The sequence below is a fragment of the Zalophus californianus genome, chromosome 1 (genome assembly GCF_009762305.2).
Source record: "Zalophus californianus isolate mZalCal1 chromosome 1, mZalCal1.pri.v2, whole genome shotgun sequence".
Taxonomy (NCBI): domain Eukaryota; kingdom Metazoa; phylum Chordata; class Mammalia; order Carnivora; family Otariidae; genus Zalophus; species Zalophus californianus.
This window is the reverse complement of record NC_045595.1, coordinates 211,868,618-212,151,008: the sequence shown is the minus strand read 5'-3', so window position 1 is coordinate 212,151,008 and position 282,391 is coordinate 211,868,618. Positions and strand designations below refer to the sequence as shown.

The window sequence follows — 282,391 nt, the reverse complement described above, 5'->3', positions numbered from 1 at the left end:
CACCCTCCGCGTGGGGGCCCCGCTGGTCTGACGGACTCCTCACCACAGGTCATCTGGGGACAGACGGGCGGGCAGCGGGCCAGGGGTCCAGCCGCAGCCAGTCGGGGTTGAGACAGTCGGGTGACAGCATGCCAGTCAGGACCGCGAGCATCATGAGCGCACGGATGACACAGACAGGGACCCGGGGCAGGGGGTCGGTGGCTGGCCTCAGGGGGTCTGCCAGTGGAGGTAGGGCTGGCCCTGGGCCCAGAAACTGCTGACCCTGGAAGGGAAATGACAAGGGCTGTCTCAGGATGGTGTGGGCGCTGGAGCCGATCGTCACAACCCGAGCACAAACGGACGCACAGCAGAGTGGCAGGAACTGGGTCCAGGGTCCAAGCCAGCCTGAGGTCGGAAGCCAAGGTCAGGTATCACAATCGGGGCCAGGCCTGGGGGGAGGGCCATCAGGTCAGCGTTGGACCAAAAAGGAAACAAATATTGGTCCAACTGGCCGCGGGGGTGGGGGGGGGGGAAGCTAACTCCTGCCTGTGCCTTCCTGCTCTGCCCCCAAACCTGCCCCATGCCCCTTCCCTCGGGGCTTCTGGCCCTTTATCTTTTGTATCCCTGTGGGTGTTCTTCATATCTGCCCGGAGAGGTGGTGCCAACACCATGGGAGGGATCGCGGCCGAGACTACCTCCTCCTGGTACCCAGCCCAGGGTCTAGCATGCAGTAGGGACTCAATGAGTGCTTGTCGACTGAGTGGCCTTGGGTCAGTCCTCCTGAACAGGAGGGGACCCCCAGAAGGGAGGCGGCCTTCCCCTACCCTCTGTTCGGAGGGCAAATTATTTTCAGACACACGGCGCACTCCCCAGAATAAACAGGAGCACTCTGGAGTGCGGGCCATCAGGAGAATGCTCTGCTCTGGTGGTCAGGGCTCAGGCCCCTCCACCTTGGTTCCCCTTCTCCTGGGAGACCTCAGAGGGGCACAGCCCCCTTCCCAGCAGCGCTTGTCACCGGCTTCCTGGCAAGGGAGTCCCAGATGAAAAACTGATGCTCAGTGGTGCGCCCGTCTTAGAGTTAGACTTTAATTGAATCTTATTATGTATTTTAAATTCTCACAGGGGTGACAATGCCCTCGACACCCCCTTGCACTTCCCTCCACTACTCTACAGTCCCAGACCCAGGAAAAGCCGTGGGCTGCATCCGGGGACTGAGGGTGGCTCAGAAGCCGGGGGACCATCTTCACCTCCCTAGCCACTCTGCTCGTCCAAGTGAGGGGCGCGGCGAGCCCGCCTGGGGAGGACCTGACTCAGGGCTGGCCCCACAGGCCGCTCTTTCTGGCGAGCAAGGTGACCCCCTGGGAAACCGTGGGCGGGCATTTAAACCAACAGCAGTGGCATAACAACGGAAATCACCAGACACTCAGCCCCAAGGCAGGGGTGCCGCCTTCCCAGGGACGGGAATGCAAGGCGGCCACAGTCACCCCTGCAGGGTTCTCAAAACTGGGAACTTCCTTCCAGATGACTAAGTCCTTTTCTATTTTCCGAAGGCTGCAACGCTCCAGCACTTTGCCGAGGCTTTTCCGGGGAAGGGGGGGGTGGGGCCTGGGTTTCCAATCCCAGCACTTGCAGAGCAAATAACCCAGCGTTTACCGGGCAGTGTTCCGTGGTTTGGGGCTTGTATAAATAAAAGATAGACAGATGAGAAAGTCCAAATAGAAAGACCAGCTTGGAATGTCCCTCCGGCGGGGGACGGGCCATGGAGGGCAATTTTCCATCCCCAAAGGAGAAAGCACAGGGTTTCCAGGGCCTCTGCTGAATGCATTAGAGAGAAACGGTATCCGCGGCGTCTGCCTCGTCAGCATCTCAACAGAGGGTTCCAACAAGTCGGGGGTACCCTGAGAAGGAGGAGGTGACAACCAAGGGTAGGAGGTGCCATGGGTTTGCAATAGCATCCCCCCAAATTCAGGTCCACTCAGAAGCTCAGAATGTCATTTTTTGGAAATAGGGTCTTGGCAGATGTGCTGAAGGTAAGGCTCCAGAACAAGACCATCCTGGACCAGGGTGGGCCCCAAATCCAACGCCAGCACCCCTAACACACAGGGGAGGCCGAGACTACAGCCCAAGAGCACCAGCCAAGCCCCTGGGGACACTGGCAGTGCAGGGGCAGGAGAGACCCTCCCCCGGAGGCCTCAGAGGGAGCCAGCCCTGCCCACACCTTCTTCTCAGACTTCTGGCCTCCAGGCTGCGAGACAATGAATTTCTGTTGGTCTGAGCCACAAGTGTTGTGGTATTTTGTGGCAGCAGCCGAAGGACACTGTTACAAATGGAAAGGAAGGGTCACATGGGGCTCAGGCAGGCTCCTTGCCCGGGTCTGCTTCTTCTGGGTCTGCTGATTGCTTTTTTTTTTTTTTTTTTAAGATTTTATTTATTTATTTTGAGACAGAGAGAGAACACAAGCCCAACGCTGGGCTCGATCCCACAACCCCGAGATCACACCCCAAGCCAAAACCAAGGGTCAGACGCTGAACCCCCCGAGCCACCCAGGCGCCCCCACAGACATCTTAACATAGACACTTGGCTTACTGCTGGCTCAGGGGCAAACCGCGAAGCGGGGAGTTATCCTCCTGCCAAGATGCGTTTGCTCACGAAAGATGATGCCTCCGGATGTGAGAACCGGTGCAGACGATTTCAGGGATTTGCCCCCGAGGTTTCCAAACTCTCTGAGAAGATCTGATGGAGGCACTGTGGGGCAGGCCAGCGACGGAGCGGAGGCTGAGGTGAGGTGCTGCCTCCTGCTTCGGCCTCACCCTGCGCCTCTCAGCCACGCAGGGGCCTAGAAGCGCCCACAGAAGGGCCACGTGGCCTGGGGGCCAGGACCACGCCAGGCGGGGGGGCTCACCGTGCCACGCGCAGGGGGCTGATGTCAGCGACACAACCACAGCAGACTCGGCCACAGCCTCTGGGGCCTTCCTCCCAGAGATGAGCCCCAGCGATGCACAAGAATTTCAAAGACTCTTTTTCTCAGTTTTTACACAATAAAATAAAACGGCCTTTTGGTCATCCAATTTACCCTCTTGGAAGTGCCCTCTCTTAGAGGAATGGAGGGGAGGAGAGAAGGGAAGGAGGAAGGAAGCCGAGGGGGGACACCCCAGAGAGTCGGCCGTCTCCTCACGGCCAGGGCCTTCCTCATACGCTGCGCTCTGAGGGGGTCCAGCTCTGGCCTTGGACCTGCAGGCCTGTCATCGGAGAAGGTCGGTGGCTGCCCGAGGGCCATATCTCTGTCTACAGGGAGGAACCGGAAGGAGACCCTCCCGCCACCAGCCCCCAGAGCCCCAGAGACGAAGGAGAGGTGACGAGGGCCTGCGTCTGGCCCCCTTGGCCCTCCGTTCCCCACACAGAAAGTCGTGGGACTTCCTGCCCAGTGGCACTGTCCGTGGCCCCCCCCCCCCCGTGTCTGGGGGCAGTCCAGGGCAGTGCTAGGACTGTGAAGCGGCCCGTAAGCCTTCGCTCCACTTTCTTGGGGGCCCCCCGATTCCGAACGCTCCAGCGCCCTCCTGCCTGTCCCGACGCACGACCCCCAGCACCCCTCACCACTTACTCGACCCCCAGGGCGCCAGGTCTGCCCACCTTGGGACGGGGTGTGGGGTGAGGGCACCGCAGACCGGGCCACCGCCCACGCCATCCCCCACTCCGTCTGGGACACCCACTCTGCTCTGGCTAACACCAGCTAGAGTCCGGATCCTCCTGGGCCCACGGGGACCCACGGCTACTTAGTGGATGTCCACAGAGAGGGGTAACATACTGGTGGAACGTGGACGTGCTCGGGAGGAGTGGGCGGGAGGAGGAGCTCCCCTAGGGGGACGGAAGCAAGCATGGTGGCCGATGCCAAGCATTTGAAAGTCTGTCACGGGGAAGAAGCACAGATGTATGTGGAAGAAAATAAAAAATGAGAACAAGGGATGACAGCTGGAGGTTATCCCCACGTCCTAGCGTGCTGACCTCTGAGGTGGGGACAGCTAAACCGAAGAGCCCTGAGGCAGCCTGGCTCTGCCCCTCACCGGTGGGGTCACCTTAGACCAACGTCCCCCACGCTGTGAGCTTCGCCTTCTTGTCCTGCACACGAGGTGTTGGCCACGCACATTTAGGAAGGTGAGTCCCGCAAAAGATCGAGTGGGTGACCCAAGCCAGGCTTAGTTAACTTGCAAGTGTCTTCTAGTTACCTACAAAGCACCCGGGCCCTTTTGCTGCCAGATGAAAGTGTAAAAAATATTTAAAAGGTGTTTTTCAGATAAAAGGCAGGCTAAAAACACATCTCCGGTTTGTTCCGTGGTCCTTAGCTGGAGGGACACAGGAGCCCTTAGCCTGAGGTCAAGCAGGAGGCTCTGGTCTAAATCCCACCCTGGCTCAAGGCCCAAAGAGTGTGGCCTGGGCATCCTCAGCTCACGGGCCCTCTCTGCCCCACACTGGTCTGCAGGAGCCCCCCACAAAGGGCACTGAGGTTGGGGGTGACCGGCATCGCTCTGGACAGAGATTTATTATTCAGTTGTGGGAAGACAGGCTGACCCAGTCAAACCGGACTTTAATTTAGCTGGAAAGCTTTCATTCCTTCACAGCTAGGGCAAGATTTGTAATTAAATTCACATTCGAAGAGCCAGGCCAGAAATCTGCCTTTTAACACATGAGCAGAGTCTGAAACCAGATTCAGGAGCAGAGAAGGGGCAGCGCCATCTGGATAACAAACCAGGGCGGGCTGGCGTCAGGACTGCAGCGCTTCATGAGAATAGACCCGAAAACAGGCTCTCGCAGTCCTGCCCCCTCTCCCCAACCCCCCCACCCCCCCCGATGCCATAGTCCTGCCCCCTCTCCCCAACCCCCCCAACCCCCCGATGCCATAGTCCTGCCCCCTCTCCCCAACCCCCCACCCCCCCGATGCCATAGTCCTGCCCCCTCTCCCCAACCCCCCCACCCCCCCGATGCCATAGTCCTGCCCCCTCTCCCCAACCCCCCCACCCCCCCGATGCCATAGTCCTGCCCCCTCTCCCCAACCCCCCCACCCCCCCGATGCCATAGTCCTGCCCCCTCTCCCCAACCCCCCACCCCCCCCGATGCCATAGTCCTGCCCCCTCTCCCCAACCCCCCCACCCCCCCGATGCCATAGTCCTGCGCCCTCTCCCCAACCCCCCCACCCCCCCGATGCCATAGTCCTGCCCCCTCTCCCCAACCCCCCCACCCCCTCCCGATGCCAGCCACGTGCCGTCTGCCCAGGTCGGTTGGGTTTGGATTTTGTTTGCTGAGCGATAGAAAGGAGCTGAAGATTCTAAGTTTGTAAATGTTCATGCCAGTGGTTGGGTCTAGTTTTACACTTTACTAAAGAAAGCGAAAAGAATGCCTTCCCTCCATATCACTGTGGTCGTGACAACTGAATGCCGTGTTTTTGGAAGGGATCCTGGACTGCAAAACAAGGTAAACATAAGGGGCATTATTTTAGAAACGACAAGAGAGTTCTGCTCATTTGTAGGGCTTTATTTTTTCCTCATGATCAGTGCCTGCATCTTCCCCCCTCCCAAAAAGCGTCCTTCTGTTCCCCAAAGAAGTAATCTCTGGACAAGTAATTATTTCACAGTTTTTAAAACTTCCAGACCTTTGCAATGGAGAAGACACAGGCAAGGAGCCTCCCATATTCGTCCTGGGAAGGGAATTCGTGAGGACAGTGACAATGGACCACGCATCCGGCAGCCATCGGTGCGCCGGGAAGAGTCGCAGTGAACCTGGCCCACGTCATGTCCTCCTGTTCACGGGACTCTCCGCTATCCTTTGTATTTGAGCAAATGTGCTGATGGTGGAAGTGCTAACTGGACCATGTCAGAGAGACGCGCTAAACGTTAACCACATCCACCTGCTTTTAACTTTAAAAGGGGCGTGAAATTCCAATATGGACAGTGGCTTGGAGACGAGGTTGCAGTAATGTCAAGTCTCCTGATTCTGATGAATGCACGGTGGAGAAGTAAGAGACTGAGAACGCAGAGAGACATGGACAGACATATTACATGTTTATGCGAAGATGTGTACAGAGAAAGAGACAGGTCCATACATGTATAAACATCCATGGACACAGAGTATCTTAGTCCATTCGGGCTGATGTCATAAACAGTAGCATGTATCCCTCACCGTTCTGGAGGCTGGGAGTCCAGCTCAAGGGTCTGGCAGGTTGGATGCCCGGTGAGAGCCTGCTTCCTGGCCCATAGGCGGCCGTCCCCTTACTGTGTCCTCACATGGGGCCAGGGAACTCCGTGAGATCTCTTTCATTCGGGCACGAATCCTGAACTACTCACCTCCCAAGGGCCCTACCTCCAAACACCATCACGTGGGGCCTTAGGTTTCAACATAGGAATTTGGGGAGGACAGAAACATTCAAACCATAGCATAGAGGTCATATGCATATGAAAAGATATAAAGACATATTATTCTCTCTCTATGTATATATATAAGGATATGTACATAGAGATTATACCGTAAGTATATAATATATAGAGAAATATATAGAAAGACAGTTTAACATATCTAGGAAAAGACATACATGCTCAGATGGAAATTATATGAAAAGACATAGAGACAGAGGTTATTCCATATCTCTAAGATACAAAGATAGGTATTTTATGAAATATATATGAAAATACATACATAGAGATTATTTGTATAGATTATGCCAGAGAGAAAAAGATGTTGAGCAAATGGGACGCAATTCTAGCAATCGGTGAGTCATTTGAAGGGTCCAGGAATTTCTTTGTGCCGTTCTTTGTACTTTTTTCCCGAGGCTGAAGTTAGACGCCACAATAAAACGTTTCTACATCCTCATGATGGTGCTTCGGTTTATGAAGTTTCCGGGGGACTCTGGTGCCCTAGCTCATCCGGGCAGCAGCTCAGACCGAGGATCTGGAGTCGCACACCCAGGCGGGGCCGGCCGCCCGGTTCAGAGCCCAGTGCAGTCCAACCCCCCCAAAGCCGTGGTAAGTCCCCTGGGTTCCACAGTTGGTAACCCCCAGCATGTGCACCAAGCCTCCACAATGCTCCCCCGGAGACCCAGACTCGGAGCCCATTTGGCACGGTCCCTCTCCCCACCAGGCATCCTACAAGTGCCCTGCTCGGGAGCAGAACTCCAGCATGAGGAAAAGCAGTCATGAGGCCCACCTGCATACACAGGCACCTGCTCGCCGCCCAGCTGGTCTGAGCTCCTCTGTGTTCCTGCCCTGCTTCCATTCCATTCATTCAAGACCCTGTGACTGAGAACCCGCCGTGTGCCACCAGCCCCTGGGTTACAGTGATGACAGCTCAGACTGGGACTCCGTGGGGTCCCCAAGGAAGGAGGGTCTTCTCTGCTCGGTTCTCCGGGGCTCAGCCTTGAGTTGGTCCAGGCCCCACTCAGCGCCCCAAGCATCCTCCCTCCTCCCCTTCCCAGCTGGACCCTGCTGTCCTCCACCCTCCGTGCTCAGAGCTCCTCGCTGCCTCCCGAGGCTCCGTTCCCTTCCGTGGCTTCTCTCTGCCGGGTGTCACAGTCTCCTAGCCTGCCTTGCTGGCTGATGGGTCAGGCGATCTTTCCTTCCCTTCTTGCAAATAGGACCTTACTGTCCATCCGTGTTTCTGCTGAGACAGGGAAACTGAAGGACTCCATAAAAGTCTGCTTTTTGCTCCTTGTCCTGCTTCTCTTCTTGTGAGGACTTCCAGCCCCCCCTTTACATATGCCCCATAACACCGTGTATGTCCTCCTTGTAAGGGATGAGGAGTGAATGATTTCTTCAGAGTCTTCACATAGTAGACACCGGGGGAGAATGACCGGATGAAGCCACCACATGCTCATTCCGGATCACCAGCGCTACGTACCTCTACGCCAAGACCCCTGGGTCCAAGGAATAAGTGACTTATGAAGGACCCCTGGGCCCTTGTCCCTGCTCTGCCCGGTTCCTGGATGCCTAAGAGGACACACCCACCAGACCACATCCTCAATAAAAACCCCAGACCCCAAACAAAGGGGAGACCCTCTCTCCTTTTTCTTTCCGAGTCTCCCAGCCCATCTGTCTGTATCTGTTCTCTCGATGTAGCTTCAATAACCTCTGCTCTCATTCCCTCCTGGCTTGAGTTTGGCCGGTCCCGTGGGGCCCCCTCTGGGCTCTCGGACCTGGCCTTCCTGCATCACTGCCGTTCCCTGGGCCAGGGTGGTGATGTCTATATGCTGACCTGTCAGATTGCGGAACGTGTTTCCCAGCACCCATGTGGGTACAGCACAGTGCTACAGAGGAAAAAGAAGTATCAGGAGCCAGTTCTAAAAGTCTCCTGCAGTCAAAGGAGGTGTAGGGCCTGGCTACTCCAAGTGTGGTCCCTGGACCGGCAGCAGCAGCATCCAGGGAGCTCATCGGTCGCTCGGACTCCTGGGCCTGCTCTGGTTTCAGAAGACCTCCAGCCATCTCACGTGCACGGGAGGGCTGGAGAAGCGATGGGGTTAGGGCATGCTTGCTACGGGGAAGTGAGGCGATGGAAGTTTTAATCAAGGATGCCTGTTTGGGAGCAAGGAGAAGGTCAGGCTCAGGTCTGAATGCTGAGGTTCCTACCCAAACTCCCAGTGCTGCCCCTCGGACCTGGGACATCTGTCAAGCAGCCAGCAGGTGGATTGGATGCCCTCCAGCAAGTTGCCAGAGCAGTCTGACCCCCCAGGGTCACTGCAGGAGAAAGAAAGCAATGAGGTTGTCTTCGTGAACCTGCAGGACAGAGAAGCCCTATCTGGCCACGACTTTCACGGCTCCGACCCCTGGACCTCACCTAACTCCTCACAGCCCAGCACCTGGTGCGCTGAAAGCATCGGCCTGAGATCGAGAAGTACAGTCCTGCAGCCGGTGACGGATCTGGGTTATAAATCTGCCCCAGGCAGCGGCCAGCCAGTGACCTCACACCTGGCTTTCGTCTGGGCTTTGTGGTGGTGGCTGGAGCTGCAGCAAGCTATCTCTGTCTCCAAGACAGCAAGCAAAGGACGCTCAGGAAGCAAAGGGCGGTGCTGGTGAGTTCAGAGGCTTAAAATACCTTGCATTCGACTACAGTGAATTTCCTAAAGTCTAGTATTGCATCTCAGTATTGCTTTCCCTACCTTCTACATTCTACATTGCACAGTGGGTATCTTCCCTGTGGATCAAGAAATGGTGACTCCTGGTCCCCCTGCCGCATGGTCCCACTGCGTCTAGCATGGTGAGGTCATGCAGTCCCCGACAGACGCCCAAACCAATGGCTCCCCAGTTGTTTGGACTAGAGATGCCTTTCCCAGAATTCTCCCTCCCCCAGCACAGCCCCTGGTAAACCACACTGATTTTTTTTTTTTCCCACGGAGACAGGTTTTAAACAAATTCTACATTCAAGATTTCACCATGCTTCAACTAAACATGGAATGGTCAGCTGCCGATCCCCAAATCCTGCCTCATTTTGTCTGAAAAACAAATGTTCAAGACTGTGATTTCCGCACCCCCACCCCCACCCCCGGCCTTTGCCCAGAATCGGCCCTTTGCCTCTGCACTTTGAGGCACAGAAAGAGGAAGAGTCGTAGATGATGATCTTTGTCCTAAAATGGTTCTGAAATCAAGGAAGCACGACTTCTTCCTGAGTCACCCGTCTGGCCCCCGGCGGGAAGGAGGGGTGGGCGCCGAGCAGAGGTCTGCCCCTGGCTCCAGGGGGATGAGCGGGGGGCTGAGATAACGCCCCCGGCCGGCTGGGCAGCGGGCCTCTGCGAGCTTTCAGCACAGGTGGGTCGGGAGGCCGCGGTCGTGGACGAGGCAGATCTCCCACACCTCCCCAGGGTCAGTTGCCGGGTCCAGTGACCTTGAAAATGGAGCTGCCCCGAATCCTCTGGGAAACGAGGACAGGAACAAGGAGTATTCACTAAATATAATCAAGTTCCACAGAGAAAGCAAACACCTCCAATGCTACTTGATGCTTTTTAGCTCACGTATATCCACCCGTTTCCCTACTTCCTTTGTGGGAAGGGCCACTTCTGGTCCTTATGAGAACCAGTGGCTGTCATGTTTGCTCATCCATAACCTGTTGGATGTACAGCTCTCCCCGCCTGCTTCCAAGTCAGCTGGCTCTGCCCCGTGCCCCATGTCACAGGCTAACCTGACAGCCTCCCGGCCTCCCTGGTCCTCATCACACCTCCGTTTTCTGACCGTGTCTTCTTGGGGGTGTTCCGGAGGCCAGACGGGCCCATCTTAGCCCAGGTCAGAGAGAATCGGCAAAGTGGAGCCGCTGGGGGGAAGGCTGCACGCAAACACAGACCGTTACCTCTTGCGCTCTGCTCTCTGCCATCAGTTCTAATAACTGAGAAGAGCTGGCTGGATTCGAATTCATTCTCAACTCCAGCAAAGCTGACTTTGCGTTCCCAGCCATTCCACCTCTCCGAGCCTGTGTTCCTGCCAGGCGCTGGGGATCTTTCTGCTTCCCGGCAGACTCCAGCTCTCGTGGGCAGACTCCAGGGACCACAGGGATTTCAAGGTTCTGAAGCAGACCTGCAGGCAAGAGGAACTTCCCGAGGTGGGCACAGGGGTCGGCGAGCGGAGGGTGGTCAAGGCCAGGGTTAGGGACCCATGGTCTTGAAGTCCTAAGGTGGGAGAATGCATGGTACCGACCCTGCCCAGGCACACAACATTCAGGGTGATCTCCTTCTCGAGAAGCTACGTGAGCCGAAGGTGGTGGGTGTGCCTCTGGTGGGCCAGTCCCAGGGCCTGGAGGCCTGGGGGGTCAGGGTGGACGCTCTGCCTCCCGGGTGTGTCACCTCCCCCTGCCTCCGCCCCGCCGGCCCTGAGGGCCCCTCTGCACCCGCAAACCCTAAAACAGGCAGGAACTAGACCTCGGAGGGCCCAGAGAAGTGTGGAGACTGCCCAAGGTGAACAAGAACGGGCCTCCGGTGGTCCCCAGCTGACGAGACAGAGACGGGAACTGAGGGGAAATGGGGGGGTGGGGCGCTGAGCCAGGAAGGAGGCTCAAGAGGGCAAATGAGGCCAGGGAGAGTCTGGGTCTGCGTGTGTTTGTGTAAATTCCAGACTTTGTAGCCAAGAAGAGCCCCTCAGTGTTCAAAAGAGGGAAAGAGCACCATTTTGTGCAATGGATTATCAACTCGTGAGGTCACTTTCTTTGCCCCCCCACCAAGCAGGGCCCCAGGCTGAAAATATGAGCAGGTACACTCTCAGTCTGCTCGGGCCGCTCTAACAAAACGCCGCGGACCGGAGAAGTCTAGCCCACAGGCGTGTACTTCTACGGTTCTGGAGGCTGGGCCTCCAAGATCCAACCGGCACCGGCAGGTTCGGTGTCTGGAGAGAGCCTGCTTCCTGGTTCATCGTAGTGTCTGCCTTCCTGCTGGGTCCTCAGGTGGCGGCCTCATGACCTAATCACCTCCCAGAGTCCCGGCCTCCAAACACCATCCCAACAGGCATAGGATTTCAGCATATGAATCTGGGGGAGACACAAACATTCAGACGACAGCAGGTGCGCAGAATCTGTATGATGACAGAATTTGGGGGGGTCTAGCTTCTTCAGAACACCTCCGATGCTGGGGAATGTCAGGGGTCAAAGCCACAGCACAGGGACCCCTGGGGGGAGCCAAGGCTGCAAGAAGATGTCCAGAAGACCCCCGAGCTGAGGTGGGCTGCATAAGAGGGAGACTGGGGTGAGACACAAGGTTGGCTGGAGTCCCCTGCTGAAAGGAAGGAGGATGTGGGGCTTCTGTGAGCCTTTAATGAAATGGCAGAGGGATCCCCAGGCTGCACATCAGCCACCCGACAAGGGCGGCCCGATTCTCGGGGACCGGACAAGAGCTCAGGGATGGAGCCGCAGGGCCGGCCGCCGTGCCTCCTGTCCCTTGCATGCAGGACAGTAGGAAGAAGAGCCACCGTAACCACACTGAGGCTCAGAGGACCAACAGGGCCCAGCTTCATCGTTTGCTACCTGGTTCGCTTCCGGGGGCCTCGGCTGCATCTCGGGCAAGATGAGGATGAGGGATGATACCTAGCTGTCACGTCATCGTCAGCGGCCAATGACCCACGGCCGTGAGAAGACTTCATAAGATGTAAGTGCTTTTAATTATTACTATCGTTCTTAATGTGGTCGGATATACTACTAATGGTAATAACTAGATACCTCGGTGCCAACCGGTTGCCGGGAAATCAGAACAACAAAGACGAGCGGGCCAGCAGGGACCCACCTGCCGCCTGCCGGAGCCAGCCAGGCAAGCCAGCGCCAATCAATAACTACATCGGGCAAAATGCGATGAATTATGTCGTGTCCAGCTACCTACGGTTAATTCTGCTTTGGGGCTACAATTACGTCACAACCTGGAACATCAGCAGGAAGGCTGGCTAAGAATAGAGCCTCTACCTGTCCTTGGCTCTGAGCTGGGTCACAGCAAAGCATCTGCCTTCTTGCTTCATCACCGCTGTGGATTTAAAAATCTCGGAGGACCGACATGCATGGACTGCCAGCCTTGGGCTCCAGGGTAGAGGTTCCTTGCAGGCACCTGCTTTCCTTCATCAGCAGCTCCCTACATGTCTTAATCAGTTTCAGATCTCTCCCTGCAGGAGAGACCAGCTGGGTGTAACAGAGGGAAGGGTCATGTTCCTGCCGAAGATCAGAGCTGCTTCTGGTGCAAATGCCGCCAGCCAGCCGGCGCCTCCACACCGTGATTCGAACACATTAGGGAGGTCCCCCCACCCGGGCTGGGCTGACCCCCTCCTCCCCCCACACTCCATCGGAGTAGGATGGCAATATGAGCTTTGCATCCATTTCATGGGGAAATTAATTTGGAAATGAGGTTTTTTTTTAAAGATTTTATTTATTTAATTGACAGAGAGACAGAGAGAGACAGAGAGAGAGGGAACACAAGCAGGGGGAGTGGGAGAGGGAGAAGCAGGCTTCCCGCTGAGCAGGGAGCCCGATGCAGGGCTTGATCCCAGGACCCTGGGATCATGACCTGAGCCGAAGGCAGTTGCTTAAGCAACTGAGCCACCCAGGCGCCCCTGGAAATGAGTTTTTAAGTGTCAGAAAAACCTAGCTCCAGACGTATTGTTATCATCCAAAGACCATAACGAATAAATTAGACTCTTTATGATGGAATGAAATGCATCACATGGCATGATGGCTCGGATAACATTTTCTCATCCTAAAAAATAACATGCCTTTATTAATTTTTCAGTTAAATGGACATAACCCATATACTAATGTGCCCTTTATCCATTTTCTCAGTGGACATAACTGACCTTAGTACGCAAGAGTTGTCTTTAATGCCTGAGGTTCGCTTTCCTCAGAACAGACACTGAGACAGGGATCTGCGTGCAAGCAGGTGGTTTGGGCGGCGGTCCCAGGAAGCACAGGGGAGGCGCGAGGACAGGGATTTTATGGGAGGTCACCCCTCTCGGGCCCCACTGAGAGACCAAACAGGACACACCTCAGAACCGTCCCCGCCAGGCCAGAGGGAGCTGAGGCATTTCTCCACTGACCACTGTCCCCACTGGTTCGGGGTCACTCCTGGGGGCTCAACTCACCCTCCTCAAGCCCGTCCTGTGAGCAGGACAGACTCGTGCCTGAGGCCAGAGAATATGATTTTGGGCAGACACACACAAGCAGGACCGTGCTGGTGAGCACGGGAGCTCCCCACCACCACCACCAGTGTCAGCCGGGCACCTCTGGGAGAGAGGCCCTGGGATGTGCACCCACAGCCTCCCAGGGAGAGCATGCTTGGTTCCATCCTCTGCAGACTCTAGAGCTTTCATTTGTCTGTGGGTTTAAGACCTTCACTGCTGTCAAATGATCCCATCAGCGTTCTCCAGAAAGGCTTGCCTTCTCTCTGCTGCGTCCCAACCCTCCCCCAGGCACTCTCCTCCCAGCTCTGGGGCCCTGCGCACGGACAGGTGTGTGTGTCCGAAGAGGAACCACGGTTCCCTACCCCCGACAACTTCCTCTATGTGCCCACTGCTCTCCTTGAAGGACGCTGCCATCCACTGGTTGTTCACGCCAGGGACCGGGGTCACCATGACCCTCCCCAAACCCTCACCCCTCATTTTGTATCAGCTCCCAGTCCTGGGAATGTGGCCTTCTGAATCCTCTCTGACCAGCGTCTGTTCTTGCTGCCACTCTGGCCCAAGCCACTGCCTTCCCTCCAGTCTGGACATTGATCGGCCACTTGGCATTGTCTGCAGCCCCTTGGTGGCGCGGCACGTGGTGGTCCGTGCACCAAACACTCTATCCTTTAGCCTGATGTCTGGGTGCTCTGTATTTCCCAAGTGAATAAATGAATGCCATTCTTTTCAAACCCATCTGGGATCCACCGTGCACACACTCAGCACGTGCGCCATGCATGCGCACACACACGCACACACAGAGCTCTTAACTGCCATTCAACCTGCAAGGCTCAGCCTGAATGTCACTTACGCGCAGAGCTTCCTCGGGCTCTGACACCGGAGGAGATCTAGCTGAAACATCTGGACTCTTTCATCGTACCCCCATCACAACAGAATTAAAGATTTGTGTCGTTTCGTATGTGGTGAGCATCTGTCTTCTCCATGAGACCGTAAACTCCCTGAAGGTCGGAAAAGCCAGACTCCCCAGCCCCTGGTACCAAGCAATAGTCGACAAAGTTCTGGTGAATGGTCCAAGGACGATCAGATGGGATTCGCAGAGGTCGGGGCTGCCACCCCTCTGAGCCGGGAGCGCCTAGCCGGGAGAGCCTGGCTCTCGTCGGGCTTGGGTGTTCACGGGAGCTGAGAATTCACAGCAACTGCCAACTGTGGAGCACGAACCCACGCGCGTCGGCTCCAGGTGAGAAGGACCAGGAGTCTGCGGGGCGGCCGGACGGGCTTCCAGGCAGCTGGACGTGGGAGCTTGGCTCCTGCTCTCCGTGGGCCGGGGAGGGTGGCTTTGCCAAGGCATCCGCTCAGGACAGACGACAGAGCTGAGCCTTAGCTAAGGAAACGGCCAGCCTCCTTATGGAGCTGATCGGCAAACTCAAAAACAAACCGAAGCAGGCGGAGGAAGGGAGCTTCTCGGAGGCCAGAGCCCCTGGTCCCAGCTAAGCAGCCTGAAACCAGCAGAGGAGGAAACGCAAGGGCCCAGGTGGGCCGCCAGGGGCGGGAGCCGTGATGCCCTGGGAAGGTGTGGGGGGGTCTCAGGACAGCACTCGGAGGTCACGCTAGTGACAGGTCACAGCAGGTGTGAGAATCCCCATCAGAGGAAGCGGTGAGGTGACTCCAGCTCTGGCCGCCCTGTAGCCAAGCCCCACCTGGGCGGGGTGGGGCAAGGCTGGCTCGTAACTCCTGGGCAGGCTGGAGCACAGGGTCAGAGAAGAAGCCCCAGAAAGCAAACCGGGGCCTGCTGCTCCTGGGGAAGGCCGGCGTCCCCTAGAACCCGAACTTAGGATTTCTGACAGCTCCCCTTCTTACCTGCTTCCTGCCTTGGCCGATAGCAAAACCGGGTATCAGATTCCTGTCACTTCTGTAGCAATTACCCCAAAGGTCGTGGATTCAAACAGCACCGATTTACTACCTCAAAGTTCTGGAGGTCAGAAGTTTAAAATCAGAGTGTCGGTGGGGCTGCATTCTTTGCAGAAGCTCCTGGGGACAACCTGTTTCCTCGCCCTCTCCAGCGTCTGGAGGCGCCTGCCCTCAGGGGCTCGTGGCCCCTCCACCTTCAAGGCCCACGGTGCAGGACCTTGTCTCCTCTCTGACCTCTGCTCTGTTATCACAGACCCTCCTTGCTCCCTCATTCCTTGTCCGGACCCTCGTGATCACCTGTAGGGCTCACCGGGATAGTCCGGGATAGTCTTCTCTGAAGATCCTTAACTCAATCACATCATGCAAAGTCCCTTTCGCCAAGTAAGGGAACATAGTCACAGGCTCCAGGGATTAGGATGTGGGCCTCTCTGGGGGGACATGATTCTGTCTACCATAGCCCTTGAGCATGAAAAGGGGTTATGTACCTGTTATCAAGAGAGCAGAACAGAGAAAGTATCTAGAGCTTGCATCAGCTCCAATAGAGAGGAGCTGGGGAGCTGAGAGCAGGCTCGGCAGGCAGACCCAGGGGGATGCCAGTCATCAGGGCCAGAACAGAGCCCCGAGGTGGGGGAAGCCTCAGACCAAAGGCACGGAAGTAGACAGCAGGTGGGCAGCTCTGCAGAACTGAGAACGGGCTCGGGGCTTAGCCAGCAAGCAGCCTCCGTTTTCCAACCTGGATACAGGCAGGATTTGGGAAGCACATTCCAGAAGGTCGTCTCAACCTACCGGGCCATCCTCTTTCCAAATGTCGTCGTGAAAGGAGTAATATCCTGTTTGAGGAGGAGGTGTGACTCCTTCCAGCACTGAGAGCCATCATGCCTGTTTCCATTCTCTGAGATCCAGAATATGTGGCTCCAAACAGAAAGAATGTGATTCGTGCCAAGAGTTGCCATGATCTGCAAAGCTGAACGTCAGTTAGGGATGAACTCATGGGCACGTGGATCCGTGCTCCTGAGCAGGCTTGGTGCGGAGATGTTGCACCTGCTTATACTCCTGCTGCAGGTTTATTCCGTTGTGCAGTACGCAAGGACCAGGCTCTAGCTCTGTCGCAGACATTTGATCCACTAAGAAGAACTGTTGGGATAGGGCCTCGCAATAGTCGCCCCAGGACCAAAGCACAGCATAAGAAGGTAACCGGTAGGCCTAACGGGTCCTACAGTAGAACAGAGGTGGGGAGAGAGGGTGGCGCTGGAAGGTCCAGGAAGCAAGGGGGCTCCCAGGTCAGCCTTGGTGACACCCGGCTGGGCCACCTGAGCCAGCCCACTTTTTGTTGTTGTTATAATAGCTTTGCTGGGATGTCCCTCACGTGCCACACAATTCCCCCGTTTGAAGTGTGAAGTTCAGTCTTTCCTAGTACACTTGCAGAGCTATACAACCGTCACCACGTCTACAACATTCTCATCACCCCAAAAGACACCCTTCCGCCATCAGCTCCCCACTCCCCCCAGGCACCCCCCATGCCCTCCAGCCCTGGGCCGCCACTAACCTACTTTCTGTCTCTGTAAATTTGCCTCTTCTAGACAACTCGTATAAACGGGATCTCACAACTTATGGCCTTTGTGTCTGGCTTCTTTGACTTAACAGACGTTTGCAAGGCTCGTCCATGCTGTTGCAGGTATGTATTCATTCCTTTTATGGCTGAATGATAGTCTACGGTGCGAGAGAGCACAGTGTGCCTCCCATCCATCTGTGGATGGCCATATGGGTGTCTCCACCTCTTCGCTGTTATGAAGAGTGCTATGCCCCCATTTATTGAGTTCTGCTTTCTCACCAAGGAATGGTGTTTGGTTGTGGCGGGGAAAACACATTTGCCTCACCTACAACCAGCTCCAGGGTGGTGCCATTGGTGATCCCTCCCCTGTCTCCCTCAGCATGAGCTGTACGGAGCACCCCAGTTCCCGTGAAGCACCCCAAGGTTTACAGTTTTTGTCATTGTTGCCCTCTAAGTGCATGGTCAGAGGACACGCAGGCCTGTGCATCAGTCCAAATCCTGTTCATGCCCACTCTTCCTAGGGGTCTTAACCGTGAACCCTGTCTCGCTGGCCCGGAGCTGGCCCCTGCCCAATTCACCAACAGCTACCAGCCCAAGGCCCTGCAGGATGGAGTTTTTAGCGTCTATAAACTCAAGAACTGGTTTCATAAGCCCTGATCAAAACATCATGATTTATGTTGCTGGGTACAATGCCCACACCCTAACACTATCATTATAAAATTCTTGGAGTAAATCTCTCCCTCCCTTGGAGCAGAGTAATGTAAAATTCTCACTTGTGCTTTCTTTCCTTGGACCAAATCCACTGAAATCAAGGTATTACGTTTTCTGTTCACTTGCTGGGAAATCAGTAGGAGTCTTAACCTAAATCTGTGCCATATCCAGCCCACTGGGAATGAACGCAGGCAAGTGAAAGGGGAAAAGCAAGTCATGGTGTGCAAATTACAGACTGCAACATACACGGGCATACACGAACGCACACAGGCATGCCCTCGCACACAGGCATGCACACACGCAGGCATGCACACACACGGGCATGCACACACACACAGGCAGGCACACACACGGGCATGCACACGCACACGGGCATGCACGTACACAGGCATGCACACGCACAGACATGCACGCACACGGGCATGCACGCACACACAGGCATGCACACACACACAGGCATGCACGCACAAACAGGCATGCACACGCACAGGCATGCACACATACAGGCATGCACACGCACAGGCATGCACACGCACACAGGCATACACACGCACACAGGCATGCACACACACAGGCATGCATGCACACGCACACAGGCATGCACATGCATGCAGGCATGCACACGCACACAGGCATGCACACAGGCAGGCATGCACACGTACACAGGCATGCACTCACACAGGCATGCATGCACACACACACAGGCATGCACATACACAGGCATGCATGCACGCAGGCAGGCATGCACATGCACATAGGCATGCACACACACACAGGCATCCATGCACACAGGCATGCATACGCAGGCATATACACATACATAGGCATGCAAGTGTGTGGCACAGACTTGTCTGTCTGGTCCCCTGAAGGTCCCCTGGGATAATGATGGAAGGAAGGGATGGTGGGGGGGGTCCTGAGGACTATTCCATGAAGTGACTCACCAGGTCACAGCCACGATTGTATATGAGACCCACAGATGGAACCATGCAGGGAGAAAAACCAAAGTCACATGAGCCAGAGGTTTGGAAGGGAGGGAGAACAAGGTCTAGTGAGCAGAGAACAGTCTGGAAGGAACCAGTGAAAAAACGGGGTAATTAAGTGAGCCTGCTGCTGTAGTAGGACAGGGGTACAGACCAGGAAAAGCCCCTGCAAGGAAGCAGAAAATCCAAGTTCGAGAAGTGTGAAATGTCGGCAGGGAGAAAAGGCAGAGAAGGGGAGAACTGGAGACGCCTGCCCCCTGGGAGGCTGCCTTGCCTGCAGGGAGGCTCACAGCCTTCAGAGACAGCGACCCAGCAGAGGAAACTGTGCTGCCAGGAGCCAGGGAGTCCACGGGAAGACCAGAAGATACAAGGGGGAGGGGATCTGGGGACCTTCACCCCCCGAGGACGCCTGCGATTCACCCAGGAACCAGAGCCGACCGTGCAACGGAAGCGGGTCTGCGCATCCATCAGCTGCGCTCACAGGAAGCCTTCGAGGGGGCCCATCCTATCCTCTGTGGGGGCAGGTGAGGACCCCGGCTCAGAACAAGGACTTGCCCAGGCTTGCTCATAAGCAGGGACCCCAGATTGGCCCAGGTCTCCCAGCTGCAGACCCCGGCGCACAGGCTAGGCGGCTCGAAGTTGGCGGGGGCGGGGCGCGCTGGGAGCTGCCAGCGAGGTGGCTCCCCAATGCCCACCTGCCCCTGCTGTGCCCTGTCCTGTCATCCAGCCGGGACCCCAGCCCTGGGGTCGCCGGGAGCTGCAGCCCGCAGTGAAGACTGGTCTCGGGTGAGGCCTGGCCATCAGGTCTTGGGAAATCTCCCTGGGCCATTCTGTCCTCTGCCAGGATGAGGCTTCAGGGCACCACTCCCACGTTCGTAGGGCAGGGCAGGTTCGAGACGCTGCTCCGCGGGCTGCCGGCCAGTTGCACATTAAGTTTTTTAAATATTTGACTTCTGCCAACCAGTGACGTCTGGTCATTTGTAGGACTCTGTGTTTTCAAATTGAAACCGAAGGCCCAGGTGGTTGGTCTGAAGCTGGGTAGGTGAGTACGCAGAAATGAGGAAGAGGTGGGGCCCGGGGGAGAGGCCCACGCCAACCACCCTGCTGGAGACGGAAGGCAGGTTCGGGGTGAGCCACTCCCCGTGAAGGCACGGCACCTGCCTGTCAGGTTATGCGGGTCCTGGGAACGCCCGAGAGCAGAGAGCTTCTCATCTGGGGCCCGCGCTGGGCAAGCGGTGAGATCTAATTTGGTCTGGGCTGCATGGGCTGGTGGGGGATGGACCCAGCAGCCCCCACCCCGCCAGTGCTAAGCCGCAACCAGGACAGGGATCCCCAGAGGGAAGCCTGAGGCCAGGGGCTCCCCCTCTGGACCTCACCTCTTCAATCCCCGCCCCTGGGGGTAATGGCCAGACCAGAGCAGTCCCGGGAAACCACCAGATGAACTCAGTCTCCAGCTCCCTAGGATCTGTAAGAATTTTAACCCCTCAGAGAGGGGGACGAAGAACCTTTCTGAGGATGAAAAGCCCAGCCGTGCCTGTCAGGTTGCTGTTTTGAAATAAGTCGTCCAGTTTACCACAAACACCATCAGGGAAGCAACAGCATGTCCCTGAGTGCCCACTGAGCTCCCGCTCCGGCCCTGTCTTTGTTTGTAACCAAGAAGCCCCTCCTACTTGTAAGTGGGCCAGATTTCCCACCAGCAGGGCAGGGAGCAGCCCCTGTCAACCCTCTGGATGCCCTTGGTATGTCTCTGTCCCGCCCCCCACCCCAGGGCTTGCATGTGTCTCGGGGCAGGAGTCAGCCCTGAAGACCCCAGCCCAGGAACACTCACAGGTCTGCTGTGAGCCCCTGCTCACGTCTCCTTGGTGCCCCTTCTCCAAACTGCCAAGCTGCAACTGACCTCCAAAGTCATTTTACAGAGGAAACACAGGGAAATGCCAACCTGGATTAGGGTGGAGAGAAAGCCAAGAAAAGAGAACACAGGGAAAGGAAAAGTTACTTGTCGTGTCCCCGAGAACAGTAGCTTTCTTGCTGCTTTAGGGGGATGCGGGGCTGCCGGGGACTCAAAGGGCTTTTCTGCGTGGCAACTGGGGGTGCTCATTCAGGGCTTCCCTTCCCATCAGGGACCGAGAAAAAGTCCAGTCACGAATGGGGGAAATGAAGGGCACCCCAGTGATCAGAGTTTACGGCACCTGTATAATTCGATGGCTCTCGGGTCCACAGCACTAGCAGAAAAGGAGGAGATATTTCTAGTTACCAAATGTATACTCATGGACTCTTTGCAACCTCTGTACCAAGGTGCCTTCATTTGATCTTGAACCACAGAAAATGTTAGGATTAGGTTCAGCTGAATCGAACAAAGATCCGACAACAGAAAAGTTTAATTCTCCCACATAAAAGTAGTCTGAATGCAAGCATTGCAGGGCAAATATGGCGGCTTCGTGAGGTCATCTGAACACCATGCTTCTGTTTTTCTGTCCAGCCACATGTGGCTTCTCAGAGTCAACTCTTGGAACACGATGGCCGTCAGAGCTCCAGCCCTGACATCCACATTCCAGGCAATGGAAAGAAAGAGGGAGGGGGATGGGAGAGAAGTGCCCCCTCCCTTTGACGGAGACTTCCCAGAATTCCTGAAACCTATTTCCATGGATATCTTTTGGCAGAACATCATATGGGGATGAGGAGAGTCAAGAGGCTGGAAGAGACAGTCCTTTAACTGGGTACCCTGCCGCCCCAAATTAAATCAGACTTCTGTCACTCACTCAGAAGGAAGGGAGGGTGGATGTCGGGGTGGGTTCCAGCAGTCTCTCGCAGGCACTTAACTGCCCTGTAGAAAAGAATGTCTTTCTAGATGGTCATCAGTGTGTTTACCTATTTGCATAGCTAACCTATGGAGAGAGTCCATGGTTGGTCGGTCGGTCGGGGTCGGTCGGTCGGTCGGTCGTTGGTGATAAGAGAAGAGCAGGCAGGGAGGAGCCTTGAGAGCTGCAACTTGTCTTTTTGCTTCTCCGTTTAGGCATCCACGGCCCCATCTGTTGACCAGTCGGTAGGGAGCAGGTGTTTGGCAGTGCTTACTCGGGGCATGTTGCCCTGGGCTCGAAGCTCACAGCACCGGCAGGACTTTTCATTGAAATCAAATGTTTGGGGCTGGGTGGCACTGAGACCAGTGTCTGCAAAGGCATCCGGGGCAGGGGAGGGAGAAGCCAAGTTCAGGATGAGGTCAGCCCACGCCCTAAGACCTGGCATCGTGTCCTCTTGCTCTGAATCACCTTCCCTTGAGAAGGCCCTGCTTCTAACCTGTCACGAACGAACAGGCTCACCGCGGGCCAGAAGAGGGCTCTTCCCAGAAGACGGAGGCAGCAGTACTCTCTTCCTACCCTTGGAGGCAAAGGCCTGACTCCTGACTCTCACGGCTGCCTCGGGCGGGCTCCTGCGCTCAGCTCCAGTCTGAACGTGAGCAAATTGCAATGAAAGGACACAGGTTCTTTACCATCCCCAAAGTCCTGTGACTTCTTTCCCCAGATTTGCCAACCAGCCTTGCAGGGTGCAGCTGTGCCCTTGAACCCCACAGTCCCACAGTCCCCGCCGCGCTCCACACAGGGCCCTGTCCCCGCAGCACAGGGACACCACATGGGGACATGCAGCTCTGGTCTTGACCCGACTGGGGGCAGCACAGTGCCTCACCTTACTCAGCTGTCCGCAGACCTGTAGGTAGCAAAACGTGAACTGCCGTGAGAGCGTGAGGGGACAACTCTTTTCTTTCCTCTTCTTAAAACGTGTATAAATACATATGCTTAAAAAAAAAAAAATCTTTACCTCTATCGCTTTGGAAGAGGCTAAGACATACCTGTGCCCCCCACTTGCTGGTTGATTAAAGAACAGCTTGACCTGATCCATGGAAATTGTAAGCACATACGGGGCCTGGAAAGAAATGCAGGAGCCAATTTGAGCGTAGAATAAAAATACCATCTGGGTTTCAGTGGCAATGAGTAACACCACTGGCTCTTCTGAGCTCAGACAATTATTATATGAAAAAGGATTTTAAGTCTGCACAGTTAAAATGGTAAAAGATGTTGAACAATGAATAAGGAGACAAAAATAACCCAAGTAGTCATGCTCTCCACGCCCTTATGCACAGGGTGCTTGTCATGTCTGGAAACAGAGGCTGAGAAGAAAGGATGTCGCCAAGGACACCTTCAACCTGTAAAAGGATGTGCCCAGAGTTTATGGTCACCCCAGATGCCCAGCAACTGAAGAGGTAGCGGCGGGGGTGGAGATGGAGAGGAAAGTCCATGTTCTACAAACTTCGGGCGCCTTCTCGAAATATTTAAATTCTCGACTCCAACCACCACGCATCCGTGGGGACCCCCCGCGTGTCTTGGGCCCATTGGCTTAGTCTTCCCAGGAGACTCCTTGCTGCAGACAGCCCGGGTCCTCAGGCCGCCCACCTCTCCCAGGTCTGGGACCTCTGCTTCCCTCAACCCATACCTAGGCCAGCTGTGGAAGAGAAGAGGTTTGTCTCCTTGACGCTAAAAGCCACACGCCGTGGCTGTCAGCCAAAGGAAAGATTGCCTGGCCACCGGCCATGCCACCGTGGTTAATGAGCCAGAGAGGGGGCGCGTTGGGGGGCGCCTCCGGGTCTCCGCGGTGTGGAGGCAAGAAGGAAGCCACTAACATTTCTGCTGCCGCGTTTGTAACAGTAGTAGCTCCTGTTAAGGAAGCCTTGACATGTGCCAAGCACAGTGCTAAGTGCTTTTCCATGTGTTGTTAAAATATTAAAGATAATCACCCGGAGCACCTGGGTGGCTCAGTTGGTTAAGCGTCTGCCTTCGGCTCAGGTCATGACCTCAGAGTCCCGGGGTGGAGTGTGTGGCGCCGGGCTCCCTGCCTGTCCCCCTGCCTCTGCCCCTTGCCCTGCTTGTGTGTTCTCTGTCTCTCTCTCAAATAAATAAATAAAATCTTTTAAAAACAAATAAATAAAAGATAAAAATAAAAATAATCACCCAGCAGTTAAACTCTCTCCCCTGTGTAAAACCACAAAACCCTTGACCTTCACATACCACCTGACACCATCCTGCCTCCTCTGTTCCCCAGCCACACATACACCCCCCACACGCCCGTGAGCACACACGTACACGTACACACACAGAGTCTTGCTGTCCTAAGTTCTTTCCTCGAATTCTTGTACCAACCTTGACGAGGCTGCCACCTCCATCACTTCCCCAAAACAAATCTTAACATCACCAATGACAATCCCGAGATCAAGAGTCAAGTATTCTATGGACTGAGCCAGCCAGGCGCCCCAGCTGGCCTCCTTCTGGACTCTGCAGCACCGGGCACCACGGATCACTCCCACCTTCTAGAACACTTGGTTATAGGATGGCTTACTGGGGATTAGGGAAACCCACCACTCTGGGCAGAGGCAGCTCCATGAGTATCCAGCCCCGGAGCAGAATGAGGCAGCCCCCTTCACCCGGAGCCTGTATGCAGTACACAGACTGCACAACAGTAGAGGGCTGTTCTGCAGGGCTAGAGGCTGCGGAGCCATCCAATTGTGAGAATTCAGACGCACAGAATAGGGAACTTGAGTAGACCTCAGAAAAGGTAGTTGGGAATGGGAGGAAAGGAGTTCCTGGAGGAAAGGAGCAGAATGGAGGAAAGGAGTTCCTGGAGGAAAGGAGCAGAATGGAGGAGAGGGGCATGCCCTCCACTGGGGTAGGAGTTTCCCACTGATCTCTCACCAGCAATCTCACCCAGTGCTTATGTGAGATCTTATTTTTAGGAGAGACACACTGAAGTGTTTTGGCCTCATGAGGTTCATGATGTATGAGATTTACTCTCAAATGATTCAGACCCATGTATATGTGTATATGTAGGGCAGGAGAGTGAGAGCTCAAGCAAGCATGTGGGGCAAGCCTGACGGCAGGTGGTCTGGGATCTGAGCTACGCGGGTAGCATTGTACTCTTCCTGTCACTTGCAACTTTCCTCTTCAGTTCAAGTAATTTCCACCAAAAATGCTATTTTAAAGTGGAAGCTAAAGGCAAAACCATGGCGACAGTGAGAAGATCAGTGGTTGCTAGGGTTTGGGGAGAAGGGAGGGAAGAACAGGGGATTTTAGGGCAGTGATAGTGTAGGGGTGGTGGCTGCACGGCATTACACACTCGTCCAGACCCACAGAGTGAGCGACACCGCGTGAACCCCACTGTCAGCTGTGGGCTCCGGGTGCCGATGGCTCGTCAATGCAGCTTCCCGCCCTGTAACAGGTGCACGGCCCTGGCAGGGGGCGGGGAGATGCTGGCGGCGGGGGAGGCTGTGCGTGTGTGGGGGCTGGGGGGATATGGGAGCTTTCTGAACATTCCCCTCAATTTTGCTGTGAACCTAAAACTATTCTAAAAAAAATAGTGTTTAAAATAAAAAAAAGAGTAGCCGCCGCTGAGCCTGTACGACATTCAGTTGACAACCTGAAGAGCCCAACTTCGGGGCACCTGGGTGGCTCAGTCATTAAGCGTCTGCCTTCAGCTCAGGTCATGGTCCCAGGGTCCTGGGATCGAGCCCCGCATCGGGCTCCCTGCTCAGCGGGAAGCCTGCTTCTCCCTCCCCCACTCCCCCTGCTTGTGCTCTCTCTCTCGCTGTGTCTCTCTCTGTCAAATAAATAAATAAAATCTTAAAAAAAAAAAGAAGAAGAAGAAGAAGAAGAGGGCTCCTGGGTGGCTCAGTTGGTTAAGCGACTGCCTTCAGCTCAGGTCATGATCCTGGAGTCCCGGGATCGAGTCCCGTGTTGGGTTCCCTGCTCAGCGGGGAGTCTGCTTCTCCTTCTGACCCTCTTCCCTCTCGTGCTCTCTGTCTCTCATTCTCCCCTTCTCAAATAAATAAACAAAATCTTAAAAAAAAAAAAATGAAGAGCCCACCTTGGTGAAACCCCAGGGCAGGTGGTCCAGCCTGACAAACTGCACTGAGGGCCTCCCCCAGCATGGAGTCCCCGGGCAGGGCTTGTGTGGTGGGGAGGTGCTGTGATGGGCAGGAACACCTGGGCCAGTGGGAGCTGCGTGCAGGGAGCCAACATCACATGGGAAACATGCCCGCATCACATTGGGAAAGGTGCTTCTGCACGCAGGTGCTCTGGAGAACCAGGTTCTGAGCCCTGGTTGAGACCCTCGCCCCCTCCCAGACCCAAACCTCGGACTTGCTTGCTCACGGGCATCTGCAGGTCAAGGGAACCCACCAGCCCCCAGGACAGCATCTCCTGACCCGAGCAAGGAGGACAGCCCGGCTCCACCTCCCAAAGAAAGATCCAGAAGGTGGCAGGAGCAGGGTCTGGGCCAGGACAAGGGGCAAGCCCGTGCAATGTGAGCTGCACCTGGAGCAGGCTCAAGGGTCCCAGACTGCCCTTCAGAGCCAGTGTCCTGCCCCCCTCGCAGGCTGTGCTGGTGACCCCGATGGGCCGTGCAGGGGGCCTGGGCAGTCACGAGGAGCTCAGGCAAAGGGAAAAACCCATGGGGAGAAGCAACAGGCAGAGCGCCCCCCCTGCCCCCCACACACAATCACAACCACCTCACTTTCCCCTGTTCTGAGGGCTCCATGTTGAACAACGGCTCCCAAAGGATGTAGTTTTCCAACTAATGTTTTATTTCAAGGTGTATAAATATCACGGCCTTGGCCAAAGTTTGGACTCTTCATTTTAAACATATTCACCAAAACGAGTGGCTGATTTCACCATTCACATGTCTGCTTAGAGAAATATTCCAAAGAAAACAAGCCTCCATAAGCGATTGCCAAAAGTATTGTTCCCTAATATCTTTGTTTATAGAAAAATAAAGTGTCCTGCACTATGGGTTCAGCAAAGAGCCGGAGGAAGAATCCTTGAGTGAAGGAAGACGACCAGGCACAGCAAGCCTTATAGCTTCTTATTTTTACAGAGAGCACATGGGTTATGCCCTAAGCCTATTCGGAAGGGACTGCTCTGAAATTCTGTCCCCCTTTGGGCTTTCCCGGGAAGCACAGCAAGGTTTCAGAGACTTCAGGTCTGTGAACTTGAGCTTTCAACCCTTTCGAAGGAGAGCTTGTTTTGCATAGTCTGATTTTCTCTTTAAGATAGATTTATTGAGATACCGTGTGCCTATGATGAAATTCACTCCCATTTGCAATACCAATATTGATCCAATCATTGTTGCGCTCCTGAAAGTAACACAACGTCAGGTGTCAGTTACACCTCCAAAAATGCCGACAGGGTATGCAGCTCCCAAGCGTTGGCAATGTAGGCAGCCCGTTACCACCAGCACAGTCGAGACACAGAGCGCCCCATCTCCCCAAGAGCTCCCGTGTGTCCCTTTGCTATCCATCACCTCCCCCTACCCTCAGCACCCCTGACTTATGTGCTTTCATTTTGCCTCTTCCAGAATGTCATCTGAGCAGCATCACCCAGAACCCAGTGTTCAGCATCTGGCTTCTCACACTCAGCCTAATGCTTTCGAGGTCAGCTGCTGTTTATTTGCTGAGCAGGGTCCCATTGTGTGGGTGTGCCACTCCTTCATCCAAGCCCCAGCCAATGGCCATTTGGGTGGTTTCCAGTCTGGGCAACAAAGCTGCTAGACATTTTCTTTCCTCTTGGGTAAATACCTAGCTGTGACACTTCCAGGTGGCAGAGGACAGTGTCTGTTTGCACGAGGAACGGCCGGCTGTCTTTCCTGGGGCTGCACCATCTCACACTGTGCAGGAGCCTTCCGGTGGCTCCGCACCCTTGCTGGCATTTGATATAGTCGGTACATTTAGACCCAGCCGTTCTAACAGGTATGTGGCAGAGTCTCATCATTGCTTTAATGTTCGTTTCCCTAATGATCAGCAATGTCGAGTATTGTTTCGTGTGTTTATTGGGTTGTGTATCGCTCATTTGGTGAAGTGTCTGCTCAATCCCATTTTTAGAAACAGGGGCTCTGCATTTTCTTATCCCAGCTGCTAATGTGTGGTGGGGTGGGGCGGGACAGGGGAGGCATCTCAACGAGCTGATCTCCACCATTGTCCTTCACATGACCTCTAATGATGCCCTGGAGGGCCCTGCGTTCTGCAGGACACACGTGGCATCCCGCCAAGTCATCCTCACAAACAAGATCCCCATACTTAGAGCACGTTGGTGATGTGGGGGGTAGGTGAGGTCTTCTCTTCGACACCGTGGGGAAGGCTCAGTACAGCCTCTCTAATCCTGTATTTGCGAGCTCTCCCGGGTGGAAGGGAAGGCATGGTGACCGTGCAGCTGGTACATTTAGAATCCTCCAGAAGCTGAAGCCTGCCTGGTGCTGGGCCCTCGGGGTGGCCGGATTTTAGTCGGTCTTAACCGAGTTCTTCCAGCCATAAGGGCACCTGGGGCCATGTGGCAAGACCACCCCGAGGCGCTGGATGGGAGGGGCCAGGCTGGAGCCAGAATGGACTGCGGCAGGCCTCTGGAACCGCCCACAGGCTCCCAGCATGAACGCAAGCTGCCCCATGGCTCCTGGGCTCCCGCCCACACTCGCTGGACCTGCTACCCTCTACCAAGGTGGCTGTTTTTTCTCCGTGCACAGTCCACGTGACCTCGTAGCATCAGGCCGTTGTGACCCCGAGGTTCCTCCTGCCGCCTAAGCAGCCTTGCTGCTGCTGCCCACGCCCAGTGCTCTGGGTCCATGCTTCACCTCTGGGGGGACTCGTCTGCCTCCAGCCAGGGGACGCTAGGCAATGTCTGGGGATGGTTTCGGTTGTCAAAATTAGGGGGGGTTGCTACTGACATTGAATCCAGGGCCAGGATGCTGTTCAACATCCTACAATGCACCGGACAGTCCCCCACCTCCAGGAAGGACCCAGCTCCCAGGGTCAACAGCACGGGCACTTTCTGCGTCAGGTCCATTGGGCACTCTGCTCAATGAAGGACGTGTCTAGTGCACAGTGTGTCATTAACACTGTGGCATTTTAGGTCACTGCAGTGCTTAAAACTGCAATGTTATCATTAATTCCATTTTATTTTTATCTTCATCAGGGAAAAAATAAGGAAAAGGGCGAAGACAAATGGAGAAGGCATGAATAATGTATATATGCCCAATAATTTGGACATAAATGGGACTGAAGACATAAGCGTGCTTTTGACAGATTTACAACTGTCACGTCAAAGGCTGGTGAGCTCCTGTGGGGTGCACGGTTGCCCAGTCTTTTTTTTTTTAAGATTTTATTTATTTATTTGAGAGAGAGGCTGAGATAGTGCCAGAAAGCATGAGCAGGGAGGAGAGGGAGAAGCAGGCTCCCTGCCTACGGTGGGGCTTGATCCCAGGACCCTGGGACCATGACCTGAGCCGAAAGCAGATGCCTAACCAAGTGAGCCACCCAGGCACCCCTTGGTTGCCGAGTCTTAAAGTCTGCAAAACTCATGCACAATTATCTTTAACGGTAAGGTCCATTTATTCTCATCTTCACATCGTTTTAATTGGGAGGCTTAGAAAAACTGGTTTTTTTTAATAAAAGTAAATTTAAAACTAGATTTAGCCATATGTGATAGTTAATTTTCCATGTGATGTATCACATACAAATTTTTGTATGTGATGGTCATCACGGCTAGGCTATGTATGGCACCCAGCTTTTGGTCAAACGTTATTCTAGATGTTTCTGTGAAGGCATGTTTGAGATGCCATTAATATTTAATCAGTGGACTTTGAGTTAAGCAGATTGTCCTACATAATGTGGGTGGGCCTCATTCAATCAACTGAAAGCCTTAAAGAACCAGACTGACTTCTCCCAAGGAAGAGGGAATTCTGTACTTTGGGTACAAATTGCAACTCTTTCCTGGGTCCCCCGCCTGCTGGACAACCCTAAAGATTTTGGACTTGCCAGCCCCTATCACTGTATAAGATAATTCCTTATAATAAGTATGTCTCTCTCTCCCCTCCCCCATATAAATGCATATGTCTATGTGTATATATGCACACACACACACACAAACACACACATCCTGTTGGTTATGTTTCTCTGGATTCTCTGGAGAATCTTAATAGACTCTATAATTTTTCTTATAAAATGGCATTCATTTGAGATTTTTTAAATGACCGACACTTCCTTACTCCCATCACTTTGGCTATTTTTCCTTCACAAAGATTTTGAATTTCATCGATCCCTGGGTCGCTCACGGGCATGGGTAGCTTGGGTAACCAGCACTGGGAAGTGTGTCCGAAGAACAATGTTGAGAATGGCTGCCCTGTCCACCTAGGGAAGGGATCAATAATCATGGAAGTTCCAGCCAGTTCCGCCGCTTCCAAGAAACAGAAGGTCAAATCATGTGCATCTCCCTCCTGGGTACAAGGAGAAGGGTGCGGTAAACCACCGTGATACGGAGCAAAAAATGGGAGGTTCTGAGGAGAAAAAAGCTCAGGTCAAGTTCAAGCTAGAGCTGGAGCTGGGCCAGCAGCTGGAAAGCGTGGCGAGGCACAGGGCAAACAGCACGCCGTTGCTCCATGTGACCAACAGTGGGTGAGGACCAAGTCCTTATCCCCCACTTTATCTTTCATGGGTCCTAGAAGGCGAAAGAGCACCACAAGTATTTGTTGAATGAACATGGCGGTGATGTCTCCGCACGCCCCCCTAGTAAGGAAGCCTCACGCGTGCAGTGGCCGGCTCTCAGCACCTACTCTAATGCATGCTCACTTCGCTCCTCAATGCTGATTGCTGAAAGATGGGTTTTCAAAAATCTGTGATCCCAAGTGTCTGAAATGAAAATACCTCCCCCACGGTTTTTCAGGTTTTGCATAAGAGACCTTGTGACGGCTTGACTGCATCCCCCAAAAGATACGTGGAGGTCCCAAGCCCGATGCCCCGGGGAACGGAATCTTACTTGGGAACAGGGTCTTCGCAGAGGTGATCATGTTAAGATGGATTTGGACTTCTAGCCTCGAGACCGTGAGGGAATGGTGGTGAAGCCGTCCAGTCTGTGGTACTACAGGTGTGAGCATGCAGGGGGGCATAAAGACAGGAACAAGTCTGCGCCCTGAGAGCAAGCTCTGGCACTGGACACAACGGAAGCTTCCATTCTGAAACACGCCACCTTGCATGCAGAACCAGGGCACTTCCCCCATGCTGGTGCCCATCGGCGGTTTCATACGGCAAATTCATTGACTCAGCCCTTCAGCAACCTGGGGCGGGGTGGGGGGGGGGGAGGGGGAGGCACAGAGAGCCTAAGTAAGTCACTCCAGGTCACACAGCTCAGCCCTGGCGGGGTCGAGGTATAACTCAGCTGGGACCCAGAACCTCCTTCTTAAGCACTAAGCGATACAGCCTGTATCAATTTCCTGGGGCTACTGTAAGACATGACCACAAGCCAGGCAGCTTAGAACCACAGAGACGTATTCTTTCACTGTCCTGGAGGCCAGAAGTCCAGAATCCAGGGGCCAGCAGGACCGTGCTCCCTTGGAAGACTCGAGGAAGAATCCTCTATGTCTTTTTCCAGCTTCCGGTGGCTACCAGCGAGCCCAGCTTTCCTTGGCTCGTGGCCACCTCACTGCGGTCTTTTCCCCTGTCATCACGTGACCCTCTCTCCCTGTGTCTCTGTGCTGTCCCCTCCCAGGGACACCAGTCACTGGATTGTGGGCCTGCCCTATGCCAGCATGACCCCACTGTAACTTGATCACATCTGCAAAGAGCTCATTTCTAAGTCAGGTCCAATTGACAGGTTCAGAGGGTTAGGAAGTCAACCTATTTTGGGCAGGCGCCTGGGTGGCTCAGTCGGTGAAGCGTCTGCCTTTGGCTCAGGTCATGATCCTGGGGTCCTGGGACTGAGTCCACATCGGGCTCCCTGCTCATCGGGGAGCCTGCTTCTCCCTCTCCCTCTCTCCCTGCTCATGATCTCAAGCTCTCTCTCTCTCTCTCTCTCGAATAAATAAATAAAAATCTTAAAAAAAAAAAAAGACCTATTTTGGGGACACAATTCAACCCACTACAGGGCTCAAACCTGTCGCTGGGAATGCTGTGAGGGGGTGCTCCTCCAGGGCTCCCCCAGGGCCAAGGTGGGGCCTGCTGACCGGGGGCACCTGAGGAAGCTGCCTGCAGCATGGACAACAGGAACAGCGATCTCTGATGACCTAGGAGCTCCAGGAAAAGGCCTCTGCACCATCTGGGTGTGGCTTCTCTGCCTGCATCGGAGCCTCTGTGTCTGGAAGCAACCTCTCAGCGGCTCTGGCTTCTGTAGAGGCTCCTGGGTTATTCCTGATGAGGCCATGTGCCGGCCAGCGCGACGCGAGGACTAGAAAGTGAGCCAGCTCTGTTAGGGGGGACAGTAGTGAGCACCTACTGTGTGCCAGTCACCACGCAGGACCGGGAAATGACCGCACGGCTCAGCCCTTCCACTCCGCTCCCGGCCATTCCCTCCTCCCAGCCCAGCCTTCAAGCCCCGACAGCTTCCTGCCTCCAACAGTCCCACCCGCCCTTGGCTGCCCCTGACCACACGGCCCTGACCCCAGCTGCCACAGCTTGTGATGGTCTCCCAGGTGGAAGGCAGGACCCATGCCGCCCTGCCCTCTGCATTTTCCTCTGCACCCCCGTGGCCCACTCCCCCTTGTTCTTCCTCCCCTGTCCGGCCACTCAGCCAGCATGAAGCCCCTCTGTACCCAGGCACGGTGCTAAACCCTGGGGCTGCAGGCAGGGAGAGGCGTGGGACAGTGAGGGCACCGGTCATTGCACCGAGTCTAAGGGCTGTGCCAGGAATGCACAGGAATCCCAAAGGAACAGCGGGGAAAACTCCGTAGCTCTGCCTGCAGAGGTCAGGGAGGGCTCCCCAGAGGAGGTGATGCCCAGGCTGCATTGAAGGAAGAGGAGGGGCTAGCTAAGTGGAAGAGGGCATTCCTGGTAGAATGAGGTGAGGAGGGGAGATGTGCGAGTCACCTAGCTGCAGTTAGCTCTACCTGGCAGCAGTGGGTCTGCCGGGAGGCCGTGGGGGGAGCCTGGAAACAGGCCTGAGCTGCATCAGACGCGCCCTGCACGTCCGGCTGAGGCTGGAGTGATGCCAGGGCACCGGAGGTTCCCAACGCCCACTGCCGACACCCCACACACCCCCTTTAGGTTCTACTCCAAGGCTGCTGGTTCGGGATTGTTGGTTTTCAAGTGCTTCCTGCGCTCTGCTTGCCCCTCAGACAGCTCCTCTGCTGCGATCCACCTCCCAAAGTCCTCGTGGGGTCACCACAGGGGGACCGTGAGCTCAGGCCCCCGGGGCTGTCCTGTGCAGGCTGGACCCCGCAGCTTAAGCCTGTGCCAGCCAATCGCAGTGTGGGGTGTGGGGATGGGGAGGCAGGGGCACCAGGACCAGTTGCCTGGCAACAGCAGGCCCTCACCCCCCTCAGCCAGGCCTGGCGGTGCCCGTTGTAACATAGCTTTGCCCCCACCCCTGGCCGGACAGCTGCACTTTGTTGTGATCCTGCACAGCCCCGGGTCCCCTTTCCCACAATGGCCGATGGCCCTTGGAGGGTCTTCTCAGTCCCTTGAGAGCCAGCTCCCAATCCCAGGGTTCTGGACCCTGACTCCTGCCTGCCTGACTGCCTCACGCACGGCCTTAAATCCCAGCCTCCTGGTCACCGGCCTGCACTGCTGCCCCCCTTCTGCAGGCTTGGTTCAGCCATCTCGTTCTCCGACTGCATCGGGCCTCAAACCCGGGCCCTTACCTCCCCGGATGCCGGTGCATGCACACAAGTCCCTGACTTCCCAGAATGCTCACGCCTTCGTACGGCCACCCTCTGCTCTTAGACCATACGTTCCCCAAAGTGCGACTCCCAGACTCCTGCTTGCAGGGCAGCTGCTGCCCGCCCCCCGGACCCCGCGTGGCCGTGGCTGTGGCCGTGGCCCGGGATGAACAAGGCCTCCTTAGTGTATGTATAATACCACCGACTCCCTTCCCACCCGAGACAAAGCTGCTTACTGGCCGGAACTTGCCAGGCCCGTGTGGGAGTGCTCCTTCCGGGGCGGACCCACGAGGCCAGAGCCAGGGCTTGAAGGTGGGGACAGAGGGCTGGGCCGTGTGGAGTGGAGCGAACACGGATCAGAGCAGGAAGAAGGGGAAGCCGAGCAAGGGCCATCTCAGGCAGGGCCCCAGGTACACCTGCTCCCACGCCCAAACCGGTCCCAGGCTCCTCCCTCCCTCCCTGACCCACAAAAGAACCTTTAAAGGCGAAGGAGCCAGAGACCCAGGAAAAAGCCAACCAAGGAGTCCAGAAGTGACTTATTAAGGGGACTCACAGACAGAAGCGTGTCCATAGTGGGTCTCTGCCCCCCACCTCCCATGAGACCTACCTCTGTGGCCTCTGAAGCCTACAGGCTGGGGATCCAGGAGACTTCCAGAGAGTAGCTGTGTCACGCCCCCAGGGTGGATCAGGGGTGCGGTTACACAAAGGACAACAGGGTGTGTGCTCAAGGAGGCTTCAGGCCATGGGGGTCATCACTGTGGATCGACCCAATCCACGGAACCCTCGTCCCAGAATCTCCCCACGGTACCTGCGTTACCCGCGGCCACCGCCACTCCCGCGCTCTCATAGCTCACTGCCCGCCCTGCTCGCCTCTTCCCTCCACTCCAATCCCACAGTGGCCCCCCAGCTCCGTGTCCCCTCCACCAGCTCAGTGTGCCCCCAGCTCCATGTCCCCCAGAGCACACAGCCATCCCAGTACAGTGCCCACCCGGCACAGCGTCCCCCTCAGCATAGTGCTCCCCACCGCTTGGCACATGTATGAGAAATGCTGCTTGAACCCCTGAACAGAGCTGCTGACCAAGGAGGAGGTGACAAACATCACTTTTGCTCATAACCCACCAGCTAGAACTGGTCACGGGGTCCCACCTAACTAATCGTGGGGCACTGGGGGTGGGGCAGGAAAGACCTGTAGTCTTTTGAGTGCCAGGGGTATGTAAGGGCCCAGCGCAGGCAGCCCCAAGATGGGCCCACTTTGGCCTGAAGACTATTTTTAGTTGAAAGCAATCACAACCCAGCAGATTCAGGAAAAACTCTTCACCTCCCCCTCAACTGCCTAGATTTACATTGGAAAGGAGAGCCTGCACCAACAAGAGAGCTATTAACAGACATTCCTCTTTACCTAAGGAACTGATCCACATAACAGGGCAACCTCTGTTTTCCAAACACCTCCTCCCACCTGCCTGCAAACGGTCTTCCTCCCCACTTTACCCCCAGACCCAACCCCTCTTCTGAGCCCAGGATGTCCTATAGATGTAGGAAAGATGTTAGGGTTTGGAGCCGACCACCAAGAAAGAATTCTTGAGATGTCTTTGGTGGAAAAAGGGGTTTTGCAAAAGCCCGGGGACGGGACCCGTGGGCAGAGAGAGCTGTGCCGGGGTCGTGAGGAGTGGCCTGTTACATACCTTCAAGTTGGGAGGGGGTTAGGGAGAGCGTAAGTCTCTAGGGAATTTTGGAAGCAAGGTTTCCAGGACCTTAAGGCGGCTAGCTGTTGTTAAGAAAAGGTCATTTATTACTGTAATTAGTCATGAGACCCTTCACATGTATATCGGTGGGTCATGTGCGTGGGGGATGATTGCCAACATGTATCTTGGGAGGGTGGAGATAGAGGAAGTTTCCAAAGGAATTTTGATATGTTAAAGTAGACCTACAGGATCCTGGGGGTCGGGCTAAGATTGCCTTTTGCCCTTAGCAAAGTAATAACATCCAGGTACCTGCGTTCTAGAGGAAGGTCACTCTGCCTGTTTCAAGACTGTAAGTAGTAAGGAGATTTCATTTTTCCTTTTGACTTTGTTCCCCACGTCACTATTGGCCTCCTGTTGCCTGACAGTCTTTGGAATGTCCTTGTCCGAGTGGATTCCCCATATGTACCAAACTAAATTTGATTTTCTCCAGTTCATCTGTCTCAAGTCGAGCTGATTCTTAGTCCAGCTACAGGGACCTTGAAAGGCAGAGTAAATTTCTTCCTCTTCAACAGGTGGAAGAGAAAGACTCAGAAGGAAGCACAGATCTGCTACTCTGTAAAAGGAGAGTCCCACTCGATCCACAAATGGAGCCCTGACCTGAGGCCAGGTGCCCACCTGCCTACTGTCTTGGAACTGAGACATGGGCTCCGCCCCTGCAGGGTGGAGGTGGGCATGTAGACCTTCTCCATGGAAATGACCAGAGAAGCTGAAAGAGGGCTTGGCTCCCTGCGTTCTGACCTCAAACTTTCTGGATGGGTTCTTCTTTCCAGCGGGTCTCTGGGCTCAGGCAGAAGACCCTGAGGGCAAAGCGTCCCCTGATGGGGACTGAAACTACCCCCTCAAGCGATAAGGACTGCCCTGAGTCAGGGGGGCCCTCCCGTGATTGACCCCAAGACGACGATCGCTTTGACCTTCACTGCCCACCAGCAAGGACCCACCCAGCTTTGTCTCACTTTCCCTTCTGTAAACCTGGCAGTATTTTCAGCAATTTGGAGACAGGCTTGGAGACACCCGGCTACTGTCTTCCCAGCGTTGGCCTCACTGAAATAAATCCCTTTCTTCTTTCACTGCCACTCATGTTTCTCTGTCTTTGGGTTTTGTCAGTGGCATGTGGCGAGCCTGGTCTGTCTGGGAACCCCGGAGCCCGGTGCTCATGAGTCCCATGCCAGCCACAAAGGAACACCCAACCTGGCCTTTGAAAGATGGACTAGAGTCCTCCAGCTAGCCTCTCTGGTGTAAGTCGACGCGGCCCTCACAGAGCTTGATCGGAAGGCCAGTCTCAGGCACCATGAGATTCTTCACAGAGTTCTTATTCTTCCGTGTAAAAACATTTGGGTCATTAGTAGACTGCAAAACTCTGAAAGTTAATTTAGAACTTCCTGGTTATCAGTAAGTCTGCAATTGGGCAATTTTATAATTGCCGTAATCCAGTAAGATGTTCACTCCCAAACATAACATTGAGATGTTTGGCGAGCCAGCGTCGGGGTGAACTCAGGAGCATTTCCTGTGGGCACCGCTGATCCGATCCACCTGCTGCTAGCCTACACCAAGATGCCCCCTCGAGCCGGGCAGCCCGGCTCTGCTCACGGCTGTTTTGTGCCACCAACCTCCCGTTCCGTTTCTGCAACTAGCTCCCTAACAGAGCTTTGCTCAGAACACGTTCTGAAATGTTCCATCTTGCCCACATTTAGCAACTCCTTAATTAGCAACCTTTCCCAACATCCTATTTTTAAAACTATTATAGATGTGTATGGAATTTCTTTGCATCTTTCTGTTTGAATCCAATATTCACTTTCCCTGGCTTTTCGTACTGCCATAATCATGTTCAAATGTGATCATATGAGATTTTTTGAGCAAGTTCTTTCTATCTCATATCACATGAGGGATTCTGTCTTAATTTTATGACTGACCTTTTCTGTTCATCCACACGGTATCTTCAGCTCATGCTCAGCATGGTCCCAGACAGCATCTCCCCAGACTGGTTGCGGTTTATCCTGGGCATCTCACGGATTCCAGACCTGATTATTTTCCTCTGGGATGGCTTTCGATTGTAAAGTGACTTTTGAAGCAAGGGGTAGAAATAACAATACTCTCCAGTTCTGGTTGAAGGCCTACTCTGTGTCAGGGAGTGCTAAGCTCTTGGCCTTTACCTCACTCACGCGGGACCTGCAGAGTGGAAATTCCCCAGGTGCTCACTATGGGTGAGGAGCCTGCAGGTTACGGAGGTGATGCAACTGGGCCGAGGTCACCCAGTCACCGAGTTGAAGAGCTGGCCTTGAACCCAGGACGGACAGCCGCCACCATCCTGCTCTCAGCATCGAATATCCTGCCTCCGGGTGGCCCCCCCCTTTACAAAATGCAAAAAAAACCCAAACACCATGTGTATTTTTGTGGCTGTGTCCCAGCCGGACCAGCCGTGCCCCCAGCAAAACCGCGACAGCTCACGTTCTCATTCACTGCCACTCATGGCACTTACTCTGTTTATCTTTCTTAACTTAACTTCAGCATCCAACCCCAGTTTCTCGGGCGCCGAGTGAAGCTTCTTCACTTACCGCACAGTTCACATCAATTCTTTGACTTGAAGGCATTTCCATTTGGATTAGCATTCTCCAACAATAGCTCCACTAGGCTCTGTGGCATTTTGTCCTTGTGTTTGGTGACGAATCACTGGTATAATTTTTGCTTATTGTCTCTTTCTGTTGTTGTACCTATTTGGCCCCGTTTAAAACATTATCTGAGCAATGGGATCCTGAAGGTTAATTTACACCTGCTAAAACAATTGGCTTTTACTACCACATTATTGTCTTGGTGGCCACTTAGATTTTTTTCGGTGCCTGAACCTAAGGTAGGCCACTCACTCACTGGCCAGTAGAAGACAGTGAAAGCAGGGATGGTCCCTGTGGAGAGCAAGGTGGAGTCTCTCATGTCAAACGGTTTGGGGACCTGCAGCTACAAGATTATCACCAGGACCAGCACCAGAACTAACAGCAAGCAGAAGCAGAGGTCTGCAGGGAACCAAAATCCATTAAATCTCTGTGTAGAGGGGAGGATCTGGGGCACCTGGGTGGCTCAGTCAGTTGAGTAACCGACTCTTGATTTCAGCTCAGGTCAAGACCTCAGGGTCATGAGATCGAGCCCCAGCTCAGACTCCGCCCTGGGTATGGAGCCTGCTTAAGACTCTCTCCTTCTCCCTCTGCCCCTTCCCTCTCTCCCCCTCACTTAGAAAAAAGGGGCGGGAGGATTTTTGCAGCAAACAATCAGACCCCTCTATGTCTGACCACTTCAAAAATGCAGCTGCCGCCGGAGGCTCTGCCCGACTGCGCTCCATGAAGAACCGAGATCCTTCCCTGCTGGGACATAAGAAGCAGTAAGCCTGGAGAGGGAACCGGGACGGAGGCCTTATCTCAAGGGCGTGCCCACAGACTGCCTTTGTGTTTGGTTCCTTAACTTCCTACATCCTTCTGTTATCTGTTTGTGGTGTGGCTTGTCTTCTGTCCTGCTCCGGGTGCTGTGTAAGAAGCCAAGTTAATCATGCGGTGAATTGTCATTGAGTTTGGAATCCTGAACCTGCTTCGTATTATGATTAACTTTGCTTTATGATTGAATAAAGCAGGACGTTGTGGAAAGACACAACTCGTGTATGCGCTCCTTCATAGTGGGCTCGTGACAGTCCCTTTCCTGCTTCCTTTTATTTTTTTAAAGATTTTATTTTTGAGCAATCTCTGCGCCTGATGTGGGGTTCGAACTCACAACCCTGAGGATCAAGAGTTGCATGCTCCTCTGACTGAGCCATCCTGGCTCCCCCCTTTCCTGCTTCCTTTTAATAGAGAATTCTGATGAGCTAACTTCAATCCCAGGAGAAAGAGCACAACGCTTAATTTTAGAAGAATTATTACCCTGCTGACAATACAGTGGTACTGTCCTATCACCTTGATAGCCATACCGTCATGATGAAGCCAATCGCTCCAGTCCATTGATGGCAAGGGAAGAACTGGAAAGGAAGGAAGGATTTCACCATTGCCTCCCTATGCCACACTCCAAACATCTTATCTTCTAAATTTAGTTGATTTTTATAAGTCAAAATCCTTGGGAATATTTTCAAGCAATATTTGAAAATTCTAGGCTTATTAGAGCCAATGACAAGTCAGATGGGTTAAATATGCAGACTTGGCAAAAGCTCAGATGACATCATGATGGTTCTTGGTCACTGGGCATCACCACTCATCAATTTTCAAAGTGTTAGAACCCTGACGATAATCCGCCTACCTTAGAAAGAAAGAACGCTTAAAAGGAACAGGGCATCTATTTTTAGAAGTAGCAATTTTCAGGGAACCAGACAGTGTACCAAATTAATTGAGTCACAGTTATGGCGGGGGGCCGGGGGGCGGGGGGGGGGGGGGGAGGCTGCTCTCTAATGGAGAAAACAGATTAAAACAGTTGACCCAGTTTTTATGAGAGTGCTTCACAAGCAAACTTCTAGTTCTACAGTGTTTTATCAAGTCTAGTTCTAAAATCGATATTTTAACATAAATGTGGGGGGAAATATTTACTAAGATGTTTCAACGTGTCAGATTTCTGAAAGTGCAAAACATGCCAAATACCCAAACGAAACTTGGAGAGGATTTCAGTGCAGTAAGTACTTTTCAAATCAAGTTTGAATGCACCGTTCATCTTTCTTTTTTCAGTAGAGTGATTCATGTTCTGGACCAGGGTCAACAAGGCTGACTCTTACCGAAAGAGAAGGGGTAAAGCTCTAAAGTCTCCAAGATTAAACAGCAACAACAACAACAAACCCAATCACATCTCTAGTCTTTTAAAAAAGTTTCAGGGTCAGATTAACAGAGTCAGCATTTTAACCGTCTATTCATGATATGCACAGAACCACATGAAGCTTGATGTCAGATTGGACAAACATGCTCGGCTGTCTTGAAATGTCCTGGTAAGAAACGACGCCATTTTGCTTGGAGATGCACGGAACCAGCTGCTGTTTGGAAAGGGCTGCCCAGCCTGGTGCCCTTTGATGAGTTCATTGTTTGCTCTCACAATGCGATGTCTCCATCTAGAAATCCAGAATGACTGTCAGCTCCGGGTAGCCTGTCCTGGAATCAGCACAATGCCAGGGGTAAAGCTGGGTCCTCTTGCTGTGTGGCCCATATAGGGGAAGGGGATTACTGCTTGATCCCAGGGCTCATCTTCATGGCACTGGGAGGCCAGAGGCTGGCATGACCACCCCCACCCTCAGGCCTGCCCCACGTCTGTGTCCCTGGGAGAGGCAGAACCGCGTCCCCTCACAGTCCCGAGCATGCAGGAGTCCTGCAGCGTTCACCACTTGGATTGATAGTTCCTGTCTGTTTCTCCAGAGAGGATGCCACTTCCTTGAGGGCGGGAACCCTCTAGCTTTCATCTTTGCAGAGCCAACGCCTGGGCCATGACAGGCACATACATCATAATGCTGAAGGCTGGGCAGGAGAATGCGAAAGCTGGCCAAGATTCGGATCTCATCCACACCCCCACATACCCCCACTTTATAGAGTATGTAGCTCATCAAACACTAGCCACGGGTTCTGAGTCCTTCCGCCTTCTGCCGCCTGCCAGCTTATCCCCATCTGCACACACCTTCTCCCCTCCCCCACCAACTCATCTAACAGAAGATTCACCCCTTCCCATCAGGAGAAAAAGAGGATAAAGGGCTGACCAGCTAACGAGTTCTACCCTAAACATCTGGAATATTTTCAGAGCTGCTTACTTGAAAGGTCTTGGACTTCACTGTCAGACCCGGATCCAACGCCCTTCCTCCATCTCCTGGCCTTAGGAGCCTCACTTTCCTGGGGTGGAGGGCTTTATCATTCCTGGAGAGCAGGTCAGATCACAGCGGGGGGCAGACACTAGTTCAACAGAAGCTGTCATTCTTCACCCCAGTGTGAGGCTTTGGGGATATAGATCCATCTTTACCAAAAGAATCCCATGGCGCAGATTTTAAAGCATCTGCATTCCTCACTTCCTTTCATGAGGGCAATTTATGGAACAGCACATAAGAAATCCCATCTAAATCCATTTTCTTATTGTACGCAGTTCACAGTCAAGTGCCCAGAATGATCCTGCTGTTACACACGCACGTGCACACACACACACACAGCGTCCTCCAATCTTGCTTAAGGCAAAGCGTTGCCAGAAACTGGTGTGAAGGTGTTGACGCAGTCGAGTTCCTATCAGTTCCTATCAGTCCGCTGAACCAGAGGACTCTCGACGTGTCTTTCATCTTCAAGGACCAGCATGACGAGGAGGGAGGAGGCCATCAGGCCCATCTGGGAAAGGCAAGCAGGCAGCAAACTGATGCTTCTGGTTGGTGAGAAACTTCCCATTTCATAATAATGTTTAAAGACAAGGCTTTTCAACCGTGAGCACCCGGTGGGATGGACACTTAGCCCTGCCCGATTTCCACCCTGTTGACAAGACAGCTACGGCCCACTCCAGTTCTGAGCCCACTTGAGCCTCTGGCGTGGTGTCTGCAGGCAAGGGGCTGTATATGGGTACATGTATACCCATACAGACCTTCCTCCCCCAGTTTATGAAAGGGCTGTGTTTATTTGGTACCTGAAATGCAAAGAAACCAAGTTAGAGTGTTACTAATGACTAATGCCACAGAAGCAGACACCCCTGGAACCCAGTTTCTGGCCGTCGGGAGCAGATGGCCCGGGACACGGCCCTAGCAACGGGCCCCAACCTCTGGGAACGCACAGGTTCACAGACACGGTCTCTGCACCCAAGGAGCCCACAAGCTCGGGTGGAAGCTGGCCTGCAAGCAGCCAGGAACAGCTGACGCCACGGGGGTGTCTTACAGCGGGGCAGCTGGAGCACAGAGGCAGGGGCTGGCTCCTAGAGGAGAAATGGGATCCGCCAGCAGACGGAGCAGGAAAGGGCCTCCCCGGAAGTACCTGAACCAGCTGTGCGTGGCTGGGGCAGTTGGCCAAGCGGAGGAGCAGAGAAAAGCCACCTCTGGACCACTCGGGAGGTGATGCCCGCTCTGGGGCCGCACCCACCAGCTCTGCATTTAGAGAGAGACGTGGGACTAAAATGGACTGGCCTGGGAAGGGAGGAAGCCAATCTCAAGCAAGATGCTGGTGCAGGGGCCACAGTGACTGGCCAGAGACCGCTGAGGGCAGGAGTAGCAGTGCGAGGGCAGGTGAGGACAGACTGAAGGAGCACCTAAGAGGCACAGTGGCAGGACTCGGTGATGGCTGAACGCAGAGACCAAGAGATAGAAGGGTCTAAAATAACAGCAAGTTTCTGGCAGGGAGGGTGGCTGGCCAGACAGCAGGGCAAGGACAGGGAAGGGCAAACAGGTTTAAGGTAGGACAGAATCCAGTAGGAAGTTCAGCTATGAGCTTGCTGAGTGGCATAGCTGTGTTCATCCAGATGGCGATGTCTGACAAGAAGCTGGTTATATAGATGATGGGAACGCTGTACAAATAAATATACAGGCAGGTGGTGCTAGAAATCCTGTTGGGTTGCATCCGTGCATGGGTAATACTCAAAAAAAAAAAAAAAAAAAAAAAAAAAGAGTTCGCACTATAGGCCAGGCACCGTGCTAGGTTGTGGGCAGGCAGAGGTGAAGGAGCCCACTGGGGGCTGGGAGGGTCCTGGCAGGCAAATCCAAGACAATATGCCCAAGTGGTAGAACAAGCTACATGAGGTGCTATGGGAGCAAAGCAGAGAGCACCAAACCCAGAATGAGGCTGAAGAGGTGAGGGAGGAGGTGGTAGAATCCGCCCCCAACCCCCAGGGAAGGGGCAGTAACATGAGCCCGTGCGATGAAACGATCAAGGTCAGAGGTACGTGATGGTGGTAGTGGTGTGGAAGGGGGGAGAGGACAACACACGAGACAGAGGCAGGAGACAGAGTGTGATTTGTTTGTGGGGGGGCGTGGGGGGGCGTGGGGAAGGGGTGGGCTGGGGGCAGAGATGGGATTATAGCGGGGCCGGGTCATCAGTCTGCTGGGTCACATCACATACACGGAGTTTGAATGTCAGGCTTAGAGCAACTGAGAGCCATCAAAAACCTAAGCACGGGAGTGGCATGATACCTTTTGCTTTTTAAAAAGATCGCTTGTGTTGCAAAGTGAGGGTGGATTAAAAGGGAAAAGTCAGGAAGCTGGGAGAGCAGACAGGAAGCTGTTGGGGTAGAAAGTGGTTATAGTATCAGAGAAGTGTTCAGGAGGTAGACAGACCAGATTTGGTGACAGGCTGGACCTGAGCAGGCAGCAGACACGGTGCCCAAGTTCTGGGCTCAGCCACCTGGCCCGATGTCCCCGGAGCCGGATGGGACTGCAGTGGGGAAGTGTAACAACAGGGCCCAGGTCAGAGCCTCAGGAGACCCAGAGTGTGAGGCTGGATGCGGGCAGAGGAGCCTGCAGAGGAGGTGGAGAACGGAAGGTCAGCTAAGAGGTAGAGAACCCGGGGGAACGAGGCATCAGTGAACTAGCAGGTTTGAAGAAGGAATCGGTAGAGACCACAAACCCAAGAGGTCAACTGAAAGGCTGAGGTATCTGCTGGATGTGTGGGTCAAGTCCGGTTCAGTGATGTGGCAAGTACAAAAGCCTGACGACATGGCTTAAAGTGGAGACACCAACACGTGTCTTCCTGAGAAAGGAAGGTGGGCTGGCATTTGGTATAGAACAGTTAACTGAAAAAACCTGGATTCTAGCTCTGGCTCTTGCCACACAGCTGGTACTGGTTTCCCATCTGTAAGATGGGGATAATAATGTGTGCTGGCCCAGACAAATCCCAGGGGACCCTAAAACTCACCGCCCTTTGAAAGACTTATAATCATCCTTGTATTCTTTCTGCCTTATTTTAAGTACAGAGCCACTTTTTTGCTCTACTACCACTCAGTTCAAAATATAAACACACCTCTTAAAGTTCTTCAACGGCTCTAAGAGAAAATTTTCAGGTGCAACGTTCTTCCTTTGAAATTAGGAGTCCTCTTAAAATTAGTGAAACTAAAACAATTGGCAATAAAGCTGTTATATTGAAGCAAGTTAATTTTCATCAACCTAATGCAAGATAATTTGTTACATAGGCTCCTCAAACATTTCATAAATTATATTAACCGGGGTCATGTGTTTAAACTCAAGTTTAAAAAATTAAATTGGGGTGCCTGGCTGGCTGAGTGGTTGGAGCCTGTGACTCTTGATCTCAGGGTTGTGAGTTCTAGCTCCAGGATGGGTGTAGAGATTACTTAAAAATAAAATCTAGGGCGCCTGGGTGGCTCAGGCGTTAAGCGTCTGCCTTCGGCTCAGGTCATGGTCCCAGGGTCCTGGGATCGAGTCCCGCATCGGGCTCCCTGCTCAGCGGGAAGCCTGCTTCTCCCTCTGCCTCTGCCCCTGTGCACTAAAAAGGATTAACAGACGTTTGTTAAGCATTAACCACGACTTAAACTGTGTCCTAAAATCACTACTTTGGAAGGCAATCTGCTCCCCCTCGCAATCCCCTCCGCTCTGGCTTTCGGGGGACACATCAAGATGCGATGTGCAACTGGTCTTCACAGTGTTTACAGTCTGCCGTTTGTCATATAACACGTTTCTGGTCCTGCAAGTGCAGCGAGCTTCCTAATCAGTGGCCCTATAGCGTTCATGCAAGAACACGAGCGGTCTGAGAGCCACGGGGCGAGAAGCGACATCGGAGAGTTAGCTGCCGGGGGTCACGAAGGCCGACTGAAGGCGCAGGCTGCGTGTGGCCACGCGGTGACCGGAGCCGCCACCTGACCTGCCCACGCACGACGGACCGCGAGCCCCGTCCCCCCCGTTCGCTCTCCGGGGCCCTTCCAGAGTGGCCCTTGCGGCGGGAACACATGAGGGCGCGGGAGGCCAGTTCTGCAAGACCCGCACCCCGTGCACCCTCGGCGTAGGCCGGCGAGCGCCCCGAACGGGACGCCCCGCGCCCAGGGTACCCCGCCGGAGGGCCGGCCCCCGAGGGGTGTGCGGGGGGCGCCGCCGGGTCGCGGGGGCCGGGAGGGGCGGACGACCGCTGAGCGCAGCCCCGCGCCACCCCCCTCGCCCCCGCCGCCGCCTCACGGCCGCCCGCACAACCCCGGAACCCCGCCTCGGACCCGAGAGGCCGCGGCCCATGAGGCGCTGCGACGGCGCGGGGCGCGGGGCGGCGGCGGGGGGCGGGCGCGCGGAGGACGCGGGCGCACGCGGACGCCGGGCGGAAGGCGCGCGCGGAGCGCTGAAGGACGCGGACGGCGGCGGCGCTCCCGTCAGGCCCGCCCTCGCCCGCCCCCGGCGCGGCGCACCTCCCTCGCCCCGCCCCCCGGCGCCCGGCGCCCAATCACAGCGCCGCGCACGTGACGAGCGCTGCCTGCGATGACCTCATCCCTGGTGTGGGATGACGTCAAATTCAAGATGGATGGAATCACAGCGGCAGCGGCGGCTGCGGCGCGCGCGAGCCGAGTGTGAGCGGAAAGGGGCCCCGCGTCTGCCTCGGGGCTGGAGACCGGTGAGTAACTGTTACGCCCCTCGCCCTAGGAGAACTGCGGGGCTCCGTGGGAGGCCACAGCCTCCTCGCAAAACGCGGCCTTTCCTGACGTAACTCTGAGGTGATTTCTCTCCTCTTTTTTCTCTCGACCAGCGGGTTGCGGGCTCCGAGCGCTTCTGCGCGTGCGCGGGGTCCGGGCTCTCACCGAGCATGCCCCAGGCTCCCACGTAGCCGATTGTGCCTTCACACTGCGCATGCTCCTTGCCCGCACTTGGCCTCGCCCTCGCCAGTGCGCACGCGCCATCCCCGGCAGGTCTTCCCTAGCCCGGCCAGGTGGCCCCCTGGGCCGGACGTCCCTGGCCTCGGCGCGCGCACCTGCGCGGAGCGGTTGGGACGCCTTCCGGCCGAGGGCGCGTGTTCCGGTCCGGTGCAGGCGTGGGGGCGCGCAGGGGACGGGGTGGGGTGCGCGGAGGCAGTGGGGTGGCTGGAGCCCCGCACCTGTCGCAGCCTGCGCCCCGTGGCCCCTCGGTCCCGCCCGGCGGTCGCCGGCGAAACCCTTCCGCAGCCCAAGTTGACTTTGCGGGCCCCGCCCCCGCCCGCCTCCCTGGCCCGCCCTCTGCCGGACGCGTGGCCTCGGAGCGCTCTCCTTTCCCTCCAGAACCCCCCGAGGACCCGGTTCTCGGACTCCCCGCGGCTGGCCGCAGGCCTCTCTGCGGGGCCTTGGGCGGTTCCTTGAGAATCGGCGGCCGGAGGCGCTGGGGAAGGGTGTGGGTCGGGACCAGCGGCTCTGGGCATCCCCGCACAGAGACCTCCGCCGGCAGGAGTCCCCGGGGTGTTCTCATGGGTTGCCTGATCGCCCAAACCGCTTATCTCGGACGAGTTCCTAGCGGCCTGTGGAGGGTCGCAGCCTAGCGGAGCCCCTCGGCACTAGCCCTGCACCCCGGTCGCTAATGCATTGCAAGCACAGGGCTGCATGCCTCTGGAGAATGCCACCCGAGCAGCACGTGTGGACGTGGGGTGTTTTCAGAGACCGGTTCTCCCTCGGGATTGCCACACAGTGGCCCAGGGGGGCAAAGGTTCATCAGACCCCAGACAGGGTAGCATCCTGGGGTCTTTTAGTGCGGGAGCTACCAGCGCTGCCCACCTCTGGCATCAGAGGGCATCAGCGTATTACAGCATAGTCCAGTGATTGTTCATAATGATGACCCGAGTCATCAGCAAGGAGCCTGCATCGTGGTCTGTGCACCTTGTTCAAGGGGACAAAGTGGGCTAATCGATTTTGGATTTCTCACTGACAGTTGCTCTTAAATCCTTTCTCCCCTCTGATGCTTGGAGTAAATCCCTCATCCACCTCTAATGTCTAATTGTCATTACTTCTAAATTTAAGTATTCCTAAATATTGGTGATAAAAAGAAGGTAGAAATTTGGGGTATTGGTTTTATTCATTCTTTCCCTCGACACTATTGAACATGGAGTGCACTTCATTCTGTGGCGTGAAAAGGTGGTAAGCCCATTCAAGGAACCTAAGAGTGTTTATGGCAAGGGATGCTGGGCGTGTAACCAAAGAGGGGTTATTGGGAGTCTCCAGGTGAGCAGAGGATGACTGAAGGGACAGTTGTAGTTGTCCCCAGAACCAACAAGGATGAGGAGAGCTGATTCTAGAGCTGTTTACAAGTGAGGTTTGCCAGGTTGTGCTGATGGGCTAGAGAGGAAAGAGGTTTCCGGTTTGGGAGAGCTGGTGGTTGGCAGCACATCTAACCAAATAAGGAATGTGTGAGGACAGGCAGATGTGGGGTAGGGGCCAGGGAAGTGGGCCCTGAGAACTGCCCCGGACATATGGAGTTAGCTGTGACGGAAGTGCTCAGCAGGCACCTGCGGTCCCGGGGAGAGTCGAAGCAGAGATACAGATTTGGGAGTCCTCATCCTGTAAGCCACAAGAGCTCATTCAGAAAGCAGAGCTGCCACATGCTAAGCTCTGTAACAGATGCTGGAGCAGTAAAGGTGAGCAGGTGCAGGTCTTGAACCTTGAGTGTAATGATTTCTCTCTTTACCCAGCAGATACTTGTCAGGCCTGTGCTAAGCACTGGGGATACACAGACGAAAATAAGCGTTCTTTCTTTTGAGGGCTCTCACCAGGGAGGTAGATAGAAAAGCAGGTCACTCAAAATAGTTGTGCTGTTACTGCAGACAGGTGGATGGAATATGGTGGTAGTTCAGATAGGACTGAGCCATTGGCTGGGGGCACAGTAACGAGAGCTTTGCAGAGACAGACATTTGAGCTGGATGTTTCTGTAAAAGTCCGTCAAGGGAAGGTAGGAAAGGTATGTTAGGTGGTGGGCACTGAGTGCACAGGTTTGCAGGGTAGATGGCAAAGAGTGGCCAGAGGGCGGCAGAAAGGTAAATATGACCTGACTATAAAGAGGCTTGTATGCTGGTTTGTAGAGTTTGGATTTTATCCAGGAAGTAATAGAAAAATCAATATAGTATTGTAAAAGGCCATGATGGGACCAGCTTTACTTTAGGAAAACAAATGAAAGGCGTATTTTCCACTTCTGCATTTAATTGGAGTATCAGACTACAGAAAAATCAAATATTTATTGTGCAAGATACCACCTTGGATATTGTGAAGAGTCAAAAGATATTGAGTGGGTTTTTAGTTCTCACACAGCTCAGAGTTCTGTTGGGGAGACAACAGTATCTGGCAGCAAATAAACATTGTGTGAATGGTGCCAATCTCTGTGGTACCAGAGTTGAAAGGTGCTTGCTCATAAACTGAAGGAGTCGTGGAACGTCTGTTAGTTAGCTAGGTCTGCCAGAACAGCACCGCCGACTGGGGGGCTTACCAGAAATGTATTTCCTCACAGTTCTGGAGCCTAGAAGTCCAGGGCCAGGGTGTGGGCAGGGTTGGTTCCTCGTGAGGCCTGTCTCCTTGGCGTGTAGAGGACCAGCTTTCCTGTTGTCATGTTCTTGTCCCTCTGTGTGCTGGTGTCCTTATATCCTTTTGTAGGGACACCAGTCAGATTGGATTTGGGCCCACCTTAAAGTCCTCATTAAAACCTCATGATCTCTTTAAAAATTCTGTCTAAATATGCTTGCATTCTTTTTTTTTAAGATTTTATTTATTTGAGATAGAGACAAGAGTGCACGCACTTGCACAAGTAAGGGGGAGGGGCAGAGATAGAGGGAGAAGCAGGGAGCCCAGTGTGGGGCTCCATCCCAGGACCCTGAAATCATGACCCCAGCCAAAGGCAGACACTTAACCAAGACAGCCACCCAGGCGCCCCTAAATATGCTTGCATTCTGAGGTGCCAGGGAAAGGGGGCCGGGTGGTTAGGGCTTCAGCATGTGATGGTGGAGAGGGGGACACAATCCAGCCTATGGCAGAAGGTATAATGGAGGGACTGGACTTGAGCTGAGCTTTGAAGGATGATCAGCGTTCAGCTGAGTGGAGTGCTGGAGAAGGGTAGATGGGGTCTTGGACATTCGAGGTCTTGTAGTGGGAGACGCAGGACACTTGGGTTGTGTCTCAGAGACGCAGCATCTGAAGCAGGAGGTCATCACAGGGAATAATGAAGGGAAAGAAATTTTAAAAAGTATTTTGTGACCAGATTCACAGAGGTGTAGAGTCTATGTTTGAAAATTTTGCATTTTAACCTAGTGGAGAACCATGTTTTCATTATTACTTCTTTTCAGCCAGCTTTTAGCACTCCGCCAAAATATCATATTGAGGCATTTCCTAAGCATTCTCTCCATACCCCTAGTTTCTCCACCCAGCTATAGCACCCTGTTTATTTCCATTATAGTGCAACCTGAAGCTACCCTTTTCATTTGTTTCCTTGTTCATTATCTCATTTACCCCCCTAGAATTTGGGGGCCTTGGTCTGTTTTGTGCGTCCCGTATTTCAGGCATGTCTAATTATGCCTTGCACATAATAAGAGCTCAGTAAAGTTGAAAATATAGTAGTAGTCCTTAGTGTGTATGTCCAGTGAATGCTTGAAGCTTTGTTTAGGAAGCCCTATCTAGCAGCAGGATTGTAAAGGATGAACTTGGAGAGCATGGCAGGAAGAATGAGTAACACTTGGAAAGGTATCAGTTAGGGTCCTTTAATAACAAGAACAGAAACAGGCTAGCTTGAATAGAACAAGGGATTTATTGTAGAGACACCGGGCTGCTCCTGAGGTTTAAGGAAAAGCTAGAGAATTGGGCCAGGAAGTACAGAAACCAAGGTAACTGGCAGGAATCAGTATGGTGGGCACCAGCCAGCTGCATTTTCAGGCCCATCTTCCTTCCGGGGAGAAAGTTTGTGGTCTGCATGGCTTTGGTTGGTGCCTCCCCCTAAGCTAGGAGAGAGCAGCTCATCAGACTTACTCCTGGGACAAGGGTGGTTCTTCCAGAGCCAAACAGAAGAGGCCGCTCTGCTAATCCAGGTGCCTGTGAAGGGCCCGAGCTATGTTACAACAGAGCACACCCCGAAACTAAAGTCAGCCCCTCTCGGGAGAGACTGAAAATGGGGTGAGACGAGCACCCAAGGGGGTGACACACCTGCCCTGGGGGGACCCGACTGAGGAAGGCTGGCTTTGAAATGAGAAGCCTTAGGTGATTTCTGCATGTCTGCATTGTCGCCAAGTGAGGGATAAAACCTAATGTAGAACACTTCTTGTCTCCTTCGAATAATGAAATAGAGTGGAGCGTCAGGCCTAGATCCAGTTGTGAAGGTTTGGGGCTGAGCGGTATGTGTGTGCTCCAGAGTCACATGTAGGGGCTTTGTTTTTCTGAGAGGTATTTGCTTTGTGACATGGGTTCCTCCTTTTTACTGGTGTAATGGTTGGGACTGTGCAAGACGTCCCCAGCATTCCAAAGGATCGTGCGTGCAGAGTTCGGTTTTAGGCTGATGTTTTGGATGTGAGCAGACGTTTTCCTATGGAAGTGGTACCAGGGGTTTTATGGGCCGGTCTTGAAGCAAGTTTGATTTATAACGCACCTTAGCTCTGACACCAGTCTGAGTTTTAGTCTCCAAAACTTGAAAGTCAGCGGGGTTATCTTGGTCCCTTTCTGGGCCCCTCATTCAGCTCCTGGTGCCCTTTTATCCCAGTGCTTAGCTGTGCTTTGCTGTTTTCTGCTCATATCACCAGAATGCTCTGTATTCCAAAATCGCCTGCCTTTCCTCCATCCTCTTAAAAATCTTAACTCCTTGATCTAATATTGGTATAAAGAGGAAATTATTTGCATTGAATTAATTTCTATTAAGACACAAATCCCTGCTTTTCTTGGCATTTTAGTACCTGAGGAATTTGAGGTGTTGGTATAAAATAATTTTCTGCGGTTCAGTTGCGAAGGCTTTGTGGCCATGCTAGGGAATTGGAACTCGAGGCCAGCGCAGGCCTTTAGTAGGAGTTTTTAAGCCCTGGCACAATCAGATGTGTGTGTATCTGTAGTAGAAATGGGAAGAATGGAACCTTTGCTATTACAGTAGTCGAGTGAGCGGTGAGTCCCAAGTCTTCCTGATGTCCCCACCGTGCAGTCACCTACCCTCCCACCACCTGGCCAAATTAACTGCTTCTTGAAATCAGTATTCTCGTAGCATTGTTTGTATCTTTCATTCTATTTGATTTTTATGTGTCTCTGTCCTACCATGGGAATGTGTGTGACTTCAGGCAGCCAGCCAGCTCACTCCTCTCCCATCACCAGCATCTCTTATGATTTATAACATTTGGAACCATAAACATTCCGGAGAGGAAGGGAGGAAGGACCTGAAATGCGTGCTTGCCACATAGGAAGCACTACCTACACGAGGAGCTGGCAAACACCGTGCGTCTTGTTCTCGTAGAAAGCCTATGTGGTAAGGAGGGTTAGCCCCGTCTAACAGGTTAAGGGTACTACGACTCAGAAAGGTCGAGTGATCTTTACCAGGTTACATACCTAATAGGTGACAGAGCCAGGACTGAAGACAAATACTGATTGGAAGGTCCTTTCCATGGAGCTGTGAGTTCCATGAATTGTTAACTGTAAAGATTCTCCTTTTGAAATTTCAGGAAACAGCATGAAATAGGAACAATTCAGGCAGAGTTCGGGAAGATCTGTGTGTGCGAGGATCCAAGCAGTAGCAGGCCAGCCCAGTTTCAGAGTCTGGCTTTCCCGGGGGGTTTCCACTGAGCTCTTTCTGTCCATTGTAAACGGCTCTTCAGTCCACATTTCACCCACTTTCCTCTTCAGAGCGCCAAGGCTTCTCACTATGACTACGGTGATAGCAGGAACTCTGCCCCGATGAGTCAGGTGGAGATGAGCAATGGAAAAGGAGTGGGGGGGCGGACTCGGGGGCAATATGCAGTTCCGTGTGCGAGCTTTTCAGTTTGTGATGCACGGTCTCCTGTAAAGTAGAGGTCCTCGTTATTCATCATTAAAACATAGGTGAGAAGTTGGAGTTTGATGAGCCACCGGATTTGTGGAGGAGGAGGTACATTTGGCAACAAAGTCGGTCTTACCTGAGGGCTGAGGAGCAGGAACAGCAAAGGGGTTGGGTGCTCACTTCACACCCCCGGGCTCCCCCAGGGGTCCTGCTAGATTAGCTCATGAAATGCACTGGTTGTGACTTCCACCCACCTTTCGGCCTGCATCCTTAGTGGAGCATTTTCTATTTTTAGTTAAGTTAGTTAAACTCAATGAATATGCCTACTGTCTTTAAAACACAAAACTCCAAAATGTTAGTTGTTTGCAGCTAGACCAGGAAAGGACCCATGGTTTTTGAGTTTTCATAATGAAAAAGGTAGAAGCAAGGGCATCACGCGGAGGGTGAGGAGTCTGCATGCCCTGTGCTCGCTCTCCTCCAGATGTCTCCGGACTTTGTCCCAGGCTGCCCGAGAGGATAGAGGAGGTCCCTCTCCCTTTAGGTTCTTGGACCGGCCTTAGCTTAGTCCTTGGGGCCCTCCCCTGCATGCCACCCATCTTCCGGCAACCTCTCCGCCTCGGCTCTGTGCTGTCAGACACGGCTCCTGCCCTTGGAATGCCTTTCACCTTGCCTTCCTGACTCCTGCTCGTTCAGGAAGCATCTTCTGTCGAGTGCCTCCCCTGACGTGCCTCTCAGCTGCCCCTGAAGCCTCCACCTGCACCGCGCCCGAACCTCTGCAGCGCCCTGTCCGGGGCTCTGCACGTTGGCACGTGCTAACACACTGACCTGTCCCGCTCCCACCACACAGGTCTCTAAGAGCTGCCGGACAGGCCCGTGCTTGCTGGGCTTCCATCCTCCGTGTCCCGCCAGGCACCGGGCTGTGAGATGCACGGAAGGTGATGGCTGAGTCCAGGTGCTGGGCCCCAACTCCTAGCTCGCCCCACTGCTGGCCGGCGGTGTGACCTTGGGCACAGTGCAGGCTCTCCCAGCGCCAGCACCTCCATCTCCTCATTTGTAAAACAGGCACGTGGACCAGCGCCCAGCCCAGAGGTTTCTGTGCGGATTAAAGGAGGGAACTGGAGACAGCATGGTGTGGGGGTTAAAGAGCTTGGCCTCTGCAGCCACAGCCCCTGCTGTGAATCCTGCTCTGCCACTTGTACTTGGTGGGACCGTGAGCAAGTTAACTTGACCCTCTGTACCTGGGTGTCTCATCTCTAAAACAGTCATGGTACCGCCTGCTAGGGTTGCTGTAAACACTCAGTGAAGGTGTAAAAATGTTAGCGGTAGATGTGGTAGAGGAAGCACTCAAACGGTAGCTGTTGGTGGGTGTGCAGTTGGTGCCGGGGTGAGCCGAATGGGCGGCACGGTGGCGTCGCCCGCACCCATGTACCCAGAATTTGACAGGCTTGGCCCCTTTCCAAGCAGGCAGTCTCGCTGATGATTCTAAATGGAGAGGAGAGCCAAACGGATCGCTTTAGGCAGTTTTCAGGGACAGCGACTATTTCTCATACAACCCACATCTGGGTGACTTGCTTTTCCCTAATTCCCAAATGTCTTCATTCAAAGAGTATGGTGGGAGGGGCGCCTGGGTGGCTCAGTTGGTTAAGCGACTGCCTTCGGCTCAGGTCATGATCCTGGAGTCCCGGGATCGAGTCCCGCATCAGGCTCCCTGCTCAGCAGGGAGTCTGCTTCTCCCTCTGACTCTCTTCCCTCTCGTGCTCTCTCTCTATCTCATTCTCTCTCTCAAATAAATAAATAAAATCTATTAAAAAAAATTAAAAAAAAAAAGTATGGTGGGAGCCTGTGGTTCAAGGGATTCGAGGTAGTGATTTAGAACAAAAGCAGGGGTCATGGTAATTTGAAGAAAGCAAAAGAAGGAAATTTTTCTGAACCGTGTTGTTTGCGTATATAGCAGCAGGGTGCAGATGCAGTCGCCTTTCTTCGTGTCCAGGGATGTGGAAATTCTCGCTTGGTTTAGTCCTCGCACACTCCCTTAGCCCACACCTGTGCTTTCAGGTGCCCTGGGTGTCTTCTTTTGATTCCCCCAGGAGCAGACCCTGAGCCACAGATTCAGAGCAGGTGTTTATTTGGGAAGTGATCCCAGGAAGCACAGGAAAGGTTGTAAGGGTGCCCGCAAAGGGTCCATTAATGAAATAGGTGCTGCTCACATTTAGAATATCAAACTGAATTCCTGGAAAATACCTGAACCGATTTTTCCATCAGACTTCATCTCAAGTAAGACATCCAGCACTTCTGGTACAATTCTTAGAACTCTCTTTAGCTCCTCACCTTCTTATCTACCATGGTCAGTCCCTTAGAAATCCAAATAACTGCTTTATCTCCACTCCCACCTTGGTGCGGGCACCATCGAGTCTCACGCGGGTCACTGCAGTAGACTCCTGGCTGGTCTGGGCCACAGTCCTGTCTCAGCTGCCTTGTTGATCTTGGCTCCTAGCTGGTCTCCCAGCTTCCACCTTTACCTGCCTGCTTTGATCCATTCTCAACATCGGAGCCAGAATGATCCTTTTGAAACATAATTCAAGTCCTTGTCATTTTTCTGTCAGAATCTTCCAGCGACTGCCCTTTCACTTGTGGTGGAAAGCTCAGTTTTCCTGCAGTTCACTCATTCAGTCCTGCTCTGTCTTCCATGGCTCCCTGCTCCAGCCCTGCTGTGACTTGGGCTCTTCCCTCTGCTTGCGGTGCTCCTCCCTCGTGATTCTCATTCTCATGGCTCCTTGCCGCCTTCAAGCCTCGAGTGGCATTTTGTTGAATGAGCGAACGGATGAGTGACTTGTGAAGTTCTGGTACAGTTTGTAGTGTGTTGGAGGTGCCAATACTGTCTTCTCGTTTACGTCTCACCATAGCGTTGTGTGGTAGCTACGACTCTCCCTGTTTTGCAGTGGGGGAAACCTAGCCTTCAATGTTGACTAGCCCCCCGCGCTGACTTTCCAACCGTCTTGACCCCGGCTAACGGAGGGAGTAGGAGTATGCTGTGCGTGCTCAGGGGTGTGGACGTGCGCCATCCGGACCCCGGCTCCCAGGACGGAGTATGCTGTGCGTGCTCAGGGGTGTGGACGTGCGCCATCCGGACCCCGGCTCCCAGGACGGAGTATGCTGTGCGTGCTCACGCGCGTGGACGTGTGCGCATATAACTGAGACTGACATTTCACAAGGTGTCGGCCTCCTGTGTTTGAGGCATTCTGACGTTTTCTACTCTGTCCTAGTCAGTTTATGACTTTAATTGCTAGTTTCTAATCACTAAATTGATTGTAAGAAACCCTTTTTGAAAAATACTTGTCCGCGTTTTTAATTCTGCATCTGTTGCTTTTTCCTGTAGCAGCATCTGAACTAGGTTTCTCAAAAATTATCAGCACTAAAAACAGCATTTAGTACACAGCTGAGTTGTAAATGAGGCATTACAAGTTATTTCTTTCTCTGCTGACCTTTGTGAAAGATGATAGGGGTATGTAAATAAATGCAGGATTGTTGAGACATGATAGGATTAAGGGAGAAATTTAAATGGCTAACAGAAAAGGAAGGGCAAAGGTTTCCATCAAGCAATCGCAAATAGAGGAATTAAAATTTGCCATTGATATGAAATGATGGTAGGCAGGAATGAGCAGAAACTCCTTACACTCTGACCAAGGCATCTGTTTGGGGACGACATCCCTGGAAGCAGTCATGTCTGAGAGCCCATTAAATTGAGTCAACACCATAGAGAGGAATCAGAATAATAGGAGAGAAGTTTGTGTATCATGCCTGGTCATTCCAGGTTGGTGGCCTAGCAGACTCTTCTTCGTGGGCTCTTCTGAAGAGTCTGCATGCTGGTTGACCAGCACAGGCTGTCCTTTGAAACCAGAGGAGAACTTGCCACTGTCCTGGGCACCGAGTTTAGTACATTTACAACCTGCCCTCTGGAGAAAGAGAAAACTGTCGGTCTTAGTTACTTAGAATCCATTCAAAAATAAATGTCATAACTTGTTTTATTATTTTTTTAGAGCAGGGAGAGGCAGAGGGTGAGAGAGAGAATCTCAAGCAGGCTCCATACCAGTGCGGAGCCTGACACGGGGCTCGATCCCACGCCCATGAGATCATGACCTGAGCCAAAATCAAGAATTGGACACTTAATTGAGCCACCCAGATGCCCCTAAATGTCGTAACTATTTTAAAGAAGACACTACAGTCAAACCAGAGATGAGGTGTTACAGTAACAGAAGCCAAAGTGAAGGGTCAGCTTTGGAAAGTCCGGCATTGTGTCTGTATGAGATGGCTTTCCCTTCGTTGAGAGCATGGGTGGCATTAATATGGACCTTTTTCTTTGATGCTGAATTAAATGTTTGCCTTGTATGAGATGCTGGCTCATCCAGCCTTTGCAACAACCCTAAAGGAGGGTGCAGTCGTCCCATCCATTTCACGTGAGGGACCTGGTACTCAGCCAGGAAGGAGGCAGCCTCTCACCCCCATACCTCTGCCAGAGCCCACACCCAGCCACCAGGCCTTCACATCTCATCTTTAGATTAGAAGAGAACTGCCGTGAGATCTCATTTCAAACTCCTTAATTTAAAATTAGTAGTAATTACGTTTAGATCAGGCTATGGTCTTCTCTGTGCTATCCTTGAAAATGTGATTTGGTGAGAAAAAAGTATTCAGGAGATTGCAAGGTGGTTAGCGTAAGAAAGAAACCAAGCTCTTCTGTTGTTTAACATTCTAACCTTTGCTGAACACTGTGATACAGTAGTGATCAGTAAGTGAAATTTTTCTTTCTTTTTCTAGATTCTTCCCTATTTTTAAAGGTCTGGTGAGGACCCCCCCCTCCCCCTTTGCAACCCAGTGGTCACAGTTCACAAGGTGGATAAGTACGTCCGATGATAAGACTGACTTCCTTCAGAATCGCGGACTCAGGAGCTTCGATTCTTCATGCTTACTCTCTGAACTAAGAGGGATAGAACCGAGCGTCGAATGGATAAGAACCCTAAATAGCCAACCTTTCATTTCAAACAGGGCTGTTCCGCACAGCGGCCAAGGTCCAGCAGCCCTCTGCTGGTATGGCAACACCTGTACTACAGTCTTCAGTCCTAAAACCGCTCAGCGGCAGTGACTGACATGCTCCAGGAGCCCCGAGACCCACTGGCCGCTCTTTCCCATGTTGTCAACCTAAGATCGTTCATCCACACAGCTTTTGTCTGCCTACAGTCCGCTCAGCACTGGCACCTATGAAAAGACAGCTAGGGCTCCCTGCCCTTGAGCGTTTCATCCCAGGGAGAGCTTTTCACCACGTTTTTCACAATAAGTGTGTACTTTGTCTTTCAGGTAAGCGCCCACGATGGAGGGGCTGCTGCATTACATCAACCCGGCTCATGCCATCTCTCTGCTGAGCGCGCTCAACGAGGAGCGCCTCAAAGGACAGCTGTGTGACGTGCTTCTGATTGTTGGAGACCAGAAATTTCGAGCGCATAAAAATGTCTTGGCCGCCAGCAGTGAATACTTCCAGAGTTTATTCACCAACAAGGAGAATGAGTCACAGACTGTCTTTCAGCTTGACTTTTGTGAACCAGATGCTTTTGATAACGTTTTGAACTACATTTATTCTTCATCTTTATTTGTCGAGAAAAGCAGTCTCGCGGCCGTGCAAGAACTAGGCTATAGCCTTGGGATTTCCTTTCTGACTAACATCGTCTCTAAAACACCTCAGGCCCCTTTTCCAACGTGTCCCAACAGGAAAAAAATATTCATAGAAGATGATGAAAGCAGTTCTCAGAAGAGAAGTGTCATCGTTTGTCAAAGTAGAAACGAAGCACAGGGAAAAACTGTGAGTCAGAATCAGCCTGACCTAAGCCATACGTCCCGGCCCTCCCCTAGCACTGCAGTCAAGACCAGCACCAGTAAGCCCCACGTTCCCAAACCAGCCGAGCCGCTCCACACTTTGCCACTGGCTGAAAAGAGCTGGCCGAAAGATGGTTCTGTGGGCTATGCAAAGTCTCTGGAGCACGCGGGGCCTCTGGATGACCCCAACAGAAGCAGTTTGCTGAAAAGGAACGCACCGCTGCAGGACAGAGAGGCGATGGACGATACGGCCAGTCTCAGCGGCCAGCTCCCCAAAGGCAAAGCCATAGAGTTGGCTTTGAAGAGACCACGGCCCCCGGTGTTGTCTCTCGGAAGCTCATCAGAGAACCCCTACGTGCTGAAGGAAACTCACAAAGGAGGCGGTCCGGGCGAAGACCGAAACCTGCTGTATTACTCCAAGCTGGGGCTGGTGGTCCCGTCCGGCAGCTCTGGCTGCAGGAAGCCAGGCATCGACAGAAGCGGCCCGCTCGTCAAGAGTCTTCTCAGACGGTCGCTGTCCATGGACAGCCAGGTGCCCGGCCTCTCACCCTCCATAGATTTGAAATCTTCCCAGGGCCGCTCCGCAGTGGCAGGTGAGGTGCCGGGGAGCGGCTTCTGTGCTCTGTCGCAGCAGTCGTCTCTGAAGGAGTGCGGGGAGAAGGCGGCCCTCGATGAGCGGGGCCCCGCGCCCCAGCCCCACCGCCTCCGGTCCTTCAGCGCCTCCCAGTCCACGGAGAGGGAAGGGGAGCCTGCCGTGACCGAGGTCCGCATCAAGACGGAGCCCTGCAGCCCCCTGTCGGACCCCTCCGACATCATCCGCGTCACTGTGGGAGACCCGGCCGCGGCAGCCGCCGCCAGAGACCTTTCCCTGACAACCGAAGACGATCAAAAAGACATGAGCAGGCTCCCGGCGAAAAGGAGGTTCCAGGCGGACCGAAGGCTGCCGTTGAAGAAGGTGAAGGAGGACGAGCACGGGTCTCCGGTGTCCGAAGAGAACTTCGAGGAGGGCTCGAGCCCTCCCCTCCCTGATGCAGAGTTTCCAGATTCTGACTTGAATAAAGATGAATTTGGTGAGTTGGAGGGAACAAGACCAAACAAAAAATTTAAATGCAAACATTGCCTTAAGATCTTTAGATCGACCGCAGGTCTTCACCGGCACATTAACATGTACCATAACCCAGAGAAGCCCTACGCTTGCGACATCTGTCACAAGCGGTTTCACACAAACTTCAAAGTGTGGACGCACTGTCAGACCCAGCACGGCATAGTGAAGAACCCGTCACCAGCCTCTAGTTCACATGCCGTTTTGGATGAGAAATTCCAAAGAAAGCTGATTGACATAGTGCGAGAGAGAGAGATTAAGAAGGCCCTGATCATTAAGCTGAGGCGCAGCAAGCCTGGGTTCCAGGGGCAGAGTAGCTCCCAGGCCCAGGCCATCAAGAGGAACTTGCGGTCGCGAGCCAAAGGAGCGTACATTTGTACTTACTGTGGAAAAGCCTATCGCTTTCTCTCGCAGTTCAAGCAGCACATAAAAATGCACCCGGGAGAAAAGCCCATTGGCGTCAATAGAGCTGCTAAGCCCAAAGAGCATGTTTCTCTCGAGAGTCCAATAGAGAACAAGGAGGTTTACCAGTGCCGCCTCTGTAATGCTAAGCTCTCTTCTCTTCTAGAGCAAGGAAACCACGAGCGATTATGCAGAAACGCAACCGTTTGCCCCTACTGCAGCCTTAGGTTTTTCTCGCCGGAGCTAAAGCAGGAGCACGAGAGTAAGTGTGAGTACAAGAAGCTGACATGTCTCGAGTGCATGCGCACCTTCAAGTCCTCCTTCAGCATTTGGCGGCACCAAGTTGAAGTCCATAATCAGAACACCATGGCGCCGGCTGAAAACTTTTCCTTACCCATTCTGGACCACAATGGTGATGTGACTGCTGCTGCCAGGGCCCCGGCCCAGCCCGAGCCCCATAAAGCCAACCATGCGGTCCCCGCCAAAGACGACAATGCCTTCAGTGATTGTTCGGAGCAAGTGAACTTCGATTCAGAAGACTCCTCCTGTCTCCCCGAAGACCTCAGCCTCTCGAAGCAACTGAAAATCCACGTCAAAGAGGAGCCCGCGGAGGAGGCCGAGGAAGAGGCACCCGAGGCCCGCGCCGGCCCCAAGGACGCCGGCTCCAGCAAGGACGCCAGCCTGTGGCCCTGCGAGAAGTGTGGCAAGACGTTCACGGCGCACAAGCAGCTGGAGCGGCACCAGGAGCTCCTGTGCTCCGTGAAACCCTTCATCTGCCACGTGTGCAACAAAGCTTTCCGCACCAACTTCCGGCTCTGGAGCCACTTCCAGTCCCACATGTCTCAGGCTACGGAGGACCCGGCGCATAAGGACTCGGAAGCGTGCCCTGTGCCCACAAACTCTCCGTCCCCACCCCCGCTGCCCCCACCCCCACCGCTGCCCAAGATCCAGCCTCTGGAGCCCGACAGCCCCACAGCCTTGTCTGAAAACCCCGCTCCTGCCACGGAGAAACTGTTTGTGCCCCAGGAATCCGACACGCTTTTTTACCATGCCCCCCCGCTTTCTGCAATCACCTTTAAAAGACAGTTCATGTGTAAACTGTGCCATAGGACATTCAAGACGGCCTTCAGTCTTTGGAGTCACGAACAGAGCCACAACTGAAAGACCGCCCCTTTTCACCTGCCACAGAAGGGATGGTGGTCTCCAGAGTTCCTCCACCTAAATTCTGAAACGTGCATAAGAAACAAAATATTTTTTAAAAGAGAATAATAAAGGTTGGAAATTGTTATGCTTGAATAGAAGTTTGAGATAAATTGATACTAATTAGTGATGTCCTTACTCACCTTAGGAAAACTAAAATCTGTTGTGCTTTGGACCTTACCAGTCACAGGATGATTTGACTTCATTAATGTTGAAATGTGACTGATCTTGGTTATTTGCATGGTTCCTCATTCCACGGTGTCAGTATAATCTTTTCCCGGAGGTGGTTTTGGTTTTGCAATCAGTGAAATACTATTCAAGTGTTTCTTTTGATTATATCAAGACACCTAAGTTCTAGTTCAATGTCAGCCACGTTCCGAAGTCCACAACGCATCAAGAGGAAGTGGAGTAGTTTGCAGCGTTGAGTTAGATCTTAGGATACTTTAGCAATAAAACAATGATAAGCCTCAACCTTAATAAGTTATCCTGACGCTTGATAACAATAAATAATTTGGTATTTTGTGGTCATGTAGAAATTTTTTTGTATGAAAATAGTGAGAAATTTAAATCAGCAATAGTGATACTTAGATTTTTATAAAATAACAAAAGCTTGCTCTTGGTCATTTAACATAACTAGGGATGGAAGATTTGGGAAATGAAAATGTGAGTGTGTCTCGAAGGCCTCCGAGCCCGTTTACAAAAGCTCCCGTGGCGATAGGCATTGTAATTGGAACTGCTGTGCTGTGTGCGCGGGCCTCAGGTCTCAGCTCCAACCAGCATTGGGAGGACTGGACGTGTTGGGTCTTCTCCGATTCATGCTGTCACCAGTGGGAAATCTGAGTGCGTTTGGGACTGAAAACAAAGGCAGCATAAGGCACTCACTCATTTTGATTTTAACAGCATTAGTGGGACAGTTAAGGTTGGGACATACACTTAGGTACCTCAGTCCCACGCCCGCGGTCAGGACAGCCCCTGTAAGTCCCGAGTTAGCATTGACTTCCCAAGATGGGACGTGGGGGAGAACACCATGTCGTGGTCCCCACACGCTCTCAAGAACAGTGTTCACAGTGTACCATTTCCTGCCTCTGTTTCTGTTAGAATTTGTTGGAGTTCATTGTGGTAAGATGTCCTTAGTGCAATCATTCTGCTTTACGTCACTGCTTTAACGTTTCATAAATCTGTATTAAAGCACTATCAGGGGTCCAAAATTAGTTTTCGCTACCTATTTTGGCCCGTAGGGTTTGGGCTGCTCTTCTGTTTTGTTTTCTATTTTGTTTAAGTTGTAATTAAACGGCCTTTTTAGGTGTTTCTAAAGGGAAAACAACTGTTTCATTGGTACAAGTGAGGGGTTAGGTATGGACAAGTGGAAATATTGTTGAAACTACAAAATCCTTTTAAGATAGTGCTATGGATGAAGACTCCCAAGTTTATTAATTTTTTTCTTCCAAGCTATTCTCTCAAATAAAAAAAAATTACTGTGACTAAGAAATGATTTGCTGAGTACTTCAGTGTGTACCGCTGTAGCGGGAGAGAGCTCGGCACTCGTCGGTCTCCTCACCCACATTCCACACCAGTGGCAGGAAAGACATTCTTAACTTTTTATCGAAACAGGCCTTTTCACAAGATACCAGTTGGCTTTGTAGATTAGAGGAATTGCATGTGAAATCTTGCCTTTTTATTTTTTCATTTGAAAACTACCACAGTCACAGAATATTTGAGTGGTCCCTTCCTAATTTTGTTCTTACTTAAACTTGATGGAGAAAGGAAAACAGAATGAAGTCGCAGTAACCGATTATTGCCATCTTTATATTTTCTTGAAGAAATCTATGCATTTTCAAGATGAAACTAAAGTGTATGATGTTCCGTGAGCCATCAGGGTGGATTACTGTTCACTGAATTAATTCCCTGTATAATGTGCTCTTTTCTTACTCTGAACACCTTGGTAGCTGTCACTTCTTCGGAAAGACAGCTTCCCTCAGAGTAGTCCTTGCTTCTGGCTGTTAGAGCGTGTGTGTGAGAATTTCCACGGCACACGTGATCTTGGCATTGTAAATTCAGTATCCCAGGACTTGAACCTTTATGCTACGTTTTTGAAGATTTTTTAATAATGTTCAGTAAAAAATATTTTTGATCTAAATATAGGCTCAGCGTACCTTTTAGATAGTGTTTTGTCTCGTTCGTTTCACGTTTTTGTCTAGGCAAGGAACGTTAAGATTTCAAATAAAATTTCGAACCAAAAACATTTATAATGCAGTTCTGGTTTTTCTATTACTTTTTATACTCTACCTTCAAAGCGTCAGGCTGAAAGAGTTTATTTTGGTGGTCAAAAAATAAAATATGCTTCAACTCATGTAACTATTTTAAATGTCAGGAAGTAAAATAATGAAAGACACACAAATCGCTCCTTTTAAGAACGTTGATCTCAGACGGTGGGCAGACACTCGGTCTGTGAGACAGGTTGGTCTTTCATTGTTAGGACACCAGCTTGTAAAGGTATTCTCAAAAATGTTTTTTCTGATTAGAATTAATTTTTGAAAATGTAGGAAGCTTGTTATTCCTTGTAAGTATTCAGGCTGCCTTTTTTTATGCAGTTGTGGAAAGAATGTCAAATGTTTTAATATATTCTTTATTAATCTGAGAACTTGCTATTGAATCATTTTCTTCACGTGGGAGAGGGAAAGAGGAACACCCTAAAACATCTTTTTCTCAAAGTCAGCAATGGAGGTTACAAATAGTGTGCATTTTCTATAGTAATATTTCAATTTAACAGAATATTCACCGTTAAAACTAGTTATGGCTAGTGTGCATTTATTGTTTTATCAAAATCTACAACTAAGAGTTCAACCAGGATATCACTTTTGCATTTGTGGGGACCTATATGTGGTTCTTGGTTTTCTGTTTTGGAATGGATCCTTAATAGCCTTTTTAAAAATATGCTCCAGCTCTTACCAATCAGTGGTAGTCTTATCCACACAGAGCACCGGTTGGTGCTGATGAGGGGAGAAGTTGTACCAGAATAAAACGTGCCCTTCCTTGGAGGCAGGGGGGTGTCTTCCTCTGTAGGCCAGTGGCCCGTCCAGGGGTGAAAGACCCAAGAATCCACTGTGTGTGTGTGTGTGTGTGTGTGTGTGTGTGTGTGTGTGTGTACACAACCAGAATCCAGAACCTGTGTGTGTGTGTGTGTACACAACCAGAATCCAGAACCTGTGTGTGTGTGTGTGTACACAACCAGAATCCAGAACCTGTGTGTGTGTGTGTTGTGTGTGTACAACCAGAATCCAGAACCTTAGGAATTAAAGGCATTTGAATTTTCTTACCACAAAAACAATTAGATGTCATGCATAGCAGGTTTCTTTATAAATTGCACTAATTCATATTGGAATATTACAAGTCCGTTTTGTCAAGTTCTGATTTCTCATTGATGTTTTTTGTAATAATTACGAAAAGTGTTACTATTTAAATAATGCTAATACATTTAATAAGTTCTTTAACACTGGCTTTTTTTTTTAAGTTTAAAAAATAGGGTTTTCTTTTGTGGCTTTAGCACTTTAAGAAGTTTTATGTTTCCATCATTGTTAATGTGCTTGTTCAGCACTTCTCCCCGTGTTTGCTTCCACGTGGGGCGGGGTTGGGGGGTAGACTGAGCGGTGGTGTTTACGTTCCGGAGGAGGAGACGTGGGTTAGTGTCAGGTTTTTAAGGAATTCCTTTCAGAGACCATTGTTTGGGAACCAAAGTATTTTACTGTAAATCTTGAAAATAATTAAATTGAGTGTTCTCTAGTCATTTATTAGTGCTGTTCTCAAATTTTCCACAAAGTTATACTTGGTTAATGTTAATTTTCAAATGGGGATAATTTCTTATTGACATTAATGCAATCCTTGAAGTTTTCATTGAATAAATCTTACTGTTAAACAAATGTGGTTATAAACAAATTGTGTATATTTTGTTGTCAGATGCTTTAGCAGACTAAATCATTGTTCAATTTTATTTAGGAATGAGCTTTTTGGAACTGAAAACTCATGGTAAAATAGGATTTCTATCTAATGTTAATCCATTGCTTATTTGTATCCAGTTCTGTTGTCTGTTTCCTTTGCTTAAATCTTGACTAAGAATGATTGGAGTCAATAAATTTGTACTGTATTTTGTTTTGAGTCATGGTCTCATTGTTATGTCTTGGACGTTAATAACAACGGTTAGTAGCGTATACATTTCTGAAAGTAAAAGATGAAGCCACTCTGGGTGGGTCTCGGAGTAGCTGCCTGAGAGCTGGGTGAGATGGTGGTTGCCCAGCTTGTCCAGCTTGCTTGGAGAACTAGGTTTGCAGTCAAGTGTTGGTTACCGGGGCGCCACAAATAATGCGATCATTAGAACCTTATATAAGCCACAAGCTTTGCCTACCCACCTCTTTCTTTACTGTTCACATGAGTTTTGAAACAATCATGGGGGTAAATGCATACACACAACAGGCTTAGTTACCCCACATTGACATTTCAGCATAGCAATGGATAATCTAGTTTTATTGCATGGTTTTCACAGCTTCCAGGTCATCCTAACCAGGCCCTTCCGTGATGCCGGGATAGATGGCTTTTTATGTTGCTAGCTTTCCCCGTGAGGGAGAGCCGAGCTGTGGGCATCTCCAATGGCCGCCACCAGACTGACCGCAGGCAGGGAAGGAGCTGGTCTCGGGCTCTCTTCCTCGTCAGATCCCCTAGACCCGTCTTGGGGGCCTCTGGCTAACGGTTTTGTGATCACACAGCACGTGAACAAACAGTATATCATCTTGTTTTAACCCATGTTAGCTCTTTTACCCAGTTGGCCACCAAATACTGTTTTGTTTAAAATGTTTCCTGTGCTCTTTTCTTTGTAGTAATTACAGCCTTTTCGGTTTGGCACTGTTGCAGTCCTGTGGCATCCTCCCCACTCTTAGGCACACACTGAGGACAGTAAATGCCTGTGGTGGCCAAACCACGTTGCCAGCGTGTGACGCTTTCCCTGGCCAGAGGCTCCATCTCGGCTCCGCTGAGCACTGAGCTCTAGGAGGTCTGACAGTTGAGTGGCAGGAATTCCTCCTACAAGGCGTGTGTCTGGAGAGCGAGCCTCCCCGAGCTGTCACTGGAACTCTTTAAAGCTTGGTTTCACATGAATATGGGTGTCCTGTGATGGGCCGTCGGCCCCATCCTCCGGAGTAGGATCCCTTGGTCACTGCGTCATCACCACACCTGCATTTTGCCCAGCAGAATGTCTTCGCTCCCGTCGACTGGGGCTGGATCACTTCCAGGACACTCTTCCTGACCCCTTTCCACCTGCTCCTCACCCCAGCTCAAAGTAGCTGCCTAAGTGTTCCCACAAAACCCTGAAGAGCGTGTCACCCCCTCGCCATCTTCTGGTCTACCCAAATGTATTCTAGGCCAGGGCTGTCCTCATCTTTGCGTTTCCGGGGCTGGGCAAAGGGAAGGGGCGTTTTAAGTAGCTGACAAATACAGCAAAGCAATCTTGTCAGATGCTGCAGAAAACCAGCCCATTCATCCTCAGCTAATATTAGAAGAAACTTGCTGAGTCTCCCTGCATATATCCCCCAGATTCTGATTCAGCTGCTCAGAGATCCAGAACGTATTTTAAGTTTTATACAGTTCCCAGTAAGCCGGAGGAAGAACAGAAATGTTCAAATGGTGGGTGTCAGATTGAAGAGTCCCTCGCCCATTGTAAATGCCACGCACTCTTGTGTGGCTGTAATTGTTTTTGGGGTGTGTGGCAGGCTGTGTGTGTCACTGGCCCTGCCACAGTGCCCATTAGCTCACCCTGGTGTGGTGGGTTGTCGGGATAAACTCATTTGTCAACCTAAGAACAGTGATAGCTAATGACTAGCTACTACTGGTAGGTAGTAGTAAGCACCCTGCATACTGACTGCATGTGTCTATGCAGGTATTTGTAAACCAGTAGCAGCCTTGTTTTCCCCTCACATTGTGTCTCACTGTCCCCCGTGCTCAGACAGCCCAGTCCTCTCGCCTCCCGCAGTTTGGAGTATTTCTCGGTGTTTCTTGGACGTTCATAGCCTTGATCGTTTTTAAGGATTATGGACCAGTCATCTTGCAGAGCGCCCCTGAATTAGAGTTTGGTGTTTCCTCCCGATTAGACCCCAGTTATGCATTTTTGCACCAGAACATCACGGAGGCTGCGATAGTTCTTTCCATTTGGACCTGTGCGTGGTGTGCACTGCCTGTGTGCCGTCACTGGGGGCGCTCTTTGTATCATTTCTGCGGGTTTCTCCACTATGCCTTCTACCCCCTCTGCAGTTAATAAATATTCCGTAGGGACGTATTTTCAGGCTATGTAGAACCCCATTTTTCATCTCCATTTTTACCCACTGTTTTTAGGATCTGTTGACAGGTTTTGCCTGAATTCCTTATTTTTATGGTTGTTGCTAAATGGAGATTTTCTCATACCCTCATGCCTTCTTCATTTATCCGTGCTCTCTACTGCAAGAAAAAAAAAATCTGTTATTCCCATTAATCTGTTCATTGTTTCTGTGTTGTGGACTCAGGGATTCCTAGTCTATTCAAGGGCTTGCAGTCAATCACCATTGTCCTTTAGGTTTCAATGCTCAGATACCCCAGATTTAGCCAGTGGGAGCTTCGGACTGGCTTCTCTGACCTGTGACATGTCCCCCTCGCTCTTGGAGTATTTTTCTGCTTTCTTGCTCAACAAGGTGTTCCAGACTCACCCTGTCCTTTTCCTACCAGAGCCTCAAAATCAGGCATTTCTCTAAGGATGCTGGTTCCTTTTAGTGGAGAGTATTGTTTGGAGACCAGGATCTAGGCATTAGGTGTGCTCACTGATGCAAGGTATGGATGTGCCGGGTCCTTCAGTGGAGGGCTTACAGAGAAAATACAAACACACACACACACACACACAGTGACAACTGGATTTATCTCTGAATCTTCTAGACCTATCTGAATATGTGCAAATCTATGAGTTCACACCAATAGCTTTAATTCCAATCCAATGCCAGATGGTTCATTGCATGGCTCCCCCTTTCCATGTTTATACTTTCCTTCTCTGATGGTGACAAATGAGGCTCCATGGCCTCAGTCTCCCTGTGTGTAGCCAACCTCCAACCCCCTTGCACCTGCCTTCCACACACAGGCTGACTGCCAACTTCATGGGGATCTACCCTAATGGCTTTCTAACAAAGGGAGAAAGAAAAGAAGACAGGAAGGGAGGGAGAAAGGATTGTCTATTTGTCTCTTTTTTCCTTTCAGTTCTACCAATTTTTGCTCCATGTAGTCTAAATACCCTGATGTTAACTGCATACATGTACAGGATTGATTAAATGACCCCATTATTATTTTTTAAATGAGCTTCTTTATCTACCGTGGAAATTACCTTGTTTTTATTAATATAACTACTCAATTCTCTCTTGACAAGTTTTAGCATGGTATATTTTTTCCATTATTTTACCTATTTGTGTCATTGTATTTAGTGTGTGTCTTGCAGGCAACATATATTTGGGTACTGATTTAGTCCAATATGACATCCTCTGCCTTTTAGTCAGAGTATTTAGACCATTTACGTTTAACATCTTATTATTCATTTTCTACTTATCCTGTCCATTCTGTGCATGCTGTTTTCTCTTTCTCTTCCTCCTTTGGATTAACTGAGTTTTCTTTTTCTTTTTCTTTTTTTTACTAAAGACTTATTTATTTTAGAGAGAGAGAACAGGTGAGTTGGGGGAGGAGCAGAGGGAAAGAGAGACTCCTCAAGCAGACTCCCTGCTGAGTGCAGAGCCTGACGCGGGGCTTGATTTCACGATCCTGAGATTGTGATTTGAGCTGAAATCGAGAGTCAACCACTTAACCGACAGAGCCACCCAGGCACCCCTTGTTTTCTTTTTTATGATTCCATTTCTCTCTTCTGTTGGCTTATTAGCTATAACTTTGTTTTATTATCTTATTGGTTATGTTACAGTTGATAGTATACATCTTTGCCTTATCACAGTCTACCCTCAAGGAATATCAGACCACCTTATGTGTGATGTAAGAATGGATGGCATATGTGTCCTTTTCTCCCTTCCCAGTCTCTGTGCTATGATTGTCAGACACTCACTTCTGTGTATGGTATAAGCCCCATAATACATTGTCACTGTTTTCACTTTAAATAGTCAACTAAGTTTTAAAGAAATCAATCAATAAGAAACAAAGTATTTATATTTACCCATGTAAATTTCCATTTCTGGTGCTCCTCCTCTTACCTGCAGATCCAAGTTTCCATATGGTATCATTGTCCTCTGCCTGAAGGACATGAACATCAGTATTTCCTGTAGTGTAGGTCTACTGGTGCTGAATTCTTTCAGCCTATGAGAAGTCTTTATTTTACCAATCCTGAAAGATAGTTTTGCTGGGTATAGAATCCTAGATGGATAGTTTTTTTTTTCCTCTAGTACTTTAAAGATGTTGCTTCACTGTTTCTAGTTTGAATTGTTTCCAGCGAGAAATCTGCTGTTCTTGTCTTTGTTCCCCTATACAGGGGGTATCATTTTTACTCTGGCTGTTTTTAAATTTTTCTCTTTATTACCAGTTTTATATGACCTGATTATGATGTACCATGGTGTAATTTTTACGGGGTGTGTGTGTGTGTCCATACCCACTTGGGTTCATTTAATTTCTTGGGATGTTCAAACTCATAGCTTTTATCAGATTTGGGATTTTTTTCGGCCATTATTTGTTCAATTTTTTTTTCTTTCCTGCCCTCTCCTCTCCTTCATGGACTCCAGTCGCACATTTATTAGGCCATTTAAGATTATCCAATAAGTCACTGTTGCTCTAGTGAATTTTCCCCATTCTGTGTTTTATTTTGGATATTTTCTCTTGCTATGCTTCTAATTCACTAACATTTTTTCTGCAAAGTCTAATCCACAATTAATGAGCCGATGTAGTTTTCATTTCTAGAAGTTTGATTTGGATCTTATTTATATCTTCTATGTCTATACTTAACATGTTCCATCTTTCCTCTAACTTCTTGAACATATGGAATACAGTTATAACAACTTTTTTAAATGTTCTTATATACTAATTCTATCATTTGTTCTATTTCTGGGTTGGCTTCAATTTGTTTCTCTTCCTCCTGATTCTGGGTAACATTTTCTTGCTTCTTGGCATATCTGGTAATTTTTTGTTGGATGGCAGGCATTGTGAATTTTAACTTGTTGGGTGCTGGGTATTTTTGTATTCCTATAAATGTTTTAAAGCTTTGTTTAGGGGACATAATTAACTTACTTGGAAACAGTTCTATCCTTTTAGGTTTTGCTTTTAAACTGTGTTAAGTTGAATCAGAGCAGCATTTAATATAGGGCTAACTTTGCTTCACTACTGAGGCAGACACATTCCTTCTACCCAGTGTCCCATGTATTATTTCAAGCACTATGTGAGCTCCAGGGATTGTCCCCTGTAATCCTTCCAGGTGGTCCTTTTATCAGCCTCGGGAAGTTCCTTCACGTGCACGTGTTGATCAGTACTTGACCGAGGAGTCGAGAGGCCTCTCTCTCTGCCACTCTCTCCTCTCTGGTATTCTACTCTCAGAGCCCTGGCCACTGTCTTCCCTGGACTCCCAGCTCCAGCTCCTCAGTGGGGGGACTGCTGGATTGCCTTATTTCTTTCTCATTTCTCAGTGGTCACTGTTCTTTTTTGTCTGACATGTAATGTTTTCAAAATCATTCTTTCATGTATTTTGTCTGGAGTTTAGTTGTTCATCCCCTCCTCAGTTCAGCCTTAGTCAGGTCCTAAAAGCCAAGGTTCACCTCAATACCAACCATCATGAAAGAAATAATGGTGGCAGGGATATCAGAATGGACAGAAATAGACCTCTTTCTCTTGTGTTCAGTAGATGTGTGGTCACATTTTTATAAAATTCACCATAGTAAGATATCACAGCGTGGAAGTAGCCTGTAAAGTGAGGGGTCCTGGAACCTGAGCTTTGTTAGCTTCACGGCAAATCTACCTCTGTCTGTTTTATTCACTTACAGTGAGAAACCTCGGCCACAACCCATGATATGAATGTTATAATCTGATCATGAGTCACAGCCTGCTGTGAGACAACTCTTTGCTTTGTCCAGGTCTCCTGATGGCCTGGGTGACAAGGATGTACTCCTTAGGAAGATGCTGGAATGACCTCAGACTTGCCAGTGGAAGAAAGAGCCATCCCTTTTGATTCGCAATGTTTTTGGTGGCAAACATGATATGTAGTTAAAATGGCAGATGCCACTTGACCTACTTTTCTCTGTCATATGCTAAAGACATTGGAAAATCAGGAAGAAACCTTAATTTGTACCCTTAGAAACAGACATTTTGTGTGTAGAGAGCAGAGATTTGGTCCTAATGATCTCAGTAATGAAAAGGAGATTTTCACAGGCATTAAAGTTGGATCTCCAATTTGAGGTCATAGAGCTTATTAAGAACCAGTTTCTGTTCACAAAAGCAAAAATGAAAGACAGATTATTGAATAGCATGTAATGTTTGATGTTTACTTTGTCTGACTTCTCAGTAAAAGATAAGAACAAAGTGCAAAATACCCTACTAGCCCTTTCACTTAACATAATTTGTATCAAGTGCTGTTGGTTCTCTAAGAAGGGCTGGGCTCTGCTTCTAGCCCCCTGCCCACCCCCATAATTCTAGAAACATCCATGAACATTTCTCAATTTGTCAGTTTGAATAGTTGGAAATGACTGTAGCCTACCACTAAGGAAAGGCCTTACACAATGCAGGGACTGAAGCTTTTTCCCTGGAAACTTATTTTAATTGATCCAGAGTTCCAGCTGAAGGTTACCAGAGCTCAGGAACAGTCTTCTAATTCATACAAGTTTGAAGCCTTTTTCTCTTTGTGGTCCCTAAGAAAACATTTTTGTGGTTCCCTGGAAGTACCATAAGCCCTAAACACAGTGAGTGATGGACGACTCAGCCCTGGTTGAAGAAACAGATGAGGCCAGCAACTGCACAGGGAAGCCAAGAGAAGCAGGTCCCCAGGTAGCGAAATGGAAACGGGCTTCCAGGGTTTCTGTGGGAACGTTATTCAGTGGATGACAACCTCCTAACATTTAGGTTTATTTTTAGCCTGATAACAAAACTTAGGAATTCATATTGGAATTTTTAAAAATTGTTTTTAAAATAAATACGAAGTATTTTTATTTCTGACACATGATGAATTAGGTGCTCTGAGGAGTTTCCCATTTGGGAGGCTTTGGATTCTCTATTTCTGATGAATTACCAGACCCATGAGAAGTAGGGGTATTTTCCAAGTTCCCTTCCCAGCCAACCTCTGAGAAGGAAGCGGACCTCGTGAGCGGGGTGAGAGTTGGGTTGCCTGAGGGTGGATGCTCCTGGTGTCACTGTCTAGGAGCACTAAACCCTGGGGCAGGGACGATTTGGGGGAGCCTGACTCTGCGAGGCATGAGGCTGACAGAGTGTATAGAAAGAAGTGTTCTCCTAACAAGACTGCCGTCCTTAAAAAGGTTGCAAGGTTGGTGGGTGTCTGGGAACTTGGATCTGGGGAGAGTTCTCACTATTCCCTGATAGGAGTGGCTCCCTGTGCCCAAGCTGTGTGTACAGACAGCAGGGTTTACGCTGAACACCTGCCCTCCTTCTGGGAGTCCAGAATTTGGACGCATGCCAGGCAGCATGTGCTCACATGACCAGCCCCCAGTAAAAACACCAGTACCAAGTCTCTGGTGAGCTTCCCTGCTAGACAGTAGTGCACACGTATTGTCAGAACTTGCTGCTGAAGGAACTTAGCACACCCTGTGTGACTCTGCTGGGGGAACTCCGGGAAGCCTCATGCTGGCCACCTCCGGATTTCACTTCATGAGCCTTTTCTCCTGACCGATTTTGCTGTGTTCTTGCACCCCAATGAATCATACCCATGCATAGGACTCTATCCCAAGTCCTGTGAGTCCCAGCAAGTCACCAAACCTTGGGTGGCCTTGGGGGCCCCAACACGTGATTTCAAGTCCATGTCACCTATGGCTCACAACTGAATCAGACAACAGTGTACAAAAGGACCCCACATTTAGGTGTTCACGACTCCAGCAGAAGAAGCCAAGAGGTCACAGCCAACACACGAAGAGGCAGGCCCGATTCGTGAGCATGGTGTAAACAACCAGCAACAGAGTGAGCCCACCGAAAGCTACAGGTGTCGCAGCCCCCATGTGCCAGATGCACGGTAGTTGTTGATGACACAGTGAAAGAAATAGAAAGTGGAATAATAAGATGAGGAATAACGACATTATCAGGAATGCACAGGCAGATTTGAGAAAGAAACAATCGGAACTTCTGGAAAAAGAGGCATAAATGAGGGGTGCCTGGGTGGCTCACTAGGTGAAGCGTCTGCCTTCGGCTCAGGTCATGATCCCAGGGTCCTGCTCAGCGGGAAGCCTGCTTCTCCCTCTCCCACTCCCCCTGCTTGTGTTCCCTCTCTTGCTGTGTCTCTCTCTGTCAAATAAATAAATAAAATCTTTAAAAACAAAAAACAAACAAAAAAAGAAGCATAAATGATTTGAAATAAACTCAGTGCCTGGTGGGCGCTGTGTCCTCCCCAAGTCCCCGTGTTGAGATCGAATCCCTGCCATGATGTGTTTGGAGGTGGGGACTTTGGAAGTTGGGTAGGTCAGGAGTGGGGGGCCCTCAGGATTGGGGCCAGGGATCTTACAAAAGAGGCGCCAGCCATCTGCGAGCCAGGCAGCGGGTCTCCTGGGACAGGGCTTCTGCAGACGCCGTGATCTCAGCCTCCCTGCCTCCAGAAACACAAGGAGTAAATGTCCGCTGTGTGTGAGCCACCTAGTCTGTCGTATTTTGTTACAGCTGCCCAAACAGACCCGGATAGTGGGTCAAAGAACAGAGCTCATATGACCAAAGAGAATTAACGAGCTAGCAGATACATCAAAAAGAAAGTACCCAGAGTCAGCACGAAGAGACAAGGAGATTGAAAATACAAAGGAAAAATTCAAAGATATGGAGGTTTACACTCCAGCCAAGATGGTGTAATAGGGACTGGGTTTGCTTTCCCCCCTAAAACAAAATATATGAGCCAATGGTCCTCAAGACACCGGACCCCAGGCAATGAAGTGACAATTCTTAAATAATTTAATGTTATGAAAACACTAAATGTTTAATACTATTTAATATTAATAGTTGATAGCAATGATATTTAACACTAATGAGAGAGTTGCCCTGTGGAGTAATTTCCCTTGATCAGGTGACAATTTTAGATAATTTTAATGTCATTAAAATATTTGATGTTGGGGCGCCTGGGTGGCTCAGTCAGTGAAGCATCTGCCTTCAGCTCAGATCATGATCCCGGGGTCCTGGAATCGAGCCCCACATCGTGCTCTCTGCTCAGCGGAGAGCCTGCTTCTCCTTCTGCCTGCCACTCTGCCTACTTGTGCTCTGTATCTCTCTGTCAAATAAATAAATAAAATCTTTAAATAAAATACTTGATGTTAAATGTTATTTAATACTAAGATAATACTTAATTTAGAATTATTTGATATCATCACTTGGTCAAGAGAAATTGTCAGACACAGCAGTTATCTGAACTGAAAATAAGACAAAGAAGTAGATCTTGAAAGTACCAATGATGCATTCCTTTCCATTAAACCCAGGGAAGCAAAATTATAACAAATTCTGTGTATAGTGCTAATAAACATTTAAATTTAAAAATAACGTTAGGAGTTTTATATAGTTACTTTTCCATTCTTTAATATTTTTCAATTAATGTCCTGGAAAAAAGCCAAACCATTAAAGAAACACATAAGAACATGTATATAGGGGCTCACTGTTCTTGGGGGGCTTGGGGTTTGCTTTTTTGTTTTGTTTTGTTCATGGTCCAATATGGTTTAGCTTATACCGGTCTTTATTTAAAATGTTGATGCTTTGTTCATCAAGGATATTTTTGCATTGATTTAGATCTTTAAAATATTGCATTAAAATTGTATTCATCTTGATTACTGAGTATTTGGTGTCCTCTTAAATTTTGGACCCCAGAAAATGACTTCCTCCTCGCCCATCCTTAGCGGTGGGGCCCAACCTCCATTCTGCACCGTCTACCCGCCAGGAGCAGGAAGCCCCACTGCAGCTTTCTCCTTGGCCAGGTGCTTGAAGACACATAGGTGTGAGGCCACGTCATTGTTCATCAAAGCATGTGACTGAAAGAAAATAAGGTTGGACTTCAAAGTAGTGCTTGCTGTCCTGGAAGAACACAGAGGCTTCTAGAAATGGCCATTTGTCATCCTTAGGCAACTGGACACAAAGGTTAAAAAAACAAAACAAAACGTGACAGCAGCCGGCCATGACTCGATGGGCTCTGGAGGCGTTGCTGATGGGAACGGGGCAGGCTTGTCATTGCAAAGGTGCGCACTCCTCCCCGACAGGTGCGGGGGCATCTCGGGGCCGAGAGGGGACGAAGCATCGTGTGGGTCAGTGGCTCTCAGACCTGGCTCTACATTAAAATCATGGGAACCATGAGAGAACACAGGTGCTATATTTATAATCGTCCCAAACTGGAAGCAACCCGATGCCCGCGAGCAGCAGAAAGGAGAGCGTGCAGCGTTCGCACAAAGGACTTGTGCAGAGCCGTGAGGACAGGCAACCCCAACTGCACGCAACAGCCCGCCAACAGAAGAGAGACGGGGAGGAGAGCAGACCGTGTGCACCGCTTACGTAAAGAAGCCTCCCCAAGCTACGCTGCAGGAAGTCATGACCTGTGCAGTGGGAGGTGAGCCTGTCTTTGGAGGGGGTGGGGGGTAGTGACCGGCAAGGTAGTCACCTCTTGATTCTTGATCTGGGATCCCCGGGTGTGGCCCACTGTGGGAAACTCACTGAACATGTGATACACGCACTTTTCTTTGTATCATACTTCAGTGAACCTTCAAAAAGTGGACATAACACCTGCAAGCCGGGGCCCCCAAGCGGAATTTCTCGGGCTGAGCCCGGACTCTGGTAGGTTCTACTGTGTGGCCAAGGCTGAGAACAGCTGATGGGGAGCAGCGCCTCGCACACACACTGTCACGTGAATGCACAGCCCGTGGGCGCCGTGTTAAACTGCGGGATTCTGCATTCTCAGGGGAGCACCCCTCTCCTCTGCTCAGTGGGCGCCCCCCTCTTTAACACCCATTCTCCACTTAGCTCCCAGGGCCAGTGCTTGCTCATTATTACTATCACTCCCGACCTATTCAGCACCCCAGTGAGGAAGAGAGTGCTATGTTCGGGGTCCCACTCAGAGATCCTAATATAAGGTAATCTGGTAATGCTGACATTGACCTCTGACGACATTTTAGACAGGATCATCAAACGGTTGCAAAACCTGAGAAAACTGCAAAGACTCAAGGCCAACCAGCTCCTTAAAATCCACTGCCAATGAACATGGTTTCCGAGTTCTAGACCCGTTGCCGAGGACACCTGAGATGTAGCATGCCCCAAACAGAAGTCCTCATCTGCCTCCCTCCTCCCTCCAGCCTGCTCACAGCCCACATTTCCCGGAGGCACTTCACCCCTACCCACTCCCTGGGTCCCCCCACCTCTAGACGGCTCACCTCCCACTGCACAGGTGCCCCGCCCCAGCACCCCAGGCAGAAGCGTTCAAGGCAGGGTCCTACGACAGGACTTCGCAAATTTTGCTCAAATGCAGGTTTTGATTCCACAGATCTGGCTCGGGGCTGAGAGTCTGCATTTCTAACGAGCGTTCTGGTGAGATGCCAAAGCGTGGTCCCAGACCGCACTTTGAACAGTGAGGCTCGAAGTGACATAGGAGCGTGATGCCCCTTCCCTGCTCAACCCTCGGATCGTTCCCCATCCCCGCTGGATGGAACTGACCACCCCTGAGCAGGTCCTGCCTCATTTCCAAGAGGAACTCAATCAGGCGCACTCGAACCCAGCTAACATCTGGCGGGGTCGGGCCAGAGCCGAGAGCACAGCCGGTGCTGGTCTTCTGGCCTCTGAACGTGGGCCCCACCTGCCTGTGCTCTGTCCGCCCCCCGCCCCCCTCTACTTCATCTTTACCTTGTCTGTTTCCACGTACACCCAAGCCCCGGTCCAAGCTGGCCCTGGCCTTAGCCGCCCCCGCCGAGTGGGAGCTCTCTTTCACCCGGGCCCCCCACACTGTGGGAAAGAGTCCTGTCAGCGCTTCCCACATTGTCCGAGGGGACCTGGTTCATCCCTCCAGACTGTGAGTGCCTTCCCCTTGTGCAGGCTTTAGCCGGGTCTCCCCAGAGAACAGGCGCTTACTCCCTCACAGCTTAGCTTTGGGAAAGATTCCGGGGAACAGGTGGGGGCTGGGCCGAGCAAAGCAGGGAGGGAGGGGACACCCTGGGGGGGGGCAGCATCCAGCTAGTTATGTTGAGGACTCTGGGGGCCCCTCCTGCTGGGGACCCTCCGAGGAGGACAGCCAGAAGGAAGTACTGGCCCTCCATCTTCTGCCCCAGAGCATATTCATTCATGTTCTGCCACATCAAGATTGACGCGGGTTCCAGAAGTTTGTGCCCGTCCCTTGTGGAGCTGATGGAGAAACCCTGGGCAGAGATCCCTGGTGCCACCAAGGCACAGTGCTGCCAGGGCGGGGCTGAGGCAAGAAGTGGGTCACAAAGTTATAGGAGGCGGGGCCCAAAGCACCTGACACCAGGCGGGGACTGCAGCTCTCCTCAGGTGTGGCCCCGGCCCAGTGCCAGAGGATGGCTGTGAACCCAAGTGGTGCTGCAGGAAGGAAGGAATGAACGAACGAACGAACGAATGCTGAATAGTCTTCTTTGCTTCATGGATCCGGTTGTCAGATTAATAACCCAGGAACGAAGAAAGAATAGCCTTCTTTGCTTCATGGATCCGGTTGTCAGATTAATAACCCAGGAAATAATCAATGACGAGGACTCCGAATCTGCAACAAGCCTTCTCCTGATGAGTGCACACAGAGCACCGAGCTCCCGACCCCGTGGGTGTCTGGCGAGCCAGCCTCGAGAATGAAGGCCCCAGGGGCCCCGGGCTGTTCCGGGCTGACTCTGCTGCACCATCTGTCCCATGCCTCAACCAGGCCTTGCCACCCATCTCTCGAACCAAGACTTTGAGGTCATACTAATGTTGATCGAAGTTGCAGATGAAAAAGCTGGAAGGACGTCAGCGAGATCATGAGCAAGGCCAGAATGAAATGGCAAGAAGCACTGAGTGGGGAGCGGGGCAGAGAAGGGACCCGTGCCATGGCTCTGTGCGTCAGGTAGGAACTAAGAGCAGGCTACCTGGGCCTCTAGAACCATTCGACCCCTCCATGTGCTAGGTCCTCGAGAAACAGCCAAGCCGCGTGTGAAGACGCACGTTCTGCATGTGTGCTGGTGGCGGGCCGGGCCGGGGTGCAGGCTTGCACAGACCCAGAGGATAATGGGGATGCAGTAGGGTCCGGGGAGGAGCAGATACTGCTGGAAAGAGAAGGGACAGCAAACACCCACTTCTTTCCCGACTTCTTTCCTTTTAAAAAGCTGGATATATGAACATACGAAATGGGAAACAAATTAAAATTAAAAATTACTTGCAGGCAGTGTTATTTTGGAGATCACTGTCATAGCGTGGTCCCCTCAGCCCTGGCCAGGAGCCGTGTGTCTCCTTCCTCCCCCCAGGGGACAAGAGAGTAGTTAGCACAGTGCTGTCCCCGAGGACTCTAGGACGGTGTGCGTCGGGTGAGACGGGTCCTGGGCACCCCTTTATCCGCAAACATCTGTTCTTACCTGAATTTTATTGTTCATGATAACCCGAACGCTTTGGTTTACACGTAAACCTCTTGATGTAGTCCCTTCTTATAAGGGACCTTAGCAAAGTGCACGAAATACAGACCAGAACTCTGGAAAACCCAAGGACGGCTCCGAAACCCGTGGGGAGCAAGCTGTTGAGATGGGGCGGTTGCCTGGCCCAGTCACGTCTCAGGGTCATCCTTGAGCCGACCCAGCTGTGAGTGTGTGTGTGTGTGTGTGTGTGTGTGTGTGTGTGTGTGTTGGGGGGAGTATTACACACACATTTCATAACTTTTTTCTTTTTTTTTTTTTTCAAAAAAACAGGAACGTTCTTCAGATGAATCATCTTTATATTGAACCTTATTAAAAGCTGAAGCTGCATCATGAATACAAACTCAGGGGAACTCTTCCCAGCATTTGTTAAATCAATTGGTCAATTCCTTTTTTTAAAAAACTGTGCTAAAATACACCTAACATCGGGGCGCCTGGGTGGCTCAGTCGGTGAAGCGTCTGCCTTTGGCTTAGGTCATGATCCCGGGGTCCTGGGATCGCGCCCCCGTCAGGCTCCCTGCCCCGCGGGGAGCCTGCGTCTCCCTCTCCCTCTGCCACTCCCCCTCTGTCCCTCTCCCTGCTTGTGCTCTCTCTCTCTCTCAAATAAATAAATAAAATCTTAAAGAAATACACACCTAACATAAAGTTGACCACACTGACCATTTTTAAAGTGTCCAGGGACATTTAGTACCTTCCGAGTGCTCTGCAACCATCGCCACCTATTCCAGACATTTTTCTTCACCCCAAAAAGAAGCCCCTCCTCCCCCCACCCCCAGTCGCTGCCACCACCAGTCTGCTTTCTGCCTCTGGGAATCTGCCGGTTCTGGACGTTTCCTGGAAGTGGAGTCTTAGGGTCTCCAGGCCAGGCTCAGAGCTGCAGGCTGGAGGATAGGATGCCTCCCGGGCACGTGGGGCACCCCCTCTCCTGCTTGGCTCCCACTTCCCCGCCTTCCCGGGACAGAGCTCGGCGAGTAGTATGGACCATCCAACAAGTGGCCTCAGGCGCTGGGACAGTTCCTCCAATGGCCTCCTGGGTGTCCCCCGTCAAGGCCCCCCATTTATTACATGCAGTAATGGCAGTCTGCCCCCCTCCAACCATAAGACTTCTCCTTATGTCTTAGGAACCTGCCGGCAGGAAGCATCTGGCACACTTGGCTCTCCACGCGATGGGGGAGCGGGGTGGCTTTGATGAGGAGATGGCACCCGAGTGGCTCACCCCCATCGGTGTCCAGACCTCCCAGAGGAGGACGCCCTCATGGCCATATAGAGAGGGGGGTCAGTACGTTCTGTGTCCACACTGTCCCCAGCCCTCGATGCCCCAGGGTCCGGGCGCCCCACATGCTGGCTACCAGGAGATGGGCGGGGGGGGGGGCAGTGTGGGGCCCAGAGACTCGGCCCAGGTGGATCAGGACAGCCCCGCCATCCATCAGCCCCTCCGGCCACGTCTCCTGCATGAACACATCTTCCGCACCAAGAGAACTTCACGTCAACTGTGTTTGTCCTGTTCCTTCAATTTTGCGTGACTTCTTAGCTCAAATTTATTTTAAGACAAAATAATTTTTTTAAAGACCGTTTTGTCCCGGAGTGCAGTGGATAAGTGCATTTGAGCGGTGGGCTTCGCACACACAGCGCCGGTGTCCGGAGCCTGCCTGCTGGGGGCCGGGGTGAGGCCTGGCCTGGACACTTCTCATGTCCCACTGCAAAGGAACCATGATATTTTTTAACGAACATGCATGGTTTTATCATTGGAGCAAATAATGCCAACCTGCCCTTTCCAACAGGCTCGGACTAACTAGCGAATGATTCCCAAAGGTGCAGCAGGGGGAGCTGAGGCCTTAGAGAACTGGCAGGATTGAGGCTCGGTGGCCTCTTTGCCTTACAGAGGCTGTTCCCAGATCCCAAGGGCATTGTGAGTCATCCGTGCGTGAAGCACCTGGTGACCCGGGCTGTGAGGGTAAGAACCGGAGGGTGAGTCCCACATCTCAGGCCCCTGCCGGGGCGGTCATATCCACTTGCCCGGTCGGGCACTGCGAGGGGCGGAACCCAAGGGTGGTGGTTGGGGGAGGGATTCCCTTTTCACATTTTTAATTCCCTTTAAAGCTTCTTTGTTCCTTTCACTTATTGGCTTGTCTAAACTCAGCTGCATTGGCTAAGGGTGTTTAAAAACAAGATTCAACTGGTTTCATTCCTTGATTCATGAACTGGGCATGAATTCGAGTTGTACACTGTGGAAGGTTTTTATAGGAAGGATGGTGGGACCAGGAAGGTATTAGCAAAAGCAAGGATGGTTTCAGGCAAGGTCACCTTCCCTCAGGGGGAGGAGCAGGGGTCTTATCCCCCGATTTCCTCCTCTTCCTTGGGGGGAGGGAGAGGGCCCAAGGGACCGGGTACCTCCTTGGTGGCCACCGGAACATTCCTCACTGGCCGGTTAGGACTGTATTTTCGGGGGAGGCTGGAACTGCCGTTAGGTTAGGGATGAAGTCGTGGTATGGTGCCTTGGCCCAAGTGACATGACTTGGGGCCGGGGCTTTTCTTTTTGACAGGATGACAGGTGGTCTCATCGGCCGGCTTTCCCCAGAGATTCTGTAACTTGGAATCTGTTTTCCACGAAGCACAGAAGCCAAGGGGTAACAGTGAATGCCATTGCCCCGCTGAGGAGCTTCTGTGGGAGCCCTGCGTGTTCCCAGCCCGATACCCCCTTTTATAAAAATGTTCGCATGGACTTTCTGAGATCATGCAGAAGCAGATGTTCCTGTAAATGAAGACCAGCTTCCTTGACATCCCCCTCTACTCCTGGAACATTCTTCTCCTAGTCCCTTTTGAAAGGACCTGTTCAACGTGGGGGTCGCATTTCCACCTGCTTGGTATTCACCTGCTGCCCCCTGGCTTTAAACGTCCCGTTCCTTGGGCACAAAGACGCCAAGCCTGCACTGCCCTGGCCTGGCCTGGAGCAATGGGGCACAAGCGCCCAGAAATCACCCCAGTCTTTGTCTTCCTGTTCCTTTGGGGAAGACTCGTGCCACCGCTGTTTTTCAGTCCCGCTCAGCTATGCATTTGAAAGGCTGCTGGTGTGACTCTCTGCGGCATTCACGCGGCATTCCTAGATGTGTGGGCTGGACAGTTGCCAGGCTGTTCCATCCCCCATCTTACTGGACACAGAAGCATGAAGTTAAAACAATACATGTATGAATAATGAGGGACACATCCAGGAAGGATCTTTATGTGCTTAACAAACAGAAAAGGTAGGGGTGACGCAGCACCTTCTTCTCCCTCTGGGGCCCATCAGCCACCTTCTTTCTGTCACCTTCTGGGTGCAAGCTGGGCTGCTTCCCTCCCGAGGGCTCTTGGCTTCATCACTGTGGCCCCCTCAACCCAAGGGACGTCGCACTGGGCTGGACGGGGAGGCAGAGCTGGGAAAGGGAGGCAGCCACGGGGGGCATCCCCCTGCTCTACTGACTCCTCCCTCCCCTGCTCAGTCACAGGGCGGGGTGTCCCCCCCGCAGAGGGAGCTGGAACCTCCTGGGAAATGATGCACCCAGAGAATGGCTGTGGCGACTCCAGGTGTTCACAGGTACAGTTACACCTCGCATGAGGGGTGTGGGGGGGCGGATGATGACTCCATCAGAATCACCGAAAAATGAGACATCACGGTAAATCCGTGTGAAGACTTGCTCTCTGCTTTCTGCAGGCTCGTCGTGCAGACTTGCAGGTGGGGAAGCAGGAAGGATCATACGGGGGGCACCCAGGTTCCAGGTGTGTCTCCGCCCCTCTCAGGCCACGTTGTCCCTGCTGAGTTGCTTATTACCGGGATTATTGTTAAGGTGCTGGGCAAACAGAAGTTATTCATGTTTTCCTCCTTTAATCCCTAGCTCGGTTGTTCCCACATGTGTGTATTTTCCAGGCCAGCAAAATTGTTCATCTTGTCTAATTAGATTGTTTGGGGCGCCACTGGAATAGACAGGAGTCATCGGTAATAAGCATGTTAATGACTCGGTAGGGGAACAGGTGCTCCTGGGGTGTTTGGAAAGCCCTTTAACTCTCAAAGACGTGAACTATCCCTCCAGATATTTAGTGGATTCTATCCTGATGCCCCGAGAGGCTTAAACACACACACACGCGCGCGCGCACACACACACACACACACACACACACACACCCCACAAAGGGAAATTTTAGGTTACATTTGCAGGGGGAGGCTTCCTGAGTCCCACATGAGGTAGGCTGAGCCTCGGCCCTCCGCCTGGCTTACAGGGCCTGGCTGACCAGCCAGGAGCATGCCCTTCTATAGCTGAGCCAACCCCTAGATCAAACCCATGTTCCAAAGTCAGCGCTGGAAGTAGGGAGATCAACGGAACTGCGGAGGTGGATCTAGCACGTTCCAAGAGGCTAGGAGCAGCACCCCTTCACGCGGCCCAGGAGGCTGAGCCCATCTAGAAAGCCCCATGGTGGCCACCCCCAGTTGGGGCCTCTGATGCAGGCAGGCCACAGCAACAAGGAGGGAGGGATCTGTCTTCAGTGCCTTCATCTCTCTCTTCCCAACCTGCCCTCTGGCCGGGCCCCCACTGCCACCTGAGGAAGCCCTAGGAATGGACGTGATCCCACGTGTCAGCGGACGGGTGTGGGGCCAGCATCCTTCTGAGTGAGGGAGAGCATGCATTTTAAGCAATTGCCTCCATGGAAAGACATTTTCAGCACAGAAAAGAGAAAAGAGAAAAAAATGACAAGGTTAAATATTTCATTCATAAGTTAGGTCCCAGCCTTGGGCGTAAGCAAGACTGCCCTATCACCTTGCTGTTGGGCAGGCACACAGGAGGCTTAAGCAAAACACCTGGCAGGGAGGGAGCCTGCCATCTGGGCCAGATTCCTCTATCGGCCTGGTGTGGGCGCAGTGCTGCAGGGCTTCGTCATCAGGCTGGCCCAGGGCAGGCCACCACCCCCCTCCCCCTGCCTGCATGGTGGCATGACTCAGACTCCTCGGCAGGCCCAGCACCAGGGTGGGATTTGAGGGCCCATCCTGTTGACAGTTCACTCTTAGGGTGGGAGGTGGACAGCCTGGAAGGCACTGCTCGTGGGAGGAATGGCCCCTTGGACCCTCCTTGGTGGGCATCTGCAGGATGGTGATCTAATTTCCCAGCCCCTCCAGCAGGCCCTGGGACAGGACTCCGCGTCTTCCCCAGAAAGGGCCTGGGACATAGCAGAAGCTCCACATACATCCCTCGGATGAACCCTAAATGAACTTCCTTCCCCTCTGGGTTTGAGAGAGGCTGTGTCTCCTGGACTTCAGAACACAAAAGGCAATTCATCTTCTTCGGACAGATCTTCGCCCAAGCACTTGAGAAATGGGACCCCTTCCTTTCCAGCTTCTAAAGTTTTTCTCTTTTTAGTAGAATTTGTTTGCTTTATAAAAGGAGATGGAAACAGCACAGGCTTTGGGACTGATTCCCCCTGGGGTCAAACTCTGGCTCTGCTACTTTCTCACTGTGTGGCCTTGGACAAGTGACTCAGCCTCTCTGAACTCAGCTTCCTCACTTTGAAAACAGGATGATGCCATCCTCTGCGTGTTGCCCTGAAAATGAAGCAGGGCCATCCAGCCAAGCACCTCCTGCAGCATCCATCTGCTCGCACCGCAGCCCGCTGGGGGCCCAACCACACCCAGTGCATCATAGGGACCCACACCACAGGGATGCATGCAGTGAGGCCCTATACAGAGGGCTGACTGCATGCTCGGCACCCATCCTGGGGGCTCAGAGGGCTGGCTGCGTGCTCGGTGCCTATCCTGGGGACACGGAGGGCAGGCTGCACGCTCGGCGCCCATCCTGGGGGCTCAGAGGGCTGGCTGCGTGCTCGGTGCCTATCCTGGGGACACGGAGGGCTGGCTGCACGCTCGGCGCCCATCCTGCCGGGGGTGGCTTGCATGTGGCCCAGTCTGCAGACTCAGAAGCTTCTCTCCCAGCCCTTACAAGTGTGCTTTGGGAGTTCCTGCAGATTTGCGGAACTGTTACGAAGGCATCGTGAACCACATCTCAGCATTCGAATGGTCAGTCGGAGAATTCAAAGCCTCTAACAGAGAGGGGGGGCCTCCAGCTGGCGCAGGGCCCGGCTCTGGTTGTGGGTGACCTTTGACAGGGTTCACGGGTGCCCTGTAGCCACTGCAGGCATGACAGGAAACCAGCCCGAAGCACACCGAGCCTCCTGATTGTGGAAATGGCTAGGGCCCTGTGAACGTAGCCAAGGAGACGGTCAAATGTCCCCACAGACCCCACTGCCGAGGGCATGGAGCCAAATCTTAAAAGCATTTTGCAGAGAGGGAATTCTCGGAATGTCTTCCCTCGGGGGCTGCTGGAGGAAGCTGCACATTTGTAGTCCTGGGTCCTCGGGCCAAGTCCGGGGTTGTCCGTCCCAGCCTGCCACGCCCAGGGCTGCCGGCAACCAGAGCCCAAAGTGATAATTCAAGCAATAATAATAACCAGGCAAACTGAAGAAGGAGCTTCTCTACCAAGTCGGAGACAAACTATAAACTTCCGGTACCTCCTCCATCCCTCTTCTACAAATTTAAGATAATTACTTGGAAATAAGTATTGAAGTATTCCGATTTTTTTGTTGTTGTTAAGCATTTTTAAAAATTCCTAAGAATACCTGGGTTTGTTTATAGATAGGAAACATATATGACACTCGACATATGTGTTAATTTTTAAAAATGTAACATCATCATGGCACATCCTGGTTTGGTAGGGAAAGATGTCAAAATACTTCCATCCTGGATGCACAGATGAGACACGCAGCGAGTGGGTGACTGGGCGGGCTCGCCCAGCAATGTTTGTCTACACGAAAAGCATTTTGGAAATGATTTTTACATGAAAAAAAAATAGAACAATGGAGCCTTTACTCCTGGGTCCTGTGCCCTCACAACGAGTTATTCTAGAACGTTCTGAAGAAAAATTTGGAAACGCAGCTTTTGTTGTTTCTTCCCTGCCACCATGGGACTTACCTGGTCCAAGGTTCAAAGTGATGCCTTCTAGAGAATTCCAGGAAGGCTGCTGTCTCTGGTGGGTCCCGTAGGTTGATGTGAAGATAGTCTCTCACAGGGGGCAGTGTGACAGCCCAGCTCCGGAACAGTGGCAAGGACCCCTGCACTGAGACCCCTGCCCCCACCCCCCTTGCATGCACACAGAAGCTCACTTCAAAGCAGCGGGGTTCCCTTTAAGGAGTGGTTAAAAACAGCAAGCAGCTGCCCTGAGTGTTGGAACTCACCACATCTTCGAAGGTTTGGTGGCAAGGAGAGTCCTTTCTGGGCAGTGCAGCAGTCTGGCTCCTTGGGCCGAAGGGAGATGGGGTGGAGGAGGGAGCACCGTGCTGGGAGCAGGGCGGGGATGTGGGGCGGAGGAGGGGGCGCTGTGCTGGGAGCAGGGAGTGTCCCCAGCTGGGGAGGTGAGTGACTGAGTCCTCCATGCAGGGAATGAGCAGACCTGGACACAGGGGGACTGTGACCAGGAGCAGAAGCAGAAGGAGCCCGGTCTTTTCCTAGATTTACAGGATGTTTCAGTTCCTATCACATATGTGGTGGTCAACTGCGTTTTCCCATAAGCCCATGCCATTCCTCATTGTCCCTCAATTTGCTTCCACCCAGAAGTAATGCAGAATCTCTATGTTTACATTCCCTTTGTAAAAACTTCCAGCAGTGTGACGAATTCCAAACCAGGGGTGGTTGTTAGTTTACAGTTTGTTACAAGCCTCTAAATGAGCCAGTGGGTGAGCATGCCTGGGAGACATGGCGGGGGGGAGAGGGAGGAGACTGGTTCCACTGGTCACGCGGGGCGGGGCGGGCTATCTGGTAACCGCCAACACGTGTCACCTTGCCCGCAAGGGGAGACATGGAGCCCCAGGTATCTCATTATCCCTGTTATTCTGGCAAGGGGGCTGGAGTCCTTGAATTATTCAACTGCGCAGGTCTGGCTACAGATCAGAAAATAATTAGGTGTTTCCTCCAAAGAGGAAGAGATTTCTGAGAGAAGGAGAGCATTCCCCCACCCCCCACCCCCAGGAGCCTGCGGGCAAAATGGGGAACTAGTGTTCAATGACTAGGTAGCTCGCAGAGAGCTCACAGGATCATTCTGCTTCCACTTACTAATATCAGACGTGCCAAGTAAGGGCTCATTCCCCCCCAACCCCAGCCCAGCTCACCTGGGCACTCTCTGCCAGCTTCCTATTTTGTTTCCCACAAGGGCTCTCAGACTCGCTGCCTCCCAATCCCTTCCTCTTTTTCAAAGAAAGTCAGGCCCCTTGGGTGTAAACTCCTTTGTCCTTCTGCTGCTCCCTGCCCACAACCCAAACTCACCCTCCTCTCTGTCTCCTGGTCTCCCACCTCTAAGCAAGAAATACCTCCTTTCCTTCCCCGCCATGCACCAGGCCTAGTTTAAACCATTTTCTTGCACCCTTGGAATCACCTTCTAGCTGGTCTCTCTGCCCCCTCCCACTTCCTTCCAACCCGGTCTCCACCTGCTGCTGGAAGCCATATTTGTAAAATTCCATTTTTTCACTCTGTGCTTAAGAGAGCTTGTTGCTTCTCCTTTTCCATGGTACAATCCACTACCCATCATTTTGGGGCTCCAGTTGCAGGTTCTGCCTATCTCCTGACTGCCTCTAACTCTCACACCCCTTTTGCCCCCTCTGCGTCAGGGCCTTTGCGCGCGCGCGCACGCACACACACACACAGACACACACACGCGCGCGCGCGCACGCGCGCGCGCCTTCATATGCCCTTGTACCAACCTCCCCCCTTCTGGGAGGCACCTCACTCCTGTCTTTAGCATTGGGTATCCAGCACAGATCCATCACAGCATCTGTGGTTCTCTCTGCTCTACTGTTCTCAGGGCTTTTGCATAATAAGTGTCAAAAATGGCACTATCCTGTGAACCAGATCTAGGTTCCTAATCCCGGATCTGTCAAGCTAGCCTGTCTCCTTAGCAAACTCCCCTCTGGGCCAGTTTCTAGGGTTTTTCTTTCCCAGAACAGTGGCAGGGAGGGGCTGAGGGGAAGCCAGGGAGGACCCCTCTGCTGCCACACCAGGGCCAGAATTCCCCACTGATGGTATCAACCAGGCCGGAGCACCGGGAATGCTAGGTGAGAGAGCACTGGGAATGGTAGGTGAGAGAAGGCTAAGCGCTTGGGTGCAGCCAACCCAACTCAAGGTCAAATCCGTCCCGTAACAGCTGCAGAAAATACATGCGAATCACTATTTTGTGATTTAGGCCCTTCATTCGGCCTTGGACAATCTCGGGCTAGTGTTTGTGGCATTTCCTACTAATGGGAGCTGAGTCTGCCAGGTGAGGGGCGCAGGAGGCATGCCTCGCACGCGCACACGCACATGCACACAATTCTTAACAAATGACCCATCCCTGCGAAGTTGGGGCGTTTTTCCTGAGACCCTCCTTGGGGGAGCACGCAGCCCGTGAGGGGAGGCTCCAGACCCTCCAGACTTCAGGGTGCGAGTTGCGGATTTCTAGGGACTTTCCAAGTATGTTAAAACCAGACAGTGTCTTGCTGTTGGGCAGATGGTGATCCTAGAAATCACCCTTCCACGCGCACAGGCGCGCACACACGCGCACGAAAGCCAAGCCCGCGGGCCCCACCGCAGACCTGGGGTCCAGCTAAGTGGAAAACCCCGCGCCCTGAGCTGTCGCGGCGCCACGCCGGAGGCACGTCCCCGCTGGGGGAAGCCGGCCATCCCGCCCCCCACCGCGTCCCCGCCACGGCCCGCGTGGCGTGGCGGGGACCGGCAGGCGCGCGGGACCGCGTGGGGGCGGGGACCGGCAGGCGCGCGGGGCCGCGGGGCCTTTAAGGGACCGGGGGTGGGGGGGGTGGCGGGGCGGGCCGCGGGGGGACGCGGCCGCGAGGGCCCGGGCGCAGGGGCGGTCCTGGCCCCGCAGGCCCCGCCCCCGCCCAGGCCCCGCCCCCGCCCCGCCCCGGCCCGAGCCTCCTCCGGCCACTGCTGGGCCGCGGGCGGGACGCCCTGGGCGGCGCGCGGAGGAGGAAGCGCGCGGGCAGCGGCCCGGGACCTGCCCAGACGCGCTAGTCGGGAACGCCGAGCGCCGCGTCCCCATTTTCCAGGTGTGCGGGGCTGGGGCGCAGTCCCGGGCCGCGGCCGTCGTGCGCCGGCCGGGCATTTCTTCCCGCTCACGCCGCGCGGCAGCCCGGCCTCCGGGCCCGCGCCGCCAGCCGCCGACCCAGCCCCGCCGCGCCCCGTCCACGCCCCCCTCCCCCCCCTCCCCCGCGAGCCGGGCCGGCCGCGCGCTCATGTCCTGAGCTCGCCGCCCGCGGGCTCTGCGCCCCCCAGGCCCGGGGCTGCCCTGGCAAGTTGGGGCGAGGCGCGCCGGGTATGCGCCATCACCATGTCCCGCCTGAGCTCGTGGCTCGGTGAGGTCCAGTGGCTGGTCTTGGTGTCGCTCTTCGTCGTGGCCCTGGGCACGGTGGGCCTGTACCTGGCGCAGTGGGCGCTGGCCAGGGCGCGACCCCGGCCCCCGCGGCGGGCTGCCGAGCCTGGCGAGGGCCGGCGCCCCGAGTCCGACGCGCTGCTCGCCTGGATCCTGACGCTGAACAGCTGGAGGAGCCGGTGGCAGGCCGCCTGGGTGACCGCCCTGAATGATGAGGCCAAACGGAAAGGGGTGAGTGTCTGTGAGGGCGGGTCGTGGCTGCGAGGCTGATGGCCCGGTGCCGGCAGTAAGGGCAGAGCTCTTCCCTGGAGCCTCGCCACCGCCCTGGACTGATGGAAGTGAGGCTTCCCCGCGGCGGAGCATTCTTGAAAGTTAGGAGAAAGACCGGGGAGAGGGGAATCAAGACAAAGCAATTAGATGGTATTCATCACCCATCAGGTGTGCCGGGCCCGGGCTCCACCGCAGGGACGTGCTGGCCTTGGATGGGACTTGTTGGAGGGGCCCCCTGCCCTTCCTGGAGTCCCGGGTGTCTTCCGGGACCCAGCTGGATACTTACTGCGTTCACACCTGATAGATGAATAACTGTGACCCAAATATGATTCCATCTATAGAAATGAATTTTTTCCAAGAACATATTTCCCAAAGGTTTGCACCCCTTGGCTTATGGAAGTAGTCGCTTTTGTTGTGGGCCAGCCACCTGCCAGACATGGTCTTGGGGACTTTCAGTACATATATCTTCTTTTTGGATCCTCACAACTCCTGGGACGGAGGTGTTGTCCACATTTTACAGGTGGGGAAACTGAGGCCTAGACAGGTTAGGTGACCGGCCCAAGGTCACACGGCCTGTGGGTGGCAGAGCGGGCATTGAACTCCGCTGCCTCCTACCTCCCAGCTCGGGGGCTCACTACCTCACTCTGCCACCACACTCTCCCGCGGTTGTTTCTTCCACAGTTAATTCCTTGGTGACTTATTTTTACTTTAAGACATCTTCGTTTCATGACAAGCTCCTGGCGTCTACAATTTCCGGGCATTCCCTGAGAGGAATTAAGGCCTGGTGTGTTTGGGGAAGTGCCTGACAAGCCTTTGCTCATCACCCTTGCTTTTGTCTTCCTCCACCTGGCTCCTCCACCTGCTTGCGAGGCTCCGTGGAGAAGCCTGTGGCCATTCGCTTTAAAAGTAGTGAGTGCTTCATGTCTGGATCCCTCACCCTCCGAAATATTCCCTAGGGGGCCCTCTGCCTGGTCTTTGCGCCATGGCCTTGACTCACACAGCCATGGATTTTAAAAACAAGAAGTCTTTGAGTGTAAATGAGTATAAATTCATTAACTCAAAAGAACGTGTGTTCTGAACTATTGAAAAAATTCACTCTACCTTTTGGATGAAAAAAGCCTTCAAGGTCAGTTGACTGCCGTCTGTCTTGATGCCTAGAATCTGTACCCCAGCTGTCCAGAGCTGGACATCTCCTATTCAGGGGAACCACCCCATCTCTCCCCTGACCGCCTCTTTTTAAGTAGGCTCCACACCCAACATGGGGCTTGAACTCACGACCCTGAGATCAAGAGTCGCATGCTCCACTGACTGAGCCAGCCAGGAGCCCCGGAACCGCCCCATCTAAAGCCATGTGACCCCACACATGTGAGCAAACACAGATTTGTTTCCCCAGGAATCTGCTGTCTTTGGCGACCTAACTGACCTGCTATCACAGGCCTGGGTTCTGCAGCTGAGTCTACTCTGGGCTGGTGGTGTGCGCAGGTGGGAGCCTTGCCCCCGTTCTCTGCAAAATTTGAGCGAGTATGGGCTGAATGATCTGTAGAAGCCTTCGCTTCTAACCGTGGGACTCTTGCCTCCTGCAGATTTGGGATAGTCCTGCTTACATCATGTTGCTTCCTGTCATGACATTTCTTGATTGGCTTCAGAAAATAGGATTGCCTTAGGATGCTTCCAGATTGCCCATGCATGCGCTTGGCGTGTTGAAGAAGAAGGGAGGAACACGCTGCTCTGGGATTTGTCTTTGCTTGGTCAGGTAAAGCAGAGAACACCAAAAAAAAAAAAAAAAAAAAAAAAAAAAAAAATGCCTGAAGCTTTCACCCAGATCACCTGCATTTTTGTGTGGGAGCAAGAGGGACTCTGTGTTCTGGGAGACAGAGATTTGGTTTGCGTGTTCCCTCTTCTCTACCTGCTGCTGACCATGCACCGTGGAGCTTTAGACATCAGTCGTTGCAGACTCCTGCCTGGAAGTGGCAATACCCCGGGGTCAAGCTGAAAATGTGCCGAGTCTTTCATGGTTTGGGAGGACGCAGCTTGGTTGTGATTGTGTTGTCAGAGGTGGATTGGGTGTGTGTGTGTGTGTGTGTGTTGGAAACCTCTGCCCTCCCTGATGCCTGGAAACATTGCTTGATTTGAAATCAAATGACAGGTTTTGCAGACAGATAGGATCTGGGTAAGTGACTTGGCATAGCCTGCTGTCTCGGGCCACCCCTGTCACTGCACTGGGTGAGCTGGTGTGACGTGAGTGGGTGTCCCGACCCTGGCGGCCGGCCCTGCAGGAGTTTCTCTTTGTCCCCCTCCAGCTCCATTCCCACTGACTCCCACTAATCCCCGATTAGGGTTGACACTCGGAGCCTGCCCTCCTCTGGAGAGCAACAGCTTAGTGGTGCTCGCCCGCCCCTGCCCTGCCCTGGTGGACCCCTTCTCTGCCTGTCGCTGGGGCTTGAGGACGCGCCAGATGGAAGTTAACCATGCCTGGCATCTTCCATGCAGAGGGAATTCTCTGTGGATGGAGACAGGAGCTCCTCCCAATTTAATCTCTGCTCCAGCCTTGAATTTTAAGACTGGAAGGGACCCTAAACTCCTGTACAGAGCGCCCTCCGTCTGCTGGAGAGGCTTGCCCGGGCTGACCTAGCTCCTGGGTGGGTGTCAGTGTGGTCTGCCTGCGTCTGTTGTCACATTCCCCCGTGGACAGCAAGTTTAACTTTGAGACCCACATGCTCCGTTCATTGAGGCACAGCAGGAAAGGGTGAAAGGGCGTGATTGTTTGACCTGCTGTCCTAACAATGGGGCTCGTATCTCCCAGCATCTGAGGGCTGGTCGCTAACTTGTGGACTCTCCTTTGACCCTGGCCATTGACTATGGCACTGCAGGCTTCCCGTGTCAGACGGGCCCCTGGGGTTCCAGCCCTCACTCCAGAAGCATTTGTAAACTAGACAGGATGGTGATTTGGGGAGACACAAGGGGAAACCATCGTCGCTGTACCAGCTGGTCAGGCAGACGCCAGGTGTTTTAAAAGCCGAGGCAAGCTGCCTGGAGAGCTTCGAGAAAATCCACATGCTCCCCGACCCCCCAGTTCGGACTTGGTAGGTTGGCAGGGCGCATACCGTGGTCTTCACGGGCTCCCCAGGTGGCTTCTCGCCAGTGAGAAGCCCCTAGGTGCACACCTGTCCCTCAGCCAGCCCCCAGTCAGGGTCCCTCCCACCCAGTGACGTCTCCCATCTGGTGCCGCAAACACCGAATTTCTGTTGACCTGGTGGCCCTTCAGTCACGGAGAACAGAAAGCTCCCAGAGCTGGCTCAGTTGCTAGTCTGGAAACCAGTACCCCCTTACTTCTGTGAACGTTTATGAAGTGGTTTGTGGTGATCATCAGTTACCCCTCCAGTTACCCCAACACCCACCTGGGAGGCTTTGGAAGCCAGGGTCCTTGTGGACAGGCAGCCCCTCCCAAAGCTGATGCTGCTGGGCCACACGCGGGGAACAGTGGCTGCAGAGCGAGGGCTGTGTCCTGTGGCTGGTGTTCCGGGTTCATCTAGGACTGGACTGCCCAGCTTGGCAGAGGCCCTGAGTTAGGAGGGTCACCAAAACTATTTGTTGCTTTAGTCATTTGCCTGAGGATTTTTTTAAGAGGAATGTTCTCAATGTAAATGACCAAGACTGTGGGACCATTTGTGGTCTTTGTAAAAAAAAAAAAAAAAAAAAAAAAAGACACTGTGTGAACTTAAAACATGTTATTAATAGCTCTGATCTATATATGAGCTTTGACATTTTAAAAAGTGAACACAGCGACAAGACTTCACAGTTTTCCTATTTCACAACCAACTTTGAGTGGCGCTTACAAAAATCTAAACTCCCTGAGCAGCGTCGGTGGCCACGAAATGGGAGGTCGGTTGGCAAGAACGTGAAGGTGACTTTGGGTCAGGGCCGTGGCTCTGCCCCGCCCCCTAACCGATTGCCTTTCTGCTGCTCAAACATTCAGGGTTTTCTCCCATGTGGGGCCCTCCCATAGGTCATTCCTTTCCTCTTGAACACTTAATTAACCTTTCTCATTCTTTGACTTCTATAAACCTTCAGGTCTCAGCGCAGAGGTCCCCCCTCCTCCCATCCAAGAGGGTGCTGCCCCACCCCCACCCAGGCCACCTGTCCTGTCACCACACCTTGTGTCCTCATCGGCTCCCGGGATTGTGGACGAGCCCAGAGAGCCCTGTCTGTGCCCCGCGCAAGGCAGGCTCAGAGCAGGCGGCGGCCAGGAGATGAATGACAGGCCCTGGTAGGAACTTGTCACCAGACGGGGAGGAATGGTGGCGATGTGCATCACCCTGTCTGGACACAGGCCTTCCCTGCCTGGGAGCTGGCCAAGCCTGGGCAAGACAAGCTGTTTAATGTGCTTGGTTTTTCACTTCTAAAGAAGCAACAGTCAAGGAGGCTCACTGATGACTTTGCAAATTGCCAATATGAAACCCGGGACTAGGCTCCAGTTCCGGCTGTTCTTTGCCCTCACCCATTCTCCCAAAGAGACAGGAATTGAGGGGAAGGAAGAGTGGGTGTAGTGTTAACGTCAACTAAAATGCAGCCAAAGCTAACTTCCATTCCTATCGGCCAGGTCGTGGGTTGCTGAGGCGGGAGGGGACTTTTTGAGCAGCTTGGAAGAAGCCGTGTTTGCACTGCTGAGGCTGGAAGGCAATTCCGGGGCTGTGTGACCTTGGGCAAGCCCTGACTTCTCTGTGCTTCATCTGTAGGAGAGGATGACTTTGGGTTCAGTCTGGAAAACAGAATCCGCTGTGAGCGGGATGAGGTCTGTGTGAGGTATTTAGCAAATAGCCAATAAAGGTGGGCTGTTTTCTTGTAAAGTCTCCCTTAAAAAAAAAAAAAACTTTTTAGGTTTTACTGCTTTTAGATACATAGAAAAGTTGCAAAGATAATTCAGAGTTTCCATACATTCCTCACCCAGCCTTACATAACCACAGCACAACATCAGAACCAAGAAATTAACATTGGCACAATGTTACCATAATTCCTAGTGCAGTGATATTAACAATGTGGCATGTAAAAAATTAACATTGGCACAAAGCCTTTAAACTGAAGGCCTGACTTGAATTTCACCTAGTCTACCAGTTTCCTTTTATTGTTCCAGGATCCTATTAGGTCCGACGGCACTGAGCTGCGACTTCTCCCAGTCTTGCAAAGTCTGTAACGGTTCCCTAGTCTTTCCTTGTCTTTCACGACCTTGACACCTCACGACCTCGGAAGAGGACTGATGGTTATTTTGCCAAATGTTGCTCAATTTGGTGTTTTCACAGACTTGGACCGAGGTTATACAAACCACAGAAGTGATGTGCCCCTATTAATGTCCCATAGCGTGGGCTTTGTGACGTCGGAGTTCTTACTGCGGGGGCATTGGCCTTGATCCCCTGGTGAGGGCAGTTTCTGCTGGGTTTTCTTCCTTATACCTTGTGTCTCTTCTCCTGTCATCCTCTTGGTGGTGAACAGCTATCTTGGGGAGCTACTTTGAGACTGTTACAAATCCTGTTACTCGTCAACCTTCTGCTCACTGATTTTGGCATCCATTGTGTATCTGGTCTGCTGGATGATGGTTCTCTGTTTCCTTCTCTCCTTCTACATGGATTTATGGCAATTCTCCTGCAAGAAAGAGCTCCCACTTCTCCATGCCCTCGATGACTTGCCTCCGTGTGGACTCACAGATACTTATTTTATTCTGCAGCTTATAATCTGATGCCATGGCTGCTTGCTTGGTTGGCGGAATTGCTCTCTTGTGTTCCGCCATCAAGATGCATAAATATCTATCGATTTAGCACTTCTCTTCTTCATGATTCCACAAGACGTTTGTTCTAGACTCATCTCGCATTTTTTTATTTTCCGCTCTTCCAGCCCCAGGCTCAGCCACTGCTTCGAGCCGCGCTGATACCTTTTGTTGGAGAAGTGTTTAGAAACCAAGGTCTGGGGGCACCTGGGTGGCTCAGCCGTTAGGCATCTGCCTTCGGCTCAGGTTGTGATCCCGGAGTCCTGGGACGGAGCCCCGCATCGGGCTCCTTGCTCAGCGGGAAGCTGAGGAGAAGCATCTCCCTCTCCCACTCCCCCTGCTTGTGTTCCCTCTCTCGCTGTGTCTCTCTCTGTTCAATAAATAAATAAAATCTTTAAAAAAAAAAACAACAAAACAAGGTCTGGGCATCAGACATGCTTGTTGCTCCTGGGGTCTCATGGCTTCTAGACCCTTCTAGTAGACAGAGCTAGGAGGTATGGCTGTTTGCCAGCACACTCAGGCTCATGTCGTTGTTTTGTATCTTTCTGTCTGTCTGGAGGCTGATACCTCAGATTCTCATTCAACGGCAGAGTCCCAGTAACTCTCCTTTCCTCACTTAATATTCTCCCTCTCCAAGAGGCAGGCGTCTGGCCCTTCCTGTATCTGACATGTTGACTGACTTGGTCAGCTCTAGTAGACACGTCTGCACTGCTGACCTGCTCCCCTGTGAGAAACACACTTATGGACCAGGTTACACATTTATGCTGTTGGGATGTTGTCTGATCCAGAGTTCCTGAGGTTAGCTCTGTGTTCTCCCACCCCTTCAGGGGGTGACGGGCTTCATGGGTAACGCAGTTAGGTTCATTTGTTTGTTTATATGCCTTCGGGGGTTCCTCCCACGTCCTGATTTTTTTAAAAATCCATTTTTTTAAACCAGTGATTTGGGATGCTGCGTTTGTCACCCACGAAGTTTCTCCGTGCGTTTGGGGGTGTGGTGGACACGCTGGTCTGGTCCACTGGGCCGTTTTGTGTCCACGCACCTATACTGCACAGTTGGAGTCACGGAGGTTCTGCGGTGTGTTTTCACGTCGGGTGGGGCTAGTCCTCGTGCTTTTTTTTCCTCGGTGTCTTCCCGGCGCCTCCTGCATGTTGCTTTTCCCTGTGGACGTAAAGCCCTGCTCTGGTCCAAGTGAGGTGGTGTCTGCACATGGACAGAGTGTGAGAGGCACAGCAGCGAGGGATTGCGTCCCGCCCGCATGCTGGGCTTCCTGCAACCCAAGGACCGGACTCTTTGGAAGGGCAAGGGAACCTCTGCATCTTTATTTTAACTCAATAATTCATTTCGTTTGGGCGCCCACCCCTTGACATTCAGTTCCCCAGCAGAATCTTTTCCGGGTTTTAATCTAGAAGGTGTCAGAGGGAGGAGAGTAGAGAGGGCATCCACCGACACCGGGGTCCCCAGGGTGCTTGAGGTCCCCTGTAGCTGCAGCTGCTTCACCGGGCCGCGCGGGGAGCTGTGCCCACCCCTGCCTGCCCATTCCCTGCCCGCCCATTCCCTCCCCACCCCTGGCCCGCAGCTCACACCCAAACAAGCTCCAGCCACGGAGAACGTCTGCAGAGCAGCCCGAACGGTGACTTCATCACTCTTGAGAAGTAGATTTAACTCTCCCCTGATGATTTTAGGGGATGAGATAGATGTCGCTAAAGCAGGGCGCGGTCGGACGCCTGTAAGTGAGAACGTTCTGGGTCTTTTAGATTCACTCTTGGTCATCGGGAATTCTTAAGAAATAGCCCCAGGATAACTTCACGGCTTGCTCATTTGCGCCCTGCTTGTCAGAGGAACTTTGGTGCCATCTTGTACCATTTAATTCTCCTGCCCTCGATCGTGGCTTGTAGTTGCGAATGGCTGGCCACGTGGAGAATGTCTGACATGATGACAGAGGGTGTGAAGTTGGGAGGTTGAATAATATGTTTTTTTACCACCCGATCAGAACTTACGAGACAGTGAGGCACTTCTTAGAGTGCATCAGGAAGGGTTTCACTCCAGGGTCGTGATGGCGGTGTAAGCCTTCAGCCTCCCACGAGGACTTATTTTTATTTATTTATTTTTAAAAAAGATTTTATTTATTTATTTGACAGAGAGAGACACAGCGAGAGAGGGAACACAAGCAGGGGGAGTGGGAGAGGGAGAAGCAGGCTTCTTGCGGAGCAGGGAGCCTGATGTAGGGCTTGATCAGGTCATGATCAAAGATCATGACCTGAGCTGAAGGCAGACACTTAATGACTGAGCCACCCAGACGCCCCGAGAACTTATTTTTAAAAAGGCCAAGACTTGGTTGACTATCCCAGCCCTGATTTCTTCTTTTATAAAACATGAATCTTGCCTTGTGGTCCTGTTAGCGTAATTGCACATCTCTCCTTTGGAGATCTTTAGTTGCAAGACCCAAAATGGACATGGGCTGACACGCAATGGAGGGGTTCACTCACAGGGTGTGGTAGGGTGCACAGAGCCCAAGGCAGAGTGGACCCAGGAGACCTTGGGCGGCAGGAGCCCGGCAGCCCCAAAGGTCTGTGAAGCAGGGGCTCAGGAATCTGCTTCTTGGGCACAGCCAGCTGGCTGGTTCATTTTTAGCCAAGGAATCTCAAATTCCAGGGAGAGGTGGCTGGCCCCTGGGGGTTCCTGCCCACTTACCACTGGTTGGGGGGAGAGGAAGGGGGTGCACCACATGGAGCAGGGAGAGGTGATTCTCTGAAACCAGAGAGAGCTGCTTTCTTCTGGCAAAAGAAGCAGAGGACAGAGCCCTTGGCCCTCCTGTGCTTGGCCAGATAGTGAGCTGGACCCGCAGTGCCACACCCAGCACCCTGTCCCTTGTAAACTCGAGCGTTCAGAACCCCCTTTGCCATCTTTATTGTCACATGTCTGGTTTTGTTGTGTTCCTTGCTTCCTGTCCCTCTCTGGTAGCCGAAACCAGCCCCGAGCGCATTATATTGTGAGTGATATTTGACCCACGCTGCTGCTGGAATCACAGCTTTATCTGAAAGGGGTCATGTTCCCAGGTTTGCAGAGCTTGCTCCCCAGTATATAATCATGACGGGGGGCTGCCCCGTGCTGACGTGCCTTCACCATGCCTCTCCTTCTGTTCCAGGGCCCGCTGCTCCTTTCCTTCGAGGAGGACCCGCTGCAGCAGCCCCTCAAGCTGACCGTGCAGCAAGTCTCGAGCGTGGCCAGGTCCGCCCAGGAGAAGGTGAGCTGGGGCGCGGTCACCTGCCACGGGCCTTTCCCGACCGAGAGAACGAATTCAAAGCTCAGGTTGTGGGGCGGGGGAGGTTATTCTGTTTTAGGATTACTGAAAATGTGGACACCTTAAAAACGTAAAAAAAAAAAAAAAATTTAAGTGTGGTCTATCAACGGATGGATGGATAAATAAAACCTGGTAGATCCACACAATGGACTAGTATTTTGCCTTGAAAAAGAAGGAGATTCTGGCACGTGCCACATGCATGGGCCTTGAAGACATCTCACTAAGCGCAAGAGGCCAGTCACAGAAGGCACATCTTGAGTGGCTTCGTTTACGTGGCCTATCCAGGGTGGCTACATCACTGGGCGGGGGGATGCAGAGTGACTGCCCATGGGTGCAGGGTGTCTTTGTGGGGTGATGATAAGGTTCTGAAAGTGGTGGTGGTGATGGTCGTACAACTCTGTGGAATAGGTTAAAAACCATTGAATTGGGGCACCTGGGTGGCTCAGTCCGTTAAGAGTCTGACTCTTGATTTCGGCTCAGGTGACAATCTCAGGGTCGTGGGATTGAGCTCCGAGTCAGGCTCCATGCTCAGCAGGGAGTCTGCTTGGGATTCTCTCTCTCCCTCTGCCCCTCCCTCTGCTCTATCTCAAATAAATAAATAAATAATTATAATTCTTTAAAAACCCTTGAATTATACAGTTTAAATGGGCAAATTAAATGATATGTGAATCATCTCATTAAAATGCATATGTTTGTGTGTGTATATGTATATATGACATCTGGATTTGAGCCAACTCGACACTTTGTTGAGCTCATTTTACAGTCCGTGGTTGTTCACAGGCTGAAGTTACTTATCAGTCTGATCAAGTACCGTAAATAATTTAAAAGATTTTTTTTTTAAATGAAAAGTATCTGTAAAAATTCCTAAGAAACTTCCTCTGAAATACAAGGCTTGCCCTTGTATGTGTCTGTATTTTACTGTCGGGTCCCACATGTGCTGTTTAGCAGATGTGGTTGGGGGGGTGGACACCGGCGTGACCCTGCTGGAGAAGGCGAGCACTCCAGCCCCAGAACCTCACCCCTCGGACTCTGCTCCCTGTCCTCGCTAGCATAGCGTTTGCAGCCCTGGTTCCTTCGCTTTACCTACAGGTCAGGGCTCTGGAAGGACCAAGGCTTCTTGGTCATCTTCTACCCATAGACAATGGAGTTGCTCTCTCTTTCGCAGCAGGGTAGCAAGGCTGCGGTGAACCTGCATGCTTCCTGTCCCTGCCGCCTCAGGCGTGAGCAGGGAAGTAGATGGGGGGGGGGGATGCGGGGGGGGGGGGCAACGTGGGGCTGCTAGACTGTAGGTATGCCCGCTGCAGAGTGACCAGCTATTCCAGAACTGGTCACCAGAGTGGTGCTCCCCGCCCGCGGGGCCCCTAGGAGGGCTCTCCTTCCCCACTCCCTTGCCAAACCTGGAATCACACGCTGTATTATCCCTGTAACGAGTGTGGGGAAGTCTCTGGGAGGTATTGGGGTACGACAGGAAATTGGCTGCAATAATGCAGGATGCCGAGACCCGCATGGCCCGTTAGGGCTGGACGAGGCTGGGCCCGCAGGTGGCCCAGTGCTTTTATGATACTGGGGGGCTGAGGGCAGTTGGCTTCCCCCGCATGGGAAGTGCCTCTGGGTGCGGCGAGCGCCCTCTATTATTGACCGATCGGGACCGAATCCCTCTGTGGTGGGCACTTGCTGTTGGTGTTTTCTGACACTGCCCCAGTTTCGGAGGCACGGAGCGTTCAGGGCGGGCCCAGAGGTGTAGAGGGGGGAGGGGAGGGGTGGACATAGCAATCGTCCGTTTTTAAAGGCCTTGATATTTAGTGCCAGAAAAGCAGCTTCAGAAAGGGGAGGGTGAAATCGTGTTTATTTGAAGACAATTACAGAAATGGTGCATGCGCATTAAAAAGTTAAAAACAACACAGCCGTCCATCACCTGGCCCCCTGCACGGAGCCTCCTTCCTCTGCGCCCCCAGGAAGGGACCACTGCCCACAGCGTATTCTCGGAAGCTTCTTACGTCCCGCAGACAAATGGCACAGCGCACGGGGGCTTGTTTCGTTTTGAGTTTCTGCATAGTTCTTGACTCTTAGGTTTTCTTGGCCGAGTGAGAAGTGGGAGCTTGTCATTGCCTTGTCATGGCTGCAGGTAGTGCTATCCTGGGGTGAGCTGGCGGCCCGTTGGTGTCAGGCCCCCGGCCCCCCCCAGGCGGTGTGGGAGAGTGGGTCCTGGGGGGATACCGAGGGCCACTGTCGCTTACCAGCCCGTGGCCTGCACACACCCACGGCGGGGGGCCCCCTATTGGGATCCTCCTGGCTCCTGGGAAGTTGGGTGTAGGACACCCCCAAGTTCGTGGGTCCTGCACACCGCCTTCCCCACTCGCGGTCGGGCTTCTTGGCTGACCACAGCACGCTTAAAGGCGCCGTTTTGTGAAGGGATCAAGCCAGGTTAATCGGAGTTTCTCCTGCCTTGTGTCCGGAGGGGGATTCTGTACGTCAGAGGAAGACGGGCACGTACCACGGCCTCTCTCTACTGTTGCTCCAGGACCTCATGTTCTCGAACCACTGCATCGTACAGGACGCTTCCAGCAACCAGGTTCTGCTTCTTTTAGGATCCACCCCCCACCTCGGTTTCAGACATATTGAACCCTCTGTCCGCTCTGTCATGTTTTTCCTGTGCTCTGCAGAGTTCTTGAGGAGGGAAGTCTATAACGTCACTTGGGGCCCACAAACAAAGGTTTAAAGAACTACCGAAGCGTGGTTTCAAGGACATCACCCTCCCTCCCTCAGCTCGCTCCGTACGATCAGCCTGTATCTTTCGCATCTCCCTGACTCAGCCCTGACAAGGGACGTGTGGATGGCACTTGAGCTAATGACCGGGACAAGTCCGGCCTGGACCGTGGGGCTTGAGTACATAGTCACGTCTCTGGTCACCTAGATGGGAATGGGGACCCTGATCTCCCTTTGTGCACGCCTTCCTGACTCATGTTTGGTCTTGAGTCTCGCCACGGGCCGCCAGGGAGTAGAACCGGGCCTGCCCTGCTCTCCAGGTACCCTGCACTTGACTTTCTCCTGCCACCCCTGAAGACCCCCGTGTGCCAAAGTAATCGCCTTGGCAAATATCTGGTTCATCAGCAAGTCCCCCAACCCCACGTCCTACACAGAGAGGGGGTCTTGCGTAGCTTGGAGCAGTGTGAGGTGCCTTGCAGAGCCCGTGATGGGGGCCGGACTCACGGCCTGCCCGGCCTTGGCTCAGTGGGAGCACCGTGGACTTGGAGCACTCTGACACCAGTGGTGTGGGCATGCGATAACCAACTCGCTGCACACCCACTGGGTTTCAGTAACTCCGTTCGGTTCTTACCCTGACCCCCTAGAGTCGGCACAGGCCCCACACGACTGCCCCCTTCGGATGCCGACCCCAAGGCTGGGCCACCTGGACTTCAGACCCACCGGCCGTAAAGTCAGGGGCTTCCCACCTCTCCTCAGGTTTGATAATTTGCTAGAACAACTCCTGGAATTCAGGAAAACAGTTCACTTCCTATTACTAGTTCATGATACAGGAGACAACTCAAGAACAGCCAGATGGCAGAGATGCGTAGGGCAAGGTGTGGTGGGAGGGGCCCCGAGCTTCAGGCCGACTCCGGGCATGCCACCCTCCCAGCACCTCCTCATGTAGACCAACCCAGAAGCTCCCCAAACTCCATCGTTTAGGGGTTTTTACTGAGGTTTCATTACTCAGGCATGAATGAGTACATCACTGGCCTTTGGCGACTGAACTCAATCTTCGGCCTCTCTCTCCTCTCCCGTCCTCTCCCCAGGGGGTGGGGCTGAGAGTTCAACCCCCTGATCATGGCTGGTGTTGGGGGCAACCAGCCCCCAACCACCAGTCATCTCCTTAGCACACAGAAAACACTCCTGTCCTTTGGGAGATCCAATGGTGTTAGGAGCCGTGAGCCAGGACGTGGGGACAAAGGCCAGATATTTATCCCAAGCAGCAGCCCTGCAGGTGGTGTGGGCTGTGGGTTTTCCTACAGGGAGCCTCTGCTTGCCTGGCGGGGCAGCTTCTTGGGTGGTGACCGGAAGCATTCCTGTCACTTGGGCTCACTGTATGCGGGCACGGCTGGCGGAGGCGGGAGGCAGGCCCCGCACATTCCCGGTGGGGGCACTCTGCACCGAAGCCATCACCTTTAAACTTCTCTCCAGGGGCTCCTCTGCCTTCCCTTCCAGTCTCAACATGCTCTGAATAGATTTATTTCTCCCGGACTGTAATTACCCTCTTACACAAGAGCAACGAGTTTCTACCTACGTTCTCTTTCCGCATGTCCTGGGAGAGGTTTGCTCCAGAATGTTTGACCCAGAAAAGACAAATCTTCCTTTCTACATTGCAGGTGGCCCAAGAGTCAGCTCTTTGCTCTGCAGCAGGTCTCAGTAGCCCTTCCACGGCACGTCCGTGGATTCAGAAATTCCACCTTCGGTTCCGTGGAGGCGAGAGGTCTACAAGGGCCCCGTGGAGACTCATCCAGTCTGAATCAGGGCTTGGGGGTGGTGCTGGGACAGGCACCCACCGAGAAAGCCATGCATTTCCTTTAGGGAGCATGGTGTGTCTCTTTGGACACAGCGTTTATTCAGAAAGCTTGCCGGTGAAAACAAGGGTCCCGCTTGGCTCTGGAAGCCATCTTTGGAGACTGGGAGTGATGTTGGCTTTCTTTCTCTGGTGTGAGGCCAGGTGTCCGGTGAAAGGCAGTAATTATCCCCGTCTGCAGTGCCATTCGTAAATAAATGGAGGCTTCTGATGGTATAATGATCATCTGTAGGTTATAGTTCTGAATAGACGTAATAACCCACCCAGCACAGAGAAAGGCCCAGCTCAGAAGCCAGGGAGACACTTGGCTGGATCTGAGCATGTTTGGGCACTTCTTTCTCCCTCTGAGCTGGCGGTTGGGTGTCTGCGAAGGGTGCATCCCTCCCTGACGGGGTGGTGTGGAGAACGACGGCCAGCCCGGGCCTCGGCTCCTGATGCTATCAGGTGTGAGCAGCTACAGGTTCTGTTTCTTCTCATCAGTGTTCACCATACAAGAATCATGCCCATTGTACCGAGGGAGAAACTGAGGCGAAGAGAGGCTAAGTCACTTGGCCAAGAGCTACTAAGTAGTAGGGGCCAGAGTCGAAGGCAGTCAGCCTGCAGAGACAAGCTGACCCTGGCACACCATCGTCAGTGCTGTGACTCTTCCTCGTGTCTGTGTCCGTCTGTCCCCCGTGGTCCCGCCCCCACCCGACGGCGGAAGAGACGGACGAGCACGAGGCCCTAACCCACCTTTGCTTCTGTAAACCCGCAGCAACAAACAGAACTTGGACAACTGCGTGGAATCTCCCCCAGAATCTTGTTCCGCCCGCGCTGTACGTCGGGGAACCCCACAGCCCGCACTGGGTGTGTGTCGTGTTCTGTGTGTGACTGACTAAGGCTGGGACATGTTTGCGAACTGAAATATACTCTGAGAGCGGCCAGGGTCTCCCGCGCTCTCTCTAGACCTCAGTGGGCCCCCGTGGTTTGCCAGGGTGGCCTGATTCCAGATTGTCCGTATTTGTCTCTCTAGCTGCAAATGGGAAGCATGGTTGATTTTTTTTTTTTTTTTTTTTTTTGCTTTGCATGACTTGAAATTCGAGGTATCCCATTAGCCTGGTATTTATGCTAAAATGCTAACAGGTTGTGAAATTGTTTTGTACCGGGGTCTTTCCAAAGGCAGCTACAGAGATACCTCATTGGAGGCCCCGCCCTCTGAGACCCAGGGTGGATACCAGACTGGGACGGGAGCCATGCCTCCCTGGAGTTCCACCTGTTTGGGTTACTGTACTGAATTCTGGGCTGAGTCAATCCTGAGCTGCAGCCTGACTTTGCCTTGAGAAGACAGGGTAAAGGACCCACAGACAATCTGGAGTTGTGTGTGTTGGACTATCAAGCAGTAGCGTTCGGGGCAGGTGGGACAGAGTGACCTGGCCCCCTGCAGGGAGCACAAACAGCCAGCCTGGGAAAGACACAATTCCCTCCTGCCTTCATTTTATTTTATTTTATTTTATTTTAATTTTTTAAGATTTTATTTATTTATTTGACAGAAAGAGACACAGCGAGAGAGGGAACACAAGCAGGGGGAGCGGGAGAGGGAGAAGCAGGCTTCCCACGGAGCAGGGAGCCCGATGCAGGGCTCGATCCCAGGACCCTGGGATCATGACCTGAGCCGAAGGCAGACGCTTAACGACCGAGCCGCCCAGGCGCCCTGCTGCCTTCATTTTAAAGTCTTGTATGTGTCTTTTCATACACAGGGTTGATGAAAGAGAATGGCATGTTCACAAACAGACTTTTGAGCCAAGGAATGCCCACAGTAAACCACATTCCCTAGTAACCATACCTCTTGGGAGTGCAATACTACCGGAAAGCCTGTTCATTTTAAAGTGTCCCAACAAGAGGAGGGTTGGGGTGTTGCCAGGGTGAGATGTCAGAGCCTGTGTAGTTTACGGCACACCCCTCAGTACCATAAACTAGAGCATCGACCCAGCATTCCTTGGGTTGGGCCGCCATCTTGTTTCCAGTATTTTTCATCTTTCCCTGGGCAAACAGGATTAGCTTCATAGATGTTCTGATCATATCTAGCCGTAATGCATTTTATCTTTTAAACTGAGTCTCAGGGCGCCTGGGTGGCTCATTCGGTTAAGCTTCTGACTCTTGATTTTGGCTCAGGTCATGATCTCAGGGTCATGAGATTGAGCCCTACATCGGGCTCCGTGGTCATCATGGAGTCTGCTTGAGATTCTTTCTCTCTCTCCCTCTGCCCTTCCCCCTGCTCACACTCTCTAAACAAACAAACAAACAAATAAATAAAGTCTTTAAAAAAAAAAAAGTAGAGTCCTTATTCCAGAGTAGAAATGGTTTATAAATCAGCTTTGTGCTGTCTTCAAGAACATTTACAAGGGTGAGTCTGGACAGCCGCATTGGGAGCTCTGGATGATTAGTGAAGGGCCTTTACCTTCCCTTTCGTTTTGGAGTTCTTTCCTCAGGATGTTATATAGCATGATTATAGGGAGAAAGATTCAGTGACATCAACCCTTTAGATGCGTTTTTGTGGCTGTGTTCCTAGTTCTTTTGGGGACAGGAGTAATTAAATTATTTCCAGGTCTCTAGAGTGTTCCGAGAGAAGAAGGAGCTGAGTCAGTCGTACAAGAAGCTTACTTGAAAAGGAACATGGAAGGAGTGAAGTGAGATTTGAAAACATTACAGGCCTTTCTCTGGCAAGCGTTAGCAAAACTCAGGACTACCTGGGCCTGGTGTTCTTTGGCCCCAAGTCTTAAACAAAGGAATACAGTTTCAAGATAAGACCTATTTGCCTAAATATGTGACTGTTTGAGCTTCTGTCTTGAAGCTGGAGAGAGCACAGAAAAGTGAACAATGGCCCCCACCCTGTTCTGTCTGCGCAGGTTATGGTGACGGTGACGTGTGCTTGTCTTCGCATTCCCATGACGCTTTGCTCCTGGCCTTCCCCCTTGATCTGCAGGAGTGAACCAGGTCTCCACCTTGGGGACCCTCAGTCCACAAAGTCCATCCTCCATAAACGCTCTCTTCTATAGAGAGGAGGGGGGCTTATCTGGAATACACAGTTCAGCTTTCTGTTGGTGCGATTTTGAAGTGGTTTATGTAACCGAGGAGTTGTCTACTCGCTTTGGAAAAAGATAACTCAAGCATAAAGCAGGTGGGCTCATGGCTGGCTGTTTTTACAGGAGCCCCTTATGTTCCTAGATGTTGGCTTCATGGAGTCCTGTTCTGGGGCCAGAGTTTCACGTCTGTTATCGGAGAAGTACTCAGTCCCACTGCAGATATTAGATATTATTTCTACTTAACGTTAAAAATCCAGTATCAGTATCAGAGTCCCTCGGCGGGAAGGCCGAGCGATGAGGATTGCATAGCCCTATTTATACAGCTTTGTGTGATCGGGATGCTCTGAGGAGCTAACCTGAAAACCTCAGGAGGGACCCTCATAAACACAGGTGTGTGTGGGTCAGGGGAGACTGGGTCAAGAGCAGGGTTGTTCATCAGATTTAGGCAGAGGTCAGCCCTGGACATTCTGGCCCCTTGGGGAGGCCGACTGGCTGGAAGGGTCTGCTGAACATCAGGGCCCCCACCTAATGCTGCTCCAAGCAGGGTCCCCTGTGTGGTGGTGAAGGCTTGCCCCCGTTCACCGGGGTTGAGAGAATTTAATCCCCCTTGTGGATAACACCTTAATGCAACTAAAAGAAGATTACTTATTTTTAAAGCCTTTCCATTTTGTTCTTGTCCATTTGACAAATGAAGCATTATTACTCCCAGGATGGCAGGGGCAGCGGCCGGCCGGGACGAGGATTGGTCCCATCATTGTCCCTCGGCTGGGCTCATGGCCACAGCGCTAGCGGCATTTCGTTGGGCCAAGCTGTGACGTTGGGGCAGCCTCGGATAGCCGTTTTAGTTCGGCCCCCTCCTGCTGAGCACTGCAGGGAGACCAAGGAGGGCTTTGTCTGCGTGACGGGTTTTATGTGGGGGATCAGGACTCCTAGGGCCGGAAAGACCCTCCAGCGGGTCTCGGTGAGAGGACATTGGGACCCACAGATGCTCTGTCTTTAGTACCTTGTACTTACTCTCTTGATGTGACTCGAACAGGAACTGTGGCCATCAGAGTCTTTGCATTCTAGAAGTTTTAAAGTCTTTTAAGTCTAAATCCGCTTGTTTATTTATTTGCTCTTATTCACGTGCTTAGGCCACCTACATATCCAGGGATGGGGTAGCGGAGAAGCTTTGTCTAGAACTGGATGCAAAGGAGAACCCACTCCTTCTTGCTCAAGAGCACTGATGAAGCCGTGGGATTTTATGCTAAAATTCTAGTTAGCTTAGTAGAGAAGTTTCCAGAGACCTAATGGGAGTCAAGCGGTCATCCTCTGGTGTCTTACCCAGAGTGCTGTGAGGCCCCGGGCAGTCAAGACGAGGACAGCGAATGTCCTTCTTGTCATTTGTGTTTGTAGCTCATCTGGCATGAAAATATGTTCCTCCAAAAAGGATTGTTTATAGAGCATTTATTTTTAAAATGAATAGACGACATTTCTTATACAAACATTTTTTTGTTCCAACCTTTTGTGAACTTGGGAGAGGCAATAAGATGATGAAGGTATGTAAACTCAGGCACGTAGCTCGAGTTCCTTCGCGAGACCTTGCTGGGACGGGGGAGACCAGTGTGGGGTGGTGTCTGCCAGGACGGAGAGCAAGTGACACTTTCCTTTCTCATTCTGTGCCGTCGACCCTTCGACGGTGGACGCTGGGGACGGACGCTGGGGGTGGATGCTGGGGGTGTCGCAGTGTCTGGGTCAGGTCTCCTCGGGAGGGGCGGATGGGCCGGCGGGGGGTGGGGTGGGGGTGGAGAGGCTCTGGATGCGGGACCCGTTGGGGGTGGGGAGGAAGCAGTTAGCTGGGGATGAGAAAGAAGGGGGCAGATGTCCTAGCCTGATGTCCTAGCCTGAACTTGGGGAAACAGCAGGCCGGATAAAGGAACTATTTGGATAATCTTTCCACTTGGTATTTTATTTTAGATTCTGATAAATCCACCAGAGAATTAAAGAATTTTCTTTTCCTTCCCAAGTGACAGCCGGCAGTGTTCCCTTGGGAAGGTGGGGGTCCCTCCTGCCTCACGCTCCGCCTCCTGATGACTTGGCTCTGGCCTGGCACGGGCGCGCCCCACAGCGCCCTCCCTCCCAGCAGGTGCGCACCTGGCCCCTGGCCCCTCATCATCCCTGTCACCCCTGGGGGCTTGCTCGGCCTCCTGTGAGGGCAGGGGTGACCCCTCATTCTAGAAGATCCTCTCCTGTAGAGGCGTTCTGTGGCGGAAACTTGATATTTCTCTGTTCGGTAACCTCTCTCTCTAAAATGCTTTGTGATTTTTATCGGGAATGTGGCCTGGTTTGTTCCTGGTGTAATTACTTGTCTTTGTTTTATAGGTCCTTAAGCGAACTCACTTTATAATGCTATTTTTGTTAAGGCTGTATAATTTCCTAAGTGTTTAATACTTTATATGTTCTTTGAAATATCCCCAAATCTTTGGAAGCCACAGTAGGTTGAAAATTATCTAGATAGAAACAATTTAGGGTGTTCCGAGTATATTTTTAAGTTTTTTGCTTATAAAATCTATCATTTGTTTTCCTTCTTTCTGTTTTTAAGAAGTTTTTTTTTAAGATTTTATTTATTTATTTGACAGACAGAGAGCATAAGTAGGCAGAGCGGCAGGCAGAGGGAGAGGGCGAAGCAGGCTCCCCGCGGAGCAGGGAGCCGGACGTGGGGCTCGATCCCAGGACCCTGGGACCATGACCCGAGCCGAAGGCAGCCGCTTAACTGACGGAGGCACCCAGGCGCCCCTCGCCTGTTTTCTTTCTAAGGCTCAGTTTTAGAGAGGGGAGATGGCTAATGGCTTTTACTCCATATGAACGTGGAGGTGTCTGCGGACTCAGCTGGTGAGGAGAAACAGAGCACGGTATCCAGGAAAAACTTTTTATTTGGAAAGAATATAACGACTCGGTTTGGGCAAAACAGAGTTTAGTTCTTGAGAAATGCATTTGGAAGAAAAGATTTGGAATGTTGTTTCCAGTTTTCCAACCATTCCATAACAGAAAAGATGTGAATCTGGGTACTTATCAAGTTTGGAACTCTCAAGTCTTGTCCTTGCTAACTTCTCAGTGAACTAAAGGGCTATCTGGAACGAATCCCCCTTTCTGTCCCATCTCATGCCTCCCGCAGGTCGTGTCTTGTCGCGTGGTGGGCGAGGCCATCCAGTTCCTGGTCCGCGCGGGGCCCGCATCCCCCGAAGACACGGGGCGCCAGATGTACGGCGCACGGCTCTCCCCGTTTCACCTACAGGTGAGTTTGGGTAGACCGAGTGAGTCTTGGGAAGATGCTCACAAACCTATAGGGTAAGCCTGGTGTGATCGCGGGGCCCTGATTTCCCAGGCTTTTATTAATCATTTATTTCATAATGTTCAAACTGTAGCCTTCTATCTTATATTGTATCTGTAGGAAATAAAGTGTGTGTCATGTGTATGCACATGCTGTATACACGTATACACACATGTATCCACACCCACACAAACACGCATCTGTGGCTACGTACAGATGTATACCATGAATTCAGAGGTTGCCCAGCTACCACTGTTGGGAGAGACGATATTTTTCAAGGCGTTTCAAGAGATCAGGGGTGTTGCTGACAAGCAGAGTTATGGTGAGTGGCACCCGCGGTGAGGACAGTGGTTCTGTTCGGGGACCCCGGACCAGACCCCAGCGGTCCTCTGCAGCTGGGACACCCGTGTAGCCACTGGACTGGGCGTTCCTCTTTTTAGTTTTTGGGAAAAGTCAACTTTAAAAGAACTCTTACTGTTTTGTATAAATTTAAAAGGAGTATTACTATTATTTTTCTCATAATACACTGACTGTTGTCATAGCAAATTTGTACAGACACACCTCACTTCATTGCCCTTTGTCGACGCTGCATTTTTCACCCATGGCAGCTTCGTGGCAGCCCAGCATAGAGCACGCCTGTCGGCACATTCCTCCAGCAGCCTTCGCTCGCTGCACGTCTGTGTCGCATTTGGGTGATTCTGTCATCTGTCATGCTTTTCCCTTATTACATTTGTCACGGTGACCTGTGCTCAATGAGGACGACCCGCTGAAAGCTCACATGATGGTCACCATTTTTCAGCAATAAAGTATGTTTGGTTTTCTTCCTTTTTTTTTTTTAGATGTAATGCTTTTGTATACTTAATAGACTACAGTATAACTTTTACAAAAATACGTACTTTTTAGAGAGAGAGAGTGCGAGAGCGTGAGACTGGGGGGAGGAGCAGACGGAGAGGGAGAAGCAGACTCCCCGCTGAGCGCGGAGCCCGACGCGGGGCTCGATCCCAGGACCCTGAGATCATGACCTGGGCCCAGATCAAGAGTCGGACACTCGATTGACTGAGCCACCCTGGCGCCCCTACATACAACTTTTATATGCACTGGGAAGCCAAAAACTTAACGTGCCTTGCTTTATCGCGGTGTTCTAGAAGCAGATCTGCTGTATCTCTGAGGTTTGCTCGTATATATATTACATCATATTAATAATGACCTCTATAGCAATTATACAGAGACATATATAATAATCATAATAGGCTTATTAGGGGAATTTCTGGATGGCTGAACCATCAGATAACAGTGTGTCCCTCACATGAAGCTTGGGTCCACAGAAGCTCTGTTCAGCCAGCACGTGAACGTTGTGAATTTCTGGGTCTGTTTTAGGGGTCACTGCGGCTTCAACCCCATGTTTCCCCTCCTCTGTCCCCGTGCTTGGCTGCTAATTTGGGGGATGAGCCTAAGTCGTACAGCACCCTCAACCACAAGGGAAGGGGATATTCCGTATGCTTTTCTTACATAGACATGGTTTTGAAGAGCCAGGGCAAACAAGATTTTCTGGCTACCTAAACGGCTTTTTTTCTGCGAGCCAGCCCCCGCAGCCCCCCTCACTAACACTCCCTTCCTGAGAGCTGAGGAGGTTTGTTACTTCATGCACTTGTCGGATGTTCATGCCCTCCTGCTCCCCCGAACACTTGGGACAGTGTAATTGCAAAATAACTCCGAAGCCTGGGACATGTGTAGCCGACGCCGGACACCTGTTTCAGGAGTGAGTCTAGCAAGACCCATAAACCTCCACGAAGGACATGGAGTTTCCGAGATGCTGTTTATGTGCCATTTCATGCAGCTCAGAGACAAGTAACACAGTTGTATCTTGGATCTCTTAACAATTGAAAACCGCTCTGTGGATTCCCTCTGAAAGCAGAGGGAGCTACTGGAGATCGATCAGTTATTCATGCTGCAAGCAGGAGACACTGCTGCTCTGTTGTCCTTCAGATGAAAGGAGCACAAGGGGGCCCGCCTTGGTCTCGCTGCCCCATGACCTGCCTGGGCTGGGGGCAGACTCGGGGACTTGCAGCAACACAGTCAAAGTGCACCTTTCCTGGCATCACCCAGGATTACGGGGCAAGGGAAGGCATCGCCTGCCTTACTCCGATGCTGGCGTGAGCCGAGGCTCCCGAGGGGTGGGTAGTACCGTCCAAAGCTGCCCTTTCTTTCCTCCTTTGCTGAGGGGGGGGGAAGGGACAGAGGCAAAGAGCTGGGATCTGTGTTTTGGAAAGAGTCTCTGGCTGAAAAACGAAGGGAGGGGTATTCGTTTGCCGTGCCTGCTGAAGCAAATCACCGCAAACTTAGCTTAAAATGTAAATGTAGGGGCACCTGGATGGTGCAGTCGGTTGAGTGTCTGATTCTTGGTTTCGGCTCAGGTCATGATCTCAAGCTCATGAGATCGAGCCCCGTGTCGGGCTCCGTGGTCAGCACAGAGTCTGCTTGGATTCTCTCTCTCTGTACCGCCCCCCCCCACCCCAGTGCACGCTCTCTCTCTCTCTTTTCTAAAAAATAAATAATTTAAAAAAAAAACATAAATGTATTATGTTGCCATTCTGGAGGTCTGATGTCCAACATGGGCTAATGTTGGCAGGCGACCTTCCTGTCTGGAAGCTCTGGGATCATCTGCTTCCTTGCTCATTGGGCTGTTGGCATGATTCGGTTCCTTACGACTGTAGGGCTGAGGGCCTGTGTTCCTGCCGGTGGTCAGCTGAGGGCCGTGGGCAGCTTAAGGCCACCTCGTTCCTGAGTTCCTGGCACCTTCCCTCCATCTTCAAGGCACCTCTCGCTGGCCTGCTCTCTTGTTTTCTTTTTCCCCTCTCTGAGGGCTCCCTGGGATGACCCAGCATTATCCCTCCGTTCACGGTCCTTAGCCTGGTCCCTCCTGCAAAGCCCCCTTTGCCGTATCTGGTCACATATTCACAGGTTCCGAGAACTTGGGTGTGGACACCTTTGGTGGGGGGCATTATGCTGCCACCACGGATGGGTCCGGTCCGACGGGTTATTGCAAGAGCTCAGAGTCCAGTTGGAGGGCGTGCGTTGGCCCAGGCAAGAGAGCATGAGAACACCGTGTGCTGTGGGCACAGCCTCAGGGAGTGTGGCAGCGTGGGGTTGGGCTAAGCATCCCCCTTCCCCCCCGTTCCTCCCCGTCCTGCGTGCCTTGCTATCACTCCCAGAAGAGAATGCAAGGCACAGAGAATTCCTCACTAAGAGACTGCAGAGTTTTAATGACACCTGGCCTTCAGCCTCCAATGCTGAGAATCCTCTGGTAGGTTGAGGCCGAGGAGGGTGCTGGCGGGGAGGGGTGGGGTGAAGGGGAGGCCCAGGGAGTTCAGAGTTTTCCTTCCCATTTCGAAAGGCAAGGGGCGGCCAGGCAGGCGCCTAGGGAAATAAGTGAACACACACGCGTGCACACCCACACAGATGCCCACGGACACACGCACGGACGTGTGTGGAGGTTTTGCTGGAGCATGTAGCTCTCTGGTAACTTTGTGTTTTGATAGCTGGAGCTCCACATGACAGAGAAGAGAGAGGACATCCAGATCAAGTGGTCCTTCACCAGCGCTCCGGAGACGGCCATTACGGTCCAGCCCAAAGCAGTGGTGGAGGTCAGTCTGTGGGTTTTTACGATCTTCCCCCTATCGGCGGATGTCAGAACACATGCACATCATGACCCCCTGATCTGGGGAATAGAGGCTCTGCCCAACGCCCCTCCGATGTGGGCAGGCTTCTCCCCCTCCTCCCGGAGCATGGGGCCACCCTGACGGGGCAGGAGGGACCGTGGCTGGGCTGGATGTAACGCTGGGCCCTCAACCCAGCCGCACCTGCCATCACCCGGCAGCTTTAGAAAGCCCTGGGCCTGCCCCCTGCCACCCCCCACGCAGGTTTCTTTGGGCCTGGAATTGTTTCTAGTGCTCTTGTGCCGCCGAGGCTGAGGACCACTGACGTCCTGTCGCCGCGGGGTTCCTCGACGGGCTGCCATGCTTGCTCGTCAGACCTTCTGTCCTTCCCTGTGGCACTCCCCAGACAGCTCAGGTTGCGGCCATGGCCTGGCTCCCAGGGGCAGGCGTCTCTCCCCCCAGTTTCTGCAGAAGTGCTTCTCAAATTGGAAGGCAATCTCTCTGCTTCCCACAGTCCGAGGTGTTGGAGGAAATGAATTTGGAAGCAGGGAGTGGGTGGATAAAGTCACACTGGGGTCACTTTCAGTGGCTGGAAAGATCATGCAAAATCACGTATGCTAGAGGCTCGGCTGATCAGCGATTCCTTTGCGGGGGTGGGATTTTTATGATGGTTGTTCGCAGTCTTGCTCTGTTTCAGACTCTTGTTCAACCGCGAAGAGATCCCCAACAGCTAAGTATGTGACTGTAAGCCTTTGTCCATACCTGTTTTTACCTTTCATGCCTTGACATAAATCCATGCAGTTTTTTGTTGTTTTTAAGACGAATAAGCTTGAATTGTCACTCCTAACTGGCACACATCCGAACTGTCGTTTTTCCTGGCTGTTCGGTCACACCAGGGGCCCGGACTGTTTCCCAGGAGGCCCAGTTCCCGTCCTGTTTCCTTTTCCTTCCCACCTTTGCATCTCCTGGTCCACCCTGTGCTGTGGTCAGGCCGGCCGTGCACGCAGAGCGTTCCCGTGGTCTGCTGTCCCAGCACCGTGGCTGACTCGCACCTGCCTTTGCGTCAGAACACCCTGCCGAGGGGGGGCAGACCCCCGTGTCCAGGACTCCTTGAGTTCATTCTTCCTCTGTGTGGTTGGGTGAGCAGCTTCATATCAGTTGAGTGCGCTGTCTCCTGCTAGGACTCACTTTTAGGTCTGGTCCCCCATCTTTGTAAATTTACATGTATGTTTTTTTTTTTTTGGAAAATGTAAAATAGTCACACAGTTCAAAAGTCAAAATTGTGAGAAGCCTTCTACTCAGACGTCCAGCCTCTCCACCCTGTCCCTCCCACCCCATCCACCCCTGCACACTGTAACTTTGTTCATTAATTAGTTCGTGTTTATCTGTCCCGGGTTTCGTTTTGCAAAAACAAGCTTATTCCCCTGTTCCTACGCAGAGGGTGGCATGTTCGCATCTTGCCCCCCAGCGTCCCGTGGGCTTCTCTGACCGTCATGTGCTCCCCATGTGAATGAGAAGCGAGGCTCTCCAAGTATAGCATTAAGCCAGCCCCCTGGGAGCCGGTTCTGTGGGCGCGGGACCCGAGCCTCCGGGGCCTCCAGTGGATGTGACATTTACAGGAGGCAGGGGGGTGGCCCGAGCCAGCTGCTCAACTGGGGAGGAGCTCGGACATCTGAGCACCCCAACACTCATCTTCACCCTTGATTTCCTCCTCTGTAAAGGGACAGGAAGTCGTGGGGGTTAAAGACTTGCGTATGTAAACAAAATGAGGTCCATCCACATGAGGGAATATTTTTCAACCGTTAAAAAAAAAAACCAGCGAGGCTGTGACACTTGCTACCAACATGAAGGAACCCTGGGAAGGTTATGCCGAGTGAGAGAAGCCCGACACGGAACATGTGTGTGGGAGCCCATTGCTGGGAGATCTTCCCCAACAGGCAAATCATGCAGGTGGCAGGCGGATCAGGGGCAGGTGGGGGCCGTTGGTGGGGAGGGGCGGGGGGTGGGGGTGGGGAGGGGCGGGGGTGGGGGTGGGGAGGGGCAGGGGGTGACTGCTGGTGGGTGAGAGGGTGAGTGACAACCTCTCGATGGTCGCTGCACAACACCGAACACACCAAATGCCACTGAAATGTCTTCTTTAAAATGGTTAATTTTATGTGACGTGAATTTCACCTCCGTTAAAAAAAGAAAGTTAGGAATATCAAGGACCTATTGAAGAGAAAGACAGCAGCGTGGTGGTTTTAAGCGCAGACCCTGGGGCCGTAACGCCTGGGTTTGACTCTCTCTGCCACTCGTGAACCGTGTGACCCCACCCGTGTTAATTAACGTCTCCGTGTGCTGGTTTCCTCGTCGGCAAAATGGGGATAATGCTATTCAAGGTGCTTGCGAAGATTACATGAGTTAATACATATAAGTGCATAGACTTGAGCCGGACATAGCCTGAGAGTGATGGGAAGTGTTAGCTGTTTTGATAATTATTAGAGTTTCTAGCAGAGAGTAGACAGTAAGTAGTTCGCTAATGGGCAGAGTGGAATTAAGTTTGCTGTGACAAGGCCAGCCAGCCCTCCGCAGGCCAACCTCTGCAAGGCGGGAGGTTTTCCTAGGCCTCTGGTCCTGGGGGGCATCCCCGCGTGCAGATGGCCTGTCTCCTGAGCAGGGTGGGGATGCTGGAGCCCCGCAGCGAGGACATCTACACCAGGGGGTGGACTGTTCCTCCCTGTGACCACACCACAATCGATGTATCTGTTTAGCTATCGACGGGTACTTAGGTGGTTTCCAGTTTGGGGCTTTGTGAATAGTGGTGCTGTGAACATTCTGGAACACAGGAATGCCTTTCTGTTGGGGAGTAATTATTATAGCTTTATGGAGCTGGCACCTGATAATACAAATCATCCAGCTTTGTTCCTCTACAGGCTTATCTTTCTTATTGGGCCCTTTCATTTACTTGAAGGCTTTTTAATTAAAAAAAAAAAAAATACCCAATGTCATGCGAGAAAGAAAAAACACATCTGTCCAAGAGGGTCTACACAGAAAAAGCAACATGTTTGTATACTGCACCAGGCTTGATTGTTACCATTTAAAAATAAGGAGCAGGAATTACTTCTGAGATCAGTAAGGAGGACCCTGTCTCCCAGAGGAGATCAGACGTCCCGGAACCCGGGCTGCCCCCCGCGTGCTTGGTTCCGGGGATGCAGTGCGGTCGCCTGGCACCTGCCCCCCTGTTGCACGGTGCACAGTCAGGAAGTGATTTGGCGGCTTCCCCCTCTTTTTTGGCAGGACCGGGTGGCGGAGACCGATGCCGTGTCTGAAACCCTCAAGGATATCTTGAAGCGCCTGGTTAGTGCTGCCTCCCCGTCAGTCATTCTGAGCACCAAGCCTGTGGACGTGAGGGACGTTCAGGTAAGCCGCAGAGGGTGGCGCTTCATGACCCATCAGGGATCCCGGTCCCCCTCCTGGAGAACCTGCGTGCGTTTCAGATGTTCCTCTGCCCGCTGTGGTAGAGTAAGAATGCCCGACTGCTTGCTGGGCAACCACGGCACGTCGATCGTGATGCGCTGCCAGTTCAGGGCACAGGGTTCCAGAGCCCCGTGGGACGGGAGAACAGGTGTCTGGGCGGCTCCACGTGGTCCAGGCCTAATTAGCCCTGACCCTCTGCCTTTCTGGAGCCGAAACTCGACTTTTCACTGTCCACTCAGGGCCTGTGGCCTCGGATCTCATCCTTCCAGGACTGAGGTAGCTGGGAAACCCAATTAGCCGTGAGAATGTGCCCCCAAAGCAAGGGGGCTTTTTATATATATGTAAAATATCCAATTATATAATAGCTTCTGTAGTTGCATGAGCCAATCATATATTTATATACAAAATGTATATTTGTTCATTTACACCAAAACCTATCATAAGGAATTGGCTCACGTGATTATAGAGGCTGACGAACCCCAGGATCTGCAGGGTGAGTCAGCAAGCTGGAGGCCCAGGAGCACCGGCGGTGGAGTTCCATAGATCCGGCCTAAGGCCAGCAGGCTTGAGAGCCACGGAGAGCTGGTGTCTCCATTCGAGTCTAAAAGCAGGAAAAAAACTGATATCCCAGTGTGAAGCCCGTCAGGCTTGAGGAACCCCCTCTTTTTCAGGGGAGGTCAGCCTTTGTTCTAGCAGACCTTCAACTGATTGCGTGAAGCCCACCCACATTAGGGAGGGCAATCTCTTTCACTGGGTCTTTTGATTTAAATGTTCATCTCATGCAAAAATAGCCTCACAGAAACACCCGGAACAACGTTTGAACAAATACCTGAACAACCCCATGACCCTGTCACATCGACACATACAATTAACCATCACACAGAGACAACGGAAATATTTCATCTCCATCCCAGACATGTGATCGCTCTGGCCCTTGTGCTCACGGACTTGGATCCTAAGGACTTTTGCAATTACTTCCTGCAGCTCACAGTTGGCAAGGTCCCGGTTCACAGTAGTGTTTTCTAAATGGTGACCTTGAGAGGTTGGTAAGCTTGCCCCCAGAAAACATCTGAGGTCAGATCAGCACCCAGGGTCCCTTCCTGGAAGGCTCTGTTTGCGTAGAGACCCATGATGTCTCTGAGAAGCCCATCCAGGATTCCCAGTCCTTGGTACTTAAGGGACCGCCCCCCCTTTTAAAGATTTTATTTATTTATTTGAGAGCAAGAGTGGGCAGGAGGGAGGAGGAGAGAATCTGGAGCAGACCCCACACTGAGCGCAGAGCCAGACCTGGGGCTCGGTCCCACAAATGCAAGATCATGACCTGAGCCAAGACCAAGAATCAGACACTTAACTGACTGAGCTGCCCAGGTGCCCCTGGTCCCCTTTTAAAGAGCACTCACAGCTGCGAGGGAAGGGAGGAAGCCAGTTTGGGAAACGGTTTAAGGTGAGGTCCTCTGGGTTAGAGGAGCCTTTTCTGTTGGAAACGCCTCGATGCCCATTTGCGGACATGACGATGGACGCTGGTCCCGGCAGCACCTGCCTCTGTCACCGCTCAAGTGCATCACCTGGATGACACTTAGATACTCCCCACCCGGATGGCAGATCTGCCTGATGGCCCTCGCCATGTGTGTGTCAGGCCAGTGTCCCGCTTGGTGCCGGTGGGCAGTGGGCACCTGCAGCCTGGAGAAGGCATCCCACTTTCTCGTCAGCACCTGGCCTGGGGCAGGTGCAAACCCAAGGCAAGCTCTGCTTCCGGGCTCCACTCAACTCCAGGTTCCGGGGAGCCCCTCTGGCTGAGCGCACTGCTGCTTCACTTGGGTTATTTGGATGTAAAAGGCTCCCAGGCAGGGCAAGAGGTTATGGTGGATTGGGACCCTCCCTTCCCATAAGAATGGAAAATTGTTACCGAGCTGGGTCAGACCCCCGGTGTGGATTGTCCCCAAGACCCTGCCCCACGACAGGTGGTGGGTGGCTGCCTCTTCTTCTCTCCGGGTCACTGCTCTTGGTTTTCTGTTTGCAGAATCTACAACGCACTTCATCTACTCCTCAGGAATCCTGCCCTCCCAAACCTCCAAGGGCTCACGAACTCAGATTATTGGTGAAGAACATCCGAGCCTCGCTGCTAAATGATCCTGGGGCTTCAGGCAGGTGGCCGGGCTGCAGGAAGCTCCGGGGGGTGCGGGGCGGGGGGGGAGGGCCCTGCCAGCTATAGAAGTGACTGTTCCGCCACACAGCAGAGCAAGGGGTGACTTGCAGGTTCTCAGTGGCCTCTGGGTTTCCCGTGGCACCCTCCAATTGGGTCTGCAGTGTGATCCCTGCCTTTGAGCACAGAGCCCCTGAAAACCAGAATAGTAACGTGAGACTGTTAAACAGCCGTCCCGATTTTGCAGGCAGTAAGGCTGAGGGAAGAAAGGAATGCAATCGTAACCTTGCCCTTTTCTTTTGTCTGGAAGGCACCCGCCCTTTTTTTAACTATTGAACATGTAAATACAGGTTGAGCATCCCTGACTGGTACGCAATGCGCACCTTCTCCTTTCCTAGAAGACGGGGCACCACGTGGGCGGTTTACAGAGTGTCAGAGGGGCTTCGGGCCCATCGGGGACCCTCCAGTGCTAGGAGAGGCTGTTATCTGAGTGAGGACAAGCGTTGCAGAGCAGATCCTTCTTTTTAGGTGGTCCTGAATGGCTGCTCAGACCCCAGATGCACAGCAGCCTGGGAATGGGACCCATCCTTCCACTGCGATTCGATTTTGCTGAGAACAGGAATGGATTCTTTATTGTCTGAAGATGCTAAGGGTTACTTATGTGCAGGGAGTGTATTCCGGTCCCCAAACCACAGACTGTCCACATTTAACAGCCGAGACTCTGTGCAAAGCCAGCTGTGGGTGATGTCCTCGGGGGTCCCTGTTCCTCGCCTCCGTGGGCAGGTCACATCTGGGCCCGTGTCTCCCGTCAAAGGTGATCGTGAAGATCAGTAAGATAATGTGCGTGGAATACCTAACACTGTGCGGTGTCTGATCCAGTGGTTACTGGTTACACAGTATATTCACAGCTCTATGCCATGGGACTGGCATTGCCTGGAAGCAGAAATAACTGTTGACTAGTGACATGTCCCATTACCCAGATCACAGATCCCCAAACAGGTGTCTGACTGAGCTGAGTCAGATATAAAAACACATCCCTCGTAAGTACGGATATGGGTTCTCTGTGTGGTGTCCCCATATTTAGGGGTCACCCCAGAGGCCTCTCCTTTTGCAAGCTGGTCATCTTGTTCAAAAGTGGGGGCCCCATCTGCTTTTGTAATGTTGCCCCTGGGGAGTGTCCCTCATCCAGGGCGGGGAGCAGGGGCTCTTGAGGTCCACCATCCAGGCCAAGAGATAGCAAGTTGGGGATCGAAAATCTTAAACCCTAAGTGAAGTGCTTTGAGAGTTTGTTAATGGCAAATGAAATAAAGAGTAGTCCCTCAGATGTGGGTGAGCCAAGACGTCAAGGCGTTTAATTCAGCCCGTTATATGCGAAATGTGTATGCGCATAACGCAATTTAAAAAATAGAAATGCCCCTTTGTTTGATTGCAGGCAACATTAACCCACAGTGTATGGTTCGGCTGAACGATCCCATTCAGAAGTTCAGCGCCCTCGCGACAAACACCACCGACCTCAGCTGGGAAGAAGAATTCACCTTGTGCGTACAGCCTGGTTAACGTGGGCTTGCAAGGGCAGAGCCCACCTGCTCATGGCTGCCAGGTCCCCAAATCAGCGTGTAGCACTGTCCATACTCAAAACAGAAACATTCAAAAAATTATTTTTGAAGAGGTGTATTAAACAACCGAGGTAACTTTAGGTTGAATCTGGGTTTCTTTCTGAAGGCAGCTCTGGGTATGAGTTTCCTCCTGGCCCGCGTCCTGCCCTGACCAGAGAGCGCTCTGGTCAGGCTCCCTCGACTTTAGAAGTACCCGCCGTCTGGAGCAGAAGGGAGGAGACTTCGGGTTGATACCGGAACCTGACCGGGAACAAAGGGAACAGTACGGCCCATTTAGAAGAAACGGTGTAGGAATTCGAAGTAATGTATCCTGGAGTAGCGTCCCCCAGCACCTTAAGAAGCCGGGCTCGGCCCAGGAGCGTACGGATGGCTTCCTGAGATGGATTAACTGAATCCCTTGTGATGATAGATCAAAGGAGAAAACACACTGATCTCGATACATGCTGAGATGATCAGTGATATTTCCTGCACATTCCTAATTTAAAATCTTAATTAGAACATGATTAATGGCCACTTCTTTAATAAGCTAAGAGAAATCACTGTAAAGGACAAAGACCAGAAGGAGTCCCGTTAAAGCCAAGAGAAAGAGACCCGCTGTTTTGTTCTAGAAGTAGGGGGAGTGCAGTGAGAGGGGGAAGGGAGTGGTGTGGAAGCACTGAAGGGAAGAGGCAAAACGGATCACTTGGAGGTGATAGGGTTGCATATCGAGACGACGCAAGAAAGTCAGTTAAAACTATCAGAAGTAGTAATGGGAAACTCATATAAATATTTCAGTCAAGTGGCTGACTCTAAAACTGTAGAAATCGATGGCTTTCTGAGGCTTAAACAGTGAACAGTTGGACAGTGTCCTGGCAGCAGGTGTCCCGTGTATAATATAAAGAGCTTTTATAAATCCGTAGTGAAAATATGAGCCTTCTCCTGGAAAACCGGGAAAAATGTCTGAGCTAGAAAACAGAAAACAAGAACTATAGCCAGAAACTTCCGAAAAGTTGTTCAATCTCAGCAATAGTTAAAGAAATTACAAATGTAAACAGAAGAGAGAGTTTTTTCACCTTACAGGTTGGTAAAGAATAGGCAAGGGAGCATGGCCGGTGGAAGTGTAAATTGGAAGAAAATTCCAGAAATTCCATTCTGGAAGTCCCCAGTATGTATCCAAAAAAAAAAAAAAAAAAATCTCTTAAATGCATGTACCTTTCGACTGGCATTTACAGTCTTCCTAAGGAAATAATCACACAGTGTATACAAAGATGAGTATAAGGGTGTTTATCTCAGCTTGTTTATAATTACGAAATGTTAGAAACAAGCAAGCCATTATTAAGGGTTGGTTATTAAGGACTGGACTAAAAAAATCTCCTAAGGCCAGATAGGAGGACAATGGATGCCTATTAAAAGGGGTGTTGCTCTGTACTCTCTGACCTGGAAAGAGGTCTGATATCTTAAGGGGAAAAAAAACAGGTTACAAAAGAGAAGTATACTGTGCTCTGTGTTTTGTTTTTTGATAAATATATAGCCACAGTATCTACTAGCCACGTGTGGCTCTTTAAATTTGAATTAATTAAAATGCAACGAAATTAAGTTCAGGCTCTCAGTTTGCACAGGCCTCATTTTGAGCTCTCAGTGGCCATTTGTGGCTAGTGGCCACCGTGTTGGATAGGGCCTAGAAGGACATCTCCATCATCAGCCAGAAAGCAGCAGAGAATTCTAAGAGACCAGAAACCAAATAATAACAGTAAATGTTTGGGGATGGTGAAGTGGCAGATAATCTTTATACTGATGGAGATTTGTATTTCTTTCTATAATCAGAAAAAAAGTACTGTTTCAAGAAATAAAGCATTTGTAAGGATTCACAGCCCTTTTTTTCCTTTCTGCAGTGAGCTGAATGCCAAGTCGAAGGAGTTGCACCTGCAGATTTCAGGGGATGAGCAATCCTCGGAAGGTGAGTGTCGAGCAGGTAGAGGGAGGCCCTGCTCTCTGGGAGGGGTCACCCGGCTGCCCTGACCACGGCCTGGAGAAGCTGGGGGGCAGGGTGGGCCTGCTGTGAAACCACCCGGTCTTCCCGAGGCAATGTTTGCTTGAAAGTCCATTTCAGTTATTAGCAGGGTCATACATTTGGGAAAAGAATATACTCAACTGGTTTTTGCCTTTTTTTTTTTTTTTAAACAAATACCTAAACTCTTTTATTTGGCAATTCTTGGCTTCAAGAAGCCCTTCTCAACCTCTTAGCCTTAATAAACGTGTTCTGTTGTGTTCCTAATTGTGGCAAAATGCATATACCGTGGAAGTTCCCATCTTAACCGTTTTTGAATGTAAAATTCACTGGCATTAAATAACATTCACACTAGTGTGGGACCATCAGCACCATCCACCTCCCGGACTTTTTCCTCTTGCCAGGCTGAGACCCTGTCTTCCCCATTCCCTCCTTCCCCAGCCCCTGGCACCCCCCCATTCTGCTTTCTGTCTCTATGGATTCCAGCTGGCTTTTCCTTATAAAATAATCCACAACAGCTTACACTGGACACATTGCTGTAGAAACAAGAAAGCAACAATTAAAGGTAAAATCACGAACGTGAACATGGACCTGTATGTATGCATGTGTGTAACTCAGGAGTTTCAGTATGTATTAGGTTTTTAAAAATGCCCATAAACATACCAAAATTAGGAGAGGGGGACCCTTACGTGGCTTATCCTGCTAAGAGATCAAGCCATTTTGTCGTCTCCCAGAGTTACAAAGACACAGGAAAAAGCAATTCAAGCTTCTGTTTATTAGCAAGAATTCTTTTTCTTTTTTTAAAAGATTTTAAGTTTTTAAAGATTTATTTATTTTAGAGAGAAAGAAAGGGGCAGAGGGAGAGAGAATCCTCAAGCAGACTTCGTGCAGAGCACAGAGCCCGACCCTAGGACCCTGAGATCATGACCTGAGCCAAAATCAAGAGTTGGCCACTTAACCGACAGAGCCATCCAGGCGCCCCATTAGCAAGAACTGTGAGCTAATTTCCTTGATTCTGTTGTCTTGGGATAAGATCAGTGAGGTTTGAACCCAGGGTGGGCCGATGTTTGCCTGGAGAGAAGCCGACTCCCAGTCCGCTCCTGAGGCACCACTCCTTTGGCTCCTTTGGAGGTTCATTCCTGTACAACCTGATAGGATCTATGAAATTTCACATTAAAAACAAAAAACAAAAACAGAACAAAGAACAACCATAGAACCTTTACCGAGACTCCCATAGTTTTGACATCTTGCCCAATTTGCTTTACTATCTGTGCTCACACTTGGTGGTTGCTCTTGATTTTGCTTGCTGTCTCTGCACGCGCACAAATGTGTGTGCACACACATGCTGGAGGGTAAATGTGTGAACATTTGAGGGTATCAGGCCATGTACTCCTCCTTTCTTAGGTGCATATTTCCTAAGAATAAGGATATTCTCTTCTGTGTCCACACCCCAGCTGTCCGCTTCCTAAATCTGCACCGATTTCTCTAACCTGCCGCCTGCCTTCCGCTTCATCGGTTGGCCCCGCGTCCTTTAGAGCAGTTACCTTCCACTCCTGCACAGGATTAGATTCTGCCTTGAGTCTCCTGTCTCTTTTCGCCTCCTTTGGTCTGGAGCATGTCCACCGCCTCTCTTTGTCTCTGGTGTTCTAGAACGTTCTGAAATGTCCTGAACCTGGACGACGTTGGAGAGGACAGGATGCGTTGGGAGTTCTGGTTGCGGTGGCGGCTCCCGCTAACCCCTGCGCCCATGGAACCCTGTGGAAACATATCTTTACTTGTCTCCTGTCTTTTTAGCTCTGTTGGCAATGACAACCATTCCTTTGGACTTATTCAAGAAGCAGCCTTCTGGGCCCCAGAGCTTCACGTTGACCGGCGGGTCCTCCTTCGGCAGCTCTGTGCTGGGTTCGGTCACTGCAGAGGTACGTCATTCTCTACCGTGGCCAAGCTCCAGCTTGACCCACTTCAGATTAGGAGCATCTTTACCTTGTCAGTCCGTCTTAGGCTTGCTTCAAGCAGGAAACAGGATGCTCACCTAAGAGGAGCTCCTATTTCATACTGTGCACTTCTAGACGTGAATGGGACACTTCCTGCCCACGACTGTGTTGAGTGGTCTGCCGCATGGGGAACTTTCCATGATGCCGTGTCACGTGCGCCTAACCCAGAAAGGGCCATTCGATTTCGTTTGGGTCTCCAAGCCTTTGTACCCATCATCAGGCGCTGAGTGGCTGGGTCTGAGCAGGGGGCTTCTCACCTCTCGGTTCTGGGGCAAACCCAGATTAATGACAGGAAGGCTGTAGTACTAAGCGATGTTGATTGACAAAGTCAGGTTCTTGCAGAGGAGGGCAGCATGCATGCCCAGGGGTCGATATTGGCGCTGCACGAAACGCGTAACCAGCTTTCTCTGCAGTTTTCTTACTTAGAACCCGGTGAAGTGAAATCCTGGCAGACCCCTCCACCTGCTCCTGCTGCAAAGGTAGAAAAAGACCGCACGGTGATGCCATGTGGGACCGTGGTCACTACTGTCACTGCTGTGAAAACCAAGCCTCGCTTCGACACGGGGAGGGCGTCCCCGCTGAGCTGTGGTGAGTGCAGCCTGTGCAGACTTGCAGCCCATGGCCCGTGAGCATCTTGTCTCTGTAGCCGGCAGGAGCCGCAGGCTGCCGGAGTGAGTGTGGTTCACAGTCTCATGGCCCAGAAAGAAGGGTAACTGGCCAGACTTGTGCTTAGCTTTTCGTTTTTTAGCCAATCACCTATTTTCTCAAATAACTACATGACATGCCGAGGCAAGGTTCAACCCTGTAGTGCATGCTGAAGCTAAAAACCTAGATATTAAATATCTAGTTCAATGAACTACCCAATTACACTTACGGGGGGACAACCCGCTGTCTTGAAACATTAGATGTAAGTGATCAGTGCCAAGTTCTTAGGTTGAGAATCAGTTTTTTAGAAAGCCTGGTGTGCAGTCACTTGAGATCTAGCTGAATTCTGTACCTGTCCCCCCAGCCTCTGCCCCAGAGACAACTTCTGTTTAAGTGTAGGACTTACTATTTTATTTGTATTTATATTGTTTCTGCTTCCAGATAGATAATGTATTATCTTCCCAGAACAGGTTGCCTGGCACCACCGTTCTTGAATACAAAACAGAAAGTGAAATTCTGGCTTAATTAAAATGTTTCTGAAATTTTATTTAAACCCAGGTTCCCAGCATTCTTTTGGGTACTTGCCTCACCCTACCTCCCCCCCCCAAAAATGAGAGACTGTTAAAAAAAATCCGAATGGTTGGGGTTGCGTGAGAGGTGTGATTTCACCTTGCGGGAACTGTAGGTTCAGATGGCTTTTGGGGCCATGGTGATCCGGATTTTCTCCCGGCAGAGTCTCCCCTGAAGACGCCTGTCAAGGTGAAGGTGATCGAGAAGGACATCTCTGTCCAAGCCATCTCCTGCCACGGGGCTCCTGTCAGTAAGACCTTCTCTTCTTCGGACACAGGTAACGGGGCATGTGCTCAGGGCGTCCTCCCTGTCACCTCCTTCCAGGCTCTCCTGCTGTCTTTCTCATCCGCCCACAGGTCAGCATTTCCTTTTCGGAGTTTGGGAGGCACTCTTTTGAGTAATAAGAGCAGATTGAGGAGGAGACTGGGGGAATGGAAGCCAGGCAGAGACCAGGGGTGGTGTGAAGTTTTAGCAGACGCTTTCACAAAATAAACATAAAAACCCAGTTTATGCCTCATGTTATAGAACTTTTGAGCATTATTCTCCTCTCGCTCAGCACACCGGTGCTCTGAATATCATCACATAAGCAGGACTTGGGGGTGTAGTCCTAAAGGCGGCTTTGCTGTCGTCTTCTGCTGTCCCAGAAAAGGGGCTTGTTAGGAGTGGTCTCCCCCAGAACTCTGCTCGCAAATTCCCCATTTTTATGGTCACGTTTAGGTAATAAATGTCTTTGGAGAGATGAGTTATGGCCTCCCTAAGTCAAAGCACAATCTAAACTTGGGGATTACGTTTGCTCCCTTTGCTCGGGTGTGACCTGCTGTCAGACAAAGGGCAGGTGGGCTCCTTCTCTGCGGCTCACGTCTCCCCATCCTCCCAGTCCTGTTTCTGGTCTTGCCAAGGTCAAGGATAGGACAAGGAGCGGAGGACGGGGGGCAGGAAGCTCTCATCTGACGGGTGCTATCTTCGGACGGCTTCGGATCATCCCTCAGCCTGGCAAAGCTGACGCTGCCCCCCCCCACCCCGCGGGAGTGCTCACGGCTCTCTGGAAACCGCAGGCTCCCCCCAGCTGCAGCCTCCTAGATGCAGCCGTGGCCCTCCTGTGGCTGGCTGCTCCCGATGCCCCGTTTCCTGCCCCTGGCCGAGTGCCCCACTGCCCCATACCGCAGGGACTCCTTCCCCTGCGCAGGATCCCTTTTTAACAGGCTGACGTTCCCACTGTGGGTTTCTCTCCCACTCCGTGGGCAAGAGGGCCTGCCCCCAGGTCAGCTCCCTGCACCGCCCAGGGCCATCGTAGCCTTCTCGGGCACCCCTGGCACCTGGACAGGGCTTTGAAGGACAGCTCAGAGCCACTGGGTGCTCTCCTGGGGGGTCCTCGCCAGCCCCCTCCTCGTGAGCCTCTCGCTTCTCACTGTGGGTGCTGGCCAGACAGCGTGTGGCCGCATCGGCCCCTCGCCAGTCCCCTGGGAAATGGAGCATCTGTCGTCCGCAGTCAGAAACCGAGGCAGGAGACACTCCCGTTAATGCCTGCCCTTCTCATCGCTTTGTTCGACTCTGCCTGAGCAGGGGCTGCCTCAGTGAAGGGATAGGCTGCAGCTCGGCGTCAGTGACCTCGGCCATGCCGTCCCCCTGGCTGCCTGGCATCCCCCCATGTCTCAGATGGGCATAAAAAAGGCCCCTGCCTCATAGGGTGTGGGATGGCAACACAAAACAGTGTGCTCCCAGCCCTTTGCAAGCACCTGCTAGGTGGTAAGCATCCCACAGATGTTGGCCCCACCTGTGGGGTACTGACCATGGGGAGGAGCTGCCCGTATGAACTGGCTCATAGGAGCTCACTGTGTTGAACCACTCTCGGAAAGGAAAAGGCATTGCCTTCCAAAGTTCAAAATCTTCTAAGGGGTCAGAGGTTTTTTTGTTTGTTGGTCTTCCTGCTTTCATTGTTTTTCATCAGCTCTATGGAGGTATGACTGGCATATAAGAAAGTGCAGAAATCTGAGTAAGTACACAGCAGTGAGTGCATGGAACCATCCAGAAGCAGCGATAGACCAAGGGGGTCTGTGAGCCAAACCCGGCCCTGTTTCTGTTCATAAATTCCATCGGAGCCCAGCCTTGTCCAATCATTTCCGTACAGGCTCAGGCTGCCTGCACGGGACTGAGGCCGCCGTGAGAGTTCGTGGCGCAGGCCAGCCCACAAAGCTTAACCCGTTTACTGTCCAGCCCTTTCCGGAAGCGATTTGCCAGCCCCTGCCTGGGGATCATTCCCATCAGCCCTGGAGGTCCCCAGAATGGTGTGTAATGTGCTCAGTGCCGCCTTCCCTCCCGCAGAGCTGCTGGTGCTGAACGGCTCAGATCCCGTGGCAGAAGTCGCCATCCGCCAGCTCAGCGAGTCCTCAAAGCTGAAGGTCAAGTCACCGCGGAAGAAGAGCACCATCATCATATCAGGGATCTCCAAGGTGCGGCCATGCGCCCCGGGGGCTGTATCTGTTGGTAGCCTGGCTTCCTCCTGGTGGAAGGTAGCCCGAGCTCCTGATGACGTCCAGAAAGCTCCATGCAAAGGGCCAGGTCCCGTTCCTCACCCGGCACGAGGCTCACTCACGGCCCTGTGTTTATGCAGCTCACCCCGTTCGTGAGGAAGCTTGCAGGCTTCTGGCCTGGGATGCTCTGGTTGTTGAGGGGTTGGTGAACCATGTGAAGAAAAGCTTTTGAAAGAGAAAGACTGGGCTGACTAAGGCCAGTTTGGGGACAGAGCCGCTACCCTCTCGCGGGTCGACATGTCTCCAAAGGCTAGCAGAGAGGGCAGCCCCCCAGGGCCAGGGGCCGCGCGAGGGTCCCGTATGTGTGTGGAACATCTCAGAATGAACAAGGGGAACGCCAGCAAGGAAGGGGCTTTCGTTGTGAGGGATGAGGAGCAAGAAGACGTGGTGAACACAGAGGGTGGGCTGGCACCCGGAGGGGCCAGGGGAACGCGGCAGTCTGTAGCTCACGCCGAGGTGGGCCAGGGGAGGTGTGGAGGGGACTCACCAGTGTTGCCATTATACTCAGGGCCTCGGCGGCCAGTGCCAAGTACCAACTGGCAGGGCTGGCACGTGGTGCCTCGGGCCTCCGAATGCACTTCCGGAGGCGGCCAGCAGGGGGCGGCACGAGGAGTCTGGGACCATGTCCTCTGCTTTCTCGAAGGCTGTATCTTGGAACCACTAGGAACCCACGTAAACTTTACATTTAATGTGTCCAGCCCACTGCGGTGACTCTGTTTCACGGAGGCTCAGATGGCCCCATCCTGAGTCAGTGGGCACTCGGCCAGCCAAGTGCAGTTGTCAGGAAGCGGGCTCCCCTGTGAACTGCGGGGCAGCCCCGGGGAGCCCCTGGCCCCTTGCCCTTGCAGTCACCTTCCCACCCTCCAGCCCACGGGCCCCAAGGGTTAGGGCAGCACTGCACCTGTCTTAGACACAGAGACCAGAATTCTTAGGCTACAGTGTGTATGCCGATTAATTTCTGCTTGCAGGAAGCGAACTCCCGTAGGAAGAAGTGTTAAAAGACACACTGAATCTATAGCCCACTTCCTGTGCCTCCCTGTGCACTGTCTGCCACTTAGAAGGAAGTCTCTCCCTTCCGCGGGCCCCCCTGCTGGGGAAGGGTGTCTGCTTCCTCCACACCCCTCCACCTGTGAACGCAGGCGCCCCTCGCAGCCAGGGCCCCTGACCCTCTGCTGCGAGGGGAGACCTGCACTGGCTGCATTTCAGTCCCTGTGAAACACGGCCGCGCCTCCTGGGAAAGACGCCTGTCGTTGCCCCCCACCCCTCAAGCTGACTTCCTTCTTTTGTCCCGGGACAGACCTCACTATCTCAGGACAATGCCGCTGCCCTAATGCTGGACTACTCGGCCTCCGTGGACGGTGCCCACCAGGAGGACACCCCGTCCCTCGTGGGGGCGGCCGCCACTCCTGCCCCCCCAGAGGACGAGGCCTCAGCCCCTGCCCCGCCAGCCCCAGAGCCCCAGGAGAGCGAGCTAGACTCGTGGGACTTGGACAAGGAGTCACAGGCCTCGGCATGGGGCAGCCAGGCCCCGCTGGACCCCAATGGGGACGAGCTGTCGGAGAGCTCCCTGAGTGTCTCGGAGCCGGGCGCTGCCAAGAAGCATAAAGGTACCCGCACCCACGCCCCCCGCCCACCCACCCACCCACTAGCTTTTCTCTCCTGCCCGTTTCCAAGCTAACCTTCAGTTCGATCGCCAGCTTCCCTTCCCTTCTCCTCTACAAATCCACCCCGCCCTCGGCACCCTGCCCCAGCAAGCACCCCCTCGTGGCAGGGGTGAGCCCGCTTGGGGCCGGTGGGCAGGCGGCATATTCAGAATCCTTCCATCTCTCTGCACTGAGCGGGGCAGTTTGTGGTCATGCCTAGAGGCGCCCCTTCTTCTGTCTGCACTCCGCCCCGCCCCCGAAATAGAACCCTCCAGAACGTTTAGAGGGGGTCACCAGGCGACTCCGCACAAAGCCGGCAGAGACTGGGCTCCCTGCAGGATTGGCAGCTCTGCTCATTGTGCCTCAGACTCTTCCCTCCAACTAAAAGCTGGCCAGACCTCAGGGCTGGGTCCTGCTAGCGTCCAAAGGCAGATAAGTCCCCCAGAAAAGGAGACCATTAACTTAATGTGTGTGTAGTGATGAGCAGTCACGTCATTAGAATAATCTGTTGTTTTCCATCAGCACTAAATCGATGCTTTGCATTTGCAGATTTTGTCAGCCTGTGCCGTTTATTTAATGCTCTGGCCTGATGGTAACCTAAAGAGCCTTTCTGAGAGACTGTAGTCTAGGGGCTTGAGGTCCCTTTTAGATGGGCAGGTCAAGCCTCCCGAGCCTCCTCTGTGTGTGAGGATGCACCCCCCTCCCAGGCAGGAATAAGGAGATCCCGGTGCAGAGACAGGACGGGAGACAGAATGCAGGCGCCTGAGCGCAGCTGGGAGTCCTGGGTGCAGCTCAGTGCTAAGTCCTCGCCGCCACCCCCCGCCCCCCGGCCCCCCAAGAATGCAGACTCCAGGAAACTGCAGTGACTCCTGAGGTCGGGAACCTTGGTAAGCTGTTCTGCTGCTGCCTTGCTCCGCTCCTCTGTTCTTGCGGTCACGGACCAGTGGTTCTCAAACTGGGTGATTGTGGCCCCCCTCGCCCCCCAGGGACACAGGCAGCGTCCTGAGACAGTTTCAGCGGCCACAGCGGGGTGCTGGGGTGCTTTTGGTGGCAGGCAGTAGAAGCCAGGGTGCAGCCCCAAGCCTGCAGCGTGCAGGACAGCCTAGCCCCCTCTGGCCTGGTCTAGGGGGTCAGCACCACCCGGGGAAGCTCCCCTGGCCCCGAGGAAGGCAGTGTGCGCTGGGCAGAGCAGAAGAAGAGGTGCAGGGTGGGGCGCCCCTTCCTCCCCCTTCCTTCTGATGGCCAACAGTCCGCTGCCTCTTCTCGTGAACCCCAAACCCCCAACCCGCCTTCCTGCGTTCACTCTGAGAGGCTGCGCCTCGCTGACCCTGAGTCCATCCAGAGACCACCATTCCCTCATCCCTTGCTTCCTCCTTCCCTTCGTCTGCTTTTCCTTCCGGAGAGTTCTTTCTCATGGGTTTCCATCCTGGCTGTGCCATGGCCATGCTTCTCCTTTCCTGGCACTGGCCAGGGGGATGGCACCCCTCCGGAAGGGCACTCTTGGGGACCTGGGTGCTGACAGGTGTGCCTGGCGCTTCCCTGGAGCCTGGGCACGGGGACCTCCCTGGACGTGGTGCCTGTGGCGTCGGACTTGTAAAGGGATGTATTTGGCAGTGCTTCCAAACTTGCTTCTATTCCAGTGTTTTCTGAGAGATTTGGGCACTGCGTCTCTAGGAGATGTTGTCAGAACCCTAGACGATTCTGTGTTACGGGTGCCAAAGCGTCTTTGTGCACTGAGGATTTTCAGCTTTCTACCCGGGGATCAAGGGAGCGGCTGTATGGAATGTTCTCTCCGTTTTAAACTGAAGCTCATTTTCTGGCTGGAGAACCACCAGTATGTCCAGTCACAGCAGGGGTTCACATAGGTCCCCAAGACTGCCGGCGTATTTAGAATTCTCTTGCAATTTCGCTGGTTGGAAATGCACATTATCGTGACGCTGCAAGCCAATACAGGGAAGCCAGTCCCCCAATTCAGGTTGATTTTTAGCTTAACCGAGCATCCATGTTGTTGCATAGCAACGGGAATGTCCGTAACAAGACTGTGTGTTTAGAGATGGTTAAGACGGTAGAGTCCGTGTTCTGCGGACTTTACCATAAGAACAAAAGTATTGATGGAGACTTTGAAAAATACTAAAAAGTAAAAAAACAAAAGCCCCAAACCGCCCCAAACCTTGCCAGATGTCCTGCCCAGTAACGTCACGTGCGCGCGGGCGCGATGCTTCGGGACTCACGGTCTGTCATTCTTGTTTTGCTCCCGCATACTTTTCTTTTGACCTCTGACCTCTTCTCGTCATCTCGCGCTCATTCCCTTTAACTTAAGAGGATCGCTATGCCAACCAGAATTAATTGCCTACACAGTAAGTTATTTCTGTCTTATATTTTTTTTTCCCCAAACATTTGAGTACAGCCTTGCCTTGAGAAAAGCTTATTTTGTGACAGCAGGAAGCTGATCTCCCCTTTCCTTTGTTCCCTGTTCCTTTCCAGCGTGACCTGCCCAGGATGCTAGTGTCCCCATTTTCCTCCTTAGACGTGCGCTGGTGGGGTTACTGTAGCACGTCTACTCCTCGGGGGGCGGGGCGCTGTCCCCCAGCTCAGGGGACAGCCAGCCTCGCACCCCGTCAAGTGCATATGCACCGGAGCCGGGCCCTGGTTCTAACAAGCAGTCACTTTTCTGAACGGACTATCTATGGTTTGGCTTGAATTCGAGAGCTGTTCTCTGGGCAGCAAACTACGACGTGCAAAGTGACTTCTGGTCACTGTTTTCCTACCTCTCAGATTTTGAGATGGATTCTTCAGTGACCTATTCATGTCTGTTAGGGTCTGTGGACATAAACAAGAGTAAATTGGGAAGTATTTGCCGTATTAAAGCTCTAATTTAGAATAATTATTTTTGAAGTTCTTCCTATTTGTTTATTCTCCGGCTCTTTTGTGGTTTTATTTTATTTTTTTTAACCTTGCTAGAACCAGGGAAAGATTTTTTTTTTCCTTCTTCTCTGTCCCCCATTTAAGATGTTGGCTATTTGCTTCGAATTTCACATACCTTCTCTCCAGATTTTACCTGAAGGAATCCTTAGGGTTGCGAGCGAGGTCTGGGTCTTGCTCCTGCCTCTTGGGGTGGCTGAGGTGGTCTGGACTAAAGGAGCTCAGCTTTATAAAACCCAGACCGGGGCGCTTGGGTGGCTCAGTCTAGGTTAAGCGTCTGCCTTCGGCTCAGGTCATGATCTCAGGGTCGTGGGATTGAGCCCCGCATCGGGCTCCCTGCTCAGGGGGGAGTCTGCTTCTCCCTCTGCCCCTCCCCACTGCTCATGTGCTCTCTCTCTCTCGCAGATAAATAAATAAAATCTTTAAAAAAACAAAAAAACTCAGACCACTCGGGCTCCTGCTCAGGCATTGTGAACTTCCCCATCAGCAAAGGTGACAGATTCTGGGGGCCCAGAGGCAAGCGTGACATACCAAACTGTTAGTTGCTGTCTTAGCCAGAGTTCTCTAAAGAAACAGAACTGCAAGGTGCTGCATTTCAAGGAAGTGGCTCACACCATCATGGGGTCTGACAATCTGAAATCTGCGGGGCAGGCTGGTCGCTGGAGACAGAATGTTGTCTTCTCCCGGAGGGAGCCCTTGGCGTTGGCCCTTAAGGCACTGAGCGGATGGGATGAAGGGCACGCCCACCATCCAGGGTAACGCGCTCTAGTCCAGGATAGCCGAATGCACTGTTGACCCCGGATCTACCCGGTGCCTTCAGGGGACAGATGCGTGCTGGCAGGGCTGACACCAAAGACAGAACGCCACGGCCCCAGGGAGCTGAGGAAGCTCCACACCGTGTCCCTTCCCACTGGCGGAGGAGTGCGCTGGCCTTTCTGTCCTGGACCCTCACACCTCCGCGGAGTGGTGCAGTCAGTGTCCCCTCTGTGGCCTTGTGCTTCTGGCACTATTTACCCCAAAGGTCATTGTGATTCATGCCCCAGCTTAAACAGACCTTAACGTCTTTAGACTATTTAGACTATTTAGAAAGGAGAACGGAATGACGTCCGTTTACGCTAGTCATTCTTCTCGCTTGAGTCAAGCTGCGGATCAGGGAGGGATTTGCATCCTGTCTTGCACACGCTACCAACGTGCCTCTCAAGACTGATACTGTTCCGGAAACCTGTCCATGTCCGTGTTGGAGTGCAGGGCTGTGCTCTGGGGTGCTCTGACAACTGAGACCCATCCCGCTCCCAGGAGGCCTTCCCCGGTGACCGCCCATGCACGGGTCCTTTACCAGACCTGCTGGCCACTTCTCGGGGCTGGCACCCGTTCCCTGCCAGCTCAGACAGCATCCCTTAGGTGCAGAGGGGAGCCAGGCATGAGCACACAGGCTTTCTGCCCTGGGGCCCCCGTTCGTGGGGCAGGGTGCATCACTGCTAGGGATAAGACATAAGCAGGGCTCCAGCCTACAGATTTGCAAACCTCAGTCTCTCCTTTCACACGACCCCTCCATCCGAGGCAGGGGTATTGTCCCCACAGAAGCCATGACAAGTCATGTCAAGTTAGGGGACACCCACACTTGGTGAGTTATGATGATGTGCACCAGGGGACACAGGACATCATCCGGTTCTCGTATGGATATTGAACAATCAGATTTAACAGAACTACAGACCTGTTGGGAGAGCCTGCGTGGGGATGGAAGCACAGAAAACGGCCCGTTATAGCCCCTATCCATGGGCCGCGCGGGAGCAGACCCTAGCTTGTGGGACAGACTGCTGCCGGCAGGAGCGTTTCAAGTCAATACGGCACACAGGTCTTTCCACTTTCCCAATTTTACTCACAGGCTGGAAGTCCCTGATATTCCATCTTGATATGGCAAGAATTTGAGTTTTAGTCATTTAAAGTGCAATCTCATTTAAAGTTTTTTTTTTTTTTTTATTAGAGCGAGCATGCATGCGAGTCAGGGGGAGGGTCAGAGGGAGAGAATCTCAAGCAGACTCCCCACTGAGTGCAGAGCCCGATGCGGGGCTCGATCCCATGACCTGAGCCGAAACCAGCAGTCAGAGGCTTTCCTGACGGAGCCACCCAGGCGCCCCAAGTGCAATTTCATTTAAAAGAGTTAAAAGTGGCTGCTTAAAAACGTGTAGATTCCCTTTTTCGAGAACTGTGAACCCAGCCACCTCCTCTGAATCTGGTGCAGACCCATGCTTCTCAGTAGCCAGATGCTGGTCTGTCCCATTCCACACAGCCTCAGGCTCAGAAATGGACATTCTCCCGGCTGCGGAGGCCAGAAGTCCAAGGGCCTCCTGCCGGCCATGACGGAGACTCTGCCCCATGCTCTCCCTAGGTTTCTGGTGTCTGCTGGCATCCTTGACCTTCCTTGGCCTGTAGAAGCGTGACCCCCACCCCTGCCTCCACCCCCCTCCCCCCGGCACCCTCCCCATGGGCACACCTGCATCCACAGTTCTCCTTTGAATAAGGACACAGGCGTGTTGGTATAGCACCTACCCTGATTCGCCGTCGATGAATCACCTCTCTAAAGACCTGTCTATAAATTAAGGTCCCATTCTGAGCTCCTGGGGGTCAGGACCCCAACATAACAAATTCTGGAGGGATAAGATCCAACCCGTAACACTACCCCTGCTCACACCCTAGCCCCTGGCTGCAGACCCCAGGCCAACTTTCAGTGCAGGGACCCCTGGAATGGGCTCTGGAGATGGGGTCCTCCAGGACCTCCCGTTCCTGCTGACCTCCAGCCGCCCCGGCGAGGGGCCACTCTGCCCCCGCTCAGGCTTCTAGCCCCCTGGAGAGACGGGGCACATGGGATTAGAGCACTCCAGGTTAACCGAACGGAGCCGGGTGAGAGCTCACCTTTATATGCCCTTCAGGGACCCCAAGCTGAGCCTAAAGCAGGTTTCTGCAGATTAGAAACACTTCCTGGGCCCCAGCGACCCGAGGTGACCTGTCAGGCTGCAGCCCCTCCCGGTGCCCAGGGCATCTGATCAGGGGATTAACCAGTGGGCACCCGTGCATCTGCCCCACCGGCCAGACTGCAAAGTCAAATCCAGGTGGTGGTGGTGGCTGGTGGGGTAACACAGCCCAGCTGGTGACTTCTCTTGACAGGCTGCATCTTACGGAGATTTGAACAGCTCGAGGAGCAGACATTTGTGGCCCCTGGACGTAGCGCAGCAGGCCCGTGGCAGGGGTAGAGCCACGGACACATTTGGAGTCCCCATCTCGCTGCCTGTCCTTCCCGCTGTCCTCGAAAGCCCCGCACACAGCCTCTCCACATTAGATCAGTGCAGACACGCCCTCGTGATTCTGCAGAATAGGCTGTTTGATTGTATCCAAAGAGAAAATGAAAAAAAAAAAGACCATTTCAGCAGCTTTGACCAGATGACATTCAGCCTATGTCTGGGGCTCTTGAGCTCTCTGCTGCCGCCGAGCCTGGACAGAGCAAACGGGAAGTCCGTCCTTGGCGCCAGGCCCAATGAGCAGCCTCTTAAAGTCACGGGCGGGCGTGCGGTTCTACAGTGCTCATTGGTGAAAAGTCCACAAGACAGGGCTGGGCCTGATTCCACCACTGTCCGCCCGCATTTCGGGGAGAAGAACCAGCAGATGCTCCTCGTGGTCCCCCCGAATCAACATTTGGTCATTGGTGTCTGTCAGGGCTACTCAAGTATTTGGTAGCTCAATCATGAAAATAATGAATTGCCAAATAGCCATAAAGCTCCTCATCCTGATGGGCAGACTTTCTCCTTTCAAAGCCATCAGCACTGACACGCAGATGTGATGAACTCCAGGCTGGCTGGGAAGGTTCTCTGACCCTGCTGGGGTTTCCATAGCATGGCCATCTTTGCTGGGGGTGGGGGGCCAGGGGACCCGAGGGAGGGACAGCCTACTGCCCTCAGCCTTGACCAGGAGCTCAGGGAGAGAGAGGTCTGCCCTGGGACGCACCTGACAGTCCAGCTCACTGCTTCTCGGCTCAGAGTCTTTTCATCCTGAAAACTCTGGTGTTTGGTCCAGGCCAGATTCTGGCTGCTTTTCCCGTGTGGATATAGTGACCGCACACCAAAGTAAGAAACTGCTTTTTAATTAGAGTCACTCAGACGTCCCTGTTTCTTTTCATCTTGGACTAGTGGTCCCGGCGTTTCATCCACAGCCCATCTGACTGGCCCCCTGTGCTTTCCTCTTACAGGAGGGATTTTAAGGAAAGGTGCAAAGCTGTTCTTCCGCCGGCGACATCAACAGAAAGACCCCGGCATGAGCCAGTCGCACAACGACCTTGTGTTCCTGCAGCAGCCAGAGGGGGCCCGGAGGAAGGGGGTGACGCTCACCAGGATCCTGAACAAGAAGTTGCTCTCCAGACACAGAAGTAAGAGCACCATGAACGGGGCTCTGGGGGACCCCGTGGCCGGCAGCCTGCCTCACCAGGACGCGGGAAGACGCGGGCCCACCTAACCGCCCACCAGGACGGAGTGAGAGTGCCTGCAAGCTGTCAGACGGCCGCCTGGGCTAGCTGGGTTAAAGGGCCATGAACACCCGAGTCTCCAGCCAGGAGGTTTCCCCCCAGAGACAACTGTCCGATTTGCCACCCGATGCCAAAGGAGACCCGAACGCTCTGCCAGATGGGCTGTGCTCCGATCCAAGAGCTGAAGTTAAATGTGAGATTTACGTTATGAACTAAAGAACATCCTATAATGGATGGTGATGGGGCAGGTGTGGGGGACTCAATTTCACCCGCACTGCACTCGGACACATACTACCTTGGGTCCACTCCTGGACCGCGTCGCAAAGAGGAGGTGTCCCCCTGTGCTGTCACTGTGAATGGAACGGATGGGTCACGTGTCCTCACGGTCTGCTCAGCGTCACGGTACAGCTTGCCCTGAGTACAGAGAGGTGGTACGGAGGCAGGATTTGGGGTCCATAGAGAAATGACGGTGGTAACAGAGACACTATGACAAAGGTAGAAGGTAGTTGCCTTTGATATTAGCCATATAACTTGAAACCGTATGCCAAACACTAAATCTCTCCTGCACACATTATGCTGAGCTTTCCTGGATGTTTACTTTGAGCCTGTTTGCAAGTGGGAGATCTGTCAATTCCTATGTGGTTTTTACGTCTTCCTTTATAGTGTCAAAAGTGCTCATGATCGTGGCGGGGGGGCTCCCAAGTGAGGCTAGGAGCAGTAAGTACCCATCACCGTGGCGACACCACACACACGGTTTTCCTTTCGCCCCTGGCTGGTTTGCCAAACGCTGCCGATGGCTGAAACAGAGAACTTCTAGGACGGAAGAGAAAACTATTGTGTGTCTCAGGTAGGAGTCTTAGGGGTGGAAGTTTAATAACAAATGGGCCAAACGTCGCATCAGTCCTCTCGGGAGCTCTCCGGAATTCTGCCGTGAATAGCGCTTGACACGTTTAGGGGTGTCCTTGTTTTGGTTTCCCGTGGGGGGGCAAGAAAAACAGATAAATGTGGCCCACCACGTGCGTATCCCTGGGTACCCCTCGCGCCACAGTCCTCGTCTGTCCGCCTGTCCGTGTGTCTGCGCCACTGGCCCATCCACCCGAAGGTGCCACTGCCAGGGGCGAGCTGGTTAGGGCTGTGGCTGTCCCTGTGAACTGTCTGGATGGTTTAGCAAGACTCGCTTTCTTCTGATAAGATTTAAAAGGCTATCATGAAGCCTGGCCTCTATCATGGATACGAAGTTGGGGGCACTCCTTCTCACGAGCGCTTTTGTTGACCCCAAAACACGTCTTTCAGCGGGTAACGGAGCCACTGCCGAACAAAAACCTTCCCGAAAACCCAGATTACGGAACTTTTTTCCCTTTTTATTGAGGGAGAGATTCTAAAACTACATGAAGAATTTTACTTTGAAATACACACTCAGAAATGCCCCGGGGTCCCAGGAATTACCAGGTGACTGTAAGATGCGTTTTTACAGGGGACTTTTGATTTTCGTCACCTCGTGAAACAGCACCAGGCATTCCAACGTGTCGTCATACCAAGTTAGTCTCCGCAGGTTGGTAATCACTACTAGTCTTTTTGGAACCCATCTGGTCACTTTGTCTTAGTGGAAGGATTATTGCCTCCCCCCACCGCCCTGTGGTAGGCAGCACCTTGGGACATTCAAGAATTAATTCTCAGAGGACATTATGTGTCAGAATTTCAGGCACAGGTCAGAAGTCCTTAGCACAGTTTTTTGTTTGCTTCTGAAGTTCAGATCAACTCAATTTATTCAATGTGATGGTATCAGAGTTTTATGTTGGCACTTTCTTGCTCTCAACAAAAAATGTCTTAGCCATTCCCATTCCTGATTGACCCCATGAGCATTTTGTTCACTGTTTAATATTTTTGCCAAGGGCTTGCTTTCTCAACCTCCTGGTGACTTGAAGCCTCTTCCAGGTCCCGGGCAAGCGACAGGTGGGCTTTCTGTCCCGCGTGGGATGCAGGACCGTCATGCGAGAGGTGGAGAGCATTAGGGAGATCCGTGTTTCCGTGTGTCTGTCGGGCACACATCGAGAGCCCCATACCTCTGAGTCAGATCCAGGAGCACCCCCCTCAAGCTGCACACACGTTTTCTTCCTCTGAGGGCCTTTTCTGAACTTACAGGACACCCGAGAGAGCACGGAAGGGTGCATGAACATAGCACCGTGAGAAAATGGGCCGTGTTGATACTGTGAATGCTTCTTTAATGGTGTAGGTATTTATGCGAAAGTAAATGTTATGAAGGGTACATGTCAATTAAGATTATACACCAAATGCTAAACATACCAATCTGTAAATCACCTTATTCCCTTGCCTTTCCTTATGCTTTAGGGGCACAAGAGTTTTTGTTTCTGTTTTGCGTTCATGCTATTTTTGCAAAGTGGTGTTTCGGAGTGATTTCTCACGAACGCTAATAGGAATGTGTGTCTGCATGTCTGGAACCAGGTGCTCACATTGGTTGTCGTGAGCTGGGGCACTGCCCTGCATTCACGGATGCACCCGTGTTTGCAGAGGAATGCAAGGGAGCTTGAAGTGTGTGTGTGTGTGTGTGTGTGTGTGTGTGTGTGTGTGTGTGTGTGTGTGTGTGTGTGATTAATGTGGCAATAACAAAAGCACGGATCTCATCGTCCCGTTGGAAACCCGCTGTGAAGAAGATGGTTTAGACAGTCCTTTCTTTAAATCAACTCTCAAGTTTAAGTTTAAAGCCAGCCCTTGATTCCTCCTGAGAGCTCGGTGGCCAGTTGCTGCCCACCAGTCACAAATTAGGTGCCTGTCTCGGTGTCTGATTGGTTTTACTGGCTGCCTCTACAGAAGAGAGTTGCAAGTTTTCTTCTTGAGCAGAAAGGGACACATTAATTTATATCACTGCCAGCAGGTGTGGGGGTTTTCCTGGTAAGAGCCTCACAGTCCTGACACGTCAGAGCACAAGCTGGTGGCCCCTGGAAGTCAGAACGTTGATGTCCACTGGGTGGAAAACAGGTCTTGTGCTGGTGTAGACCCCGATGCCAGGCCCTCCCTCCCCTGCCCCACACCTGCTCAGGCCCGATTACCAAAGCATGTGGCACGGACACACCAGCGCTGCTACGTTCTGCAAAGCAAACTCAGGTCCCCTCCGGGCCCTTCTCTTCAGCATTCCTGTTTTACGTGTGAGGAGGCATCCGGAATGCATCGACCTGCCCAGTTCACCCAGCTTCCAACTGCTCAGTCACGTACCACTTACAAGTTAGCCTTGTAAGTACTCCCCCCCACCACCCACCCAATATCACATCAAAGCTACATTTTTTTAAAAAGAAAACGAGAGGTTTTCAAGGTATGTGGCAAGGTCTGGCTTGATTTTAAGTGTGGTGATGAATTTGCTGGACGGTGATTGTATTCCTTGGTAGCACTTTAAACACAGGTCCCTGTCCTGCCCCAAACTGTGGAAGATGTGGCTGGAACATGAATAGTCTTTGAAAGAAATAAATGTGCACATGGGACACGAAACACCGACTTGTGTTTGCTGAGCCCTGGGCTGTCCCAAAAGCCCCGCATGTGCCTGGGGTCCCGGATCACGGTCCGTCTCCTGCTTGGTGCTCGGCAGTCGGTGTGCATGCGCGCCGTGGGCCACTGCGTGAAAGACGAGGTGGGCCCTTCGCTCGTGGCCACTGCTGCTTGCTCTGTTCTTGGCAGAGACCCTTCCTAACGTCTTCTGACATGACGCTGGCATCCTATTTTAGGCCTGAGACTAAAACCATTTACTAGAAAGTCAATGTTTCCAGGGACCCCTGGGGTCATGGTGAATGAGCGGTGCTACCAGTCAGGGTTGGGTTGGCCTGGGTCCTCCTGAGGTGCAAGCTGGCAGGAGGTGAGTCTGCATGATCCCCAGCAACCTTCGGAGGGGCACTGTCCCCTTGGAGGCAGTCTTTTATATGTCCCTTAACTCCCAGGGTCAATGCCTGCCCCCGCAGGCTCTTGCGTGGGCTCAGCATAGGCTGGTATCACACTGGCACAGGGCTTGCGGTAGTTCCCGGGTGGGGCAGGGCACAGCCAGACAGATGGACAGGTCCTGCACAAACCCCACAGGCATCTCGACTCCTTCCCGGGGCGGCTCTCCTGGGTATGGAGTGGGAGCCCAGATGATTCATGCCTTTAAGGGAGCCCTCTACCTATGCACAGCTCCAGCCATCCCGGGCTTAGATTCGGATTCTCAGCTCTGGATGTGGCAAGCGATGGCAACCCGGTGTCTTGTTTGGGGTGGAGGTGTCTGAAACTGCACGGCTACTTCCTGCATGACCTGCAGTCCATTCTGTGTGGATGCTGCAGCAGGAGACCATTTGGGCCTGCTGGAAGGCCAGCCTTGCCCTAACTGACCGGCTTTCCTAAGCAGATCTCCTGCCGGTCACCTCGAGGCACACTCTGTACTCTTACCAGCCCCATCTATACTGTCCACATTTCTTTTTTTAATTTTAGAGAAGAGAGAAAGCGTGAGTGGGAGGAGGGGCAGAGGGAGAGAGATAATCTTAAGCAGGCTCCACGTCCAGCGTGGAACCCAATGCAGGGCCCGAGCTCACAACCCCGAGCTCATGACCTGAGCCAAAATCGAGTCGGACGCGCAACCAACTGAGCCACCCAGGCGCCCCCCGACACGGCCCATGTTAACCCACGCCAGCCACCTGCAGTCTGCGAATGTGCACCCCTCGTCCCCAGCACATGCCCCGCCCTGTTCTAATGACCCAACCAAACACGAGCCCCGCCTCCTCCATGAAGTAGCCTTGGCCACCGAGGCCGGCCGGGAGCACCGGGCGCTTCTTTCGGTTCCTATCACTTGACCCCCTATCACTCCCTCTTACGCTGGCTCCTGGGCGGGCGGTGTATCCGCTGGGCTGAGGACAGTGCGCACCTAGTGAGTAATGACCGGTGTCGGCTGGCAGCCCTGTATGAGCTCACTGGAGCCCAGGCACAGGGGATGGAGCCCGCCACGGAGGGGACAGAGCCTGCCACGGAGGGGAGCCTCTGACAAAACCATGCTACTGTTTACCTTGGTCGCTTCTACAAATACAGGGTGCTGCGTGCAGATATTAATACATCGTTTGTAGAAAAGGCAGATTACTCACCACAGAGGTCTGGCTACCAGGATGGATGCCTGAGCGCAGGGCCCTCCTGACGGGAGAGCTACCAGATCCTCTTCCCACGGTGCCCGAGAAGTACCCACGGTCACACTCCGCCACAGCTGTCCCCGGCTCCGTACGGCCACTTCCACAGCGCAGACTGCCACGCTGCGTCCTGCGTGTGCCAAGCATTCACAACTACTGATTATACTGATATAAAGTCGGGTGCTTAGGTGCCTTGGAGTACTTGGTATTTTATACAGCAGCTAGATAAAGATCCAAGACCACAGTGATAGTAACTAATATGAATTGAGCACTTAGTATTGGCCAGAATTTTTTTCAGAGTTTTACATCTAGTGACTCCTACACTCTTTGAAACCACCCCAGGAGTTATGATCCGTGTCCGCTTCACAGATTAGGAAATGGAGGCACAGAGAGGTTAAGTAACTTGCCCAAGATTACACAGTGGTTAAGTGGCAGAACCAGAGTTTGAGCCCAGGCCGTCTTGCTGGAGGATCCCAGCCCCTAGCCACGAGCCTCGGCTACCCTGTGTCAAATGGAGAGACCGGGACATCATTTTTTCTAACCTTTCAGCTCCCTGTTGTGGGCGAGGATACGCTAAAGTGAGATGCAACGCTTTGCACGTAGTGAGAATTAAATTATTTGCTGATTAGATCTCTCTTTATCTGGGTAAGAAAAACCAGCCAGGTCGCAAAGCTAGAGGGAGCGTAGAGAAGTGGCTTAGGGATATGTATTTTTATAATGTCTGGTACAAAAGGAGTCAATTAACAAAAAACTGGGGCTGATGGGCCACGTGACTTAGAACACACACGTCTGAGGCAGCCAGTGTCGGGGCTGAGGGCATCGCCCCTGTGCGGGGCCTCACGGAATCATGATGCCGCCTCACTGCTCAGCTCGTCTCTGCTCAGGAGGAGCAGTGCTCGTAGGAAAATCCACTCAGAAACGGAAGCTCTCTCATTTTTAACTCCCTCTGCTTACTTTTTAAAACTTTCAGGGACACCTGGGTGGCTCACTCGGTGAAGCGTCTGCCTTCGGCCTGGGTCACGATCCCGGGGTCCTGGGATCCAGCCCCGCGTCGGGCTCCCTGCTCAGTGGGGAGCCTGCTTCTCCCTCTGCCTCTGCCTGCCACTGCCCCTGCTTGTGCTCGCTCACTCTCTCTCTGTCAAATAAATAAAATCTTAAAAATAAATAAATAAATAAATAGAAACTTCAAACCTACAGAATAACCCGTATAGACTTCACTAGATTCACCGATTTTGATATATTTGCTCTAGCTACCTACGTATCATCTATTGATCAATTGATCGATTGCTGTGTGGAGACATCGTGTTTTCCCCGAAATTCTTCAGAATGCATTTTCTGAGAAGGATGGCCTCTTCACATCACACACTCAATGGTCATCATCCTTGGGGAGCTAGACATTGAGGCTACCCAGTATCAGGCGCTACGTTCAGGTCTCCCCAACTGCCCAAGAACATCTTTCATAGGTGGCTTTTCTTTTTTTTTTTTTTTTTTTTCCTGCTTGGGGTTCAGGCAAGGTTTCTACATTGCTTTTGTTGTTAATAATAAAATCTGACACTTTCAGAAACAAAACTTTAAAAAATGTTTTTAAATTTTGGATGGATCAAAGACAATTATATGATTTTATTCATACATGGAATCTAAGAAACAAAACAGATGAACATAGGGGAAGGGAAAGGAAAATAAAATAAGATGAAAACGGAGAGGGAGACAAACCATGAGCGACTCTTAACTCTAGGAGACAAACTGAGGGTTGCTGGACAGGAGGTGGGTGGGGGGATGGGGTAACTGGGTGATGGGCATTAAGGAGGGCACGTGATGTGATGAGCACTGGGTGTTATATGCAACTGATGAATCACTGAACTCTCTCTCTGAAACTAATAAAAAAAAATAAAATTTTGGTTAGAAATCTGCTTTCAAAAGAATTGTTTCCAGCCTTCATAGAAGGAATATACTGAACACCCTGGGGATTCTTCTGAAGATTCGATGAGCATTGTGAATATCAATCCCAGCCCTGTGCTATGTGTACTAACATGAGAAACGGCTTTAGGTGGCCTCAGGTCGACTTTTACAGGTTTTCACTCTTGCTGTAACCGGTCCATTTTTTCTGCAAACAACCTGCTTTTGTTCATGCTTGCCAGTACCTCTGGTGTGCAGAGGCCCAGAGAAGCATTTGGGCATTTGAGAAATGCAAGCAGGCACTCAAGGGGTGGGAGGTAGGTGAGGGGGGCGTGTTAGCTGTTAGCGGTCAGTCTGGGGCTCTTGGCGATTGAGCAAAGACCTGAATGCTGAAAAGATGGTGGTGGAGAGCCCCAGGAGAGCATTCCAAGGTGGAGCAAATCTGTGCAAAAGACCTCGAGGACACGTTTGAGGGACAGAAGGCTGGAGGGAGGCGGGGGTCCCACAGCTGAGTGGGGTATGAGCAGGGTATAGGTGGGATGATCAAGAGAGGTGTGGGAGGCTGGGGTGCAGACCTACTGTTAAGTGCCGCTGGGAAGTCACTGCAGAAGGTTAGGGAGGGCGGACCTATGAGCCCTAGCAGCACAACGTGCTCAGCATGCCCCCTCTGCACCTGCTCAACCTTCCACCCTACAGCAGGGCCCCTTCAGTGGGTCCTTACTTATTACCAATTCATACAAGTACGCCTTGCTGTTGAATAAATTCCTGCTCATGGGCCTACCTGGCCCAAGGCTCTATGCATTTAGAATTCCCATATGAACAAATGGCCCAGAGGGGGGGCTATACCAAATTATTCTCCCACCAGAAAAAGATGAGAAAGATGAGACAGCTTATTTTCTATAGTCTTTTCAAAATAATGCTATTAAGCTTAAAAAAAAAATCTTTGCTAATGTAACAGGTAAAGACAATTGCACACCAATTTCGCCTTTTCTCTCCTGTTGGTATAGTTGAATAACCTTGCTTAGGCTTAAGAGCCATTGTATTTTCCTGACCGGGACTGTCCATTTTCCTACGGGGTTCTTTATCTTTTTCCTATTGATTCCTAGGAGCTTCCTAGGTATGAGGGAAATGAGTCCTTTCTGATACCAATTTCAAATCATTTCCCAGCAGTTCATCCCCTCTTGGACTTTACTGCTGGAGCTTTCTGCCAAGTAGAATAAAGAAGACAGTTTTACGGCCCTGCACTGGAGACTAAAAGACTCCTCTAGCCCCTTCTATTTGTAACATTCTGGGGCCACAGGTCCATTCCATGCAGGGGGTCAAGAGGCTACGCAGGCCGCTAGGACCTGGGAGTCCGGAGGGGGCAGAAACAGCTCCAGGGAGCAGTCTGGCCTTCAAAGCTGCCCTGAGGGGGTGGTGCTTTTCCCCGAACTTTCCCCGTAGCAGCATCGCACTGGTCAAGGTGTGGATTTCAGGAGCCCACTGTGCCTGGGTACAGATGCCCGCCCCGCTCGACTTCCGAGCTTGTTGGGGCAGAGTAAGCGCTCCCATGCGTGTTCCCTGAGTGGATTTGGAGGACCGCGACACCCCATCCGCTGCATTCAGAAGTAACTATGATCTGGCAGCAAATCTCAGACTGCTTTTAAAGAAAAATTTGACCCTTTCTTCCACACAGCCCCCCCACCCCATCAAGGAAATTAAGTCTCCAGCAACCAGCAGAAGAGACTTAAAGGGGTCCCGGGGCTGCGGACGCCTGTCGCTTCCAGGGTCCCAGGACCGGACACGCGTCCGAGAAAGGGACAGCAGAACCAGCCCCGCTTCTCCCAGGCCGGTCCGGATCCATAGCTCGCCGCTCTCCTGTCTACACCGCCCGCTTTCCGACAACCCGATCCACATCACCCGCTCCCGGTTCCACATCACCCACTCCCGGTCTACACTGCCCGCTCCCTGCCGCTCTCTGTCCACGTCGCCCTTGCCCTCCGCACCCCCAACCACGCCTCGCCGCTCTCCTGTCCATGCCGCCAGCTCCGGGATCCGCAGCACCCGCTCTCCCACCCACCCCCGTTCGCGCGGCCCGCTTTCCCACTCCCGGTCCACACCTCCTGCGACCTGCAAAGCAGGTCCACGCCGCCCGCTCCCGGGTCCACACCACCCGCTCTCCCACTCCCCGGTCCGCGCGACCTTTCTCACTCCCCGTCCACACCGCCTGCGACCTGCTTGCTGCTGTGGGTCCACGCCGCCCGCGCCTCGCCGCTGCCCGTGCACGCCGCCCGCTCCCGGGTCCACACCACCCGCTGTCAGTGGGGAGTGGCCCCCATGCGCGCGGTCCGCTTTCCCACTACCCGTCCATACCGTCCGCGACCTGCTTGCTGCTGTCAGTCCACGCCGTCCGCGCCGCGCCGCTCCCAGTCCGCGCCGCCCGCGCCGGCGCCTCTCCCCCCGCGGACTACAACTCCCACAATGCCCCGCCGCCGCCCCACGGCTTCCGGTGCTGCGCAGTTTCCGGAGCGGATCGCAACCCGGAGTCCGGATCCGAGCCCGCTCTGCACATTCCACAGGCAGGTAAAGCCCGGGGCCCCGCGCCCGCCGCCGCCCCCGCGCGCCTCCCCGGCCCGGCCCGGCCCGCGCCCGCGCCCCGCGCCCCGCGCCCGGCCCGCCGCCCCGGCCCCGCCCGCCCGCCGCCCGCCCCGGTCCAGCCGCCATGCCGACTGTTCTTTGTTACATTCGCCGGCTGCGGGCTCCGTGGGCGATCGGAGTCAAAACCCGGCTGGATTTCCCGGAGCCGCTCCGGGATCGCCCTGCGCGCCGCCCGCCCGCCGCCCCGCGGCCCGAGCGCTCCGGGCCCGCCGCCGCCCGCCGCCCGCCGCCCGCCGCCCGCCGCCCGGCCAGCGCGGGGCCGCGGGGCCGCGCTCGCCCGTGGGTGCGGCGCGGGGGCTCCTCCGCCCCCGGCCCCAGCCCGCGGTCCCCGCCCCCGGGCGCCTCCGCCGCCGACGGCCCGGCGTGATGTCACCGTCCCCCGTCGTCGGGCATGGCCCCCGGGGGAGCTCGGGGAGGGTCCCTGACCTCCGTCCGGCGGTTAGGAAGGCCGACCCGGCAGTCCGGGCGGTGGGGCTCTCTAGCTCCCCCCGCAGAGCACCCCGCCCCCCCTTTTCTGTAAACCCTTGGGCGGCCAAAGGGAAGGGAGTGAAGTCCGTGGACAGGTGACATGGGGTGGGCGGCTGTGCCGGGAAGGGGCTCCCGGGCCGTACAGGTGAGGCCCGGCCCGGCGGGCCCGGCGGACAGGTGGAGGCGCTGGCCATGTGGCCTCTGGCGAGAGGGACAGGTGTGCGCGGTGAGGGTCGGGTTTGGAAGACAAGAGTAAATTCATTGTGGAAAATCGACCTACTTGATAGTTACAGTTATGGGTTCACCTCTATTAAGCTCTTAAAGTAGGGGATGGGGTTTTTCCCCCCGGAAATGCTCAGAAATTGCCCTGAACCCCCTCTCCCCCCAAGGGTAAGTTAAAATGGTAGAAACAGGCGTGACATCAGAGACACACGGACCCGCGTATGTATTTAAGACTGCCAACACAGAACCACCTTTGCTTAAGCCACTTTCATAAAATCCGGATTCGCCAGATAAGTTCAGAGAACCCAGCTTGGTTCCCCAAGGTATTTTTGAGGATGAAAAGTAAGGAAGCATCTGGTTTTGTGATAAGCCTTAAAAGGCAATGAGGAGAGAACTATCCCAGAGGGTGCAAGGAGGTGGATGCTGTGGTGACAAATGAGGCACCCCAACAGCACTCAGTGATATTTTGTTTCAGAACTGCACCTTCTCCCATTGTCCACGTTTTCACTGCTCCACGCAGCTTCTCCGAATTTCCTTGACATCGCTGCCTTATGGTGAATGGTTAAGATGTAGAGCTATAGTTTGGATTTTGAAAGGGAAAACCAGCAAAATTTCTCCTTTATAGAGTTTTTCCTGTTGACATCTTTGATTCTTACTTTTGCAAAAAAAAAAAAAGTTCCCAACAGAGGATATAACGTTATATTCTATTTTGGAAGCAGAGAAAGGACGGTTATTTTTTTCCCAGAAGACAACTAAATGAATTAAAAAGTCAACCCCAATTACAAGGCTAATACATTTCCTTCGAGTAATTATAGTTGAGAAAGAACTCTGTTTGCCTCAGATAAACCTCTCATTATCATTCTTTTGATATCATTATCTGGGGAGAAAGCCAGGAAAAGAATTCTCCTCCCATTTTGCAGACTTAGGGGAGATCTAGGGTACGTTTCTGATACACGTGATTTCAGAGGGTAAGTTTGTTAGGCAACGACTTACTTGCTTTCTCAGTCTCCTTGTCACGTTTGTAAGGGTAGTACCTGCCCAGCTCACCTCAGACAGCTCACGGTGTGCATTTTCATCCCTGTGGCCATTCGTTCCACAAATATTTATTCGGTGTGGGCGTATCATGTGCTGGGTACTGCAGAGAACAGGAGAGAAGGCCCTGTCTCTTGGATCTGGTGTTCTGGAGGGAGGGAGGGAGGGAGGGAAGGAGGCAGGCATTGACCAGAAACAGCAGAACTCGGTTAAGCGGACCGTGGCTAGAGCATGTAGAGGACAGGAAGCAGGTGGAGGCTGGGGCACGGGTAGGGGGGACACACAGGCAGTCTGAGCAGGGGACACTTGGGCTGAGATCAGTGCTGTGAGGCGCTCCAGGTGGCCTGAGGAGAGAGTGTCACAGGCAGGGGAGTGGCAGGTGCAGGGGCCTGGTGTGGAATAAGTTCACCCAAGGGTGAGCAAGGCAGTGTGAGCGAGGGGAGAGAGCACAGCAGGGCCACACAGGCTGTGCACCATTCAGAGTGTATCCTGAGTGCCTAGTGGATGGCACGGAGGGCTCTGGGCAGGGGTGGCACAAGATCTGTGTCTTTTTAGAGATGACCCCGTGCTTGCCATGTGGGGAATCCGGGCCTGACAAGATTCCATGACCAACAGGGTGGAGGCAGGAGGCAAAGGAGGAACCAGGACCAAGTGTATTGCTAGAGCCAGGAGGCCTTGCTGCAGGTTTGGTTGGGAAATGTGTGGTGGGTGACTGGAGGTGCCATTTACAGAGGTGCAGGTGACGGGTGGGCGGCGACCAGGGAGGAGGGGGAGGGGGCGGTGACCAGGGGAATCAGGGCCCTGCAAACAGTGGCATCTTCAAACCGCCCCTCTGGGTGGGAGAAACCCTTGCTCGGGGCCTAGAGACTGGGTCCTCACCTTCCCTGCACACGCTGATCCTGAGGAAGGGCCCTTCCTCTCGGGGTCCATGAGAGAGCAACCCCCACTGGGCCAGGGCCCTGGGGTGCAGAAACCTCTGGATCCAACAGATATGTGGGTGCCGTGTGTGTGTCAGGGGAGTGGCTTCACTGTGGGTAAGAGACCTCAGGCTTTCGGCAGATGGAAGGCGTCCTGACGCCGGTGGAGGAGGTGAGGACCCGTGGGCGGTCACGGGGGTCGGCGATGCGTGGCCGCGGGGGATGCTGCAGTCACAGAGCGGCTCACTCCCGGTAACTCGTCTGCAGTACCAGGCTCCCTGCACGCGCATTTGCTCGCGCACTGACAGAAACAGAGTAGGAACAGATTTGCGCGTGTGTCCGTGACAGGTGGACCGGCTGGGGAAGGGCCTCTCTGCCTCATCAAGCACGGTCTCTATGTCAGATGACTGTTTATTGAAACGTGTGCTGTCATTTTGTTCAGATCGGTGGGGTTCCAGTTATTGCAGTGCTAACTCAACCCCAAAGAAATGATCCCACGCTCTGGTCATAGAAAATCAAGACTGATTTGATTTATGTGCATAAATCGTGAGCATATTTGCAGGGCTGGACAGTAGCGTCATCTCAGGCGGGAACACGGAGCAGTGGGGTTAGGGTCTGCAGGGAGGGGGATGGAGAGCCCAAAGACGGGCCGAGAACTTCCTGACAGTTGAGGGACAGCTCGTGCCTATGCTCCGTAAACAGATGGCAGTAGCTCTCATGCTGGTGCTTGATTCCAACAGACACGTTTAGAAGAGTGACCTAACAGTTTTATTTTAAGAAGCCAATATTTATAATATGCTGGAAATTATGTCCCTTGCAGCTGTTAAAACTAGGGACGAGCAGCTTAAGCTGTCAGCTCCCATACAGGGAATGTCAGCAAAGAGGTCGGTGGTGCCTGCAGCCAGGCATCAGGTGGGGTCAGGGACCGAGGGCCGGACCGAGGGCTGGACTGGGGACACGGGCATGGGAGGCGATGTGGGGGCAGGTGCTGGGTCCAGAGGGAGAGAGGACCCAGGGGCAGCCTGGGTTACCCCCCACCCCCACCAGAGGTGGCTTTGGACAGGAGACAGGAAGGGAGGGGAGCTTAGGAAGGCACCCCCAGAGAGACTAAGGAAGACTAGGACTTTGCAGAGGGAGGGCGTGAGGGCTCCCTGCAGAGTGCCTCCCCACTCTGGGTGCCTAGCGCTGATGGAGGGCTGGCTCATCAAGATGGAAGGCGACGTGGCTGATGGGTGCGCCTGCGTGGAGCCGTGGGGGCGAGTCCTCCCCTTCAAGAGAGACAGGGAGGTGAGGAAGCCAACAGAGTTCTTCCCGGGAGTTTTGCAACAGAAAGAAACAGAAATGGGGCTTTAGAGCCATGGGGGAGGTGATGTAAGGAAAACATTTTTGTTTGTTTTAATGAGTGAGCTCTAGTTGAGGCTGGTGTGAACATTCCAGGGCCGTAACTTGCTGCAGAGAGAGGTGCGTACTGAGGAGGGTGCAGGTGGCCTTGGGTCTCCCAGGGGAAAGTGGGCGTGGCAGGCCCGCGTGCGGCAGGACAGGTGTGGCCAGGAGAGGCCATCTGGTTGAGGTCCTTAAGATTGGATAGGAGTTTGACAGATGGAGGGAGAGAGTTTCTGGAACAGGAAACAAGAAGAAGGGGTCATGGAGGCTGCAAGCTGGCCATGGATAATTTGGGGTGTTGAGGAACCCTTGGAGTGGCACAGGGGGCAGCTCCAGGTCAGAGTGGGGGCCTTGCTTAGGCCTCTCATCCTCAAAAAATCCACAGAAATCCAACTTTGGACCCTCCCCGAGCCTTCCTGAGCCCGCGGGGTCATAGTTCCACAAACTCACATAAAATTGAAACTTGGATTTCTCAGAGATGATGCCTTTCTTTGCCTGGTCTGGGCCGTGGGTTACTGGCTTCGTTTGGCTCGTTTTTGGTGTTTGGCATGATCAGCATCTCCAGCTTACAGCTGTGAGCCTTGATGGATTGCAGGTATCCGCAGAACGCAGTTATCCAACAGCCTTCGGCCCTCTGTGCGGCTGGAGGCACACTCTTTGCGAGTCGGGCATCCTTATGCCGTGATCCGCGTGGGGGTGATGCTCGGCATGATGGGTCAGGACTGCCCCTTCCCACGCGTGCTCTGGGGAGGAGAGCCTGTACCCGCAGGACAAGGAGTCTTAGAGGAGTGGTCCGCACATTTCACCTTGTGTAAGGCTAAGAATGAATGTGTTGATCCGTTGTAGTATGTTTGCCTTTGATTGTGACCCAAAACATAGGGTGATTTTTAGCACCGCGTCAGTCCAGAGATTGACCGAGTCCTTGCTCTGAGCCGGCCGCTTCCGTCCTGTTAATTGATTCTGTGTTCTCAGTCTCCGCTCGTCTCTCGGGGCCCCTCTCCCTGGCACGCCTGACTTCCCTGGACTCTGTCCTGCACCACTTCGTGTTCTGTCCACGGAGCTCCCCCACCTTCTGCTGAGGACGCCTGAGGGTCTTTTCTCCCTCAGCCTAGTTTGAAAATGTCAGCCTCCCATACAGAAATGTGTGCGTGCCCAAAGACAGCTGTCAGGTGGGGCTCTGATCGGCGCAAGAAAGGCCATACTACCTTGGTTTGCGTTTTTAGGGAGGCAGAGTGGAGACCTCTCCCTTCATTGCTCAGAAATCCTCTTAAAGAACCGGACATGCACGTCAGAGATATAGACGTTGTCTCCGATGAAGCAAAGGGGTTCAGGAAAAGAAAACAGGAAACTATAAAAGAAGTAACACAAGAAAATCTGCAGGCCGCAGGACGCCCCCCACCAGCGCTCAGCCCCGAAGCAGGCTGCGACACGTGAGGGCAGTGGGGTGAGACAGAAGGTCTGAAAGCTTCTGGGGTTAGAGGCCGGCCGGTGGGCCCGGTGTCAGCCCTCCCCTGCGACGTTGGACGTGGGAGACTGTGGCGTCCTGCCTTCCCGGTCTGAATGAACACAACCGTGGGCCCCGCAAACCAGCTGTTGTTAGAGACGTGGATGAAGACGTCTGCAAACACGGCAAATCTTCTCAAAAGATGTGCCTCCTGAGCACCCGTCCGAGGAAGCCACTGGGAAGCGTGCCCCCAGATTGAGAGAGTGAACCCGAGCATGGAGGCAAGGGTGCTCAGGAGTCCGGAGCTGCTCACCAGCCAAGTCCGGGCGCGGGGGAAGCACACCCCCAGCCCCAGCCTGTGTCTGGCCTCCGGGGACAGGCTTGGGAGCGAGGTGGGCCGCCTGCACGCAGCGTGGGCTTGACCCCGGGGCAGACAGACCGACAGACCGAGGAGGAGCGGTTGCAGGACGCGGGGAGACGTAGCCATGGGCACCTGGCCCCAGCGCTGCCGCCTCCACCACCAGCAGCGTCTGCACGCGCATGCAGGCTGTGAAACCGCCGCGTGGCACAGGCCACACGCAACACGGTCTGTACACCAGCACACGCAACGAAATCTGCACACAACGCAGGGCCTACACAGACAACGACACAAGACTACGTGAAACAATACACCGAATCTACACACCAACGACATGACCTACACGGAACAACACAATAAAATCTAATATACACGTGCGGCAACAAAGCACATACAAATAATAAGAACTAAGAAAATAGGAAAAAAAAATAAATCATTGCCTTTAAACAGGTCGTACTAGAAATGTGTTAAGAATAAATTTGTTTGAGCAAGCAGTTAATAGTATTTTCAGAGTCGTAATATTACATACACTGACTTAACCAAAACGATGTTGGGGCAGCTGGGAAGGGGAGAGAGTAGGTAAGCTCCCTGTTCATTGGCCACCATGAGAACTAAGGGTTCAGCCCCCAGAGGTGAGCCGTCAGGGGCCTCAGCAGAAGCCTGTTCTTTCCAGACGTGGAAGCAGATGTAGAAGGACAGACTGCAGAGAGGCCTCCCTGGGAGATGGGATAGGAAGCCAGGGTGCTGGAGGGGCTGCCTTTTGGCTTCCTCAGTGCGTGTATGGTTTGTAGCCACTCACTGTTTTGTTTTGTTTTTTTTTTTAAGATTTATTTATTCGAGAGAAAGAGCGAGTGAGCGGGGGGGGGGGGGGGGGGGAGAGACTGTCTAGCAGATTCCGGCTGAGCGTGGAATCCGACACAGGACTCAGTCCCACGACCCTGAGATCATGACCTGAGCTGAAATCAAGAGTCAGACGCCCAACTGACTACACCATCGAGGCACCCTGTAGCTATTCACTTTAACAGAAGGAAAGTGACCTAGGATCAGAAAAAGAGAAAGAAGTGGGAGTCGGAGGTCCTACCACTCTGTCGTCCAAGGACCCTGCCCTGAGAGGTGACTTGAGCTGGGCTGGGGACAGTTTTCATCCTGTAGGTCACGTGGCTATGCGGCACGCCCCCCCAGGGGCTCTTCTGTCCCCACATCGCGGGTCCCAGGTCCGGAAACATGGTACCAGCCGGGGAGCAGGGGCCTTCCTGAAGTTTGCAAGCTGCTGATGTGGTCCTGTGTGGCCACAACAGAGGCCCATGTTCTGAGTCCATCCCATTCAGGTGTCCCACGTCTGCTTTCAAGAGCCACTATCAGCCTGCAGAGTCTGGAGTGGGGACCAGTGGGGTGGACGAAGTCGTTCTTGGAAATTAGTCTCTAGGCAATGAAATGTTCCCCAAATGGTCATCGAGCCCCAGGCTAGGCACGGCTGTGCCGTGGCTTCTCACACTCAAACTCAGTCCTCATGGTGGCCTCACTGTGGCAGGGAGAAAGGGCGTAGGCATGAACAGTGGCAACCTGGGGCTTTCAGAATGGTGCCCGCACAGAGAGAGCACGCACGCGGCATGGGAGAGAGGAGGAGATGCCCCCAGATGAGGCAGAGGCAAGGCCAGGAGGCAGTGGGGCTGGTGGGAGGCTGGGTAAGGGAGGCTCAGGGAAGGTCCAGAAATGAAAACTCTGGGGCGTGGGAAATCACTTCATCGGGCTGGAGCAGAGTCATGTATGATGGGAGATAAGATTAGAAAGGACCGGAGACTATAACCAGTCTACAGAATTGTCAAAGCTAAGTTCATGGGTTGGAACTAAGCAACCAGGCGTGATTGCTGTATCATGCTGCTTCTCTCTGACACTGAAGGCTTGTTTCTGAAAAATAGACACATGGCAGAGTCGTAGAGGGGATGAGCGTTGTGCCATGGAAAGTGCTAGGGAGCCACTGTTTTATGGGGTTGTGACGATGAGCTACAATTTCAAAACCATACCTGTGCCGGCTGGAAGGGGATTCATTGTGCAAATGAGGCAACCAAGGCCCGCAGAGAGGAAATAACTAACACGGAGGTGTCTAACATCCAGAACAGGGCAGAGCCAGACTCACACCCTGCTCCCTGGTGCCTGTGCCCAACAGCAGGACCAGGCCCTTCCCTTGCACTGACGCACCCAGTCTGTGCTCTGGACTGCGGTTCTCTAGCATGTGAAACAGTGTGTGTAGAAGTGTTCCTGCCCAAATAAGTTCAGACACTGCTGGGCTGAACACATTCCAGCAGATTTTTATTGCAGGACTTCTCAGGGCCTTTACTGGGCCATTGTGAATCAAGACTCCAGAATGGGAATCTGCAATGTCTCACAAATTTACTGGCCACAAAATTCCTCTCTACCCACCTGCTACTTCCCTGGGGTCCACCCCACCCCCCCCCCCGCCCCCACCGCCAGACCATCTTTCAGGAACGTTCTACAGCACACATTTGTCAAGATAGCTCTTGTTTGTTTGCTTTTTCCTTTTTGTCATTTTTCCCTTAATGCTTTTACTATTTTCATGGTGCATGTGCCCAGTGGGAAAATGTCCTTCTAGCTTAAAAAGAATTCCCCAAGCCCTAGACCAGGGCTGAGCACTTGATATGGCTGATCCGAAGGAAGATAGGATATACATATGAAAAAATTCATTAATGTTATATTAATTACATATTGAAATGATAATATTTTGGCTATATACTGTTCACTAAAACGTTAAAATTACATGTGTGAATTCCAGCAAGATTTCATGTAGGTAAAGGTAAGATTGTTCTAAAAATTTATACAGAAAGTCAAGGAATGAGTATGGCTTAAACCATTTTGAAGAAGAATAAAGTGAGAGGCAACACTCCACCGCGTTTTAAGACTTACTCCAAAACTATGGTACTTCCGACGGTAGTGACTGCTGTCCACTGAACGTGGTGCTGGCTGGGCACAGACGCAGCGGACGTTGAAACAGAAGAGAGAACCCAGACATAGAGCCGCAGGAGTAGGGCCACTGGTTTTGGGCAGAGGCGCAGAAGCATTTCGGTGGTGCTGACCCACTTGCTCATCTGTAGGCAGAATGAACCTTGACCTCACATCTTATACAAACATTAACTCAAATGGGAAAATGCACTTAGCATGTAAAACCATAAGACTATCCTAAGAAAGCTAGGAGGAAATTTGGGGAGCCAGGGCTTAGCACACGGGTCGTAGACAGAACACCAAAAACATAATCCACAGAAGGGAAAATCAGTGAGTGGGACTTCGTCAAATTAAAAACCTTCGTTTTGCAGACTCCGTTGGGAGGATGCAACGCAATGCTGTAGGGAGGGAGAAAATGCTCGGGAGCCACGTTTGTGACGAAGGAGCTAGATATGTGGAAACCCTCAAAATACAACAGGGGAAAAAAAAAAAAAACCCAGACAGTCTGAGAAAATGGGCAAAGGACATGAGGGGACACTTTACTGATGGGATTTACAGATGGTAAAGTGGTACACGAGAAGGTGTCTGGTATCATTAGCCGTTAGGGACGTGTGAAGTGAAGCCACAGTGAGACACGGGTGTCCATCTGTGAGAGCGGCTGAAATCAAACTTGGTGACACCCCTGGATGCTGGCCAGGACACAGAGACACTGGGCCTCTCAAACATTGTGGCAGCTTCTCAGTCAACAAAGCGTGCACTTTTGGGAGACCTGGGCTGACCCCTTGCACTTTAGGGCATGTGCCCCAGAGAAGTGACGGCCGTGTCCACAGAAAGCCTGTGCACGATTGTTGATAGCTGCTTTATGTGCAGAAGCCCCAAGTGGGGCGAAGCCCAGGTGTCCCCTGGTGAGGGAACGGTTAAACCGACTGTATGGCACTCACGCCACGGAGTATCGCTCAGCAGTGGAAAGGGACACCCTGGATCCGTGTGACAACCTGAACGGACCTCAGGGGCATTTTGCTGAGTGAAAATAGCCAGTCTCCAAAGGTCCCATCCTGTACGATTCCATCCATACCACGTCCTTGAAACAACAGCATGTCAGAGATGGAGACTGGCTTCAAGGTGGCCAGGGGTTTGGGGTGGTGGGGCTGGAGGGGGTGTGATGTAGACGGGGCGCATCGGCAAGGTCTTCTCCCGAATGGAACAGTCATCTTGCATCTGGATTGTGGAGGAGGCTATGCAGATCTGCAGCTGTGATAGCGGGACACAGAGCGCCACGGACACACACCGTGCCGTGGCCACGTGGGAACTGTGGTGTTATGCGTAGTTACATAAGATAGACCGTCAGGGAAGAATGTGTGAAGGGTATTTGGGGCCTCTCTGGGCTCTTTTGGAAATTTCCTGTGATTCTATAATTATTTCAAAATGTAACACAAACAACCCCCAGAACATCGCGTGTGTGGCTCACCGGAGACTTGTGCTGGAGGGCGCTGCTGGAGTAAATCCAGGAAATCGTCCCAGCCAGGAACAGACTCGCGGGACACCATCGCCTTGCTCCCGGATCCATTCCCGTCACATAGATGGTCCCAGGAGGGCAGGGAAGGCCCAGCCAGGCCAACAAACGAGAGAGAATCTTCATTTCACACTTACGTCACCAGCCTCCCTGAAAATGCCTCTCCCTCTGAGTTATTTTTAGTTGCCTGTGTTTTAAGATTGTGATGTGTTCGTTTTGCAATGTTTCAACACGGGTTGCTTTTCCTAAATCAGTGCTTTTGCAGGTCACATTAAAAGATCATCTTTTTTCCGCCTCCTATCCACTAGGATGGCAACTATAAAAACGAGTGAACAGGGGCGCCTGGGTGGCTCGGTCGTTAAGCGTCTGCCTTCAGCTCCGGTCATGATCATGATCCTGGGGTCCTGGGATCAAGTCCTGCATGGGGCTCCCTGCTCAGCGGGGAGTCTGCTTCTCCCTCAGCCTGCTGCTCCCCCCCCATCAAATAAATAAATAAAATCTTTAAAAAAATCAAATGAACAAAATAATGGGTGTTGGGAGGATGCGGGGCAGTTGGAAGCTTCGGGCACCGTCAGCAGGAACAGAAGGTGGCCCAGCCATTGTGGATGCAGTGTGGTGGCTCCTCAGACCATGAAACAAGAGTTACCCTGAGGTCCGGAGTTCCACCTCCGGGTTTGCACCCGAAGAAGAGCAGGGACTCGAAGAGATGCTTGTATCCCCACATTCACGGCAGTATCATTCACAATAGCCGAGGGGTGGAAACAGCCCAAGTGTCCATCAGCGGATGAATGGCTATGCACAGTGTGGCCTGTCCGTGCAGGGAAGGAGCGTCCAGGCTCAGGAGGAAGGGCAGTCTGACCCCTGGTGCCCCACGGGGGAGCCTGGAGGACATCGTGCTGAGTGACACGGGCCAGACACAAAAGGACAAGTTCTGTAGGAGTCCACCTACATGAGGGGCCTCCCGTAGTCAAACTCACGTGAAATAATCTTTGTAAAAAATGTCACACGTTCTGCTGAGGTTACGTAGAGGCTCTAACTACTTTTCTCCCCCGCTCCCAGGCCCCTTTACACAGACCTGTGTTCCTGAGGAAATCTGAGTTGTGTGGTCTGTGCTGCTTCTCTCCTCTCCAGGTCGGTGTTTGACTAAGGGCGGGTTGTAGAAGCCTCCGGATGGCTGGTGTTCTGTAGAACCATACCGCGTTTTTATACAAGTTTCCTGAAAAACTCAGAATGGTCTGATGAGGTGTCTGGGCTTTCTGGACAGAGGGTGGTGGTGGGACGTTTGCCCCGCATCTCAGAGTCCTGGCTGATGAACACTTGTAGCCATAGAAATGAACTCTGGTCCCCTCACCACCTGCACAAGGCGGCCAGGCTCGGGCACAGCAGGTGACCCGTGGCCATCATTGGAGGGGTGTGGATGGCTTGGCGCTCTCACGCAGCCCTGCCTGGGCCCCAAACTGATTGTGACTTTGTGATTGACCCTGGGGGGGTGGACCTGCCTGGTAACCACAGGGGAAGCAGGTGCAGCTTGCTCAGACCTTTCCCCCTTTGTACCGAGAAGGGGTGCCTAAGGGTTTCCCTGGGGGGCGGGAGCACTCCCCCCCGGAAGTGGAGGGTAAGGATCTATTTGGCCAAATTTGGATCCCACACACCAGCCCTTCCAAGTTTCCTTCCAGCAGGCTCTGGGGTGCCCCTGCCCTGTCATATTTTGTGGAAGGGGAGAGGGCTTGTATTTGTTCTGCTGCCCCAAATGAAGCAGACCTTCACGATGTGGCACCGGCGGGTGCCTGTGGATACCCGGGCAAGAGACGGACGCTGCCTTGCGTGAGCCGATAAAATGTTCTCACGGGCACTGGCCATTTTCCTGAAAAGCTGCCATTTCCTGTGACAGCATCATCAGTTTATAAGCTTTCTTCACTAACACAGATTTTCTGTTCAAACTTTCTTTCAAGTACCTGTAGCTGGAAACCCTTCAAAAGGCTCAGCGTCCAAGGGAGGGAAGGCAGGAGCCCCATGAAAGCAAGGCCAGGCCCGTGGCGCTGCCCCCAGAGGGCGCACAGCAGAGGGACCTCCCTGGGCCTGGCCTGCGTGGGGGGGGGACACCGAGTGGGCGGGCCCTGAGGCCTGGGCTGCGGGTGGTGGAGCCTTGCGCCGAGCAGGTGCTTTGTAAATACTGAGGAAGTTAAATAAGCATTTACAGTCACTTTTGAAGGGAATGTGGGGAGTCTCTACCGGATCTCACCGCTAATCTACCCAAATTTTTGAAGTTCCCGGCCTAAGTTTGACAAATGAAACGTTTGAAACTTTCCAAACAACTGAATTATCTGGAGGTACCGAGGAGTTCAGTGAAAAATATCAAGGCTTACTGTATATGGAGTATGGGGTACAAAGGATGTCAGAATTTGAAAAAGATCAAGATCAAGCTTCTGTTGGAAATCTAGTTAAAAAAAACCCCAGACATTGTCCGTGATTTATGACTTGAGGTAACCGTTTAATAGGAAGGGTCCACCTCGTTTTTGGATTTGGGAGGGAGAGCAGTTGACGGGGAGGGAGGTGTCTGGTGGGTGAGCCTGGGCTCTGTCTTGAAAGAGCAGGACTTGGGCAGGGCGGGGGGCTCCAGGGGAAGCAAACTGAGGGAGGCAGGCCGAACCCCAGGAGGGGACCTCAATCCACAGCTGGGGGCTGGGGGGGGAGCACAGGGACGTACACGGAGAAGGGGCCAGCTCTTTTAGCACATGCCCCCCCCACCCTGTGCCTGGCCCTGTGCGGGGCTGAGCAAGGCTGGTGGCTCTTACCCTGTGGGTCCTTCAGGGTCACCAGGTAAATGACACACAGAAGTGATTACAGTGGTCAAAAGTGCGGTGAAGGAAAATTGCAGGGTGCTTTTAGAAAGTGTTACAAGGCCTTAATTTGGACAGGTGGACCAGGAAACCCCTACCCAAAGATGTGCCAATTAAGCCAAGATGTGAAGCATGAGTAGGAGTTAGCCCGAGGCAGAGCTGGGGGAGGTTCCAGGCACAGGGAACAGCATGTGGGAGGCCCGGAGGCAGGAAGGCACTGGGTGCTTCTGGGAACTACAAGGAGGCCATTGTGGCCCGAGAGGGTCAGCGAGGGGGAGATGAGCAGAGGAGGCTGGTGGGCTTGGGTTTCATCCCGGTGACAGTGGGAAGCCATCGGCTTTTAGGATGGCAGGTAATATGACAGGGTTCCAGTTCTAGAAGAAGCCCCCTCTGCAGTGTGGGAAACAGGGTGGCTGGCCAGTGTGGAGCAGGAAAAGTCTTCCAGGGACCCTTGCAGCCTTCCAGGAGGGAGAAGGTGGGGTGTGGTCAGGGGAGGTGGTGGAGGCTGCAGGTAGGGTCCGTGGGACCGTTGCCCCGGGGCAGGATGAGCCCGGGTCTCTGACAACCATGTTCTGAGATGTGGGAGGGCCGGGAGGGCCCCATTTGGCAGGGGAGCCAGGAAGGGTCCAGTGCTCGTTTCTGGCACGTTCAACTGTTTGTGGCCTCCAGGTGAAGGTGTGGGTGGGCAGCTGGATGTTCGTGTGGGACTCCTTGGAGCATTACCAGCCCACACATGGTATGCACTTTGGCATGGAATTGGGTGTGGCTGCCCAGGGAGGGGTCCTGCAGAGGAGCCGTGAGAAGGGGTGGGGCTGTGCCCCAGGAGAGCCCAGACTAGGGTGGGCTGGAGGAGGAATCCCCCATGGGAGAGTGGCGGGGGGGGGCGGGGGGGCCAAGAGAGGACAGTGGTTGGCTATGTCCCGGACGACCAATCAGGTGAGCTGAAGAAAAAGACACCCTGTCCAAAGCCAGCTTGCTGGAAGGACGCAAGAGTGAATGGAAGAACCGACACGGGACGAGTGTGTGTTGGCACCATTTACAGATAATTTATTATGAAGACTTTGAGCACACAAAACAGTTGGCAGGTCAGCAGGCGCCAGCCCCCATGGACCCATCAACTGGCCGATCTGCCCCGTGTGTCCCTGTCTGGGAGCCCCCCCCCCCCCCCGGTAGTGCATGGAAGCAAACCCTGGCCCCAGGATTGAGTTTGTGTTTCAGTCTGCATCTCTGCAGAAGGATCCTAACCAGGAACCGCGATCCCCAGCCCACCTGAAACATCTGATGCTAGCTCTTTAACGTGCTCGAATACCAGAGTTCGGCTTTCCAGCTGTCCAGGGAGAGTCTCACACGCTGTTTCCATCAGGATCTGGGCCACACCTGCGCTGTGCTGGAAGTCACTTCAGTGGGGCGCCTGGGTGGCTCAGTCGGCTCAGCGTCCAACTCTTCGGTCATGGTCCCAGGGTCCTGGGATCAAGCCCCGCATCGGGCTCCCTGCTCAGCGGGGAGCCTGCTTCTCCCTCTCCCTCTGCCCGCCACTCTCCCTGCTTGTGCTCTCTTCTCTCGTTCAAATAAATAAAATCTTAAAAAAAAAAAAAAGTCACTTCAAATCTATAGATTTTCCCTCCATATCTTTTCTTAATTGAACTTTTAATTTTGAGATAACTGTGGATTCCCATGCAGCTCTAAGAGAGACGGCAGAGCGATCCCATGTGCCCTCTGCCCAGATCCCCATCGGTGACACCATGCAGGACTCCAGCGTGGGGTCACGTCCGGGATGGTGACGGTGACACAGTGCAGGTACGGAGCACCCCACCCCCATGGGGCACCCTCCTGCTGCCTCCTCACAGCCTCACCCACCGTCCTTCCCGAACCTGCACCAGCCACGGCTCTAGTCCCCATCTCTATGTTTCGTCATTTCCGGGAGTTACATAAATGGCATCAGACAATGTGTGACCTTTGGGATTGGCGTTCGTAGCACCACTCCGGAGGGTCCTCCAGAGCCTGACGTGTATCAGTGGCTCACTCCTTTCCATTGCGGACAAGTCTTACAGGTGTGGGTGGACCAAAGACCGGGGTCACCCATGGGGGGGCCACGGGGCCTGTTTCCGGTCTGGGCTGTTGTGAATAAAGCTGCTGTGAACAGTCGTGTGCAGGTTTTTGTGTGGATGGAAGTTTTTATTTCTCTGGGGTAAGTGCCCATGAGCACAATGGCAGGGTCACAGGCCAGGTGCATGTTGGTTTCATGAGACACCGCGGGCTGGTCTCCACTCCCACCCGCCACCCATGGGTGCCCGGGTTCCCTTATCCTGTGCCGCTCCAACAGGAGCACCCTGACCTCTCAGTGACCTGTTGAATGTGTCTCTCTGGCGGTCGATGGGGGCGGCCACCATTTCCTGTGCTTGTCATTTATGTATTTTCCTTGCTGAAATGTATTTTGTGTCTTTTGCCCATTTACCGATTGGATCATTTGTGTTTTACTGGTGAGCTTTGAGAGTTCTTGGCACGTTCGAGGTTTGGATGTGTGGTTTGTGAAGATGCCTCCCGGTCTGTAGCTGGTCGTCTACCCTCCTGTGTCTTTTGTAGAGCAAAACTTTAAATTATGATAAAATCTAAGTAGTTTTCTGTTTATAGACGACTCTTTTGGTGAGAAGTCTAAAAACTGCCTACCCTAGATCTCAATGATTTTCTTCTATATTTTTCTAAAAAATGCTACTATTTTATGTTTCAAGTCTAGGATCGTGACGAGTTAATTTTTGTATGAGATGTGACATCAAGGCTCATTACCCCCCCCCATCCACTTGCCCCAACACCACTTGCTGAGAAGGCTGTCTGTCCTTCCTTCATGAATAGCTTTTATGCACCCACCAAAAACCCACTGAGCCTGTTTGTGTGGGTCTGTTTCTCGGTTTCCATTGACCTTGGGCCAGTCCCTTCACCACCAGCGGCGTCCTCATGGAAGTCTTCTTTTTCAAGGCTGATTTTCACAGCTGGTATCCCTGGGCCCTGCTTGGGAGCTCGGCACCACGGAGAACGTTTGTCTGGGATCGCCCCCACCCCCAGTGCCCCACAGCTGACATGCCTGGGCTGAGCCCAACTGGCGTTCTTGATAAGTTTGGTTTCCTGATGCTGTTAGTGTGGTCTCCCCGTGACCCCAGCCGTGGCTTGTTGGTTCTTGTTGCAGTGGTGCTAGGCAGATGGGAGGGTGGGCAGCGGCGCTCAGAGGCGGGGTGCAGCAGAATGACCTGGGGGTCTGTGAGGGCGGGGTGCGAGGACCCATCCCAGAGAGTCGGCTTCAGCAGGTCTGAGGAGGGGCCTGAGAATTTGCATTCCTGAGAAATTCTCAGGGGCTGCTGGTGTTGGTCCACGGACCACTCTTGGAGAACCACTGGCGTAAGGTAACGTTACCCAGGATGGGGGTTAAAATGGCCAAATCTCACGCTTATGGTCTTTCTGGGTTATTTTCCTTAAAACACTATGTATAATCCGTCGTCCTGGAATTTCTTACATGCCGCAAATGTCCGGAGACTGGACTTTCCCGTGTGGAGGGACCATCTGAGCGCTAAGGGGATTTTGAGACAACAGTATCCATTCATCAGTTGATGGACACTTGGACTGTTCTAGTATCTTGGCTATTGTAGGTAATGCTGCTGTAAACATTGGAGTGTATGTATTCCTTTCAGTTAATGTTTTTGTATTCTTTGGGTAAATACCCAGTAGTGGAATTACTGAATCATATGGTAGCTCTATTTTTAACTTTTTGAGGACCCTCCATACTGTTTTCCAGAGTGGCTGCACCAGTTTGCATTCCCACCAGCCATGTAAGAGGGTCAGCCCTTTCTCCACATCCTCACCAACACTGGTTGTTTCTTGTGTTATTGATTTTAGCCATTCTGACTGGTGGGAGGTGATTTCCTGGATGATGATGAGTGATGAAGAACATCTTCACATGTGTCTGTTGGCCATCTGGATGTCCTCTTTAGAGAAATGTCTGTTCATGTCTTCTGCCCATTTTTAAATTAGATTATTTGGTTTTTTGGATGTTGAGTTGTATCAGTTCTTTTGAATAATAAGCCTTTGTTGGATATGTCATTTGCAAATATCTTCTCCCATTCTGTAGGTTGCCTTTTTGTTTTGTTGACTGTTTCTTTCCCTGTGCAGAAGCTTCTCATTTTGATGTAGTCCCAATAGTTCATTTTTGCTTTTATTTCCTTTGCTTTAGGAGACCTATCTAGAAAATGTTGCTACGGCTGACGTCAGAGAAAGTACTGCATGTGCTCTCTTCCAGGGTTTTTATGGTTTCTGGTCCCCCATTTAGACCTTTAATCCATTTTGAGTTTATTTTTGTGTTTGGTGTAAGAAAGTGGTTCAGTTTCATTCTTTTGACCAGTATTCGCAACATTATCTGTCTTTTTCCTCTTGCATAGTCTTGCCTCCTTTGTTGAAGATTAGTTGACTGTATAATTGTGGATTTATTTCTGGGTTCTCCGTTCTGTTCCATTGATCTATGCATCTGTTTTTGTGCCAGTCCCATACTGTTCTGATGATTACAGCTTTGTAGTATATCTTGAAATCTCGGATCGTGATACCTCCAGTTTAGTTTTTCTTTTTCAAGATTGCTTTGGCTATTTGGGGTGTTTTGTGGTTCCATACACATTTTAGGATTGTTTGTTCTAATTCTGTGAAAAATGCTGGTGGTACTTTAATAGGGATTGCATTAAATATGTAGATTGCTTTGAGTAGTATGGACGCTTTCACAATATTTGTTCTTCCAATCCATGAGCATGGGATGTCTTTCCATTTGTTTGTGTCCTCTTCAGTTTCTTTCATCAGTGTTTTCTAGTTTTCAGAGTACAGGTCTTTCAGTTAGGTGAGCATCTTTATTTCCATGTTATAGGTCAAAGAATCTAGGCCCCAGAATTAACATGTCCAGATCATCCCTCAAATGAGTGGGGGTTTCTAAACTCACAGGATCAACAGAAAACAGAAGTGACTGCTCTGATAGAGTTTTATGTGGTGAGCAGGAGCGCTCTCCTCCATGATGCTCTCTCTGGTCCCCAGGAGACATGGGTGTGCACTGGGTGTCAGGCCTAGGGTAGCGGCTGAAGGAAGACAGAGATCGTACTAGACGTGAGTGTCCTTGAGGAGTTCACAGTCCAGTGACAGAGGAAAGAGAACCAGAGGTGACAGTGTGAAACCGGCTTTTAAAAATGGTGATATATTTGTTTTACAAACGGAAACCTTCGGCTAATATAAAAAATGAGTCTAGTTCATAAAGACTTTCTAATCTAGAGGACATTCAAATCAATTGCTTTTAATAAAAAAAAACATTATTTTAGGTGAGAAAACAACTCAAAGCCCCCAGCCTCATCACAATAAAGGGGACCCCACTGCTTGGTGCCTCTAAGACCTCCAGGTAAGGTCCCCGCACGGGATCGAGGAACCTTTACCAGGACTTGTCTTTAAAAATTGCTTGGCAAGGGCGCCCAGGTGGCTCAGTCATTAAGCGTCTGCCTTTGGCTCAGGTCATGATCTCAGGGTCCTGGGATCGAGTCCCGTGTTGGGCTCCCGGCTCAGTGGGGAGTCTGCTTCTCCCTCTCCCCTACCCCCTGCTCCTGATCTCTCTCTTTCTCATTCTCTCTCTCTCTCAAATAAATAAAACCTTAAAAAAAGAAGAAAATCCAATTCTTTTAAAAAGAAGTGAATAAATAAATAAATATTGCTTTGGCAAAAAGCTCATTATTAACAACATGCCCTTGTTTCCTGACAGGTGTCAGAAATGGCTGAGGACCGGAGTGAGGAGATCATGTTCATCTGTAAGCAGCCCCTGGCTTGTCCTGGGGCCCGGGTGGGCTTTTACCGGCCCAGCAAAGCCACAGCCACCTTTTGTTTTTATATGACAGAAAAGCTGCTTCTTTTGAAGTTGAAATGACTTTGCTTGCTCTAAGAAACACCTTTATTGCACGAAAAATGCACTGCAGGGGTGTGGTTTTAAAAGGATCATCTTTCTCAGAACGCTGGGCAAAGGCCGCTTTGCAGGGGGTGGCACTAGATTCAAAAAAGTAAGCCAGGGGTTTACAAAGAGACGTATGATATGTCAGATTTATAGCAAACAGGTTATAAATAGGTGAGTTTTCATTTATTCTCATTCCTCGGGAAGATCTTGTTCTTTGTCAGCGTAGAGTCACTATATACTTTGAAATGTGCCACAGAGGGAGGGCTTTTCCTTGGGGGCCACATCCTGTGTTTGCACCATTTTCGTATTTGTGGTGAGCACCGTGGGTCACCCCCATCGGGCATGGAGCCTGCGATGTCCTGGGGGGCCCCTCCCAGCGCTCTGTTCTCTCTGATGCTTTCATTTCTTTTGCAGGGTGTGAGGATTGCAGCCAGTACCATGACTCCGAATGTCCTGAGCTGGGCCCCGTGGTCATGGTCAAAGACTCCTTTGTGTTAAGCAGGGCACGGTGAGTGGCTACCTTGAGCTGGCCTTAGTCCTTCCTGTCAAACGGGGCTGTCTGAATGTGGACCCTACATCTGCAGAAAGGGGAGGCCTTTTAGGGTCCCTGGACCCAATTCCAACATGGGGTTCTCCGCACATGACTCAGACACCAGCAGGATTCAGCTCTGACCCTGTCTACCCAGAGACGGCATTGGACCCCACAGGATCAGGGCCCAGTCCTACAAGAACGCCCCTCACCCCCATTCCAGATGCCAGCTGCAAGCCCCAGGCTGTCACAGAACTCTAGGAAACACTTACTTTAACCAGCTTATTAAAGGATGTGATAAATGATATGACTGAACACCCAGATGAAGACCCCGTACCTCCACATGTTCACCAGCCTAGAAGCTCCCCTACCCAGTCCTTTTGGGTTTTCTGGAGCCTTCATTATGTAGGCCTGACTGCCTGAGGCATTGCATTGGCTGACCCAACCTCCAGCCCCTCTCCCGCCCCGATGGTGGGGGCGGGGGCAGTGACTAGAAGTTCCAGCCCTCTACCCTTGTGGCTGGTGGGGTCTAAAAGTCACCTTCATTATGGCTTAGAAGTGTTTTTGGGAACTGTGGATGAAGCACTTAAGTCCGAGAAACATATTTGGTCATCGGAATGACCAGATGCGTATTTCTTATAAATCGTGATATCACAGGAGGAAACTGCAAAAAGAGAAGGCAGGACTTGGAGCATGACTGTCCTCAGGTTGCGGAGGACACCTGTGATTTCCATCCCATGGTGAACGGAGCAGCCTGCCCCCAGGATGAGCCAGGACATGTTTGGAAGGGTTCAGAGTGAATGTCTTGTTCTAGTTCAGCGTCCCCAGGGGCCAAGCATGGCCGCCGTGGAAGAGCCGATGGGCCAAGGCTGCAGGTCTGCTCATTCCGTTCTCCCCGTGGCCTGAACCTGAGCCTGCCGTCTAACGGACGCCCGCTGTGGGCTGCGTGGGACCCGGCGCAGTGAGGGCAGGTCGCAGCTCCTGGAGAAACGCCAGCAGATCTAACGAGGAGATTCAGTGGCTCTGCCATTCTCGGAGCCAGGGCTCTGAGGGACAGTCTGTCCACAGCCCGGGTCAGCCACGTGGGGGCTGTCTGGACTGAGACAAGGCCTTCTGTTTTCTGCCCTGTCCCCCCTGCAGAGGTGTGATCCGTATTGTGTTATACACAGTACCTGCCACTTGGAGGCGCTGTTATTTTGGTGCTCTTTCTAGAAGCTTCCCAACTGGTTTTCCAGTGACTCACCTTCTCAAAACAGATTCCTGTCTTTGCCTGAAGTAGAGATCTCGTCAGCTCTCCCCTAAAACCTTCACTAAGTTAACCTGTTGCCCACGAAACGCCAGTGGCAGCTATCAGTCCCGTGGCGGGAACCCTCCGTGATTGGAGTCCTCCTCCTTAGCCCGGCCTTCTGCTCGGCCCTGGGAGGGGGCTGCGCTCCAGGCTCCCTGGTGTCCCACCTGCTCGTGGATGTGGGTCAGGCTTGCCCAAGCCTTGGCTCGTGCTGGGGTTCCAGCCCACGGGCCTTCCTCTTTCAGCGCCCCGTCCTCGACACTCTCGGCATTTAGGTAAAAGCGTCCTCAACAGAATTGGCCCATTCAGCCTAGGTGGAAACCCTTTCCTGCTCCTGGGAATGCTGCGGCACTTTTCCCTTTCTCACGGTGCTTTGCATGCGGCACCTCATCATGGAGCTCCCCCCGCCTCCCTGTGGGCTGTGCGGCTCTGGGGATGAGAGCTCGGTCCCATTCATCTCCCCTGGCCCATTGCAGCCCACACCGGTGGTGTCTTCTGGGTGGGGATGTCAAACACATCCTTTAGTAAACGGCCCCTCCCTCTGCATGGGCTCTGGGTGAGTTGTGCTAGGGCCCTGGGGCCGGTCTCCCGTGGCTCAGGCCGTTGAGGAGCTGGGTGTGCACTGGCCACTGGGCCATCACCCCTCTGTCCTCAGTAGGAAGCTCTTTCTCACCCCCAAGGATGGTATTTCAGTGAGAGCGAGTTTGTGGGCCATCCACCCATCTGTTCCCGGTGTGGTGGCCGTCCTCAGCCAGCGGCGCTTGAGGGCTGAGGGCCTCCTGTTCCACTTCTAGATCATCTCTCCCTTCCAACCTGGAGATCAGGCGACTGGAAGACGGAGCCGAAGGAGTGTTTGCTGTGACCCAGCTCGTTAAGAGAACACAGTTTGGTCCGTTTGAGTCGAGGAGAGTGGCCAAATGGGAGAAGGAATCTGCGTTCCCACTGAAGGTACGGGCCAGGGCCAGCTTGGGGAGGGGACGGGTGCGACCTGCCCCCGACCCTGGGCCAGGAGAGCTGTGCATCCCACTGATAGATCGGTGTCTTCTGCGGCTTCAAAGACCCTAGTTCCACTTTCTTCCATGACAGTGGTTCTCCTTTTATTTTAGTTTGTTTTTATGTCTCAAAAGCATCAAAGTAGAGCCAGTATTTTGCACTTTTCAACTTTGCCAACCCCTGAAGAGAGGGTATTGAGAACACATGCAAGAGCAGACCCACCAGGCTGCCCTCACTTCTCTCACGCCCTGGACTGGCGTGCAGCCTCCGGGCACTGCCTTCTGCGTGTCGTGGGGCCATGTCAGCGCGGGCACGCTCACGCCTGAGTGAGCGACTAGGACTTGGCAGAGCTCTTTCAAAAGGAAGGGGTTTCGTTTAGGCAGTGATGAGACACGGGTGCAAAGTTGAGCGGCACATCAGACCGAGAAAAGACAGCTTTTATGGGAAATGGAGCAAAATAGAATGGATGTCAGTTGCAGGGAAGGCTTTGAGTTCTCGAAGGAAGGCGTGTGGACGCGCCTTGAGGCCGGGGACTCGGGTTCTGTGCCCACCCCCAGCATGCGCCCGGTCCAGATGCGCCTCCAGAGACGTCTGTAACGTGAGCGGTGCTGGTCTTGCTGCAGTGACCCACAGAGTGAGCTTTTCCTAGAGGCCTAGCAGATCCCCGCGTGTTCAGGACAGGCCTGAGATGGGTAGCCTCGAGGTTTGGCAGTTCTTGGAAAAGTTGAGCTTACAAGGCAGATTTCAGCAGAATGGGAAGGAAGGAAAAGTATTTGATTTGTTTGCCAACAAAAAATGAAAGAAAGAAAGGCTGTTTTATGTGAAGGAATAAAGAAGCCAGAGGCCACGCCCCGCGAAGGCCATTGGCTGCCATCCTTCGCAGAACCTGGGGCGCTTGGATGCACACAGTTGCTGTGGGCACGTGGTCAGGCCGAGGCCCCTTTGAAAAGTCCTCTGTGCCCGTTTTGGCTTCCTTCAGTGACTCAGTTCTCCAGGTCTGTGTCGGATACGGAGTTGTTTTCAGCACGGCCTCACCGGAGGCCCCCTCCGCCTCCAAGGGCCCCATCCTCAGAGGGGGCCTCTAGCACCTTAGCAGTGGGGAGCCCTACGGGAAAAGCTCGGAGCGGGGAGAGCAGGGAAGCCGCATTGGCATCAGAAAAGAGGGCCAGACCCTCCTCTACTCGTGTGGTGACTTTGAACTTCAGATTATCAACGTTTCTTCCCTGTTGCCATCCATCTGGCGGTGTTAGGGGCCAGGGCGCAGGGACTGACCGGAGTTAGTGGACACACCTGTGAGAGCAGGGCGGCACGCGGGTGTCCCGGTGCCCATGCAGAGCCCCGGTAGAACTGAGGCATCCTCGTTCCCAGCTGGCCCGTGCACGGCGTTTAGGTGTCCGGATGGCACCTGAGCAGGGGGAGCACTCAGGTGTCCCGGTGATACCTGGACCAGGTGTCATTATGCCCACTTGGAACCGATTAGAGCCTGAGAATCCAGCCTCTGTACCCGGACCAGTAGACCTCAGTTGTCCCAGTTCCCGCCTGGGCCGTGTAGAGAACTCAGGTGCCCCGTGAGCCCTGAAACGGGCTCTGTGTGGAGCCTGACCTGGCCCTGTCTGGACTGGTTGCTGCCCGCCCCCCCCCCCCACGCACTGACCTGCGGACGGGTGGCTAACAAGCTCCTTCCCTGGCCGCTTGGCGGCCCTGCCCACCCCCAGGTGTTCCAGAAGGATGGGCATCCCGTGTGCTTCGACACCTCCAACGAGGACGACTGTAACTGGATGATGCTGGTGCGGCCGGCAGTGGGGCCCGAGCACCAGAACCTGACGGCCTACCAGCACGGCAACGACGTGTACTTCACCACCTCAAGGGACATCCCCCCGGGCGCCGAGCTGCGTGTGTGGTACGCCGCCTTCTACGCCAAGAAGATGGACAAGCCCATGCTGAAGCAGGCCTGCTCCGGAGCCCACGGTACACACGGCCCCGCTGCCTGGTGGCCAAGGGGGCGCTGTGCCGGCGAGCCACTGCGGTGCGGGGGGACGAGGGCCTGCTCTTGACCCAATGGGCCTGGGTCGGCCATTCTGCTCGTTCAAGGTCTGGGCTCGCCCCTAAGCCGGACGCCGGCCAGGGGAGCAGGGCACTGGGGCCCGACAGGCTGATTCTCAGCTCTGCCCTCCGGGCTTTTGATGCAGTAACTCCTCCTCACCCACCGTCCTGCAAGGGCACATGGTCGGGCGATCGTCTCTGTTTTGGGACAGAGGAAACGGAGCACAGAGAGGTTGGGGAACCTGCCCTGAGTCACAGTGCAGGAGATGGAGGAGTCGGGGTTCAGACCTGAAATCCGGCCCCAGGCTGGCACTCTCCAGCTTGTGGCAGCCTCCTCCAGATCTGGGGGGTGTGCGCAGGGGCGTGTGGGTGCGTGCATATGTGTCCGGGAAAGACCTGGCAAAGGTCGTCTGTGTGATTTGCCCACATCCAGCATTCCCATTGGAAAAGCAGCCCAGTTAGTGTCCTGCCGCCCCGGGGTGTGGGGCCTCACTGTGTCAAGGGGGCCCTCCTGCCCAGTCGTGAGCCTCTGCAGTGCAGCCGAGAGCACGTGAGGCCGCCGCTGCACGTGTACCTGATGCCACCAGAGGCAGGCACACCTGTTGTTGCCACAGTGGCTTGCTCAGGGGGAAGAAATAGCCCTCTTTTCTCTGAGCCCCGCCCCCCCGGCCCCCGCACTGCCGGATTCTGACAGGAAAATGGTTTCCCTTCTCTGGTGAACACGATGTGATACAAAGAGGGTCTTAACATATTTTTAAGGCTCCGGTCTGTCCCGGGTGGTCGTGGCTTTGTGACCTGCTCCCCCTCCCCCTCCGTGGAGCCCTCCTGGTTTTCCCTGTGCCAGCAGTGTGAGGAGAGGCGTCCGTGAGGCTGCCCAAACCAAGCAGACCTTAAGCAGGCTCAAACAACAGAAAGGGGCTACCTCTCAGCCCCGGAGCCTAGAGGCCCTGACCAGGTGTTGGCAAAGCTCGTTCCTTTTAGAGGCCTCTCCCGGTTTCTGGTGTGGCCAGCAGCCCTTGGCGTTCCTTGGCCTGTAGATGGTGTCACCCCAATCCCTGCCCCTGTCCTCGTGTGGCCTTCTCTCCCCTGTGTCTCTGTGTTCTCTCTTGTAGGGACACTAGTCACTGGACTGAGGGTCCGCCCTACTCCAGTATGACCTCATCTTAATGACGTCTGCAAAGACCCAATCCAGAGATCGCAGGCAGATGTGAATTTCAGGGGGCCACTCTTCCACACGCTAAAGGCTGGGCGGTGGTGGTGGGGGGGGGAGTGTGGAGCCACTGAGGGTGATCTCGGGGAGTGGCGGTGGGGAGCCAGATGGCCAGATGGCCTGTACTCCGGTTCTGGTGGCTGTGGAGGGCTTGCCACCTTCACAGAGATATTTGCAGAGGAAGACTGGGAGCTTTATGAGGTGTACTTCATTTTGGTAATGAAGGCCACAGGAAGAATTTGGAGAGACCCACAGCTTTTCACCCGGCTGCTGTCAAGCCCACCCTTTAGGAGTTGCTAAAACCAGGTGTCTGGCCTGGCCCCGGGGAGGCACTGACGTGTCTGGGCCAGGCATCACTTTGGAGCATGGTGTGGCCAGGCTCACAGGTGCCATGCAAGATCTCAGGATCTTCCCGAACTGGCTTTCTCGTGTTCCGGATTCCTTCTGGCCTGGGCAGCTGATGTGCACGCCCCGGGGCCAGCCAGACTGCAGGTCATGGTGTGGGTTATTAGAGGCTGGCCTTGTCAGCTGTGTCCTGCGTGATGTCTCCCCCTCACAACTCTCAGGTCAAAGAGCAAGGTTGCTGCCACCCCCCCCCCCCCCCAGAGTTGCAGTTGTGCTTGCTTTTTACCTACGGGAGAACTCACTAATCTGGAGCTGCGTCTGAGAAGGGAGATTCTAATGAAATTGGTCTGGGCTCTCGACCCGGACAGCTGCCTCCTTATTTGCCCCCAGCCACCCTCCTGGGGGATCCTAAGCTGGCTGTCCTTCATCCTCTGTGTGTCCCTTCTGAGAACATGGGAAACGATGGCTCATCACGTCCCCCTCAGCTGGAAGGCACAGTCCCCCAAAATGAGTCTGGAATCAGGGAAGCAAATAAGCAACTTAGGCACTCTGAAATCTTAGAAATACTTTTTATGGTTTTTCACCCTGTTTTGGGAGAAATGGCAGGAAAGTATTTCATAGAAATGCAGCCGAAGTTTCTTGACTACTGTTAACCGGCTGGTTAGTTGGGTCCTTCATGTCTTACACCTGCTGAGTGATGGCTTAGCTCAGGTGGTGCTGGTAGCTCCCCAGAGGACACGCGACATCCGCCACCGTGCACAGTGCCTGTGGTAAAACAGTGACCTGGCAGCCACCCCAGGCTGCCGCACCCTGCCTCCGCCACCCTCTTCTCCCGCCCAGCCCCTTCCCAAAGCCCTGCCGCCCAGCGGAGCTTCTAGAACCCTGCTCCAACCCTGCCTGCCCTGAGTGCCTGGGCCCCCGCCGAGCAGTCTTGGGTGCTCCCCCAGCTGAAGCATTTTGTTGGGAGCCCACCATGCCCGTTTCTTAGACACTAGAGTAGGTGCCAAGACCTGTGAAGAGGGACCTGGAACCAGCCAGAAAGCTGGTCATCGGCATGACTCTGATTACCCAGATCCGACAGGTCGGGAGAGGGCTTACCCTCTCCTTCCCAGCGATGAGGCCTCTGGTCTGCACGCCCTTGAGACCCTTGCAGTGGCGTGGAGGGAAGGGGGCCTTTGTGGCCATCACCGTGCCTTGGGCCCAGTGGTGGAGGGGCAGAGCAAGGCAAACGGGCCTTAGGGACCACCACCACGTTCTAGAAGAATCGTGCTGGGGGCCAGTGGACAAGGAATTATCTGCCCATAAATCATTCAGACTCTTTTTAGGTGAGCATCAGAAGTGCGGAGACTCATTAATTTCATTCGGCCTCTTTTTCAAATTTGCTTCAAAATACGTCTCGGTTATAGAAATCAGCCAATTTGCAGATGGCAGAGCTGACTTCTCAACACAGCAAAGTCGGAGGATCAGATATGTCCTTGAAAAAAAAAAAACTTCTATATTTTTTTTTCCGGGTAGGAGATTTACTTTTCACATTTTTTTTCTTGGGCTGAAATTAAAGTTGGTTTCCTTGCTTTGCCCAGCTGGGCCTGTTGACAGGTGAAGGAAGGAGGGGCCCAGGAAGCGCATGGGTCTAAATGGGCAGGTGCGAGGGCGCAGAGTGGCTGCAGTCCTCAGATACTGTCATCCCATCTTCAAAAGTACTTTTCTGATGAAAAAGATAAAATGTACATACATCTATAACATGTGGAAAACCATTTTCAATCACCGTTTTAATGACTCTTGGCATTTTTGACTAGTAGTTTGCGGTATTTGTTAAAAATCAGCCCGGCTGACGTATAGTTTGCGCATGAGAAGACTTGGCAGCTTTCGGTGCACAGCTCGGGGGGTTTCGACAGAGGCGTGCAGTTGTGTCAGCCACGCCACAGCTGAGATAGAGAACGTCGTCGCCAGCCCAGAGGGGCCTCTCGGTTCCCTTGTGCGGCTTTGCGCTCAGGCCCCTGGCGCCCAGCAAGCTGCCTTCTGTCGCTGTGGTTGGGCTGTGTCTCTCCTGGTCTCCAAGAGAGCCCCGCGTTTTCCCACAGGTGCGGGCTCGCTGTGCGTGTTTCCAGGTGTACTTGTAACTCACCGTCCCACCTTTGGTACTGGCCCTCCTGTCGCTCCCTGTGCCGCATTGCTTGTGACCAGGCGGTGTTTCTGTTGCTTTGTCGCATCTCTTTTGTTGGACGTTTAAGTGATGGGCCATCGAGAACTGCCTTCTGATTGTTGGCTCATTTTTGTTCTTTAAAAATTCTGATCTTTTAGCGATAATTTTTGGAAAATAGAGTTCTTCCCTTGATGGGGGGGGTGGGGACAGAGGTCACGACGGGTCCTTCTAGTTGGTCCTTCTGACTGGCCCCAGTGCAGGTTGAAGAGAAGGGCTTCTCATGTCACGTTAGTTTGAATCCCGTTTGTGGGGGTAGGGACCGTCCCACTGGAGATGGCAGCCCCTGGGGACCAGAAGAAATGACCTGGATTCACAGGTGTCCTTCCAGCTTACCCACTCGTCATCCCTTCCTGAACCCGTCACGTGCAAATGTCTCCTCCCCTCTTTCGAGCCACGTGTGTTTGAGAAGGTGCGTGAGAAGCGGGAATTCGGCTCTGGCTCCCGTTCATCCGTGATCTCGTCCTGACAGTCTTTGTGCGGTGGATCCGCGGGGGGCGAGGGAGAGCAGAGGGCTGGCTGGCCTGGAGCGTCCCCTAGACCGCGGGGCTCCCACGGCACCTGCTCCGGACCCCTCCTGCTCTGCCTGTGTTCGTATAACTGACCACTTCACATCACATGTTTTCCCCTTATTATCTGGGGAGGACTCAGGAAGTGGACACCAATAGTTGGAGCAGTGGCCTCCGGCCTGCATCTCTTGCTTCCTGTCTTTGCAAGCTTGTTGCTGGTTTTGGATACAGAAAGAGGGGTGCTCTGTCCCTGCTCCGAATGCATGTGCAGCTGCATTTCTGGGTGATTTTTGTTTAAGGACGCAGGAGTTTGCTGAACAGGTGGCCCCCCGGAGTGTTGCGTGTGATGGGTCATGCGGTGGCTGAGTGGGAGTGGTGGTGAGGGTGCGTGGGGCCGCCCAACGGGGCCTGGAGAGACGGGGCCGGGCCGGGGGATCACGGCCGGAGGCTCGCTGAGAACGTCCCCAGTGTTTAGGTCCCACGGAGTGGTATTGTTGACAGGGAGCTGCGGTTCCCCTCCGCACAGCCAGTTCTCCCCGATTCCCTGAGCCCTGCCCACGTGTCTTTGGGGTGCGAGGAAGAGGGGCTGAGGGCCCGTCACATCGGCTGCCTGCCCGCTCTTCAATTCTAATGCAAATGAAACAGGATTAAAACCTCGGTTCCTCGGGGGCAGGAGCCCCACCACGGCTGCCACCTCAGATGGCGAGGCGTATTCAGAGCGATCGTTGCAGAAAGTTCTGCAGGACAACACCGGGCCGGAAGTACGGCCACAGCAGGCCCAGGGCACACTGACGGCCAGTCTCTCGTACGAGCCAGAGAGAGACTGAGGAATTCAGTTTAATCTGAAGGGTTTTTTTCTCGAAGTCGTGTAAAGGGATGCATCTGGTCCCACTGGCCCGGCTTCGGGAGGAGTCACGTTTCTGTAACGGGCAACAGACCCCGCATCGAGCTGCTCCAGCGCCGCCTGCCTGTGCTCAGTCTCCTCACCTGTGAAATGGGGGCGTCCCTGGGGACCGCAGGAGTGCACGCGTGTGAAGCCCGGGGAGCAGGGCTGAGAGGGGAGCTGTGCGGACCGCCAACATAGCGCGGGCCCCGGGCGGACAGGCGCACCCCCTGCGGTGCTGGGCTTGGGTGGGGGGGACGCGCTGCTATGCATCACCCTTCCCTCTGCTCTTTTGAAGCTGCAGGCACGCCAGAAAGCAGCGCCGCGGTGGAGTCTGAGCCCAGCCCGTGGGTATGTAAAGTGTGTTCCGCCACCTTCCTGGAGCTGCAGCTTCTGAACGGTAAGCGCCGGTGTGCACGCTGGTGGGTGCCGCTGGGAAGTCTGAGTGGAACGGCTCCAGGTTGTGCTGTTACTTCCACGCCGTCCCTTTGGACAGGTGGCCGCACATGGCCGGCAAGACGTTCCCTGGCCTAGTGTGAGCAGCTCACTCCCGGGCCGCTATGTAGACCCCAGCCGTGTCCCCCAGAGCTGTACGCGCTCGTGCTTGGACACTTGGCCTGGAACAAGGCGCCCACTGCGTGCCTGGCCCCAGGGCGCTCTCTTTCCCTCAGGCTCTGGCATCTTGCAGCTGGGGGCGGTTAGGCTCTGTGTTTTCTCCAGTCTTTCCAGGTGCGTTCAGCCAGGTGGGCTCATCATTGGCTTGTTCTGCTGTGTGGCCAAACTTCCAAGCCCTTCCTGTGACACACATCACATTCTGTTGTGTTTGCTTTTTAATTTTCTTTCCCTCCCTGGACCCAGCTCCTCGAGGGCACTCACCCAGCACGATGACCCTAAGTACGGAACGAACAGAGAAGTAACAGCCCCTTCATGCCGAAGGCCTGTGCTAAGCCAGTGGAGATTTGCACTGGGGAGAATCGGTCCCCGGCCCTAATGTGCACACAGGCGCCATCTGTCATTTGCGTGTCAGTCCCCGACCTGTGTCGTGGCTTGTCTCCCTCCTCCTTGCCACGGTGCTGTGGTCCAGCCGGTCTGGGCCTTCACTGAGGGGAGCTTGTCTGTTCTTGAACTCTGTACCATCCCTGCCTGCCTGATTCCTGGGGTTCTGTAGTTGTCTTTCCCTGGGAGGTCTTGAAGGGCTTTCTTCAGTTGAAAGTAAAGCAAAGATTATTTGCTTCTGTGCAGTGTTTTTCAAGATAATATCGTTTATCGTGAGTTGAGTATTTCTCAGTTTTTCTTTAGAGGCTACATGCTTAAGTAATTGTAGTATGAATTTTATAAACATCAGAAAGCATGAGTAAGTATAAAGAAGAAAAGGAACATTGCCCGTAGTGTCACCGTCTGGAGAGAGCCACAGTACCGTGCTGGAACACCCTTCCGCACTTTTCCTTGCACATACGTGTGCATGCATGCTTGTACTTTTCATAAAACTGTGCGCATGGTGAACCTGCCCTGGTTTCATCTAATTTAGCTTTTAAAATAGTAGTCCTGTTTGGCGCAGTGAAAACGCTTTTATTTTCCAAAGCAGTGGAAATAAAGTTTATTTGCCTATGAAAGGGCACACTCTCAGCAAATGAAGGTAAAAACAAACAAAAATGGTGGTAGGAGGTGGGCGTACTGACAGGCTGCCTCATGTCCTTGTGCATTTTCTTCCCTCTTCTGCAGAGCATCTGTTGGGTCACTTGGAACAAGCCAAAAGCCTTCCCCCAGCCAGCATGAAGCAGCTCCTGAGAAGGAACCAGATGTGCCCCGGGGGGAGCCTTGCAGTTCCCAAGAGTGTCAGTGCCACCAAAGAGCAGAAAAAGCCTCGAAGGGGGAGAAAACCCAAAGCATCAAAACCTGAGCAGCCACTAGACATCATAGAAGGCAAGGAGCCAGGAGCAGGTGGGGGCTGGTCCTGGGGAGGAGCCAGCAGGTGGGGGCTGGTCCTGGGGGAGGAGCCAGCAGGTGGGGGCTGGTCCTGGGGAGGAGCCAGAGGTGGGGGCTGGGCCTGGGGGAGGAGCCAGCAGGTGGGGGCTGGTCCTGGGGGAGGAGCCAGCAGGTGGGGGCTGGTCCTGGGGGAGGGAGCAGGTGGGGGCTGGTCCTGGGAGGAGAGCAGGTGAGGGTATCTTGGGCTGGGGCCTTATCAGTGGGAAAACTCAGTGTAGAGAGAACAGTGGAGGTGGGACCTAGCGTTCCCTTTCGCCCTGACTCAGCTCTTCTGAGCACAATTCATGTAACACAGTGGGTGCTGCAAAGGTGAGGTTGTGAATACTGACCAGGGTTCCACCTGGGTCACCAGCACCCTGTCAGGACAGAGAACGTGGCCATCTCCCCAGATTTCCTCCTTGGCTTTGCATGAATCAGTCTTGCCCCTCCTGGGGTTTCACAGCATCCCTCTTTCCGTGCCCGCGTCTTGCTCGCGGCACATGGAGCGGACTCTCCCCCAGCTGGGTTTTGGCTGCTCATTGTCCTTGGCTGCCAAGCGGCATTGTTCCCCATGTGAATGACCACCATCCGCTCCACAGCACCTGTGCACGGGCTTGTAGCTTGTTCCGGGCCGTGGCGGGCCCTTCTCTGTGATGGTTCCTCCATTGAGTTTGGAGGGACTCTGACCCACTTTCTTGGGTGTGCAGGGCCTGTGGCCCCTTGTCCTCCCGTGACCTCTGCCGGCAGCACCTGGTACAGGACTCCGGGGGGGGTCTCACGTATCGGGACCAGATGGACACTGAGGCTGGGTCCCTCGCTGTTTCATACTGGCCTGGGCGTCGGCTGTCTGGTAGAGCTCTTGTTCCTTTTCTGAGAGTGAGAAGAAATGCTTATTCTTTCCCAGAGTGAAAAAGTATTCAGGAGCAGCATTCATGTAATACTCTGGGATAGTCTGGCCTTTTGGCTCCTACAGCCAGCTCCAAGTTCGTGTTCTGCTCAGAACTGATAGACGGACAAGTGATTTAAACTCGCCTCCCCTGAGCAGCGCCCCTACTTCTCTCTACACAGGTAGAGAGATACGAGGGGCGCTGAAAGATTAAGTGCTTTTTCCTTAATTATTAGTTGCATAGGACGACATAGAGCAGATGAAGTGGTAGAAACCAGGGGCTAAAATTTTTGTGTTATTGTCCCATATTTCATTTGTCCAGGGGTTCAGGCGGGACACCTGTTATTGCAATTATTTGCTATCTGACTCTCATACAAAATGATCATCTGCTTTTGAACATACTCACGATGGCTTGTCTGATTTTAAAGGTTAATATTTGTAAATCCCTGTCAGGACTAATTTAATAAGTGAAAAGGTCCACTGTGTATCAAAATGTTTCGATTTTAGTTTGTAGGAAAAGGGACTGAAATAGTGTTTTAACTGCTGTGGTTTTAGAAAAAGAATCACAAATTATAACTTCAGCGTGGAGTTAGGAATAACTTTTTGCTTTTCTAAACAGGTTAACGTGTGGATTCCAAAATATCGCTAGTTTTTTTCTTCTTTCTTCCCGTGTGTATCTTGTGACCCGTGCCTACGACTTTGTCCTGGTCCTCCTCGGGCGTGTCCTCCTGGGTGGGTTGTGACCTGTCCCCTGCCCTGGCGATGGGGCTGACATGGCCCGTCCCGTCCCCTTCACACAGAGCCAGTGGCAGAGATCATTACCGAGGTCCCGCGGACGAGCCCGTGGCCGCAGCGCCGGACGAGCGCATCATGGAGCTGGTTCTGGGGAAGCTGACCACCAGCACCGGTGACGCCGGTTCAGTGCCAAAGTGAGTCCCTGTCGCGGCCCTCGGGGCGCCGGTGCGGTCAGCACGCCATCGGGCAGGAAGGCAGCTCCATCAGAGAGGCTGGCTCACTGGGTGCAGGGACATGGGTGAGCTCGGGCAGCAGCAGGATTGCTCCGGAACTCAGGACCAGTCGTACATGTCGGTGAAAATGGTTAAAAACAAATTTTTTTTTTATTTTAGTGACACCTACATCACCTAAAATTTACCATCTTAACCACTTTTAAGTGCCCAGTCCTGCGGCATTAAGTCCTTGCACGTTGCTGTGCGACCTTCACCCCAGTCGATCTGTGGAGCATTTTCATCTTCCCAAACTGAAACTGTTCTCTTAAATACTGACTTCTCCAACACCCCCTTCTCCTCTGTCTCTGTGAAGATGGAGGTACCTTGTAGGCGGTCGCTTGTCTCTAGGGTCCTCGTATGAGTGCAGCCACATGGTGTTTGTCCTTTTGTGACTGGCTGTCTCACTCAGCTGTCAGATTGACGCCCCCCCCCCCCGTGTGAAGACCGGACGTTGTTCCATCATATGGATATACATAGACCCTATTTTGTTATCCATTCCTACATCAGTGGACGCTTGGGCTGCTTCCACCTGTTGGCTATTATGGCAATGCTGCTATTATAAAAGTGTTGTATTTGAATTTGTGTGACTTTAACACCTTGCTCTGTGTTTTTCTTTTCTTTTTTGCAAACACGGGAGGTATTTTGTATTACAGTGATCATTTTTGGGTACGTCTTTGCTCTGACCCTGAATAAGCTGGTGGTGATTTTGGGGGGCCTTTTTTGGAGTGCCTCCTATATTTCACACAATGTGCCTGGTCCTGTTGTTCCTGGAACCCATGCAGATACTGACAACGAGGACCAACATGTCATCAAAAACAGGGTCACATGGTTCTCTGTCTACCCTGTCTTCTTGCCCAGAAGATTTCTGTGGCTTACCATCGGAAATACCTTTCATAGGGAGAAGAAATTTCAAAAATCAGGGTCAGAGAAAGTATAAAGCAGAGTAGAGGCCAGGCCACGCAAGAAAAACTGCACAGCCAGGGTTATTTTCTGCACAGACTGAACCGCGAGCTTCCTGGCGGCCAGAGTGAAGATGCAGTCAGCCGTGTAGCCACACGGAAAACACGGATGCCATTGTACGTTCATGGTGTCTGTGCCGTCCAGATGCCCCGGAGGCGGGGGCGAGGCCCGAGTGCCTTCCCTCCTGTCTCGCATGGTGCTAGGAAGGTTTGGAAGGAGCTCTTTCCAAGATGATTATGACCTTGGACTTTTTCTCCAGTGCTGCGGTCTGCCCTGCCCCCGCCCCGTCTCACCATTCTGTCTGACCTGGCAGGTTCCCACATCATCAGAGCACCACCATTGCCCTCAAGAGGAGCCTAATTCTGTCGAGCCGGCACGGCGTCCGGAGGAAGCTCGTCAGACAGCTGGGGGAGCACAGACGGGTCTATCAGTGCGGTATCTGCAGCAAGATCTTCCAGAACAGCAGCAACCTGAGCAGGCATGTGCGCTCGCACGGTGAGTCCCTGCACGGCCGCCCACCACGTGGACGGGCCCGGGGAGCACCGTTGGCCGGGGCCCCCCACCAGCGGTCCTGGGGCGGGGGGAGGCTGCCCCGGGGGTGAGGGTGGGGGTGGGGGAGAGGTTGCTGAGGGCCTCACACACACACTGGCCACAGACCCGCTTCCGAGGCAGCGTGCGCAGCCCCGGTCCATGCCCAGAGTCGTGGACCGGCTGCTTATTGGTTGGCTCGTAGGCGACAAGCTATTTAAATGTGAGGAATGTGCCAAGTTGTTCAGCCGCAAGGAGAGTCTGAAGCAGCATGTCTCCTACAAGCACAGCAGGAACGAGGTGGGTGGGACCCGGCTTCGCGGGCTGGCGTGGGGCCGGTGTGCGGGCAGAGCGGGCGGGGGGGCGGGCGGGCGGCAGGCCAGGCTGCCGGGAGGGAAGGCGCAGTCGTGAGGGAGGAGGAGGAGGGGAGGGCGTGGGTGCGGGGGCAGGCGACGGGCTGCGGGGGAGGCTGCACGGTCCCCTGGCCTGGCATTTGCCCTGCGGTCCCTGAGTGGGGCATTCTTCCGGGGCACCTGGATGGCAAGAGTGAAAATGGGCTCATGGTCCTAAACCGCGTGGGAGAGGAGCAGACAGCGGTGTAGACCGTCCGCTCTTGGAAGATGCCAGAGAGCTGGTCAGGGGGCGCACGCTGAGGTGGCGCACCCCCGCCCCTCCCGCACTAACGGTGCCCCGTCGCCAGGTGGACGGCGAGTACAGGTACCGGTGCGGCACTTGTGAGAAGACCTTCCGCATCGAGAGCGCCCTGGAATTCCACAACTGCAGGACAGGTGAGCGGACACTGTGCCATGCGGGTTCTCCTGCGGCCACGTGCACACCGTGGCACGCTAGGACACACCAGCTCACGTCTGTCACCTCCCTCTATTCAACTGGCTTCTGAGCAGCTGTTCCTTATCCCGAAGGAGACACGGGTGGAAACTTCCCGTGTGGAGGGGAACGTGCCTTCTGCCGTCTCTTAGTCTTCCAGGGAAGCCGAAGCCGTGCCCCCCACAATCCGAGGCTGTCGCGAAGCGGGGGGTGAGCAGGGGATGTGGGAGTGCTCTAGGACCACGGGAGAAGCACCTGCAGGAGGGGGTGACAGTTTAGGAGGAGCGCTCTGCTTCACTGATGGAAGGGCCCCCTTCACCGTCGCCCTGCGTAGACCAGTTTTGTTCTGTCCACCAGATGGAACCTCGCTCACTCGTGTGCTTGCACAGGCCTGTGGCCGACGGGGCCTCCGTGGGCCCCGGCGAGCGTGTCAGGCTCTGTCTGGCCTAAGTCCCGCTCCCCCCAGCAGGGAGCAGATGCCATGGTGGGTGGGGGAGGGTCGGGGAATCCTAGCACACCCAGAGAGGCTGGGCCCAGTGGCCGTGGGCTTGGAGACCTATACCAGATTGGCCCTTGGTTCCGAACTCCTGTCCCGTTGAGCCGTCTGTGTTGGCTCTTGACCCCCGTCTCTCAGAGGCCCCTTAACCAGCATTTGCTAAGCCTCCACTGCCCATCCCCACGGTGGCTAGCACCTCCTCCCCGGCATACGCTGGCTGCCTCTCTATGTTTGGGTCTGGGGGCTCCTGTCTGCTCCACGGCTTGTCTCTTCATGGCGCCTTGCTCCCATCGCAGGGCTGCTGCATGTGGCAGGGGAGTCTCATTTCTCCTGAGCTCCCTGCTCTACAGCGTCCGTGGCCATGGCATGAAGTGGTGGCCTTGGAAGCTTCAGGTGAACTGGCGGGTGGGTGGGGTGCTGCACCCCCTACATTCCTAGCTCTGCGCCCCAAGAGCCCCTCAAATCTGGGGGAGACCCCCTCCCGGCTGTTTCCACTGGTGCAGGGTCTGTCTGCAGTGCTGGCTGTGTGTGTGGCCGCCTGTGGTTCTGCAGGAGCGCCCGGGCCCTTGGCCGCTGGGGGAGGCCAACTCCACGAGTCCTCTTTTATCTCAGTTTCTCTGGACACAAATGAAGCAGAAAGTAATAAAAGAAGTCAGAGCAGCTACTTCTGCCCGTCATCTTATGGTCCTGTTAAACCAGGCGTGTATTTTTTTTTCATTACATAGAAATAAAACAGCCGCAGTGAATTAATTTCCAAGGTTAGAAGTTTCGGATGGAAAACAAAGAATAAACCCAGAAACTGAGGTCCTTTGTGTAATGTATCCTTTGCATCCTCTTATCCTTTTCCACAGCATTCACGTTAAGGGAATGTGTCTTCCGTAGACCTTTAAACCAAGGATTTCTGCGACACAGGGAGAAGCTTTTTGAGATGTGTAGACTGATGGGTTCTGCTCAAGCGTTTGCTCAGCGGGACCTGTCCCGGTAGCTCATCTAAGCGGTCCTTGTAGTGTCCTTGACCATCCAGGCAGAGCTAGAGACCAGCACAGGCTCATGCCCAAGCCCTCGAGCAAAGCATGGTCCGTCAGCCTGCCATGCAGCCCGGCTTCCCCAGAAACCCACCACCCCCTCTCCCGGTGTCCCGGCACCTCCACTGGGGCCCGAGTAACAGGCGTTTGCTGTTAGTTGCTGCATTTTATGGAAACATAAATGTAGACTTTGAGGGCAGGAGGATTGTTGGTGGCAGGTTACCATAGGGACCAGGCACCTGTCTGGTTTCCCGAGCTGGTGTCGTGCATGTGCCGTGACAGGGAAGGCCACCTGTGCTGTGGCAGGCTGGTCCTGGACAGATGAGCCCTTGGGAGCGGCAGGAAGTGGGTTCTCTGCCCGCACCAGTGGCACTCGCGACAGAGAAGGCTGGAGCCCAAGGACGGCACTGCGCCTTCCACCGCTCTCAGGCCCCGGGACGCGGGCCACCTGCCCGGGAGGGAGGCTCACCTGGGTGCGTTAGTGCAGCCCAGGATTGGTGGGAGTGGGGTGTGCGTGCGAGAGTGGGGGGGGGGAGTGTAGGGGGGGTGTGAGTGTGGGGTGTTTGTCAGAGTGGGGGGTGTGCGTGCGAGAGTGTGGGGGTGTGAGTGTGGGGTGTGTCGGTGTGGTTGTCAGAGTGGGGTGTGAGGGTGTGGGGGGTGTGAGTGTGGGGTGTGTGTGAGAGTATGGGGTGTGTGTGCAAGACTGGGGTGTGAGGGTGTGGGGTATGTGTGGGGTGTGTGTGTGAGTATGGGGGTGTGAGGGTATGTGAGAGTGTGGGGTGTGTCAGAGTGTGGTGGTCAGAGTGGGGTGTGAGTGGGGGGTGTGAGGGTGCGGGGTACGTGTCTGTTACAGAGGGACCTGGAAGAAGACAGCTCTGCAAACCGTGGGAGACCCTGGGCATCTGTGCGTGTGGGCCAGGACAGGTGGCAGGGAAGGGACAGGTGGCAGGTGGGGACGGAGCCCGGGGCAGTGGGGGAAGGACACAGCTTCCTCTGAGACCAGGGGTCGGGGCTGCAGTCAGGTTGGGTGCAGGGTGAGGGCCCAGACCGGGGGTAGTTCAGGCAGGGGTCAGGCAGGGGAGCCGGCGTTTGCCTCCCTTGGCGAGGACCAGCTGGCTCAGCCCCGGCGTGCCGCACTGCGTGGTCCCGTGCTGCAGCGGTGCCCTTCCCGGGCCGTGCAGGCCCCTCCACCCCCGCAGCTCTGCTTCCGCCCTGCCCCCCGGGCCTCGCCACCGCTCCCACGGCCAGGATGCCGATCCTGTCTTCAGTGCCCTTTACCTAAAAGTCGCTGTGTGTCTGCTTGCTCTCTGGACAGATGACAAGACGTTCCAATGTGAGATGTGTTTCAGATTCTTCTCCACCAACAGTAACCTTTCCAAGCACAAGAAGAAGCACGGGGACAAGAAGTTTGCTTGTGAGGTCTGCAACAAAATGTTCTACCGCAAGGACGTCATGCTCGACCACCAGAGGAGGCACCTGGAAGGTGAGCGCGGCCACCCTCGGTGCGAGCTCCCGGAGTGGGGACCGCGGGGACGGTGGGCGGGGCTGGCGCAGGTGGCGGCATGGCCTCTCGGGGTGCAGTTTGGGGGCGCCACCGCCCGACAGAGTTCGACTCAGGCACAGAGAGGTACCGGCAGGGCTTAACAGTGTCTTAGCGGGAACACCTGGAAACATCCTGAATGTTCCAGGGTGGGGAAGAGTTAAGAAAACCGGACTCTTTATAGGATTGAAGGCTATGCAGACCTTAAAAGTGTTTTTCCTGAGTGTTTTACTATCTTGAGAAAATGCTTTTGATATGACAGAAAGGGGAAAAAAACAGCATATGAAATTGGGTATGGGGTATACTTTCAGCCTCATGCAAGCAGCAGAATGTTCTGGGCAGATGCTGTGGGTGGGGCCGTAAGTAATTTCTCCCTCATTCCTCATGCTCTCTGCGGGCCCCGGATGGCCCATGCCGTCCGTAGCAGGGGTGCTGGGGAGCTTCCCGTCCATGTGGGAGGAAGACAGGGGTCAGTGGGCTTAGCCGGGGGGTGGGATGAGGGTGCAGCACGATGGGGGCGTGGCCGTGCAGGGCCAACAGGAATCCCCAGTGGGAAGGCACCTGCGCCTCCTGTGTGTGCCGAGCGCCCCCGCCCGGACTTTCTTAAAGGAGCAGCTCAAACAGACCCTCTTTAAACGGGCATTTTCGTTGTGATCATCCTGATTATTCCTCCAAAAGCCCCTTCTCCCTTGCTGACCAGCCCTCAGTAAGTGGCACATACTGACCAGAGCACCTTTTTTTTATAAAAGTTTGAAAAGAATCATTGGATAAAGGGTTACAAATGAAGCACAAGCTTGTTGAAAAAGAAAGCAGAGTTGCATGAAAAGTGTAACTGTGACACCCACACATGCATATACATATCATCAAGCCTTTTCCAAATAAGACAAGTCCTATCCTGTAGGAGCTTTGCACCCTACTTTTCTACCCAGCTGCTGTTCACGTGGCTTCAGGAAATCTACCACTTTTTTTTCTCTGTGACCCATCGGGTGGTGCACTTGGGCCTCTCCAGCTACACCTGGTGTCCAGATGGCCCTGGGCAAGCCACTGTGCCTCAGTCTCCCCCTTGGCTGGTGGATGGCCGAGCCAGCCCCTACTGGTAGAACCCCAAGCCCCATGTACCAGCTGCCGATGGTCCTGCCAGAATCAGTGTCTCCTGACGGGCAGGCACCTGAGCTGCATTTTACAACAAGATTTCACCACGTTTTACAGCCGACTCACAAGTCAGATCATTTTCTGCGGGAACAAACTGACGTGTCTCGTGGTTTTCCCCTTTACGTTGGAGCACAGTCTCCATGACTGCTTCAGCTCTGGTGTGCTCTGTGCCGCTGCGAGCTTTTGGAAAGTGGTGTATTTTCATGTCCCGTTGGCTGGGCATTCTTAAGTCTGGCTCTGCATTCACTCCGTGAGGTGAGGGAATGTTCCAGAACGGGTCAGCAGTGTGGAAAGGGACTGAGAGTGAATTTATCTTTTATTGAAAGATTCCCTGCCTCATGCAAACTTCTAAAAATCCGATTTGATCCCAGTTATGAACAGTTAGGTCTTAAAACCAGGAGTTCATTTTCTCTTGGCTTTTCTCCCTGACCTGATTGACCGATTTAATTTACAAGGATGAGTACTGGTATCTTTTTAACAAAAAAATGTCATCCCCAAGAATCCTACCTTTGCCTTGAGCCCGTGGATTGAATGAAACTCCCTTCTTCAGCATTAGCTCAGTGTAGCTCTCCAACACCGTAAAACCTCAAAGCCCCGCTGCCCTTGTATTTTCCAGGCTTCGGAGGCACGGACTGTGTCCTTTTCCCGGGGGGGGGGCACGCACGGCCGCTCTCTCCCTGGCGCCCGTAGGAGCAGAGGCTCGCACGGCCGCGTCCTGTGCTGGGGGCGCCGCTCACGCACGTATGGTGCTGCCCAGGCAGCCAGGCTGGCTGAGCGGCGGGTGCCCGGCGCACACCTGCCCCGGTGTACTCACTCTCTCGCTTGGGGGGGGGGGGCGGGCATTCCAGGAGTGCGGCGGGTCAAGAGAGAAGACCTGGACACCGGCGGTGAGAACCTGGTCCGCTATAAGAAGGAGCCCTCGGGATGCCCCGTGTGTGGCAAGGTAAGGCGCCGTGCTCCCTTCTGGAATCCGACCTGGGAGCCCCACCCTGCCCTGCCGGAACGCTCAGAGCTCCCCCCACAGAGCGTCAAGGGAGGGGGGCCTCTTAGGGAGAAAACAGATGCTCGGGTCATCGGGAGCTCCAGTGTCCACTCGTGTCATGCCCCTCCCATGCTGTTGAGATGCGTCTCCCGTGAACGAGCTGAGAAGTGCTTTCTCCTCCACTGCTGGTTTTCCCTTTGCCGCGATTTCCCCCCGAGCCCCACCCGGTGCTCACCGTCTTCTCCGTAGCACCCCTGACACGTGTCCTTGTGGTGGAGGACCAGAGTGCAGTGTGCCCAGGAGGTGAGGCCTTCACCTTGTCCCATCAGGGCTGGTCCCTGCACTTCGGTGAGGGACAAAACTGACCCGCCCCTGGCCACAGGTGCTCTGGGGCTCTTGGCTACTTCCAGTGACTTCTTGCCTTTAACCCTGTCTGCCTTGAGAAGACAGGGGTGCTGGCTGACACCTGCTGCCCCCGCCCCTCCCCAGGCCTGCCTCCCCTACCTGGCCAGTCCTCTTCCCACCCAGCACCCCAGAGCCGTGGTCACAGGGTGGTTGGCCCCAAGTCCCCTGAAAATCTGGAAAAGAGATGTCCCATAAAAACACTAGCCTCCCATTCCTCGTGAGTCCTTTCCCTTCATTCATCTCTCGTGTTCTCCTCGTGGAGCATGTGGGGTCGGGCAGGCTGGAGGAGACCTGCTCTCTGGGTTATGTGGCCTCAGGACTGGCCGTCCAGACGGACGCTGTCAGATCAGTGGGGCCCTGCAGGTGGTCTCTGTTGCTGTCTCGTCCCCGGAGCTCCGTGCCAGAGGGCGCAGGGCCCCAGCATCCCAGCCCGACCCCAGCAGACGAGTATGGGGCCACGCATGAGCCTCCAGGCCCATTGCACTAGACCGGAAACAGGGAGATGGGGGAGTTGGCGTGAATTGTGTCTGAAACCCGGTGCCCAGACTAAGGGTGGCACTCTCCTTTGGTACTGACTCTCAGATCACGGCTATTTCTGTGATACACTGGCTTCTTGAAAGGCCCTGTCCTAGTGAAGTATTTAAGTGAGCGAATAAAATGGAGCCAGATCCCACTGGTAGTGGATGCGAGAGGACAGCTGCTTCTCTGGGATGACGTAGGCTCGTATTTAGATGATCGCTGGCTCACGTTCGCTCGTGACTCTGGCCCTGAGGCGGGCACCGGGCAGGCGTCCGGTGTTTCTCTGCCCGGTTATGGTTTGTCAGGTTCCGCCCCTCTGCCTGCAGGTGTTCTCCTGCAGAAGCAACATGAACAAGCACCTGCTGACCCATGGCGACAAGAAGTACACCTGCGAGATCTGCGGCCGCAAGTTCTTCCGTGTGGACGTGCTCAGGGACCACATCCACGTCCACTTCAAGGTGCCGCCCAGCGCCACCCTTGCCCAGGGAGCTCACGTGGAGGCGTGGCAGGCCCTCGTGGTCAGCACCCTAAAACACTTGTCCGCTTGGCCACATTGCGCCTCTTCCGATGGGCTCTCGTGACCCTCTGCCGCATCTCGGGTCCCAGCTGCGGGGCTCACATGACACTTCTTCCATTCCGGGTGCTTCCTGGTGAGGACAGTGAGGAGGTGGTGGGAGCGGGGTGGGTGGGCAGCGAGGATTCGGGGGTCATTGTTAAGGGCAGAAGGGCCGATCCAGGGAGCAAAGGAGGAAATCCTAGGCGATGCCAAGGCCAGATGAAGATGGTGAGCACGCGCCCTGGAGATGCCCGCCCACCCGCCCACGGCACGGTGTCTTTCCCTAGTAGTTCCAGCCCCGGGTGTGGGTTGGAGTTTTGCTGGGCAGGTGGGAATCAAAGTCGGGGGCGAGGCAGGAGTGTGGGAGCCCCCCCATCGCAGGGGCTGAGCCACGTGGACAAAGCTGGGGCGGGAGGAAGGGGCCAAGAGCATCCGGGAGCCTCAGCCAGGGTTGGAAGGACTTAGACCTCAGCCCGCCACCACTGGAGCCTCGGAAATGGGGGCCCGGAGACCTGCCACGGAAGGACGGTTTCCTGAGGATTAAATTAGACCCAGCAGAGGCAAAGGGCCTGGCCGGTGTGAGCGGTGCAGCGGCATGGCACCCGTCAGGTGCTGGTCCTCGGGCAGTCTTCCTCCAGGGGGCACTGCTGTTTTCCTGCTAATGGAAAACGGAGGGGCACGCGAGTAAGAAACGGAACAGTAGGCCCTTGTGAAAACCTCCTCTCTGCTCCAGGAGGGTTAGGGGAGACAGGATAGTGAACTTTCCAAAGGACACCTGTCCACCCTCCTCAGAATCCTAAGTTTTGTTTAAGAAGGAAGCTTGGCCAGCTGTGGTGCAGCACCCTGGCGGCCTTTGCTGGGAAATGGGCAGCAGCAAGGAGGGTGGGCCACAGGTCCGCTGCAGCCGTCGCGGGGAGCAGCTAAGACGGGAAGCCAAATCCCCCACAGGCAAGGCCGCCTCTGCTCCGCACCTGACCACGGACCCACCGCAGGGCCCCCTCTCAGCTGCTCGCCTGGGGCTTCTCTAGCCCGTGACGTGACTAGTCAAGTGTTTCCCGTGGTCTTTTTCAGGGAAGTAAAGCGGAACTTTAGGGCGATCCTTGCCAGGCTACATGGAAAGAGGCCTTAGAGACGACCAATCCCATCCCAGGGGGCAAGACGCCACCATCACGGTCGGGGACACTAGTGTTCCCAAGTCCAGGCAGCCCCAGGCCAGGCTGCATCCCAGGGATGCGGGGCAGAGGCTTGGTCGGCTTGGCTGCCCCGGGCCAGGCAGAACTGTCTGAATGCAGGCAGGAGCTTGGTGGGCTTCCCGCCGGAATGTGGGGTGCATGCAGGGGCCCGGGGAGCCCCAGGGGAGGCAGCAAGCAGGACCCGGGTGGGACTTCCGTGCCGTCTGCCTTCTCCGCGTGGGGCAGTCCCGTTAACTGCTGGGGCACGACTAACCCGTCAACGCCGCGGCCTCCCTGTGCTGCAGGACATCGCGCTGATGGACGACCACCAGAGGGAGGAGTTTATCGGCAAGATCGGCATCTCCTCGGAAGAGAACGATGACAACTCAGATACGAGCGCGGACTCGGAGCCTCACAAATACAGCTGCAAACGGTGCCAGGTACTCGCCCCCTGCTCCGCGCCCCGCTGTCGTCCCGCAGACAGAGGCCTGGGGGCGGCTCCGCAGGGGTGGCGGGGCTGGTTCTCTTCGCCCGACCGCGGTGCCAGGGGGCTGGCCTGCACGCGGCCGAGTGGCCGACCCGGCCGGGGCACCCGCGCTGCATGTTTGCAGCGGCTGGCCGGGTGAGCGCTGCTCCCTGCATGAGGCTTCACTGCTCGGGACGAGGGAGCTTGCTTCGTGCGGGTTCCGTGTTGTGCGTGAGCGCTGGCAGCCATGCGCCCATCGGGGCCGGTGGGCAGGGGTGAGAGAGCGGAGGTCGGGGGGGTGGGCAGCGGGAGGGGCCCAGGTGCGGGCTGGTCTGGAGGGCAGGTCGGCTGGCGTCCGCCTCCTGCACCCCACCCCCCACTCTGCACTTTCGAGGCGTCCCTTTCTGTCCGGCCGGGGCACCTCGGTGCGTCGTGGGGCCGTCCTGCGCTGGACGGCGGGAGGCCAGGTGCCGGGCGTGAACGGTGTGCCCGTTGGCAGCTCACCTTCGGCCGGGGCAAGGAGTACCTGAAGCACATCATGGAGGTGCACAAGGAGAAGGGTTATGGCTGTAGCATCTGCAACCGGCGCTTCGCCCTGAAGGCCACCTACCACGCGCACATGGTCATCCACCGCGAGAACCTGCCAGATCCCAATGTGCAGAAGTGAGGAGGTCCCCCGGGGCTGGGGGCTCCGGGGTCGGGCCTGATGCCACGGGGGGTGCGTTCCCTGTGGGGAGGCAGGCGCTCTGACGGCTGAGTCCATCTCCTCAGGGAGCCCTGCGGCCGGGTCTAGAGGGAAGCACACTCCCCTTGTTCGTGCTGTCAGTCATCGGTCCCGTCTCCCTCACCCTCCTGGCCTCACAGCACACGGGTCGGCCACATCACAGAATAACAGTGGGATTCTCGGTCTGCCTGCAGAACCACCAGAAAGCCCTTTTCCCCACCGCAGTTAGGCTCCAGGGGTGCCAGCCCTGCATCTGCTGTAGCCCGCAGTCGGTGCTGGGTTCAAGAGCAGTGAGGGGGCCGTCCCCGGTAGAGGCTGGAGGAGCGGCTCAGGCTGCCTGACACAGGGCCACTGGGTAGCCCCGACAGTGAAGTGTACTGTCTCAGTTCCGGAGGCCGGGGCCCCTAGGTCGAGGGGTCGGCGGGGCTGGTTCCTTCTGGAGGGAGCAGCTGTTCTGGGCCTCCCTTCTGGGTGGGTAGACACTGCCTTCCCCGTGTCCTCACATGGTCTTCCACCTGTGCACGTCCGTGTCCTAATTTCTCCTCCTCATAAGGACACCCGTCGTACTACCCTACCCACCCGACGACCTCGTGTCTCTCCTAACGACCTCTGTAAAGACCCTGTTTCCAAATGCGGTCAGAGCGTCAGGACTGTGGCCTGTGGACTTAGAGGGGCACAGTTCAGCCCTATTGGAAGTCAAAACTCTCGTGTGTCCACCTAGCCTCTCTCTTGCCTCCGCTTTGAGGAGGAAAGGCTTGGGGTGCACGTACCCTGTTGCGGCCAGGCCTGCCTGAGGCTCCCGTCCGCTCGCAGGTACATCCACCCGTGCGAGATCTGCGGCCGCATCTTCAACAGCATCGGGAACTTGGAGCGGCACAAGCTCATCCACACAGGTAGCACCCTGCCACGGGGACCGGGATGGGACCGGGGTGTCCCCATGCTCCCTGCAGTCTTCGGCAGTCACACGCACCTCCTCCATGCCTTTCTCTGGCTTCTCTCGTCCTTGGGCCCTTGCCACTGCTTCCGTCCCCAGCACGGCCCCCTGCCCCATGGCCCTGGGTCCTGGGGATCTTCCCACTGCCGAGAAGCCGGCAGTAAGCTCCCATGGAGGCCAAGGGCGCACCGGCTGCAGCGTGCTGTGCACCTGCCACCACGCTTCTCCATCACTGCTCTTGTGCTGGGACCGCCGACGTGGACCTGCGGGTTGACATTCTGATGCACTTGTTGTTCAGGTGTGAAGAGCCACGCCTGCGAGCAGTGTGGGAAATCCTTCGCCCGGAAGGACATGCTGAAGGAGCACATGCGCGTGCACGACAACATCCGGGAGTACCTGTGTGCCGAGTGCGGGAAAGGTACGGGGGCGCAGGGCCGGGTGGGCACACAGCGGATGCAGGAAAGGTACGGGCTTCGCGGCCCAGTGGGCACAGGGCCAGGCAGGCACGGGAAAGGTACAGGGCCACAGAGCCAGGCGGGCATGGGGTGGGGCGGGCACAGGCAAGGTATGGGGGTGCGCGGCCCGTTGGGCACGGGGCTGGGTGGCACGGGCCGGGGAGGCGCGGGCTATCACCTGCAGGCACAAAGCCGGACGGGCGCAGGGCTGGGTGGGCGCAGGAAAGGTATGGGGGCACCGGGTTGCGCGGGCGTGGGGCGGGCGCGGGAAAGGTATGGGGGCACAGGGCTGTGTGGGCATGGGGCGGGCGCGGGAAAGGTATGGGGGCACAGGGTTGCGCGGGCGTGGTGCGGGCGCGGGAAAGGTATGGGGGCCCAGGGCTGGGTGGGCGTGGGGCGGGCGCAGGAAAGGTATGGGGGCAGAGGGTTGCGCGGGCGTGGGGCGGGCGCAGGAAAGGTATGGGGGCACAGGGCTGTGTGGGCGTGGGGCGGGCGCGGGAAAGGTATGGGGGCACAGGGCTGTGTGGGCGTGGGGCGGGCGCAGGAAAGGTATGGGGGCACAGGGCTGTGCGGGCGTGGTGCGGGCGCGGGAAAGGTATGGGGGCACAGGGTTGCGCGGGCATGGTGCGGGCGCGGGAAAGGTATGGGGGCAGGGTTGTGCGGGCGTGGGGCGGGCGCGGGAAAGCTATGGGGGTACAGGGCTGGGTGGGCGTGAGGCGGGCGCGGGAAAGGTATGGGGGCAGAGGGTTGTGCGGGCGTGGGGCGGGCGCGGGAAAGCTGTGGGGGCACAGGGCTGGGTGGGCGTGGGGCGGGCGCGGGAAAGGTATGGGGGCACGTGGCCCGTTGGGCACGGGGCTGGGCAGGCATGGGGCCGTGCGAATGCGGGAAAGGTACGGGGGCGCCGGGCCAGACGGGCATGGTCTGTCACCTGTGGGCACAGCGGACACATGGGAGCTGGGGAGCGCCTGCCAGGCCGGGGGGAGCCCAGACTTGACTCACTTGTGTCACAGAGAAACAAGATGCAAGGGCAGCATTTAAATGAGAGGTTAGGGAGAAAATAGGGTGGTCTGCAAGGCAGAGGACATGATGAGTTCAAGGCACAAGTAAATCGTTTTTAAAATGGGGAAGCAGCCCAGCCAAGGGTTGTCTGCAGCACCAAATAATTCTAAGAACTGCTGTGTGTTCTGCGCACATAATGCAGAATCCCCGGCTCTTACTGCCTGCTGACTGGAACCAGGTACACATTAAACAGCGATTTATTGCGACCAGGGATGACTGTGGCCTTCATGGTAATCGGGTGAAATTAGTTGAATAATAATAAACTTCTTAACAAAATATCTCACATCCGTAAGTAAAATGAGGAAAAAAAATCATCTCAGTGGTAAATTTTTAACCCATTTCTGTTTAAACAAAACGAAACTGTGTAGAAGAGGGGGAGCACAGAGCTTCTCAGGCTGTCACCAGCACCGTCTATGGCGAGGGCAGCAGGACCGTCCCCGTGCAGACACGGGGCACATCAGGGCTGTCAGCTTTGCGGTTAGATCTTTTTAAAAATTGTATATTTTTGTCAAGTCTTTCTTTTTCCTTTACTTGGTTTTTTAAATTAAACAAAAAAAGAGTGAAGAGAACACCAGTGTCTCATCGTGCCACTCATTGGATAACCCGTTAGCACGTGTAAAATAAGATGACATGTAAAAGCCTGGAAGAGTGACCCACAGGGAAAGCAAAACATGACCCTTTCCCCTCCCCCGCCCTCGACCCTCGTCTGTCTCCCCAGAGGTGACAGTTTCTTGTCCGTCCCCCAGAGTCTCTTTGTGCAAGGACAATGTGCAGACTTCTTCACTGGAAAAGTAATGCAGGCGCCTAACCAAAAACAAATCTTTTTTTCTCGCGGTAACGCAAGGTGGCACGCAAGGTAAAGTTGTCGTTTCCGCCTCAGACCTGTTACACTCTTCAAAAGAACCACTAGTCACCATTCTGTAGGAACATTCTAGAGGTTTCTGTGCTTGTCTTAGTGATGCCCTGGCTCTCCCAGCCCCTTCCCCACTTGTAGGAGGGAATGGTGTTGAGCAGCACAGAGATGGGGAGGGTCAGAGGTAGACCTGGTAGGGATGACCCCCCCCAGGGGCGTCAGACAGAAGCCATACCTGGGTTCCCTGGCAGGGCAGGGGCAGCTGCCCAGGGTGGGCACTGAAGTCAGAACCACGTCTTACAATGTTGTGTACCTGGTCATATTAGAAGTGTGTTTAATATTTAGCTTCGTGATTTTTTCCATGAATTCTGAATTGTTTCATAAATGCTGGTGTTAGTACTTGGGCTAACACGTTATTTCATACACACTAAATTATTGGTGTAGTCATTTTGCTTTCAGATTATAGTCATTACCACGTACAAGCAAATGCTTGTGTTTATCTGGGTTTTTTTTTTTTCCCCCGCACTTTGCTTTTTATTTACTTGGAAATTCATCGTAGAGAGTTTGCACGTCAGAATAGGTAAAATTGCCTTAATTTAGCTCTCAAAACCATGATAGGGTTCTATCTTGCAGATTCTTGTAACCAGACCCTTTTACTTCTATATCGAGGGTTTTTTTTGCGTGTGGTCTTTTCATTACAAGCAATGTTGCAGGAAACCCTCTCGCGTACTGTTACTTCACATTTTTTCCTAGACGTCCTAGGCCTGACTGGGATTTACTCAGGGGCGAAACTGCTCGGAGTGACGTGAGTCCCAGCCCGAGCAGCAGTTTCGGTGAGGAACAGGATGGGGCAGGATACCCAGGAAAATACCTTGTTCGGAATCAGTCGGCCTGCCGTGAAGTACCTGGGACAGGCCCTGGGGAGGCAGTGTGTGGCCTGCATGAGGAAAGCCTCTGTGCATTTAAAGATGTAAAGAGGGCCGGCCCCGGTCCAGGCTTGGGAATTCTACCCATTAAAAAAACTAGCTGCTGGTCCAGAGTAAGTTGTAAATGTGATGCAGAGTGAATCCAAGTCCCAACAGAGAGAGGCTTAAAATTTCCACCGTGTGGCAGTCATATGTATTTTACAGCTGTTCGCAGATCTTTCTTTAAAATGGAAAGAGAAGCATAGTTTGTCACCAACACAGGCTGCGATGGGGGGGGCCCAGAATGGGGAGGTGAACTTTGTTGCGTCTTTCCTTCTGTGTATTCTCTTTTTATGACCATGCATCATTTTGTGACACAGAATCCATTTTTTAGATGCCTGTGGGAGAGAGGTGCGGGTGTGGAACAAGACAACAGGGACTGGTTCCCTTCCATGCATCTCCTCCGCTATGGTCCCACCGGGGCCAGAGCCAAGATGCCACTGTGCCCGGCACAGCCTGGGGGCCGCCGGTGCTGGTGAAGGGAAGAAGGCAGGCCGACTCGTGGACTTCGGGTGGGAGTGCGCATTGGTACAGTTGGGGTGGGCTGTTGGCACTGTTAGCTGCAGTTAGAAATGCAGCTTATTTCTGGTACAAAGATCTGTTTGCAGCTTAAACATAATGTAGCCCTGTTTGTGACAGAGAACAGCATGAAACACTGAGGACTCTTTCCGTTGGCCTCAGGGCCCTTGCACTGGCTCTTCCCTCCACCAGGAATGCTGTTTTCCCAAGTAGCTCTCGGCCCCTCCCACACTCCTTCTGGATGCGTCCTCTGAGGGGACCCCCGTCCACCCCACAGGATGAGCCAGCTTCTGGGCCACTTCCAGTCCTTCCATTCCTGTCCCTGCTTTATGCTGCTTTCTCCATCCCTTGCCACGTGGCGCTTGGCCTTTGTTTGGCCCCCTCCCTGTGTAGCTTGGTGCACAGCCCAGCCTCTGGCACCGGGAGCAGACGGGTCCCGTGGCAGGCACTGGCGTGGCAGGTGTCTGTTAATGGACAGACACCAGCTGGGAGTGGTACTTCGTGCTGAGAGCAGCCTGGTGGTAGGTTTGTACCAGCCGGGCCAGAGGTTGAGGCGAGTATCAAATGGCAGCACAGACAGAGGGGACTGCACTGGGGAGGGGCCATTCTGCGTGACCGAACACGCTCAGCAGTGTCCCAGCGTGCCCATATGACCTGGCAGGGCTGCTGAGCGCTATCCTTGGGGCTAACCTCTGGTCACTGGTAGGTTTTTCACTGAGTGTGGGGGAATTTTTTGATCGAAAAGTTAAAAATAATTTTTTAAGGGGAAAACACTCTTCTGAAGTCAGCGCTGGGCCCACCCATGCCTTTCCATCCTGTAGTCTTGGAAGCCTTTTCTGGTGGATGGTCACTTCAGAGACTTCTCCTTCTGCTGGCTCAGGCAGGGCTGTTCTCATGGCTTCTCACAGCATAGCCAGGCCCAGGATTTCATGCAGCCCTGGGGTTCACGCAGGCCTAGTTCAGCCAGGCCTGGGGTTCATCATGCAGCCCTGGGGTTCATGGAGGCCTAGTTCAGCCAGGCCTGGGGTTCATGCAGGCCCAGTTCAGCCAGGCCTGGGGTTCATGCAAGCTTAGTTCAGCCAGGTCTGGGTTCCTGCAGGCTTGGGGTTGAGCCAGGCCCGGGTTCATGCAGGCCTGGGGATCAAGTAGGCCTGTTTCAACCAGGCCCAGCGTTCCTGCAGGCCCGGTTCAGCCAGGCCTGGGGTTCATGCAGGCTCAGGCTTCCTACAGGCCTAGTTCAGCCAGACCTGGGGTTCATGCAGGCTCAGGGCTCCTGCAGGCCTGAGTTCGGCCAGGTCTGGGTTTAGTAGGGGCCAGAGCTGGCTGAGACCCTCTTCCACATTCACCAGGATGAGGAGTTTTCCAGGTAACCTGGTGGGGACTCTGTTCAGCACTACAGTTCTTTGGCTGTTGTTACCGAGGGCAGTACTAGCCGTGGTCTGTGTCTGCCCCACTCTGGAGCCCCTCCAGGAGGTCACTTTCTGTGTGGTTCTGAGTTAGCTGTCCACTGTCTCTTGGCTGGTTCAGTTTGTGGCCTGCAGGATGGGACGCATTCTGCTTTGTGTGTGTGAGCCACTGCCCACTTGCTCTGCAGTGCCCCTTGCCCACCCTGCAACCCCGTTAGCCCTTCCCACACAGCATTGCCCACCTAGTGGACATCCTGTACCGCTACCCCTCCCCCGCTGACCCCTGCCCCGTACCAGGACCCCCCACTGCTGACCGCTGCCCCGTATGGGGACCCCTGCCGCTGACTCACACTCTGTACAGGGACCCCCCCCCTCCTGCTCCGCTGACCCCTGCCCTGTACTGGGACCCCCACCGCTGACTCACACTCTGTACTGGGACCCCCCCCCACCGCTGACCCCCGCCCTGTACCGGGACCCCTTTCACTGACCCCTGCCCTGTACCAGGGTCGTCCCTTCTCCACTGGCCCAAGTTAGTGAGGTTGTAGTTTATCTCACGTCCTTTAGCAAAGGTACGTTTCCTTAAAGGCGGATTGGAGGTCCACGCCTGCGCCACGCAGCACCCAGCATCCGGAGGACTTACTCCTCATCTCAGTGTGCACGCCGTCTGGAGCCCCAGCAGCTCAGGCAGGCTGGCCCCCTCTCAGCAGATGACTCGGCTGTGTCACAGTGGTCACATCTGCCCCTCGATCCGAGCACTGACCCTCAGGTCTGGGCAGGCCCCTGACAAGGTGAGCTGTCTAGACATGGACAGTAAACCCCTAAGGGCCTCTGAGGGCATAAGTGCCCATCTTGCCACTGGTGGAGGGGGCTCTCTAGGAGATTCACCCCCACGCCCTGACCCCCGTTCTCTTGTTCTGCACCCACCAAGACCTGTGCCTGCCCGAGCGTCCAGGTCACGGCCCCTGTGGGGGGTTGAGGCACCGGTTGGGGGGCATGTGGGTACTGTGGGGGAGTGTCCTGGCCCAGGGTGGGGGATCAGGCACTGTTGCAGGTCTGGGTCGTGGGCACTTTGGGGGTATTAAGGTGTAGGCACTGTGAGGGGTCCTAGGTGCAGGCACTGTGGAGGGTCCAGAATGCAGGCACTGTGAGGGGTCCTGGATGCAGGTACTGTGGTGGGTTTCCTTGGGTACAGGCACCATGGGGGTCCTGGATGCAGGTATTGTGGGCGTATTGGGGTGCAGGCACTGTGGAGGGTCCTGGATGCAGGCACTTTGAAGGGTCCTGGGTGCAGGTGCCATTGGGGTATTGGGGTGCAGGCACTTAAGAGGGTCCTGGATGCAGGACCTGTTGGGGTACGGGTACCGTGGAGTATTGGGGTACAGACACCATGGAGGTGTGTGGGGTGCTGGCACTGTGGGGTATTGGGGTGTGGGCACTCTGGGGGTGTGCAGGGCACGGGCACCGGGGGGGTGTGCGGGGCGGGGGCACCGCGGGGGTGTGCGAGGCGAAGGCACCGCGGGGGTGTGCGGGGTGTGGCACATGTGGCACAGGGCGGCGGGCTGGCTCACGTGCGTCATCGGCAGGCATGAAGACCAAGCACGCGCTGCGTCACCACATGAAGCTACACAAGGGCATCAAAGAGTACGAGTGCAAGGAGTGCCACCGCAAGTTCGCGCAGAAGGTCAACATGCTCAAGCACTACAAGCGGCACACGGGTGAGTCCGTGGCACAGGAAGCCGGCAAATAGGAGGGGAGAGAGAGCTGCCTGTGGCTTCCCGCTTCCTGTCGCTTGGTTCTCGGGAGCTGCCTCTGTCAGAGACTGTCCCCTCCCTGCGAGCACCCATCCCCGTGTCGCCGCCCACGCACGCAGGAGCCCAGGTCCCCGCTCGGCTTGCCACTGAGGCGTTTGCTGAGCTCCCCCAGGTCTGCGGGGTCCGTGCCTTGCACCCAGCCATGTGCCCGAGCGTGTGCCCACGAACTGATCACCGAGGGGCCAGCTGTCCATCACGGCTTTGTCTGGGGTGGGAGACGCTGGAACGTCTTACGTGTCTGTGTGTCCATGAAAAACAACAGTGCACCCGCTAAAAGTGGTGATGTGTATTAATTTACATAGAGGTTTGTGATGCAGCAGGGAAAAAACAGCCTCTATAGCAACAACTATGAGCTCTTTTCGCATAAAAGACGTGCGTGTGGATAAACGTGTGAGAGCGAGAACCAGGGGACGCGGGAACTGAGGGAAGGTTACCCCCGCTGACCGGCTCTGTCTGTGTGGAACTTCTTTCCCGTGGTTCCCCGCGTCCCCTCCCGTAACTGGGTTTTGAGAGCCGCACCATCTGGTCCAGCTTCCCTGCGCACCCACCTCCCTCACTGACCCCCCCCCACGCCCTCCGCGTGCCGGCGCCCCATCACTGGGCAACCACGGGTGTCCTCTTCCTGGGGAAGCTCTTCCGAGACTCAGGCCGCCTTTTCTGGGAAGCATCCTCACTCCCGGGGCCTGGGTCCTGAGCCACCTCCCGTCCCACTCTGCACTCCACAGCCACACAGGCCGCGGGGGTGTGGTCACCTCTGTCCCTGCCTGTCCCTCCGCAAGCCACGGTGAGCCCAGGGCCCCGTGCACATGGGGCTCCACACACGCTCCCAGGACCGAGCGCCGTGGGCCTCCGAAGTCACTGTCCTCGTTTCCATTTCTGGGGAAACCCTTGTTTACGAGGCATGCTGAGGATCCTCTTCTTGTCTGTAAGGGGGTGGTGGGGGTCCCACCTGCTGGCTCCATGCGTGCTTGCCAGGCCGTAGGCGAGTGGAATGACCCGCCCCCCCAGACCCGAGAGACAGGTGAGCTCTCGGGTCTGGGGCGAAACCAGTAGAGCCCTGGGCAGCTGCAGAAATGCAGGTGCCGAGCAACACTGAGCACATCGGTTCTGCCCGTGCGGAGTGGACGGAGGGCCCGGGGCCCGTGGCCTCGCCAGTCCCACCGAGGGAGGCGCTCGCCAAGCCGCCCGATGCTCCGGTTGAGTGTGGGAGCCAACGCTTGCTCTCTGGGGTCCCCTGGCCAGTCCCTTCCCCGTGGCCTCTGCACACACGGAGACCCTCGGCCGGGGGAGCCCCTGAGGTTAGCGCACCCTCTCCTGCAGGGATTAAAGATTTCATGTGTGAGCTGTGCGGGAAGACCTTCAGCGAGAGGAACACGATGGAGACCCACAAGCTCATCCACACAGGTAAGTGGGGCGGCGGGTGAGGCGCTTGGCCCCTCTCCGCAGTCCCTGGCGCGGCACCGTGCGTGTGCAGGGGTGGGACAGCTGTCCATCTGCTCCACAGTGCAGGCTTTTTCAGGGCATTTGGTCTGTCCTGCCTCCACGGGTGGCCCCTTGCCCCTTAAAAATCAGCCCACCAGGACTTTCAAACGTCCACTCCCGAATTTCCAAATGCTGGAGCAGCGTCAGGCTCTGTGAGGGAGAAGGCCGCCATCCTGCTCATCTCGGCCTGTGCCGCTTGCCCCCAACCCCGCCTGACCGGGCAGACGACCCTCGCAGTGCGGCCCGAGGGTGAAGCTCGCGCTCGCCTGTCCCGGGGGCCATGGGGTGGCCCTGCTCGTGACCGGTGCTTGTCTCTTCCTCCCCGTGTGTGCGGGAAGTGGGCAAGCAGTGGACGTGCTCCGTGTGCGACAAGAAGTACGTCACCGAGTACATGCTGCAGAAGCACGTGCAGCTCACCCATGACAAGGTGGAAGCGCAGAGCTGTCAGCTGTGCGGGACCAAGGTGTCCACCAGGGCCTCCATGAGCAGACACATACGGCGCAAGCACCCGGAGGTGAGCCTGGGACGGGCACACACGTCCCCTCCCTGCCCCGCGCCCCGCCGCTCAGAGACCCTACCGCACTGGCTCGTGGACGCCCCTCTGCAGAGCCAGGATTCCTAGAGGCAGGGCCCGGGCCATACCTTCCCCTGCCCCTGGGAGGCGCCGAGCAAATGACTAAATGAGTGAATGAATGAATGAATGAGTGGGGAGCCTCAAACATATTTTTTTGGAATTTTGGAATTACAGCAAAACAGAAGCACAACCCTGGTCCCCTCCCTCCGTCCTTCCCATTGGGGTGGCTTACCCGGGGCACAGAACGGGGGCCTCCCAGTGCCGTGGGGGCCGAAGCTGGTCTGAGCCCCAGGGGGAGCAGTTGCCCAGAGGCAGGCCGACCCTACCCGCCTGGGCGTGTGTTCCAGAGGAAGGTCCAGGGCATTAAATAATTCACGTACTTTAAAGAGAGACAAAGTGAAAAACACAAGTAGAAAAACACGTGGGTCCGTAGCTGTCAGATCGCTTTGGGGGCAGAAATCATGGACGAAAGCATCCATCGGTCTGCCTGGCAGAGCCGTACCCCAGTCGGGACGCTGTAGGCCCGGTGGGTGAGCAGAGGAAGCCTGGACGCAGGTGTTCGGCCTTCCTATCGGCAGCTGATCTAAGCTGCCAGGAGGAAGGGTGACAGCTGTTTGAGGGGGAGACTCGAGGAACAGAGCTTGCACAAACGTGCAGAGGAAACATACAAGGTTAAAACCCAAAAAAAGCCTTCAACCTCTCTGAGGCCCGGAAACGCGAGTGCCAACCGAGGATGCCATCCTTCGTCTGTTGGATCGGACTGACAGTGCTGGCTGGCTGGGGGCTGTGCCCTGGTCACTGACGTCCTCCTGGGGGCAGCACGGCCGTGTTGGACCCCGCCCTGCAGCAGGAGCAGTGTGGCTACGGTGTAGCAGTGTGCTTGGGGTTCGAGATACACGTGTGAGTGGCCGTGGTAGCGTGTCCTACACGCTGTACGTGCGTATGCGATCCTCCATGCTGTGGAGTAAGTGGTCGCGCAGGGGAACAGAAGACAGCGTCGTGCGGTGTCCGGTGTTGAAATTACCAGCACCGAGCCTCCAGCCAAGCCTCCCACTCTGTCGGCCAGCTGCGACAACCGGGTCTCAGGGCCCAGGGCAGGCGCTGCAGGCCCCCACGTGGTGAGTCTGCAGTTTGTGCGAGTTCTCTGTTGCTGTTTGAGTTTCGGTAGTTACCGGTATTCACAATGAGCGTGTAAGCCAGTCCCTGCAGCCCGGACGTGTGATACACATGGCTGGGTGCAGACAGGGGCCTCAGCCAGCGCGGAGGTGCTCAGTGAGCACGTCTGTCCGGCGAGTCCTTTCAGCAGGGTCGGAGAGCATTCCCTAACGGGTTGATCACTCTGCAAGGTTAGCTTCCTGTGCCTGCTTCTCAAGTGGGGGCGGCATTCACCACGAGCCCCCTGAGCACGCCCACACCGGGCAGAACAAGCCTGCTGGGAGGGGAGGGCTCGCGGACGAAGGGCAGAGGACACGCGGCCGTGGCTCTTCTCCACTCTTGTTTCTCCAGGCTCCGGCCTCTTTTGCTGGGGCCGTTCCTTCGGATCCTTTCACCCTCGTGTCATTCTGTGTTGTTCAGACACACACATGTGAAGCCGCCACTGGTGGTGAGCCCTGGGGCGCCAGGCGTACAGGATGCATCTTGCCCTCCCGGACTTGACAGTCTAGGGTGGGAGACAGGGGAGAAGGAGGTAGATGAGAGCTGAGAGTAGTTACAAGGAACACATCACATGTCACGGAGGTGACCCCAGGCAGCTGAGAAGGTGGCGGTGGGGACGGGGAGGGATCCCCGGGCGGGCTGCGCTGCGGGTGCTCACGAGGCCTGGCTGTGTGAGTGTGCGTGTGGCAGGGATAGAGGTGCTGGTGCTGGTTGTATTTGTGGTGGTGACGGTAGTGGCACTGATGATCATGGCTGTGCGGCTAGGGTCGTCGATGCTTGTCACGGTGACGATGCAGGTGGTGCTGGTGGTTATGGTTGTCGTGGTGATGATGGAGGTGGAAATGAGGTGCTGGTGACAGTGGGTGAGATCACATCAGTGGTACCCAGCCACTTTCACTCCGCGTCCTTTGTGAGCATCACAGCGTAGGTCCTGAGCTGAACCGGGTCGGGAACCCTCTCAGGGCACCATGAGAAATAACGAGAGTCGGTTGCCGGTGCGGCATCCTGGGCTCATCACCTGTACTCACCCATAGGTCCTGGCCGTGAGGATTGATGACCTGGACCACCTCCCAGAGACCACCACCATCGACGCCTCCTCCATTGGCATCGTCCAGGTATGCACCGAGCAGGCCCATGGCCTGGGGCAGGGAGGCTCGAACAGGTGTTGTACGGAGCTGGAAGCAGAATTCCCTCTTGTTCAGGGACCTCAGGCTTTCCTATTAAGGCCTTCAACTGACTGGATGAGACCCACCCACGATATGGAGGGTGATCTGCTTTGCTCAGAGTCCACTGATACAGTGTTAATCTCATCTAAAAAAATACCTTCACAGCATCTTTGCTGGACAGCCAACCATGTGGGCACCCTAGCCCAGCCATGTTAACACGTAAAATTAAGTATCACAGGTGGTTTCCATAAAAGCTCAGCGTAACTAGATTGTTTTAACTAAAATAACTTTATTAGATGAACTTAGTTTTTAAAAAACTTTTAAACCAATGCCTTCATAAAAATGGTGGTTTATTGTAAAGGGACTATGTCATGCTCTCGATTACTGTAAAATCACAGTCACACCTCTGTATTTGGAACGGTGCTTTGAGCACTGTGCTCAGGTGCTGGGTTGTAGTGAGTGAGCACGAGAAGGCCTGTCCCCTCCTCTCTCCAGTGCCCCAGACGCCCACGGCCCACCTCCTGCCCCTACGAGGGCAGTCCCATGATGGCCTCGCACGGGCAGGCTTCCTCGGGGTCTGTCTGCTGCTGGGTGCGATCTCACCCTGTGGGATCGCACAAGAGGCCCAGAGGCGTGGTTGGTGACCAGGATGGCCTCTGACACCCAGCCCAGGCGTGGCATCGGCCTGGTTCTGGAAATGTGGTCACACTGCAGCGTGACCAGTATACCCTGGACAGTCAGAGAAGTGTGCAGGGCACCTGTCTGGGGTTGCGATTTGGCCGGGCACGGTAGTCGTCCCCAAAGGAGATGATGTAATGTTCTTGTAGTCAAACCCGTTCTGATCCAAGGCCTTTTCTCTCGTAAAGTTGCTTCAGCCTGGGGACAAAAGCACAGGCATGAATGGATTTTCAGCCTCAGGCTGAGCTCACGAGAGCTGAAATGGGCATCAAAACTGTATCTTTAGAGATGCTCACATTCCAGCACAAAATGTGGCTTTTAAAAATACGACTTATAGGTAATTTCCTTCACTTTTTGAAAGAAAGTGAATCCAACAGGAACATGCCCCATCTCTGGAAGCACATGTGAGCAGACGTGCCGTGGTCACTCTGATTCCTTGGGGCCGTGTCCAGGGACCGTGCTGGGACCTCTGTGGCCACAGTGGGGACACAGCCCAGTGACCCGGACGTTGCCAAAACTTGTGTTCCTGCAGCCTGAACTGAGTCTGAAGCAGGAAGATCTGGCCGAGGGGAAGCACATGAAAGCTGCCAGGAGGGCCCATAAGAGGAAGCAGAAGCCGGAGGTGGAGGCAGCGGAAGCCCCGGGGCCGGAGGAGGCCACCTTCAGCGAGTATTCGGAGAAGGAGCCCGTGCTGTCAGGCGTGGGGGACGAAACTGACTCCGCGGTGCAGAGCATCCAGCAGGTGGTTCCCTTCTTGCGGGGCCGGGGCATCCGTGGGAGCAGCTGTGGGGGTGGGGGGACCCCACCTGTACCCCTGTGGACATGCTGAGGCTGGCCGGGGCCCCGCGGTGGCAGGCACTACACGGGGCACTTCTCCCATAGGCCAGAGTCAGCGCGACTTCCCAGCTCAGACCTAGAGGTCACACTTGTCACTGTGAATCGCGGCTTGATCGTGGCGCCTGTGCAGGACAGCCGCCCCCGCCCGCATGGGAACCGGGTGGTTTCTGGGGTTATAAGTGGCCCACGTGTGTCCCCTTAGTGTGGGAGTGGGGCCGCTGCATACGCCCGGTGAGGTCACACACGAGGTCCCGGGAGTCGGCAGAAGCAGAGATGCACGTGGGCAGCCAGTTCTGCTGCTTTTAACGGAAGCCTCCGATTCGCTCTCTTTGGTTTTGAGGCTCACGATTCTCTCACCGACGTGTGTCTATACTTGGTTTTGGGCGCTAATCATAACCGTAGACATTCTTGCATTTATTTGGCGTTGTTTCCTCTCCGTGGAGAAGGTGCTGCTTCTCCTGGATTTTCTCACTCCTGGTGCCGTGGATGTGGGGGTTGCTCTTTGTAGTTTGATCGTTGGGGTTTTCGTTCGCCAGCGACAAGGTGGGGAGAGGAGCGACCGGAAAACTCAGAGCGCACCTTCTTCTGTCTTTCTTATTGTTAACTTTCCTCTGTTTTTTTTTCCTGGCCCGTGAGTTTATATTTTGTTTTTCGGTTCAGCGAGTGGCTCTGTGGTCCCGTTTGTATCTTACTGCTCTTCTTCACTAGAATTATTTTTCTGGGACAAAACTAACTTGGTTTAATCCTTCACCGAAAGACGTTATCTCTTCCTTCGGGCAAGGCAGGGGGCCAGGCGTGGGGTTCCTGCAGCGGAAGGCTCTGCGGTTGGCTGTTCTGCAGACTATTAATGGTCCTGCATTGTGTGTGACCCTTGCAGGTGGTAGTGACCCTGGGTGACCCAAATGTGACCACTCCATCGAGCTCAGTGGGCCTGACCAACATCACCGTGACCCCTATCACCACCGCCGCTGGGACTCAGTTTACCAATCTCAGCCGGTGGCTGTTGGGCACCTAACCACCCCGGAGCGCAGCTGCAGCTGGACAACTATCCTGACCGTGACCTTTGACACCGTCAGCGGCTCCGCCATGTTGCACAACCGCCAGAACGACATCCAGATCCACCCCAGCCCGAAGCCTCAAACCCGCAGTCCGTGGCCCACTTCATCAATCTGACCACGCTGGTCAACTCTATCACGCCCCTGGGGAACCAGCTCGGCGACCAGCACCCACTACATGGCGTGCGGTGCCGCAGACGGAGTCCTGCCGCCCCCCCCGCCGCAGGCGCCCCCCCCGCCGCAGGTGCCCCCGCCGCAGGTGCAGGCCGAGCCCCAGCAGCAGATGTACAGCTACTGAGTCACGCGACACAGAACTCAGAGACGAGACCGACGCAACGGGTGTTCTTTTTTATTTTTGAGATTCGTTTGCTGGATACCAAACCGAGAAAAAAAAAAATCATTATGGCAATGTGAGGTTGACTTAGCTTTGCAGAACTCTGTCCAGATCCCCTGCCCGGCATCACAGTCTGTCGGTGTGCCTCGAGTGACCCCCGGCAGGTGGCCGCATGTGCCAGCCACGCAGCCGTGCCCAGCAGACTCACTCTGGGGGACACGGGCTCTGGGGAAGTGGGGCAAGCGGGAACGGGCGAGTGATATGTCATGTCAGGAGGAACACAGTGGCTCGCCTGCCTCCTTCAGGGTGTAGTTACTGCAAGGGGGGATGCAGTGAGGATCCCCATGGGGCAGTGCGCCGCGAGGAAACTGATTTCTCGCTTCTGGGTGTTTTTGGTGAATGAGCAGTTAGACGTTAAAGTGACGTTTATTTTCTTTGAAATTTGAGTTGAGTCAAATTTGTTATACAACTTTGGGCCGAAGATGTGTGAGTGTGGCTGCGGACGACCCTCTGGGCGCATTCGGTTCCGGGCGAGGGGTCTCTGAGGTCGCTGACTCGGGCCTCAGAGGCGTCTTTGTAACATAACATGGATCGATTTTTTGTATCTTTTTTTTTTTTTTTTACTTTATTTCAAGCCTGTGTTATGTATTCAAGACTGTGGTGGCCATGTTGTTTTTGATTTTTAACATGCTGAAGTCGTTTGCACTGTAGGAATGTTGGTCCGCGTGCAGCTCTGCGCGGCTTCTTGAGCACAAGGGACACAGCACCGTGTGTGACAAGTCCCTTCCGGCGGCTCCTGCAGAGCTGCTCGGGATCCTCTGCCAGCCAAATATATTTATTACGGCTGAGGCTCAGCCAAACCCACCGAAGAACAGGGAAGAAATTCATGTTTTCTTTCTGTCTCAACTGAATTCCAAAGGTTGACATGTTTTAAGACCAGTGTTCTAGAAAAATGTTGAACGAGCTTGGCTCTTCACAGCAGGAAAATAGAGGTTTTTCTGAAGTACAGACGTACTGCTGTTTCCTGCCAGGCAGCAATGAAAGCAGAAAAGCTTAGTTCACGAGGAGAAGCGTGAACAGCCTTTGTGGACAAATGTGCCGAGTAACAGCCACGTCTCCGTCCCTGGGACACGCGCTTTCACGCACGTGGGCACCTGTCAGAGGCGCTGGGCCAGGCTCACGCCCTCCTGCTGCTCAGCCAGGGACACGGGCTCAGTGTTTACCCTCCTGATACCTTGTAACGCTGTCCACAATGACATCATGACATTTGCCTTATTCTGGCCTTGCTCACTCTTTGTCGGGCATCCTATATTCCTTGGGAGATCCACGTGGAAGAAACAACAACAAGGAGTCAAGAAGTGGATACATAGGCCGGAGGAATCTTGTGTTGCCGGTGAGGCTAAGGATGATTTGTTCTGCAAAATGCAAGTTTCCCAGCACTTCACTTTATTCCAAGTAGCAAGATTCTGAGGCTAGGGCTAGAATTTGTTTCGTGCAATGCATGCCTTCAGAACTACGGAGATGCTCAAACATGCGGTACGTAAGAGGGTCTCCAGACACAGCTCAGTCACACTTCTGTCTCCTACCTGGCGGTTGAATTCATAGTGGGAGATTATTTGACTTTTTAATTTATGATAATTATTTTTATGTTATTTATGTATATAATTAACTGCTTTATACACAATAGTTTCATCAAATGAACTTGGGCTAGGAGTGATATATTTTCTAAAATATTGTCTTCATTCTCCAAATATAAATGGTCTGGGTACCCACGGGATCATCAAGAGCACCAAGGTTCCTAACATATTTTTTTAAAAAATCACTGACAGTTTTTTTTTTTTTTTTTGCTCTTAAAGCATAGAAAGGGTGAATGACCAAGTAAAAGTACAAACACGATTAACCCTCTGTTAGCCTTTATCTCTTACTCCTCGTCCCCATGTAATAAAGGCCTTTTAAATCACAGTTTTATTTTTTTAAAGACATTGTTTTCGTGCCTGGAGTAAGGATGCATCAGATGTTTTTAAAGCACCTCGTGTAGGCTGTGTGGCCCTGGTGCCCGCGCACTGTTCCTTCACACACACCAGTGGAACGATCCTTCGTGTAACCATCAGTTAGAACTCTGAATAAAAATTGGATTCACTCCTGAGTTTTCTGTAGACACACTTGGTCTTAATAGGGCCACTATGGGAGGCAAAAATAGGTCCCTGTCATCTTAAAACCATTGCTATGAATTTGCATACGAGGGACAGGGGAGCAAAAAAAAAAAAAAAAAGTGCCACTCGGCCAAGAGAGTCCCCGACTGTAGATTGCTCTGCGCATACATCCCTGTTTACTGATGGGAAGTGTTTAAATTTTCGACCGATCCCAGATGGACAGTTATGTTCATAGGAACGGCCACCAAGCTCTGTGAGTCCATGTTAAGGTTATTCTAAGAAATCTCGGGAACTTACTCATGACCTGTGGATTTGTAAAGTTGTATAGTTCCGTGTCACTTTCACGGTGTGAATCTCGCGGAGCTGGATCCCAGGCCACAGTGGCAAGGACGGGACTGGGTCTCCGGAGCGGCGCTCGTGGGGGACACGTGACCTGTGCCGGGCGCCACCTCACCGTGCCCGACAGGAGCCCACCTTGGAGAATTCCGGGTGTGGGGGGCAGAGTCACGGACCTTACGCATTCTTTCCGGCCACAGCGTCCAAAGGCGTAGAGCTCGGGGCTTCTCAGCCCAAGACCTCATCGTCGGTGACGTCCCGTGGGATTTTGAAAGGCATTGTGACTTTTGACAAGTTGAGTGTGTTTCGTGTCCCATCAGTTTGTATAATGACAAATAAAAGGTGCAGTGACCTGTGTTTTCACTTGCTGGCCGTCTGCCCAAACTGCCCGTCCCGTGTCGTCAACACACTGGGCGTCATTTGAGGACGGTTGTGGCTCCCCCTGCCAGTTGTGTCGTGATTGCTGCCCAGCCTGGAACCCCTACAGTCTTCGGGGCATTTGAAATGTTCCCGGACATACTGAGGTCTCAGAAGTTTCCACAGGGGTTAAAAAAAGGCAATGAAGAGGGTGCATGTGGTCATTTTTTGCAAAGCTTAGATCAGGGGAGAATGGACAGGGAAAGTTGGAGCAGCCAGAGAGGGAGAACCAAAAAGCAGGGCGTTTCTTCAGCCAGCGGCCCTGGAATGATCCCTTACATTATCAGACAAACATTTAATTATATGTTCCGATTTGTTAGGAGCGGTCATTGTAAAGTTATGAAACGCCCCGGTGCCATCGTCCGCTGTTTGGGATTTTGAGCTACGAGAGCCTGTCTTAGATCCATTAATCGTATTTTCGGGAGCTTCCGGGGGGCAGCTCTCATCTGCCCTCCGGCCCAGGAGGAGCCCCTTGCTGTGTGTGCCAGACCCTGTGGCTGTCTGTGCAGCCTTTCAGAACACTTCAAAGGAAGGAGGGGGATTGCTACTCAGACACCTGGGACTTCTCTGAAGTACGGATACCGAGAAGCGATTTGCTCCGCTAACTGCCGCATGGTGGACCAAAACTAACAACAGCAATCTGTGAAGTCTTTCCACGCACACGGAAAACAAACCTCCCGTACGACGGGGAGACCTGAGTGCACCAACATTCAGGGGCCCTGGTTCTGGAACGATGTGGGGAACGAGCTTGTGTGAGGGTGTGGCAGGTGCAGCAGGCAGAATAATCCAGCAGTGGCCTTAGGTGGCCCAGACAAAGAGCCGGCACCATGGTCCCTGGGCACAGACCACACCGCAGGCCTGGCGCTGCACATCGTGCTGTTTGAGCCGAGCAGCCTCCTCTTTCCCACCAACAGGTTTGCCTGCCCACATCCGCTCCATACAGATGGATCACCTCAGGGCGAGGGGCCCCTTCGGTGGGAGATAGACCCACGCCGTGTCCTCACAGAGAGCCCAGCCCCGCACACTTCCTTGGGACGATGGAGGCTGTGCCTGCTGAGTACTGTCTGTCGCGCACGGGGTGCTCACTCCTGCATGCCGCCGCGTCACCACCTGGGACGGGCTGGAACTCGGCCAGAGCGCTGCCCTTCTTTCCCCTCCTGAGTGCACGCCACGAAATGGAGCAGCCATGTGATGAGGGAAGGGGTGGGGACTGTCTCAGATTAGCATGGCCGCACTAGGAGCTTATCCCACCTGTGCTGTGGGGGGTGCAGAGGGGCGATGCTGGCTGCATCCTGCGCTGAAGCAAGGTGCACCAGCTCCTCTCCACCCGGACGTCTCAGCATCAAGCTTGGTGAGTCTAACCCTGGGATTTATGACCCCAAAGCTGGCCTTCTCCGTTGCGCCCATGTAAGCCAACAGCCCCGTCATCCATCTCATCACCCAGAGCCAACCCGGACGTGTCCCTGTGTCCCACATTCACGTCTGAGTACTTAGGGACCCGTCAGGTTTCACCACATCCTTGACTGTCCCCAACTTTCAGCCGACAGCCCCTCCACCCCACTCCCGTCCCCAGGAGTCTGTTCTCCAAGCCACCTCGATGGCCCTCTAAGGGTGCCCTTCTATTGTGTCATCCATGCACAAGTCCAGTGTCCTCCAGTGGATTCTGAGTGCTCTCTGGACACAACCAGGTCCTTTCTGTGGCTCGAGGCTCCCTCCAGCCACTCCCCTCCTGGGGTCTCTGCACCTGGTTAATGCCTGCTTGTCCTTCAGATCCTGGCTCAAATGTCCCTTCCTCAGAGAAGCCTTCCTGAATCCTCCAGAAGCTAGCCTTTCCCACTCTGTGAGCAAACTGTATGTTTTCGGCACAGCACTCACCAGTTGGGGATGACGTTGACTGTTCACCAAGGAGCGTATTTGTCCCAATCCATGCTTCCCTGCTATTCAGTCAGCTCCAGAAGGAAGGGACTCTGCTGTTTTCTTCATCTTGATGTCGTTTTCCCGAGTCCACCCAGCACAGTGAAGCCAAATGCAAGCCAAGGTTACTAACACTTGGAGTGAATGGCTGTCCCTTGCCAGTGTAGTCTCACATTTGGTTTGTGTGGTTTCGTAGGACTTACTGTGGACTGAGTACTGTGCCTCATTCTTCCTACGCTCTGTATCCATCACATACGATGTTCTCTTCATATAGTCTGTCTCATGGAGTACTCAGAAAACCCTGTTTGGTCAGAATGGGCTATTTCATGATGCAGTAACAAACAACCCTAAAATCTCAGCAGCTGGAAACAGCAAATATCCTTATTGCTAAAGCTATCTGACCCCTGAGTAACTTCCTTAGTCACTCAGCAAACAGCCCCCCACCACCCTGGCCCATGTGCCACTGGTTGTCCTGCCAAAGGGGGAAAAAAAAAACTCTGGGGTCTTGAACATGCAATTCTCTGATCAGAGCACTCCTGCTTCTGGCCAAGGGGGACTAGGGACTGGGTTTACCCTCCTTTATTGAAACTAAAAAGCCAAGCAAAACACATGACACCTGGGAACTTGAGCCCTTGGCATCAGGAGTGAAGGACAGGGCTCCCCTGAGAGATCAAAAACCAGCAAGGCAAGGCCTGTGACTGCCCAGCTTTTAGCTGGAAGAATTTGCAGGCTGCAGTGAAAGGGAGCCCAGGCAGAGGACAGCCAGTCTCTGAACCGATGGGATGGACCTGGAGGTCCAAGAAGGCCAAAGCAGCTAGAGTTTCCTAGGCGGAGGGCCTGTACAGAGAGAAAAATACTCCAGAGATCAGCAGAGCATCCCCCTCACATCTTCAGCTGAGCGCTGTCAGGGCACGCATGTGAAGAAGGTAACTATTCCCACTGTGCCGAGTGAGAAGCCTCTAACTTGGGGCACTTGGGGCAGAGTTCTCAGAAACATTTTGTGTGAACGTCATAGGAAATCGCACTAAGCTCTGCCCTGGTCCCACCTAACAAAGCTTAAAAGCAAAACGCAGCTTAAAAACAAAATCAAACTGTTTCCAAGATCCTTAACTGACTCCCAGAACACAGCTGAAGTACTTTTTTTAAGCTTTTATTTATTTGAGAGAAAGAGAGGGAGAGGGTGCATGAGCAGGGGGGGGGCAAGCAGATTCCCCACTGAGTGTGGAGCCCAACATGGGGCTTGATCCCGGGACCCCAAGACCATGACCTAAGCCAGAGTCAGATGCTTCATGGACTGAGCCACCTAGGCTCTCCTGAAGCATATTTTTATAGGAACATAAAAATATTCATCCCCCAGCCATGTAATATTCATGAGGGCAGCCGATCAAAAATTACCAGACCATGAAGAATCAGGAAAATAGGACCCATGATGAGGAGCAAAATTAACTAGTAAAACCCAGCTCAGAAATGATAGAATTACTAGACAGGGACATTAAAAGAGTAAATTTAACTGTTTTCCATATGTTCAAAAAGCTAGAGGGAGAATTACTCATGTTAGAGGCATGGAGGATGTGTTTTTAAAAACAGATCTGATTGAACTCCTAGAGGCAAAACTTCAGTGGTGACATGAAAAGTATGCCAGATGGTGTTAACGGAAGGTCAGACTCAGCAGAAGAAAGGATCAGTGAACTGACAGCAATAAAATCTATCCAAAATGAAATATGCAGAAAAGGCGCTTGGGGGAAAACTGAGCAAGCATCAGTGAGCTGTGGGACAACTTCAAGCAGCCCAGTATATGGGATATTCGAGTCCCTGAAGAGTCCTCGGAGCGGGGATGGGAGAGACTGGAAAAATATCTGAAGAAATCATGACCCTAATTTTTCCAAATTGGAGGAAAACTATAAACCCACAGATCCGAGAAGCTCAATGAATCCCAAGCACAAGATCATGAAGAAAACCACGTAAAGGCATATGATAACAAAATTGCTTGAGGCCAATGATAAGGAAAAAACCTCAGAGCCTCCGAGGAAAAAGACACATGACTCCAGGGAACAAAGACAATGTTGACCGACGACTCAGCAACATAGTGCCAACCAGAAGTGAGGCGAGCAGCATCCTTGAAGTATTGAAGGAAATACTCAACATAAATTCTATTATTTTAAGATTGATTGATTTATTTTAGAGAGAGAGCTAGACCATGAGCAAGGGGGGGGGGGAGGCAGAGGAGGGGGAGAAGCAGACTCCCGTCTGAGCATGGAGCCCAACATGGGCCTCAATCTCACGACCCTGAGATCAGGACCTGAGCCAGAAAAACCAAGAGTTGGCTGCTTAACCGACAGAGCCACCCAGGCGCCCCCAGTCAACATAAATTTTATACCCAGCAAAAATATCTTCCAAAAGAAAAAAAAGGTAGCTAAAGAAAGACTTTTCCAAATGCAGAGAGGATGGAAGAGTGAGGCGCAGCAGACCAGCACTCCAGCAATCCTAGAGGAAGCCCTTTGGGCAGCGGGAAGACTCCAGTGGACAAAAGAGCTTTGTTATGGTAAGTGATCACATAATGGAAATGCAAAAAAATAAAGATATTTATGTGACACAATCATATAAGTCTAATGCCTAAAGTTTCAATACATTTTTGAAGACCCTGGGGTATATCTCAGTGTTCAAATATATAAGCTGGTGAAGGATTTGGTTTAAAAAAATTCCTATTCCCTGGACTGCCTCCACCCATCCTGATCACTGCCTTCCAGCTTTCTAGCACCCTCCCCATCAAAGGCTATTGGAGACTCCTCATGGATGAAATGAAAGATAGTGGAAGTTTCCCATAAAGACCATAGTAAAAAAAAAATACCCATGTCTCATGTTCTTAGTCTCTTGGGATCCCAAGTAAAAATCTGTCTCTGCAGCAGGTTATCTTTTTGGTAGCCCGCACATGGATTTTTCTACTTTAGAAATAGCTGAAACGTGTGTACTAGATTTTTAGTTTTTACGTACATCTTGTAAGCGTCAATAAAAATATGTAACTGAATTGTATTTCAATATCCAGCAGATCAGTTTGGGACAAGAGTAGGAGCCTGTTGTACTGACCCTTGCTTGGGCAGGGCTCTGTGAACACGAGCTCACTTAACCCCCTTAACCTTCTGAGATGGCTGTCATCTCGTCAAGGGTGATGTGGGGTTTCTCAGCCACAAGGTTCACCTCCTTGCCAGTGAAATATCATTAGACATTTTTCTTAATGTATCTGTAATGCCGTATTTGTGGAATCAGGTTTCTTCCCCTGTATTTAGAACAGTGTCGGTACTTTTGGCGAAATTGTGGTATGAGAAGCTGCTAGCCCCCTACTTGGGCCAAATAATTCCTTTTAAGAAAAGAACACTGTTGGTGGAGATAACGCACACTAGGCGGACATTCCTTGGCTCCTGACTAAGAGCATCCCACCAGGATTTATCAGAATGCTCCCGAAATAACCAGCATCTGAATGTGATACCTAATAGTACAGAGGCTTTTCTTTTTTAAACTAGGGCCCATTTTTTTTTTTTACTTTTTAATTTAAAAGGCTACAACAACAAAAATATTAAATGACTTCCCCGGCTCCTGTTGGTCATGGCTCCCATAAGCGAGCTTTCCCACTCTGGGTATAATTAACCCCCAACCCCACCCCTGCCTCCAAGTGGAGTCAAAGCCTAAATATTTCAACTGATTCCTCACCAGCCACAGGCAGACTTCTGACTCTCCAGGGCTCGCCGGCACCTCCCATGCACAATGCAAATGTGAGAACTTCTGTTTGGTGGACAGCTCATCCCTGGCTCCAGTGGCTCAGGGCTGAGCCGAGCGTCTTTCTCCTCAACTTGGGACCAGCTCAACGTTTATAGCCCTTAGCTGCGATTTGGCACCACGATTTCCAACCAAGAACAGAAATCTGGCTAAACTACCCCGGACATGATTTATTTTTATTAACGAAGCAAGTGGAAGAGATTTCACAATGTCACACAACCACGTGAGTGTTCCTGTCCCCAAACACCTTCATGTTGGATAATGGAGGGTACGTCTTCTTCCGTCCTCACTAAAGGTCAAGAAAAGCGAGGAGAGTTAATGTCTCACAACCTCTTAGTCTGTAAACCCAACGAACTCCCTAACCAGTCTGTTCTTCTGCGTTTTCTCCAGACACGCTCTCCTCTCCGACTCAACTCTGAGCCTTCAGGGGTTCCCAATATTGACTATAAACTCTAAATTTTACTTATCGTAGTTAAGGGTCTTCCTGACGAGGGCTGTGTGCGTATTGTTGAAATCTGGCGACTTAAAAACTCTGAATCATTTCACTTAAGTTAAACGTGACAAGTGCATAGAGAGCTTCTAGAATATATTGACTAGCGTCCTGTCTCCAGCAGTAAAGATCACAGAACATCTCTGAGAGGATAATGTTTTTAAAATCCTCACTTTCCCAGGGTGATAAAACCACGATGAGTCTGCACCACCTGCCTGTGGTAAGACGAAGGGAAACTAAGCATGTCTGAACCACCGTGGAGGCGGGAGTCTGCATGTGGGCGCCGGCAGGAAGCACGACGGCCCCGAGACATCTGAACAAAGAACGTTGCTCAGATGTAGAGTCCTTACCCACACCTTCATACCCGATGTGACTGCGAGGCTGGGGGGGAACTACCTGTTACTCACCGCAGGTTCTATCTTTAATCCTGTGCACCAATAATAAACTCATTTTTACGCAGGCTAAACGCCATCTCTTGTTCTTGCAAACAAACAGTTCATCATTTTGCGTTTCTGTGGCTTGCTTTTCTTTCTAGGCATGTTACTCCCTCCATACGTCTTTGAACTTGATTTCTTGACTGATCGGTTTCCCAGGGGAATTTAAATTTTTGACCAATCCGGCATCCAAAGCATTGTGTTTACCTCAAAGCTGAATGCGTTTTACAAACTTCAGATATTAAGTTTGTAAAGAGACTAAGTTCATTACTGTCCCATGACGCTGGGGGGGACGCGAAGCTTCCCGGGCTCTCTAGTTTGTGTGGTGCTGTGTCTTCCCTTCACCTTGCTGTGCACGTGTAAACACTGCTTACGGTACCATCTTTCACTTTTAGAATGCCTTGCAAAGAGTAATGGTACCTCACTCACAGCCAGGAAATCATCACCCAGGTGAAGGAGCTCTTTTTATAATACACAGGACGTGCCTTTAGGGTGGGAAGCACGCCCTCAGGAGAACGTTCGGCTTGTCCCTCTTGTCCCTCTTGTCCAGGAATGTTTTCCAAATTGGCTAAGTTTTTGATCTCGAGAAACAGTAGATTCCAGAACACGGTAAAATCAATTGCTTTTTTTTTTTTTCTTGTTAACAAATGAAATACCCTTGCAAAATATTTTTTTCCGTGGTCTGGATTCAATTAGGACATTGGAAGTATGAAGTTTTGAAGGTTCCTGAATCATGGTGCTATGCTTCAAATCGGCACTCCCTTTTGAATCTGAAGGCAGGGCATGACTGGGTGTATAGCATTCACAGCTGTTCTGGACAGACTGGGCAGGTAATTCCTAATTAATCATGGAGGTGCAGTAGGCCTTGAGTACTTCTGAACTGAATGGGCAAGGCTGTGACGTCAGCATCACGTCATTACTCTACAGGGAAGTGTCAGCCTGGGAAGGGCTGGGAAGGCAGAGGTGGCGGGGTGAGGGGGAGGAGATGGGCGGTGGTGGTAGGGGGAGTCCCGGTAGGCCACATTCACAGACTTGCCTTCCTCCAGCTGCCCCTGGGAAAACAACTCTGTGCCAGTCTGGTAGGAGTTCTTTTTCATGTTAATTATATTTTGATTTGAAGTTCTCTTAAGAAAGGTCTAGAAAATGCATTACTTGCTGTTAAGATTCCGGGGGTGGGGGGAATGGAAGCTCAGAAATTGGAAGTTTTAGAAGTGTTTAGAGTTTTTAAGAGAGAATGGCATATTTTATTGTAGTTACTGTTTTTATTTGTTTAAAGGAATTGGTCTTTTTTTTTTTTCTCGAGAAGTCAAGTGCATGTACTTTCTGATATCCATCCAACAAATAGCTTCGTCGGATGCAAGCTTAAAGGAAGCCATTTACCAGAAAGCTAAAGTACCTTTAAAGGTATTCGTCTTCCTAGTTTATAATTTGGGGTGACACAGACTTTTTTGGACTTGACATATTTGGGGCACCCTCAGACTATGTGTGGAATCAGGGTGATCCTGCTGCCCGGGGACAGCAGCAAGGGGAGAGTTTCCCCTTCTTCTAATTTCTAGGAACCTCCCTAATTTTGTAGTGATGTGGGGAGCTGAAGGCCCCCGCCTCGTGCACTTACAAACCACTTAGGTCCCTAGCATCTGTGATGAATTAAAATGGTCAGAAGGTGCTTGATCCTTGACCACTCCACTTCCAAGTGGGAAGCATGCGTGTTGGCACATTCTAAGATCAGGCAGCACATGGCTGGGCTCGCATGACCCATGATAAAATCTGCTGTTGGCCTAATGATGCTTTCCAAATTCGAGGCCCTGTTCACAGCAGCTTTTCTCATGGGAAATGTCAGCTGAAATAAAACATTTTCTTCCATGCAGTCTCTCTCACTCTCTCTCTCTCTCTCTCTCTCTCTCTCTCACACACACACACACACACACACACACACACACACATTCACAAATTCAACTCAAGTTCCAAGATTTTTGGCTAGCATTTTTTTTTCAAAACTTATTTTATTCATTTATGTATTTTAAGTAATCTCCATGCCCAATGTGGGGCTTGAACTCATGACCCCGAGATGAAGAGTCCCGTGCTCTCTGGACTGAGCCAGCCCCTCGATTAGTATTTTAAAATGAGTTTTTAAATATTCATTGAGTTTGTCTTTGCAAATGAGTGTTAAACATGAGTAAATTACAGGACAGGTAGAAACGCCTTCTGAAATATTTAGATCGGCTGATTTATTATTGCAAATCTATATTCAAATTTTTAATTGTAATTTTTAACTGTAATGTTATTTTATTTTATTTTTTTGTTATTTTATTTTTTTTAAAGCTAGTTTAAGTTTGTTGGTCTATTATTATTTTTTAAAGTTTATCCATTTATTTATTTTTGAAAACTCTACCCCCAGCACGGGGCTCCAACGCACGACCTTGAGATCTAGTCACAAGCTAGTGACGGACGAAGCCCCTGCAGCGCTATTTTATCTGCATCTGAATCTGAATCTGAATCATTTCTATCTGTGCTAAACTTCCTGGTTCTATGTGACCCTCACTGATACTTCGGTGTCATGTCGATTTTCAGGGAAACCTGTGAATGCTAGCCTTTTAAAATCTTTTGTTAAGTTATACTTCCGTGATGAGTTCAGGCAGAATTTTAGAGCGTGTGTTTGTGGAGCAAACACTTTGCCAGTGAAGGACCCCGGGAGCCAGGAGAGAACACATGGTGTGGTGAGATAGGGTTCTTTGTACTTTTCCTAGAAGCACAGATCAACTTTGTGGGGATTTTCAGACTGACTACCACGAGACTAGAATAGTCCCCTCTGAAGATGCTAAGAAGTCAGATTTTAAAATATGATTAATTAGAGTCTGCCCAAGCCATGGAAAGAATTACCGAGATGAATCCCCAGAGAAAGTGAACACTTAATTTTTTAAAACAACAACAGTGACTCTCTACCCTGAATTTCCCTGTAATGAGGGTTTTTATGGTGTTGTTCCTTGGCTCGTGGCCCATGATTGGATGCTGAGTAGTTTAGCGTAGAAACATGTATGGTTTGCACAGCAATTACTCTCTCTCTTTCTCTCTCAATTCCTACGTCTGCCCAATGGCTGTTTGCAATGTTTTGTGCCCATCTGCCGTGTGGGGCGCTCTGGTCTCCCTGTGCTGGGGACTTGCCCGGGAGAGCCCCTTCCGTTCTGCTTCCGGCCTTCCCTCGGTCCACAGAAGGAAGGAACTAGGAACCCTCCAGAGGGGCCACATCGCTCACCCCTGCATATGTTGGATATTGTTGGAGAGTCAGTCCTAGAAGTACAGGCCCATCTGGGCTGGAGGCTAAAATATTTAAAAGAACTGCTTTAAAATATGCCAGAAATACCTGGCAAGTAATTAGAGTTTGTTGGAATCAGGATACGTACATTTATTCAAGACAGTAGGCATTACTTTAAAAATTGATGCTAAAGTAGGCTTTTTAATTTTTTTAAATTTTTTAAAAGGTGTTATTTATTCATTTGATGGAGAGAGAGCACAAGCAGAGGGAGCGGCAGTCAGAGGGAGAAGGAGAAGCAGGCTTCCCGCGGAGCAGGGAGGCCCACGTGGGACTCGATCCCAGGACCCCAGCGTCATGACCTGAGCTGAAGGCAGATGCTTAACCAACTGAGCCACCCAGGCGCCCCTAAAGTGGGCTTTTTAAAAAAATATTTTAGGGGCGCCTGGGTGGCTCAGTCGTTAAGCGTCTGCCTTCAGCTCGGGTCATGATCCCGGGGTCCTGGAATCAAGCCCCGCATCGGGCTCCCTGCTCCTCGGGAAGCCTGCTTCTCCCTCCCCCGCTCCCCCTGCTTGTGTTCCCTCTCTCGCTGTGTCTCTCTCCGTCAAATACATAAATAGGAGAGAGAGCGTGGGGGGGGGGGGGGGAGGAGCAGAGGGAGAAGGTCAAGCAGACTCCATGCTGAGCACGGAGCCCAAGGCGGGGCTCGACCCCACGACACTGAGATCATGACCTGAGCCAAAACCAAGAGTCAGACACTTAACCCCCTGAGCTCCCCAGGCGCCCTTAAAGTAGGCTTTTTAATAACTAATACAAATGTCATAGTGGTTGCTTGCAGAGCTTTTGTTTTGCAAATCAAAGTTAGAAAAACTGTACTGTTTTAATGCTTCCCTTGATTTCTTTTTCATTCGTGGTTGGAGCCTGGTGCCCAGCGTGCAGCACAGTTTGTGCGTCTCGTCTCTGAGATGAGCGGCCCTTCAGCTGTGGTTTCTGTGATAACCGGGGAGCGTCAAGGGCAGGTCAGAAGACAGGGTACCTGCCAGGCTGCGGTTCAGGAGACTCTGGTGGCCAGGCTGCAGAGTGCCCGTGTGGGACGAGTCTTCTCACTATCGTGCAGGAAAGTAAATAGGTGGGCTTTTACGTAACAGAGCCCAGAGAATCTGCAAGCAAGGCCTGAGGACAGGGCCCGTGTCCTGGGTCTCTACCTCGGGCCCGTGTCCCAGCTCCCGGGCTTGCGTTCACCTGGCCTCCCAGCTCCCCCGGGCGCCGGCCCCCGCAGTGTGGACCAAGCCTCCCTCTCCTAGGTGCGCCTCTCCCATTTCCTGCACTTGCCCGAGGACACTTGCTGGTTGCGGGAAAATTCTCTCCTCACAAAGTGAAAGTATTTCAACATTGATCTACAAGTGTGGAAAAATGAGAGCCTTTTAAAAAGTCAATCACGTATTTAAAATGTTTAGTTAAGGGGCGCCTGGGTGGCTCAGTCGGTTGAGCGTCTGCCTTCGGCTCAGGTCGTGATCCCGGGGTCCTGGGATCGAGCCCTGCATCGGGCTCCCTGCTCCGCGGGAAGTCTGCTTCTCCCTCTCCCTCCGCCGCTCTCTCTCTGTCAAATAAATAAAACCCTTAAAAATAAATAAAATGTTTAGCTAAACTTCATTAAAAATTATTAGTTAATGATCATTTATCAATATTGCTTCATAAATGGTAATAAAGTACTACATTAACACCAGATGCCAGTAATGAAGGAAGCTGGGGGGGCTGGTAGGGCGGCAGGGAAGGGGGTACATGGGAATTCTGTGCTTTCTGTGTAATTTTTCTGAAACAGCAAAACAAAAACCTAAAATTGCTCTGAAAATGAAGTGTGTTAATTTTGTTAAAAGGCAATTATTTTATATATATATGCACACACACATGCACGCATGTACGTCTGTGTGTGCGCATGTGGGTGGGTGTGCGCCGGCGTGCACATGTATGCGTGCGTGTGTATAAGCGTGTGCGTAGATCTATGTCAAGCATCCCTGGGAGATCAGAAAGCCTGGGCTCGCGTGACTGTCTCTGGGTGACCTGCACAGCCCCCCTGCAGTTTAGCGCCGTGGCTCGGTGTCTGCCTGAGGGAGATGCAAGCACATCATGAGCGTGCCCGAAAGCGGGCACCCCCAGGGTGTGCGGGAGGCGAGGGCGTGGGAAGACGGGGTGCTGTGCTGCCTCGTCTTCCTCACTTCCTCTCTCTGATCCTCACTCTAGAGACGGACACACACACCGTGGGTCCTGAGGGGCTCGGGGCCCTGTCGGTCAGGAACCGGCGGGCGCTCTTCCCTTGACAATTCCCCGTGTCGGTCTCCCCTGCTCTCCAAATCTCTGGCAGTCCTGAAGGTTCTTTCAGGACAGGAAAGCTAGAGGCCCCATGTGCTCCGGCAGTCTCTTCCCCAGAGGGCCCCAGATGCCGGATGTGGACCGTGAGGGGCTTCTATGTGTGGGGTTCTCCTGGCTGCATTCTGGGCTGGGGGTCTGGTGTGGCTGAGTGGGGAGACTCTGGCTCAGGCTCGCACACACGCACACACGCACATGCTCACACACGTACACACACACGCACGTGCTCACATGCACACGTGCACATGCGCGCACACACAGGGTAAAGTCCATCCGACCTTAAGAGGGAGGCTGTCCACAGATAAAGTTTTACAAAAGTTAGTTTTCTTCATTCATTCTACAGTCATTCCTTTGATCTCCTCCTGCTTCCAACAAGATAGGTTTCACATTTGAGCCATTTTCCTGAAAAATCAATCTTGACTTTTCTCTCAACAAATTCAAAAATGAGCATTTAATTTATGCCCCATTTGTTTATGCTTTAAAGTACCCGTGAAATCGGTCACCATGAAGCAGGGTTGCGTTTGAAAATAATTTAAAGATTACATAATTCAAGGCGCTTTCCTCTCAGCTCCGGCCGGCCGCAGAACCTCGTGAGCTTCCGTCAGAGAGCACGTCCGGACGTTGCACGGCCCGTCTCCTGGGACGGGGGGATGCGCTTGTGCTGCCCACACCTTCCAGACCCTTCCGGTCCGGAGTCAGAACGGGAACCGGTTCCAGAGAGCAGGCAAACCCTGATTTCCGCAGAGCCCACTCCACATAGTTACGCAAGTAACTCGGACCCACTGTTGCCTCGTAACTTTTAAATGACAGATTATTATAGAAACGTGAATATGTTTTCTCTGAGCTCTAAAATTAATAGGGAGAAATAAAATACAACAATCCCCCCATTGCTTCTGGATGGAAGTAACTGAGCAGATGGGGAGAGATGGTAAGGGAACCCTGAATAGCCTCTTTCACCTTTTGTTCTTAGAAGGGCCTGAAGGTTCACTCCACGAAACACAACGCAGCAGCTCGTTTTGGTAGAAATGGGAGTTTCCTGCAGGAGGTGCAGAGGAGGAAGAGAGAGCCGTTCTGTTGGGGGAACCACGCCCCCCAGAAACATACTCCCATTACGATGGATAATTGGCCCAATTCAAAGCCATGTTGGCATGATCTTTTTTTTTATTAATTTTTCTTATTATTCTGTGCCATTTCCCTTGCAAACTCAGGGCTCCTTCACATCTCCGTTCCCCCGTGACACAGGTGATGGTAGAGTTTAGGCGTCACGTTTGCTTTCTCTCTCGACATCCCAGCCCCGAATAATAACACCCACAGCATAACTACTGGGGAAGGTCCGAGGTGGTTCTTTCTTTTCGCACTTCTTTTGTCTTTGTCACGCTTCTTCCTCGAAGAACTTCCTCACCCCCACACCTCGCCCGACTCAGAGCAGCTCCCTCCAGCTCGTCGGGCCACCCACCGCATGGCTACACACTCGGTTCCTCTTATTTTAGTTTTGATATATCTTGATACGCCTTTGACATATCTGGTATATTTTTGCTTTCTAAACGTTAATTTTGTTTTGTAAGCATGGGAGCTATTTATTGGGCCCCAAGTCCAATCTGTAAGACGAGGTGTGTACAAAGAAGTTGTGTCTCCATCCCACGCCCTCCAAAAATGGACATCCTCCGAAAATGCTCATGGATTATTCTCCCTGTCTGTTTTTAAAATAGAAGCAGATTAAGGGGTGATAGATACATAGACAGAAGATAGAAGAGAGAGAGTAGATAGTTGATAGGTAGTTAGACAGGGAGAGAGAGAGAGAAAGATGATGGATGGCCGGCTGTCGCTCTGTTTCGCGCCAGTCTTGGATCAACGCACATCTCACGCTTCCCCCCGCTTGCTCTGTTCACAGAGATCTCTGCCATCACTCCAGAGCCGGGTACCGAGACTGCCCTTCCCCCTCTCGGTGACTGTGCACTACTTCCCTGTGCGGATGAGGGAAGATCACTCACTGATGTGGCTTCTGATCTTTTGCTTTTACAAAATATATGATATTTTAACAGAAATGGGTCTCATTATGGAAATGGCTGCAGTTTGCTCTTTCCTTGACTATAATTTGATATTATTCTATGTGCCCACGTTTATGGGATGAGTGGAAGATGGGACGGTTGCAGGGCATCCCTGAAAGCCCATCCAGGAGGGAAGACGGTCAGAGGCCACAGGGGTGCAGGGCACAGGACATGCACTATTCTGGGGACACATTCATTTATTAATCCCCCCAGTTCTGCGAGGGAGGGACCCTGGTATCATCTTCTCATTCTACAGAGGGAGAAACTAAGGCAAGAGAGCCCGGGGCGCCACTGGGAGGTGGCGAGGCAGGGCTGGAAGGCCATGGTTAGCTCACATTGCTGCCTCCTTCAGGCTGGATGCCTGGGGATTTCACTGAGACCTGGACCGAGAGACCCAGGAGGGCACAGCCAGCCCACGGGCCCCCATCCCGACAGCAGCGCCTGGCCCACAGCAGGTGCACCACAAATATTTGTTGAGTGAATGAAAAAGCGTGTGCCTGGGAGCCGGGCTGGCTCCCCGGTGGGGCCCTCCTGATTCCCCCGCCCCACGGCTGCAGTTCCCACGCTCGGTCCACAGATGGCAGATGGCCACCTTGTGGAAACGCTCCCTTGAGAATTTGGCAAAGCCACCAGGGTGTGTGTGAGAAACAGTACCCGAGGAGCATTCCTTTCCAAATAGATGTCTTGGGGAGAAGAGTCTTGGCTGGGGATGTCTGATCAGGCGCCGCGATAGGAGAGACCCCGTTGGCAGAGGCACTCACATGCAGGGCTCGCCGCCCCGGGGTGGGCGTGACTCACGGTGGATGAGGAGAGGGGGCAGCCCCATCCTGGGCCCGGGCGGTGGGAAAGCTCAGCCCTCCCCAGTGGCAAGCAGAGCCAGGAGGCCGGCCGACCTTCAGACGCCTGTTTTAGGATACTTTCAATACAGCCAGCTCAGCTGCAGAAAGAGAGCACCTGACTTCTCTACCTCTTTTTGTCGGAGGACCTGTCTGGACAAGCGAAGTCTCCTGCCCTGACTGCTCATTTCACTGACCTTGAACAGTAGCATCAAGCTTCCCCGCAGTGGCTTAGAAATGGCTTTTTAAAAAAAAAACAAAATAGGGAGCGCCTGGGTGGCTCAGTCAATTAAGCGTCTGACTCTTGCTTTTGACTCAGGTCCGTGATCTCAGAGTCATGAGATTGAGCCCCCACATCGGGCTCCACACTCGGCCAGGAGTCTGCTTGGGGTCCTCCCTCTCCCTCTGCCCCTCCCCCTGCTCTCTCTCTCAAATAAATGAATCTTTAAAAAAAAAAAATAGAAAATACAAAACAGTCTGCAAAAACGTGAGTCTACCGTTTGTGCCAAGAAGACGGGCCTGGCTTTAGCAAACAGGATTGTTAAACAAGAACCTTTAAGGTCCTGCCTGAGGAGCAGAAACCATGGGTCCTGTCTTACACATACAGAGATTCATCTTTAGGAACAGGCTGACACGATTTGGGAGGTTTACAAGCCCCGAGATCTGCAGGTGATTAGGCAAGGTCGAGCCCCTGGGAGAGCTGATGTTTCAGTTCAAAGACCATCAGGCAGGAGGAAGGCTCTTACTTCCATTCAGGCCTTCAGCTGATTGGACGAGGCTCACCCACATGACTGGGGACGGTAATCTGCTCTCCTCCATCCACTGATTCCAATGTTAGTCTTATTTAAAACACAGACACACCCAGAATGTCTGACCAAATATCTGGGCACCCTGTGGGCCAGTCAAGTTGACATGTAAAATTAACCATCACAGACCACCCCCCCCAGATGACTTATTGACCAGCTACAGTCAGCCCAGAGTGCACACAGAGAAATTTAGTCCAATCTCCTATTTTTGGACAAAATAAGGATCCTAAGGGGCGCCTGGGTGGCTCAGTCAGTTAAGTGTCTGCCTTTGGCTCACGTCATGGTCCCGGGGTCCTGGGACTGAGCCCCATGTTGGGCTCCCTGCTCGGCGGGGAGTCTGCCCCTCCCACCCCCCTCTCCCGCTCCCATGCCTTCTCTCTCTCAAATAAATAAACAAAATCTTAAAAAAAAAAAAAAACCATAATGTCACCTCCATAGGTACTGGGGTTTAGAAATACAACATGTCTTTGGCGGGGGGACACAGTTCAGCCCAAAAGAGTGGGTCTCACCAGGTCCTGTGGGCACCCAGCCCTCAAGTTCTGCCCCTGCCACTCCCGGGGGCTGTGGGAGAGTCTCGGGGTTGGGGCCATGCACCTGACAAGGCATCTTCCTTACCTCTGTGGTCAGGTCCCTCCAGACTTGTCTGCTTGCTTGGGCTGCCAAGATCCTTGATACAGCTCTGAAGACCCCACGGGCAACTCACAGCTTTAAGGGGTTATGACACAATGTGGAGTGCTCCCCTCGAGGAGTGAGTGAAACGTTCTGCTCATTGTTGCCGCCCCATTTTTTTCAGCTGTCTGTCCCCTGGGTCCAGGAATCGGTCTGGGGGCCACGCATCGCCCAGTCTCTGTGCTCGATTCCCCACAGGCTCCCACCACCTAGGGCCTTGGGCCCCACGGTAGGCCCTGCCCAGCTGCACCCTTCCCTCCAGGTCTGCCTGGTTTATCATCTGTCACCACCTCACCCCCAGGGCTGTGAGTTCAGCAAGGGAGGCCCACCAGCTCTTCCCGGCCAGTGCCTTAATTGGGCAGGTCTCCCCTACATGTTGGCTGCGGGTCACTTTCTGATCGCACTCCGTTGCTGGGGTCTGCTGACCTGCTTTTTTGAAGTCAGCTCTGCCTTTGGGAAACTGCTCGAATAAGGATTCAGCTGCTGGAAAGGACCATTTGGCTGGGTTTCTGGACCCCCCTGGGCCTCTCGCCAGCCGTTGATAAGATGGGTCCCGTCCCCGCTTTGCCACTAAGATCACCATTACTGACAGATCTGGCCCTGATCTTTATAGCCCAGAGCAGAGAGCTTTATCTCCAGCTATCAGCTCCAGGCCTGTGCTCACCTGCGAAATAAAAGGCTTTGCGGGACACACCCATGAGCTTGAGGATGACAGCCCCCTTCCTCCCGCTGTGTGTGTGTACGACATGCTCTCACCCATTTGTCCACCGCGTCAGCCTTTTGCTCTTGTGAATAATGCTGCTAGGAGCTTGTCCACATTTTTGTTTGAATTCCTGTTTGCACTTCTGGGTAGACACCTAAGTGAAATTGCTGGGTCATGTGGCCATTTTATGCTTCCCTTTTTAAGAAAGTCACACACTGTTTTCCCATAAATACTTTTCAGGTTGCTTGATCCTAATGAGCTAATAAACGGAAGTGCCGGGCATTTCTTTGTCCCCGGGGCCACTGTAGAAAGATTACGGAGGGACAAAGTGTTCTGCCTGCAGAGGAAGCTTGAGAGCCTCGGGCTCAGGGAGCACATCCTGTGGGGCCCAGGCCCTGGGGGCGCTCTCTGGGCGAGCATGCAGGACTCAACCCGGAGTCACTGAGCCGCCAGGCATTTCAGGAGGAGTGTTAACAGAGAGATCCTAGGGTGCCTGGGTGGCTCAGTTGGTTAAGCGACTGCCTTCGGCTCAGATCATGATCCTGGAGTCCTGGGATCGAGTCCCACATCGGACTACCCGCTCAGCGGGGAGTCTGCTTCTCCCTCTAACCCTCCCCCCTCTCATGCTCTCTCTCTCTCTCTCTCTCTCTCTCTCAAATAAATAAAATCTTTAAAAAAAAAAAAAAAAAACAGATCCTAACCGCCCCCAACCTCCCGAGCGGCTCCCAAGGGGTGGCATCAAGCTGGGCTGGATGGGTGCTGTTTTAGATGGGTCGCCTGGGAAGGCCTGGGGAGGCAGTGACATTGACATTGAAGGCAGGTGAGGCCCACTGGGGGTGAGCACCAGCACATCCCAGGAGAGGGGCCGCACCTGCCGAGGCTCAAGGAAGGCGTTCAAGTTGTGGAAGAACAGAAAGGCCAGTGTGGCCAGGACAGAGAAGCGTGGTGGTGAGTGACGAGCCTGGACAGGGGCGAAGGGGGGCAGGGGGGCCTGCCAGAGGAGCGGCCCAGAGTGGAGGAGTCAGGTACTCATCAGCAGGCCCTAATAAACAGGCTGATACGCCCAGCTGTGTGCCCCATGAGCTGGTCACAGAGGAATCTGAGTCTGGAACTCAGTGAAAGACAGAGAGGTGGGCCCCAAGCGTGTTTAAAGCAGGCATCAGCTAAGCTTTCCCGACCGACGGGATAGCTGGTGCAAAGGCCCTGTGGAGGCTCAGCCAGAGGACGTGGGGTGGGGGTGCAGCGGGAGGACCAAGAGCAGCAGAGACTGGAGGGTGAAGCTGGAGGGGCGTGCCCATTTCCATCCTAAGGCAATGAAGTCGGATTTGCATTTTCACAACATCCCTGAAGAACTGCTGGGGCAGGGGCGGGGGCTCTCTAGGATCCAGACAGGTAGTGACCCTGACGACAGGCCCAGGGGCTGGGGTGGGGGCCAGAGTTTCATCAAGATCAAGACATGCTTTGTAGGGAAGAGCTGGTGTTTTGGTGATCAGACTGTGATGGCCATTTTTGTCGGCGGGAGGGTACACGTTGAGGCCAACACACCAGGTGTCTACACGGTGGAAAACTATAAATCAAGCAGGCAAAATGTTAAATAAAATGTGTTCTGCCTTCCTGCTTTGACAAATACACTCTCACAACAACTTGGAAGGCCAGACTTGAACTGGCAAACTCAAGACTCCTGGCCCTCTTCCCCTCCACCCCCAGCTTTGTAGCAAACAGAGAGAGGCCTCGGCCCCCCCACCCCCGGGTGGATATGCCAACCCTGTGCAGCAGCCCCAGCCACGCCCCCTGCACATAGCTTCCTCTGGCTGTGCCTTGGGCAGGGGGTTGCTCACGCCAGCAGTGGGCTCATCCTATGGAGGACGGACTTGGGGGGTGGTCTTGGGGACTTTTAGGCTGGGGGCACAGCTATCTAGAGTTTGATCTAGGTGGGTGGGCATGTCCTGGCCCTGAGTAGATGGGCAGGTCCAATGAGGGCCGGACCAGGGCCCTGTGCAGCTTGGGCCGGGGCAGGCGTCTTGTCCAAGTCTCGGGTGGAGCTGTTGATGGTGATTGGAATCTCGCGGGACGGAGGAGGCATGAGGTTCTGCAGACACTTCTTGGTTCCTGGCCTTCAGAAGAGAAGGCAGTTTATTCATGGAAATGGGGCACTCTGGAAAGAACCAGTTTGGGGGTGAAAATCACAGGCTCATCTCAGACATGTGGAGGTACCTTAGAGATATCCTAAGTAAGGGTGCCATGCTGAATTTTGGGATCTAGTGCTCAGAGGATAGGTCGGGCCTGGAGATATACATGTAGGAGTCTTGGCTGAATCGATGAAACTGAGCTGGTGGGTCTGGATGAGATCAGCTTGGGATGAAGAGGAGAGCGTCCAGTCAGGGAGGAGAGGGCCTGGATTGGGCTTTAAGAAGCCCCAACACTTAAAGACCAGGGAGTGAGTAGGAGGGTGCACAGGAGATGTAGAGAGATATTATAGGTGATTCAACAAGCTTCTTCGTAATGCTTTTCTTGTGCAGGAGTCTGTGAGCCTGAGACGGTGTGTCTGTGGGGCACGGATCTTACACATGGGGATCACTGAAGTCAGAGAAGACGATTCTGGAAAGGGAGGTTTGTGTATAAGAAAATATTTGCTAAATGTTAAAATTAATAAAATAGTAAAATTTGTATGGAACCACAAAACCCCCCAAATAACCAAAGCAATCTTGAGAAAGAAACAAAGTTGGAGGTAACACAATCCCAGATTTTAAGCTCTACTACAAAGCTGTCATCATCAAACAGCATGGTACTGGCACAAAAACAGACACATAGATCGATGGAACGGAATCGAGAGCCCAGAAATGGACCCTCAACTCTAGGGTCAACTCATCTTCCACATCATAAAAGAATGTCCAGTGGAAAAAAGACAGTCTCTTCAACAAATGGTGTTGGGAACGCTGGTCAGCCACATGCAGAAGAATGACACTGGACCACTTTCTTACATCACACACAAAAATAAACTCAAGGGGTGCCCGGGCGGCTCAGTTGGTTAAGGGTCTGACTCTTGATTTCAGCTCGGGTCATGATTTCAGGGTCATGAGATCCAGCCCCACAAACAGGCTCCATGCTGGCACAGAGCCTGCTTAAGATTCCCTCTCCCTCTGCCCCCCTTCCCCTCCCCCACCACCGTACTCGCTTACGTTAGTATCCAAAATATATAAAGAACTGATACAACTCAACACCAAAAAACCCAAATAATCCAATTAAAAAATGGGCAGAAACATAAACAGACATTTCTCCAAAGAAGACATCCCGATGGCCAACAGACACATGAAAAGATGCTCAACATCACTCAGCATCAAGGAAATGCAAACCCAAACCATGATGAGATACCACCTCACACCTGTCAGAATGGCTAAAACCAACAACACAAGCAATAATAAGTGTTGGCGAGGATGTGGAGAAAAAGGAACCTTCATGCACTGTTGGTGGGAATGCAAACCGGTGCAGCCACTGTGGAAAACAATAGGGAGGTTCCTCAGAAAGTTAAAAATAGAATTATCATATGATCCAGTAATTCCACTACTGGGTATTTACTCCCCAAATACGAAAACACCAATTTGAAGGGATATATGTGCCCCTATGTTTACTGCAGCATTATTAACAATAGGCAAGGTATGGAAGCAGCCCAAGTGTCCATCAGTAGATGAATGGATAAAGAAGTGGTATATATGCACAATGAAATATTACTCAGCCGTAAAAAAGAATGAGATCCTGCCATTTGTGGCAACATGACAGACCTAGAGAGTCTGAAGGCAGACACAGAAAGACAAATATCATATGATTTCACTTATACGTGGGATCTAAAAAAAAACAACAAATGAACAAACAAGCAAACAGAAAGCAGAAAAAGACCCCTAAACACAGAGAACAAACTGGTGGTTGGGGGGGGCAGGGGGAGATGGACACAAACGGGGTGGAGGGAGTGGGCGGCAGGCTTCCAGGTAGGGAGTGAGCGAGTCAGGGCGTGAAAGGCACCACAGGGAACGGAGCTAATGGGACTGGAAATGGCGGGGTAAGGTGACAGATGCTGAATCACTGTGCTGCACACCTGAAACCCATATAACGTGCGTGTCACTATACTTCAATGAAAAGAAAGGAAAACGCTTGATAGGAGCTAGGAGTTCGAAGTCAGTCCCGCTCCCCTTCTCTCCCCCCAAATCCCGGGGTGGCTGTGGAAATCCGGGCAGCAGAATCTTGCTCCGGGTGCCCTTCAGAACTTAGGAAGGCAGAGTCGCAGCGGTGAACAAGTTATGCTCTTCAGCAAATAACATTCAAATCATGCAGGGAAATTCTCAGAAACAGCCGAGCAAGTTGCAGCAGGAGGAGAGCAAAGCCACCTTCCTGGGGCGGAGCCTGCACGGTGGGAGGGGGCTGGACCTGGGGGAGCTTCCCCGAGGGCGTGGGAGGGGAGGGGAGGGGAGGGGAGGGGGCGGGCGAGGGCTGGGGGAGGGGAAAGGGGAGGACCCGGCGCAGCGCGGAGGAGGCGCCCAGGGCTCCGCTGCCCTTCCCCCGTGGGCGGTCCCGCAGGGGACCCTGGTGGCGCTGGGTCAACCTGGGCCCTGGGCTCGGGGGCCCCAGGCTCGTTCCAGGACTAAGGGAGCCGGTGGCCCAGGAGGGCCGTGTCTCGGCGGCGCGCCGCTCCGGGACCTCGAGGTGGACCAGCTCACCGGGCAGACGCACACAGCCGAAGTGACACACACCCGGCACTGTTTATCCAGCACCTGGCCCACGCCGAGCCCACTGGCCCCCTGGAGCCCCGCGGCCATCCTGAGGCAGGGACCCCTCTCCCCGGGTTCCACGACCGGCCAAGTCACCCTGCCGCAGGAGGGCCCCGCGCCTGCCGGCTCCCGGGCCGTCGGCTCGTTTCGGTTCCCCGCGGCGGGACGCAGGGGCGGCGCGCGGAGAAAGGGACATCCCCGCCGAGCCGGGCACACCGGGGCCCCTGGGCTGGGGAGGCTGGGGAGGCAGGGGGGCGTCGGTCGAGCTGCGCCGGCCAGGCGCCCGAGGAGGAGGACGCGCGCGGACTTGGCACTTCTTCCGAGAAGGGCAGCAGAGTCCCCGGGGGCTTGCCCTTCCCTCCGCGGTGCCCTGCGCTCCTCCCCCGAGCTCCCGGACAGGTCGACTGTCACTTCGCCGAGCGTCTTGCCCTCGGGGCTCACCTCTCCCAATTGCGTCAGCCTCGAGCCCCGGGCGGGGGGCCCACCGGCTACGCTGAGTTCCTCGCGCGCGGGGGCCACCCCGGGGCAGTGCACAGACGTGGCCGCTGATCCTCACGATGGCCACTTCCGAGGCTGGGATGCAAAACTTGCGCTAGTATTTTTCTTTAAGTCAGTCCACTTTTATTTTTACCTAGAATATATTAAACGTGAAACTTCATGCTTTGATGAAAGGCTTTCTTTGACATAAATTACTGACACTGTAGTGGGTTCAACATTTCAGAGAATATGAGTTGCTTATGAAATTATGGATGAGGTTTCTCTGTTTATTAAGAAAATTGCTGCAGCTCATTAAGATGGAAAATTCAATACATTTTGCCTTATTTAATATTCTGATAACTTACTGTATTTCAAAGCTAACATTAAACGCTTTAACATTTCAATTTGTATATGCTTAATCTCATACATAAAATGACATGCAGTATTAATTTTTTTAAAGCCTACAAGTGATAAAACATCTACAGGTAAAAAATGACGATCTTTCTGTTGTGTGTCCTTTCAGTGATTTAAAGCGTTTCAACTAATTGATTTGCTGTGTTCATCTTAAATCTTTTCGCCTGTCACTAGTACTTGCTATGTAATTATGTTAAATATTTGCACAACAAAAAAAAACCCTGTAAATATTTTATACATACCTCAATATAATATCAAGGTTTTTTTTCTGTCAAAAAGGGTAAGATATCTTCTACATCTCAACTATCTTTGGGGTTTCTTGGATGGCCCCAGAGTGGCCACAAAGGCTTATCACTTCACATAAAATAAACAACAGGGGAAAAAAAAATCACTAAATTATTGAAACTGTGAGTTACTTTTATACTTAGAAATGCCATCCTTACCTACCTAAGGCCAGTGACCATTAACATCAACAACAGTTACTCTCCTATAATCCCATAGGGTCTAGAGCCTGGGCTCTGTTCACAATTCCTGCAAGGGACTTTGTTTTCCTTTTACTGATTAAAAAACTGAACTTCAGAGTGGGTTGAGTGGCCTGCGTGAGGAACACAGCCAAGTCCAAGGAAGAGCCGTGCCAGTCTCTCCAACTCTGGCCTTGATCTTCGCCCCCATGTGCTTGCTGTTGGGGACTATCGAGGTGGCTGTGGGCTCTGGTTGTGGGTTCGGGAACCCAGTGCTGAGCCTGCAGCAGACACTCCATAAATATTTGTTGAGTGAAGCACCAGATGATTAAATAAATGAAATTGCTGTATTTTATTACTAGACCAGTGTGAGCTGTTAGTCACTTATGCTGCTGGGCCTCATACAGTAGGATTCTGGAGCATAGGAAGTCTGGAGAAAGGTGTCTCTAGCTGAGTCCCGGAAACAGCGCCCGCAAGTGACTCATTTTCTAGTCGATTCATTGTTTTTCACCAGCAAAACAACCACTGTGTTTACTTTCAAGTTATCTTTGTATCTTTAAAATCCCACTTATTTTTAAAATGCTCATGTAAATGTTAGTTACATTTGCTGCGATCAATAACCATTTGTCACTCCAGTCTCCAGGAGATCAATTCTGAGTTCAGGATTATGTGGAGAAGAACAAGTCCGCCTGGTCTTCCTAAGAGGCCCACCGGGAGGCGTGCTTGGGGGGTGGGGGCTGGAAATGAGCACTGGCCAAAGAGAAGCCCTGTGGGGGAGGGGACAGTAGGCCGTTTCCAAAGCAGCACTAGGGCTCCATTACTGGGAATAATATAAAATTATCATATGCCCAGTGGAAGGTAAAGCCTATAGAAGCTAAGTCTGAGGCTTCCACCTGCCAGCTAGGATCAGCATCTCCTTCCTTGGGTAACACAAAAATACAGTTAGTGTCTTAAAATGCTCCCTCCTTGATCCTCTCCCCCCATCCTACATCCATTATTCATCTCATTAAACCCAGAAGACACCTTCCCTCACTGTACAGTCCCACAGGAGTGAGTGGTTTTTAGGCGTGGAAGTTTGCAATCACACTTCTCGACCTCTGACTCAGATATCTTTCCAAGATCCAAGCTCATTCAAGGCCGGGAATTTTTTTCCCCCAAAGGTGGAAAACCCATCTTTTCTCCCCAATTTGTTCTACGTGTACAAAAATACTGTTCTTTAGAAAGGATGGAGGTACCCTGCTGTCTTTAAACTGCACTTTAGATTTGCTGTTGGGGTGATTTAAAAAAAAAAGAAAGTTACTTCCAAAGTGGAACCCTCAGTGTAAAAACGCGAGACACTAATTTCCAGAGAATTATGCTTAGTGAAAAAAAAAAGCCAATTCCAAAAGATCCCACACGATGTCATTCCTGTGTGCAAACATAACATATTTTGAAATAACACAATTTTAGAAATAGAGGTAAGACTCGTGATGGCCAGGGTTTGGGGGTTCAGTTCTAAAAAGGGGCGCAGGAGGGGTCCTTTCCTGATGGTTTGCTCTAGATCTTGACAAGCAGCGGTAGATACACGAACTTACACAGGTGGATAACATTGTACAGAACTTAAGGCACGCTAACGAAGACAAGTAAAATCGGGGAAATCTGAATAAGATCCGTGGTTTGTATGAAAGAATCTCCTGGTTGCTGGATACTTTTTTTCCCCTTTTTTGGCAAAGTTCTGCCAAGTGATAGCACCGGGAAAACTTTGCAGAGGCGCTTATTTCCTACAACCTCGCAGAAAATCAGATCGACTCTGCTCTAACACACGCACCCACCCACTCAGGCCAGCCGCCGCGCGCGCCCGGCTCTTCTCCCGCTTGGCGCGCCCGGCGGAGAACGCAGCGACCCTACACGTCCCTCGGTGGGTCTGCGGGGCCCCGGCGCCCGGGGGGAGGCGGGGCCGGCGGGCGGCGGAAGTGACGTCAGCGGGCGGGGCGCACACCTGGGCACCTGGGCGGCCGCGGCGGCGCGGGGTGGCGGCGAGACGCGCGCGATGGAGGGCGAGAGCGGGAGCCCGTGGGCCCTGGGTCTGCTGCGCACCTTCGACGCGGGCGAGTTCGCGGGCTGGGAGAAGGTCGGCTCGGGCGGCTTCGGGCAGGTGTACAAGGTGCGCCATGTCCACTGGAAGACGTGGCTCGCCATCAAGTGCTCGCCCAGCCTGCACGTCGACGACAGGTCAGCCGCCCGGGCGGGGGCGCTGGGGCGGGCGACGCGGCCGGGACCCAGGTGCCTGGATTCCGGGGGTTCTCCTCTCCACCTGCGTCGCCTCCGGAGCACTCGGAGGGAAAACCAAGCGCCCGGAGAGGCTGTGAGCTCCCGGCGGTGTCCGCGCCGCTTGCCGGGCCCGAGGGACGCGGAGGCCAGGGTGGCGAGCTACCACCGGTCTCATTGCGCACGCCGGGTCCCCGGCTGCGGCTCCTCCAGGGGACTTCGAGGGGCCGCGTTTGGTGGAAACGTTGCGAGGCGCCCAGTGGTGTTACCTGGCTTCGCGTGAAGCCTCGGATTTTCTGGGCTTTGGGCCCGCGCCCCTCGGAGGCGCGTCCGGCCCGCCGGGGACCCGCCTGGGCGCTGCGGTCTGCGCCCGGCTTAGAAAAATTGCCGTGTGGGGATCTGGGCTTTGTGAGTTAGTTAGACTCCGTTCGACTTACTTAGTAATTTACGTTGGAGCACAAATTGGTGTAAGACGGTAATTATTTCGGTCGGAAGTATTGGTTTAGCTTGGCCAGGCTTCGGCTTCCTCGGCGCTACGGGGCTCGGGCTTGGCCCTGGGGTCCGGCGGGCGGCCCAGGGGGTCGTGTTCCGCCCAGCGCCTCCTCGCCACACACTCTAGTTTTAGCTGACTTTATTTCGACACACAGCCTCTGGGGAGGGGTCTTTACATTGACCTGCTTTGTGGTCAAGCCAGAGCGCCCTCCCTCCTGCACCGCCACCCCCCCCCCCCCCACTCAGCTCCAGTCCAAAAGCCAACACAGAACCTGCCTGTCCTGGCCTAACAGGGGTGCTCAAGTTAATGACGATTGGAAAGGACGCAAAGCCACCCCAGTTAAACTCAGTCGCTGGATTGTGATCGGCGCATCATTTTGGGGGTGGAGGTGGGAGAGGGGGGCGTCGAGGAGCAGCTCTTTTTTTTTTTTGATTCCACCTTTTACATTTGCGTTTGAGGAGTTTATAGGTAAGCTTCGGTTGAGCACATTTAAATGATCATTTGGTGAAAGTTTGCATTCTACATGGAAGTTGTGTTGTATTCTGTGTGGAGATCTCCCTTACAGAGTCAGTCCCGGACACACAGACTAAAGAAAGCATCTCCTTTTAAACCCCACATAGCCTCTGCTGTCTCAAACACCTGGTTTTTAATCCTTGGCTTAACGGAGTGTTGGTGCCTCCAAACCGGTGGGATGGTGGCGATGCCCTTCTCAGGGGTGTCTGAGTCCCCAGGCCTAGGATGGAAGGGTTGCTGTGCTTCTGCTGCGGCATGCAGTAGCAAAGCGGCCCCGTGTGCTTGCAGCCTCGTATTTTCATCCCGGACTGAGAGATGACACAGTACGGCTCTTGGAGGCTCCTTGCCGTAAGCCTCAAACCCAGCGTTTCGTGGAAAGCTCAGTAGAGTGGGGACAAGTGTCATAAAAATAGCACCAACAAAGGTGAGGTGCTGTGCAAGCCCCCCCCCCCCCCCACCAAGCTGCTGCAGATCCTGGGAACTTCTCTGGCCGGAAGGGGCGCTGTGGTTATTTTGATAAAATCCAAACCGCTTTGAATACCAGCTAGTGGTTAGATCCCGAAAGGCAAGACCCTGGCCCTAGCGGCCTCTTTGGGCTCTTGGGGACGTGTGTGGGATGGAGTCTTCTGGTCAAAGTGAACTTTATTCATCAGCAACGTTTTTCACACCACTTTCTTGTGTTGGAAGAGCAAACAAAGTAGGCAAGCTCGTCCCTGGGCTGTCGCATCGGCCTGCATCCGCAGACTCTGTGATTTCCAGCCACCAGGCCCTTGTTTCTTGGGTGGCCCAGATAGAGGTAGGGTTTCTCCACTCGGAGGCGGATCACTGAGGATATTGCATAGCCTGGGTGAAAAGTGTTTTGTCCTTTAACTGGAAGTCTTTCCTGCCCTGCCCAAACCAGGCAGGTGGTGGCATGTCCTGGGCGGCCAGGCCGAGGTCAGCATCGCCCAACAGGAAGAGATTCACCTCTTGCACTTTGCGGGCCCGGTAGGGCAGGCTGGAGTTCTGCATTTGCAGCAGTGGCTGATTGCTCTGCTCTTGGTGATGCCAGCTCCCCTCGGTTAATGACTGATGTATTCAGCTCGAGGTTCTGGTAGGAATGTGTTGGCACCTCTGGTTGCACTGCAGGCCTGCAGAGTTCCGTCTAGACCTCGAAATGGTGGTTTTGCTACCTGTCCTGCCAAATTTTGGCAGGTCGACCTCGGTGCTCTTTTGACGAGCTGCCTCCCGTCCCCACCCCGCTATTTGCAAGATGTTCCCTGAAGTGGGGAATAGGATTTTCGTGGGGTTCTGGGAGCAGCCCCCACCCCTGCGGCGGCCCTGGCCCCAGCCTTTATGCCCCCTCTTTGGCCAGATCTCCAGGACCCGCCCCAGGCCCCTCGGAGCGGCAGGCCGCCTCAGGCCTGTGAGCATGTGCAGGGGAGCTCAGGGACTGCACCCTCGAGGGTCCCCGGGGGCAGGGGCCAGGGAAGCACCTGCCAAAGGAGCGTCCAAGGGGATCTTCAGGGATTTCATACGTGGTACCCGATCGATCTGTGTTTCCCACTCCCTGTGGGCATGTCTGGTGGCTTTGGGGAGATGTGTGACCTCCCTGGCGAACCCTGATGAGAGGGTCATGAGGGCCAGGGTGGAGTCTAGGGATGGGCATGTTACCATTTCAGCAAGCACAGTGACCCCAAAGGCCCCATTCCTCCAGCCCCCGCCCCTCCCTTGGGCTAAGACAAAGCCCTGAATAACAGAGCGCCTGGCCCCGTCAGCTACGCCATCGGCACTGGCTAGTCCGGACGAGCCCGAGCAAACCCCAGGTTTGCAGCTACAGAGCTGACAATCTGACAAGCCCGTTTCTTGTCAGTTTTAAAAATAGCAGTGTGGGAACCCTCAGAGGCTCCCTGGGAGCATTCTTGGGTGGGTGCGAGGTGAGAAGGCCTAGCCCAGAGGCACCAGCTAACCCATGATTAAACCACCCATTTTCCCAGCTGCCTTTCCCAAAGCTGGTTCCCGGGTCCCCCCTCTCAGGAGCTCTTTGTTCCCGGCCCCCTTTCACCACACCCGACCCCTTCTCTCCTCCTGCAGTGTACTGCTCCTCACCACCGCCATTTCATCCCATTCTTTCCGCTTTTCCACGGCAAATGCCTCCTGAGAGGGAAGCCTTGGTGTCCCTCACCATCGGCCTGTCTTTGGAATTTCTGACTGAGCGCGAGGCGAGCCCGTGGCTTCTTAGAAAGTATCTTTAAGAGATGGTCTGTCTAATGATATTTCTGCTATTTTCATATCCTGCCACGATGCTCTCCCTGGGAGGGAGAGAATACCCTTTGGCCAGCCCTAAGTGAGCAACAAATTGAATTAACGTAAGTGCTATTGAAAAAGAATATTGGACAAATTGAACCCCACCTTGGTCCTGTTAATGCTCAGAGATATTCCATCTGGGACCAAGAGAGGAGGTCCTGGGGTGGGGGGGGAGGTGCTTTGTCCCTTCCTCCTGGGAAACAGAATTTAAAAAGCCTTCCCCAAATGCTGAAGAAAAGGAGCCCCTTTTGAAACAATCCCAGGAGAGAAATGTGACGCCCGTCCTGCCGAATTGTGCCTGATTTTAGATACTCTGTCCGCGCATCACAGTTTTTAGGGTGCTTTAACTAAGACTGATGTCAGTGGATTCGGGTGGCCTCAAGCCTGACTCCTAACAGCGAAGAAAGGGATTTGATGGTGCAGACCGCGACCCGTGAGCCGTGGCGTACGTAGGTGGAGGCTGGAGTTCCCTGCACTGGGGGCCTCCAGGAGCTCTGGATCTGTAGTTTCTTCTCTGTTGTCTACCTAAACCAGAAACACAGCTTGGAGGGAAAGTATATTTACACTAAATAATTGCTGTTGACAACAAAACAATTGGTCGTTTCTTTCTGTGCGAGGAGCACTCTCAAGTCCTGTCTGGTGGCTCCCTGAGAGGGCTCATTCCAAGCTCATTGAATTGCAGATGCCGCCCAGGTTGTCCGCCTGGGCTGGGGGGTAGCTCCCCTAAGCCCATGGCTCCTGCTGGGGCGTAGGTGGGGGGTGGGGTCCCTGGAGCAATTAAAGAAAAGCTGAGAGGTTGGGGTCATTTGGATTTGGGCCGGGTGCTTACTAGATAATGAACAGGTCGCAAAATTTTCGTGCCAGCCCTTCTGAACCAAACCAACGCTAGCGCTTAGGGGGCCCTGGTCAACCCCACTCCCCAGACCTGTGTGAGGCGTCTCCTCTCTGTGGTTTGAACCACAGAGGTTTGAACCTCCCTGAGGAGGTTTGTCCTGCAACCCCCTTCCTTCTTCCCAGGGAGGTGTGGTGATGGGTAGGGTCCTCTCTGCTTGAAGGCATTCTGATGGAGTCGTCCGAAGACCATTTTCCAGGCTAGCTGGTTTTCCTGGATGAAACGTCCTTACATGTGTGGTCAGTTGCGCAAAGCCTGCCTGGCATTCTTCCGGAGAGGGCATGGGGCTCTTAGAACACTCAAGCTGTGATCGGCATTTGGGAGCAGACCAGCACTGGGGGCCCTTTCTGAGTTTTTGAACTAAGGTACATGGGGTGGGGTCTCTGTTGGGTGGAAAGGGCCTGGGGATGGCGGGGGGGGGGGGGGGGGGGGGGGGGGGAGGGGGGGGGGAGCCGCGCACCTGCTGAACTCAGCTGGTGGGGAAGCAGGGGTGAGTGATGTGCTGCCAGCTGGCTGTTAAGTCACTAATGAGCTCAACAATCAGAAGTCACCCTGGTTTTTTAGGTATTACGCCCTTTGGGCAAATGGAAGAAAACACTTTATTTGCAGAGCAGCTCAGAGCTTCCAGTTAATGAGAAATTCCACCTTGATGTAATGACTTTGTTCTCAGAATCCCTACTGGTTATCATTCAGGCTTGGGTGGAGGGCTCATCTCTGGTGTCTCACTCGGGAAGATGACCCTCCCTCGTCACTGTCCAGCCGGTAACACCCGAGCCATCAGCTCCCCCAACCTGTGGGCCAGGAGGGGAGCCTCGCACCACTTTCCTGCTGCAGGTGGGTCTCTGTACATCCCCGGGGCAGGGTGGTGGTGGTGGTGGTGGTGGAGGGCAGGACACAGGCCCATGCTACAGGGTTGCGGTGCCCCATAGACACACACCGGGAGGGGAGGGCGGCAAGCCAGCCACTCTAAAAGAAAATAAAAGGAATAGGAACAGACAAGTTCTAACACTGATTCTTAACCAGCTAGGAAACAGAAGTGGCTGCTGGTTATTACGTCCACTTGGCAGCTTGGGGTGGGTGCTGTTAGAAGTGGTAGTTAGTGGAAGTAGTGAGTGTTAGGAGGGGTAGTTGTCCTGGTTTAGTGTAGATAACTAGGGCCCAGGGGTATCATTTCTCTCTCTTTCAATGACCAGCGATTTCACAGTGCTTGATGCTGGCACCCAGCCGCTCCCTCACTTAGATGCCTGCAGAGCCAGGGCACGGGGCTAGGGTCCGCCTCTGTGTGGGCGGGGCTGGCTGACTTGCTGGGCCCCCCCCCCCCCCACGCGCCAGAACCTGTGACTTCAGAGTTTCCACTGGAGGGAGGGAGCGGCTCTGCAGCCCCGCGCAGGGACCCCCCCACAGGCAGCATTGCACTTTTGTGGGCATTTGGCTTTCCACTAATTGGCCATTTAACCAGAGCGCTAAGAAAGCAAGCCATGCTAAACTCAGTTTTGTTTTATAGTAATGGCATCTTCATTCCTGATACGTGTTTCGCTGGTTCCTAAGGCCACTGGGATTCTTTGCTCCTTGAGTGTGTTCAAAACCAAATTCTCCACCTTCTCTAGGGTGCTCCCCCTAGCATAGATGAGGAGCCACCCACTGACTCCCAGGAGAGATCCAGGGCATCCTTGCTAACTCTCTTCTCCATACCCATCAATCATCCAGTCTCATTGATTCTCCTTCAAAACAGGCCCCGTGTCTGCCCCGTTCTCTCTCTCTCAGGCAGAGCTTGGGTGCTACTGTCTTTGACGAACAGGGTAACCCAGGGTGCCTCCTTGCCAGCCGGCACTCCTCCCTGGGAAATGTTTTCTAGGTGTATGGGATGCCTGGCAGCACGTAGTGTCAGAGAGGAGGTCAGCCAGAAATGGGCTCATTTGGTTGGTATAGTGTTGGGCTCTCCCTCAGGCTAGCCATGAGAGCAGGTGCAGCTGTGGGGAGGGTGGGCAGGAGCAGGTGCATCCAGGCTCTGGAAGAGCCCCTGCGGCGGGTTCTGGGCTGCTTGTGCCAGAGCCTGCATTTTGGGGGAGTCTCTGAGGCCACCCCAGCCTGCTGCATGCATGGCAATGTGCAGATGCTGGACCTGCTCGGTCCCCAACTGCAGTAGGGTGCGTCTGGCGTGTGGTTCTGGACCTTTCCTTTAGGGGTTTATTAGAAAGCATGTTCCCCAGCACACACCTGGGACCCACTCTCCAGGAAAAACAGATTAACTTTTTTTTTATTGGATAAATGTGACACTGTGTAAATTTAAGGTGAATCCTGTGTAACGTTGATACCTTTCTATAATGCAATATGGCTGCCCTTGGAACAACATTTGTCGTATTACATACTTACTGTGTGGAATAAACTATGTTTATTCAACTGTATGTGGCTATTTTCACACTCGTGACAAGTTTGTACCCTTAAACGCCGTCAGTCTTATGCCCCCACCCTCTTTCCCCTGGTCACCCCCATTTTATTCTTTTTTAGATTCCACCTATAAGTGATGATACAGTACTTTCTCCATCTGGCTTACTTCGCTGAACGTAAGGTGCTCGAGGTCCATCTCTGTTGTTGCAAATGCCAGGATATCCTTCTTTCTCATGGCTGAGTAATTGTCCATTGTGTGTGAACCACACCTTTTTTTGATGGGCATTTGGGTTGTTTCCATATGTTGGCTCTTGTGAATAATGCTGTGATAAACGTGGGCGTGCAGATCTCTGTGGAAGTCTTGTTTTCATCGCCTTTGGGCATCTTCCCAGACGCAGAAGCACTGCACTGTGTGACAGTTCTACCTGAACTGTTTTGAGGCACATTCATTTTGTTTTCCACAGTGGTTGAATCCATTTACATTCCCACCAAGAGTGTTTAAGGACCTCCCTTTCCTCCACATCCTCACCAGCACCTGTTTCACTTGTGTTCTTGATGCTACTGGTTCTGGCTGGTGGGAGGTGATAGCTCATTGTGGTTTTAAGTTGCATTTCCCTGATGGTTAGCGATATTCAGTATCTTTTCATGGGCCTGTTGGTCATTATGATGTCCTCTTTGGGCAAACGTCTGTTTCGTTCCTCTGCCCATTTTTAAATCAGATTTTTGTCTTTAATTAAGTTGTGTTTATTTGTTACCTATTTCAGATATTAATCTCTTATCCATATATGTGGTTTGCAAAATTTTTCTCCCATTGTGTTTGTGTTTTGGTATCACGTCCAAAAGATCATTGCCAGGACGGATATTAATGAGCTTCTTCCAATGTTTTCTCCTAATTGTATTGTGGCAGATCTTATTTTTAGGATTTTGATCCATGTTGAGTTAATTTTTGTGAGTGGTGTGAAATAGGGGTACAACATCATCATTCTGCATGTGTTTTTCCAGTTTTCTGAGCACCCTGTGTCAAGATTATCTTGTCCTTATTGGGTGTTCGTGGCTCCCTTATTAAATATTAGTTGACCATAGAAACAGAGTAAAGTTAAAATAAGTGCTGGGAGTACTTACGTGGCCAATTCCAGACTATAGTGGTTTATTTTAAATCTGGCCGAGATGGACTTAGCTTGGTCTGTCCTGGGGGGTTCCCAGACTTGGCACTGTTCTCATTAGGGCTGGATAATTCTTTGCCTTGGGAGCTGTCTTATGCATTGTGGGATATCGAGCAGCATCTCTGGCCTCTACCCACTGGATACCAGCGGCAACCCTGAGCGGTGACGCCCACAGCGGCCCAGACCTTGCTCAGTCCCTGGGGGCAAAGCTGCCCGTACGTGAGCGTCGCTGATCGACACTCAGGGATCCTCTCCCCAAGGCACCCGTGTACAGCTTCTTGGCAGATGCTCACGTGAGACCCCCGACCGCAGCGGTTGGATGTGTGGGCCGAGGGCCTGAGATCCTCCTGCAGCACCCGGTGCCCATGTGGGAGCAGGGCCTGGGCGTCTTCATCTCAGCCAGCTTTCTGGATGCGTTTGACCTTGTCCCGTTCTGACAACCACTGATCTAGATGGCACATGATCAAGCCCCGTTGTCCTGTGATTCAGCCCTTTTTCCTGCATGCACTCTGGGACTTTTGCCCCATAACACTAACACAGACCAGGATACAGGGACTCCAGCCTGTGAGGCCCCGGCCGCACCAGACTGGGGGTCCCCAGACCTTAGACTGGGGGTCCCCAGACCTTAGACTGGGGGCTGGCACACTCTGTGGAGGGCTCGGGAGCAAACGTTTGGAGTTTTGCAGCCCATCGACTCCGTGCCACATCCGCTGGTCTCCGCCTCGAGCGGGAAAACAGGCACAGCCATGTGGCGTGAATGGGCGGGACTGTCTTCCCATCAGAACCGAGGGCAGGCTGTGCACAGTGCTTGGGGGTCTCTGAAAAGGTTGGACATAGAACTGCCCCATGACCCAGCCATCCTGTCCAAAGGGTTGAAAACGGGGACGCGAACAGGTATTTGTACACCAGCGTGTCCAGACGTACAGCTTCATTCGTCTGATGACTGGGTACATAAAGTGTGACGTGGTCCTACAATGGAATATTACTCAGCCGCGAGAAGGAATGAGGTTTGGACACACGCTATAACACGGCTGAACCATGAACACATCATGCTGAGATGCTGAGTGAGAGAAGGCGAGACACCGTGTACTGCGCTTCTGTGAGATGCGTAGACAAGTTCGTACAGGCAGGAGGTAGCCCGGGGCGAGCGGGGCCGGGAGGCCGGGCCTCCTGCTGAATGGACCCAGAGCTCTTGTTGGGCCGATGAACAAGGTGTGGGCGTAGAGCGTGGGATGGTTGCACAGCCCTGTGAGTGTACGTGATGCCTTCGAATTGTACACTTACGCATGGTTAAAATAAAAACCCTGTTACGTATATTTTACTGCAACTAAAACAACGGTTTTAGAAAAAGGTGGCTTCCCGGGCTGACATGCATGCCACTGACATAAGTGTGGGGCTGGATTCAGGGACACCTGGGCCAGATGGAGTGTTGGCTTCACAAAGGAGGTGACTAGGGGTCTTCGGACGATGCTTTGTCTCACGGGAACTTCCCTTCCTTCGTCCCAGGGGAAGGGATTGCCAGCATCAGCCGCCTCACTCGGTGACCCCAGCGTGCAGTGGCTCAGTGCTCTCCTGGGTTTTCAGATGAAATTAGCATTTCCTCTTCTTCATGCACAATCACCCACAGAGCACAGAAGCGTCTGGATAGCCATAGGACCGTTGACCTTGGGAGGCCCCGAATGGGATCATGCAACGTGTGTGTGGGTCATTTTCTCCACCTGTGGAGCTGGTGGCCTCTGCGCCGTGGTGCTATGTGTCAGTGCCTGGGCGAGGACCACGCACATCTCACGTCTTCCAAAACTTTTTCAGGGAGCGAGGGGAGCTTCTGGAAGAAGCCAAGAAGATGGAGATGGCCAAGTTCCGCTACATCCTGCCTGTGTACGGCATATGCCAGGAGCCCGTGGGCCTGGTCATGGAGTACATGGAGACGGGCTCGCTGGAGAAGCTGCTGGCCTCCGAGCCACTGCCGTGGGATCTGCGCTTCCGCATCATCCACGAGACGGCCGTGGGCATGAACTTCCTGCACTGCATGGCCCCGCCTCTCCTCCACTTGGACCTCAAGCCCGCAAACATCTTGCTGGACGCCCACTACCACGTCAAGGTAGGACTCACCCGGCACCGTGTGCGGGGCCCAGGCAGCCGGGGTGGTACAGGGTGGAGACGGCATGGTGCTTGGGGGAAGGCACTCGAAGCAAAGGCCTCCGTCAGTGTAAGGACTCCAGCAACTCCCAGTCTTGTCGTGGTCATCCTAAGCCCCACAGAATGCGTGGCTGGGAAATGGACCCTTACGCACCCACTAGATCCTGGAGCAGGAGTCTAAATTCTGTGCACTCTGGAAAAAAGAGCTTACGGGGTTGCAGGTTCGGGTCTTACTGGATGTCTCTTGAAATCCGGTTAGGAGTCAGACCGTGGGTGGACTGTCTCCGTGGGACCGCGGGCTCTGTGGTGACGGCTGCATCCCCTTCGGTGGTCTCAGGGATGGTGGTGGTGGGAGATGCGAGTGCTCCAAAATGGAGGCTCCACGGAAAGAGGCTCCGTAGGGGGCTCATTCTGTCCACATCACGTGAGGTCTCTGAGGTCTGGTTTTGTTCTTGTTTTGGGATAGGGTTTATAAACCACAGAAAAGCATGAGGGATAATAGAGCTAAAAATCAGGTACCAGCCACCTGGAATCACAGTTAATAAGGTTGTCGGGTTCGTATTTCTTTGAATATGCCTCTCCTCTGGAGTGCCTTTGTGTCCTGGGTCCTGTGGTAGACACCAGGGCGGGACACATGTCATGGGTTTTCTCCCTGTGGTGACACACGCCTGCTTGGGAGGCCCGGGGCCGTGTGCTGGCCTATGGGATGCACTTGCCGCCGCGCTTTCCCTGCACCTGGTCCGAGAGTGAATGAGAAGGATCCCAGAGCAGTGGCCTGAATCCCTTCCTCTTCCCTGTGGGAACCGTTCAGGGAAGGGACTCACCTGTTCAGACGCTCAGCTCTTCCTGGCTGGTCACACGGCACTTGGAGGGTCCCCTCCTTTGCTGGCCCGAGGGCCAGGAGGGACCGGAGTTCAGTCTGGCCCTGCCCCTGGGCTCTGTCTGGAAGGAGGGGTGGGGCCAGGTGGCATGCACCTGCCGGCAGCTCCCCGGGCCCCAACTTTGGCGCAGGCCTGGCCAACCTGAGGCCGACGGGGAGACCACTTTCCACTGCGAACTTTCCCTTGAGTGGATGTCGCCCAGAAATCAGATTGTAGCGGGCAGATGGAAATGCTCTCCTGCTAACAAATGGTCTGGTGTGAACGGGTGCCACGGGGGTTCCCAGGCTTTGCTGGAGCCCTTTTTCCCTCTGGCTGGCATGCTGGCTTCCCGTGTGGACCTTCTGCCCCCACTGACATTACAGGGTTATTTCAAGGAGTGTGCGGTCCTCTGGGCACCCAGCGAGGCATGCAGCTTTTGAGCTCGGGCTTGAATACACACAAGACTAAGGAGCGGTGGCAGACCGTGTGGTGTGCCAGAGGTCCCGCCCCCGACAAGGTGCCCTGGGTGGTGGCCTGCTTCCTGCTAAGCTGCGGCTCAGGGGGTTACACCAGAGGCCAGGGCTGCCCAGCTGTCGGTCATCCGTCTGCGGTGACAGGGTTCTATGCCGTGTGGGCGATGCGCACAGACCCAGCGTGCGGCACAGGGGTGTCACATGAGGGTGGAATGGGTATGGGGCCGCAGGTGCCCCACAGGCCACCTGCGGGGTGGGGGGAGGAGTTATTCACAGAACTCCAGCTGGGGGTCCCGGTGCCATGGGGCGGGGCTGCTGGGTCTTCAGAGAGGATCAGGCTTTGCTGCTGGCGGGAGGTGGGGGCACAGGCAGAAAGGTCATGGAAAATTCTAGGCTCCTTAGTGGGAGGGAAAGCAGGAGGCTAAGTTAGATTAGGGGAGCGGGTGCTGACAGCTCAGTGCCTGGCCCGCAGATGTGCTTACTGAGGGCGGTGCTGTTGGTGCCACTGGTGTTGGTGGCCAGATGGTCATTTTTTGCTCCCCGGGGATGCTGACCTTCGTCCAGGGAGCGTCTCCAGTGCCGGGTCCACAGTAGGCACCTGATACTTGCTGTTCCCTGCGTGACGCGCTGGGGGCTTGCTTTCCTGGTAGGTCATCCTGCTTTGGCTCTGAGCTTCCTCCATTTGAACACTTTTTTCTCCCTCTCCTCGTGTGCACGCTGGCTTGGCAGCCTGGCGCTGATGGCTGTTTTAGTAAACGGGTGAAGTTTCTGGAAGAGCCCAGTGCCACTGGGTCCCAAGGAGCCTGGGGCGACAAGTGGGGCAGAAGCCAGGCGGGAGCAGGTGGAAGCCAGGGCCCCATCTCCGCTGGTGGGAAGCGCAGTGACCCTGGAGCTTCCCCAGCACCCTGAAAGGCCTCCGGGGAGGGGGGCCTGCTCTTCTGTGACCACCGCTCAGCCCCCAACACACAGATGACATGTTTCCAGCACACATTTCCTGACTCTGAGAAATACGGCGCGGAGGGCAGTGTTCGAGCTGCCACGTTGCCTGGAAGCTCCGTATTGATCAATCGGCCCCCGGATTTCGGGGCAGTTTGCAGTCTTCGATTATCTGGAGCGGTAAGACTTGAATCCGGAATCTTGAAATGAGATCATAAGTTGTCGGCCTCCGCCATCCCCTTTGGGCCCCTCAAGACTGCCTTTCTGAACCCAGTAAGGATGATTGGAGCTCAAGCAACCACCTACTTTGCAAAGGGCATTAAAGAGACTTAATATTAAATTAATACTTGATGTTAGTGTTAACTAAATGAAATACCAAGGGAGCAAGCCCATTTCAAGTTGAAAACGAAATAGCTTAGTTTATTGTTGTATTTTTTTTTTTTTAAATAGGCTCCACACCCAACGTAGGGCTTGAACTCATGACCGAGATCAAGAGTCACATGCTGCACCCACTCAGCCAGCCAGGCGCCCCCTGAAATGGTTTAGTTTAAAATAAAATCTCAGGCTCCTTCAGGTCCAGTTTGCCCAGACCAGACCACATCCAGAGGGACCCTGAGGGTCCTGTTCTCCTGTGGTCCGACAGGCCTTTCTCTCTAAGCCAGCACAGCCCTGACCAGGCCCTTCCTTGGTCTCGTCCAGCTGGGCCCGGAAGGTGAAGGGCCCATGTCCTGGGGGCACCCGTGAGCACTGAGCAGTACTGAGGCGGACGCTGAATGTGAGTGTGTTAGCGAATTATGGGGCGTTTGCTGTATACACGATAGACGCTGGGTTGGCCTGGGCCCCAGTGTGAGGATCAGGGCAGACAGTCAGGCCCTGGGCAGAACAGGCGGGAAAGGGCCAGAGGAGAAACCCGGTGGGGAGGGGATGGGGCACTGAGGGTCAGCGGCCACCAGAGAATTCGGATTTCTGATTTGCATTTTGATGCCATAGCTTTTACATGGAATTTATGCTTATTTTCTTACACCAAGGGCGTTTTGAGATGGCTGGCCGTACCTGCAAACAATTTGAAAAGGCCTTGAGCCGGGTGGGGGGCACGGGGGTGAGGCCCCTGTACCCCAGTCGGTCTCCACTTATGAACTTAAAACGTTGAAGCAGCTGAGAGTTTGAACTGAAACATTGGCACTTGTCCACTTGGAGAGGCGCCATGCCTGGCTCTGTCGGCCCTGAGCCGCTTTGTGGATCTGCCGGGCAAGGCGGTGGGCGGGGAGTTTCTTGAAGGCCCACACGGCCGGCAGCGAGCAGCCAGGGGCCCCGGAGCGGCCAGGCTAGCCCTCCTGGCGTGGTCCCAGGCCAGCCTGACCGGCCTGGCTGCACATGGAGAGCCGGGCCCCGTCCTGCCCCCGTTCTGTCCCATCCACTCCCCACAGGTGTGGTCAGGGAGCCCTCGCAGGACCGGGTGACCGGGCCTAAATTCTCCCTGTGTTCAGCGGTGCTGACGCCAGGCTGTGGGCTCCCCTCGAGGGCACGGCGAGCCCAGAAGTCAGGCCCGACTCAGCCCCATTCCCTATCCCCCCGTCCGTGTGTTTCAGGAGGGGCCTTGGAGTTCATTAGAAGGCTTCACAATAATTCATAAGCCTTGGAAGAGACTCTGAAGGGGCAGTTTTCCATGTGGGGCCCGAGTCCCTTTGTGCCAGTGAGTGTGACCTAAGCCCACACACAGCGCTTCGGCTGGCGTCCAAGGGTCCTGATTTACACAAGAGGGGGAAGCTGTGGGGAGATGGTGACGCCCCCCTCACTGTGGGGTCCCCCGAGCTTCCTGAGCTTTCCAGACACCTTGGTCCAAAGGAGAGGAGGAGACGGAGGTGTGGGGGAGCCTGCATAGCTGGGGTCTGGGGCTCCTTCAGGTGGGTGGGCCCCACACAAGGAGGAGAAAGTGCGCCACACCTTTTATGTGGATGCCTTGTGTTTGGGTGAAGGAGCCGGCAGGTGTCCGTTGATGACACGCCGTTCCAGGTGGAGGCATGCCCCCTCGAGGTTGCGTGGTGTGTGTTTTGTTTGCTTTAAGGGGCATCTGAAGGCATATTTCCCTTTAAAGAGCGTGCTGCCACCTGCCCGCCTCCCCAGCGGGGGCCGCGGCATAACCGGTGGCCTTAGCAGTGAGCCTCACTTGTCACGTGTCATCTGAAAACCTGAAAACTCGAAGGATGGCTTTTCTCCTTTAGGCCGATTCGGGCTGTCCCCAGTGGCAGGCGTTAAGATTGTAATCTTCTTGAGTTCTGTCTCCCAGTGAATTCCTTCCTTAAAGCGTAATCTTTCCCCTGCCCATCAAGCTCCCCCCCCGGCCAGGACTCGGTTCTTCCGAAGCCGGCTCTGCCTTCCTGTCTTCCCCAGAGGAGCACAAGGCTGGCCCTCCAGTGCGGGTTCCTGAACGCACCTGCCCGGCAGCGCTGGGACGGAGCCATGCCACACTGCAGAGGGGCGGGGTTGATAAAGCCCCCAGACGGCAGCCTTCAGTGCCTCCCCCGGTGCAGCCCCAGCGAAGCTTGCTGAGCCCTGTCTCATTGCTGTGTTGCAGATTTCCGATTTTGGGCTGGCCAAGTGCAACGGGCTGTCCCACTCCCATGACCTCAGCATGGACGGCCTGTTCGGCACCATCGCCTACCTCCCTCCAGAGCGCATCCGGGAGAAGAGCCGGCTCTTCGACACCAAGCATGATGTGTACAGGTGTGTGACAGGTGTGCGTGTGGGCCCAGCCGGGGCTCTGCACCTTGATTCTTCATGCCCCGAGTGCCGGCTTTCCTAGGGGCGGCTCGGTGTGGTGAGATACGAGGTTCAGTCCAAATGTTCGGGGTTTTTAGCTGGTAGGTCCAGGCTGTGCCAGGTGTGCGAGACCACCGTCCGCTGCGAAGTGCTGCCGGCCGGGTTTGGGGAACACTCATGGTTGGTGCCAGTTAGAGACAGTTATGTAACCAGACCGGTGGCTCCCGCACTGTGAAAGCTCCGGGGTTTTCATAAAGTGGGGTTTTTATAGCTTGTCTGCTGCTCTCAGTGCTCTGCGTGTCTCCATGTGTGTGGATTTGGACGCCTAAGCCGGGCCCCTCTGGCCCAGCAGCTTATGCTCCTAATGTCACTTAACCTTTGACAGAGGAGCGCAGACTCGCCGGGGCTGTCCACAAACTAGCGTCCGTGGGATTTAGGTACTCGAGAATAATCCCCACGTCATTGGAGGCGTCCTTTTCCCAATTGCAAAGGTCTTACTCACCCAGACCTGTTGAAGGAGAAGAGAGGGAGGAAGGGAGGGTGCACCTAAGCCCCTCATTGTGGCGCTTGGCTTACGCGTGGTGACTATGACCCTGAGCCCCAGAGCATGAAGCTTCGCCTTTGTGACATCGCCCGCGCCCGGAGTGCTGGCAGACCGGTTTGACAGTCACCCTTGTGTGTGCGCTGTGCTGGGCTCTGAGCTGTCCGTCCGCTGTCCGTGGCACCGGCGGGGCGGTGGGGGGGGGGGGGGGGGGGGGGGGCGGGGTGCTAGTCCCAGCTTGTGGAGTTTGGGGAGAATAAGGTTCTGTGTTTGTTTTGGAGTTGAGAGTTTCAACTTTTGAACTTGCAGCCTTCAGTTACTTTTCCATGGAGAATTTTTGGCATCTCTATCAATAGCCACTCTCAGCTCAGTGCCGGGTGCTGGTGCAGTGTCTGGGCTCCTGGTTTTGTTTTGTTTTTTAAAAATGTATTAGACTGCTTTTTTGGGGGGGTACATTCAGAGTAATTTTATACACTATATGTATGGAGAGAGAGAGAGAGAGAGAGAGAGAGAGAGAGAGAAAGTGTATATATAATTTCTCCCAACCAAGAAAGGGCCCCCGGAAGGTCAGCCGGCCCGGCTCTCGCGCTCTCTGCCCAGCCTTGTGTGACATCTCAGTGAGCAAGCTCCTCGCACCGCCCAGAGCTGGCGTCAGCGTCTTGCGCCCTGTGGCTGCCGGAAGATGGGGGGAATGAAGCAGACACAGGCCCTTCTCCCCATGAGCCGACGGTCCAGCTGCCGAGCGGCATTCCTTTCCTTTTTGCCCCCCCGCCCCTGTGCTGTTTGAGCCGGCACGAGGCCACGTGGCAGGGTTGTGTCTGTTGGGTGGTATCTGAGCTACCACCCTGCTCCGTGGGAAGAGCGCCTGTTTACCAAGCCCATGAAAAACATCTTGGTGTCCTCTCTCTCTCTCCCACTCCCTCGCTTTTGAAGACTCTGGAGTGGTTTCCTTCCAGCTTGTTGCTGTGTGGGTGAGCTTCTGGCTCACAGATACTGACCTGGCCGATTTTCCTTCCAGCTTTGCCATTGTGATCTGGGGTGTGCTCACACAGAAGAAACCGTTTGCAGGTGAGTGGCCTTGTCTTTGGGGGCAGTGCATCCGTCTGTCCTGGGGCAGTGGAGGGTGTGCCGTGTGTGGTCCTGTCTCTGTTTAAGCTGTGCTTGCAGTCCGCCTTCCCGCAGGGATAGGGGGCTTGCTCTGGGCCGTGAAGCCGGCGGGACCATCCTGGGGGGAGGGGGGGCGTGGGGTTGCTGCTCCATCCCGCCCAGCACGTCTTCACAGAGCCCCACGGCCCACACGGCAGGCCTCTCTGTACGGAGACAAGCAGTCTTGCAGCATAATTCACGGACAAGAAAAGGCTGCTGTCTGAAGGGGTCTGTTCAGTGCGTTTCTTTTTTTAGATGCCAGGTGATTCTTTTGTGTGTCTGTGTGATGTAATATATGTGACATAAAACTTAACCTTTTATCCATTCGAAGTGTCTAATTCGGGGCATCAAGTGCATTTGCTGGTGTATAGCCGCCCCCACTGCCTAGTCCCAGAACATTCCCACCACCCCCGAAAGGAAACCCCCGGCCCATGCAGCAGCCCCTTCCCGTCCGCCCGCCTCCCCGCCCCCCCCCCCCGCCGCCGCCCCCCAGCCCCTGACGACTGCCTAGCTGCTTTCTGTCTCTCTGGATTTGCCAGCTGTGGATATTTCCAGCTGAGTCTTTTTTTTTTTAATTTAAATATGGTAAAATACATATAAAATGTACCATCTTATCCGCCTTTAAGTGTGTGGTTTAGTGGTATGAGGCACATTCACCCTGCTGGGCAACCAGTCTCCAGGATGGCTGGGTGGATTTGGCACCGATGTGTCCCCAGCGGCCCCCTTCGAGGGCTGCGACGTCTCGTCCCCCTTCAGGCCACCGCTGTCCCGATGCCTGTCCTCAAAGTGCTAATACCTTGACGTGTTATAAAAACCGAGGACTTTTTACCCTCATCGTTTTCCTCTGTGGGCATACGTGGGTCACTCACGCTGTTTTACAGTTTGACCAGAAAGATCTGAAAATTCAGAGCAGAGTCCGTGTGTGTGTGCCTATTGTCTGCCTCCCTGACTCCTCCTCCTCTGTGGAGGCCGTGGTCTGAGATTGACCCACCAACACGACACCCAAGGCCAGGCGCATGACACGAACGTCAAGAGCCAAGGCCTGAGTGTTTTATTGCTTGGGACATAGGGGAGTTCAAGGTACGGGAGCAAAAGGTGTTTCTTGAACCTTTTCCATCTGTTTGGCAACAGAAAGTCTTCCAGGTGTTTACTTTACTTTCATTTTACTCAGAGGGCCTGCTAGGCTTTGGAAGTGTGTGTTATGGAAATAACGTGTAGCTGCCTAAGACAGCTATTGCACAAGATTTAACGGGAAGGCGGCATGGAGCGGCAGAGTAGGATCCTGGCAGGTGGCCGCGGGGCCTTGGGGCCAGCTGTCCACACCTGCTGACATGGGTCTGCTGCCACGGCAGAGCTCCCATGCTGTGGGCGTGCTGGGAACTGCAGGGTGGGTGGGGGGCACTGGGAACAGGAAGCTTGGGGTCCAACCTGATGGACATTGTGCAGAGAAAAAATTCTGGCTCACTGAAGGTCACCTTGGGCCCCTTGGTCTGTGACCAAGGTTATGATGATAGTAATGAGTCCATCATGCTCATGAAGGTCGCAGAGGGGGACAGGTGGGGCCCCACATTATGAACTGCAGGGGAAAAGGCCCCCGTTTACGCACCCCAGACCTGAGCACGCTTTGGGGAGGCCAGGCGTCCCGGCCAGCGTCGCTGTGGCCAGCTCCCTGCACAGCGCCGCCCCCCCGCCCGCCCCCCGCCACCCACCCCACCCCCCCGGGGCCTGCGTCTTGGTGTAGAAATCAGAGTTTGGGAAGGGTTCTGTATCATCACAGGGAGATTTGGGTTCACTTGGAGGCTGGACCACCTGACTTCATGATTTATAAGTGTGGCCTCCCTTTGGCACACACGGGCCACTTTGGAACATGTCTCACCAGTTTTCTTCTTTGAACCCTGCTTTCCTTGGAGTTGGATGCCCAGAAAGATCTGCCCTGTGATACAGCACCCTGGTTCCATTTGGTACATCATAGGGAGTTTCTAACACCTGAAAAAGGGAACACAGATGTGCCCTGGAAGATCAAGGATTAGAGAGTGCTCTGTGCTTTGCCAAGGAAATGGAGTGGTCTCCCAGGTGACATTGTGGGGATGGTGTCGGTGACACACTCCCCTCCTCCTGGTGAAACGGCCTCCGGCCCCGCGGAGCTGCTCTGACTTGCGTGCTTCTCCCTTGCAGATGAGAAGAACATCCTGCACATCATGGTGAAAGTGGTCAAGGGCCACCGCCCAGAGCTGCCGCCCGTGTGCAGAGCCCGGCCGCGAGCCTGCGGGACCCTCCTGCGCCTCATGCAGCGGTGCTGGCACGGGGACCCACGCGAAAGGCCCACCTTCCAGGGTGAGTGCCCGAGGGCTCCCTGGAAGCTGCCGCTTGACTGCTGTGCTGGTGACGCGGGAGAGAGTAGATGGGCCGGAGTGGGAGGGAGAGCAGACCCAGGTGCACGGCCAGGCTGCCCGCTGGCCCGGGGCCCTCCAGCGCCTGGGGCTGGGGCGGGGCGGCTGACACGCGGGGGACAGTCGCAGCTTGCTGCCCAGAGCGGCCCGTGCTTGGCGCTGCGAGTTCAGATACGGCGGTGCGTCTTTAGGGGACTGACGCGCCCACTCCCCTGAGGCTTTCTTTGCATTTCTCTTGGGGCCTTGTGCCCCTGGAATGGGTGTATCCTCGCGGTAGGAAAGCGATTCTGATGAAGTTAGGATTGGTCGTTACATTGAAAACACACTGGGGAGACTATAGGGGCCTCACCTGCCAGGAGCCGGCCACCCCACCATTGTGGGCATACGTGCTGGCGGCTCCCCAGGGAGGGCTTCTTTGGGAAACTGGAACGCCCTGGGCCCTCCTTGGAGTCTGGCAGACCCTGCTAGTGGTGGCTAACAGGAGGCCCCGGAGTGGCTCGTGAGGTCCGCTGGGCCAGCGGCCTGGGAAGCCACGGTGCTGGCCAGCCCCCTGGGGTGCGGCGCCCCAGCTGCTGCCTCTTGGGTCCCTGCCGAGGTCGCATGTTTACGTAGCGAATGTGGAGGTCATCGTCCGAGTGACGTGCCCTGTTTTGTTGTCTCCCCAAAAGAAATTACTTGTGAAACCGAGGACCTGTGTGAGAAGCCCGGCGGTGATGTGAAGGAGACGGCGCAGGATCTGGACACAAAGCAGCCCCTGGAGCCCAAGAGCCCGGTAACGGCCACCTTCTTGGCCATCATTTCTCGGGGGCCACTCTCCTTTCTGCAGGCTCCCCTGCTAGCCCAGACCGGCTGCTCGGGGCATCTGGCACGTGGAGCCCTGTCCCAGGCCAGGTGGCCTCGTGCTCGGGAGCCAGCCCCGGGGTCCCAAATGCAGGAGCAGGAGGGCAGGTCGCATGGCCGGCCTGGCGACCCTGGGTGCCCTTCCCGCCCAACTGCATCCTGTCCCCACCCCCGGTCTGTGGTTCAGAATGGACAGTGTGGGCCCACACTTGACTTTGGAGGGCCAGTGGTCGGATGCTCTTTGAGCCAGGGGAGCCGATGGCCCTCGTGGGCCCCGTCGGGGGACGGGGTCTGGGCTCTGCTGGTCTGGCTATCTCTGCTCCCCTGACTTGGAAATCTGGCCACTTTGTAACTGCCACTCATAAATGGTTTGCTCTAGGAGAGCCACATAGTTCCATGAGGTACGATGACTAACCCCAAAGGCTAGGGCTCAGTAGGCCCCGGGGGTGGCGAGGCCGCGGCAGACTCGTAACGGGAAGCCTGACTTGTTATCTGATACTGGGTGATGTATCCCCGGCCGTCCGTGCAAGGCCGGAAAGTAAGTAAGCGTTCAAGGCGTGCCCACTGTCTGAACATAAAGGGGCATGTGTGTGAGGTTGGGGAGCAAAGGTGCCTGGGGGAGGTGACCTGGCCACTGATAAGGAAGAGAAAGGCACCCAGCTCGAGGGTGTGACTCTGCACTGAGCCGCCAGGTCAGAGCAGATCTGCAGTTCCCAAGGAGACGGAGGGCTGGGGACAAGTGGGCTTGAATTGGGGCGAGTCGGCAGCCACCCTCGGGCTTAATCCCTCACCAGAAATCTGCCTTTCTGGAAGCCCGGGAGGGACACCCTCGAAAAGGCCCTGTTGGCGCATGTGGATTGGATTGGCCCTGTTGCTGTAGCTGGGCCCGCCCCTTGCACCCGCCCCCATGCCCAGCCCCTGTCCCGTGTCCTGCCTTACCAGTGCTGGCCTGCCAGGGTGGACACGGCCCAGTGCTCAGGCTTCACAAGCTCCCAGCGCCGTCGTGTCCCGCCCAGCTTGACGGGCTTCCCGTGTCTGTCCAGGCCATCTTTGCTCACAGTGTGTCTGCGCCTGGTGGACTTTGGGCTCCCTGCTGCCGTGCATGTCGCGATGGGCAGAGCACCCCGTGTGGCTGCCCGGGGATCCAGTGCCCCCTCGCCCTCCGCCTGCGCGGCCTGTGTCCTGGGTGGGGCTCATCCACACCACCCCCCCTCTTGGTTTGCAGAAGCCCGTGTGCACGCCTCTCAAGCGAGCATCCGCGCCGACCTTCGACAGCGACTACAGCCTCTCTGAGCTCCTGTCCCAGCTGGACTCCGGCACCTCTCAGACCCTCGACGGCCCGGAGGAGCTCAGCCGCAGCTGCTCTGAATCCAGGCTGCCGTCGACCAGCAGCGGCAAGAGGCTCTCGGGGGTGTCTTCTGTCGACTCTGCCTTCTCCTCCAGAGGATCACTGTCCTTGTCATTTGAGCGGGAGCCTTCAACGGGTGGTAAGCGAGGACCCCATATCCTGGGAAGTGACAACGCTTAATGATGGGGCTGGGGGCAGGCAGTGTGTGTAGGAGTCCGTGTGCAGCTAACAGGACCGGGCACCCGGCTTCTGGACCCAGTCCTTCATTTCTGTATCCGGGAACTAATTGGTCTGGCGTGTCAGCGCGTAGCTAGCTCACTGAGCACACGTCCAGAGAGACGTGCTGGCTGAGTGGCTCTGTGGGGTGTCACTTCAGAGTAAGGGGAACGGGCCATGCCCCCGTGGCTGTGCAGGAGGTCTTAACCTGTGCCAACTCCAGGTGTAGGGTCTGACCTCAGGTTTGCAAAACCTGGGTTCTGTCAAGTGATTCCAGCAGGTTGAATCGAACCCCACGCTCTCGAGACCTCTCTCTTGTAGAGGCCAGCCCTGTACCCCCTTTTTCTGAAACCCCTTTACTTTCTTATTTGTGAGCTCCCCATTTATTTTAGCCATGTTTTATAATGGGTGAGTTGTCCCTAGAGGTTTTAACATATTGGTCCTGTCATCTACCATCTGTTGGGATGGGGTCCTTCTCAGGTGATCTTATATTTTTATGTTAATTTTGATGGGTTTTCCTTCAGAAGGGGGTTTTCCCTGCCCCTGGCCCAAATGCTGGTCCCTGGGCACAGGGGCTGGTGCTTACTGCAGCTCCCTTCCAGCCCTCCCTCCTTCCCTCCGCCCCCACCCTGGGAGGGTAAGATGTGGTCCTGTCCTGCCCCTAAGGGTGCTGCGGCCCCACAAGGCAAATAGGGATGTTCACGCTCAGGGCAGTGGTGGTATAGGGGTGGCCGAGTGCCCGAGGGCCGTGGGAAGAGGGCGGACCCCAGCAGGAGGGGAAGTTTGTTTTTCCCGGTGGATCAGGGAATTCGTCCTGGAAGGGAGGGCTTTTCCTGCATGCTGTGAGCCTCCTGGGATTTTTAGAGTGGAATATTTGGGGCAAAAGAGGGCATTCTGGGTTGAGGAAATGTCTTACAAAGACAGCTCGCTGGGCAAGGCCCAGCTGGACAGCTTGACCGGGTGATGAGACTGAACAGGAAAGAGATTCCCCATCTCTGGGGGAGAAGTACGTCGTAGAACTCTCTCTGGGTCTGACACTCTCAGAGGATCAGTTCCTGGCTCCGCTCCAAAGCCCGTGTGAACACACTCATCCAGACTGGGCGGGCTGGGCGGGCTGTATTTTCTTGAATTCCATCCTGTACCCCCCACCCCCAAGCCAGTCCCCTGGAGGGAGTTTCACGGAGGGAGGGGTTCTTTCTCCACGCGGACGGGAACCCGGACACTGTAGTGGGACTAACCTTTCCATCCTGAGTAACGGTCCTTCTGAAACGGGAGAATTCAGTCCTTTGAGGATTGTTTTAGGAAACCTTCATGGTGTCTCCAGGACAAGAGGCCGCATTTGGAGTGTGGGGCGGGGAGCGGCCGGTGGCCTGTGCGTCTCTTTCCCGTTTCTCTTCTTGATGAAGGACCGTCAGCAGTCACGGCCGATTCTGAGCACACACGGCTGAGGTTTTCATCCTGATCTGATGACGACCCTACAGGACAGTAGGATGACTTTCCCTTTGTCTGAGGTCTCCCCGCTACATCTGAAACCTAATAACACGGCACAGATGGCTCTTGAGTGATTTCAGGCACATGGCGACCCGGAGGCCGCAGGGGAGGCGTGGGCCACATCGGGGCTCCAGCCAGGCCCTGGGAGCGGCCAGGGGTCTGAGCCTCACATCCCTCTCCCCACAGATCTCGGCACGACAGACATCCAGAAGAAGAAGCTCATGGATGCCATCATGAACGGCGACACCAGCAGACTGATGAAGATCCTGCAGCCCCAGGACGTCGACCTGGTGCTGGACGGGGGCGCCAGCCTGCTGCACCTGGCCGTCGAGGCCGGGCAGGAGGAGTGTGTCAAGTGGCTTCTCCTCAACAACGCCAACCCCAACCTGACCAACAGGAAGGGCTCCACGCCCCTCCACGTGGCCGTGGAGAAGAGGGTACGGGGTGTCGTGGAGCTCTTGCTGGCTCGGAAGATCAGCGTCAACGCCACGGACGAGGACCAGTGGACGGCCCTGCACTTCGCGGCCCAGAACGGGGACGAGTGCAGCACTCGGCTGCTGTTGGAGAAGAACGCCTCCATCCACGAGGTGGACTGCGAGGGCCGCACGCCCATGCACGTGGCCTGCCAGCACGGCCAGGAGAGCATCGTGCGCATCCTGCTGCGCCGAGGCGTCGACGTGAGTCTGCAGGGGAAGGATGCCTGGGTGCCGCTGCACTACGCCGCCTGGCAGGGGCATCTGCCCATCGTCAAGCTGCTGGCCAAGCAGCCCGGGGTGAGCGTGAACGCGCAGACGCTGGACGGGAGGACGCCGCTGCACCTGGCCGCCCAGCGAGGGCACTACCGCGTGGCCCGCATCCTCATCGACCTGCGCTCCGACGTCAACGTCTGCAACCTGCTGTCGCAGACGCCCCTGCACGTCGCTGCAGAGACGGGCCACACGAGCACCGCCAGGTTGCTCCTGCATCGGGGCGCCAGCAAGGAGGCGGTCACGGCGGAGGGCTGCACCGCCCTGCACCTGGCCTCCCGGAACGGGCACCTGGCCACCGTCAAGCTGCTTGTGGAGGAGAAGGCGGACGTGCTGGCCCGGGGGCCCCGCAGCCAGACGGCGCTGCACCTGGCCGCCGCTGGCGGGCACTCGGAGGTCGTGGAGGAGTTGGTCAGTGCCGATGTGCTCAACCTGTCTGACGAGCAGGGGCTCAGCGCGCTGCACCTGGCCGCCCAGGGCAGGCATGCCAAGACGGTGGAGACGCTGCTGAAACACGGGGCGCTGGTCAACCTGCAGAGCCTCAAGTTCCAGGGTGGCCACGGCCCCGCTGCCACACTCCTCCGGCGAAGCAAGACCTAGCCTGCTGGCGCCGGAGACCGGGGCCCCCGTGGGCTTCCTGTCCCATTGCTGTGTTCCACTGTGGGGACAGAACGATGCCATGCCGGTCGGCGCCGCTCGTCTTGTCTGTGGCCTGGCGGGACATTGACCGAGCGGGCCGGCGACAGGCAAGTGGCTGCCGACTCCGGGTTCACGTGGGGCGTCTGCTCGGGCGTGTCACCCTCTGAAGGCAGTTGGTTAGAACGCGCTCGTTCGACCCATTCACCGATCGGCACGCCCGCCGTCAGACGGACGATGGGTCGGAATCATTTCGTTGGGCTCCTTGCTCCTCGCGTGGGCCCCCGGGTGCCCGAGCTGTGACTAGGAGTGAGTGCATGCTGTCCTGAGCCGAGCCGTCTGTGATGGCCTGCAGCGCAGCAGTCTGGGGAAGCAGGTGCAGGAGGAGCTGTGTCTTTTATCTTCCCACCCAGCGGCAGGCAAAAGAGCCTGTTTCAGAAAGTTTTAGTGAAATTCTTGTTTTGTAGAATATCTTTAATAGACGAACATGCTATTAACTGTTGCTTTAAACTTGTTGAAAACGTTCACGTCCTTGGGTTGTCTGGTCCGTGAAGAATTGAGTGTAAAGTAATAAGGTCGGTTTTTAAAAGCAAGCCAACAGTCATCCGACCTGCTCTTTTACGTCCAAATTTGGCAGTCCTCGTGGGTGGCCGCCCACGTACCCTGACGGTGCAATTTGCTCTTGTGCATTGCTGGTCGCCTGAAGTGTTCTTTGAGCTCTAGAGCGCCATTTTGGTTTCGGACTGCCATCAGTGTTATCAGCCTGATGGGCCACCTTGCTTGGTGGTTTTCTTCCAGCTCTGAAGTTGGTGAGGTGGTGGTTTGGGCGGAGTGCTACCGTCTTGGGGCCTCGCGGGTTGTCCGAGCCGCAGACGAACGCCTACACCGCGTGGGAGCCTTGGCTTTTAGGGCGTAACTCCCAGGGGCGGCTCCAGGACACAGCGGCGCACTCTTGGATATGAAAGACTGGTTTCTAGCCCCGTTCCTTCCTTGGCTCCTGTGTCCCGCCTGGCAGCCCCCGAATGCTGTTCTTTGAGTAGGTTCGCTGCGGGACGCGGCCGTGTGCTCAGACGTGCCCCGTGGCCTGGTGTACAATACAGAGATTGATGTTAATGTACCGTGTATGTTAATATGAATCTGTGCACAGGATACTTCTTTTCTATGACAGGAAATATCCACTCTGCCTAGAACTGGCTATGTTTTAATACGCCTCGCTCTTTCACAACGCTACGGTTGTATATAGGATGTGTGGAAGACAAATCGTTCTGTCTGATGTCAATAAAATGCACTCTTCTACTTTTTTGGTGTCGTCGAGACTACTTCTTCTAAAAGAGCGTGAATAATCTGATTTCTGAAAACCAGAGATTTGAGGCAGTCATGTGGTTGGAGATGCCCTTCTAGAAGGTACTACGCTGTGTGCACTGAATTAACCTGTGATGGGAAGGGACAAAGGAAGGGGGAGGGTGGCCCCAGGCTTCCTGCCTCCTTAGCTAGGCCCTTCCCCATGTGTGAACCAGCGAAGACATGCTCTAACCTTAGTAGAGGAAGCTCCTCACACCAGTGTTTTGATGTCTTTTTAAGTGTTTACAGTTCTTATTTTTATTTGTTAAACTTATATTTTGAAATAGTTTCAAGTTACAGGAAAGTTATAACACGTAGAACTCTGGTGTATCTGTTACCTAGAGTCCCCTGTTCATTTACATTTACCTCATTAGCCTGATCATTCTCTTTTCTTTCTCATCCACCTGTTCACCTTCCCATGCACCTATTTCTCCATCTACCCACCCACCCACGCACCCACCGATGCATCCACCCACCCATCCATTCACCTGCCCATTCACCCATCCATCCATCCATCCATCCACCCACCAGTGCATCCCCCATCCATCCATCCATTCATCCGTTGACTCGCCCCTCCATCCATCTGTTCACCTGTCCATTTACCCATCCATCCATCCATTGACTTGCCCCTCCATCCATCCATCCATCCATCCATCCATCCACCCACCAGTGCATCCCCCATCCATCCATCCATCCATCCATCCATCCATCCATCCACCCACTAGTGCATCCCCCATCCATCCATCCATCCATCCATCCATCCATCCATCCACCCACCAGTGCATCCCCCATCCATCCATCCATCCATCCGTCGACTTGCCCCTCCATCCATCTGTTCACCTGTCCATTTACCCATCCATCCATCCATTGACTTGCCCCTCCATCCATCCATCCATCCATCCATCCACCCATCCAACCATCCTATACATGTCCTTCCATCCACCTGAGTAGGTTGCAGAGAGTGTGCCCCGTCATCCCTAAATACTTCAATATGTATTTCCTAAAAATAAGGACTTTCTACTACATATCCACAGTGTACCCATCAAAATCAGGAAATTAACATTGATACAATACTATCATCTAATCCACAAATCCCTTTCAAGTTTGGTTGACTGTCTCAAAAATATTCTTTATAGAAAAAAACAACCAATGGGAGCAACCAGCGAATCTTTCTTCCCCCCTTTCTGGTTCAGTACCCCCCCCATACTTTGTTGTCCCGACTCCCGAGTCTTTAGTCCTCTGTTCCTCAGTCTTACCTTTTACAACTTTGCCTTTTGGGGAGCAGTACAGTCAATTATTTTGTAGAATGTCCTCAGTATAGGTTTGTCTTAATTCTCATGATTGCTTTTCTTATGTATTTTTGGCACAAATAACCACCGATGTGATACAGGGTATAAAGCATAGCTTTCCCTTCTCCCTTTTTAATGTATCAGTATGCGGTCACGGGTTCCCATTTAATCAGTGGGCTCTACCCCATTATTGTCATTTACTTTCACGTTCCAATCATCCCCAGTTTGGCCAATTCCAGTGCCTTCATGCTGGCTTTCCTGTCCCTTTGCTCCGTCCCTGTCATTTCTTGAGCACTTCTCGCTTTCCGACTGACTTTGTCCTTCCTCCACCCCGGCCTCAGATACCATCAGTTCTCCAAGGAAAGTGGTTTCTTTTAGTGAAGAATGGTATTTAGACACCAAGATCTGGGGCTTAGATGTGCTCACTGTTCCGGGGGTGTCATTCCCCCTAGGCTTCAGCAGACCTGGAAAAGATTGATGTAACCGACATATATATATATATGCATACAGATCTCTATCATATTAGGAAGCATAGTTTCACATCAGTGCCTTCATTTACAATCCAACACCCTGAGGTTTCATCCCACGTGTCCATATTTGTGTCCACTTGCTCTGATGGTGAGGAGCTTAGTCCCCATCGTCCTGAACGTAAGTGTACCTTTGCCCAGCCCCTGCGTGTGTGACAAACCTCCCTGCGACGTTCGTTGGTTGCTGCCTCAGCCTATGTCCCTTCACAGGGGCTGAGCAAGCCAGGGTTCGCTCAGCCTTGTGCTCCGTAGTGCACCAGCCAAGTTCCCCAGCCCTGCAGAATGAAGATTCCTTTAAAAAGCATTTTATACCCAGGGGGCACCTGGGTGGCTCAGTTGATTAAGCATCTGCCTTCGGCTCAGGTCATGATCCCAGGGTCCTGGGATCGAGCCCTGCATCGGGCTCCCTGCTCAGCATCAAGACTTAGGAATCTTTTTTTTTCTCTCTCTTTACATTTTTTTTATTATGTTCATCACCATACATTACATCATTAGTTTGTGATGTAGTGTTCCATGGTTCATCGTTTGCACGTAACACGCAGTGCTCCACACAGCGCATGCCCTCCTTAATACCCATCACCAGGCTAACCCATCCCCCCACCCCCCTCCCTCTAGAACCCTCAGCTTGTTTCTCAGAGTCCATCGTCTCTCATGGTTCGTCTCCCCCTCCGATGTCCCCCCCCTTCCTTCTTTATGAATCTTTCCTTACTAAGACTCTGCCACTCGGCTTAATTTTCCTTTTTTTTTTTTGCACTAGGTACCCACATCATCTCAGTTCCTGTCTCGAGGCAATGGTAGTGTAACATTAACGTTTTTTCCCTCTTCACATCTCAGAAGATGGGCGTTTTCCCCTCCGATCCCTGTCCCATGCTTTTTTACTTAGGAGCATCTTTTAGTTTGAGGATTGCATGGACTTTTCTCTTAGACCCTCTGCTCTTTGACCCTTTGTTCCTGGGAGGAAACTAAAGTGAGTCCTATATTTCATGTGTTCTGCTGTTGCTCTAGGGCTGAGGGTCCCCTAGGACACCCCTAGCTAGTCCCTCCTGGCCCATACCCCTGAGCAGCATCAGAGAGTCATACCAGCCTTTCTTCAGCAGCTCTGGGATGTGGAGACGGTAGGTTCTAGAAAAGAAGTGGTTCATCCCTGGCCGGAGCAGGTACAGAGCAGCACCCTCATACACTGACATTTAGGCTCACAGACTCCCACACACAGCAGCCTGGGATGATGTCAGAATCCGGGGGGACACGGTACCAAACATTTTGTCGTTACTGGCCAGGATATCCAGGTTGGGGACCACCTGGCATGTAGTGGTAGCAAAGGTCTCAACCCCAGCCTCTGGTTCAGATCTGCCATGGCTCACACTCCACAGAGCCGGGCATAGAGGACCCAAGTCCGAGTACCACTTTCTTCCTATGCCCATCCCTGCACACCTCCAGCCCAATGAGAGATGCGGGACTCTGGGCTCAGGTGCACTGTGACTTTACTGGCAGCACATCTCCTTTCCAGATGTATACCCAGAGAGAGGTTGGATACCTGGCTTCCTTAGCAAACAACTGGTTCACCACTTGACTGCCCCGCTCCCAGCTCTGATTAGCCAAGAGTCACCACCTTTATCCAGGTCACTGAACCTCAATCCAGTTCTCCAGGGACTCTGTTTGCTGGAGGCATTTCACGGTGCTCAGCTCTAGCTGCTTATTTCAAAAGCGTGGGTGTGGTGGGCAGTGTTATTAAGGCCTCCTGATGACACTGCAGCAGGAGGGAGCAGGTGTTTGTAAAAGTTGACATTCAGAGGAGAGAATCCCTGCCCCTAAGCTCACACTTTGGTGGCCGTGTTCCTGGAAACAGAGACTCTTAACCCTGGATGAGTTTTCCTTCCCTCCCCCTCCCTCCTTCCTTCCCTCCCTACCCCCCTTCATTATTAATTATCGTGTGAAGTCAGGAGTTCAGAATGCTGCCACACGGGCCCTGCGCTGGACACTCTCGGGGAGAGCACCAGTCCTTCTGCTGTGTCTGTGTCCTAACATCTGAGACCAGGCGGACGCTGGCATCGATAGCGATTATTCCATGAGGAGAGGCAGCGGATGGGCCATCTCTTCCATGAAATGGTGCTGGTCACTGATTTAGGCGCACTGGCAAAGATAACGTACTACCTCATGGAATGCCAGTGTCAGGAATGGCTGGATCCAGATGTTCACCAGTGTCACCTTTCCTTGATGTTGGCTTTGCTAAGGAGCAGACAATGGCCTGACATCTCCAAGCTTGAACAATCTTGGCCCAAGGATTCCAATAGAAGAGCTTTTTCTCCCAGTGGTTTTCCTTTCCCAAGCCCCAAGTTAAACATAATTCACAGATTCTTAGACACCCTTCCCCCACCACGCTCACGTTTTAACAGCTGTGAGAGAGTTGACGGCATCTTACAATTGAAATTGGCAGCATATTTTCTCCTTTGGAGGTGCTGAAGATAATGGTGCATATTACAATTCATGGCAGCTCAGAAGTTTTGCAGTGTGGTGGTCTGTCTGCCTGGCTGTCCCGTCCCTAAAGCCCACCGTGGCAGCCAGGGGAAGAGAGGGTTCTGGTCAACGAAGCTGGGTCAGGCTGATCGATCTCACCCATGAATGTGGGGTCGGTAGTTTCCTAAAGGAAAATCAGGATGTTCTTACTGGAAAAGGGGGACTAGGGGCTGGGTAGTGACAGCCACATGTGTCCTCCCCTGGGGGACCCTCTGTGGAGAGCCCACAGAACACCTGGAGCCACCTGTGAGTGGCTTGGAGTTGTGTGGAGGGTGTTTCTTTGCATTTTCTCAGGAAAACAGATAGTAGGCTCCCCGATCCAGAGCGCCCTTTCTCAGGACCCCGGGAGAAGGGCAGCGCATGACCTAGAAAGATGTCGCTAGAAGCCCAACGGCAGAGATGCTGCCCAATGGCTTTGAAGGCGCAGCAGGTGGGGCAGAGAGACAATCTGGGGACCACCTGCTAGATGCATCAGAGGTGGGGGAGGAGACCCAGGTGCCAGTGCTCACTGGAGCCCCCACATGACGTCTGGAATGAGGAAGAGAGTTACCTTCAGCCACTGAGCTCTGCCAGGAAGTGGAGGCACGGAGCCAGCATCCCCACTGAGGGCATGGGTTGGGGGCAGCGTTCCTAAGCCCAGCGGCACCTGAAAGACCGCCCACCTAACTGAAGGGACGAAGCCATGGAAAAAGAGGGAGAGGCTTGTAGGAACAGTCCCCTTGCTCAGGGTAGCCACTCTGCTGAGCGCAGGAGGGAGAGAACATTCTGGAGCCTCCCAGGTAGGTAGCTGCTGTGGGCCATGATGATGAAGAGACTAACAAAGAGTAAGTTGTCTCCCTGGCCAATGGAAAGTGCTAACATCTATATTAAAAATGTTTGCGCTAAAAGAAGGAAGCTCCGATTTTAAGAGTGCGTTTAGATGCTGGGCGAGGAAGAGAGAAGAATGCCCTGCGGGACAGGGGGTGCTCCCTGCTTGTCGCTGCCCCACACAAGGGTAGGCACGGTTAAAACAACACGTGTGGAGTTGTGTGTCATTCTTCTCCAAGTGTGAGTGGTGCTGCCCCAGAGACTGGGAACCCAGGTGCTGGGCACCCCCCCCCCGTTTTTATATGACAGCTTCGGGAGCAGACCCTGCCACTTGGAACGGGGCCTAGAGGTTGCATCAAGCCTCGGTCCCTCTGTGGCAACCAAGAAGAATGAGGTCTCCCTGCAGGCGACTTTCTTCCTCCTCCCTGCCTGGACCAGCTGTGCTACTGGAAAAACGAGACCAGGGCAGGCGGCACCCGGAGGGGACTGAGTGGGGTCAGCAGGGAGGTGGCCCTTGGGCAGAGAGTGGATCACAGGGGTGGCTGTGGCCACGGGACCTCATTTTTCGGTCTTTCCTGGGTGGCTGTGGGGCAAGAGGCTGACGCGGTGAAAGCCCAGCCAGCTCCCCAGGGGAGAATTTCCCCCGCCTCTGCCCTTCTTGTGCCTCCCAGGAACAAAGCCAGGCAAGGAGGAGGGCCGTGCTTTGTGAGGGCTGCCCTGCTTGGTCCTCGGGAGGGCGCAGAGCAGCGGGGAGACCCCCCCTTCCCCCGCCCCCCTCCTGCAGGGTAGTGGCAATTTAGTGGGGGCGGGGGAGAGGTGAGGGACGTGGGCTGATGCAGAGCCCATGGAGGGCAGCGTGGCCCCCACACTCCAGCTCTGTGAGCCCAGAGTGGGGAGCTGGTCTTTCCAGGGTGGACGGGAAGGGGGCAGACTGAAGAGCAGAACCATTGCTTCTGCAGGAAGGATCTGGGGGAGGGATCTGGGGGTGCATCGATGGATTGCATCTCGAGAAAGGAGCTTGCAAACACCACGTGTGTTTTCAAGCCCAAACAGACACGTGTGTGTCTCGAGGAGCCCACCTGGTCCACCTGGGGAAGCGTATCCCGGCCTGTGTCTGGACCGCCACGGGCCCGGGGACACCGCGTGGAGATGGCCTGAGGCAGGCTGCCGACTGCGTCCTCCGGGAACTCTTCCCGCCCAGTCCACAACGAGAGAAGCCCAGAGCCTGAGAACGAGCATTTCGAAAATGTAGCGCCATCTGCCAGAGTCATGTCATGACCACTGAATCTGGCAAGAATACTGTCAGTCTTCAGGGCTGAAGGCAGTAGCCTCTGGAGGGCGAGGAGAAGCACAGGGCCGAGGTGGGGGACCGTTCTTTCCCAGAGCAGTGAGACCAGGCCTCTCCCCACCCTGCCCTGCACCGCCGCCGGCTCTCTCCCCGCCCCGCTTCAAAGACGGGACCAGCTTGAACGGGATGCGCCTGGGCCCGATGACTCTGGCACAGGAGGGGTGGGTCTGGGGAAGGGGCTCCGTGGAGGAGCTCAGGTCGAGTCCATGTCCTTGAAGGTGAGGACCGGGCCAACCTGCTCTCCAGCCCTCACCCCTGTCTCAGCACCCAGCACCTGAGTGGGGAGGAGATCCGCAGCTTGACAGGCAGAGGCCCCCTCCCCCCATCATCCTGCGGAGACCCTCCCCCACTGATCAGCTCCCCCGGGCACACAGGGTCTCCAAACATCAGTTACTAGCTCGTGTCTGGAAAGGAAGCAGGGAGCCCACAAGACGCAGAGAAGGCCCCTCACAGGAGGACAGAGACACCACCCCAACCCACCAACAAGCAGGGACAAAGGATCAGGAGAAAAGTTCTTAAAATCTACAATTCTCTCAGAGAGAAAACAGGACGTTTGAAAGAAATGGCAAGCAGAACGGGAGTGTGTGTGTGTGTGTGTGTGTGTGTGCACGCGCGCGAGTGTGTGTAAACATTTAGAGAACAGAAAATTGAAAAATTTGTAGATGTGATGAGAAGAATAAAACTCTTAAAAGAAGGAGGGTCAGAGACAATCCAGGTGCCCAGCACCCCCATGATGGGAGCCCCAGCAACAGAGGGAGAAAGAAGCATCCCCGAGCTGAAGGACAAGGGCCCGCGGCACCGTGGAACAGCAGGATGGGGCTCAGAGGCCGTCCTGAGAGCTGCCGGGGCTGGGGGAGCAATCCACAGCATCAGACTCGTAGACAGCAAAGGAGAAGCCAGAGGACAGACAATAGCGCTGTGGACATTCTGAGAAAAGGGCTCTAATTTTCTCCTTAAATCTCAGCGTCCGGCCCACATTCCCATCTCCCTGGACTACCCTCCGCACCTGCTGAGCGGAGCTGACTTGGCCACGAAGAGCCTGCCTCTCATCTGTAGTTAGCCGGTCCACGCGCATGTTTCTCTCAGTCGCTGTGTGTTTTATTTCTGAAAGTTCTACTTCATTCTTTCCAAATCTGCCTTGCTTTTCTCAGCAGGGCCTTGTGTTCAGCTCCGTGTTTTACATCTATAATAACTGTACGCGTGTTTGCTTAAAGCCGTCATCTGAGCATCTTACTACCTGAGATTCTCAGGAATCTCATTTCTCTCTTTGTCGGATCTGCTGGTAGATTGTGTTCCTTGTGCGTCATCATTTCGGACTGTGAGCTCATGTTCAGCGGGGCCGTGCCCGTGGGAAGCTGCTGTGCCCGGGCTGAAGATTTGTGGTGGTCAGACTCGGGGTTGTCCTGCCAGTCTGTGATCGACCCGATGCTGATTTCAGGGCTGGGAAGGGACCAGGCCCAACACTACCAATTCTCAAGGGGGATTTTTTTCCCCATCCATGGCTCAGGCTGAGACCCATATGCTTTTGGGTGTTCTCCCTTTGCTGGTAGGTGGGCATGTTCCCTTGGGTGCCCTTCGAGGGTATCACGCAAGCCCCCTGGTGCAGACATGCTGCTGGTCTTTATGTCTCTCTTCTCTTTTGGCCTCTGGAGATTTCACTCCCTTATGTTTAGCTGGTCATTTAAGAGAGTCCCACACTTTATCCAACCTTCTTAGCTGTGTGGTAGGAAAGTTCTCATTTGAGCCCATACAGGCAAGGGGCGGGTCTCATCATATTGACCATCACAGTGATGTAGAAACAGTGAATTTTGATTTCATTGTAAGCAGTGGCATGACTCACTAAGTGGCTGTGGGCGTGGGCAGGGTTGTGGTAAACAAGCTAAATCTTCATCTTCCATAGTCGGAAATTAATACCTAAAATATCAGACAAAAGAAGCAAACCAATGGCAGGGTAAGCGTGTGATGGGCAAGCGCTAGAAGAGAGGGTGGCAAGATTTGGCTGTGGCCGCCTGCATGGGAGAGCTGGCCCAGGGTGGGCCAGCCGTGAGCAGGGGACACCTTCTCCCTGTGGGGTCCTGCTGTACTGGAGTCAAGGGGATCTGCTTTCACTTTTTAGGGCAGCTGCCATGACTTTCACCATCCACGCAACAAACTTCCTTCCACATCTCCCAGTGCCAGTGACGGGGGCAGGTGTGGAGCATTTCAGGGCTCTCATGCCGTAGAAGGGAGGGTGCAGAGCAGTGATGTCCCCATTGATGTGCATCCCAATTGACCCCAAGATCTGCCCCATTGATTTAGACCTGGTCGCCTGGCTTTGTAATTAACCCACAGTGGCTTTTCCTCTCCATGCAGATAAACCTCAAAGGCTCGCGGTGGCTTCTTGGGAAGGCAGCATGACCAGGGAACTTTCCTTCTGGTCCCTTTAGCCCCGAGTGGGAATCACAGATGTTTACTTGGCTCTGAGTAACTGGGTGGGGCTTCCCTCATGAGCTCGTTCCTCCTGCTCTCCTCCCTCCACCCAGACTCCGGATTAGCCTCCCAAGGAAGCGAAGACCTTTGCCTCAGACGGACCGTGGCATCCTGCTCTCAGGCCCCAATCAGGGCTCCTCCACTTGCCCTGGTGTGTGGGCAAACCCGGCTACTTCATGTGGCCTTGGTGGGCAGTGGAAGGCCATGGGGCCCCACCTTTGACAACAGTGCCTGTGGCCCGCCTGGTGGGTGTTAGCCCAACCTACTAAGGCGAGTAAAACACACCTTCATTGCCTTGCACGGGGACGCTTATCATGATGGCGGCCGCCACAGAGAGCGAGAGCACGGCACTGCGTCGGGACACTTCAGTCCCTGTCCTGGCCCTACCTGACCTAGGGCCCTTGGTCAAGTTGTGATGCCTGAAAACAGAGCAGATCGAAAGTTTTATGAACGGTGAAACACCGCTGGTGGTACGTACCTCAAAAGCGTTGCAAACAGGGACTCAAATAAGTTCACGTACACCGTGCTCATGGCACCAAAGGGGGAAACAACGAAATGCCCATTGGTGGATGAATGGATAGACAAACGTGCTCTATCCAGACGCCGGTGTATTAGCAGCTATAAAAAGAGCGGAGTCCTGATGAAAGGTCACATATTATACGATTCGGTGTACATGAAATGTCCAGAACGGGCAGATCCGTGAGGCAGACGGGTGGTTGGCAGGCCCCAGAGGAGGGGGAAGGAGGAGAAACGGCTGGACGGGTCGAGGGGGTCACGCTGCAGGATGGAGATGCGGCAGCTAGACAGAGCCGTGGTTGCACAACGTTGTGAATGTGCGGCCACCGATTTTCACTTGGAAAAGGCTACTTGTATGTCGTGTGCATTTCACCTCAATAAATTAAACCAATGTATGTCGGCTCCTCAAGGGAAGTAAGTCCGAGGACGCCAGAACCCGAAGGAGCACAAGCCGACGGCCGTGGTTCACATCCCTCTTGCGAACAAGGTGGATGGTGAAGCGGCTCACCGGGAACCGAGCCCGGGTGCTCCCATTTCTTGCATCGACTTTCTTCTTGTTTTATGATTTGCCCAGTTGCTTTTATAGGTGCATTAAAGTCATGGAACCCAGCGATGCAGGATGAAGAAGCCAGACTAAAGCGTTCACTCATTCATCCATTTCCTCTGTCCTTGGATAGATGTTTATCGCACAGGACCGCGTTCCTGCTAAGCACCGTGGGTCATTTCCTCTCCTCTGGTTTATAAAGAGCCGACTGCCTTCCCCGTCCCTCTGTTCACCTTCGGAAAGACAGTGGGTGATAGAGAGAGCCAGCCTTGGGGAGAGAGAAGGGAGGAAGCCCAGAGATCCCCAGCCTGGGGAGTGAGCCTTCGCGTGGCTCCTGGGTGATGGTCGTGGAGACCGGCATGCTGGGGTGTGTCAGGGCTGGTGGGAAATGGGCATCGTGGAGACACAGGGAGCAGCCTGGGGTCACCCCCGGAGTGAATTCTGGACCGTTTTTGGAGCGAGATGGGCAGTGGCTTAGGACACCATCCCCTCCTGTGGCCCCAGCACGTGAGTGAGGTGCTAATGAGGCGTGAGCCTCCCGGCCCTTTCTGGACTCTCCCCAGCAGGTCGATAAGCTCTTGGGGCCCAGATTCTCTGGGTTCCCACCAAGGTGGTTGTTCAGCTCCCCCCATCCCATCCTGTGCTCTTGCTGTCTCCTCCCTGCCTGCAAGCGTTCCTCCCCAGGCAAACTCCATGATGGGACTTTTGTCTTTGTGGGAAAGGGGCAGCTCAGGCATGGGCTCCAAACCACATCTTTTGCGGGAGTGCTTCTAGAACAACAAAACAAAAGTACTCCCAAGAAGGCAGAGGAGATAGGCGCAAAGCCGCCGGGGGTGTGAAGCGCTGTGTGGCCCCAAGGGGCTTGGTGGTTATTAGCAGTGACAGTCATGGTCACCACACTCTGGCCGTGGAGATGCTGAGGATGGAGAGGTGGGGCTGGCATATTCCGGGGGTGGGGGTGGGGGGTCTTCCAGGTCATTTGGCCCAAATCTGACCCTTTCAAAAGGCTGAAAGGTCATCCCTGGCCAAGCCTGGGGAGCCGGGTGTCTGATGCTTATCACCAACACTGCCAAGGGCTTGGCCTTCTTCCTGGTCGTGGAGGAAGGAGCAGCTCAGCTGGCATCAGGGCTTTCCAGAGAGACACAAGAAGAGGAGATGGGTGTATAAATATTAAGAAGTTTAGTTTAAGGCATCGGCTCACACAGTTATGGTGGCTGGCCTGTCCCCAAGCTGCAGGGTGAGCCAGCAGGCTGGAGACCCAAGCAAGAGCCAATGTTGCAGTTCAGGTGTGAGGGTCATCTGCCGGCAGCATGCCCTCCGCTTCAGGGGAAGTCAGTTTTTTGTTCAATTAAGTCCTTCAACTGATTGGATGAGGCCCACCCACATTATGGAGGGCGATCTGCTTGACTCAAAGTCCGTCAGTTTAAACTCATCCTAAAGCACCCTCACAGTAACATCCAGCATCATGTTTGGCCAAATGTTTGGGCACTCTGGCCCAGGCAAGCTGACACACAAAATGAACGGTCACATTCCCCTGACCCTTACGAGCAGCCCTGGATGCTAAGGGTGGCCCGGGATTGCTAAATATTCAACCCAGGCTCCTACTGGCCCCCCCTGCCACTGGATGAGTGTCACAGTCCTCGCTTGGCATCCAGGTGAGCTCAGGGGCCCGAGGGGACCGGTTTCCCCAGGGACACGGGGTGGCCTGGTGGCCCCACTTGGTGCTGGGCCACATTTCCCATCTGCAGAGGAACATCAGGAGGGAGGCGTTGACCGATAACCGCACAGCTGCTGGGGATGCAAGTCACCAGAACTGCTTCTACTTATCTGGGCACATTTTTCCCTCATTTATCAAAGCTGGCGGTGGCCTGTTGGGACCTGCCACAGGAAGCTGGCACTCGACCTGCCCCAGCAAGGCCTTCCTGGGGCGGGCCGGCCTCAACCTCCTGGTGGCCTCCCCAGTGTCCTCACGGCCATTCTCTCTGCACTGTCCACCCAGGGGAAGGGCTCCCTCGGGGCCCACCGCCCCTTGGAGGGAGGCTTCCAAGGGCCTGCCGGAGTCCGGGCATCACAGCAGGGGCCAGCTTGCCCTGACCTTGTTCGTTAAAACTGAAGCTGATGCCTGGGGAACTGGGTGTCTGAGGCTTGTCACCAACACTGGGGGGCGAGGAGGGGGTGGGCCTCCTGTCTGACCCCACCGAGGAGCCTGAGTGTGCTTCAGGGACCGGGTGCAGCGGTGGGAGCCTCGGCCTTGGCTGCTCACACACGGAGAGAACTGTGGTCAAGGGCATGAGGTCTGGGTGTCTGGCAAACCTGGGGCTGACTCCCAGGCACCTGCAGCGCCCGGCACACAGGACCCCTCGAGGGCTGTCGGCTGTGAGCATTAGGCTCCCCCCCCTCCCTTTCCCCCACACCTGTCTTTTTTCCCCCTGCCTCTGACGGCGGGCGCCAGTGTCCTCTGGCCACCAGGCTAGGACTGCTGCAGTCTCCCTCCTACCTCTCTGGCGCTTAACTTCTCCTAGAACTAGCCCTCTGCTTTCCGCCAGGCCTCAGCCTGCAGTCTAGAGCAGTTCCTGGGACGCCACCAGGGAGTGTCACGTCCTCCAGGGGATGAGGGAGACCTCAGCAGGCTCAGGGCCCCGTGCTCCAGCCCAACTGGCCTCCAGCCTCCAGCCCCCGGGGAGGGGGCACGCCTGCTCCCGAAGGGGTACCTTCCTCCCTGCCTCCCCCCTTTGCTCTTGAAATTCCCTCTTGGGGCGCCCTTCACTGCCTCTCTGCCACACACAAAGCAAGGCTGCCTGCCCCTCAGGCCCCCTCCCATGTCCTCCAAGAAACGGCCGCAGCCCCTGTGTCAGGCAGAAGGTGCCCCCCTCTCTTAGGTTAGCAGCATTCTGCCAGCACTCCTCTATGACGTGGAATTTCCTTCCCCGTCGTTCTTGCTGTGGTTACTTTCAGAAGGAAAGAAAGGAGAAAAAGAGAAAGGAAGAAAAGAAGCAGAGAAGGGATGGGGGGGGCGGGAAGGGAGGGAAGGGGGGGAAGTAAGGGGCTCAGACCCCACCTGCACGGCCGTTTCATTCCACACGTTTTAGGGCCTTGATATCGTTCCATCCACACAGCGGGTCCGCCTGGCTCCCAGCTCTGCTCCCAGGCGGGTGCCCTTCAGCGTCTGGGGAAGGGAGCGATCCCTCTGGGGAGGCCCAGGCCGGAGCCTGCAGAGCAGCCTGCCTCTGGGCGGCATGGAGACGGGGAGGCGGGGAGGGAGGTCTGAGCCCCGCACCAGGGCCGGCCTAGAGGCCCCTGGCTGTGAGACCCTCCTCCCGCCGCACCCCGTCCTCCGCGATGCCTCTGACTTGGCCAGTTCAATGAGGGCTTTTAGGGAAACTGAGAAGAGCAATTCTGAGCTCCAGAACCCTCCGGGAAGGAGCCCAGCACGCATCATGAAGAAGGGTGCTTGGTTGGAAAACAGATTCAGACTGGCTGTGAGCCACAGCCGGGAGGCTAGACCTGCGTTCACAGAAGGACGTGCCCCAAAGGGACAGGACCGCTGGTGTCTCCGCAGCATCAAGGCTGGGCTGCAACCCGCTGGGGGGCACGGCTTCACCTCGGGCCCTTCTCCCAGCGGAATAGAGCCTGACTGATCTGCATGTGAGGAATGTGGATGGGAGTGTGGGGAGCTAGCCTGGGAGGGACCTGGTGCCCCCACTTTAGAGGTGATAAGACTAAGGCCAGAGAGGGGTGGGGCCGAAGCCCAAGATTCCAGAGCTGTTCTGTGGCAGAGCCGGGGGGCAGAGCTCGGGCCACCTGCCCGCCGGCACCCCTCACTCTCAGACGGCGTCGTCCGGCGTGGGGACTCGGGTCTGTCTCGCGCAGCCCATGGGAACGTGTGAGCGGCCGGTGGCCAGACACAGCCGCTGCTCACGAAGGGCAGGCCCAGCCCCGAGCGTCGCGGGCTTGTTAAAGCTCCTTGCAGGTTTAGCAAACAAAAACACAGGACGAGAAAGAACACAGCGTGCCCAGTTCCAGCTGAACTTCAGATAAACAAGGCATCACTTTTTAGTGTAAGTGTGTCCCAAATATTGCATAAGACAATATGAAAAAGTCATGAATAATACGGTTTATTAATTTTTATTAAAACTTAAAATTCTCATTTTTACTAACATTTTATTTGAAATTTGTACTAAAGATGACTCATAATTTGAAGCATGAGTATATCTCAAATGTTGCATGGGACTTACAAAAGTTTATAAACAGTTTATGAATATTTATAATTTATACTTGTACTTTTTTATGAACGCTTATGCTAAGATTTTTTTTATCTGAAATTCACATTTACCTCGGTGCCTTGTATGGTATCTGGCAATCTTACTTATATAACATGTTCCTAACAATCTTGGTTCTTTGAAAAATATACAACTTTTCTTTCAAATGCTCCAGAATTTGGGTTTCTCCCAAGTAAGTTTATTCTATAGGCTTCGCTGTAACCCCCACATACCATACCTCGGTTAGCAAAGAGGTAACATTACCTACATTACAAGGAATATGTTCTTTGTTATTTGCAAAAGTGGACATAAAATGAAGGGATCAGTATTCTCTTCACAATGTTAAGTCCCACGGCGCCTGGGGGGCTTAGTCGTCAAGCGTCTGCCTTCGGCTCGGGTCATGGTCCCCGGGTCCTGGGATCGAGTCCCGCGTCGGGCTCCCTGCTCGGCGGGGAGTCTGCTTCTCCCTCTGCCTCTGTGCCTCCCCCCACTCGCGTGTGTGCGTGCTCGCTCGCTCGCTCTCGCTCTCTCAAATAAAGAAGTAAATAAAATCTTTAAAAAAAAATGGTAAGTCCCTTAGTGGCTTGTTCCTGTCTTTGGCCACCACGGGCCGAGGGCTTTGGGGGTGCTGTTCATGTGAGGGGTCCAAGGAGTTGTGGCCCCAGTGTGTAGAGGCTGCCAGCCCCGCGGTGAGCACTGGGAGCACTGGAAGAGGGGCACCAGGGGCGAAGCCCGACCACATGACGACAGGCTGAGAGAGGTCAGGAGGGGGTCAGGAGGGGGCAGATCACACGAGGGTGTCGGCAGGACTCCACGGCTTCTGGGTGCAAAGTGTGAAGGACAACCTCAGCTTGCAGTGAGCACTCAGCTCCCGTTCGCCGCTGGTCAAGGGCGTCTGCTTTGGGTCCTGCAGGAACTTCGGTCTCTTCCTTCCTGTTAGCACGGATCGGCTCCTGAGAATAAGTCAGGACGCGGCCAGGACGGTCCCTCTGAGAGTCTCAAGGGCTCCAGGCAGCCTTCCATCTCGCTCCTCTGGGCCCGTCCCCCCACAGGGAACCAAGTGAGGGAACTGGACTCTCACTCCCAGGGCTGAGGCCACTGGAAGTCCTTCAGCAGCCTCTTTGCCCCATGAAGGCCCCCTCCCCTCTAACCAGTCCCCGGCCCCACCGCTGGTCACCGCCCCAGACCTCCATCCCAGCCCCTGGGGGTGCAGCCGCCTGGCTCCCACACCCGTCCCTCCTCCTGGTACATCCTGCCCGGCCTGCAGCCCCGCCTGCCTTCCTCCTGGACCGGCACGGCCACTTTCTCCAGGAAGCCTCCCCACCCCACACCCAGGTGTGTCATGTCCCCACTTTGGACCCTGTAGGAGGATGCACTTCGTCACCTGATCATGCTTTCCCACATGTGTGCACTGAAGGAACCAACGAGGGCGTCTTCCCTGGACATCTCTCCCCCAAAGCACCGAAGAATCCCATAAAGGGGGCACCTCCCATCAGGAGACTAGTCTTTCTCTCTGGCAGGTGCCAGGCAGATGTACTAAGTGGCAGGGGCTTGGGGGTGGCAAGGAGAAGGAGAGGGTGGTGGCCCGGGGCGGGCGCTGGGCAGGAGCTAGGGTGAGGGATTTTCATGCAGATTGCTCTGAGTAGGCGTTCGGATAACAAACTTTCACATTCATTGAGAAGTGGGAAGGAAGGATGGTGTGTATGCGTGCAACGTGTCGGTGCGTGTTTGGGGCTTCCTGAAATTCTAACCCTCCGGAACTCGAAGCACAAACCAGATTTATTGGGAATTGACTTTTTACCCTGCGTGGTGTCTTGTCTCCATGGGACGTGGAACGGAGGCCGGAGGAGCAGCTACCTTTCCACCGTCTTATGATGTGCGTGGCGCTGGAGCGAGCCTAGCCCGCTTGCGCCTTCTTGGGACTGATCTGAGGGATGAGGCTGAGTGGAAGGCGTGCTGGGCAGAGTTCTGAGATGGGCCTCTGTGGCTTTCGGCCCCTGGTGCACATACCTTCTCCAGCTATGCCAACAACAAACCTCGGTGCTGCTGCGAGGGGCTTCGCAGGTGTAATTAAGGTCCCAATCGGTGGACCCTACAATGAGGAGATTACCCAGGTGGCCTGACGTAATCACGTGAGCCCTCCGGGTCTGGGTCCGGGGTCAGAAGAAGAGCAGTCAGAGATTTGAAGTGTGAGACGGATCAACATGAGGGGGGCACTCCCACTGCTGGCCATGAAGATGGAGGGACTGGGGGCACGGAACGTGGGTGGCCTCCAGGAGCCAAGAGTGGCCCTCAGCGTGGCCAGCAAGGACACGGGGACCTCAGTCCTGCAACTCCAGGGTCTGGGTGGGCTAGGAGGTGGCTTCTCCTCCAGAACTGGCAGATGACAGCCTGGCCAGGCTGATGCCAAACCGTGTCCCACATGGCCAGGGGAGGGGAGAGGAGCCGCGTTGGGCTGCAGCGCTGCATGCGAGTAAGGGGGTGCCGTCCTGAGCTGCTGGTCGGTGCTGGTCTGTCACACTGCAACACGAGGGGTCTCTGATCTTGGCGTCTTTTGGGAGCAAATCGAGCAGTTGCTCAAAATTCAGGACACAAACATGCTCACCATTTCTCCCATCCCTCGTTTGCTTCATAATAATAAATACCTACTTATTTAGCACCAGATTCTGGACCTACATCGTCTCTAACTTGTCCACATCCGGGGAGTTTAGTGTTGTTGTTCTGGTTTACGCACCAGGAAGCTCAGAGAGGGACGTGTTTGACTCCAGACCACACAGCCAGCTCAGAGGACCCCTTCAAACCCAGGAGTCCAGCCTCCAAAGCCCCAATGGTTGTCCCACACCCTGCTGCCTCCGGACCACCTGATCATTTTCAAAATCATTGCTGCTTTCTCCAAAGAAGTTATAAAGATGGCCAATAAGCACGTGAGAAGATGCAGAATGTCATTAGTCGTACGGGGAAGCGCGAGTCAAAACCACAAGGAGGTATCACTGTGCACCCGTCTGAAGGGCTAGAACGCCAGCAGGGATGAGGGAGGGGGGCTCAGATGCCGCTGGGGATTCGGAAGTCGTCATCCCCGGTCGGGGGCTGGGGGTGGGAGCAGGGGGAGGGGGTGTTATTCTGTCCACCACCCGAGAGTAGAGTTATTGCCCTTGGAAGAGCCTCGAGAAATACGCGTTGCATGAAAGAAGTGATCGGATGAGGCCAGGTCTGGGATCCGCTGTCTGTCCAGGACAGGACCTTCTGCTTCCAGAGCAGGTGCTGGGTGGTAAGAAGGGACAACGTATTCATAAGCATCTCCACCCGCCCGCCAGCCTGCTGCACCTGCTGCCTGGAGCTGGCCGGGCAGGGGGGAGGGGCCTGAAACAGAACCTGGGCTCCACGGGCCCTGCTGCAGGGGGGTGGGAAGGGGGTGAGACTGGGTGCAGGCTTCCCCCTGAGCCCCACCCTACACATCTTGGGGTGCGGAGCCAGCACTCTGCTTCTGCCCCCAGCACCTGGCCACTGTGACTGGAGGCTGCCCTGCCAAGGTGCACTCAGGAGCCAGAGAGAAAGGAGAAAAAGGCCCCGCGCAGCCCAGGAAGGCGGCCCTTCGGGAAAGAAGTAGTGCCTAGACTACGGAGGGTGAACAATAACAATCAGGCCACTAAAGAGGTCCGGGGAGTCTGCCTCCCCGGCCTCTCCACTCCCGGCCCCCAGGACTGAACCTCGAACCCCACTGAAAGGTCTGTCTCCACGGAGGGTGTCCTGGTCTCCATGGCAACCAGGAAGCATCTTCCCAACAGCAGGTTGTGGCTGGCAGGACCTGGACGTGAGGAAATCTCTAGGAGCAACCGTGGTACGAAGGTGTCGGGCCAGGTCTCAGCCCAGTTCTGCCCAGAACGACCAAGTGCAGAGAGCAGGCCAGGAGGAAGCTTTGCCCATCGGCAGGGTAGCTCTGGTCAGTGTGGTGGCTAGGTTGCTTTGGGCTGTAAATAATAGAATTCCTGTCAGAGGCTGAAGCCATAGTTCTGTCTCAGGTAGTGTGGAAGGAGGGCATTGCGTCGGTGACATTTTCTTGGCTTTCCCCACAGTGGCAAGATGGCTGCAGGGGCTCCAGGCATCACATCCTTCAGGACAACATCCAATGCAGGAAGGAGGAGCTGGTGGCAAAGGGGCTTCTCGTCTCACAACTCTTTGTTACCTTTTCTAGAAGCCCTCAGCACCTTCGCCTTCCTGCTCACGGGCCAGCTAGTCACAGAGGCTCTGCTGGACATTCAAGCCCTGCAGAGAAACAGAAGCAAGGTCCGGGGCTTCCTGAAGCCTCCAGTCTCCGCAGTGAACATCCTGTGTCCTCCCCCCGCCCCCACAGACTCACACGCATGTGCACACACCCACGTATTCATTCTCTCTCTCTCTCTCTCTCTCTCACGTACTCTCTCCCCACCCCCTCCCTTCTTTCCCTCCTCCTGCCCCTTCTCGCCTCTCAGACACCACCCCCAGCCCAGGAACCAGCTCAGCAGAGGAGACAGAACGATCTGTCTGCTCTGACGGGGGCAGCCACTGTGGGGCAGGAAGGGGAGGGGGCAGGGAGACGCTGGCTGAAAAAAAATTAGCAAAGTATAAACAAGGAACTAAAAGCGACCTCTAAGCCCAGGAGCCAGAGATACGGGCTGTCAACAGTTTAGTGTGTTTCTGTCCAGGTTTTTCCCCTCGAGTATCGCTCAGTCAGTGTCCCACTAGGAAGTCACAAGGGTCAGAGTTCCCAGCAGGGGGCCCCCCCGCCCCAGCCCCGGGTGGGAGGGGTGCAGGGCCTTGAGAAGCTGGGCTGGAGCCCTCCCTGTGGAGGGTCCTGGAGGGGATGCCAGAGCGGCCGGGGGGGGGGCTTCTGGCCATGGACACGGTCAGGTGCCAGGTTTGCGTCTGCCCCGGGTGACCCTGACCGCACTATGAGGTGGCCTTGGAAAGGTGTGAGCAGACGGACCCAGGGTGGGGGATGGGGGGGTGAGGGAGGTACTATGGCTCCCCCCGCCCCAGACCGGTCCCACAGCCAGGCACTGCCTGAGCCCGGGAACCCAGAGCAGCTACGAGCACCGCCTGATCTCTGATCTCTGTGGGTGCCGGGGCGCAGCAGGCCCCCGAGGCCCCGCACGAGGGTTAATCATTCACGTGGCCCTGGGACCCACAAGCTTCCAAAGTCCACTCCTCCCTGCCCCCAAGTCCACAGAAGCTGCCCTTTGGGACTCCGGAGCCAAAGAGGAGGGAGCACTTGTTACTGTAATCATTCAAATATTTTCTATGAAGTGGATGTTGGTTGGAAAAAGAAACTACAGAAAAGTATAAACAAGGAAATGAAAATGACCTGCAAGCCCACTAACTGGAGATAAGCACTCTTAACATGCCAGGAGCTTCTGTCCAGGGTCCCTGCCAAGAAATCAGAAGCCTCTCTACATGCTCAACACACGATGTGTTTCATGTGGGGGGTCGGCTGATTGCCAGATAAAATTTAGAACATCTAGGTATATGTGAATTCTAGATAAACAACAAATAATGTTTTAGTATAAGTATATCCCATTCAATATTCGTTTATCTGAAACTCAAGTTCAAGTTTAACAGGGCATCCCTTTCCCCCCATAAATCTGAGCACCCTAGGTGGAGAGGCATCCCAGAGATCACCATCCCCAGGGGCACACACGTAGAGTGCACACACACACACGTAGAGCACGCACACACACATGCACGTGCACACGCACTGCACACACATCCATGCACACACGCAGAGTGCACACACCCATGCACGTGTGCGCACACGCAGAGCGCGCGGACATGCACATGCCCACACACCACACACATGCACGCGTGCGCACACCCATGCACGCGTGCACACATGCACGCACACACGCAGAGTCCACACATGTGCATGCACCCGTGCACAGAGCACACCCATAGAGTGCACACATGCACGCACAGTAGAGCACACATGCGCGTGTGCACACACGGAGCACACGCATGCACACGTGCGCACGCACACAGGCATTGGTGTGGAGCATTCCCTCTGCGGGTCCTGGCAGGGTGTCGACAGGGCACATAGAGCCAGGTCAAGGCTCAGTCTGGTGCTGTGAGGAAAAGGATGGCCCAGCGTGTGGAACCGGCCCAGCCCTGCCCAGTATGGGCTCCGTGGGCTTTGGTGAGATGCCAACCCCTCTGAGCCCCAGTGTCTTCCTCCGAAAATCAGGCTAGCAAATGTGAACCTTGCAGGGATTCTGGGAGTATGAGTGAAATTCTGGGTGAAGGGCCTTGGGCACATAGTAGGTGCACAACGAGCGGGTATTTTTGTTACCACGGACCGTGTGGGTGCCCGTTCGGGAGAACTGGGCAGGACGCTCCTCTCATCGAAGGTTGGGGCTCAGCCCATGACTCTGGGGCACAGGCCCAGGGTCCTCTGTGGCCTCGGGGAGGGGTGTACTCCGCTTGGCCGAGTCACCTAGGGCGCTGGTGAGCAGGGGTGCTGCAGGGGCACCTGGGGGGAGGGGCGGGCAAGAGGCCCTCACTGACTGACCCAGGTGACGAGCTGCTGTCCTGGGCGGTGCTGGTCAGGATGATGAGGGACACCGAGGCACAGCGGGAAGGAGGGCCCAGGGCAGATGCAGACGGTGGGCAGGGAAGACCCGGGACGCTCCTCAGACCCACTGAGAGCAGCAGGGTGGGGAGTTTCAGCCACACTGGGGACGGTGTCCAAACACCCACGTCATGCCTGCTTCCAGGTTATGGGCTCAGAACAAAACTAAGGATCAGGGTGCAGAGAGGCTCAGGGGCCCCACCGTGGAGCCCACCTGACATTCAGGTGCCACCTGCAAATGTGGGCATCAACCCTCTTGGCTACAGGAGGCAGGGAAGGATGCAAGGCCGCTCGCTGTCCACCCTCCCCTGACAGTTCTGAGGGGCCCTCTTCCCCGCAGATCCTGCCCTCGGCACCCACCCCATGTTGTCCTTGAATTGGTTTTACTCCTCCTTCCCCTCGCTCACTTCTGGGTTGGCTTCCCCCGGGTCCCCTCCTGACTCAACCCCTGCTCGTGGGTCCTCGGCCCAGGCACTGCTTGGGGGAACCGGGCACGGACAGCTGTCCCTGGCCGGCCTGCAGGATCCTCACAGGAGGGAGTGGGGAGCCGGTGAGGCACCTGCAAGAAGCAGAGGCCTTGGGGCAGAGGGGGGCCGCAAGGAGAGAGCTGAAAGCAGAAGAGATCAGACAAATAAGGCGGGAAGGCAGGATTCTCCACGGCTGGATCGGCACTGACCCTGACCCCGTGGAGCCCAGCTTCGGGAAGAGCTCGGGCAGGTGTCACCCGTTGATGCTCAGATGTCAGCATTTATGAAATTGCCGTGTCCAGTGGGCCAGGACCTTTGTCAGTTCACAACTGCTCTGGAAGAGAAGATGCTCAAAATGGAACCCCGAGTTTTGAGTTACATGAGTGCAGGAAGGATGGCGGGACCCATCTGGGTTTGTTTGCACGTGCTTTCTCCAGGTACCAACTTTTAGGGTTCAGTCTTCGTAACCTCAGACAGGCTCAGAACCCCGGGAGCCAACGGGCGGCTTCGTGGACTGTAGAACGTGGAATGACCCACGTGCTCCGCAGTCAGAGTCAGGAACTTGCCGCCTTTAACCTTGACCCCCGGGAAGGTCGCCGACGGTGCCGTGTGCTGTGCCCGCGAAGCCCACCAGTGGCGATTGTATTCCTGGGTCAGTGACCTGCGGCCCCACCTAGCACCTGACCCACTCAGGGAGATGGCTGGACCGAGTTTCCACCGCGCTCACCGCTTCGGCTCTGGTGTTCGAGATTTCGGAGCGCCACGGTTTGTTGGAACCACCAGGGGCTGGAGGAGGCAAGGAAGGGTCCCCCAAGCCTTCAGAGAGAACGCGGTCCTGCTGACACCGGGATGGTAATTCCCAGTCTCCAGAGCTGTGAGAGAATAAATTTCTGTTGTTTTCAGCCCCCAGTTGGTGGTGCTTCATGAAAGCAGCCC

At 53.7% G+C, this 282,391-nt stretch overlaps 4 protein-coding genes across 11 annotated transcripts; all 4 read left to right on the top strand.

The window, feature by feature from the left end:
• Positions 1–45,532: 45,532 nt before the first annotated feature.
• On the top strand, positions 45,533–64,689 carry ZBTB21 (zinc finger and BTB domain containing 21). 6 transcript variants are annotated; one of them, XM_027585407.2, is made up of 3 exons: positions 45,533–45,645; positions 57,321–58,903; positions 59,504–64,689. In XM_027585407.2, the coding sequence occupies exons 2-3, from the start codon at positions 57,334–57,336 to the stop codon at positions 60,496–60,498; spliced, it is 2,565 nt and encodes an 854-aa protein (XP_027441208.1). In that variant the 5' UTR covers positions 45,533–45,645; positions 57,321–57,333; the 3' UTR covers positions 60,499–64,689. The 6 variants fall into 6 exon arrangements, with proteins under 6 accessions (XP_027441208.1, XP_027441203.1, XP_027441204.1 ...); XM_027585402.2 differs by having other exon boundaries at positions 57,321–64,689; XM_027585403.2 differs by having other exon boundaries at positions 45,535–45,645; positions 56,784–64,689.
• A 23,642-nt stretch (positions 64,690–88,331) lies between these two features.
• C2CD2 (C2 calcium dependent domain containing 2) lies at positions 88,332–140,458 on the top strand. 3 transcript variants are annotated; one of them, XM_027583884.2, is made up of 14 exons: positions 88,332–88,999; positions 97,943–98,041; positions 108,873–108,992; positions 112,568–112,672; positions 115,961–116,083; positions 118,161–118,284; positions 119,716–119,821; positions 121,771–121,835; positions 123,681–123,805; positions 124,294–124,468; positions 125,259–125,372; positions 127,418–127,545; positions 128,924–129,233; positions 136,432–140,458. In XM_027583884.2, the coding sequence occupies exons 1-14, from the start codon at positions 88,727–88,729 to the stop codon at positions 136,692–136,694; spliced, it is 2,130 nt and encodes a 709-aa protein (XP_027439685.1). In that variant the 5' UTR covers positions 88,332–88,726; the 3' UTR covers positions 136,695–140,458. The 3 variants fall into 3 exon arrangements, with proteins under 3 accessions (XP_027439685.1, XP_027439687.1, XP_027439686.1); XM_027583886.2 differs by having other exon boundaries at positions 88,342–88,445; positions 136,432–140,457; XM_027583885.2 differs by lacking the exon at positions 88,332–88,999 and adding an exon at positions 90,688–90,791 and having other exon boundaries at positions 136,432–140,457.
• A 5,796-nt stretch (positions 140,459–146,254) lies between these two features.
• On the top strand, positions 146,255–208,805 carry PRDM15 (PR/SET domain 15). Its single transcript, XM_027583887.2, is given in 31 exon segments — positions 146,255–146,312; positions 165,290–165,335; positions 165,890–165,983; positions 168,087–168,240; positions 170,001–170,253; positions 175,774–175,875; positions 177,198–177,248; positions 177,251–177,293; positions 177,295–177,416; positions 179,127–179,156; positions 179,159–179,255; positions 180,607–180,788; positions 181,027–181,121; positions 181,522–181,609; positions 184,483–184,650; positions 186,708–186,802; positions 188,092–188,223; positions 189,799–189,933; positions 190,459–190,622; positions 191,497–191,576; positions 191,916–192,035; positions 198,458–198,589; positions 200,006–200,089; positions 200,506–200,681; positions 202,931–203,011; positions 204,273–204,482; positions 205,455–205,563; positions 205,566–205,700; positions 205,703–205,804; positions 205,807–205,830; positions 205,833–208,805. Coding segments are annotated over 30 exon segments (3,393 nt in total). The 5' UTR covers positions 146,255–146,312; positions 165,290–165,298; the 3' UTR covers positions 205,931–208,805.
• Positions 208,806–234,273: 25,468 nt separating this feature from the next.
• Positions 234,274–260,077, top strand: RIPK4 (receptor interacting serine/threonine kinase 4). The gene is made up of 8 exons (XM_027587669.2): positions 234,274–234,483; positions 244,064–244,355; positions 249,238–249,386; positions 250,982–251,031; positions 253,285–253,443; positions 254,168–254,271; positions 255,565–255,826; positions 257,581–260,077. Exons 1-8 carry the CDS (start codon positions 234,302–234,304, stop codon positions 258,738–258,740), a joined length of 2,358 nt encoding a protein of 785 aa, XP_027443470.1. The 5' UTR covers positions 234,274–234,301; the 3' UTR covers positions 258,741–260,077.
• The last annotated feature ends 22,314 nt before the right edge of the window (positions 260,078–282,391 follow it).

What these genes read in the sequence shown, in the direction of transcription:
- C2CD2 (XM_027583884.2), top strand. Translation starts at nt 88,727, where the DNA reads ATGTCCCGCCTGAGCTCGTGGCTCGGTGAGGTCCAGTGGCTGGTCTTG. An exon ending in TCTCCCCGTTTCACCTACAG is followed by an intron (nt 108,993 to 112,567) that starts GTGAGTTTGGGT and finishes GTGTTTTGATAG; the next exon opens with CTGGAGCTCCACATGACAGA. An exon ending in CGCTGCCAAGAAGCATAAAG is followed by an intron (nt 129,234 to 136,431) that starts GTACCCGCACCC and finishes TTCCTCTTACAG; the next exon opens with GAGGGATTTTAAGGAAAGGT.
- ZBTB21 (XM_027585402.2), top strand. Translation starts at nt 57,334, where the DNA reads ATGGAGGGGCTGCTGCATTACATCAACCCGGCTCATGCCATCTCTCTG.
- RIPK4 (XM_027587669.2), top strand. Translation starts at nt 234,302, where the DNA reads ATGGAGGGCGAGAGCGGGAGCCCGTGGGCCCTGGGTCTGCTGCGCACC. An exon ending in ACAGAAGAAACCGTTTGCAG is followed by an intron (nt 251,032 to 253,284) that starts GTGAGTGGCCTT and finishes TCTCCCTTGCAG; the next exon opens with ATGAGAAGAACATCCTGCAC. An exon ending in GCGGGAGCCTTCAACGGGTG is followed by an intron (nt 255,827 to 257,580) that starts GTAAGCGAGGAC and finishes CTCTCCCCACAG; the next exon opens with ATCTCGGCACGACAGACATC.